The following is a 206,470-nucleotide window of genomic DNA, read 5'->3' on the forward strand; positions in this document are numbered from 1 at the left end:
ATAGGTCAACAAAGTATTTTTTCTATTTATAAGATTTATGTTGACTGCACTATTGGCTATTAAAAACATTAAATGAAATGCAGCAGAGAGAAAATATTGTCATCCCAGAAGTGTTTTGTTTTTTTGTTTTTTTTCCAAAATGAGTACGGAGAAGGCAATGTCAGCTCCAGTAACAAGACTACAAATCCAGGGTGGGACACATACAGATGAACCTGGGATTTTGAAATTACCCAGGTAGCCCTGAACACTTCCCCTTGCAGCTCCACTTTACTCTCAGATATTGCCCCATTAACCTTTTTTGGCCCTCTACTCACTGAGCTTCACTCTTCTACTACCTAGCCCAGCCACAACAGTAATTTACTTAACATGGAAAGGGACTGTTGTAATGTACATATTTTATTTTATTGGTGTCATTTTATTGGTGTAATATACCTTGTATATGGCAGCTTAGTGAATGTTATAAATCGAGTCCACATACAGTGACGTCATGACTCTGTGATGGCAACATGAAGAGCCAGGTATCTGTCATTACATGTTTGTTACCTAAAGTTCCTCCTGGGAAAAATAAAGTTATTCTATTCTATTCTTTGAAATTCCATTTTAATTTACAGTAGAAGTTTTTGTAAGGCATGGTTTTTCAAACAATACAAGTGTGATTTGACATGTAAATACATTTATTACTCTTTTTAGCAGAGCTGGTATATATTTGAGGCAAGTGCCCCCAGTTTAATATATCCGCAGCAATTGCACCCTGAAATATGAATATTGTTGAATACTGAACAGTAACATTTGCTCTGAGTGGTACAGTAGTAGAAAACATATTGTAAAATATCAATTTCAAACAAAAATATTAATTTATACTCTACAACACAAACATGTAGTTGTTTTTCTTCCAGAAGTGATAGAGATATTTTGTTGGAAGATAGGTCTACTCCCTTCATCTTCTTCCTTTCCTTCATAGCCTTGGTGCTTATCCAGTTCCTCAGTATTCTCACAGGCATCAGTTTAGCTTTGTGCACACAGACATATAACTGACTTCAAAAACGTGGATGATCAAACAGTTGTGTGTGCATTTTATAATCTTGTTACTTCTCCCTCTTCATAGTGCCAACTTTGCTGTCCTATACACCACAGCAGTACACCATAAAAAGACAACCTCAATGTTTCCTGGCTGTCTTTTATCAAACATCTGATTCAATCTGGCCTCTTTGGTTCTGTGATGCTTAAGTATCCACAGTTTCCGTGGCAACAGCTGCACATAATATGGGAATCACCTGGTACTCCAGCGCCTTCCTGTGGAAGCTACAGAGCAAAAATGAAGATTAATTTCTTTGAACCTATGTGAAATATGAATGAGAAATGCCTAATTACATATTTGAACCAATGTGTTTCCCATCATTTAACATGGGTAATTTACAAAGTCATAACCGTATTCATAAAGGGCCGTGGTCAACAGTGCTGGTACATTTCTTTAACAGTCATCTCAACGCCACAGCAAAAACGACACTCTAGAGAATTGTGCACTTCCAACTTTGTGGCAACAGCTTGAGGAAGGTCCTTTCCTGTTTCAGCATGACAATGCCCCGTGCACAAAGCGAGGTCCATAAATAAATGGCTTGCTGGGTTTAGTGTGGAAATACGTGACTGGCCTGCTCAGAGCTCTGACCTCATCCCCACTGAACACCATTGAGATGAATTGAAACGCTGACTGTGATTCAGGGCTTATCGCCCAATATCATTGGCTGATCTCACTAATGCTCTTGTGGCTGACTGGAAGTGAATCCCCACAGCCATGTTCCAAAATATAGTAGAAAGCCTTCCCAGAAGAGTGGAGGCTGTTATAGCAACAAAGGGGGGGACCAACTCCATGTTAATGCCCATGGTTTTTGAATGAGATGTTCAACAAGCACATATGGGTGTGATGTTCGGGTGTCCACATACTTTTGGCCATGTAGTGTTTAAGTTTAAATTAACTTTAAGTGCATATCCCTCAGCCCTTATTCAAGCAATTCAGTGATACTACTTGTATAGTCCCCAAGCTCCACGAGTAGTAAAGGCTGAGCGAGTACATGTACTCTTTATATGAAAGCCAATCTAAATATTCATATTTATTTTTAGAATTGAAGTTATTACGCTCTTATGGAAAATGTCTGTGAAATATGCACAAATGGGGTCAAGTAACTATAATCCACACAGTACTTCTGTGGTGGTGGCCAGTACTGTCCAGAGCCTTAGGGCTCGGGTAACAGGTACTGTCAAACTGAATCTAGGGGCATCTCACTTTTTTACATGACTGGCTACATAGCTTCCGTTTTAGCTCCAATGAACGCATGTCTCATAGACCGTCTTAAATCACCTGTAATAACCCAGGTGTTAACACAGATGTGTTGTAACAATAAAATTGAACGTTAAGTGCAACAGTACAAGAGTGAGTCATCTCTACTAAGCTATCAGGTACTCAATCTCTGCTGTATTATTATTAATATTATTATTATTATTATTAATAATAATATGTATTGTATTTTAAAATTATTTTTAAACAGGCACTTCATTAGACTGCCTACGTTTTAGGCTCTTGGATTTTGATTACAGATAGTCTATATACGTGACAGATGTTCAACTGTATATTTAACATTAAAACGTAATCTGCAGCCAAAGGTACTCTGATTTAAATCTCACTATGAATATGAATGAAGCAGCTTTAGCGAGGAAAAACTCTATAGCCAGTACGGTATTACTACCCAAATGAGTTATATAAAATATACCGTTAGTACAAAATACGGACAGAACGTCCTAGCTAGAACATCTTTTCAGTAAACAGAGTGTCTCTGACTTGACAGTCTGCCGGGTAACTAGATCTTGATCCAAGATGGCGGCGCAGATGGCGGTAAATTCAGGTATCCACAAAAAGAAAATCTTTGAAATAACGAAATAGCAATTCAGCAAACATGTAATTTGCTATCCTCTATGTGAAATTGCATTTGTTGGTATCGAGCTATGCGTTTATTATTTCTCTATAATAACAGCTTTACGTTCCGTTTGGGGCTAGCCAAGTTCAGATTTCAGTGCAACTACTGCTACCATGCCGCGACTAAGTGCTTGTTACATAGCACTACAGTCTGAAGTTGTCTGACGTGTTGCTAGCTAGCTAAAACAACAAGCGAAGCTTGTTGGTTGTGGTTAGCTGGTTTTGGTGTCATGTTTACTTCTTAAGCAATACGCAGAATTACATTAGGCACATTGGATCACGTGTTGGGAACCGAATGTGATGCTACAGTCTGCTTGGTTGTTCGCTAGATCGGTAGCAACGATGTAGCTATTCAGGTGGGAAGCTGTTTATGTATTTGTATTACTGAAAGGTGTTGTATTTTCTTAAGTAGCTGACATATGTTTTTTTAAATTGACAAACTTCGGTGATGTTAGCTAGTCATTGAAAGCCAGTCAGACATGCTTAGTTTCGTTTTCACTGAAGTGACGTAAACGTAAATAGTTCACATGCAACTGCTTTTACAAAATCGTTAAACTAAGCAATGTGCCTGGCTAAGTTGACTAAAAGTTAAAGTTGGTACCAGTACGATTAACCAGAGTATACTTGTCTCAGGTAAAACAGGTTGTTTTGAATAGCAAATAATTGTTATTTCTTATTGAAAAACATTCTGAAGTTCATGCAGTGTTTACTTTACAGCCCCAGTGTAGATTACAACGAAATCTTGCATCGTTGCTCGATCATTTTGTATATATTAGAAACATGTTGACAAAAGTGAACCTGTCTACATTATGACAATGTTATTGTTTTCGTCCTTGAAGGATTATGTCAATGATTTGATTAAAGTCTTAAAACCAGTAGAATGGATTGGCAATGCATTCTGAAATCTGTCAGAATCTGGCAGCTGTGATGTCAACATAGTTTTTAATCTCTTTTGCATTTGGTCTCAGTTCCTAAATTAGACTACGCTCTGCTTTTCAACCTCATTTGATCAGTAGCTTAAAGTGAGTGAAAAGTTGGTAAAGAAAACAACTGGCATGCTGCAGTGATTATGCTTTTGTATACCGTGCATCGACCTGCCGTGCTTAGGTTTCAGATAATGAAGTCAGGGGGGTATAAGTGTATTTGCATTGAACATTTAGCAGAGGGTCTTCTCCAGAGTATCCTACACAACTTATTTTTTTAAATACAGTGAATCCACCATCTGTATAGCTGGATCATTCCTGAACCAAGTCAGGTTAAGCACCTCACTCAAGGGTACCCCAGGAATCAATTATAAATATTCTTCCATGTTCACATGGCAACATTGAGTGTTGATTCACTCACACCAGTGATTGGCAGCACATGGCAGCTCATTCCATTAAGACGCTTCATGAAGCCTCCCTTCTTCCAAGTAGCATGTTTGTTAACTCTACTGTCCCCCCCCCCCCACTCTGCTCCAGGAGCCAGTTTGTGGGGGCCGCTGAAAGAGCTGTGGGAGACGGTGGAGGGTGCGGTATGGCGGAGGCAGGCAGAGAGCGTCCACCTGCTGGGCCTCCAACTGAAGAAACACAAGCCCCACTTCCTGTCCCTCTTCAGGAACCCTGTGAGTCTGAGGACAGCCGCATCTGAGCACCAGCTCTCATATTATGAATATCTCTCATGTGCTGCCTAAGTTTTGCTGGGCTGCTCGGGTTTGATCAAGGAAAGATCTAATGTTTATACATAATGCAGTGACATGTCTGTTTGTCTGTCTGTTCCTGTCTTACCCCAGCCAAAGAGTGCAGAGCAGAGGGAAAAGGTGCGAAAGGCCAGCTTGGAAGGCATTTCCATTCAGGGCCAGCAAGGGGCACGGCTGTTACCTGAGGCCCTGCTTACAGAAGCCTTCATACTGAGCGACCTCTTTGATATGGGAGAGATGGCAGCCGTGGAGCTGTTGCTAGCAGGTAACTCCGTCCTGTCACCAGAGACTGACATGTAGCATCCACACACGAGAAAAGAGGATCCTCACATTCGTTACATTTACACTTGGCGCAAATGCTCTTGTCTGGGGTGGCTTTCATAGATTACATTTTTTTAAACCTGCAATATATCTATGCAGCTGGATATTTACTGAAGCAATTCAAGCTAAGCTCCTTGCTCAAGGGTGTACTTGTAGTCAGTATGGATCATAGGGCACATGACTGTACTAAACACAAGTGCCTCAGCCGTATATTTTGAGGTTCAGTTGCACCAGTACTGTTAGAAGAGCCGTTAGGTTTGCAGATAACCGGCCCATGTGGGTGACTGTGCGTCTGTTGTGATGAAAGCACTCGCAGCACTTCTCCACCAGCATGATGTTGTAAAAAGGTGTCCCTCAGGCATCTCTCATTACATTACATTACATTATAGGCATTTAGCAGACGCTCTTATCCAGAGCGACGTACAACAAGTGCATAGGTTTCATGATGTCCCCATTGGTTCCCTGCGTGTTTGTTTAGGAGAACACCAGCAGCCATATTTTCCTGGGCTGACGAGAGGGCTGGTGGCCGTGCTCCTGTACTGGGATGGCAGGCGATGTTTGGCCAATTCTCTACACACACTTATCCAGTCCCGACAAGGAAAAACCTTCACCCTTGAACTTAGGTGAGATACAGCTCTGTGCTCACTGTATAGCAGATTTGTTCTCTATTATCCTTATACCCTCTCTCTCTTTTGAGTATGACTCCTATACCCTCTCTTTTGAATATGACTTTTTTACCATATCTTTCGAGTACGTTTATTACTCCCTCTCTTTTGACTTTACTCTGCTTAAGCTGACTCATGATGGTGTCCCTGTCTGTGGCTCATGGTTGTCTCCTCTCTGTCTGTGGCTCATGATGGTCTCCTCTCTGTCTGTGACTCATGGTTGTCCCCGCTCTGTCTGTGGCTCATGATTGTCTCCTCCCTGTATGTATAAGGCTTGTATTTCCCCTTTCTGCCTTTGGGTAATGTTCGCTCACTCACGCTGTCTCCTGTCTGTGCCCCTCAGCGGCGAGCTGGTGGCACTGACCACGCGCTTCACTGACGAGCTGATGAGCCAGGGCCTGACGCCGCGCATCCTGACGCTGGTGTCTGAGATCAGCGTCACGCGGGAGTTTGAGCGCCTGCAGAAGCAGTGCGGCCTGGGCAATGAGAAACACAGGAAGGAGGTGAGAGAGAAAGCCCACTTTCATCACCGATGCCTTGGACCAATCCAATCCCGCGACTCCCCTGTAACCGCCCCCTACTTTCCCCCTCCGCCCTCCGATAGGTGTCCGACCTCATCAAGGAGTGCCGTCTCTCTCTTGCCGAGTGTCTGTTCTCCTGGACCTGCCAGTCGCCGCTGGGCAAGGACGACACCCTGGCCCTGATTGGCTACCTAGAGACGGTGACAGCTGAGGGTGACGGCTCATTGGACAGTGTCAACGTGGCTCTGGTCATGGCGCTCTTGTACTGCCTTGATGTCAGCTTTGTGGAGCAGGGAACAGAGGACAGAGAAGGTAGCTTGGATAATAAACATTAGTCTTTTATTTCCTTTCCTGTTTCAGCTTTGACTTTTAAGGAAATGTGACCATAGCGTTGTTAAGCTATTATGCCTGCAAGGGGTGTTAATCAGTTAGCGACTATACTTTCTCTGGCGGGCGTTAGTGTTTGGGTGGCAGCTGTAGCAGAGCATTTAGTGACAATACATTGTGTGCTTGTGTGTATGTGTGTGTGTGTTTGTTTTGGTGTGTGGTGTGTGTGTGTGTGTTTGGTGTGTATGTGTGCTTGTGTGTGTGTCTGTGTGTTTGGTGTGTATGTGTGCTTGTGTGTATGTTTGTGTGTGTGGTGTGTGTGTGTGTGTGTTTGTTTTGGTGTGTGGTGTGTGTGTGTGTGTGTATGTTTGGTGTGTATGTGTGTTTGTGTGTGTGTCTGTGTGTTTGGTGTGTATGTGTGCTTGTGTGTATGTTTGTGTGTGTGGTGTGTGTGTGTGTGTTTGTTTTGGTGTGTGGTGTGTGTGTGTGTGTGTGTGTATGTTTGGTGTGTATGTGTGGCGTGTGTGTGTGTATGTTTGGTGTGTATGTGTGCTTGTGTGTGTGTGTGTTTGGTGTGTATGTGTGCTTGTGTGTGTGTTTGTGTGTTTGGGGTGTGTGTGCAGATCTGCTGCAGGCCTTGCCCCTGCTGACGGAGAGGGACTACGTGTCTGCGGTCCACAGCCGGCTGATGGAGATGAAGCCCTGGAAGCTTCCGGGCCTGCAGGCGGTGGCGCGTCTGGCCTGGGCCCTGTCCCTGCGCGCCCTGTCCCAGCTGCCACAGGGAGCAGGTACCGCCCCCACGCCATTGGCTGACCTCTGGAGCCCCGCCCCTTTCAGACTGATGCAGTCACATGCACTCCACTAATCTGCATACTCAATCACTAACTGGTAGTCTGCACACTTCAACTGACCAACCTATATGTGGTTTGCTCCCACAGAAATATTCCTCACTTCCTGCTGAAAAAATTTAATTTCAGAATGGTTTGACAAAAATTGACTGTAGCTTAGCATTTAATTTGAATAATTTAAGAGCTGAATGTGTGCTAATATCAGCCTGTATAGAGTGCCCTCAGTACAGGAGCTTTGGAAACGCTGTGGTAGCGCAGTGTTTCTGTGGTGGGACAGCGATCCGTTCGTGCCCTTCGGTGTGGTGAAACCCTTCGTCTCCTCTGCAGCGCTGGTGGAGTTCACCGAGGGGGACGAGACTCTGGCGGACCAGGCCCTGTTGGACAGCGTGTTCCTGTTTCTGACCGAGGGCGTGCTGAGCTGCGAGGCTTTCGTGCAGGAGGAGTTCTACGTCCGCCGCCTGCACTCCCTCATCACAGACTTCCTCGCGCTCATGCCCATGAAGGTAGGGGTCGCCAGAGAGCAGCTGTGGGAAGTGCTGAGACGCAGGAGGGTTTGTCTGAGACACGGAGTGGATTGTCTGAGACACTGAGGGGATTCTCTGGGACACTGAGGGGATTGTTTGAGACACTGAGGGGTTTGTATGAAACACTGAGGTGATTGTCTGAGACACTGAGGGGTTTGTATGAGACACTGAGGGGTTTGTCTGACACACTGAGAGGATTGTCTGAGACACTGAGGGGATTGTCTGAGACACTGAGGGGTTTGTCTGAGACACAGGGGGTTTGGTCCGAGATACAGAGGGGTTTGTCTGAGGCACTGGGGAGTTTGTCTGAAACTGTTGCTCACATCAGCAGGAGTGAATAGGCAGTCTGCCGTGACTAAACATGACTATGTGAGCGCAGGCTGGTGTATGTGAGTGCGCTGGTGTGTAGCTGCTGGTGTGTGTGTGAACTTGCACACGCGTGTTGCAGGTGAAGCAGCTACGGAACCGCGCAGACGAGGACGCCAGGCTCGTGCACATGGCCCTGCAGATGGGCTCTGAGCCCCCCACCTCCCTGCGCAGAGACCTGGACCACCTCATGATCCTGGTGAGCCCCCAGCCCCCCCCTTTCTGCTCCCTGTCACCAAAACACGCTGCGCTCCTCTGCTTTCACCCTCCTCCGTTAGAGGTGGGATCCGAGATGTGTCCTCATTGGCTCTTTCTCTCCTGCCCGTCTCCAGATCGGAGAGTTCTACAGCAAAGACCCCTTCAGCCTGGAGCTGGCCTTGGATTTCTGGTGCCCCTCTGAGTCTCTCCAGCACACCTCCCTCACAGGCTCCTACCTGGGCGTGGCCCTGCAGCGGCCCCCACACAAGCAGGTCAGACCTCCCCCCCCCCCCGCCCCAACGCTTCCTCACCCCCATTTCGTCCCATCATCCTCCTGTTCACCATCGCAAAGATCATGGAAAGGTCCAAAAGTTGTCTGTTTTAGATTGGGTGTAATAAATTAATACAGTGATCATGTGTTGTACGTGCTGGACTCTTCTCTCTGTGTTGAGCTGCTCCAAGAGCACTGCACTTTGCCTGTTTTGGGGCATACTGTCTATGGCTGGAGGATGTCTGTTTAAAAAAAAAAAGAATTACGATGCTGTTGTGTGATACTATACTCTCTGCTGTGTGCTGATGCTATGTTGTCCTCCGTGCTGCAGGTGGTGCTGTCCAAGTTTGTGCGACAGATGGGTGACCCGCTGCCCCCCACCCTGTACATCCCCTACCTGCGCATGCTGAAGGGCCTGGCCACCGGTCCTCAGTGCGCCCAGTACTGCCTGTGTCTGCTGAGGGCCAACGGAGCCCCGCACAGTAAGCACAGGCTAGCGCCCTCAGGGCTACGCTTAGGGCTCTGTATTTACACGCACACACGCAGTTAAAACAGTCCATCGCTGCCAACGTCAAGCATTCGATTATCTGAGCTCTGCTTTCAGAAGCACTGCTTGATACTCCAGTTCTGTTTGCGAACAGAGAGACTACGAAGTCCAAATAATTACTAGAGACCTGTTTGAAGAGTTCTACAAGGAAACTAATATCAGTGAATTTCATTAATTGTTTATTAACTATGAGCGTTTTCAGTACTGATTCATGAAATGGTTGAATATTTTGTCTCTTCCCTAGATTAAGTCATATGATCCTATGACTTGATGATATAAAAAAACCCCATAATATTCTTTTGTGGAAATGCGTTACTTCACCTGCTCATTTTCAGTTGTGTAAGATCTGTTGCGGATGCTGTGTCGGTGTGTGTACCTCCAGGAGAGAACCTGCAGGGAGCAGCAGCGAGTCCTGTGTCCTGGGAGCACTTTTTCCAGTCTCTCATGCTTTACCACGAGAACCTGCGGAGAGATCTACCGAACGCTGACACCGCGCAGTACCGCCACCCGCCACTGCGGGGCATCACCCAGAGGGAGCTGGACGGCCTGACCGCCTTCCTGCAGCTGCTCACCACCATCGTCACCTGGGTACGAGCCTGGCCCCGCCCCACAATGAGATCATGTGTGCACAGGGGCCAATCAGTCAAAAGAATATCGTGTTTCACCTGCCAAAACATCACGGCCTTTCCAATTACTTAAGAGCCTAGTGTACTTTAAGCCTGTGCATGCTTACCCTAGTTAAATGCAAGGGTTTCTTCATGTGTATGTAAGTCTTGTGAAAGGAGGCAGCTCATCACAGGGTTCCCTGTCCTACTTTGCTCTGAATATTAGCAGTGGGCCCATATTTTTGGGGTCAGGTATTGTAGCATGGGGTAGTGAAGTAACCCAAACCTGCGTGGTGCACACCTAAATTTTATCCCCTCCTCCCCTCTAATGATCCAGAGCGAGAGCGCGCGCCTGACCCTGTGCAAGCACCCCCAGTGGACGCCCGTGGTGGTGATGCTGGGGCTGACTCAGTGCAGTATCCCACCCGTCCTGAAGGGGGAGCTCCTCAACTGCCTGGCCGCCTTCGGCAAGTCGCCCGAAGTTGCTGCCTCTCTGTGGCAGTCGCTGGAGTACGCGCAGGTAAGCCAGGGTGAACTCTGGGACCAGACTCAGAAACAATTCTCCTGCAAGGTTAGAGAAATATGAGTTCACACACGCTCACAGACCGCTGGTTTTCTGTCGCCTCCAGGTCCTCCAGACAGTACGAGCCCCAGGACAGAGAGCGGGTGCTGGGATTGAGGTGAGCTACGTGTTGCGGTTTTCTGTGAGTGCGTGTGCCTGTGCGCGCGTGTCCGCACGTGTGTGTGCTGTAGACCTGCGTGTACACGTGTATGTGTGTTCATAACCCTCTCTCTGTCTCTCAGGTGGAGCTGAATGAGATCGAGTCCAGCTGTGAGGAGTACCCTCTGACCCGCGCCTTCTGTCACCTGATCAGCACGCTGGTGGAGAGGGCGCTGCCCGTGAACCTGGGGGTGGGGCTGCGTGCGCCCGGACTGCAGCCCTACCTGGACTTCCTGCGCGACAGCGTCTTCCTGCCCTTCCCCACGCGGGCGTACCGCCATGCGGCGGAAAAGGTACTGCACTTACACACACACTTATACTCTCAGAGGCTGATGTTCTTCCTGGCAGCAGACTTAAGCCAGTCAGGGCTCTGATAAAGTTTGTCTACATTCTCCTGCACTGGCTGTCGAGATTACAGGACAAGCGTGTCTGCATACGATTACAAATTTTTAATTGGGGAGAAAATTGGGAGAGGGGGCATTAAAAAAGTAACATCTGAAGCACCTGTAAATGCAAGCACAACAAAGTAAATATTTGGTGATTTTTGATTCCGAGATGTTTCCTGACTGCAGAAATCCTCAGAGGTGTAGCTGTGGCTCAGTGCTGTGTGTCTGTTGATTTCCTCTCCCCTGCAGTGGGAGGTGGCGGAGGCGGTGCTGGATGTCTTCCACAAGCTGCTTCAGGACTACAAGCCCCAGCCTGCAGACTTCCTGTCCGAGACCGTGGTGCTGCAGGGAGAGCAGATCCCCGCCCACAAGCCCCCTGGATACAGCCTCATGTTCCACCTGCTCAACGACTCGCCCATGCTGGGCCTGTGTCTCCGCCTGCTGGAGGAGGGGCTGTCCCTCCTGGACGCCTACGCCCCCTTCCCTGGTGTGTGTGTGTGTGTGTGTGTGTGTGTGTGTGTGTGAAAAAGGCCTTTCCTAATTTTTATGCTTACTTTCGCAAGGAGTAGTCAATGTGTGGGATAGTCATCATGTAGTAGAGGCAGGAACTCAAGACCAGGCCTGATACGGTGTTGGGTACTATCTAGCCAGCAGGCACTAGGTGCAGTATAGTTAGGAAAATGGTGAGCATTGTTGGGCTTAATGGCCTGTTCTCGTTATCTGCTCCAGTTCTTCTGTAAGTAGCTCTGGATGGCATCTGCTAAGTGGCTGTAATGTAACGCTGTTTGTTGTATAAATTTTGCAGCAGTTGTCCTGTCATTCCTTTTCTGTATCCCTGTGCCTGCCCCTAATCTGCGTGTAACCCCCCGTGCCCCAGGTCAGAAGCAGCTGGAGCAGGCCGTGCTGCACTGCCTCGGCCTGCTGGACCTGGCCCTGCAGAAGCAGGTGGTGTACATGGACCTGCTGAGGGAGAGCCAGGCCACTCTGCTGGCGTCCCCCCTGGAGCAGCTCCTGCAGGGCATCAGTGCGCGCAGTCGCCGGGCAGATCACATCGTCAACATCGCCAGGTACAGGGCCCGCTGCCTCTGATTGGCCAGCTCCACTTCCACTAAGTCTGTCTGCTGCCGTTTACTGGAAGCACAGGACACTTTCAGGTGTTGCCAAGTAACACTGTTGTATTCAGTTGTTAACTTCAAAATGAAAAAAAATAAATTGAATATAACATTTTGTAAGAAAGTATTGGTAGAAAGTGTATGCAAAAATTTGAAGGAACAGCTCTGTTTGTCCTGCAGATTACTTTTACCCCAGCGTGCGGTGCCGTGTATGCTGGGTATTCTGAATGGCACTTTTGTGCATTCCAGGTACCTCTACCACAGTAGTTCCATCCCAGAGGCTGGACTCCTGAGTGCCAAAATCCTGTGCCACATTGCCCGCTACCCCAACATCCAGTCCCGGCTGGTGGGGGACTTCACACATGACCAGGTGAGCTCACTTCCTGCTTCCTGAATGGAACCCTTTCACAGAAGCCTCACTGTTGGCTGTGAAACTTGTGGTACTCACCCACCTCTACATTCCTGTCTGCAGGTGTGTTCTTTGTGATGGTGCAGTAATGAATATTCACAAGCTGTCTGATTTGAATGAATGAATATTCATGACGCAGCCTTGATTTTAATGATGGGCTTTGCCGTGGTTCTTCTCGTATCCATGGCGATGAGAATCAAACCTGAAAGGGCAGCAAGTTAATTACTGCTTGAACATTAAATTGCTCTATCGTGATTTGCGGTGTCTGAAAGGTGGTGTGTTTTTTTGCTGAGGCTCTTTTGTAAGATTGCATGTTGTTGTCAACTTTAGGTCGTGAGTGACAAACTGATGGCGGGATTTGTGGAGTGTCTGGACAACGAGGAGGCAGAGGAAGATGCTGAGAAGGACGAAGGTGAGTGTGGAGTGTTACTTTGGATGTGAACCAGAATCGCAGAATAGTTAACTTCCAGAATTGCAGTAAATCAAGATGGTAAACAATGCTCAGATATAAAGAACATGCTGTTAAATCAAAGAGTGACCCCTAAGATGTGAAATGCTAACTTAGTGGATTTGTATATAGTTAAACACAGACTTTGTTTACAAAAAATGCAAATTGTGTTTGACATGTTGAGGAGTTCTCTTGACTGTGATCAATAGAACATGTGTGAAGTGGTTAGTCTGTGACATTGATTTGAATGTTTGCAGATTCCGACTCGGAGAAGGGAGTGGCACAGATCCGCCATGAGACCAAAATCCACATTCTGAACCTGCTCATCACATCCCTGGAGCTGAAGAGCCCCAACCTGGCCCTCTACCTGCTGGGCTATGAGCTCAAGAAACCCGTCTCCACCACCAACCTGCAGGACGCAGGTATTCACCGTCCGCACTCATCTATGCTGCTCAGGGATACACTCACTCACTGACACACTGAGGCTGCAGGACCATGGTGCACACTGATCCTCAGTGACACACTGAGACTGCATAACCCTGTTACACACTGAGACTGCAGGACCCTGGTAAAACACTGAGACTGCAGGACCCTGGTACACACTGATGCTCACTGGCACACTGAGACTGCAGGACCGTAGTGCACACGGATCCTCACTGACAAACTGATACACCATGACGCAACAAGTTTTCTGGAACAGGACTGAACAGCACCATGACACCACTGCGCTGTGTTTGTGTGCGTGTCCGTGTGTGTCTCAGGAGTGCTGGGGTGTCCGCGGAGCTGCCTGCACGCCATCCTGAGCCTGCTGCAGAGGGGCAGTGAGAAGCGCTCAGGGCCTGTCCTCACCATGCAGGCCCCGCACCTGGCCGAGCTCTGCTACCAGGTACAGCCGCCTGTGACACACGACCCGCTTTTATCCTTTAATCATGCCTTTACAGCGTAAACTACAGAAAACCTGGGGTAAACAAACCTGTGTGTGTGTGTGTGCGCTCCTTGCCCAGGTGATCTACCAGCTGTGCGCGTGTCCAGACACTTCGGGCCCCACCATGCGCTACCTGAGGACCAGCCAGGACTTCCTGTACTCTCACCTGCAGCACCTTCCCTTCATCCTGCCAGGTGAGCTCTCCTGCCCTCACTGAGCGTGTTCCATTACCGCTTTAGGGTCTGCTGCCCCTAGCGTGTGGGTTCTCCCGTCCCTGAGCCCCGCCCACGTCTGCTCCCCAGACGCCAAAATCGCAGCGCTGTCTCAGATGTCCTGGCTGATGAAGACGGCCGCCATCGAGCTGCGGCTGACATCGCTGAACCGCCAGCGCTCCCACACCCAGCGACTGCTGAGCCTGCTGCTGGACGACCAGCCGCACACGCAGCGCGCCGGTAAGGCTAAGCGTTCGCCTAACGTGTAGTGTTCAGCTAACACACACACGCAGCGCGCAGGTAAGGCTAGCAGCGTTCGGCTAACGCGCACAGCATTCAGATAACATGCACACACACGCAGCGCGCAGGTAAGGCTAGCAGCGTTCAGCTAACGCACACAGCATTCAGATAACATATGTAGCATTCGGATAACACACACAGCACGCAGGTAAGGCACGCAGCGTTCTTTAGGATTATCTGGATTCATTATCCGGACACCCAGTGTCCACTTCTGACAGTACTCCTGCATAGCCGGGTTCTATGATGATCCCTCCATTTTGAGGTGACAGGAAGGGCAGGAATAGAACAAGAAGTTGTTCACAGGCAAGAGATTAGCAGTGGAGCTGTATTCGGTGAGCTATCACCTCTTATCTTTCTCGCTCACCCCACAGCAGATGGAGAAATGGGGATGGAGGAGGAGACTCGATCGGTCAGCGGATTCCTTCATTTTGACACTGCTTCTAAAGGTTGGTTTGGGATGCACTTTCCAATCACATAAAGCCACCAGGTCAGAAGGCCTATGCAGTCATTGTCACTGATATGTGATGTAATAATCATGCCATCTTTCCCATGTGATTACTGCATTCTCAACATCTCTCCATCTCCTCAGTGCGAAGGAAACTCCTCAGTATCCTGGACGCCATTGACTTCAGTCAGAAAGTTCCAGAACTGCTGCAGCTTGACTTCTTCGAGCGCACTCAAATAGAGCAAGTCATCTCCAACTGCGAGCACGTGGACAAGCACGGACACACCGTTTGCAATGTGAAGGTTAGTGAGTCACCACACACCTCTCCATCTTTTCACCGCCAGTGCTCGATCTGCTTATCCTGTTAGAATACCTGTGACTTCAGTATTGATGTCTGAGGTTGAGACACTGTCTGTTCTGATTGGCAGCTACTGCACCGAGTCCTAGTTGCAGAAGTCAACGCTCTCCAGGGAAGAGCAGCCATTGGTCAGCGGCCCTTGCTGATGGAGGTGAGTGCGACGCCAGTGCGTCGGAGCTGCGCTGAAGTTCGCGGGCCGGCGTGACTAACCCCGAACCCTTCTCCGCCCCCCAGGAGGTGAACTCCATTCTGCAGCAGGTGGTGGAGAGGAACCACGTGCGCCACAGCCTGAGCGCCAAGCGCCACGCCCTGCAGGCCTGGCGGGAGCTGGTGGAGACGCTGTTCACCGCCTGCCCCTTCGACCTCGTCCCCACAGACGAGCGCCAGCTCATCATCCGAGACCTGCTCCTGGACCTCCACGACAAGGTGGGAGAGGGCTCCCCGCGCGGCTGTGACACAGCGGGAAAGGGGTCCCCCGTATTTACTGAATAAGCTGAGAGGGCTCCCTCAGACCTTTCGTTAGTGTAAGAGGGGTACCCCTGACCCTCTTGATAAGGCGAGAAAGAAGTCCTGCAGCCAGCTGTGACCCTGTTTAGGAGGGTTCCCCCAGACCCTGTCATATGGTGACATATGGCTCCTCACACAAGGCTATGTTTGTATGATTAGCATGGAATTGGTCTCCTCTGCTTATAAGCTCATGTTATTTCTGTGTATATTTGCCTTTTTCCCCTTACTTGCTCTGGCAGTTTTGTGTCTGTTAGTGTGTCAACATGCTCAGGTGCTATCTCTCTCTCGCTTTCTCTCTTTCTCTCTCTGTATCTCTCTGCCCTTCCCTCCCTCCCTCTCTCTCCCCAGGTGCTGTCGGAGGACGCTGCAGTGGAGCTCATGCCGGTGGCGGCTGGAGCCGTCTTCACCCTCACGGCGAACCTCAGCCACTCTGTGATGTCAGAGCAGCAGCAGGGCCTGGGGATGGAGGGCGGGGCCTCGTCCGGGTTCGCCTCCATAGCCAATTCCGCCCTGCACCTGATACTGCGCAAGCTTCTGGACTTCATCCTCTGCACAGGTCAGCCGGCTCCTCCCTCTCTTAATGAATGGTGTTAGTTAGTGTCTCCTTACCTGAGTCTCTTGTGCTTGTGTGTGTGTGTGTGTGTGTGTGTGTGTGTGTGTGTGTGTGTATCTATGTGTGTATGTAATGTAGAGTTTACTGAAGGTTCATTGGCCGTTCTCGTCTGTTGCAGGTGGAGGGTTTCAGCGTCTGCGTGCTCACCTGTATGGCTCCCTGCTCTACTATCTGCAGATTGCTCAGAAGCCAGAGGAGCCAGACACACTGCAGACAGGTACACCAGGCAGAGATGGCCAGGGTGGCAGTGGGCCCAGTTAGTGTGTGTTTCTTCCCCTGGATCAGTAATACCAATAATGCCAAATTAGGGATTTCTGGATGTCACACCCTCTCATTCCCCCTCTGTTTGTCCTTTATTCTCTCTCTCCCTCCCTCCTTATCTCCATGCAGATGGGAAGTCTATGTGGGAGAGGCTGACCGCTCCTGAGGACGGCTTCTCCAAACTGCAGAGGGAGAACCTGTCCATCATCGAGAGCTACGGCACTGCGCTCATGGAGGTGGTGTGCAGGGACGCGTGCGACGGACACGAGATCGGCAGGGTAGGAGAACCCGAAACCGGCCCCCTCAGCGCGTTCGCTGCGTCACATGACCTTTACATCACCTTCAGCGACTTCTCTGCGTCACATGGCCTTTACATTTTTGTGCAATCTTAAACCGCTGTGTCAGAGCCCAGGTCCCTGACTTGTGTGTAGTGTGCTCCCTCCCTTTCTCTTTGCTGATTGGCTGGGCTGTGTTGTAGATGCTGGCCCTGGCGGTGCTGAACCGGATCCTGGCCATTGACAGGCAGCGGCAGTGGCTGCTGTTTGTGTGTAACAGCGGGTACCTGCGTGTGCTGGTGGAGAGCCTCCGTCAGGATGACCTCGCCCTCCAGGTTCTGCTCACCCCCCAGCCCCCTTTGCTCAAGCCCCTCTACGTCTACGAGTCCAAGATGGTGAGAGAGCGCACACTTGGCTGTTTCATTGAGTTTTTTCTTCTAACTCTAAAGACAACGAATACCCTACAAATACGACTTTACAGTGCCCTCAAAATGTTCCTGGTTACAGTTCTCCCTCTCACTCCCTTTTTCTGTGCCCCTGTTCGTTGCTCCCTCTCTGTCTGTCTGTCCTTCCTTCCGTCTGTCCGTCCCTGTATCCATGCCCCCAGGCGCTGCTGATGCGGGTGGCGATGACGGGGCAGGGGGCGGTGGAGCTGCTCCGCTGTGGGCTGGTGGGCCAGCTGGTGGAGTGCCAGGTGTTCGACATGCTGCCCGAGAGCGACTCGCACAGGTGGGGGGCGCTGATCAAAGGGCATAGGTGCACAGAGCACGACGAAGCTGCACTGTGGAAGGATGGGGGGAAATCATGTGGCATGATGCAATGTGTGCTCTCCTCTCACCCTCTAACCGTGCAGAGTGTTTGGTCAGCGAGACCCTTCCGGGTTCATCCCCAGCCCCCTCGATCTCTACAGGCAGATTCTTCTGCCAGCTCTGAGGCTTCTCCAGGTCATACTCACTTCCACTCAGCACCAGCAGGGGGCAGCACAGGTATTGTTTATGTTTTTTTCATGTATGGGTTTGCAAAGTTGGTAAATTACCTTTCACAGTTGTGCAGCATTAGACATTGAGCTGCATTGTTGTTGTTCATGGTTGTTGGTGTGTATTTGAGACTGAAGTTTTTTATGTCTAATCCAGACTGAGGTGTATCTAATTAATATTGCAATGTTTTATGTGTAATCCAGATTGACGTTTGTATGTTTAATTCAGATTGTGATGATCTGTGTGTCATCCAGATTTTGTTGTGTATGTGTAATCCAGATTGAGGTGGATAGGTGTATTCCAGATTCCGGTGTGGTTGTGTAATCCAGATTGTGTGTGCACGGGTTCCAGGTATTGCAGTGGTTGATTGCGCATTCAGACACAATCCAGTCCATCCTGCGCTGCCAGGAGCTGAGCATGGGGGCGCTGCAGGAGCTCTCCATGCTGACGGGCATCATCAGCAAGACCGCCCTGCCAGGTACAGTACAGGGCACCTGAGTCTGCGTTTAGCTCTACTGCTAGCACTGTCGCTCCCGGGACTGTGGTTCGATCTCTGCTTCGGTGTTCAGTGTTGCATTCGGGTCATGAAGCCTTGCTGAAGTCCTTATAATGGGTCTCTGTGTCTGTGTGAGTGCTGATAACTGCATGTGCCTGAGTATTGATCACATCATGTACCTAAACCACCTGACACACCTGTGAGTGAGTGAGAGAGCACACTCGTCATCGTTTCAGTGGTGTAATTTATGTGTATGTTTGTCAGGGGTCCTGAAGATGGATCAGGATATAAACAGCTCTGCTTTAATGGAGTTCCAGGGTCACATTGGGAGATTCCAGGTAGGGGTTACATACAGTATAAAAATACTCTTGCCAACTGCAGCTAAATATCAGATAACACCTCCTCCCCCGAAGTGCCACTGCCCATTAAATTTACCTGTCACCTGCATCTGTCTATAACATACTTCACCTTACCAAGCAGTCTATAAAATACAAATCCCTCCCACATGATATCATGCGACAGTGCTGGGACCTGCATGGGCTCATTACAGATGGTGTTGTGCTGGTGAAATGCATTTGACAGGATTTGGGATATTTGTAGGACAGTGTAGAATGTTCTCGGTGTGAAGCTTGTTCTCTCTCTCTGTCTCTCAGCGACAGTGCCTGTCTCTGCTCGGCCGGCTGGCGGGCAGTGAGCGCGTGCGGATCCTGAAGATGGTGGAGGAGGGCGTGGCCCCGGGGGAGCCGGCCGACCGGCGGGAGGAGATGGAGCTGGCCGCTCAGCAGGTGAGCACGATGCTCCTCAACGCAGACCCCCTTCCCCAAAAAAACAGACCCTCCAGTTCCACAGCCAACCTCTCCCCTCTGCCCGTCTTCCCAGATCTGTGCCAATGTGATGGAGTACTGCCAGACGCTGCTGCTGCAGAGCTCGGCCAAGGCCCAGTTCAGCGTCTGCCTCTTCAGCCCCTCTGCCAGTGAGCCGGCCGTCAGAGACGCCTCCCGCGCAGGTCACTCCCCTTTCACCGTTACCTTTTAAAATGGCGTGCCCAGGAGGTTGCAGGTTCAATTCCTGGATGCCGCGCTGCTGTTTGACTTGTATCCTGTAGCTTCTTGTCCTGAACTACTACAATAAGCATCCAGCAGATATTGTATTATAAAGTGTAAAGGTGTATTATGTGTTTGCGGTGTGGCTTTGGTAAATATCTGTAGAAATACTAGAAATGTAGGTTTATTATCTTCCCAGGATAAAAATCTAATCAGAAATGTTTTTTTTTTTTTTTTTGTATCTTTCAAAAATATTTTCCACAGCAAGCACGTATGTGTTGTGCGTAACCCCTCCCCCCCTTAGGGTGGCAGAAAGGCTAGAGCCTGGTAACACATCAAGACAAGCTTTTATCTTAACAGAGATCACTGTCACCCTCATTTCTATACTGTCTATGTTGTCACCATGCTAGCGCTTGTCGGAGAAACTGCGCAACGGCGCCTTTCTGCCCTGGTGTGAAAGTAATGGTATTGCGGTTCTGTCACCCCCCCCCCCCCCCAGACCTGCCCGTGCCGCTGGCCTCCCGCGTGCCCACGCTGGGCCTGGTGCTCTTCCTGCTGAAGAACGCCACCGCCGACTTCTTCCGCTTCCACCAGAGCCACCAGCAGAGCCTGGGCAAGCTGCAGGGCCTGGAGAACCTGCCCCCGGAGGAGCTCAAAGAGGTGTCGCCACACCGCCACCCCCGCGCCTGTGCTGTACCGCAGCTTGCCTGCCTGCCGGAGTGCTATACCACAGCCCCCACGAACTGCTGCCATACCACACTGTCTCTGTGCCTCTTATATACAGCCTACCTGCTCTACTAGACCATAGTTGCATTACTTCACTGTTTTTACCACTACCACAGCTACTATTATAATACAGCCTCTCTATACCCCTACTATATCACCGCTTCACTGCTCTCCTACTATTCAAAAGCTTAACTGTTCATCTACTATACCACAGCTTCACTGCTCTACTACTATACCACAGCTTCACTGCTCTACTACTATACCACAGCTTCACTGCTCTCCTACTATACAAAAGCTTCACTGCTCTCCTACTAAAACCACAGCTTCACTGCTGTCTCACTATACCAAAACTTCACTTCATCTGCTATACCACAGTTTCACTGCTATTGTACTGTAACAGTTTTGCTCCTTCTGTTCTGCCACCTCTTTGCTCTGTGTTTGTATCAGTGTTTAGGTGCTTGTTAAGAAAGATGAGAAAAATGTAGTTGTGTTACTACACAGAATACTTTCTTCAGTGTTCATGAAGGGTTCATGATTTCTGATGAATTTTCAGTTTTCCTGCTAAACAGAGAGTGACTTAGTGAGCGAGAGTCCTTTCTGACACAGACAGTGTTTGTGAAAGTGCTAACAGAAGGCTTCTCCCTCCCTCTCTCAGCTGTGCCAGGCACTGGCGTACGGGTCAGGAGGGGTGGACAAAATCCCCCCTGTCCAGCGGAGTGTTCTGGCCAAGCGTCGCCTGGTCCAGCTCATCAACAACCGGGCCAAGCTTCTGGCTCTCAGCTCCTGTATCCTTGCGCCATTGTGCAGAAAGTAGACCCTCCGCCAAGGACCCCCCCATTGAGCCAACAGGGAGTGTGGGGAGGGGGGCACAGCTCTTCTTGTGAAGGAACGAGGGGAACGCTGTAGCACTCACAAGGAGGGGGGGGGGGGGGGCGGGGGGGGGATGTGGGGGTTTAACACGAAAAGTTCATTCTGTGGAACGCTTTTTCTGGAGAGGAGATGAAAAACTTTTCAGTTATTTGGGATTATGAGGCAGAAGAGAACTGTATTGAAGGAGAGGCAGTGTGTTGGGAGAATATGGAGGGGGCATATGAGATGACGAAAGGCAATAGCTGCACATGGTGGAATTCCTTGACAGCCTGTCCTTATACAGACGTCATTGAGACCTGTCTGTTCGTGCTGTGGCGCCACCTGGAGTACTACCTGCTGTACTGCACCCCCAGCGACCCCAAGGACTCCCTACTACCAAGCTCTAGTACGTACAGACACCAGAGCCACTGATGCTGGCCAGGTCCCTGCCAGGCATTGCTGTTGCTTTCTCTCACTTCTAAGATCTGTAAGACTGACCTTATTCTGATAATTTTCCCAGACTCCTTTGGGATGCTGCAGAGTGGCGGGGGGCGCAGTTTGGGTCTGTCTCATGTCAGCAGGCAGGACCTGGAGCAGGTGAGAACAGGGTCTCCTGGGAGTTTTTAAAAAAAGATTTATAAATATATGAAGGGGGGCATATTCCCATTTGTCATACAGTGCATAACTTTGGAGGGCACTATGTATATAAATCCTGTGTGTGTGTTTGTTTGTGTGTGTGCCTGTGTGTGTCTATGTGTGCGCGCGTGTGCGTGTCCATGTTGGTGTGTGTGTGCGTGTGTGTGTTTATATGTGTGTATGTGTGTCCATGTTGGTGTGTTTGTGTGTGTGTGTGTTTATATGTGTGTGCGTGTGCGTGCGTGCGTGCGTGTGTGTGTGTGTGTGTGTGTGTGCGCGTATGTGTGTGTGTGTGCGTGTGCGTGTGTGCGTATGTGTGTGTGTGTGTGTGCGTGCGTGCGTGCGTGCGTGTGTGCGTGCGTGTGTGCGTGTGTGTGTTCAGCTCCAGAGCGACGTGGCCTGCAGCTTCGGGGACTCCCTGCAGAGGAAGCTGCTGGAGGTGGAGGTGGTGTACAGTCAGGCGCGCTCGCGCTACACCTTCATACAGGTGCTGGTCCGCAGGATCCGCGGCCTGCTCTGCCGGCCCAAGAGTTAACCCCCCCCCCCCCGGCCCGCCCTAAAGCCCTGCGCACCTCCGCACAGGAAGAGGACGCACCTGAGGGGAAGGGGTGGGGGGGGCGGGGAACAACTGCCCTGCTCCCCACATGTAAGACCCAGGCCCACCCCTGTCCTGTAGGATAAAACCAGCCTCTGAATGAACTGTCCTCTTTGCCTCAGGAACGCTGGTCACTCTTCTCTGTACTCCTTTTACACGTAATCGGCTCATGCGCTGCTGTTTTCCTAGCACACTCGATGAAATTTACTATTGTATAAGGCGTTCTGGATTATATTTTTTGTTATTTCTGAGTTTTTTTTTTTTCTTTTCTTTTTTGTCTTTTTTATTGTGAAAATTAAAATTTTGTAAATCCCTATTCTCTGACTTATGTGCGAGAAGTTTCCAGTTTGATTTGCGTGTTGGTGTTTCGAATTTGTGAATGGACGTTTTTGTCTTATGTTACTGGATAAATTAGGTCATGAGTAAAGTCAGGCATCGTTGAGATGCTAGCATCAGATGTAGCTGCAGATCTGATGTACTTAAATCTTGACATCTTGTCTGCTTGGCAGAAACAATCCTTTTCATTCTTATCCACACTGATTCTTTGGACACAAAGGTCTAATTTAAAGACAGAAGTGTGCACTGATACACAAGAACAGTCTCCACCCAAAACACACAAGTCACAGTTGCTCAGGTTCAGCACAGTCCACATGCCAAAAATCTGCCAAATCCTCTTGTGAGCACTAAAAAACAAGGGAGTATTCCTGACCTTTCTGAAGGATAACTGAACACAAGAAAAATCATCCTGCTCATGAAAACATACTCACAATTCTGTGTAACAGCCTACTGGGAAATAAGAAAACATTGTTAAGCAGGATACAGACCAACTTCAATATTGTAAGGTGATGTTTATACAAAATGAAGAAAAACCAAGGACCACTTGGTTTTGAGCAAACTCAATAAAAACAATTGAATGTCAAAGACTGCAGTTGGCTTGACCAGTGATTTTTGTAACTTTCTAAATTTCTATTCTCTTTTTTAAAAATATGGAGCTTTCTAGCACCATCATGTGCTTTGATTGTACTTCAGGCCTTTAGTCTTGTAGTGAGTGGTAATACATCTACTAAATTCACTTAAACCATTTATGTGCACGTTTTGTGATATGTCACACCCACATGCAAGTTCATTGGCTTGTCCTGCCACCATCCTTTGACATGACCACGAGAAAAATAATTTTTTTTAAAAAGTCAAACTACTGGGGCCGGAATTTATGACTATTCAAAGTGCCACCACAAGGCCAGTCTGTGCTGTATTTCAAATGAGGCAAGAGTTCAGCCATCCAAACGAGCCTACTAAGTTGGGTAAGTCTCTGCTGTACCGGCTGGAAGTTCCAAGCACATTGCAGTGGATTTTAAGTGGTGCAGGCGTAATTTGACTGGTGTTTCCCACGACTAGTATGACAACCCTTGATATTCTATTAGCCAGGCCCAGTACCCACAGCAGCTATGCAAAATTTGTATTTACCGTACGATCCACAGAGTGCCCAGGCTGTTGTACTGGTGCAACTGTAATGCAGACGATGGGAGATAAACTAAACACCATCGCTGGAACATTTTAAACTTTATTACTCTTGACCATTGCGGTCTATTGTATCCACACTTTATCAGAATCATATGGTTCTTTATAAGGAGAAGGGACTGGATGAACAGGATTGTTTCATTTGGATGTGTGCGCACTTTGTTTTTGCCATATAACTCGACTATGTGGACATAATGCAATAATTAGCTTTATTTACTTACAAAGAACGCTGTGATGAAACGGTGAAGTGCATAGATATTCAGACCTTCAGGGAAAAAATCAGGACAGTGAACATACCAATCTGGTTTTACATTTAGATCTGGATGACGAGATAGTGCTCTATTAAAAAAGATGAGTGGTCCACCTAAGTATCAGGGACACCTGGATTAAGCATGACAGGATTTGGGAATGGTCAGATTTTTATGTTGAAACGGGGGTCTTTGGAATGTAACAGGCACATTATCCCAGTCCGTTGTATGTGTATGTATGGGTATAAGCACACTGGTCTGGTTATTGGTGTTTAGAGCAATAATTTCATACACATCAACATACAATTTTGGAGAAAATTTTTTATATATATATATTAAAAAGAGCATGTTAGTTCATATATGGCAGCGGCTATGGCTTCACCGAGAACTCCAAACACGCAAATGGAAAGGTAAGGGATTTAAAAAAGTAGTTGTGCCAATTTTCTTTTTTTACCATGCACTTATCCTATAAATTACTTTAAATAATAAAATTAATTACAGTATTTAAAAACATTTACATGGTACATGTACACTGGTTTTTCACCCCCAGCTGGCCGAGGGTGACAGTCCTTGATTGTGCCTTTCTTTCTGTGAGAGGGGCCCGTGTCTGACACACACAGTCCAGTCCTCAGTAGTCTTATCAAAACTATCTTACATCTTCACTGTGCGATGGCAAACATGGAAAACACTAATAAATGTACTGTGTGCTTGTCTACGAAGCTGGAGTTGAGCAGAGGGGTTACAGCTATACTAGACAACCATTTTGTCCCATCTACAATACTGCCATGAGGCTGTGCTTTGTGCCTGTGCTCATGTGCAGTCACAGCTCGTAAACCTTTCAGACAAAATATTTTAATGACAGCGATAAAATGTTTGACTCTAAATAATGACATAGCCATAAAATGACAACACACATTCATCTCTGATTCCTGCCTTACAGTCAAGGGATATGTCTGAAGAACAAAATAAAAAAAAACACTTTCTCAGCTATATGGCAGCAGTGCCACAGATTTACCCATGATGCCAACAGTATGTGACAACCTCAGGTCAGACCCCATGGGAAATACTCCATCTGCTGTGACATTTCTCCACAGGAAGAGGGAAAGGCTCAGTTGATCTGAGCTTTGACTGCCCATTCTTTCATAGTACAATTTAGCTTAGGAGGAAATTGCAGTTCTAATGTGGAAACCCTGGAACCTTATTTGTGAATTGCTTTGCAGACTATCTATCAGGGACTCAGATTCTACAGCTGTGGCTGAGCACAAGTGGTGCCAGTCCGGTGGGAGAGGAACTTGGTGTTGTCACTGTGGTGAATCTGCTTCTGCTGAATCTTGGGGTAGTCCGAAACAAAAAGGCGGGAAAACAGACTGCATCCCAGGGAGGACGTGAGGTCTGGCACCAAAATGAACGGATACCCCATGAGTGAGGGTGTGTGCGGTTGTGTTTCTTAGTCCTGCAGGGCTTCTGTTGCACTCCAGTGAGAAACCGACTGTCCATGTCTTGTCATACACACAAAGTTTTTGTCTCTATACATAAAAATGCATTTGTTCCTTTTTAGGAAAAATATAGCGCACTATATTCATAGGCTCGCTAGCGTTATGTACAGTAACAAGCTGCGGTGTATGAAAAAAAGCAACCTGTTGATGACGTTCAGACCTGCAGCACCGGGTCTATAAAAAAACAAATTCAGGTTGAAGCAGGCACTACAGTAGTCAAGACAGGCGGTGTGTCGAGGTCCTGGGTGCGAGGACAGGCCTCTCTCACGGACACCCCTGAAGAGGGGAGGCGGCTGCAGGCTCGTCCTTGTGCGTAGTGTTGATTTGATTGCTCCGCGGTTTCCGGTTCCTTGAAGTCCATTTCCTTGCAGGGTTACCGTGAGCCTTTGGAGGGGACTGCACATGTCATGTGGACACAGAGGGGCAGTCTCTACAGCAGGGAGACAGAGCCTGTGAGTGTTCGTGTGTGAGAGTCTGTGGCCAGCGTGTCTGACGGACAAACAGCACGTTCAGAGCGTCCGTGGGAGTGTCTGGGAGTTTCTTTTTTTGGGAGGGGGGGGGGGCGCGACTCTCAGAGGCTCTCAGTGCTTCCTGCCTGGACGACGTCCCCCAATCCACCGTTGGATGGCGACGGCGGCTCGGGCACCTCCCCTGTTACCGCCACCCGGATCACCCGCAGCCAGCGCTGCTTGAGCTCCTCGGTCTCAGCCGCAAAGCTGTGGACGGACTTGGACTGGGACAGGCGGAAGCTGGAGGGTGGGTCAGCCGGGCGAGAAGTGTCCTCCACGCTGTAGCCCAGCAGGGGAATGGTGGACTGGGCCTTCACATCCTGGGAGAGTGGGGAAGGGGAGAGGGTTGAGTCAAAACAATCTGGGCATTCGCGTTTCTCACAGATGGGTTGGCTAAAGAACACTGATAGTGCTAGAGATTTGTGAGCCACATAGCGGGAGGACAGTCTGACTTTTGAACCATCAAAGCAATTAACTCTTCAGAGGAAGACACAAACCTCCTATTGGTTCAAACTGCTAACTGCTTTTGAAATGGTTTCAGATGGTACTGCCCATTTTACGGTTTAGCTTCAGCTTCAGCTTCAGATCAATAGAGAACAGTTATGTGCTCTCACCTGTGGCGCACCATACAGGTAGAGTACCAGCGCCTCCTTCTCCGGGATGACGCACCACACCTTCTGCCAGGGCTTGGTCTTCTCACTGTACTGCAGGAAGCCACACATGATGCTGCTCCCTGAGAACTGCGCCGCCTCAATCTGGGGTGGGGGGAGAACACTGGGTCTCATGCAGAGTTGGGACAGGCAAGGGGTCTACCCAGTGTTAAGCTGGGATAATTAAAGCGGTGTCCTCTGAAAGTTCTGACAGGTAAGGGGTGTGCCCTGTGTAAAGTGGGGACAGGTATCCTCACCTCCAGGATACCCTTCTTCTTGCCCTCGGCCCGGTTCTCGCCCTCCGAGCCGCCCATCAGGATGCCATAGCAGTCCTTGCACACCTTATTCATCTTGTTACCATCGTACTCCAGGGCAGCCTTGTTATCTGAGCACTTCCAGCATACCACCTAAAACACAGAGCATCAGCAGGCCGTCATTAAGCCTGTAACTGACCTAGATTCGGTTACCATGGAAAAGGTATGTTCTCTCTCGTCTGCACCATGATTTACATACTCCAGACTGTAGCTGTGTTATCTGGGTGGGTAATAAACCATATCTCCATATCTGAGGACTAGATTATAAAGTCTATGTTTGTCGCAGGTAATAAAATGCCAGTGTGGAAGTTTCCTGGTGAGAAATGACGGAGGACGTGGATTAATTTGACTCACATAGCCGCAGGCTCGACAGTGGTGTCGACGGCGCGTAATTGCATTGAAGGGCTCCCTGCACTTCATGCACATCGTCACCTCGTTGTCTCGAATCCAGCGGGGAGCTCGCTTCCCCAGCTCCGCCGTCTACAAAACAGACACAGGAAATACACCCACACAAACGAGTCAAACTGACAAATTCCTGAACGAGTTCTAATCGGTTCTAATCCTGATGGACCCTTCCACAGCTTTTGACACAGTAGACCACTGCTCCTGCTCTGCACCCTGACCTCACCCAGAATCTCAAGCACAGCTTTAAAGTGGACGGAATCTCTGGGCCATGCTGTAGCTCGGACTGACTCAAGACCTTCCTTCAGGTGACCCCCAAGGCTACGTACCTGGCCTCTGTTTCCTTTAAATGCAGTCTCTTGGGTCTATCCTCTCCCATGGTTTCTCATTCCACTTCTATGAGGAGCTTTTCCTCTCCTTCCCACCATCAGACACCCAGGTCTCACGTCAACTCTCATGGAATCTCACATAATAATGGTGGACTGTTATCGTAAGATCAACCTGGGTAAGGCTGAGGTGTGACAAAGGCTGCAGGCTTCATCTAACTTCACTGGCTACATGTTACTCCTTGCTTCAAGTGTAAAACCTTGCTATTAGCCTAAAGAGAAGTGAGTGGAACAGCTCCACCATACTTCCAAAATATCTTTACCCTATACCCTGGCCTGGTCTCTCCATTCTGCAGACTTGAGGTGACTGGCTCTCTCCTCCTAGCGTAGTCACTTCTCCCAGACAGGACTGTCTGTCAGGTTTGTCTGTTCTGGCCTTACAATAGTGGAATGAACTTCCCAAAGTGGTTAGGACAACAGAATTATCTACTGTATGACAATGCAGACTGAAGACCCACCTCTTCCCAGTTTCCCTGCCTTCCCCACCCAATATTACTGGTACCTTTGGTACTAATTCAGTTCATGATATTTTTATGGTTTTATGTTTATTGCCTTAGGACCTGTATGTATTTAGGATGTGTACTTTGGTTCTGGGTTAGCATAGTAAACTTGCATTAGTGTTTGCGCTTTTACTCTTTGGTCTGGGAATGCGGTGAGTCAAGTCTTACACTATTGCTCATATTAATCAATCATCATCAATCAATCATGTGAATGCACTTCCTCCTACACTGTAAGTCGCCGTGGTTAAGAGTATCCGCCAAATGAATGTGATGCAAATGTAACTGGTCGAGTTGCAACACTTACAGACACTTCACCCTGGGCTTCCTCAACCTCTTTGAAGGCAGTTTTGAATGTTTCATTCTTCTGGTGGAAGATCTCTATCGTCTCCTGGAAAGCCTGTAAAATATAGGGGAATGCTCAAAACATCGTTTTTGGCAATACGCAGTTGATTTTTGTTTCAGCATTCATGTCTAGGTGTCTCCTTCAACTTACAAAGCATTCTCTAGGGACACACTTGTATATGTAGGTTTTCCTACAAAGCCTGCCAGTGAATGGCAAAATATTGTTATGAAGTGTGAACACGAAAGGTACCTTTATCCAGCCCACTTTGTCCTGTTCCGAGCTGAAGGGAAGATTAAATTCATTGAATTGAATATAATTACATAAATAAGTAATAAGTAATACTCAGTCATTTTTTGGTGTATGGCGCTCCAACCTTACCTGGCCTGCAGCTCCAGGGTCCTCTCCTTGCCGGACACCTGGAAGGTGTGGGGGTAGTCCTCATTGGAGGTCTCCAGGACCTTCAAGCCGTCGATGCCAATCCGTGTGCGCACTGTGAACTTCTGACCCACCAGGCTGAACTTAGGCACGCAGTACAGCAGCATGTTGTTGAACTGGGAGGAGGGAAGTCAAAGGTCACGCCGCAGCCATGGATCACATGGGATTCCTCCATTTGCTTCGCCCAAACTCAAACCCAACCCCTCCCCTCAGCTAAGCAGTGGTTCCTGCAGTCCTTACCAGGAAGAGGTATCTATCCATGGCTGAAGTGTTCCTGGCTGCCAGCTTTAGGATGTGGCCCTCCTTGATGAACTCGTTGGTAGCGTTGACGATGTCTTCCTCTTCCCCCAGCATCTCATAGATCTCCAGCAGCTTCTTCAGGTTCTCCTGGAAGACAAAATGGCACAAATGTTCAGTCCGGCGTAGAGGATGGACAAGAACAAGGACTATAACTCAACTGACGTAGATTTGAAGCAGCTGGGGAGACCAGCTGAACCTGTCTGTACCCAGTGATTTGTTGTTCTCTCCACAAATATTTCTCAACCAGAGGAACCACATTACACTGCCTTCCTGAACAAGGATTATATATGACATAAAGGACTTCTGAGGTGCAAACACATACCCAACAATAAAATTTAGTGCCACTGGGTGGCACTATGGACAAAGACTGCAGGCTTGCAAAGCAGGAAGAAACAGTCCATTTACAGAGCAGGACTGAATTTTTCATGAAAAGAATGCATCTCCTATTCAATGTGGAACTCTGCGTAACACTTCCCATGATTGTAGGGACAGAAAGAGGAAGAGGATGCGCTGATTGACCTGAACACAATGGAGTGATACTGTACCAGCTATAGAAAGTAAATAAGCTTCAGAAACAACAGAAACCTATTTGGCCAAAAAGTAAATGCATGCATAAGACACACTGCAATATGTTATATGTGGAGCGCATAGATGGAACAGTTTTACTACATGCCAGGTGTCAGAATGGTCATACCGATTTTCGAATAGCACTGTTGGAGTGCGTGGCTGCCATGGCGATGATCTCCAGAGACTCTGAAGGAGAGACAAAGAAGCTCAATGACTTACATCCTCAGTCAAATCCAGGAACTGAAGACTGAAACTCACAAATAAATCTGTGAAACAAGCAGTGAAACACAGAAAGGAAACAAACAGCGTTTCTGTTCATCAAAGTTTTGGTTGTCCTGGTTACTGAGCTCAGACACTGACAAGTCAAGTTTATTAGGGCACCATGGTGTGCAGATATACTGATATCAGTGGACTAGCTGACGTAGTTTACATAATTAAGGCCTGGAGAACATTTCAACCACATGGCCAAACTGAATTTCAGATGTTATTTTAGAGGTGTCCCTGTAGGCAATCTGAGTTCAGCACTTATTTACCAATCAGAAAAGACACTGGACTAATTATACAATTAGAGACTAATTATGAGGTGTTCGTCGGTGCGAAACAAAAGCGTGCATGAAATTATACACGTATGCACAAACAACGTTACAACTGGTGACAGAGTAAACCAATACACTTCTGGTACTCATGCGTATACTCATAATTAATTTTGCATATTGCATCTTCAGATCTCAAGACAAAGATTACCATAGACTGGAACTCCAAGACACAAAAGCACAAAAAAACTGCTGTCAAACATTCTCGTGGCTTGTGCAGGCCAGCTCTCCCTCACTCACTTTCTGCATCGCGCCGGTCCGAGTCGTCCGGGGGCAGTTTTTTCAGATAGTCCTTCAGCAGCATTTCGTAGCGAGGCACTCTCTGCACTGGCTCCAGCATGTGGTGCTGCAACGTCAGACTCGCACACGCCTCCTGGCTCTGCACAACACAGCACAGCATTACACACCACGAACAAAGATAACACTGAACCATTGCACGACAGCACGCAATGAGCTGGGCTCTTTACAACACGGCATGTCACTACACACAACCACAGACAACAGCAGTACACTGTGTGCTGGCTCTGAACAGCACAATACAGAATTATGACCACAAACAACTGCAGTAACAGTAACACTGCTACTGCCCGGCCACGATGGTGGAATGACCTTCCCGGGGAAGTCAGAACAGCTGAGACCCTGACCACCTTCAAACCACGACTGAAGGCTGCACCTCTCCCCATCCCTCCCTACCTCCCTGTAGTCTCTAATTGACTATATAATCTTAGGGTTGTAGCTAGGTAAGCTGTTTATCTTAGTTGACTTAGTTATTGCACTTGTGCCTACTCAAATATTGCTTGTTTTATTTGCATCGACTGATTTGTTGATGTTTTTGTTGTGTTAATCAGATTAACCTACAGGGTCCAAGTTAAACTACGCGGTCGTTCCCTGCACTTGGAACTGTACTTCCCTCGAGGGTTTTCAACACACCTGTTCCTGGTTTTGGTTATACACTTTGTTGTACGTCGCTCTGGATAAGAGCGTCTGCCAAATGCCTGCAATGTAATGTAATGTAATGCTCTAAGACCATCTCAGCTGAGCCCCTCAGTCCCTGCTACTGCCCTAAGACCATCCCCAGAGCCCCTCAGTCCCTGCTGCTCCTGTCTAGAAGTTGTTGGCTCCAGAGCTGCCAGATCCTTTTACTTCCACCTTACATTACAATACTAAAAATTTAAAAAGTGCCATTTTTGTAGATGAACCACAGTGGTGACTAATAGTGTTTCACAAGAAGTGATGTAAATATAACCACAATGCTGTTTCCTGCTCTGTAAAGTCATACTACAAAATGTTCAACTGTAACTGGCCATAAAGCCTATTTAGATTGCAAGAGTATTCTCATTATGATGAATGTAGCTTGGCATCACCATGGATTTTATCATCCTATTGAGTTAAAGTGATTGGACCAGTGCAATTAGCCTCCCAGATACAAATATAAACAAATAATTTAATTTCAGATTGGAGTTTTTCACGTTTTTACTGCTTAACATCCTGTACCATGTCTGACTGAGATGCATTCCTGTTTCAAGCTGTTTTTTTAAACCTTTTCTTTACCAGGAAAACTTCACTGAGATTAAAAATCTCTTTTTCAAGAGTGTCCTGGCCAAGACACAGAGCAGCAAATATAACATGGTTGCAAAGTTATATGTTAAGGTTAAAGTTTACGAAAGACAAGGTTATTTTTAATGTTTAATGAATATTGAGATCATTCAAAGAAATGATTTTCTTCTGGCCCTTAGAAATAATACAACACGGTGGAAATGAGTGACAGGCGCTGTATGAGTCTCTGAGCACATTTCACCAGTAACGCTTCCTCATGCAGCCATGGTTACATTAGGATTGTGCGTAAATTAGGACAGCGTGCTGCACGCACCTGAAGGTCGACAATGATGGCCTTAAACTGAGGAGAGCGCTCGGTCCACTGCTTCAGAAGCTCCATGGCCTTGTCAAAGTTCTTCACGTACTCTGCGTACATTTTGAGGAAAGGAGTGAGCTTCTGCAGGATGTCCCCAATGCGAGGCATCGAAGCCCTGTGAGGGACAGAGAGGAGGAGTAAGTGTGTGTGTGCATGTGTGTGTGGGAGTGTGTGAGTTTGTGAGTTTGTGTGAGTGTGTGAGTGTGTGAATGTGTGTGTGAAAAAGGCTATTTAGCCCGAGCTTACTTCAATTTGTTCTCCTACAATGTTTACTTTGATAAAATGCATTAATTCAACATGGTCAAATTCTATGAATTGCATTAGCTGTTCCAAGAGGACGTCCATTTGCTGGTCATTAAACAGATCTTATCTGTGGCTCAGTGGTTCCTTTTTTTAGTCATTAATATTCATGTACCATTATTTGTGCACCAAATGGACATGAATCCCTTTTAAAAGTAATGCTTGCTCAACTTCAAAAACAAATGTGAACAAAACCAGCATTTTACATCTTTATGCACTTAGAGGTAACTTGGCACCACCATCCAATTTTAAGTAAAATGAAAAACAAATTGTGCTCAGACAAATGAGATGAGGCACAGCCTCAACTGCAAACTAATGGAGAAGATGAAAAATGCTCTTGTACATCTGCACCATCACTACTTGAGCACGGTTGCTCAGTTACTTGATTTGTATTAATACTTAAGTGGCTCCGTCATTAATATGGTATGGGTAGTGCATGCAGCTCTTAACACATTTAGCAGCACAAACTGCGCTCAGTATTTCTTCCTTCCCTTGGTGTCACAACAAGTGTGTGGCAACGCAGAGCTTACAAAGAGCCTATACACGGCCATGACTAAACATACAGAAATGTGTTAATGGCATGCACAGGATATGTGAAACACTGATGGTGTTTCTGCCTCTGAACGACCAGGGCTGTGAGGAGACTGTGCTCTCCCCGAGGGTGTACGAGAAACGGGGGTACACGCTCACCACTGCCCCATGCGCTTCTCCAGATCCGGCAGCAGGAACTGGCTGTGGAAGGCGTGGATGGAGGAGATGTTGGAGAAGATGTTCTTCACCACCTCTACTGGGAACGTTCCTTTGGCTGCCTCCTCCATCAGCTTGGCACAGAACACCTGCATCGGGGGAACACGTCGGCACACACACACATGCACACATACACACATACGTAGACGCACACGCAGACGCACACATGCACATACACACACAGGCCTCATAATCAATACCATGCGATATTAATTTTAAATTATAATGATGAAGAGAACAGCAGGAGTATGGTACATGGTACATTACAATAAATTTTTCAGCTGGAGACAACTGCAGCCATTCTCACAACATTACGGTCAGTGAACTGACAGTAAATTCATGCACCCCCTCCAGGCACTGAGAACCCCCAGAACCCCTGCAACACACTGACCTTGTCCAGCAGGTGGAGTCGATTGACGTAGGCCTTCTCCGTCTGCAGGAGCTCACTGGCAATCTTATACAGCTTCTGCTCATTGGTCTCCTTCGAAAGACAAAAGAAGCTGGTGAGTTGGTCCATAGGCTGATATATCATCAAACAGGTGCTAAGAACCTCACACACCATTGGCTGGATAAGGGAGTGAGAGAGCAGGCACGGGTTAGAGAAGCAGTAGGAGGTGGGGTTGTTGAATTTAGAGAAGACAACTGGTGGGCAATAGTAACTGTAAAAGCCATAAATACACAGTAGTCAGTGCTACCACAAGCACAATGCAGGCACAAAACAGTATTCATCTGGGGAAGAATAACAAACTGAAGATATATCTGCCTCAAATTAGCTTCTGTGTGGCAAGAAACAAGACCACAGCTGATCTGAAGTAGCTGAAACAATACCGCAGGTGAGGTTAAATTCTCAATACTGAACTACTAAATAGTGAACACACCCGAGCACACCCCCCCTCCCCCCACACACACACACACACACAAAAACAAGACCTCATTGTTGTAATAGCACTGAAATACAGTGGGGTTTCCTGCATTAAATGAACAATGTACACTATTTTGCTGTTCTTCATTAAATCCACCTCCACTGAAGTCACGCACCCATACATCCCATTTCCCATTACCAACTGCAGCAAGACCTAACCGACAAAACCCAATTCCCTTCCAAAAGTGGAAGCGAGACCACTGTTCTCACTGAAGCCCTTTACTGTATATGGGGTATGCAGTCAGACTGGGCCTCCGTACGAACACTGAGCTACAGGCAGCAAAGATCTCAGGGAGACTGCCACAAGGAGACAGCGAAGACTCAGAGATCAAACAAGCTCGAAGACGTACTCCTAAAACATAACCCCTCCCGTGGTTTTCCCCACAAACATTCAACACAGAATTATTGTCTACACGAGTAATACAAAAATCTCTTGAACATTCCAAAATGTATGTGTAAAATTTAGATAAAATGTTTATTCTTTAAAATTTCTTCCCCAATAATTCCTAGGATAGAGTACTAGATACTAGCCTGAACAAGTGTTCTTAGTGTGGAGATTGTGGTTAATTGAAAGATTGGGTCATGTGACTGATGCAGGAGTACAATATAATGAAATGCTAGGGTGTAGGAGGAATGAGGGGAGGGCAGACATATGTTACAGATTCTTTACTGTCTGAAAAAAATCAGTTATTTTTAAAAGGCTTTTCCTACGAGGATTCTCCTCAGAATTCTAAATTGGACTAAGACTTTTTTTTCTGGCAGCCGATAAACATCTAACAATTGCAATGGAAAAGAACTTGGTATTTTGAGCACTTGAGATTCCAAAGTTAATCTTTTGAGAAGCTTTAAAGAAGCACAAAATGGTATAGTACATGCAAATCTAAACAGCAAACAGCAGTGTGTGTACTCAGATAGAACCAGAAATACATGCCAGAAAAACAGAACAAGAAACATAATTTATTTCCTCATTGGTTAAAGTCCTGTTCTGTGAAATACTCATTGCAGTAGTGTAGGGCTTCCTAATTAAACAAGCCACTTAAGATGAAAGGGGGAGTAACATGACTACCCTCATACTTTGGAAGCTCTGATCCATGTCTCTCTGACCCCAGCTAGTGAAGATACTTTCCAATATACAGTACATCCTCAAACTCGTTCACATGAGACTGACTGCAAACTGTTTGCGTGAGGCAGATAGCAGGCCACTGAAACACAACTATAAATAAACAGCATCAGAGCATTGATATTTATAATCATGTAGCTGCAGACAGCACAATTTTTTTTTCTATGGTGGGATGTTGAACCGACTCTGCGTACGATCTCTCTTTTCAGCCCACGCCGAAACTTACACTAGACTAGGTGAGGGCGGCGGCTGAATTACCGGCAGGGGAATGTGAGAGACAGGGCGAGAGACTCGGTAAACACAAACCCTGAGCTGAACCCCCCCCCCCCCCACAGCGCTCAGCCCCCACAGTGCTGGGGGATGACTTGCATTTCTGGGTGCCACTTATAGCGCTCCGACGCTGCTGTTCAGCAGATGTAGCGCCACGCGGCTAGCGGCTCCCAGCCCCTTGCCGTCTCGCTGGAATACACTCGGAGCGACTGAGCTATGGACGCCCGGCAAAACGCGAAGGCTAGCAGTGGACTGCAGGTACTTCTGGGTTTCCCTTCTTCCTCTTTCTCTCTCCCTCCCTCGCTTTTTTCCATCACCTTCTCTCTCCCACTCTCTTTACCCAGTCTGCAGCCGGTTCCTCTCGTCACCCCCTCCCCCCCCTTTCCTCCTCCCCCTCCCCGCTTACCTTTTGCTCCGTACCGCCATCCTCCTTCCTCTGTTCATTCTGAGACTCTTCCTGTGTGACGCTCTCCTCCTCTTCCTCCCCTCCAGATGCCCCAGCGTCTGTCCTGTCCGTTTGGGGCTGCGCGTCGTTTGCGCTCGGTTCTGCGTTAGCGTCCGTTTCGTCTTCCCCGTTGACCAGGGCCGCGTCCGTCCCGCGGTCCGCGCACTCCGGCCCGCTCGGAGAGGGCTCTCTCTCGCCCCTGTCCATCTGGGCTAGCACCCCATTGGCAGAGAGTATTTGGGCATGCTGAGGGGCGCCGGGGAGGGACCCCGCGTCCGGCTGCTCCTGTTTGAGGTCCTGCGGCTGGTGGGGCCCCCGCTGAGCCGCGGTGTGGTTAGGGGACCTGGCGGGCTGCTTCAGCAGGGCACTGTCCCTCTTTCCCTCTCCGTGGCTGTGGATGAAGAGAGAGGGGGATGAGGATGAACGCAGACAGTCAGGAGGAGGGGGGGGGGGAGCGTTCAGTCTGCAGCGCTAAGCAATCCTGCGCCGCCAGAATGAGAGGAGGGGGTGGAGAGAAAGAGAGAGAGAGTCAGAGAAATAGAGGGATGCTCAGTGCAGTTCAGGTTTTATGTGCTACAGCTCTAAATAAAGCCCCTGTGACAACTTCCTCCTCTCCTGTGGGGGCATGCGTGTCTGTGGAGGAAATGTAAGCGTGTGGGCCAGAGGAGGAAAGGGGGAAGAGAGGGGAGGGGGAAGAAGGGAGGAGCCGAGAAAAGGACAGAATGGACAGGCAGAGCCAACGCTGCAGTGAGTCCCTGGAGATCCCCTACTGCCCTAGTTCTGCTCACGCACACACACCCACACACACACACACACGTACGCATATACACACACACACACACGCGTTCACACACAAGCATGCACGCACACACAAGCATGCGCACACACACAAGCACGCGCACACACACGCACATGCACACACACAAGCACGCGCACACACACGCACATGCACACACACACGCACACACAACCACACACGCACAAATGCGCACACACAAATGCACACACACGCACACACACATACAGCCGGTCTCCAGCTGTTTCCCCTCTCCTGCTGACACCCCCTTCCTCACCACCACAGATCTAATCCCCCCTCACCTGCTTCCACCTCAAACTCCCGCTGACTGAACGGCACCTACAGGAAGCCGCCAAGTGGCGCAGAGCTCCAGGAACTGGGCTCCTATCAGCAAGACTGCACATTCAATTCCCAGGTGTGGGCTCAGCCACTGTAGCCTCGAATAAATGACCCTCCACAAACTACATTACAGTGAATGTTTCTCCCCACAAACGGACAAATTGTACAAACATAAGGCACGTGAGTCTCAGGAGGTTAAGGAAGGCTGCTGGCTTGTAAATACAGACATAAAGGGAGGACAGTAGCCGTTTGGCATGTGCAGACCATCTCAGTCTGCACAAACAGGAAGAGGCTATTTAAAGATGAAGGGGATGGTGGATCAACGCTACGTCTGACTAATGTTTACAGGCATTAACCACAGGATGCTTTCATCCAGGGTAACTTATTTACCATACATATGCTGGGTGTCCACCAGATGTGAATGTGACTATCTGAAATCACTGGGGTGATTTCCAGTTTAGAAAAAAACAACAACAACAACAACAAAAAATGGTACTCTGTGTCCCATCACGACACCTGCGCATCCAGGACACGAGCCCAGTTTCCCAAAGCCCTAAAGCACGCACCTACAGAACAGCAATCGGTCTCCTGACTCACTGAAACTCCAGCCTCAGCACAGGTACCAGCCCCCTGTGACCCTCCGGAACATGGAATCCCACAGTGCCACACTGCTGCCACTATGAGTGCTCTCTCTCTTACACTTATCTGAGTATCTCTCTCGCTCTCTCTCTCTCTCTGCCCCCGCACACATATAAACGCACACAAGACACACGCACAAACACAACCGCTGTACAATAAGTCATTGAACCAACAAAGCTACTCTTCCCTTTTTCCTGTCACAGTTCAAACACACTGCTACATCAAAGTCTTACTGACGTAAATAAAATGAATGAAACCATGGCCATCTCAAACTGTACACTAGCGGCGTGTGGCAGATATCCAGGCAGCTACAAGCGCAGCCTCTGCACCTTCTGTAGCAGCTCTGTGTTACTAATGACAGATTCTCAATTGAAAGAACACACTCAATTTAACAGTTTCACGCTTCGACTGGCTCTCGGTTGACAGTATGTTAAACGGGGCTCTGAATGCCAGAGTCCCACTCTGGGACTGTGTCATGAGGTAATGCTCTGCAGAGCAGTGAGCTAGGCCAGAGGGCGTTAGGGGGTACCAGGGTTCCACTGTTTTTGGTTTTCCGCAGACAAATCTGATTGGCTTATTGTTGTTGTGATTTCCTCACAAAATGGGGTGATGACCTGAAATGTTGAGAGCTGGGGGCGCCAGAAACAGGCCCTGAATGGGAACAGCTTCTGTTTTTACAAAATACCCAAGTGTGACATTACAATTGATGAATGAACAACTGCTCACTAAATTCCTGTTACCCCATAAGGGAAGCTTATAGCTTTTATGAATTACAAAGAGCTCACAACATTGGTCTTGCCCTCAGTACTGTTTGCATACTTAAGCCAGTTAGTAGACACAAAAAATGAGCCAACATACTGTTAATTAGTATGATGCTCTTTAACTGATAATACAAATAAAACCTCTAACTATGCCGTGTATCGCTGCCATGGACACACTTCCTGCTTCATATGAATCTTATTTCCTTCCTCTCAAACATGCTGCTTGGGAAACAGGTTCGCTGGAGAAACCGTCACAGGATGAGAGATGAGACGCTCTGATCTTTTAACTCGATAGCACTAGCCGCAAAATACCCGCTTTCCTGCTTGCCACGTTTTACAGAAGCAAAGTTACAGATTGCCCAAGAGCCCGGCATTAAAAACACGAGCCTTTCGCGGCAGATTAGCAAAGGCTTGCACAGAATATGGCGGAAGGTGCCTAGCAGTAGCTCTACGGTCTAGTTTTTACACACCACTTTAAGCAGTCCCAGCAGCTGGTGTTCTACTTGTGGGACCGTGCAGGTGTTGGTTTGCATTGTTTCCACTTTATTTTTAGCTCTTATCATACTCATTATCTCAATGACTCAAAGTCTGAGTGACCTGCAGCTCTGTGGATATCTGCTCTCTAGGCCGTTGCCTCTATCATCTAGAATCAGGTTGCATCATCGGAGCGTGGTTTTAGCTGGGTTTCATTTACAAACACGTATGCATTCTGCTAATACCAAAACTGAGAATATACAAACAAAATGATCCATACTTGAACCAATGACTGCGCAGAAGAACGTTCCAGCACTTTTTAAATAACAGATGGGGATGAGTTCTTCCTGTACCACGCAAACAATCAGAGATTACTGTGTGGCTATTACCAGTAAGAGAAGATGTATTTAACTGACTAACTAGTAGCAAGCCACCGGCAAAGTGATCTTCAAATTCAATATGCTTTGACACCCAAATGTGATAAAATGAAGCATTTATATGCCGCTGTTTCTTGTGAGCATTTCCATACATGGGGCGTTTCTCCAGGTTAGGGAATTCCCACATGGGGCTTGCCCCAAGGAGAGATATGCAGCTACCTGTTCTCGAAGCGGCTGATGAGGTCAGAAACTTTGGAGGGCTTCTCCCGGCCCCTCCCGGCCACCCCCCCTCCTCTCCTCTCCTCCATCCTGGCTTTGAGGGGTCCTTGCTGGCCTGGGGTTGGTGTCCCGGGCTCACTCACGCAGTTCTGTAGGTGTGGGGGTTTTGGAGGCACTACGGATAAGGGGGGGGGGGGTTGGGGGGAGAGAAACGCTGTGAGTCGACATCATCCAATAATATGAATGTCGCAACAGATAAACTGAATAAAGAAAAAGTTCCACCTTAAGATATGACACAAAGCCTGCTGTGCTGTAACAAGACACAAGGTGGCAGCAGAGGCTTTCGTCAGTATCTTGTCAATCGGAAGCATGAGCATGATATCGCTGGTAAGTGCACTTTTGGCCCAGTGTTCTGAAGCATTAACGAACTGTCAAATGGTCTAACCTAGTTTGCTGTATCCACTCCCCGGTTGTAGGGGTCTCACCTTGTGAAACCTGACACAGCTGCTCTAGACAGCTATGCAAAAGGGCATGTTGCAGCCTCTGGGCAAGATGAGTCAAGCCCAGAGCCTATCCAATCCTCTTCCCGCTAAGTCCAGCCCCAGCTTATTCTCATCGTTAGGTTAAAGCAGACACCACAACAGCTGACTCATAACTCAGGGTGAGATTCCCAGCCAGCAGGATCTAACATGGATTACCAGATATTTCCGTGTGGGGTGTGCTCCTTTTGCCATACATGTTCATGACTCACGGGAGAATCCAGGAAGTGTTAGTGATGTACTCGCTGTGAAGCAGGCCAGCATGCATGAGCTGGTTATGAGCAACTGGAGTCACTCTCTCGCACCCTGTGCACCACCAGGGCGAGTCATAATCCAGAATCATCCAGGGATTAGACACGCAACCCTCTCATTGCTTCACTGCGAGGTGTGCACACTATAAGATCCAGTTCACTGAACCATCGAGAAGCCAGACTGAACATCTTAACATCTAACTCCTCAAGAAAATGAACGGTGGAGCTCCTTAGCCGGAACACAGCATTACAATCATCAAAATTACTTAGACAATGCTGAATGTGCATCGATATCATGTCAGATGAGAGAAAACCTTTGAGTTTCCACTGTCTAAATCTTATCCGATATTCTATATGTGTTCTTTACAGAGGTGAATATCACAAATTTACAAGTATCTCCCACATTTCACAAGGCTGTTTTCCCAGTGAAAGTCACCATCTGGTTCATTCCACCATTGTACATAATATATATTCACGCAATAATGTAATGTAACGTAACCTAACATAACAACATAATGATGAGAACAGGCCATTCAGCCCGATAATGCACGCCATTACATAAATGACCTTTTTGATTCTAAAGATGTTTTGAATGTAAAGATTTGGAGATATGTTGGATCAGTAGCATGCAGGTGGACGATTGCTCCTCTGTACCTGGTGGTTTGCGCTGCAGTGAGGGCCTATAGGCCCTACCTCTTCCATTTACACCCCCCCGACTGCTCTCACTGGGGGAAGCGGGACTGCAAGGGTCACTGGGGCTGCTGCCGAGAGCTATAGCAGTGGGAGAGAGGGAGAGAGAGAAAGCACAAGCCCAATGAGAATTTAAGAAGAAAGGACAGCAGAAGTGGGAGAGGGCGATTACCCCATTGTGTCATATTTCACACTGGTAAACCTGCTTTGACAGCATTCTACATGTGCACTGTAAAGTCATTTTCAATTTGTGCCTTAATTTGAAAGATTCACTTCCTCATCATATGACTATTTGGAGAAGAAACTCTAACCCTTACAGTTCTGTATTAATCTGTATTAAACCTGCACTGGATTTATAATCACCTTGGAGCAGATGGGCTATTGCCAGAATGTTTATCACTAAGGGAGAGAGAGCTTAAGAGTGTTTATTGGAAGCCTAACTATACAAAGTAAAAGCACACCAGCGCCTTAAAAGGTAAAAAATATAGGCCTCTGAAAACGTCAAAACACATTCTAACAGGTAGTTCATTTTCAGCACTGCTCAAAGGCCTCTGCATTTCAAAGCACTCCATAAAATACACCTATACTCTTATGATCTCAGCAGGGATCCTACAATAAAACCAGGTTCTCATCAGTCTGCTGCATGTTGTATGAAGCATGGTTCTGCTGACCTTTGACCCCTGTGCATACAGTGTTGCTGCTAGAAAGCAACTCTTCTGCTATAGTCCACAGCCAGATTCATTACATTACATTACATTTATTTGGCAGACGCTTTATCCAAAGCGACGTACAAAAAGTGCATCTCATGGTCATAGACAACTGCTAAACATAGGTTCAGTAAGGTACCATACTTATTTTGTGCAGCTATTTCTAGCCAAGAACACAGTTTAGTTCACACAGTGAACACTATTCAGACCTCAAGATTCAAATCTGGCCAAAATTTGAAACTGTAAATAAATAACTAAATAATGTATGGACACACCCAATATACTGAAGTACACAAATGAATTGAAACATGATACATACCTCCCACGATGCAAGAAAACGGAATTGAAACGCTGAGTTCAAGATCCGCACAAACAAGCTTGTTCAGACAAACGACATACTATAGTGTCTACACTCTCAAGTGGATTTAAAAAAAAAAACTTTAATCTTGAACCATCTTGAAACAGCAACGGAACATTGCCAGAGAATCATAAGGCTATTAATACTGTGGTTCAGCTATGGAATGCAGACACTATGACGGAAGATAATCATGATGTTTACAGCAAAAACGAACACACAGCTCCATCACTCCAAAAGCCTGCAAAGAAACCTTTCAACTGGAGACAATGCAGATGATCTACTGATACAGCTGAACCAAGTTTAAATCTTTGTCACTTTGAAAAAAAGCACACATTTTTCACTTTCACTTTCCAGGCTAAAAAACATGTTAATATCCTCAGCTAACCCCATGTTTCTATTGATGGCCTGCAAGAAGAACAGCAGCAGTTTAGGATGATGAATCTGCATTTAAATGGAAGCTTAGTTCCCAAGGAAGACATTGCTGCAGCACAGTAGCTGTGAGGTGCAAGCAAAGATACTTAACCTGAATTACCTCAGCATATATACAGCTGTACAAGTGGAAAATATGTGAAATTGAAAAGTTGCCAAGCATTTTGAACGCTCAGAAATAAATTCATATCAAGAGTACCCAAATAAACATGACCCAGAACTATAATTTAAAGAGAAAAAAACTTCCACCCTGCAAGACCAGGAGTCTAAATTCAGGCTGACACGAGCAGTGGATTATAAATCACTTTAATGTGCTTTAACATTTTTAAGCAGCGTAAAGGTTAATCCCACATCTGCGCGTGCAGTGCGAGTATGTGGTGCGATTGAAACGATAATGTCCGCACATTCCTGTCTCATCTTGCCCCCTTCTTCAGCATGTCTCAAAAGCCGCGACCGGATAGGTCAGCTGCTCCTCGTTAGCGAACAGCCAACTGCGCTCGTAAATCTACCCTGCCACAGACCCTCATGCAAATTAAGGGCCAGCGTCCTGTTAAACCGAAGCATGTGGACATTAACTTGTTAGGGAACAAAGGCTCTCTTTCTTGGCAAATTTTTTTTCCGGCCCTATTTTGTCCCCTTTCAGTTGCCATGTGAGGGGGCTCTGGGGGCGGGGGTGGCAGGGGGAGTAGAAGATGTCAGCGTGTTGTTGATCTGACCAGGGGCAGGCTATGAACGTTGGCTTAGCATGCTACATACATACACACAGCGAGAATGACAAAAGCTATGATCTTTAATAAAATGGTAGACCTTACTGCGTGTCTTCCCACCCTCAAATCTTCCTCCACATTTCTGCTGTTCAATAGCTCAGGTATGACAGGACAGATTCTCATTCTGTCTCCATTTTTCAGTCCAGGGGACAAATTCAGCCCATTACACTCCTATATCCCAGCATGCTCTGAGGCTCATTCCGGCTGAATGAATCGCTCATATGATTGGGGTTACAGAAATTTAGACTCTAGCAGCAAGTCCTTTACAGGATCGGGGGCAGATAATACAGACCAGCAGGACTCCCACTTGAGAAGCTGCTCTTGATTTGCATATTAGACTCAGAATTTATTTATTAATTTATTCACTTACCCACTCTCACTTCCCCGTCAGATGATTTTTATTTCCGTTTCCCCTTGAATATGAATCATATACTGTGACACACTCAAAGCACATTCACTGTGTCTTCCCTTTCATTCATTAACCATTGCAATGCCATATAGTACAACTGGAGCAATGGCAACTGACAGCTAGTTGTGTTCCCCTAAATCACTCCAACCACACACCACTCCACACTTCCCTCTGGGCTACCTGTAACCATCCACCCATTTTCTAGGGTCACGGGGGGCCTGGAGCCTATCCCAGCAGACATTGGATCAAAGGCAGGAATACACCCTGGACAGCTCAGCAATCCACTGCAGGACCCAAACACTCACTCACACATTCATGGACAATTCTATGAAGAGTCTCCGATTAGCCTAATGTGTTTGGACTGTAGGAGGAAACCGGAGTACTACGGGTGGAACATGCAAACTCCACATCTGTTCTGGCTCTTCTGTGTTGGAACAAGCGTCCCAGCCACAAGAGCAGAGATGTTTACTATTTTCCCAGTGCACACTAAAGACTCACCCCTATAGACTGTGCCTCAACTCTTTTACCAGCTTTTGCCAGCCCTAACACTTGATTATGTGTAACTTGTTTTGGTTTTGGAGCCTATGGTCCTTCGCTGTTGTTAATTTAACATGGTTTCAACATAGTTTAATGATAATACTGTTGTCCTGTTAATACAGTTCAATGTTAAATAGGGTAGCTGACAAGTCGTCAATGGAGTCCACACTTCTTGCACTTGCTGTCTCTTGGGACTATACTTTCCCCCTCCAGGGAATTACTGCACTGTAATCCCTGACCTTTGCACTGGTGTCACACTACCAGTTACTCTGGACAACAGTGCCTGCTAAATGCTAGTAAATTACAGCAAAGATGTCCTGACACTTTAAACTTCTGGTCAGCTAATGACACAACCAAGGGTTGAACCTGTGGCTTTAGTGCCTATTGTAATTTTATGCTGAGCACTTTTAGCAACAAGCCACCCAGGAACCCTGAATATTTGTGCTGTGTAATAAAATGATCTATTTTTATTATATTAGGATGCCTGTAAAATCATAATTCAAATGCAGGTGGCTTTTCACTGCACTAAAGAAAGCCATTATTATAAAAATATTAATTACGAACTTATAACATTTTCCATTTAAAAAATTATTTTGCGGAAGAGTGCAGCATGTGATCACATATAAATCCTGAAAATGGTGGGCCTTATTTATACAACTTTGGCTGCCATGGCAACTCCCCATTACCTCGCTAAGCCTGAGGCGCCTCAGCCTGTTGGGATAGTTGAGAGTGAATCAGCTGGAAGCACAATTAGTTTAGAATTACAAATAACAGCTAGCCTGTGCCTTGCGTAAAAAGAATGGTGGGGCTGTCAACTGTGTTGTCATACTGGGTTATTCTTCCCTAGTAACTAGTATCTATTCTCGCTCATATTTATTATTTTCCCCCAATTTTGGAATGACCAAATTCTGGAATAGGGCCTCTCGAGTTGTTACTTTACCACACTAAGATTTTAATAGCATGGTAAATGGGTTTACATGGCTATTAGCTCTAAGAATCTATGGTTTGCATTATGATTCTAGGTTAGCATAAGTCTACTCAATGTCATTACATTACATTTAGCAGAGACTTATCCAGAATGACTTACAGTGAAAGATAACATAAATTCATCCGCCACAGTTGTGTCAGCAACATTGACAGACGGGAATAATTACATTCTCAAAGCAGGCTGGGAAGAGCAGCATCAGTAAAGAACTAAATGTGAGTAGACTTATGCCAACCTAGAATCATAATGCTATGCAATGAAGATAAACAGAACTCATTTAGACTACAGGGAAATTACTCAGTAAGCTTTTGTAATGCATGGCACATACTGGTAAAACGAGACGTGGTTAAAATGGAGTGCCGGGGGAGGGGGGTGGCACGCGAGTCTGACTGGAACACAGTTTTACCAGCAATTAACAGACGGTCTTATCCATAGCAACTTACACTTGCAATCAGGGCACGTCTTAGCTGGTTATAGGAGTTAGTGGAAAACTCACAGGACCGTGGGTTTCTAGGACCACAGCAGTCCTGCACGCTTCAACACAACAGAACCAGCCCAAGCCGAAAATTTTAATCCATGACACAGTGCACAGAACAGGCGCACGCTTACATTCTCAATGTGAATTCTTAAAGGGCACTCTCCACCACACAGAGGTGGAAAAAGAGCCCCAGTCTTTCATCTCCCCAGCTCTGGAGACAGAACAAAAAAACCCCTTTCAGTTTGCCACTGGGGCCGCAAATAAGAGCAAAACCTCCAGGCATAAAAAAACCACAAGTTTACCTCAGGTCAGTGTGTTTTTAAAGTATATATTATCTTGCTGCCAAGCTTCAATCCCCTCACTGAGACTAGCAGAAAGTATGACCAAACTTCCCATCACACAGACAGACCTATCAGGTACTGGGAGCGAAGGGGGGCTTCTCTGTGTAAATGTGTGTGTATTTATTTTATTTCTAAACTAAGTTTGGATAGACTGCAAACTATCTGATGTCCTCATATTTTCCCTTGGTGGCAACTGTTACCATGAATGGATTTCGTGTTTATTATAGCCAAGACCTATGACTGATACATACAGCATGTTACAGCAACGGATGAATATTGACTGAAATACAAGGCAAAACGTCGGTTTTTTCAATATTTCGACAGGGCTTTTTTAATGGAGAGAACTAACACATACAGCTAAAAACTACAGGTTCTAAGCTTGATTTTGATGTATAGGTTGCGGGGGTTTGAAAGAAATCCAGCTGCCACACCAGGCTTGTGTCTCGCTAGCTCCCGCACCTCTTCCTAGATGCGAGGGTTTCCCTGAGTGATAGCCGGGAACGGTCAGCTCTCAGCCCGCTGCCTGCTGTGCGCTGGCTCGGTGGGGGCGACTACAGAATATAGCGATCACTTTTCAATAATGTGTAGTAAATGAAACCACTAGTTAGTGAAAGTCCTATGTTGCAAACAGAAGGGGCATTTTTATCTAGTGGCCATCCACAATGATATGAATCGATTTAAAGAAACACAATGACTGACGCATAGAACTTAGCCTATTTATTAAACATTTTGCAGCGCAGTGGCTCAAAGTTTGTTTGTATTGTATTGATCTGGAGTCCTCCTGTTTCCCACAAAACAACATTGCAGATTCTGCAACTATCTCGCTTTTTTGATCCATATGTACTGTGTATCAACTCCAAATATGCACCTCTCAAAAAAGGAATGATCCTCTATCAGAGCGTTCCAATAACCAAACAAGCAGTCTCCACGCAACTGGTGACACACTGTCAACCCAACACAAGCTGACCACAGACTGAAACTGCGATGGGCGATTTCTTACTGCGGTCTGGAAGTGTTTTTAATGAAACTTAGTCTTTGAGGAGAGTAGCAAATAGCAACGCATCTTTCCGCTGTTAGCACAGTGACGAGAAAGCAGCTGAAGATTAAACTGCCGTTCTGGAGAACAGAAATTTACTGGACAGCATATGCAGGACTTCCTGGTACGACTGTACTCACAGCTGTAGGCGTGTCGTGCAAAGAAGAGCTTTTTGCGAGAACACTGGACAGCGCAAGACAGATTGCTGCTGTTCAACGCTGATCTTCGGACTTCTGCTGGGCTGCGGAAACGGGGGTCTCTATTATCAGTACTTTTGGCACAGATTAGAGTAAACACAGATCAGTGCCAGATCACTGGAGTCTCTGCAGTGTTCACACTGCTCTACCTGCATTTTGGCCGGCAGAAAGACAGAATGCAGTGTACTCCAAAGATGAGCACAACGAAAACAATTAAAGCCGCAAGCGGCGTTGGGAGGGGTCCAAGCATTGGCACTATTGCGCCCCCTATGGAGTGATTTTAAAATGGTTTTGTCCTCATGATCATATACCTTCACCCAACGTATCGACTGAATATCATGATGATTGTATAAAATATTGATGACTTATCTGCCAATTTTGTGCTGAATACAGGGGCACACGCCCAAGTCTGGAGAGCAAAAAAAGGGTGTGCCCCAATCCTGTTTTTCTCACTGTGTATGTGCGTGTGTGGGTGTGTGTGTGCGTGTGTGTGTGTGTGTGTGTGTGTACGTGAATGTGAGTGTTTGTGTATGAGTGGGTGTGCACATGTGCGTGTGCACGCGCAGATGTGTATGCCCCTGTGTGCATGTCTAAAGGAAATTCCTCATACAGCCAAAGCTGGTCAAGAGTCATACACGTTAGTTCCCTCTGATAATCTGTTGCTGTCGCTTTCACAAAGCCATCTGACATCTACAGTCCTGCAGCGTAGTGATTAGCCAAACATAGCCTACATTCAGAAATGATAAGATCAGCTCTACACTGTGTTTATCACAGTGATGAAGGTGAGAATGACGCAAGAACAAATTGACTATAAGTGTAATCGAGTGTAATGCAGCCAGATTAATGAGCTGGATTCACTCTGGTGTGTAAATGAAGCAGCCGAAAAAAGACAGTGATGTGAAGCAAAACAATTGCAACAGAAGATCAAGCGAATTCCCTTCAAGCTTTTCAAATCAACAATGTTACAACAAATAGTTCTCACTGTTTACTTTAGACAGGAATAAGGACTAAATCCAATTGTAATGATGCAGAACATTCCCCATGATCCCAAAGGAATGCTGTATGCAGAGACACACATGCTCATACACTCACACACAGACACAGACACACACAAACATACACATGCGCAGACGAAACAAAAACAAACAAATCGCAAACACACACATACGCAGACAAAACAAAAACAAACAAATCACAAATACACACACACACAAATACACACAAAAACTCAGGGACAAAGACAAGCACACACAGATACACACATAAACACCTCTGAAGGGAATTAAAGTGTTTACTAAATTCCACATGCTACTCGGACCGATCTGATTGGCTTAAATCTCGTTTAAATGAGCAAGAGTGATGGCAGAAAGTCTAGAGGTCTTCCCCCCCCCCCCATTTTGGCTCCACTTTTCCTCCCACACAGTTTAAAACGGATGCAGTGGAAAATGACTGGGAGACAGGGAGCATCACGCTCCCCCATTACTCTCACCCCCATTACTCTCATTATATGCCAGCGTTCTCTTTCACAGCCATGAGAAGGGAATGCTCAGCCCTCCATTCCACATTAGATTCACATGGACTCCACGTGGAAATGGACTCCAAGGACTCACTGTACTGTACAACCAGCACAGTCAGAATGGATACTGCACAAACAGCTCATTCGTCAGTCAAAGACTTCAGCAAATTCAAATGATTACCTACATGCATGCAGTATATATTTGATTCTCGTTCACACCACGGCTGCCATATGTGTAATAATGCATCGGTTGATCCCATCTACTAGTGAAGGTCTGGGGACTGCTACAGACCATTTCCAGCTCACTCCCTGTCACATATATTTCAGATGGTCTATGAATAAGAATCTATGGTATTTCCCCGTAAGCCTAGCTCCTCAGCAGTGCTGAGCTGCGCTAGACCAGTCAGACCTGCAGGATTCCATTGCGCGCCCTCGTCGCCATGGGGACACACTTCTCCCTGCTGCGGAGCTACGCGCAGCCAGAGGGGGATGACATGTGAGACTATTTGAAATATAAACACTACAAAATCTGTTATTTCGGTCAGAGATAGCTTTTTAATCATGGACAGATTTGTTCAGTGTGAGAGCTGCAGTGTTCGGGTAAATTTGTGAGCGTTTGCTGCGGGAGACGCAGGCTTGCGCTGCGAGAGCCACCACCAATCAGCCGCCAATCAGACAGGAGAACTGTCCACCCTGGAGGCCACAGACACGCGGCGTCGCCGCCATGACGATGGCACTTCTGGGTAGATTACGGCAGGGGATTAAAACAGCCACATTCAATTACCCCCGACTTTATTCTTCTTAACTCTACACCATCCATAATCCTCAGAGCAAACTGAGATAATGCTCCAGAAGTCTGCCTACTTTGCACACTGTCAGCATGAGAAAAGATGTCTGCTGCTCCGGCGTTTGCTAATGCTGCAACTGAGGACATGACGCTCTAGCCAGACAGATGCTCAACTCCATTAGCACGCTACAATAATGAAATGCAATAATGAAATCTTTACCGGTATTATAGATGTAAATTCAACAATAACTCTTGTTTTCTGGTCTTTTAGATTCCTTTTCTTACCTAGCAAAGTTATTTTGCTTAAATTAATATTATATTCCTTTCCAGTTTTAGATCTTATAAAGCAGACTTTTCTTACCCCATAGACAGATATTTGAAATTGTTTCTCAAATGATGAAATTTTGTTTGTTGTTTGTTTTTAAGCTGAAGTAACTGTGACACTTCCTCACTGCTGATAAGCAGATGTTATTCTCCACCACCTAGTCCACCAGCTGCAGGAGTTCTGATGTCACTACCTCACTGCTTTGGGCCAGACACAGTACTCCACCGGCAGGAGACAAGACAGGAGCAATGACATCACTTCCTCACAGCCAGTAAACAGATGTTCTACACTGCACAGGGTAATGAGAAGACTCGTCACAGAGTACAGAGAATTAATAAATTTTTTACTGAAGGTTATTAAATTATACTTAGATGAATACAACTGTATACTTGCGTGTCACATGCGTGCTTGCATCTGCATGACAGTCATCAATATGTGATGCACTGTAGCCCAATCTAATTCACATAATGGGTTGCATAAAGTTGTATAATTTTGTACTAATTCTGTAGACCACCAGAGCAACCTGAAGGAGCTATGATGTCACTACCTCATCCCCGGTGGACAGGAACTGCATACAGCCACCGTGCTCTACCAGAGTGATCTGCAGAGCAGGCAGGAGAAGGAGCAGGAAGATGAGGACAGAAAGATGGAGACACACAGAGAGAGCAGGAGACAGGCCACGGAAGGCATGAATGCGTTCAGCTCTGTAGAAAGATGGTTCCACTTGGCGAACCGTCTCATTAATACTCTGGTTTTTGATCTCTGTGGCAGCGTGGCCTTTGCAATATTCATCAAGTTCCCCCCCTTAACACATTGCAGGGGGTTTGAAAATAGAACGGGCTGTCAAAACCACAGTTTCTTGCTCACCGCAGAAAACTGCGACCAAGAAAAGTGCTACTGTCCTCACACCATCTTTTAAACTGCTCCAAACACAGCAGGGCCTTACCCCTTTCAGACAGACCCCAAACAATATAGTACAAATTCTGAATGGGCAGTGCTAGCTACTTTACTTTCCATTTAAAATGTGCACTAAATCCTACACCAGCCACCGAACACACACAGACGCACACACAAATATGCAGACATGCACACACACACACACACACACACACACACACACTAAATGGAACACAGGAAGGACATGCTGCAGTCTCTTCCCACCCACTCACATAAAGTCGCCTTGGTACCAGGGCCACGGATGTCCTGCAGCACAGGGCTTACACTGGTAAGAGCAGACAGATCAAGATCTCAAGCCTTTACTTTCCGTCTACATGGAAAAAAAAGCTTTAGTTCCTTTGACACATGCGCACCAACTCTGATCTATGAAAGCACCTCAGGGTACTGTACAAAGACCTACAGCTTGAGTTTAACCACGGCGAAAGTTACTCCATTGTGGCAGATTTACTCACCAGATACTGAAATGCACACCTCCTCTGATCAGTGCTTCTAGACCTAGTGCAGACTACTGTAGATTTGAAGGGTTTCATGAAATTTGAGTTGGAAGGAAAGTTTAGATAAGGTGTCTCTGGGACCAAACTACTGTACAACCAGAATGCTGAAACTATCCAAACCTCCACATGAATGCCTCCAGAATGCACAACAACTTGCCGAGGATTCATAAAGTAAACTTTAAATCGGGGGCCAGCCAACAATATAAATGATAATTTGTTTTATGTATGACATGGTTATACACTTTGTTGTACATCGCTCTGGATAAGAGCATTTGCCAAATGCCTGTAATAATGTAACATGATACATGCTATCATCTTCCATAACCAAGCAGTCATATTTTAGGTGACTTAAATATTCAGACTGATACTAATAAACAGTAACAAGCCCAGAACACCACAGTGCTGTGTTACACTGCTCTAGTAAGCTGCTAACAGGCTCTCCAAGGTAATCAAAGGAAGAAGTGAGTATTTTGATGATGGTTGGTGATAGCGGGTTCAAAGGACCGACCCCAGGTCAGCCTACCGTTTCCTTGAGCAACCTTCACTCCCACACAAGCCTCCTCATCGACGTTCTTTGATGAGAAACAGTTCTGCTTGGCTTTCTTCTCTGAAACACACATACATGCAAGATAATATAAATCAAACCGTTGCCACACTTTTGTAACCTTGCACACATGCATGCAAAAACATACGCAAGAGAAGATAAAACTACTGTGTGCATGAGAGGGACAGAGTTTTATTCTATAGCTTCTCTGAGTGTGTTAGCATATGTGTGTGAGTGTGCCTGTGTGTAAGAACAGAGGCTCATACTATGAACTGAGGTAACTGATGAAGTACCCGTAAACTAAAAAAACAATAAAAAAATACAGCAATCAACACATACAACAAACAAAACACTTGAAAAAGCAGAATACAGGAGAGGCACTGCTTGCTTAATGAGCTTCATAATTATTGAATGGTGCGGCAACTCTGTGGGAGTCAAAGAGAGAGGGCACAAAGAAGATACAGTGTGGCACTGTGGGATACTGGAGGACTCCATGAGGGTCAAGATGGACTGGGTTGCAGCAGGAGCTTCAGTGACTGGGGCTGTCAGCAATAATTAGGAATGCTTGATCTGGACAATATTTTGTTTAGCTTTTAAAAAAACTTCTCAGGACTTAAATGTGTTTTCTTCTAAATCCATGTGCTTTTGCCAACACACTGTAATTTGGTATTTGTATATCTAATATTCTTGATGAAAAATAGAACTGTTAACCCTAAGAGGTTTCAATTCTAATTAGTTGGATTACATTAACTAGGGCAACCTCGCTAGGGGGAGCTAACTTGCATTTCTCAAAACAATTTCATATTCACAGAAAAGATAAAAGGGGAACTGGGACGCTTCCATAATGACTAAATGCAATTTCTGAGCAATAAGATATTCAATCCTCCACTTCTAGGGAACACACACGCACACACACACACACATACACATGCGCACGTGCACACATGCACACACGCACATACACTGAGCACTTTGTGTTCTTCCCAGTTCCTCATTCAATTTGGGATCACCAGGTCACCCTGGGTCATGTGACATGGGGTGCTGCTCCCAGACTGAGAGGCCTGAGTCTTTCCATAAAATAAACACAATTCCAGAACACGGTGCTGCATCGAGACATAAATCTCTCACATCACTTACAGTCTTTGGCGTCACATTGGCGTATGCACCTCAGCTTTTTACACAATGCAATGGTGGAACACAAGTATTCCAGGGTATTTCAAGTATTCCAGCATAGTTACAGCAACTAGCCCCCCTCTGCCTGAATTCTGCCTACAGAAAGAAAGGCAGGGGGCAGAATTCCTCTCAGAGGAGTGGCATTTATGGGGCAAAGGGGGAATCTGGATTTAGGGATTAAAGTGAAGCTTTCTCCATCTGCCATCTGGACTCCTACTGCTACAATATCCCTCAGACACAGAGCTTAATTCAAGGTTGTAAGGCAAGGCAGAAAACATACATAGACAGTCACAGACACAGACACCGACACACACACAGACACACACGCACGAACACACATACGCACACACACACACACACACAAATATGGATGCTGTGTTCTGCTGTTGTCACATTACTTTGCTCCTTCTCCTTTCTGTGTGTATCCAGGTCAGTGAGTGACACACAAAATCAGCTTAAGAGTGGAACAATAACAATGCTGGATAAACAAGCAGACAAACACCATCCCACTCTGCATGACCCCTAAATGAGCAATCCCCAATCCCGATGAAGAACGTGACCTGCAGGACACATGTGACCCCCCCCCTCAGCATGTGACGAAACTTTGAGGATCGCCTTATTCTGACTGGACTTCTCATTCCAGTTCTACTGTGTCCACTTCCTGTGTTTCACTTCCTGTCACTCCCAGCACTCCCAGCACAGAAGAAATGGTCCGGGGGCAAGTGACACTGTGGTTTAGCACAACCATTTGAGTTAGGCCTCAACAAGAGGTCTTCAATCCCAGCATTGTGCCTCACTTACTCCACTGAATAATAAGTATTAGCACGAGAGACAACACGTTCTGTAGAGCAGAGAACACTTCACCACAATCTGTATGCGAGGGTTGCAAAACGGTAAAACAGGCAGACAGACAGTCAGACACACAGAATTTTTATCGCTGTCACGTTCTGCAGTTCCCCTCAATATGCTTCGCTTAGAAAAGTGACACCCTGACAGAGAGCTATTTACCCCCGTGTGACAGAACAAAAGCGTGGGGCTTCAGAAAGGGCTCTGCCCCGACAATGCCAAATCGCCCACAGCCTTGCTCTATTCCCCAACTCCCCTGACTAGCAAACACAACCAGTTAGTAAGAGCGAAGCAAAAAGACAAAATAATCATTCAGCACTGCCATGAAAGACAGACACCATACCGAGCAGCTGTCACAGGCGAGGGAGTGTTCGAATGTTTGAGCCTAAGCATTGCACAGCTCTATGGCGTCCTTTCTGCGTAAACGCCACAAGAAAGACCTTAAATGCATGTTATCTCCATTTACTAGTGATACAGAAATTAATCTTTTGATGCACCAGCAACCCACATGATTTTCCCATATTTTCAACAAAAGGCTTTCCTGAACATTACGTTAGTACTGAATCACACTCTGAAAATAGATAACCATGGCATTGAAAACTGGCAGCCTAACAAAGACCAAACAGATAAGATTAAAATGAACTGCTGGACTATAAAGGACGCGCAAATATGTAAAAACATACACGCAACCACCTTGAAGCAAAAGTCCTTTGGCTGCCCTACCTGGCAGAAATGTCCAGTATGCGTAAACACCTGTGTCAGTGCATGCGCGTATGCATGTGACCAGGTGATACCAGGGAGAACAAAAAAATATAACTACCCGAACAAGCAGCTTTCTTCGCCAGACCACCTTCCCCAGTTCTGACCCCATACCAGCGGCGGTCCATCACAGAAAATAATTTGCTTTTCCGTAGAAAATTGGAGGGAAATGTTCAAGCTATCAGCTCGCGGCACAGTTCCTGTTCCTCCGCAAATCTCTCCGTTGGTGTTTACACACTGCAAAGCTCCGCCTGTCGCAAAAGACCGGTTTCCCAAACGACGCAGTGGTGACACTGTCAAAGTCACCTGCTTTGGGACGTGACGGGGTGGGGGGGGAGGAGAGCTAGGTTCCCCGCTGAAGTACAGCCTCTTCATGGGGATGAAGACCTTTAACACTGCCTAATTTCTCAGGATAATCCGTCAATAGAAAAATGGTAAAATCGAAATCCAATCAATAAGGCGCACGAATGCCTCAAAGCAATTCCACAAACATTTCAATGATGAAATTCTTCACAGTCAGCCAACAGGAGATGCAAGAAAAGCAATGCCTGCATTCCTGTCAGTCTTCTGCATTACTGCCTAGGGGCCAATCAGACAGACAGGTTTGTCTTACAGTCGCAAACAGTGAAATCGATTATTATTCTCATTGAGTAACAGTTGTTTAATCACACCCCTAGACAGCTGGGGAATTTCTACTGTTCTGGCACTCTACACAGCCGGTGAACAGCCTCAAACAGAATTAAAGTGGAAGTCCCAACCATCATCATATCGCTCTGATAAGGTTAATATTTCACCAATGCTTACACAGTTCCCCTCAGTATCAACTCCTGTAATCATCTTAAGTATAAATGAACAATGTTACTTTGTGCGCTCACAGCAAAATTCTCGAAAGACTGTTTTCATCAGGGGTCAACAAAAACATAACACAATCAATCAAACTGCTGATAAAATATTACAAAGACTGTTGGCAGGCACACAAAGGAAGAAAGCTCACTGTACTGTTCTGGTGATATTAATGACAACAACTGTTCCATGGTAGAGGTCTGATTTATTCAGAACTACAATGACTGGCCCATGGGATACAAGAACAAAAACACTGAAGAGTGTACAGAGAAGAAAAAGAAAATTAACGTAGAGTTAGCGAAAGATGACATGTCGCTACACAATGCTAATCTCCAGGCTATTATCTATGAAGTGAGGAATGAAAGTTAATAATAACGAAACGTATCCCCACTACGAGCAGACAACACGGATCAGCTGATCAATGTGGAAGGTGCCGTTGGGTGGGAGATAATTGAGAGATATCCCCTACATACGCAAGCAATGACAGAGACAGGCCTAACGTAACTGTACGTGAGAGAGACGCAATGAACAAACATCTCCTTTTTGTTCATATGCGACACTACTGACAAGTCTCCGCTGTGTGCCTAATACAACTAACAGATACCTCCTTGTGTGCGTTTGACTATAAATCCCTCCCAACACAAACATTCCAATAATAATTTCCACGCGTTTTAACTAATGAGCAAACAGCAGGAGAAACACAATGGCAGAGATGACAGGTTGTGTAGTAACTCAATACAACACAATCAGGTTTTAAATGGGGCTGGCTCTCTCCCGACTGACTCTCTTTTCTGTGTGTATGACAAAGGTCATAGTGAACATACTTCATAAAGTGCCCCCCGTGGACTTACACCTTTCACTTTCAAGGTAACTCTGGGCTTGATGCTAGTTCCTTGTCTGGACACCCCACAAGCCAACCATTGGCCAATTGTAATGGGGCCATAGAGGAGAATTTCAGCTGCCAGGGCAACCGTTACCACATTACTGACTTGAACAAACGCTTGAACTGAGCATGCGCAGCTAACTGCGGGACTTCAGAGAGGAAAGAAGTGGTGGCTGCATGCGTTTCATAGGCTGCACCGGCTAGGCTAGGAGTTTGCCGCAGCAATGAGCGGACCTCAAATATAATGCAGCCCTCCATACAGGAACTAAAATAATTTGCATAAGAAATTATTTATTTATTTTTTATTTTTTTAAGTGTTAAATTTCTCTTGAAGCTGCCGTTTTGCTGAATTTGCTGAAGTGGAAGTTGGCCTTCCGTATTTCTGCATGCACGTCTGGGTGAAAATAGCAGATGAGTCAGGACTACATTCATTTCAGCCACACGCACACACATTCAAATTCCCACGTATTTCACTAACATGGCCATTTTTAGCTGCACTGTAGAAGAACTTGAGCAGTGTTCTTATACAGTCCGCTTTGCTATTGGCCCCGATTAATGCCATACACACTTACGGTACCAACACACTTGTTTCCGAGGTAGGACTTAACATAACACCAACTCGCGATCAGCATTCTGTGACTCATGATACAACAGCAAGCAAAGCCTAGAAAAACATAAATGTCTCAAATACAATGAGCATGAAAGAAATTAATAAAGGCCATCGTGAATGGGCCCTTGTATGCGGAAGCAACAGGCCCGACAACAATCCAACAATCTGAAGTGGAATGTGGGCACCCAAAGGTTCCAGAACCACGGCAGCAGCCTGAAAGAAGGCCCCTGGGTTGGGGCTGAGGAAGAGGTGCGTGCTGGGTATTGATTAGAAGCTAAAGTTGTCAGGGTTAAAGGGGAGAGATGCAAGAGTGAGTGAAAAGAACTACAAATATCACCTCTTACAAAGTTAAAGAGAGAATGAAGACACAGGGTGCATGCACACAGAAATAACCTGAGAAATGATCTGAGTTTCTTAGATTGGGTGAGAGAAGTCATGTATCCTTCACTTGCATTTTATCATTTTTTTTTGCATATTTTTTGCAGTTTTTTGTAAGTTCCCCTTTATGACTTCCCATTTTTTCTTTTCTGCCATATTGACCCTGTTTGCTTCCTTCGTCTCCCCTCCTGGTTCTGCACAGTAAAGGATTCTCACTTGGGAGCACAGTACACACACACACACACACACACAGTGGAACAAGGGACAGCTCTCCAGTTTTTGAAAATGAGCAATCACAGCCTGGGTTCACATCATGACAAAGAGCTTATTTCATCCAGACAGATTGTGTTGAAGAAACCTTACAGCAGAACAGTTTTTACATTGCTAGCTACCCCACTGAGAAACATAAGAACCAAGGCTAACAGTGCAGCAATACATCTACGCAATGACAACACAGTTTCAACACAGGAAACTCTGGAGCGGACAACATTAAAGAGGGAAAGAGTGTGTGAGAGAGACAGAGCCCCAGTCAACATCCTCCCACTGCTAACACAGCATTGTGCAATGTGTGTAATGAGCAAGGCCTTTACAAGGGATTTACGCAGACACACACACACACACAGATACACACACACACACACCACACATATACCCCTTTGAGGTGTCACAGGTTAGGGGCACTAACGGGAGTTCAGAGTCGCAGTTCTGGTTCAGTGACATAGAGGTCAGAGGTCATTGGCTGACAGTTTCTGCAGAGCAGTGAGGAATTAGTAGAGAAGGTGGCAGAGGATGGCTGTGCTCCTAGTGTGGCTGGTTCGTTCCCAGTATGAAACCTGATGAAAGACTTGTGGCCTCCATATCCCTACCCCCTAAACCAGCTGTTCTTTGCAAGCAGTTTCTCAATTTAATCCCCTACAATGGGAGCCTGAAACCCCCCTCCCGCCAGACCCAACAGCACAGCGTCTCCAGAGACAACAGCGCTGGTCAGCGGAAACGCCCACTCACGACCCCCACCCCCCCACCCCAGGACACAGAGGAGCTGGGGAGAGACGGCTAAGGGGCCAGAGACGGACTATCAGCCAGGCACACTGAAGGTGAACAGATGCAGCCGGGGCAGTGACAGCTTGCCTGGACCCACCGTGCACAGCTGACAGAACTACCGGCAGCCATGGCTGCTGAGGACCCTACGCGCGCGTGTGTGTGTGTGTGTGTGTGTGTATGTGTGACACTCCGTGGTGTGTGTGATACTCAGGCTTTGTTTGTGAGCTGTGGTGAGATCCACAGAGTATCACACACACACACACACACACACACACACGTTCATATATACACACACCCACTCTCAAACGAAAGTGCACAGACGCACACAAACATACACATAATCTCACACAGAAGCATTTACGAACACACCCGAATAAGCACACAGCACTGTTATGCTGTATTTCTCTGGTCTTATTCCCCATTAGTACGATTGCCTTATTGAATGTGTTTCTTCCTTTGTTAATAAGAGGTTTGGGGGCATCACCAGCCCATTTTGGGTGGAAGGCTGCTGCTTGTCTTACAGCATAAACACACCTCTCTGCTATTTCCTTCTCTCTGTCTATAACATGTCTTTCCTGCTCTCTGATCAGCCTGTCCAATCACTTCTTTAAGAGGACACCACGGTGTAGAAATACTTGCTTGCATCTGTACCTGTGTGCACCGAGCACAATGTCAGATCAATGCCTAAGCGAGCGGGCTGAGGCTCTCGACAGAAAGGACACTGACCTGAGGCAAACCTCCTGCTAATCCAAACAGGGGCGGTTCATCAGAAAGTCCCGTGCGTGCTGACCCAGGATCAGGGCTCCGTATTCCCCGTTCGTGCTATTCCACACAGAGCAGGCATTCCTCTCTTTCTCTCACGCGATCTGACGGCTCTGAGTCTGCGGTTCACATTCCTACTGAACGGTCTCCTGGCTGGTCTCTCGACGCCCTCCCTCTCTCTCTCTCTCTCTCAGCTTTCTCCTCCCTCTCTCAGTCTTACCCTCGCTCTCTTTCACTCCTCCCTCTCTCTCGCTCTCTCAACCCCTCTCTTCCTCTCTCTCGCTCTCTCTCTTCCTCTCTCTCTCTTCCCCTTTCCTCTCTCCCCCCTCCCTCTACCCTTTTCTTCCTTCTCTCTCTCCCCTCCCTCCCTCTCTCTCTCTCTCTCTCTCTCTCTCTCTCTCTCAGCGGCTCGCAGCTCGCGAGGATAATCGCATTCCAGCGCAGACGGAGCATATGGCAACAGCGCAGCTCGCCCGGGTCTGTGGCGAATCCCCTCTTTCTGTGTGCGTGTGCGAGCGCGTCTGAGCCTCGCCGGGCCGCGCTCACAATCGGCCCTATTGTGCTGGCGGGGGTGGGGGGGGGGTCAGCGCGCAGAGGAGACGCAGCACACGCTCATCTGCTGCCGCCGCTAATGCTACCGGCTAAGGGCTGGCAGGTGCTGACCCTGATACACAATGATGAGGGTGGGGGAGGGCATGCGAGAGAGAGAGACAGAGTGAGAGTGAGAGAGCGAGAGAGAGAATGAGAATGAGAACGAGAGAGAGAGCAAGAGAAAGAGGCAGAGAGAGAGAGTGAGAGAGAGAGAGGGAAATAGAAAGACAGAGAGAGTGACAAAAAAGAGAACTGAACTGTACTGTTCCCGTCACCCCGTGTGATGGCCGTGTGTGTTTGAGTGTGTGTCACTCATAATGGAGAGTCAGCAGGGGGTGGAGGTGGGGGGGTATGTGACGATTCTCTCCCTCTGCACTCAAGTGCATTCAGAGGTCATGTGACAAACCGAGAGAATGAAAAATAGAAGGGAGGTGAAGAAAGAGCCCAAAGCAGAGCACCCCAGTGAATGCAGATGAGTCAGGGCTCGGAGGGCAGGGGGGGGGGGGGGCGGCCTGGGAGCCAGGCCACTGACTGTGACACTGGAACAGTGGCACTACATGTCCTAAAGCAAAGGGACCGGCCCTACAGTAACCCCCCACTTACAGCACACCTCCTCTGCTGTTCAAAAACAACAGCATGCAGGTGAACCAGAACGGCATGTTACTGACACACCCCGTCTTCTCTGACTTCCCCTCCCTCCTCCTCTCTCTCACGCTCTCTCTCTCGCGCTCTCGTTCTCTCTCTCTCTCTTCAAGAGGAGGAAGAAGGGCTAGACACGCATACATGCTGGAGACCCTCGTCTTTAGCCCAGCCCAGCCCAGCAGCCCGTGGAGGCCTGTGGTTTACAACCCAGCAACACCTCCCTCCCACACACACACACACACACACACACACACACGCACACGCGCACACACACACACACACACACACACACACACACACAAGGCCAGCGTGACACGAAGCACCAAGAAAGAGAAGTATGCTTCAAGAAATTAAGAAAGTCTCACCTAAAAATTTAAACAATGACGACGCTACAGTGCATTTATTAAAATAGACAGCGCTGAGTGTGAGTGAGAAGGTGTTCTCACATCGTGAATTTTCACACAGTTCATAGAAACAGTGACACAGTCAGCAACACCAACAACCACCCCCTCCCCCTCTTTCCAGACAGTCCATTGAGGGTGGTACACACGCACACACACACACACCATGATTTTAGCAGCGATTTAGCTCTTCTAATTACTCTTCATTTTTGCAAAAGCTTACCACAGGTTAAAGTCCTGTAGTGTCCTGTGCCCTGAAAGTTATAATACTTGCTTCCAACTTGTCTGCCGATATTAAGCACATATGAATTCCTCCTGAGTCTTTACCAAGTAGCACCATTTGTGAGGTAGGATGAATTTCTCATGCAAATGAAACCTCCCATGAATACAACCCAACGGTGACTTGCCGGACACCCATTACATCCAGTGCTTGCTCGGAGCTGTGAAAAGCTTTGTGGAAACAATCAGTATCATTAAGCGTCCTGGCGCTTTGACCGGGCTTGGCTAGGTTTTGTTTGGAAGAGGTTCCTTCAGGGGCTACTGGGTGGCTCATCCTGTTGCGACAGTGTCCTGGTTCATGGACAGGCCCATGCTTTAGCACAGGATCTGGGCCTGCAGGTGCTGACTCTGTCACCGGCAGCCCATTACAGCTGTGTTTTTTCAGGCTGAACAACATTTTTATGTTGTTCACTTCCTTAATGCCTTGTGTAACACCCTCAGCGCTCACGTGTGTGTGTTTGAGTGCGCACACGTGTGTGTGTGTGCTTATGTGCTATTCAAACTAAGAATGTGCAGAATGTTACATGCCTATTGATGCCTATTTATTACCTTATGGCAGGTTAGTACAGCCGAAGGCACTGCAAGACCTGGGGGTGGTTTTTCACCATGAAATTTTCAGTGTAAACTATGTGCCTACAGAGCATGTGCAGAGTCTGCAGTGACAGGCCCAGATCACTGTGTAGTCCTGTAACACAAGCTTTCTCACACACTGAACTGAACACTGAGCCTCAAATAAAATAGACTTATGACTCTGTGAACGCCACCCCCACTCCATTTTGACCGGTCAGACTTTTCCTCTCCTTACGCTCATTCCACTCCTCATCCTCATCTATCTCGGAAGTGCAGACTGAAGTTGCGTAGCAGTGGTGGTGGTGGTGGGGGGGGCTCCTCAATATTCCCTGTCCGCGTCACGAACCCGTGATCCCGTATCCTTCCGCCTTCCGGAGCGACAGTCTCCACGGACACCAGAGCGACCCGCTCCGAGCCAGAGCTCATTAAGGACGCCGCAATTAGCGGAGGGCCTCCTCCGCCAGCCGTAACCACTCCCAGGCACTTTCCTCCAGAGCGGCCTGACCCCCATCCTTTTAGAGCCGTCCCCAGCGGCGCGCTAGCTCGCCAGAGCGCTCTCCTCACAGCGGGGACGTCGGGCAGCCCTCCCACCGCTAACACGTAGCGCACATACCGTACGCACGGACAGGCAACACCGTTCATAATTCATGGGCATAATGGCCGCTGAAACTGTCGCTGCCGTTCATCAAGCTTTGACGCCGCGCGGCTCGGTCCGTACCGCAGTCCCAAAGCAGGCTGCATTGCTGAGAACGCCGCGCCCATTACCTGAGGAGTGAACACTGTCACCGAATGACTGCGGGCCATGTGTGCGTGACACGCCTCAGGAATCCTGTCTGATTGGTTAGTTTGGCAGGTTCACAGTCCCTGAAACTGCCATCTCTGCCATTACAGGAGAAGAGTACTAATAGTTGGTTTCAGTATCACACATATATACAACATTTACAGAAAACAGAATGACAAGTGATAAATCCATTTGGTTGTGTTTTCTCAAGTTTTCTAACACGGATGCTGTACATTTAAATCAGGGGTCTGGTCCTCTGTACTTAATTGATTCATTAAAGCATGTTGATTTCACCTGGTTACTTGGAACTGAATTGGGTGCTGATTTTAAGTTTAAAACAAAAACCAGCAGAGTTTGGGGTTCTCTCAGACCCCTGATTTAAACAACAAATGTAATATTTCACTCACAATCTCAAGTAGACAGCAGTTACACTTCCCACCAGCAGGGACACTTCTTACTTATTTTACATTACAGTGAGTAAGCAGAGTCAAACCAATCACATGAACAGAAGACCAGACCACAGAAAGAACCTGTTCCAGTTTACCAGCAGAGCTTGCTGTTGAAACAATGCTTTCATCATTGCTCAGGAAACCCATGTAATCTACAACAGACAAAAGGAACGATCACACTGGTATGCGTACAGAACCATCACCAAGGCCATCAAACACCACAAAGTTCACTACCACACCAGAGTCCAACCTACTGCGATTGTAATGCAGGACACACGCATGCTGATGCACTCTGTTACACAGCTGACAGGCTGTGGAGCCAGAATGGCGACTGCATTTCAGCAGCTCAGCTTTATTTCCCCTGCTGCAATGCAGATGAACATGTATCTACAGCACAGAAGATTACCTACAGTCATTATGAGATGACAATGACAGTGTGAAGGCCAAAATCACATGTCTTCACTGGTAAGGGGTGAATGTATTTATTTACTGTCTAAAGGGCAAGCCACGTGTCCACTGGTATTTAAGTGTCCTTATATTCTGACAGTCAATAATGGAACGCTTTGGTGTTGTACAAATGTGGGGTCTACTGGGCTAGGTAGCTCAAATGCAATGGGACTGCAATGATATCACAGTGAAATTTGGTGGGACTGCAGTAGGACGTCTTGGGTGTATAATGTTGATATAGTTGACTGATTTATTGATACTGATACCTGCTTTGTTATTTCAAAGAAAAAAATAGGTCCCGATATTTAATCAAACACAAATACACACACAAACACACACACAAACAAACACAAATGCACAAACTCATGCACATACACACACGCACACACACACACACACACAGGAAGCATTGAAAGATTCCAGGGCACCGCACACACACACACAAACACACACACACACACACACACACACGCACACACAGGAAGCTCTGAAAGATTCCAGGGCACCGCACACACACACACACACACACACAAACACACACACACACACACACACACACACAGGAAGCTCTGAAAGATTCCAGGGCACTCTGAAAGGGGGGGTTAGCTGCCGACGACACACTGGGCTCATTAAACCATGTGACTCCAATTAGACACAAAACCCCTGCACTCCACTTCTCAGCCCTCCAGAACAGCCCTCCTTTAACAGCCACTCCATTTCGATCTGTCACAGGAACGAAACACAGGGAAAGTGCTCGGCTGGACTTTCAAAGCATCACTGAATTCACTTTTACGTTAATTAATTAACATTTAGTGAATCTCCTTTCTAAGGGTAAATTTCATGCTGTATGATTGACATGTCTAAATGAATACTTTTCTGCCATTAATTTTCAAAAGCTTAATTAAAAACCAAACTAAGCTTAAAATATAATTTTATGCTGCAGTCAGATATTGGCTAATTGTATGTACTTGATATGATGGATCTAATTTAACTGTAATGTCAACAGCTGTATGCCCCATTTAAAAGCAAGCTCTCCTGGTTCTGACCTTTGTTGAAGATGGATGCCTGCTGGCTTCTCAGCATGTTTCAGGTCTTATGCTTTCCTGAAGCATGCACACATGCACACACACACAAACATATACACATACACACACGCACACACACATAAACATATACACATACACACACATACATGCACACAAACACGCGCACACACACACACACACGCACACACACAAACATATACACATACACACATACATACATACTATACACACACGCACACAGGCACAGGCACAGACATACACACAGACACAGACACACACAAACGGGAACTTTCATAGAAGAGGAACATAACCCTTAAGGCTACTTACTGGTCAGAAAGAACATCCACACGTCTCTGGGGCTTTCATCACAACCGAAAGAGCCCTTAGCCCCAATGTTAAAACAGATACACTGACACTCGTGCCTTGTGATAACAGACATCTGACCACAAACTGACCTTTCTAAACACTTCTCACACTTCACACACTTCTCAAGGTCATTATGAATTTACAGCAGCACTGTAGCACAGACACACTCAGAGCACACAGATGGGACACCCTGGACCTTGCTGTGACCTCTATCATGCTCAGCAGCCCAGGTTCCCGCTAGCTCAGACCAGGGGCTCTGGTGCAGGACTGGAGACACATGAGCACACATCTGCTGCTGAATCTGTCGGTATGCTTGAGTGACAGGCCACACTGAACCGCCTCTACAGTACAGTCCTGTTAACCAGGCTGTCGCACTCAACACCGAAAATGCATTCAGAGAGCACAGCCGCCAGAGCTAGCGAGGCCCCATCGGAGTCAATAAAACTCGATGGAGAAGAACGCCCCTAAAAATAACTACAATTTCAATAACTCCAGTTGGCTGTTCCACCGTCTGCCCGATTGATTAAACAATGAAATGACAAACGGGGCTCCGTATGAGATCTGACAGTTTTGCTGCGGCCCGTCTCTCCACTCCCACGCCTTTCAGCGCCTCAGGTGAGATTGCTCATTAGCCTGGAACGCCACCCGAGCTTCCGCCCAATCGGCACCGCCACGTCTGCGACGGCGTCCCCGTGGGAGCGTGCGTCGCTGCGCATGTGTGTGCGCATTTCCACTTCCACTGTTTTCACGTAAGCTGCATCGTTTATCTCCCACTCAGATCGGCGAAGTAGCCGTCACCGTGGGGATAGCAGAACTGAAAGGGCTCTGGCAGCAGGACTCATAATTACATCAGCTAAACCACAGGTCCAGCGGCTACGAAATGCAGCCAGTTCTCACACAACAAGAAGTGCGAGTAATCAGTAGGATTCGCAGTCCTATCGCACGAAGACAGTGCCGCCCTCTGCTGACGGTGTTGGGTACTGCCATAAACATGAACACCACTATCCTGATGTGACAGGCATTTTCCATAGCCATAACAACATACTTCTTCACACCCAGCACCTCCCAAAGAATACTGGGGTACTGTTTCCTCTACATAACTCAAGCAGGGATGACTTTACAGTCACCACATGCCCCGAGGAGACATTGCTAACAGCATGCAGGGACTATAATGCCAGAGACTGCAGCTGAGCGAGAAGTGTCTGTTTATCCAAAGCACATATTTGCTCAAAACTAGAGCTGAATAAGTAGAAGCACTCCAGGGGGATAGCAGTTAGAGTACCCCAAACAAACATAATGTTGAATATAACTTTAAAAGTGAGCGTGCTGTTCTGGAACACTGCTATATCAAGCAGTTCTGATCTATTCTACTGACCTTCTGAGTAAACAAGCCTGTAAAAATCACTTCCACATGCGACGTAGCTCCAGATGAGAAGTGCAGACTCCAGATTTAGACGACAAATTTGTGCAGAATAAGACGTGGGTGCAGTCCAAAGCGGAGAGCTGCGCTGCCAAAAATATATCCTCCCACAGTCAAGATGCCAAAAACAGAAATCAGATGCTTCAGTGCACTGCCTCCAATACCAGCCAACAGCCACTGGACTGGAGAAAAGCTCTGCTACACAGTCCAGTTAATCCTTTCACTGACCCCAGAGTCAAGGGAGAAGGACAGGAAGGTTTCCGTAGCCCCCCAGGCACAACCTCGGGCTCCCAGGATCACAGCGCGTTTGAAGCTGCCGCCTCATCGCTGAGACTGGTACAGCGGTTCTAATGTGGTACATACCGTGACAGAAACACTGCTTGAACTTGAACACGATTGTAATTGAGCTCTGTTTTCGACCGCTCTGGGGGGGGGGGGGGGGGGCGGGGGTTGCGGTTGATGCGCACGTCCGCTCACACACTAGTACGGGGGGGGGGGGGGGCAGCTGGCCTGGCTAAAAAGAGAGGGGTAACATGTGACAGGGCCCGAAGGCGAATTCACACAACTCCCCCCCTTCCCCCGACGCTGCAACAATCAGGCCAAAGAAAGCACTCTGCCTAGTCCAGGAGCAGCAAGCTACTGAGCCCAGCCTGTTCCTTCCTGTCCCAGCACAGAGTGGGAGACCCTGCTCTATGGCTTTCCTCTCCTGGACTGGGGGAAAGAACCACCCCCACCCCCAGTTCTATCCTTGGCAGCAGAAAGAGAGCAGCTAGGAGGGGGGACCGGAGGGATCAGGCCATTCCCAGGGTATAGAGAACAGCGCTGCACTTAAAATAATAAGCTACCAGCCTCGGAAAATAAGAACAGCACAACAGCTTTCAAAAAGGGTCTTCCAAAGCACTGCCACTAGTTTAATGTTAACTGACTACTGAGTGCTATACAGTATTAGACATACCCTGAAAAAAAACAGAAATGAATGTTTTTTTGAAATATAGAAACACATAGACTAACTGTATTGACTGTACCGTAGCTTAACAAAAATAGAGGCCACTGAGCCAGCTGTTAATGTTAATGTAATTTTCTGTGCTTTGCAAGCGATCATCATGCAGACAGTTCTGACACAGGTGACACTTGAATGCACACCATTAGATCCCTAGCAAGTAGCCTATTCTGGAAATGCATTTTTTAAACAATTAATTCAAATGTTCAACAGCTTTCTACCTACAACAGTGTGTTAAGGGTGTGGTCCCATGCACTAAGCTTGCTGTAGAGGACTAAGATAGATTGCAGAAGTGTACAGGTTTATGGAAGGTTTCGCCTTAAAGCCCACACCCAGAGAGTTCAACAACTGACCGTCAAAAAAATGTTGCAAACTGTGTGAAGTATAAATGTGGGCACAAACCTAGTTTGTACATTTACAAAAGAAAACACAGTGTTCCAACCCTTAAGTTTCCACAAAACAGTAATGAGCAAATGGCTTTAATCTTTCCTGTCTACCATTCTCTCTGGACGTTTGGGACAAGAAAGCTACCAAACAGCAGTGTGAATCTCAGTGCACCATCAACTCACCTAACACTCAACTGAACAGAACACTGTTAATACTGATAACAGATTACCAACCTCTAGGGATTATAAGACATTAAGCCCGATTTGTGCAAATACACACATAAGGGACATGATGCTGTGGTGCATGGCCCTTCAGAACGTGCCGTTTAAAATACGACTGGAAAAACAAACCGCTCTCTGGGACCGCTGCCAAAGATAATATCGAGGGGGAAAGGACGCTTGCTCTTTGAATCGGGTTTAACAAAACATTTCCTTAAGGGGAACGCTACTCAAAATGCACAGGCCAATCTTATTTGATTTGACTCATATATCATATAGAATGACACGCAAAACCATCGCTTGCGGTGCCAAAACAAGCCACACGCTGCGGACAGAGCACTCGAGGTCTGGGCGGCTTGTTTTTACTCTCGCGCAAAAACCACCGAACGCTACGGCGACACTACGACAGCACCCCGACCGAGCTCCAGAAACACGCGCGCGGTCTGATAACAATCCAGTGACAGTACACAGGCAGCGGGTTGACATTCTTACACATCGAAAATTATATTCAAAAATAGACTTTTCAGGCTCCCGAGAGAGATTCGTCCGGCACTGCGAACCACCCTCCGCACTGACAAAGGAGTTTTGTGGGGAGACGTTGGGGGCAGGGTTGCGGAACAGTATGGCTTTTATTTCCCAATAAAAATGCCGCTGTTTCCGATGCTGGGCCAAGGTCCTTACAGTGGGCCAAACCCTTCTACTGTATATCTGCTGGTAGCTGTACGCAAAATGCCTCCTGCAGTTATGTCACAATAAAACCACATTAAGGTACTATGTGTAGAGGTGGGCTGTACATTTATTCAAAATGCATTTTAATAAATAATACAGGTTGCTTTTTTTGCATAGTTAATACCTTGCCTGCAAACTAACCTATGCCTACACCATTTTGAACATACAAAATACCTTTCTAAGAATTATTTGGCATTTTGCAACAAAGTACATTTTAGTGCATTAATACATTTATTGTATTTAATGCCGCCCATGACGGTGCTATAAATATCACCAATTAAGCTGTCTGAACCTTTACATCATAAGAAATTTTAAGTTCACATAAGGTTTCACATAAATTACACAGCACCTTAAATAATTCTGAAAGTGTCTTTTCAAGGCCTTAAGGTTGAATCTTTCTGCCTCCCTATAACAGTAATATAGCCTCCCCCTGGAAGCACACAACTGTACTGCACTCATTTTCTCTCTGTCTCACTCAATATCAAATCAATTAAGTTCAAATTATGATTTATTGGCATGACAAGCGCTTGACACTGCACTGCCAAATTCAATAACAGGAAAAAATTGTCTCTCTCTCCCTCTCTTTCCCTCTCTCTCTCACATGCATCCACTTATCTCAGACAGACATCTCCATAGAGACACATGCAGGATCCAGGCTACAGGAGTGCATCTACACAGAGTACCTCGGGAACAGGAATGCTGCCCACTGATTGGTCAGAATCATAGCTGCACAAGTACACAGCTCCAGTGCCAGGAGAACAGTGCAGAATGGCACGAGACACTGCGTGTCATTACCTGCCGGCCTCCAGAACCAATACTTCCAACGTCGGTTCATTTCATTATAATCCCGGGTATTTAATTTGGAGTTAAAATCCTTCAAGAAAAAAAGGAAACCTTTTCCTCCTGCCCTAAAGTTATTGTGTGCTGATCGTCCTCATGCATACGTCCAGCACTGGACATGTTGACCACAGGCCTCCTCATCACTGTCACCTACCAGAAGACACGTGCTGCGTACGTGACCTCCTGCGGACGGTCGCCAGGCAGTCCATTTCGGTCCCGTCGATGCGTAGTGAGCGAGTGACGAAAATAAGAAAAAGGAAGGGAGAAAAATAAGGCGAACGGAGAAAGCCTCAGCGACTCGGGTCATGAGCTCACTTCCTGTGTGTGAATGGACTACACAAATAAAGGACCCCCCTCCCCCCCCTTCCCCTTCCCCTTCCTAACCGAGCACAGTAGCCCGACTGCCCTTCTGAACACAACACCGGCAGCGGTAGCGGCAGCTGTGCCAGACTTCGACCGTATGCTAACAGTGGCGCGCTTCCCAAGACCTGACGGGTCCCCGGCAGCCTGCTCGCCCCCAGCGTGCGCCACCCCCCCCCCCCCCAAGCGTGCGCCACCTCCCGCTCTCCAGCCATTCAGGGGGTCAGGCTTCCACGCGTCTGACTGAGCCATGGGCAGCACAGCAGGGTGACAGCAGAGGGGGAAATGCAACACAAAATCAGGAAAGAGCGGCACTTAATGGAGCCTGGAGGGGGTAGGTGAGGGGAGAGGGGCGTTGGGGGGGGTGAGTTTACTGCTGAGTTTTCTGGGGGATTAAGAAATAGCCAATGCTTCATACAGCGTATATTTGCTGCTTCATCTCGAAGTGTGGTCAAAGAGGTTTAACGCAAAAGAGCACTGTTATAGTCACTGTTGTAGTCAGTCGTGAAAGACAGGTCTGAACTGGAAAAACAAACAGGCCTGGAAGGTGATTGTGCAAGCAAAAAATTGAGAGTAAAAAAAGAAAGAGTTCTGCAGAAAGTCCCTGCAGGTGGGCGGAGTGATGAAAACATATTACATCACCGATAGGCCACCTCCCACTCTCCGCCAGCTGCAACCCTATCCGAGGCGTACCTTTTTCCTGTAATCGGGACAATGTGAGGAATACCGTGTTCCCCAGACAGGAAGTCAACACATGCTTGTCCCTCCCACCCCCCCAATGTGGTAGGCTGCAGGCCAGCATAAAAACCCAGATTCGATGAAAACAACGCTCAGTCTCCCTCCCTCATGAAAATATCACAGAAAGGGCCTGTTGCATTTGTTGGATTGATTTTTTTGCTGTAACAATGAGATAAAAGCCTTTGTAAAGACTGATGAGGCCTAACAAAAATAGCAGGACAAAAAAGTAATCTTGAAATCCTCTATTTGTGAATCTAGAACCTTTGCTCATTTTGCGGTTGGTTTGCACTGGGATGGGAGCCCCAGGGTTCAGCTGGCAAATGTGATGGTAGGCCAGCATGCCAGCAGGGGGCACCGGACCAAACACCAGGAGCGACAGAGGAAAGGAAAGTGATGGAATGATGTTTTGGGTGCGACGGAAGGTGAGAATGAGCATAGCAGTTGGTAGCATTTTATGCCACTCCAGCAGGCATTTCACCATTACCATAATGGCATTTCCTGTCCATATGCAGTCCATTATGGCAGTGATGGGTCCATGAAGCTTCATGAACCAAAAAATGAATGGAGAGCTCATGTGCGATCAACTGAGAACTGTACAGTGACCGGGTTTTGTAATCCGAGACCCAGCTGCTATATAGTAGCCCCAGGCCAACACATTAAATGGAAATTAGCTGTGATTTAGGTAGTGATTAATTAGATAAAGTCCGACCAATCATGATGAGTGCACCAGACACATATGATCATTCTGTAAATTATTCTACATAACAGAATTTTTTCACAACACATTGTCAGTCCAAAAGGCTGAATTAATCAGCTGATAATACACAAACTATAAAGCAATTTTCATAATACGTGACAGAATACTTTCGATTCTTGCAGCATTCAATCAATGTTTTATAATGAATTTTTTTAGTTTTTATTTAATTGCATTTTGTGACAAAAAATTATAAGTCATACTGTTAAAATGTTAAACAATTTTAATGAAGAAATATTAACAAGCACTATAAAAGAAAATGAAGAAATATTAACAAACACCAACATAATTCATCAACCACACTGCCGCAATATTAATGCTGAAAACTGCAGGCAAATTACACTTTTCAAACTTAATCCACTGCTTTATGATCATATAATTCCACTACCCAAGGCAAGCGCTTCAGGACCAGCACAAATAAATGAACGTGCCACCCTCTGGTGGCCCTACTGTGATAGTACAACTTCACGTGTCAAATAACCTTCAGGCAAATCCCAAGTAAATTTCGAACTGTTATCTACAGTACAGTGACGAATGTGTAACTTCTGTGTAACTGTATCATCATACGACCACAATTGTGAAGTTTATAACACTCTAATTTCCATAAACCTCACCCTTCATGATAATGAGTCATTGAAAAAACAACAGTACAAATAACCCAATAAAAAAACAGTTGTGAAAAACAGTTAAAACCTATGGACACAGCATTTGTACTATAAGTAGTACTGCAAGTAGCCACGCCTGATAACCACCTACGACTGCACACACACTCTTCTGAAACATGAACCAGGTAGATCAAAGCCCTGGAATAGGGTGGAGCTTGGAGTCTCAGAAGCTGGGAAGGAAATTACCAGTTTCCTGCCACCTATTCCAAATTCCCATTGTTTCAATGTATTTTCTGAGGCACTACAGGTTGTGTCAGACAGCTCAACATCCTCACCCAGCTAAACGTTAACCCCTCTCCAACGGTACTGTCACCATGCACAGGCTGACGGCAAATACAGAGAAAATACAATACATATCAATTCTGCCTTTGGTGAATAATAAACTCAGATGGGCCAACAATGTCACCAAATAAACAGCAATAAACAAACTGGAGGGAAAGGTTGAAAACTTGGATTGAGTTTCATTGGTACAGTACATCACTGAGCGGGGCTCAGAGAGAGGCTGGTCCATGCGGTGCTGATCGCTGCCCCACCCGGCTGGGGGTCCTTGTGGGTCCACCGCCACAGCGAGCAGCCTTTGCGATCTTTGTGTTGTTAATGGAAACAGGTCAGGCGTGGCCAGGTGCGGGGTCCAAGAGCAGGTCCCATTGGTACAATCCCCTAAGGGCATGTCCCATCCCCTCCAGACACACTCACAGTGTGTGTACCGTCACCAATGGTGATGCTCCTACTGCCTCACGCCTTCCAGCGCTAAACAAAAGAACAGTGCCCGACTGTCGCTTTCTCTGTTTGTGGTAAATACAGTGCGGAATTATGCGTTATGTGAGAGCTAGCTGTGGGTTAAATGCATGAGTCCTGGCTCTCGGTCCAGCACAACAACAAGGGTAACAACAGGGGCCACAGAGCCAGTAATTCACGGGGCCGGACGATCCCAGACTGCCCAGCTCCGCCCCGCGGCCGCACAAACGGGCCCTTTGTTAGCGCCGGGGCCGGGGCCGGGGCCCGGAGCGCTCCAGCTCAGCGCTGACGGGGTAAGAGGAGATTTCAGGCGGATCGTAATGAACGCAAGAATGCCGGTAATCCACGACGCTGGTGACAAACGGAAACAGAACGAGGGTCTGGGAGCCGAGCTGGAAGGTGAGCACTGTGGTGAAAACACGGCCATTGCTGAAGGGCTTACAGCTGCACATTTGTTACACGCTAAACATTTTGTACCCAGGCTATGCCGATGGAACACTTTAATGCGTGAAATAAAAAAGATAAATGAATAACCAGTGTTTTTGCCATTTCCTACTTAGAGCACGTTGGTTAACACCAAGTGTGTGCAGACTGAAATGTCTCAGAGTACGCACATGTAAATGAAAGAAGTCATGGGTGCTGGCCAAAAACACGTTCTTTTTCCTGTTGTAGCGATGCACGCCCCTGGGCCATCAGACAGATTCTCTTAATTACCATGACAGTGCAAAGCCATGGTTTCTGCTGGCTAAAGGGTTCAGCAAGAAGCAGATTTCGGTTCAACAAGAAGCAGATGATAATTAAAGGAATCATGTCAATGATCAAAAATGCATGGGCAAATATGTGTGTAAATGCATGACGTTGTGGCCATGAGAAGAAACGGAAAAACAAACCACAGTATTTAAAACGAATCGCTGTTATGCTCCACTGAGCTCTCAAACTGAGATGCAACACCACTGGAAAGAAAACTGAAACTGGCAGCAGCCATACTGCTGAAAATAAGACTGCTTGATATTCTGTGAATGCTTGACTGCTCCTTCACTAGAATATGTTCACTGCAGGAGGCACCAGACATCTGCTTCACCGTGATAAAACCATAGATCCATGGCACCTGCTGCAAGAACAGCCAATCACATGTCACAAATAAGCATACACAACAGGAAGGTAGTTGACAACAACTTCTGTAGCTAGTGAGGAGTAAGCACGCTTGTTGAGTCGATAATACAATAATAAGTGAGGACAAAAGCTCAAGTGACTGTAACTGAGACATCACCACTGCAAGCCCCAAGCATGAAGACCTTGTTGTCAAGAAGAAATTCTGCCGTATGGAAGTGGTTTAGCTTCTTAAAGCTATATAAATATATATGGACATTCAGTCCGGAAAAAAGATTGATTGATTGATTAAAGTCTAACAAGGTGCAGGGCAGCCTTCATTGCAAAACAATGCCATAGACCAGTAATGCTCAAGATGGGCAACACAACAAATCTTTTCCACCATCTGAAACAGAGCCATCTGAAGGAGCACACACAAAGTTTGAGTTCATTGTCATCGATTGATATGAAAAAGCATACCACGGTAAGATTTTTGGCCATATTGCCCAGCCCTACATGGGACACCAGAGGCCTGCTAGCAGGCAGGGACATGAATGCCATTTCACACTGTTCGCATTTATTCACGCATAATTTCTGTCATAACAGGAACCCTGTGCTGAGTGGCAGTTTTGAACCACCTGTACTATATCCAGTCTGCTAAGGCAGTGTTGGGGTGAACAGGATCATAGACACAGTAATCAACTACAGTAGACACGTTATTCAATAAATAATTGTCTTTTATGTTCACAATTGCTCCATGGAAAGTATTTCTGGGAATATTACTAAAGAAATGTTATGCCTTTAGGGCAAGTATTTCTGTAAACCAGCAGTGATAAGCTCAGACCGACTCGTTGGGACCTGCCCGTCGTTTCCTGGTTACTCACAAGAAGGTACATTCTCCTCTTGCCTCATACAAGGTGTGACTTACCTTCGCAACGCGTTTGGTAAACACTACGACGGAGTCCCCTTGCTTTCACAATTGCCCCGCATAGGAAATCTGATTACAGTAAGTCAAAGCTCACCCCAAAGGTTTACATTTACACACACCCACATAGTTATGTAAATTCTGGCGAGGACGACCAACTGCCTTTTGCAAGCAGAAAGCTGACAATACAACGTTGATTTATAACCTGGCTTATAACTACCATTACATAGATCATTTGGGACAGCAGGCCTACAGTATGCCAAAATTATGGTAATCATACACGTATTTTCCATCTAAATGCGCAATACATACATCACCACGTTTGAAAATGTTTGTTTATCTGGCCTTGTGTCAAAAGTTAAATAATGCAATTAACAAAATAAGATGAATTGGGCGCACATCATTTTAACCTATAGCTGTCGTATACGCGTGATCACTGAATCTTCCTATAGTCAGGGCACTCGCAGCATGCCAATTTTGTTAGCATTCTCTTTTAATTAAGAAGTACAGTAAGCGTTCCCCAATGAGCCGAACCCACCTGCACATTCTTGTGATTCCACACGCTTCTTTTCCAAACTCCTCGGTTTCCTCCGAAATGCGGCTCGTCTGAAGTCGTCCATATCGTGCGCAGTCTTCCCACAGTTCTCCTCTCTCCGGTCGTACATTGAAAAACTTCAATGTAGTACTTGTTTTAGATAGAAAATAAGGTGTTCACTTAAGATGAACTTTCTATGAACCGACATTATATTAGAACAAAGAACATTCTTGCATAACATGCATTCAGCCGTAAATCTGAAACTTAACTCGTAAGCGAGTAAAATCTTGACAACCTGTCGTTCCTGTGCGCGCTCCAGAAGCAATAACTGTACCTACAAATCCAGCCAATCGTAGAGCGTAGCACCACCGTAAAGAGTGTATCTGTAGGTATTTCAATGCGCTCCTGCTTTCACTGGCCAACTCCACACGTCTGTACAGCTGCAAATCAATCCAAAACTCTATCAGTACTGTGCGCCGTCGTCATCATCCGCTTATCTCAGCTGCAGTCACCTTGAATAGTCCACGCCCTCAGCACAGGCTGAGCAGTCTCTCGAACACGCTGATTGGTTGAGGTATTTCCTACTAACTGCTAAGTAGCCACAAGGATTACATAAACACGAGTTAACCTGTTGAACTGTTTACTTCCCAGTGAAGCAAGAAGATGGACACACTCACATATATACACATACGTCAAATATTTACACATATAAGGATTAATGTGCACGCAACTTAAAGCGTTTAAAGTGAGATAGTATCCTATGTGAACTGAAGCTGAAGTAATCATTGAAGACTAGCGTGGTGGGTGCTGACAATAGCGATTTTGGAGTAAACCGCTGGCGTATGCGCGCAGTAATAAGTGCTATAGCCTGCGAATTATGCAGACAATAATTTTACTGCAGTTAGTCTCTCTCCCTCCAAGCACGCACGCACGCACGCACGCACACACACGCGCCTCATATGGATGTGGTGCACAATGTGTCGTTGGATCTTCTAGACAATAACAGACACAGACAACAGTCAAAGCAGCCCCATTTACAGTCCAGGGACAGTTTGTTTATTTTCTATTGAAACAGGTAGCTAGATATTACACTGTTTTTCATTAGAATAAGAAAGAATAATAATAAAACCCAGTACAGTATATTGCTGTATTTTTAAATTTATTATTATTATTTTTAAATATTTCTTTTGTGTTGATTCATGTCTCTGTTCTATCTTGGCAGCAGAGAGCCCAAATGAGAGACAGAGATAAAATTGTGCGGACAACCAGGAGAATTTCTCTTCTTCGTGGACAGCCTCAGTACCACACACAGACTAGTTTTGGACCACTTCACGTCCTCCACGCAACAGCGTTACGGGTACAACCCAACATCAGAAGACTGTCTCTCGCCACCACATTCATTCCATCAGGTAGTACATAAAATATAAAACAATAACAAGTTCAATAAATAAAACAATAATCAGCTCAATAAATATAGTAAACCCACCCTTTAGGATACACATAAATACATACAAGAGAAGAAAAAGACATTTCCCCCTGGTGTTAAAAACATGCTTGCACCATCATTCACTGAGTGGATGCTATGAGGGAAAAAAGCTTTCCTGAATGAGAGTTGGACACTAGTGCGCACGCACCACTCCCATCCGAAGTACTGCTATGTGTTTAATGGAAAGGCCCACTTTAGTGAATGCAAGTTATGTCAAAATGTATCCTCAAAAAGGCATGGAGCTTATATGTGCCCACCTATCTCCTGTCTACATGTAATCCTCTACGTTCAGTCTCAACACACATAATGGGCAAAATCATGTCAAATCAAATCAAATAAAATAAAAACAAAAAGGAAAAAAAACATGTATAATACAGGTCTCATATAGTTAGCAAGTCAGGCACAAAAAGGTCATGCAAATAAAAAAATCAAATCAAGATTTATAAAAGTGCATGGAAACAATAATACTTTTGATGTCCCATTTGGATGAATTGTTTCAAAATAACAAACAAAGCAGATTTATCTCTAAAAAAATTCAGATGCTTTGCAACCCAGACCAAAAATTATAATACAAAATCCGTTAAAATTAGTCCAGACCTCCATCTCTGACTAAAAATATCTAAATCAAGTCTAAAATCCAGGGGGGTAGACATTTATTTCCACATTTTATTTCACAGCGTTTGATTATCTGATAGTCTTAATGGCATCTGTGGCAATGTGTCATATGGCTTCCAACAGTGAGGGATAAAAACAGTGACGCAGCACAAAGAAGGATAACCTATTTGGCAAATTAATATTAAACTATGATTGTAATAATAATGATAATAGTAATAATACTTATGATAATGCTGACTTCATTTTTGTGAAATAACTGAGAGGATGGACTCTAAACCCAATTTAATGGAGAGGCACGGCAGTATGGTAAACACATAACAGATTAGTAAAACCTGAAACAATAGTCAGGTTTCGGGAAAGTGGGTTCATGTCTCACTGCCACCGGCACAAGGGCACCATTGTGAATTGTTTTCTGAATGGATCCTGAATTAAACTTGTCAGCTGATGGAATGGACTGAGCCTCTGTTTATGTGCTAATGCTCCCTCACAGACTCCTGCATGCCTGCATACCTCCCTGCAACAGAAAGAGCCCCTTCTATGTTGCTGGAGGTATCACTCAGTACGTTTCAGAGTACTGATGCTTTCTGTGGTGTGTTTATTTTATACATTTTCTTTTAACCAACGAACATTTATTCAGTTCTTCCCACCCCAGCGACCTCACATACTTCTCACTTTATATTGTTATTCCCAGGCTTGAAATGAGATCATTTTAATCTATGTTAATATAACAAGATCTTTCACAGGTTTCAGAATTCCCTTCTACACAGAGAGGCAATTCTCTTTCTGTTTAATTAAAATCTGTGAAAACAAAGCAAAATCATTGCTAAGAAATACATGTCTGACTCGGTTTGCGTTTAACAACGTGCTGGTCTTTTGGGAGTGTCATGTATATCATAGCATTAAAAACGGAAGACACAGTGATATTTTACCAGATTATATTGAAAAATCATCATTACGACCATTACTGTGATGCATAGTTAAATGTTTGTGCTTGCTCGGTGGAGTGACTTAGAAGAGAGGCGCACGCACTGAACTGTTTACTCTGTTCATCTACAGCACATTAACTATATGCAGCAAGGAGTCTGAGAGAGAGCGAAAGAGAGAGAGAGAGAGGTGAAAGACAGTACTGAGTCAATTTCCTTTACCAAGCTTTTTTGCCCATGAACCAGAGCATGATAGGAGTAAAACACATCTGATGAGAATATGTTATCACTGTATCACTGAATTACTTGTCAACCACTTGAAGCCATTGTTCTTGTAACATAAAAAAGGCCACATAAAAAAATCTTTAGAAAGTATTAACCAAATGATAAGTAAAATTCAAGACAGCTAGATATGCGGGCAATAATTGACTAAATGGAAGTTGTTTTAAAGTGAATAAAAAATGCTTTGTTCACCACAGTTTCATCTTACCCAGTACTTACAGAGCCAATCTTGGGCCTACTGACCTTATTTCCACAAATCACAGTCTTTCATCTAAAAACAGGCATTCAATGCTGTTCTGACCTACACCACAAACTGAACCTCCTCATAAATAGAAAATAATGATACTAATTAATTGATATATATTGCAAAAGGTATGTGGAAAAATGTGCTCAGTGAGTGATATTAGATATGATTTTGTAGAACTCAGCATCTGAAAGACTATCACTGTATTGCAATCAGCATCTTCATTAGTTTCATTCAAAAACAGATTATATTATGATATTGCAGTGCTTTCAAACATAAAATTTACAAAAGAGCTTTGCACATTTGTGCAGGTGAAAATTACTTGTACAAACATGGCTGTAACAGTCTTTCTGTGGATTCAGCTCGATGTTTCAGCCTTCCACTCAGAAGGTGTAATACTGCGAAAGTTCACATTGTTCCCCAGGTTTATACAAAGTGACAGAAACATTCAGAAGAAAGGCAAAACAAAAAAAAGTAAGTTTTAGCTTTGGAAGGGACTAATAGCAATTATTTTGGTTGTTTCAACAGAAGTAGGTATGGAGGAAAATGTGCCCGTCTGTGGGACGTTCAATGGAAATTCATTACTCTAGATACTCGGTAATTATTCTTTGCACTGTTAAACTTAAGAGTGATTTCACAGTGCTTGGACCTTGACACGACTTCACAGCACTTTATTAGCCTCTGCGACTCTAACCATCTGCTGTGTTCTTCCTTTAATGCCACTCCGACGCAGATAAAGCTCAAAGGTTCAAAAGCAGCAAAGGAAACAAATAATGATACAACATATCAGTGTTTCATGTGTTCAAGTTTCACTACAAAGCAGGGACACATTTCTGTAATTCAAAACAAAAAAATAATAAATAAACAACCGAGCAAGAATATACATACTTAAATCAATAAATCATAAATAAATCAACCAATAAATAAACAGTACTAAATATATAAATAAAATAATATGTCCATTATAATGTTGTTACTTTCAAACAGAGACACAGCCTTCTAATTTCTGTCCTCGTTTGGGCCATTCCTCTCCTGAGTGCATCATTATTGTCTCTGTCTGACTGTCTGGAGGAGCAGGGCATACTGGCCCGCACAGTAACCGTGGTGATTGGGCAGAGGGTCGAGAGGGTCGGAGCCTTTTGGGGGGGGGGGGGGGGGGGGTGGCTTATTTATTGACATAGAGGTATGGCAGAGATAAGGAGGGTTGTGGAGGCCCATGTCTTGCTGTACACTGGGAAGGCTAAGGGCCAGGGGGCGGAGCCTCTGGTGATATACAGTTGAAAGGAACACAGGGAGAGCGGCTGCTGCTGCTGTTGCTGCCGCTGGAATGATGTTTCACGTCTTCCTGGAGAGCTATCGCAACGTTACGACTGCAGCGGGAGTCCGACGGGGGAGGGAAGGCAGGAAACCAATGAAGAAGAAGAATGGGCAGAGAGAGAGAGAGCGAGAGAGAGATAGAGAGAGAAAGGAAGAGAGTGGAGAAGGAGAAAATGACATGAAGAGAAGATTCCTTTCAGTGCCATATTCAGGTAACACAGAGAGGCAGAGAGACAACAGCGATTCCGGCAGAGACACACAGGTGTTGCCAGGCAGAGATTTCTCAGAAGACAAGCATGAGATCCGCACGCACAAACAGAGCACGTTCCCACACATTCATGCACATTAACGGGTTAGTGTTAAGACTCCAGGTCTCCCACAGCTAGCAGGTGATGACTGTAATGCTGTCTGAATGGGACAGCTGCCTGAACTCAGGAGGGGAATGTAGAAATGGGCCCTAGGTCTCTGAGGGTGCGAGGAAGAGCTGTGTGAGAGGAGAAAGCTTGAGTACGGAGGAGACAGACAGTGTGGAGGGGTGACCTCATGGTGCGCATGTTCACAGGCGTCAACTGAGAGCACGCTGTGCATGCTTTTAATTGATGCCTGTGTACAAGTGCACCATGCATTGGGCAATCCAAGCACAGTCCACTATCTGCCTGGAAAACACAGATCAGTGATCAGTGGATCTGCAGTGTCTGCTCTAAAATGGAGGTGAACAAGCTGCTAGCTGATTATCTAAAATGTGGGGCAGGGCTATTGAGAGCCACTATTGTACAGTAGCAGATCATTCTCACTGCATGCCATTCTTTTGTAACATTTTCACAAAACGTTATACCTTATGCCACCACATATAAAACATTTATGCAAACTTATGGAGGGGAAAGCACTGAACTGTCCTTTGCTTTAGGTGTCCTGTGTCGTGTGGGAGTATGAGAACAGGTCTGAGTACAGCACCCTATACAGAGCTATAATTACCAGCGTAGATTCACCTCACCAGAGGCTGAGGTTACTGCAAAGGTCACACTCCACAGACATTAATGTGGGTCTTAGGTCATAGCCACAGCCCATGCATTCTCTTTACTGTCTCAAGACAGAAGAATGTGCGTGTGCGTATGTTTTTATGTGTGCATGTGTACTTCCAGGTCTGCACGTACACGCATGTGTGTGCATATGTATGTTTGTATGTGTGAGCACTGTGCGTTTTTGTGTGCATATGTGAATGTGTTTGTGTGCATATGTGTGCCCGTGTGTTTTTAGTAGAGGTGAAAAGCCTAGGGGTCAGAAAGTTATAGTCCTTACAAGTGTTTCTTCCACCCTTATTTCTCAAATTAGTTCTACCTCCTGGTGGAGGAATTATGCTAATTAGCGAATTCATGTGATTGAAACAAAATATTGGGGAGGACTTTTTAGTTTTTTTAAGTTTCTGAACCTGGATTTTCCACCTCTAGCTTGTGCATGGGGCCACAGTGAGGGCGGAGTCTGTTTGTCCTCGGTGAGGGACATGAGGTAGAGGAAGCGGCGGGGGGGTGGGGGGGGGGGGGGGTACTGTGCTGTGACGTTACCTGCGGCCTACAGAGGCTCTGTCTCGCCTTAGTTGTGGGGGGACTGGCGGTACGGAAGCAGCAGGCTGCTCACAATCTAGGAGAGACTGATAAATTAGACAGATATACAGAGGAGTGACAGTGAGGGTTAGTAGGACGCAGACACTGAGGACAGCACTGGCAGGAGGATCGCATGAGGAATGGCTTATCAGGGAGAACCGCCTGTAGGGGCCCAGGGCACCACCCTCTCCTTCTCTGCACTGCTAACGAACACACATTCAGGCGTCAGGGGTTAATCAATCGCTCTTCCATAAACTACTATGCTGTCATCCATAGCATATACTGTAGTCCCCCTGCCCAGAAATATTACTCAATTACAGGAAATGCAAACTAAAAATGAATTTGCCCATTGTGACGACACTCTTTTAGAAGGTCAATCATGCTGGGCCCCAGATCAAGGTCACGGGTAAGTGTTACCTAGGATACAAGGATCTGCAAAGCTGGCTTGGTTTCTTGTGTCTAAATTGGCTGCTGATTTTAAGATGAATACAAAAACCAGGAGGAGTCAGAAGGATCACTTACTTAGGTGTTAAACACACTAGGGCTCCAGATGCCCAAAATCACGAAGTGAGGATACACACTGTCTCCCTCTAGTGGTCACACCTTCTGCTCTCTCTATCACTGCAATGCAGGTGTTAAGATCATTGGGCCTCATTCACATTCACATGAATCACGTGAGATTCATGTGCAGACCTTTGTTTTTGTGCATATCTCAGGCATATGAGATGTTGAATGCTAGCTGTATGCAAATTTTGTGCGCAATCCTGTTCATGTGATTTGCACAAAGAAAGAGCTGTGAAAAAATACAGATAAGAAAAAAATGACGAATGAGGAAATTTTCTTGGAAACGTTCTTACCCGCAGTTTATGGCCAAATGTGATCATAAACGTGTTTCATGAATGAGGCCCACTGTCTCCTTCAGAGAGGGTAGACCCCACTGAGCTCAATAATCTGGGCAGTGGGGCATTCAAAACACTGCCATAAGTTTTAAAAGTGATCACGAGTCAGCAGAGAATCCGAGTGGTGATGGACAGTTATCATCTGAATGCATAAAAAGAGTGTGTGGACAAAACACAATGAGGCTGTCTGTCTTTTTGCATTTTTTGCTCCAAGATCTAACAGGAATTTAACAGGAGAAGGGGGTGGAATTTTCAGTTGAAATGCTGTAATTATCCCTCCACACCTGCCAGTGTGATTCCCCTAAGGCTGAATACTCAAAATGCAGGCAAAGCATACTGCTATGCAGTTCCACAAAAATGTGGAATTAGTACTAAAAAGGCCTAGAGTAGACTGATAAAACACTAAATCATTATTAGTAAATTATAATTTATTAATATCATTCTTATTGCAACATGATCTAAACTTTGCATTTGAAATGACTGAAGACAATAATCATATATGATACAATAATGACATAATTAAATAGAAATACGGTCTATATACCTACTGTGGCCTTTTCATGCACATAAGACCGACAGAGAGAGAGAGATAAAAAATATGGACAAAAAGAGAAATACAATCCACACATAGCACCCATACTTCTGATATCCCTTCTATATTCATATTAACAATAATACATTCTTTTCAGTTTGTGTGCATGATAAACCTTTGTGTTAACGTAACATGAATGATGTCAAATGAAAGTTAAAAGGCTCTTTGGTTTAGATCCGTTTAGATACCAATAATGGCAATATATAAACTCGAAAGGTTGAAAATAAAAACAAAGGCAAGTAAATTATCAGTTAATATGTCAATCTAACCCAACTGACAAGACATTCCTCACTCCATCCAATGAAGGCCGACATCAATGTTAGCATACGCTTGTCACATACAGGAAACATAAAGACATCACCACAAGGATTTACAAATATCACTAATATATTCAGTACAGTCATAGTTCTACATGAGAGGACAAATACATTTCCCCACACACAGTATGAACACATACATGCAGACACATACACAAACATTCACTTCTTACCCATAATACTGGAAATTCTCCTGAATTTGGCCAAATACATGTAATTTTTCAACATTGTGACAATACTGAGCTGGGGTATAGTTTTAACAGCTTCTGTAATCTGGAGCCTCCAATTTGGCCTGTTGAAGCCACATCCAGTAGCAAATGAATTACACTGTTTAAACTCAGATGAAATTTGAAAATGATAGTAAAATCAGGTTAGGCATATTGCACTTCACAGCTGAGACCCATCAAGCTTAATGTTGAGTGACTACTGCCATCTAGTGGTGATATGTAGTCACTGTCAAATGCAGGAGGGGCATTTGTGAAATTTTTAGATGGTGGACTGATTTGAATATAGATGTGCATGCGTGAGAGCAATACAGTGTGCATATGTAGAATTGAGTAATGCATGTATGGCATGGGTGTGTAGATTCCGTGTGTGCACACGAGTGTGTACATGTATGTGAGTGGGCTCAACGTCTACTGTATAAACATGTCACTGACATCACAGAGAGCAGAAGAGGAGCTCACAGGTAGGAGTTCTCAAACAAGAGCTCACAGAGAGGAGATCACAGAGAGGAGGTCACACTGGTTTCCTTCCTGTGCTAACCTGCAGCAGCCCAGTCTTGACATTAACCCGAAAACCCACATGAAGCACCGAGAAGCCAGAAAAACCACAGCCTTGTCACCTCTGGTAACTGCCACAGAACGCAGACAGTACCACCAACAGGGGCCCTTCCTTTAGTCTCCTCAGTGCACAAAATACTCGATATTATTTAGCAAAAGTTTTGGAATGTGACACAGTGAGAACCACACTACACTTGCATTGTGCAGTGTGTTCCTTGTAAAATGTGAGTGGAACTACACAATTCTCGAAAGTTTCATCGATTCCTAGTCAGTGTATGATTTAATGAGCCAGCTTGGACTGCTAATAGCCAATAACAGCCTAACAGCCAATAAAAATAAGACATCTGTGCCTCCCTCTCTCACTCTCTCTCTGTCTCTCTTGCACTCTCTGTTGCTCTCTCTCTTTCACTCTGTCTCTCTAAGACCAACTTACAGCTCACAAAGAGTTCTCTCATTATTTTTCATTTTTCTAAATGGAGAAATTTGTTAAAATATATTACTTGTCAAATATCTTTGTATCTTATCAGTAGAAAAGAAACATGTAAACTATTCTTTGCAGTTCAACATTACAGTACAGCAAAGCTGCATTTTGAAGGAACACAAGTGCCATCATACAACGCTTATTGACTTAGTGATTATCATAATTAATACAGTACATGTTTCATACTGATGCATGAATATGAGGTTTCCAGCAACATATGGGAGAGGGGAACTGTGAGTTGTGATTGGGTGCAGCAATAGGTTTTATTGCAAAGTATAAACAAGGCTGAAAATTAAATAGGCTATAGGAGACAGCGTGAAATAGCAGTTCACCTTTCTAAGGTTATGTCATTTCAACAGCCACTGAAGTCCTTTTGAAAGACAGTGTGGAATATGCCACATTTGATTGCGACAGTTTCTGTATATTGTGCTCAGTGTCTTTATACCCTTCTCAGTAAAGCACGTAATGAGCTGCAGACATCCCTTAAAAGTCATGGGAAAACCATGGAGGGTAGGGATATGGATGGAATTACAGTAAGAGTACTACAATTTAACATTAACAAATGATTTTCACTTCACAAATCTGAAATATTACTGACATAGCCAAAGATGTCCGAATAACAATCTCATCAAATGCATGAGCAATAATTAATAAACAGTAGTAAACAGTGCCTGTGAATAAGAAGTGTTTCACTTTTTATGGCATGATTACATGCCATAGAATTCACAGTGGCCTATGAACCTATGCTTCGGATAGCAGGCACATCCTCTGTGTTTATGGTCTGCGTCAGCTCTACTTCTGCGGACATCTTGAGAAAACAGATTTCAGGCAGCTGCGGTCTCCTGGATCGAACTCAGCAGGACACAACAGAAGCATATCTCAAATGTAATAGCTTTTCCTTGACACTAATTTGATCAAATCGGTACCTCGCTTGCATTTCTGTTCCTCTCAGCACTTTATGGTTAAACACTGAGCCAAAACCTGGAAATGAGTCTTCATCTGTAATGTGTGAAACCCAAAAGTCATGTAGCTCATAATGATTATCATTTGGTGAGCAAGTACAAAGTTATTTACAAATAAACTGCAAAAAAAAAGCCAATTCTCAAGCTAGTTTGAAATGAATTAGTAATCGAGTTTTAGAACTCTGAATGCTATGAGTATACACTGAAGAATACTGGTTTACTAATCCAATGAGCTGAATTAACTACTGTATAATAATGTTATACATTATTCCAAGGATTTTCTAGGTTTGTCCCCCAGGTCCCCCTTGGCCTATTGTGGTACATGTCAGATACAGGGATTTTAAATCCAAAAGCAATAGCAATAGTCCTTTTTTGACATGTACAGAAAATAATCAATAACAGATCGTTTTAAGACTCTTAGACACCATCATGAATTTCGCAACAACAACAAACAAAGAAAGTGAGAAAACTCACAGAATTTTATGCTTAACTTGGAAAGTGCCACAGAGACTACATTATATGACTCCCTGTACCCCCCCCCCCCCAACCTGAGTTTGTGAAGTGAAAGTCTGACATGATGTAAGCGTTTTGTTACCAAAGAAGACAAAATGTTATTCCCATGACTAAGAGAGTCAGAGTCCTAAACATTTGAACATTCCAGCATAAACACTCTTTATGAGCCAGTGAATGCCTGTAGGAGTCAGCCACTAGGTAGCGCTAAAACTCCACATGTAAAAAACTACCAAACATCTGTTTATCCTATTGAAAGACAATGCTGAATTAGACTTTGATTACATAGGGTTAATTATTAACGTTAAAAATAACAACAAGAAAGAGAAACAATGAAATACTAATTATAAAGCTAGCAATAACAATAAACAGATTTTTGTCCTCCATTGAAAATGGCCTCTTCCTATACCTCAGACATACATGTTTGACAATAAGTATTTTTTTTTTTTTAAATCAGCAAATCAAATTTAGGGAATAGCTAAAGCTGTTAGTTAAGACTGACTGTTTCCTAAACCTAAGCTTTCTATTAAAATCACAGATAAAAAAGACTTTAAAAGGTATAGAGAAAAGGACTAGAGGTTGGTTTATCTTCTGGTAGTAAATAAACAGTGGACAGTCCTATGTCTCCAGGTTTTAAAAACTGCTACTTATTACATATACCCTTTAACTGGAAGCTCAAAAGCCAGAAAATAAATAAACAAAGAAGAAATTTATATGCAGAAATGAATACAAAAACTACATTTGGATGTAAAAAGAAGCTCAACCACTTTGTTCAGCTCCCAAAAGGGTTTTAACCATTATAAACCCTAACCTCCACGTGGTGGAGCACTAGTGTCCTTTTATTTCCTGAAACAATACATATCTTCAAAATTTTACTATCCAAAAGTTGCAATCATTTCTGAGCTAAATTAAACAACATAATTAGACTTCCGGTCTACATGTATTCAGGCAGTTACAGTGGAATCCTTAGCAAAGTAATAGTCCGAACACAAATTCTGTTTCTGTCACCGATCACTTGAGGCAGAAACGAAGTGAAAAACTCAAAGACACTCATGCTACACGAGAGGGAAATCTACCCCTCAGACTGATCAGCAGTGCTACACGATGGCTGGGCTGCTTTGTGCTCTGTCTCATCATAAATACCTGAGGAAAGTCACTGCACATTCAAACTCACAGGCAGGGCTTTGGGCACAGGAAACAGGAAACCAGTCTGCCCTCCTCTCTGTGTCACCCCACCCAAGCTCCCCTGCTGAGTGTCAGTGCCAGGCATGATGGGATCTGTAGGCGCGGGGGAAGTGCTGGCCGGTCGGAGTGCCGGGAGGGGTAACTATCATGGCGGAGCGCGACGCGGCCGCCCGGAGGCCAGTTCTGGACGTGATGGGCATCGAGCGCCGCACCCCCGAGACGGGCGAGCGGTAGGGCAAGGCGGGGGCGGAGCCGGGAGAGCAGGCGAGAGGAGAGCGCGAGTCCAAGGAGGAGGGGTGGCCGAGGTCGCCGGCGCGGGCCAGGGAGCAGAAGTCGGAGCTGAAGGTGTGGGGGTCTACGATAAAGGTCTGCACGCCCAGGGACCACTGCGGGTGGCCGAGCAGCAGGGGCTGGGAGGGGGGTGTCCAGGCAGACGTGGAGAGGGGGGTCTCCAGTGGGGATGGACTGCCCAGCGCCGGGGGGGTGAAGGAGGGGTAGGAGGGGGTCAGGGGGGAGGTGAGGAGGCCTGCAGCGGGGCACGCGCCGGGCGGCGGCGCTGGACTTACTTTGGGAGGGCCAGTCTTGATCTTGGGCACCTTGCTGGCGCGGCCGCGGTGCGACTGCTCGTGGTCGAACTCCAGGTCCTCCAGCCGCTGCGTCAGCGCCAGCTTCTGCTGGATGGCCATGCGCAGCAGCGAGTTGAGCGTCTTCTTCTCGTCCTCCGCCGCCGCCAGCTGCCTCTGCATCTCATCCAGCTGCGTCACGTACTCGTCACACCTGGGGGGGGGAGGCGGAGAGCGGCATGTGAGGGGACGCTATGACATCACAGCTCAGGGTCACTGACGTAGCGTAATTTCAGCTCAGAGAAATTCAGACGACAGGAACTCTTGAGTAGTTATTAACTTTGTTCTCAAATAATTTGTAATCTTCGAAAGTCCTAACCCAGCTGCTGCTTCTTTTCACTCCATAATCCAACAGCTGAGCTGTGCCATCACTTCAATGCAGCTAACTAACGTTATGAACTAGCGCTTTTTTATTATTGTGAAATTTATACTCATATTATAATCTTAAGACTGATATTTTATATATTTTTATTTTGTGTTGGTTGTTGGCGAGATGGGTAGGAGTAAGAATTACAATGTACAATGTACAAAACACTTGTGCTTGCTGCTCACGGCAAATAAAAACTCTAATCTAATCATGTGATCAGTGCAGGGAGGATGGCAGGCAGCTGGCGAAACAGAAGAGTCACTATGGTACAATAAGGAAGGGAACAGGCTGCTGACAGCATTCCTCTCTGGGTGACTAATACATTCCTCTGTGTGCATTGCTACAGTGGGCATAGTCAGGATTCGATTCAGGCCTGTGGGGTGCATCCCTGCTAGTGCTTTTCGGCTGGTTACACCATCCAGTAGCCAAGCCCCCCAACATAAATCTCTAAGGCCCGTATAAGTATCGCGGTTGACGAAATCCTTCCTTCCGGCTTTCTCAGAAGACTTTTCCCGGACGGGCCACGCCCCTCTAACCTGGTGGCGAACATGGCTCTGAGGGAGGAGAAGGTCGCGGCGTCCTCCTTCAGCGCCTTCAGCTCGTTCCTCAGCTTCATCATCGTCTCGGTTACCATCGACTTCTCGTTCTCATATTTGCTCTTCAGGTTGGCCAGGGCGATTTCGGCCGTCTGCAGGGAGAAACCGGCAGATGTGCAAGATCATTGCAGATTCAATTACAGGCGTATCAGGTCAGTATGAATCTAATTAGGGGGGTACCAGATTAGTATAGTTCATATCACAGGTGTAAGAGATCCAAACTGATCTACTTACAGCTATACCACATCTAAAACAATACAATTACAGGTGTCTTAGATCACAATGGATCTAATTACCAGTGCCTCATCAGAATGGATCTGAGTACAGGTGTCCCAGATTAGAATGGTCTAATTACAACTGTCCCAAATCAGAATAGATGTAATTACAGGTGTCCTAGATCAGAATTAAAGGTATATTAGATCATAAAACATTGAATTACTAGGCTAGTGGTTGACTAGAAATTGACACATGAAAGTTAACTTATCTTTCTTTAACAACGTGACATGTGACACATGGAAATATTTAAGAATGAATAAAGAATCACAGCAAAATGACCGCCACAACTGATGGATAATTTCAAAATTGCCTGAAATTTACAGAAATAATGAGTGAAATCAGCTGGCTGGTGGAAGAAACACACAGCAGGACTTTCTGACCCCTGGTCTTTCCACCTCCGGCGCTGTGTGAGCGGTGACCCAGCACTCACCTGCTTGTTGGCCTTGAGGACGAGCCGCAGCGTGGCGATCTGCTCCCTCTTGGTGCTGAGCAGGGACTTGAGCTTGAGGATCTCCTCCAGGCAGGCCTCCTTGTCCTTGTCCAGCATGGGGGCGAGCTCGCGGGCGGCCGCCCTCTGGCGGGAGAGCTGCAGGGAGCGGTCCACGGCCCGCTGCAGGTGCTTGACCTGGTCCCGGATGATGGCGTTCAGGTTGTAGATGTTCATGGGCTCCTTGCGCAGGTCCGCGGCCGGCTCCGAGATGGGCGGGGAGGATGAGGAGGACGAGGGGGAGGGCGAGCCGCCGGCGAAGGGCGACCCCGAGGGTGTGCGGGCGGGGCTCTCCTTGCCCGGATCCGGGGGCGGCTCCTTGGTCGGGGAGTCGCTGGGACTCCGGGGCTCGGAGGGCGCGGCGGCGTTGAGCCTGCGGGCCAGGCGGGGCGAGAGCAGGGCGCGCGGGTCCTCCGAGCCCTTCAGGCTGCCGCTGCGGGCCGCGCGGCCCTGCCGGTAGTAGTCCAGCATCACGCGGTTGGGCGTCTCGTTGTTGCAGAGGCAGACGTGGTGGTAGAGCTGGGCCAGCTCCTCGCTGAAGGTCACCAGCTCGTCCTGCGCCGCGTTCAGCATGCTGTGGCTCTCGCTGGCCACGCCCGACACGGCGCGCAGCTCCGCCTCCAGCCCGCTGATCCGCTCCCGCCCCTCCCTGCAGCTCCTCTCCAGCTGGCCCAGCTGATCGGCCAGGGCCTGCAGCCGGCTCTCGCTGTGGCTCTTCTCCTCCACGCGGCTGTCCACGCTCTGGTTGTACGTCTCCTTCAGGGCCTTGAGCTCCGCCTTCAGGTCGATCACCTCCATCACCGCCACCTTGTACTTGCACTGCAGGATCTCCAGCCCGTGGATGTCCACCTCGTAGTCGTGGCTGTTGGGGGAGGAGTCCCCCTTCTCGGGCTCCGCCTCCAGCTCCAGCTCCATGTGGGCGTCCTTGTCGCACTGCGAGCGCTTCATGGCGTTCATGCGCTCGGTCAGGCGGTGCACGCGCTCGTGCTGCTCCGTCAGGGCTCCCTGCGTGTGCTCCAGCTGCGTCTGGGACTCCTGGAGGGTCGTCAGCAGCGCGGCCTTCTCCCGCTCCACCTGTGCGGGCGGAGCAGCACCACCAAGGGGTCAATCACTGAGTCAGCATCTCACATCACTTCCTGCAATCCCAGACACCCACTCTCCATTTGCATCCCTCACAACAATTTCAGGCACTGTCACACTTAGGGGTAATGCATCTAGTCTGATTCCTAACAATTCCAGCACCACATCCAGGAAGACATTCTCATTACTTTACTCAAATGCGGTTGAATTGGTTTTTGATCAGATATTGTGTTTAAGGTGTCTGACATCTAGAAAGCCATGTTCTCAGATTGTGAAACCCCATGAATTCCCCCTCTGGAACACACCCAGGAATAACAAAAGGATAAATCAATAAATACACAAAGTTCCCAAAAAGAGGCAGAGTAGCAGTACAAATGACTAAACATAGTTCAGTAATAAAGGTGTCCTGTCCCTTTAATTTCACAGTGCGTCGATAAGGGTATAAATATGCATCGTCCACAGAAGAAGGAATCAGAGACCTCCAGAGGAGTATGAGAGGGCTCAGATTTCTCACATGAGCACTGCAGCAGTGGTCTATAAACAAATCACTAATAGAGACAGACATCTGAGTGTTTCCTGTCTCTAGTGCATTGTGGGAAATTAGACTCCACAGGACCCTCTGTAAGCCATGCCCTTAAATGGATGTACACCATAGCCAAACTGTTTACAATACAAATACAGTATGTGTGTGTGTGTGTGTGTGTGTGTGTGTGTGTGTGTGTGTGAGAGAGAGAGAGAGAGAGAGAGATTAATTTAGAGTTTCAGAAATGCTTAGGGCTTTCAGGCTCTAGGTCTTGGTGCAGCTGTAGCCATGAGCTGCAATTCCTGTTTACATCACTATCGTGTCACATCACCTCCTCTGAGTGAGAGCAAGGAAAAGCTGCCACTTAAAGAGCAAGACCTCGCTTCACTTAGCCTGCCTAATAAATAATGCAGAAATCTACAATAGACTTCAGGAGCCAGCAAAGAGTGGGTATACAGTTGGCAAGGGAGGGAGAGAGAATATTAGAAAGAGAAAAGAAGGATGCAAAGAATTGGTTGTGGAATCTAAGACAAAGGGAGTATTTTAGAAAGAAAGAAGAGGGACTAAGAGGGAATGAGAGAGGAATAGAGTATAAGCGAGGGAAGGAGAGAGGAAGAAGGTAAGGGACAGTGCGCAGAAGTCATAGAGGAGGACTATATGTGCTTCAGCAAGCAAGATATCCCACACCCTGAATAATTCAGCACTCTCACACCAAACAGTAGCCATAACTTAGAGGGAACGAGGTAGAGGAGACTTGAAACTGCAGTATAGCCTTATGGTCAGGGACCTGGACCTGTGTATAGAAGGCTTTGACTCTCAGGGGGGTCACAGCTTTTGTACAGTTGGGCAAGATTCTGTCAACTTTAAGCTGAATTTCCTCAGTACAATACTTCACTGTGCAGTGAATAATCGGATGGCTGTTGAAAATGAAAGATGCCCTGGACAAGGACACCTACTGCAAATCAACTCTGTTTTATGAGTCTGGCTTTTCTGCATCAGGTAAGCTTTAAAAGCAAAGGTGTCCTAAGACTGGAATGCATAGCAAGGGATTCATAAAGGAGATGTAGTCACAGTGGACCAAACACTGTGGCCTTAGGAAATCTGATTTTGGACAGCTGAAATCAGTTACATTTTACCATAGCAATTTCAATGACAACACAAAAAAAATCACTCATCAAACATTACTGATTTCAATATGCAGCTGCATAGACACACTGCAGAGTTGAGTAGATTATCTGGTTTGTGCAGCCTGGCCTTTTAAAGGGCATGGACGTCCAGATGAAAAATCCCCTGTGCTGACAGCGACACCATGTCTATTTACTGTATGTTCACTGCCCCCCGTCGTGTGGCCTCCTTAACCCCTCCCCCTCTGCCCACCCAATATCCCCCAGACTCCTTGGCCTCCATGCTCACTGACACCAACCTGCCAGTCAGGCTACCTGTGGACAGCACAGTACACACGCTCATGTTCTCTCAGCAAATGAGAGGAATACTCTATGTGTACAGGTGGCAAATAAATTAGATGGTAACGAGAAATATGGCGTGCAAAGGTGACAGCTGAGACTGTTTATAGGGCAGGCATATGTTAGAACAGCACTCCTTTCCTTCAGACAGGGCAGTAGAAGGGCCTACCGGACCCTGGGCCACACTGGGTCCTGCTTTCCCACAGAGGCGTGAAATAGAGAACGGTAAATTAAATCCACAATGCCAGCCTTTGGCACTGCACTTCTGCCCGGTGGCCTTACAGTAAATCCCATCAAACCAGCTTCTGGGGTATTTGCTAGGAAGCTAAGCTATTATTAATTTCCATTCAAAAATAAAATAAAAATAAAGGACAAAGGGGGGATTCTTTATCAATCTGTAGAAGACGGACTGATGGAGAATCTTCTTCACTAATAGTCAGTTGACTAACATTAGCCAAGTTTAATGCTATAGAGTGAATGTAACTTTTTTTTTTAACTTGCAGCAAATCAGCTAGCTAGCTCCACTGTAGCATTTCAGTGCTTCTTGTCAGGTGAAGCTGACAAGAAGTCCAATGGTTAACAGCCTGTAATATTACAATGATGACAGTTGAAGGTGACTTGATAGCAAGTTGTCGGGCAATCTTTCAACAGCTGTACTAAAACTGTTGTGATTTATCTGTCTCTGTGGTAGTAGCAGGTAGCAGTAGCTCACTTCCATATTTTTCTGTTGTTCAGCTGCAAAGAGCATGTCTCATTTTTATTATAGGGGTGTTACCATTCCAAGCCAAACCCAAGTCATAACTCACCCCTAACTGCTACAATAACTCATAGTATGCCACCATGTCCCAGAAGTGTGGGAACATTAGTTTGTTTTGTACTTAAGTCCAAATTTATCATAATGTTGTGTAAAGGTCTTTTTTAGGATTACTCTTATTGTGCAGTACTATTAACACCCTGAACATACATTATCAAATATCATATATTTCATGCAGGTAACAAAGGTCAAGCCAGCAATATGTAGATCAATTGGTGATTTCTGCAGGGTTAAAAAAAAACAAAAACCTGTGAATTGCATTATAGTAAGTCGTGCATTTTGCACAACCCCTGCTGTTGCCATGCAACTTTGTCTGTACATCCCAATTACTCAGCTTGGTGAGCCAGGAAATTAATCCACCAGTAGTCTATTGGACTGTCCACTGAACCCGCCCTCAAATTGTATGTGGTCACAATGCAAAGATCACAACTCAATTGAAAATGAATTTTCATATTCAATCTTAATGGTGGGAGATGTGTAATCCCATTATCCTCTCCACTTGATGTAGCACAGTGTGTATTTTTCTGCTCCTAACTGATTAATGAGGATTGCTAACCTGCTAGCGTCAGGGATGCACTGTACACTATAACGGAGTGGACGCGTGGATGACTCTATCCTATCTAATTAAATGAGCTGCAGACATCAGGGTCGATTGTGGGCTGTTAATGCATTGGTGCAGTTAGTTTTGTCTTCCTAAGTCAGCCACATTGATTTGCAGGTAGTAAATTGGTACTGGGAATGATGGGGGGATGGGACTTGGAAGTAGGGGGGGCAGGGATGGCAAATCATTACTGGCTGCCTATGCTATCCTGCCATTAGAATGGCAAACGCACTGCAGTGCATTATTACAACCACTGACCTCTGGAGCACTGACAGCCCTAACCTTTGACCCCCACTCGCCGCGACTCACCTGTAGGAGCTGCTGCTTGAGCTTCTGCATCTCGGAGAGGTTGAGCTCGCTGAAGAGGTCGGAGACGGGGTGCAGCGCCTCCCCCTTCCTGCCGGCGGGGCGGTAGTCCCCGTTCATCTTGGCCAGCGGGACGTGGCCGTTGCACTTGTTGCCGTCCTCGTTGCTGGGCGAGTTGGCGGCCGTGGTGCCGTTGCTGCCGGCCTCCTCGGCGAACTTGAGGCCGTCCAGGGCGAGGTGGGCCCCGGCCCCGTACACGCTGTCGCTCAGGCTGAGGTAGTGCGCCAGCTCCTTGCGCAGGTTGTTCTTCTGCTCCCGCTCGTTCTTCAGCGTGTCCAGCGCCTCCTCCAGCTGCGTCTCCGAGATCTCCTTCAGCCTCAGCGCGTCCTCCAGCTGGCTGTTCAGCAGCACCGTCTCCTCCTCCAGCACCTTGATCTCGTGCTTCAGGCCCTCATACTCCACCTGGGGTGGGGCAGGGGAAGGGCGGAGGGAGGGAGGGAGGGAGGGAGGGAAAGATGGGGGCACGGAGAGAGAAAGAGTGGGGACAGAGGGAGGGAAACAGACCAGGAATTGGAAAGGTGGGAGGATGATTAAAGGGAGGGAGCAGAGAAAGGGAGGGAGGAGGGAAGAGAGGATGCTAATTATTGCAAATGATAAAATACAGGTTTTCACATCATCCTCAGGTTTAGATCTTATTTATAGGCTTACTTATATAAAGTCTACTCTGATATGGTACTTTTAACTTTTAATGTAACTGAAAGAGTACATATTGTCCCTATCGAACTCTGTTAGAGCTGATTTAACACTGCTAGAGTTGGTTTGGCAGTAGTAATCTTACTGTGTGTATGAGCTGAGTGTGAGTATAAGTAGAGGCAGGCGTGAGCTGGGACACACCTGGTTCTGCTTGAGTGTAGACACCAGCTTCTGCAGAGTGATGTTCTCCTCCTCCAGCTCAGTGTAGTCCTGCAGCAGCCGAGTTTCCCGAAACTTATACTCCCTGATTTCCTCCTTCATCCTGCTCCTCTGCAACTCCAGAACTTCATTAGTCTGAGAGAGAGAGAAAGAGCGAGCGAGAGAGAGAGATAGAGAGAGAGATTAATTCACCACACTGTATATGCCAGGGCATAATCTGCAGCAACCTTTATCTGAAGAGACCTTTAAACCTTTGTATCTATTTTAGCAAACCTGCTCAGTTTTACTGACTCAAGGAAACTGGTCTCTGGTTGACATGCATTCATAATCATATCATATTTGTGATGATTGCCACTCCTGGTATGTGAGGATGATGATGGCCTAAGCACAATACTTCTGCAAAGAGCACTGATACAGTTAAGCCACCAAAGAAAGCGTGATTTATACAGCCCATGCAGTGCAGAGAGTACACAAGTCCCGCTTGTCATCTGCATTCTGTCAGGTTTTAAATTCATGAATGCAACACCACCTGAACAATCCAATGTCAATGGAGAGTCAGGAAACTCCATGGTGAAAAAAAAGTCACACAAATCAGAAATTAACCAACTTTAATTAAAAATTTAAATTTAATTTATTAAATTTAAATTGTATTAAAATTAAAATGTTTGGATTATTAAAATTTAATGTAGTCACCCCAGTACAACTGCAGCCCTATACGTGCTAATGTTGATGAATATAGTATCTGTTTTGCATCGTTATCTTTTCTGTAGGTGCTGAAACTCAAGAAATAAATACAGCAGCTAGGTGTATTAATTTCTGTAATATGTATCTACAGATACTCCTTCCTTTAACAACCCTCTAAAAACCATCACTTCTGTAGGGTGTGCTCTGTACACGCACATTCGACAGAGATCCAGTCCTGCTGAGGTAAACTTGCTGTGTCCTGCCTGAGAGTCTCCACCCAACAAGCAGCATGCTTTTGGTCGCCATTGGTTTGTAGGACTGAGGGACTGTGAGATTGAGTTGACATGGTGTTATAGTTTAATAAACGTACAGTGGGTGTGAATGCTAACACTATTGGTGAGAGCCCTTAGTTTCTTTTGGCATCTTCCTGGTAATGAACCAGCTAAAATGCAGTCTGAGTGCCAAATTACCTTTTATATCAAACCCAGAAAAACAGAGTGAGAGACCCTGGCAACCTGCCAGGCCTTGAGCAAGGTCTCCCTGACATTGCATTGTTGTATTTGTCTGCAGTAGCGTAGTCATCATTATCAAAATAAATATTAAAAAATATATTTGCAACCTCACCTTCAAAAACACAGTAACAACATAACATAACATAAATTCTTTGCTCCTTACTCCTTACCAGCATCCTTACTAGCAGCGATTTACATGACATAATGTTTTACAGACTACATGTTTATGTAGCTGGACATTTACCTAAGCAGTCAAGCAGAAGATTTAAGTGAACCTGCAGCCTTCAGCTTACCAGCCCGGCTGGTTAACCGCTGCTCTACAGTGCTGTGCCTCTCACCCACAGCCTGCCCAGCGCTCTGTGAAGGTGCTGAGTGAGTCTCCTCAGGCTCCAGCCAATCAGCACGCGTGGCTGAAGTGCTGATGCTGCTTGCTCTGGGTGAGCTCCATGCATGACCCTGACAAGAAACTTCTGAAGCAGAGAGGCTGACTGTGCTGGGACAGACACCAGTGTGCATGAGCTCTGTGTGTGTGTGTGTGTGTGTGTGTGTGTGCGTGCGTGTGTGCATGTGTGCACACTTGCGTGTGTGTGTGTGTGTGTGTGTGTGTGTGTGTGCGTGTGTGTGTGTGTGTGCGTGTGTGTGTGTGTGCGTGCGTGTGTGTGTGTGTGTGCGTGCGTGTGTATTCTCAGAGAACAGGCCTGAGAGACAAACTCACAAAGCCCCCAAACCCCACACCTCATCCTTCTTCATTCCTTTTTTTCAAATTCACCCTGTCTCATTTTCCATTTCCCCCCTCTCTCTTATTTCCCTCCTTTCTTCTGTTCTACCCTTTCTCTCCCTGCAGCCACTTTTCTCCTCGATTCTGCACATATGTTCACCCGCCAGGCAAACGAGCAAAATAGCTCTCTGTTCATCATGTGATCATAACTGTGATACAGTATGTTGATTATGGCCGCTATTTCTAATTTTGCCATAATCAAGAAACATTATGCAACATTTCTGCAACTGCAAAACATGTTTTTTTGTGAACAAAACTGATGGTTAGCAGCCATCTTGTGACACGGGCGTTCACACTATTTATCAAACAACATTTAATTTAATAAAATTAGACTTAATTTAGCTTTTTATTAGGAAATCAATAGACTAAAAGATAATGCGCAATTAGATGTCAACAGATTGGCCCACTTCAGGAGCAAGAGATTCAGTTGCCTGCTGACACAGACCAAGTACATTTTTTAATGAACTTCTAATACACATTAATGACCATGGTGGTCACTGCCACAGCGTGCTGTCTCCTGCATAGTCTTGGTAACGCCTGTCATTAAAGATGAGCAGTGCATTAAGGCCAGGGGATCACGAACCAATCACCTCAATCAGTGCAGTTACATCAGAGAGTGGCAATCAGGAGATTTATTCATGTTTGTGGAGGTCTTCCATTTGGATGAAATTTCCATTTTGCCCAGGGCTCGACTTTCTAATTCAGTAAAATTTGCTTCCATTTTTAGGGGGCTGGGACAGGTGGAAGGGGTAATATTTATTTTGATTGTCAAGTTGAATATGTCACTTTTACATTCTATGAAGTGTCCAATATAGGAATATCAAAACACTTTGGTAGGTACAACATAACCCATATAAAGTATAAGCACTGAATAAACATGTATAAACAACTATGTCAACTGTCATAGGGTGCACTGTAACTCCAAGCCATTACTGACATTACCATGACATCCTCTTTCTACATGACATGGTAAATATAGATTTGATGGAAGGCGACATAGCACACACTATTACAGTGAGTATGTCAGTTGGCAGCATACATTATGCTTGTGCAGTGCTAGGGAAGGTGTATGTGGGTATTACACGTGTGCTATCTATGACCTTTCATGAAAAGTGTTACCTCCCTTTCTTCATCACACGCGTAATATTTGGGAAATGCACAGGACTGCTTGCGCTGCAACACAGCACCTGATGAGTCAGCACTGACTCTATTTCAGTCTGCGGGACATGACTCCTCTGAGACCAGAAAACACATCTGAAATTTCCATGTCTGATACGCAGTAAAAAAACTAAGTAGCTACAAATCCAGCGTGTTTACATTCTCCTTCATTTCTGTATGTTTTATAGCAATGTATTATCCTCTTTCGGTGTGTGTATCAGTGGACATTAATTACTGATCTGCACTCGATGTGTTTATATAAAGATGAGGTTAAAGAACACCATATAACTAAAGATGGCAGTAGGTTGAAAATGTTAATCAATTAGCCTCATCTTCACTGATGCAAAGCAAAGAGTGCAGATCTATTATTAATGGGCTGAGTTCATTACTGTGAGCTCGGGCACATGTGTCCGCTAACCAGCATTTACACAGAAGAATATAGTACGTGTACATGAGGATCGATAACAGTATGTCACAGTGCACATGAGCTCGATAAAAATAGGGACAAAGTGTTCTATTCCAGAATGATTGCACAAACTGCACAATTGAAACTGCATAGTAGGCTTGCTGTATGTTTGACCACAGTACACAGTGTCAATGTAACTTGTTTGGCTGATCTTTTGTGCTATAAATGAAAGTATTTTCCATCGGCAACGCAAGAATTACACACACCCTCAAGCCACTCAAATCTCTAGCATAAAAAGACCAGATTGGGAGAAATACTGCTGCAGACCATGCTGAGTGAAAGCAGTCATAACCATTGACTGTTATCTGTTAGAAGTGCTCTTGAGCATTCAGTGGCATCCCATGTGGCGGATAACATGTTTCTCACCTCCTTCCCAATAGGAATGAATATACACTGAAAGCATTGTGTTCTAGGGCTGTCTGGATCATTAAGCACAACAGGATGACGATAACAAGCAGAAAACTCTTATCTGGACACGGACCAGTAGCTACTTTGTGATGAGTTTTGGCTGATGAGAGCTTCCCGTTGGAAGCGCGGATCAGATACAGCGCCGCTACACGACAAACAAAGCCCCATGTGGCGGCAGCATCTGCCTTCCCACAGTAATTTAAAAATGGCCGTCCGTGCTCATTAGCAGAAATGTCAAGAGGGCACGAGGCATGAGGAAGATGGGGAGGTGACTGACAGGTTATGTGCCACAATGAGACAAACAGGTGACAGGAAACAAGGGGTGCTGTGAGCCCTCAAGGTACAAAATCCAGACCATTACCTACCGACTGAAGAAGGAGGTTCTCTGATACACTTCCCTGCTGGAACCAGGCTGGCTCACTATGCCCCTTACACCGTAATGCTGTAACCAGGCTGGCTCACTCTACCCCCTTCACACTGTAACATTGTAACCAGGCTAGCTCCCTATACCCCTTTTACACCATAAGGCTAGAACCAGGCTGGCTCACTATATCCCTTTTACACTATAATGCTGGATCCAGGCAGGCTCATTATATCCTTGTACTGTAACTCTGGAAACAGACTCCCATTACATTCCTTCCCCACTGTAGAAGTGGAACCACATTGGACCTGTATACCCTTTTTTCCACTGCAGAACTGGAACCAGGCAGGTTCAATATACCCTATGAGACGGTAATACTGGAAACAGACTTCATATTATCTCTTTTCCGCTACTGGAATCAGCTTATATTAAAGCCATTTTTCACTAGGCCCTTTTCCAGTGTTACCACCGCGGTGGCACACAGTTGTTCACATTAAGCCCACTGTTTGTTCTTTAACTGCAGTCCAAGGCTAAGGGTTTAGCACAATGAAAATACACCGTACTGCACATTATTTGAAACGGAACTGGTTGTTTCTTGTTATGCGATGTGATATGATGTAAGCAGGCCACTTCCTCCCTACTGTATATAGTTGGAGCAGAAGAGTTGAAGCATACGTTGCGGTTATGCAGCTGATTCTGCCGACAGCTCTCTAGTGAGCAGGCCCACCAGCAGTAGCACTAGCAGGCTCAGCTGACGTGCGTCAGCATGTCATCCACACGGGCAGAGGGGCATAATGATCCTCTGTGTTTCCTCTCATTACAGCTCTCCCACAGCATTCCTAACAACCTGGCACAGGCTAAGTGCTGAGTATGCTGTATGACTGAAGGCCTTTTTCAGTCCACAATATAACTAAATCATTTTCCCATAGATTCAATGCTGAACAAGTAGGTCTTTCTACAGAGGTGGTTTTATGCCTTATGATAAATGTACTGATGAATTTTTAAAAAACTAAAACCGGTGGTTTGGCAAACAAGAAAGAACGACAGATATTCTACACTAACATATTTTCTAAGGATCACATGTGCTCTTAAGTTGAAAAATTTAGGAGCACACTAATGCATCCCAATTGTTAGACGTGCTCCTAAATTATTTTTGCAGGTAGCACACATCTGGGGCAGATGATCCTAAAATGGGAGCACTGCAGAGCCCCGCACATACAGTACAGAGCTGGTTCTGCCCCAGTTTGCTCTGACGCCCATAAAAAGCGAGTGAGATTCCACTCTGAGCAGTGAGCCCAGGCGGTGCGGGGCTGGGCCGGCGATGTGGGGCGGGTCCGGGGCACGCGTACCCTCCCTCATGTGCCGAGCTCAGGGCATTTCTCTCATCCTGCGGCTTAGCGCCGGATTTGCCCTCCACAATAGGGCTGAGCTGGCAGCGTCTGACCCCAGCCTGACCTCCCGCCCCGGGTGGCTGCTGACTCTCTCACTCAGGCACTCTGGATGAACCCTGTGTGAGCGTGGCATGACCTGCTCTGCCCCCTTACTCATATCCGGGGCAGTACACCCGAAAGGAGGGGGGGGGGCACACGGGGCCTGCACGGAGAATAAAAAGACAAAGGAGGACCATCCCATCCCTACACTACCTGACTGGTACTAAATTGCAGTGGGACAATACATAGGAGCCCCAATGTATGTATTCTGTATTCTGCCCATATTATCTGAGATGACAGTTATGCTCTATGAACTATGCTCACATACATGTACACATGCTCATTGCAACTCCTCCTCATCTATGGTTATTATTCTTCAGACATACCCCTCATATAGCCCCTCAGAGTCCATGCCCTCTCTGTGTGGTTGTGTGTTCACTTACCAACCCTGCACTTTGAATCCCTATGGAAAAAGGATTTTTGTGTGCTTAAGAAAGGTGCTTCGGTACCATGTCCAAACACGTTGGATATCATTAATAATAACAGTCGATGTTTACCTCTCTGAGCTCCTGCAGGACCCCGTTCAGCCGCTCGTTCTCGGCCTGCGTGTTGGACGCCACGGAGCGGCTGAGTTTGAGCTCGCCCTGCAGCTCCAGCAGACGGCCCATGTAGTACGCCTCCTTGGAGGCGGACTCCTGCAGCAGCGTCTCCTCGTTGGTCTCGCCATCCTCGGCCACCTTGCGCTGGTTTGAGTACGCCTGGCCGAAAGCCTGAGGGAGGGAGAGAGAGAGGGAGAGAGGGAGGGAGGGAGGGAGAGAGAGAGAGAGAGAGAGAGAGAGGGAGGGAGGGAGGGAGGGAGAGAGAGAGAGAGAGAGAGAGAGAGAGGTTAAGTAGGTGTATTTATATCAAAAAGCGAGTTACTCAACTGTAATGGCTTGAGTAAATATCCAGGTGTATATGGATACAGAGTAAAACAATTATGTGAGTAATCCAGGGGTCTATTGCTAAAATAAACAATGTCATCTAATGCAAGCAAATGTCTTCCAGAAAAATTCTGGGGAAAATAGTATACTGTATATATATATATTTGAAACCACTGGGAGCAGCGGGGAAAACTTGTAACTTGCCCAAACCAGCAGTGTCTGTCTGAGGGGACAAGTCAGATAACATTTCAACCTATTGCTTCAATCAATAGGAACTGTGTTCCAGTCTTCCTGACAAGGGATTTCACACTACTCTGAGCTGACCTGTCATGACAAATGAATTCCCTCCTGGTGATGACCACAACAATGCCAAACTGATAAAAGCACAGAGCTTCAGTAATGACAGCTAAATAAATCTGCAGTCACAGACACTATACACTGTACTGTACACTGTATAAAATACACTGACTACACTCTACAATGTATAAAAATACACTAACTACGCTCTAAACTGCAGAAAAGTTGCCACATAAAAGAGCCTTTCATGGAATTTGAAAATTCAGCTTCATGTACTTGAAAGGTACACTGCAGGTACATTGAGGTACACTGCAACCACCTTAAATAATCAAACAAACCTCACTTGATTAGCAGCACTGTCTGGAAATGGCTGAGAAATGCCTGAGTTACTAGTTCCACACACACACACACCCACACACGCGCACACGCACGCACACACACACACACACACAAACAAGTCAATTTCTCTCATCAGGATCACTTCTGCCTGAGCGAGCACGGTGACATCACTGGCCGCACCCCCACCCGTCACCTCCCATCTGTCTCATCCACCATCATCACCATGACTGGAGCAGATGTTAGGCGCCAAGACAAGACTAGCCGATTACTTATCACTTATTGGAGAAATAATAATAATAAAGTCAGAGGCATTATTATTGTGAATCATTAGGATCATTATGCCGAGAGAGGTGCAGATGCTGTGAGCAATAATAATGTTATGAAACAATATGCCTGCATATTGCCTAATAATGGCCACTGTTGACTCCACTACTGGCTTTAGCACCACTATGGCTAGACGTCAGCCTGTCAATGTGAAGGCCATGATTCCAGATGACTTAAAAAAAAATTATGTAATTGATTATGTTCACATAATGGGAGGGCTTCAATCTCCCAAAATGCCCTCCATAAAAGCACTCCGTTTGGGGTAAACCGGAACTGGAAGCTTTGGACACAAAACTGGTGCTTTCAAATTTTATTGTTAGTCTTAAACCTGATCTTACTGCCATTCCTCTTGATAGGGTAATCTGATCTGCATGACATCACGCTCAAGCTGATGTACAAGTAGTGGAAAAAATAATACAGGCGATACAAAAAGTTTATGTAAAGCAGATGCAAGGACAACACACAGGTGTAGCACATTTACTAATTAAGCAAATAGCACCCTGAGAGGCGTATTTGTTTGGTCATGTGTGCAAATGCTGGAAAAGCCAGGTTGCCCGTAACTATGGCTAGCGTGACTGGAAGAGGAGACTTGAGTGACTTTGAAAGAAGGGTGATTGATGGGGTGCATTTGCTGGGAGCTTTAGTGATCGGGGCAGCTCAGCTTGGTCTTATTTCATGATCAGAGCTGCCTGAGGTGATGTCAGCATGGAAGCCCAATGGAATGACATCATCACAAAGGCCAGGCGAAGACAGAAGTGCATGCTTCAGGATCATTGGCCTCTGCATTACTATGAAGCGCGAGGCAAAACGGAAGAATAACCAAAGGTCAGCGTTGTTTTTTTCAAAACAAACTGACTACGTTTAGCTTAGGTTGACTACCTGTGCAAAAGTAAAAAATGTAATGTAATGTAATGACACACAGAGATTGGGAGAGCATCAGAATGCGCTAACGCTCTGGTTTAGGCAGACAGTATTTTGGTCAGGCCAGCTGGGAAATTCTCCTCCCGTGCGCAAAACAAGATAAATAAATAAAAGGATGCACACGCAAATACTATGAAGAGCAGTGGAAATCATTCAGGGGCCCAATAATTCAGGGGCCATTGGCTATTAACCGTGATATGTAGCTGGAATAAGCATCAGGTAAGACCCCGTATCACATGAGAAAATCGATGCCCAGCTTACCTGGAGAGAAGGAAGAGATATTACGGAGTGCAAAAATCAATTTGAGGTGCAGGGCAACTTTGAGCTGCAGCAGTAAGGTCAGAACAGCCAATGGCACTGAGAGAATTTGTGTGGCACAGGACCGTTTATCCTTTTCCTGACAACACTGCACAGGTGCCCGGTTCCAGTGCCCTAGAAGTGCATCCTTAGTTGAAGACCTGCTATATTCATCCAGAGCAGGATGTGTGCTGTGAGGATCAGAAACTAGTGGACAGAAGCAAAGGCCTCCACTCCAACAGGAAAGAAGATAATAACGCACTTCCTGATTTTGACCCTTCAGAGTATAAAACTGGCCAGATTAAACCGGCAAGTGATGCAATGAATCAAACCCAATGGCAGGGAGAGACACACACCACTGATTACAATGGAGCCGTGAAGGGCATATTCACCTAATGCCAGACAACTGGTGAGTAGGAATCAGGTGAATAGCAAGGAGTGCTTCAATAAAAGTCCTGATTAAAAGGCCTCTATATGTCAAGGCCTCTATTATATCAATATGATAATTTCTATTTGGGGTTGATTCTTGTTAATGTAGTGCTCTGCCCAGGCCTTCATGATATCCTCAGAACACAGAGACTGCAGAACTGCAGCATTTGGTGTTCCTCTGATGCCCACTGCACAATGATGCAGTGTCAGGTGTCTCTGACCTGTGAGTTTATCACACTGTATCACAGGATAACAGCAGAGCAATGCAGGCTGCAGAAGATGAAGTACCATTAATGCTTAAGGGTGATGTGAGATTCACTGAACCGGTTCCTTTCTGCACAACTAATTTTATCACTCTTTATTATGAATTAAATTTATTAAGTCAACAAAATGACTAACAAGGGTGCCAGGAGAGAGCTATAACCGAGACTCGGAGATACATTTTGTAGCAGAGGTAATTTATCACGGTTAAATTTGTTCTGCTCCACTTGGGAATATCAGTGGCACACACGTTTCTGTGGGGAAAGAGTAATGACTCTCCCAAGCAGAGAGAGCTATTGTGTGACTCTGGCTGCTTGGTTCTTAACCCTGTCACGCCCACCGCGCATGTGTTTTAGCACAATAAAGTTACTGATGCCATTAGTTGCTTCTTGATCTCCTGGAGGTAACTTATTAACTATCTTTATTCTTTGCGTAAGCCTACAGATGTTTTTCTGTAGCCGTTTGCCAATTGTTGGGAATTGGCAAACCAAAACCAACACAATACTGTTGAAAAGATATTCATACAATTTAACAGGGTTTTTATCCTCTATCTTGAAAGCCAGGCAAAAGACACCAGCTGCTTTATCTCATGGTAATCGTGTGTGTGTGTGTGTGTGTGATTTAGATAAGAACTTCAAGCGGATAGATGAACAGCTGGTCCTGTATGGTTCTAGATATCGTTCCTCTATTCTCCAGCATTGCTAAAACAGTCACGGAAAAAGTTGACCCCAGAGTGCCGTCTCCATGGCGACGTGAACTCACAGCATGGCATCAGCAAGGGGTAGGCACACAATGGGCAGAGTCTGGGATGAGGGCACTCTTTCACTCAGTGCCTTGTGCTTACGTGGGACAAATGACCAAACTACATCAAAAGTGGGTTAACAGTCCAAAAAAGCACAATTTGCATGCTGTTAATTAAATCAGTCTCAGGGATCATTTACATCTCTTAATTGCACCGGGACATTCATTCTACAGCGTACAGACTCCCACAAGTCTTATTAGAAATGCGTCAGTGGTGGGTGTGTGGGTGTGTGGATACTGTATCCAAGAGGAGACAGACTACAGTGCTATTCAGCTAGCTATCTTCTCTGGCCAAAGGGTGTTTGAAGCAGGCCCAAATTAGAATCTCGAAGATGGGTATGTGGTTCATTTTGTGTCATCAAATACAATCCCATTACAATTTTAAAAGATTCAATTAGCTATTAGGCTGAGCCTTTGGAAGGAATTTTGAAGATATACTCCACAAGCGATTTTAAGCAAATCTTTCACATTATTCAGTTAATGATTTCGAAGCTTAATAAAAAATGTGCTTCCTCTTGCGGTCTTTAGCAATTTAGCAATATCCGACCAGCAAGGTGTTCAAAACATGGATAAACACTGCCAGTAAAGTACAATAGTTGTAGAAAAAAAATCACAGTCAAAACCTCAATTTTACTGAGCTAGCTAGCTATTATTTGTACAATGCACTTCATCCGATTAATATATACTAATATAACTAGTTCATGAATGTATTCGAGGAATATTCCAAGCTCAGTTAAGACCAGTTTTCAAATGCTTTTGAAATGATCAATGCCATATTTTTTAAAAATTTATACTGCCTACGGCCCAGTCAAAACACATCCAGGGATAGTGTACTATTATTTGCTCATATCCCAGAGTCTGCCATTGCAAAAGCCCTTGTACCACCTTCCATCTTAACGGATATCAATTCACTGACATTAACAACAGTTTTTTTTACACGGAATCCAGTGTCCCACTAACATATGAATAGCAACCAATGAATATGCAGCACTTTGCAAATAATTACATTACATAAAAGACGAGGTTGGGGATTCAATCAAATCTGTGATGTTTCCTTACCAGCACTGGCACAGGCAATCACATGTGACCCTGCTTTGTTTACATTTGTCACAGGGCCCAGGTTCCTCTCCCTCAGGGGAAATGGAGCGCTTTTGCAATTAGCTACTGAAGGGAGGCGACCCAGCATAAAAGCCTGAATTAATTCTGGGCCAGTGCGAGTCACTTTAAAGCCACAATTTTAATGGAAGCTGCTGGCACTGTTTGGGTACAGGGGGGCCGCTCTGGGGTGCAGCTGGGGCCCCCGCGAACGTGACGGGGACGCCACGATGTACAACCGCCACCGCGCGCGGGCCGCGGCGCTCTGAACAGATGGAGAACGGGGCCCCGTCGCTGCCAGGAGGGGGCAGCCCGCATTGCCCGGCGTCTCCATCTGTGCCCTGCTATTCAAAGGAGAGCTGACACAGTGGCACAGTGACTGTAAGGAGAGCTCTTGAGCTCGAGTCGTCCTCAAAGATGCACTGTGCAGACCATCGGCGGTAAAAAGGCCCATTAGCAGGAACCTTTCTCTGGGACCTTGGCCGTACATATTGCTTTCAAGCCGGATTGCAATCAGCTCGTCTGTCTTCCGTCCGCGAAATGAAGAATTTGATTCAATCTGATTGCAGTCTGAAATGTATGTGCAGAAGATGAAGAATATTGTAAATGCATGTTTAAGCAGCAAACGGTGAATCTACCAATCCAATTTACCATCTTACCGGATGGCTTTGCCTCGCTTCAGCCGAGGCAGATGAGACCTCACAAAAGGGGGACCCCGATATAATACAATCTGCAGAAAATGTAGTTCTGATTTGTGTCCTGAGGCTGCCACTTGCCCATTCTAGTCAATAACACATGCATTAGGGCCAGGTCAGAAAGAGATAAAGCCCACAAGCTAGAGTGCTCCAATTAAATTGAGTGTGATGAGCAAAGTTGAAGGCATTCCTCTTAAGAGGGACCAGACTGTGCACTTCTGCGATAGTTAGCAAGGGCTTCAGAAAGATGCACATTACTAATAACAAAGAGAAAAATATAGAGCCATAGTTATCATTTAATACGCATTGTTTATATACAGTATGGATTATGGAAACATCAAATGTAAACCACCATTTTGCAGTTAGAGAGTGAGGACTTTGAAGATAGAAAGGAAGGTACAGAGTATGAATACCTGCGTCTAAAGAGCACAGTGCTGTTGGAGTTTATCTTACTGCAAATTTAATCTGTCTCCAAAAATAAGGAACTGTGGTCAAGCAAACTTAATACATTTTTCAATTCATGTGCAGTTAGTTCTCAAGTGAGAGGCAAAGTCAAAGGCAAACATTTCATTATCTAAGTATGAATGAAAAAACAACTATTTTAATGCCCAGCACTACATGACTATGTTACGCCACTTTATTGTCATTATAATCAGACTTTAATTAAGGGAACAGGGAAAATGCCACAATGATGATTTCACATTTCTGCTATGAGATCTTTAATAAAGACTGACTCAGGCTCTGGATTTAAATGGACGGCTAATGTGGAGCGGATGGCAGTGTTATTGATATGGTAACCTGTGCAGCATGCGCTGAGTGAATGCATAGCCAGCAAAATTATCCCAGATGGTGTACTGCAGTACTGCTATCAGAATTTCAGCACCATGGAGAGAGACACATATGGGCAAAATCTCTCTTCCTGGGTATGTTTTTAATGGTCAGCTTATTTGTATTCATGTCCGTTTTAGTCTATCTCTGAAATAATTAATGTAATCAATATAGTCTAGCTATCTCAAGGGAAGAAGCATCACGTCAGGAATTTATCACTCTGAAGTCAGGAGCTCAAAGCCCTCAGACTTTTAATATGGAGTCTATCAAACCGATCTCTGTATCCCTTCAGCCAACAGGAGAGCAGTTGGACTCCCAAGCCAAAGTCATTCCTAAAATCAGACAGAAAGGGGGAGGGGTGAATGACAATTTGGGGCGGGGTGCGTAGGAAGCATGAGTTGCAGTAAAAAGTCACCAGACCAGACACCAGACAATTTGGATTTGATCTGAAGGTCGAAAACATCAAGAAAATGCTAAATGATAATTTAGTTATAATAGGGAAAATGTATACAAAAAGCAGATACAGCAGAACTAGTCTTCTTTCCAAGCTTTTAATCGAAATGCCTGACAACAGCTCAATGGATGATGTAATGTCTGATGATGAAACCCTATTAGTTTCAGTTTACAAATATACACTTACCGTTGTTTCAGAAAAAACCACAGCATGTACAAGTACAGTACGTCACCATATTCCACGACATTCAAAAGATATGTTTATCTACTTATCTAGAACACAGCAGAGTGCTAAATAAAAATGCTAACATCTAAAACATAATTTTCTTCCCTGAAATAAAATATTTGACTTGTATCTGCACATAAGACTAAGGGATTATTCAGGTTCATTTATTTTTGTGCAGCAGAATCAGCAGAGTGTGGTTGGGGCAGTGCACAGAAAGAAAGGAGATGGGGAGCAGCTATCTGCACCCTGGCATGTGTTGGATGTGGCAGGCTCTATCATGCTGCTCTCTCATGCTGTGTGTGTTTGTGTGATTTGTTAGGAGAGTGGAGTGGATGGGGGTGGGTGGTGGGGTGGAAGCTCACGATGTGATTAATGTAATTGAGGGAAGGGAGGGCAGGAACTGGAGGATCAGGGGGGATGTTCTGACACACTATCTTGGAACAATGTTTAATGTAATGAAGACCCTGTGGAAAGTGGGAGAAAAGGGTTTGAGTGAGGGAGGTCGATGGAGAGCAGGGGGAGTTGATGGACAGCCACGGGGTGGATGGATGTAGCAGACGAGGGAATTTCTTCACACAATACTGGTAAATTTCAGAAACCCATTAATATAACTGAAGCAGTGGAGAGGATGGTGGTGAGAGGATTTAAAAACACTTTCCTGGTAAAAGCAGGAGAGTGCTGGATTTTGACAGCTGTGACAGCCATGCCGGGTGAGGAACGTAACAGAATGCGCCTGGCTCATCGGCTTGATCACTGATCCAAAAACTCTGTCCACATCCCCTGGCGTCAGGCAGACCCAGCTCCAGGACGCCGCTCCACAGCGGGGGCGATTTGTTTCACACGAAGTTGTCTCGGCAACCACAACAGCCTTGCAGCAACAGGGTCCAACAAGACCGGTGCCAAGCTGCCTGGGTAAAGTCCCAAAGAATCCCACAATAACCCTGAGGGAGACTGTGAGGGAGGGAGCAGTGGAGTGTACATTAACATCCTTCACTCTTTCAAACTCAATCTGCAGGGGCGTGCACACGCAGAGAGTACTGCACTGTCACATACGCACACAACTAATACAATGGACTCCATAGCTCACACACTCAGATTAGCCAGCCAGTATACAAGTCGAACAAGGGTTGCAGAAGTCCAAGCTGTTGTGAACACAACTAATGTGTACTGGCAAATTACAAAAGAGCAGTGTCTCCATCTAGGAATTTATAGGTTTGGTGTACTCTTAGGTATAGTGCAATGCCTGAATTTAAAGTAGCCATGTTTACTGAACTCAGATAACTGTGGGATTTGGACTTTGGACTCTCATCTTGCCTGTACTATTAGCAATCTTGCAGGGAATGCAAATAAAATGACTTCCCTGCCCCAGAGGGATCAGTGCAGCTGTATTTGCTGCTAAAATGAGTGACATGTGGTTGGCTTTTAAATTTATGCTGAGCAAGTTCTCAACTGTTGTAATTTCACAAGAAAGAGATTTTCACAAAGTTCCATTTAGTAAAATTGTAATTAATATGAGTGACATATTACAGATATCAACCACTTAAGGTAAGAATATAAGTACTGATTATAGTATCCTGTGCTTAATCATAATTTCTCTATTCTGTCTCCATATTAGTTTCACCTAATCATCCATTTCCACTCCCCACTGTTTTAAAATCTCATAAAGAGACAAAAGGAAACACTGCGTATGATCAAACTGAATTACTAAGGGTGTGATTGTGAGGTAAACAGTTCTTAACATAAAATTCTGTTTAGTGCACTTACGCACTAAACCTTCCAACTTGAACCAAGTTGAACCTGGCTTTTCTGTGCAGGCTGTGGCATTGTACTGGTTCAATTTCAACAGCAAGTCCGTAGCGTGATGAGAATTCAAATATCCTCTCATCTCTACGTGCGTGACCTTAACTGTACTCAACGAGGACACAAGCTGCTAAAACATCCTGTCGTCAGTGGGAAGGACCAATCAAATTTCAGCAGACTGGCTCGGATTAACACCAGGACGTGCCCAATCACATTCGTGTCTGAACACAGCTCCCTCCTGCAGCCGATATGCATGCATTTAGCGTTAAAGCAGATAAAAATCAATCCATATACAAATAAAGTGCAAAAGCAATCTAGCCTCAGAGCTCAGTGAAAATTCCGAGCAATGTTTCCATTGGATTTCAGCAGTAAAGGAGTCAAATATTAAGACAGCAATATGGATTCAAGTGTACTGGTGATAAGAAGGCCTATACGTAGGGAGAAATGGAAAATGTGCGTTGTTATGCCCTCAGATGAAATATAAATGAAGTGCAAAATCTCATTAAATATTTTACTATACGTAAATTTATGACTGCAGCTACGGTACACAAAGCAAATTTCACTTCAATTCTATCTTGGGTTGTTTTTTCCAGTGTAGGTTACTGAAATGTGCTGCCTTGACAGGAACACTCCTAACAGCCCACCACTTTATGTCCCATATCAGAACAGAAAAAAAACAACTGGAGCACATTCATTATTCTATAAAAGATTCACCAGAATTTGTTACTCTTCTTTGTACTACAAAAAGATTGCTAACCACCTTCCTCAACAGACTACAGAATAGACAGTGTGTCCGCCCACCTTGGGGGTACAATCTGCACCAACCCCAAAGGTCAGACAGAATAAAGCCTCTATTCAATGCATCTTGATTAAGCAATTCAATTTGGAAAAAAAGTACGCTCATCCTGCCACAGATAAGAGGGACACCTGGACCATTTCCCAGACTGACAGTCACCGTTTCTGGCCAGTGCCCACCTGCCCCGCACGGAGCCCGCGCCCATCTGCGTGACGTTGGCCGCTGTGCCACGCTGCTGCTGTCCAGCCTGGCGTATTTATCACTGCCCGAGTGCCCGGCGTGCTGGGATCCGCAGCTCAGAACATATGCTGCACAGGCCTCCTCCTGACAAACACCTACGCCGTGTGAGAAACAGAGTGAAACATCATAAACTCCTGCCCCTGTCAGGCCCTTGGCTAGCCAGTCAGGAGAAAGGACAGATGACATACAGTAATTGAGTGGCTATCCCCTTTTAGCACGCTACCCGAAAGGGAATATAATTTACTATACGAGAGCTGAGGGCGAATGAGGGGGAAGTGGAACTTGGACACTGACAGATTTCAGGGGTCTCCTGAAAGGGCAAAGGGGTTCACTCCAGCACGAGTACGGCTTCTCCAGCACTGAGCGAGGATATGTTCGCCCTGGGCCTTCAGCCGGAGAATCCATTAACTGTGAGGAGCCCTTTGTACTTAACTGCTGACTGAATTCTGAGAGACCAATTTCCCACATGAGGTGACTGAGGGATGATGGGACTGGCCTAGGGAGAGTGAGGCCTCATGAACCGCATAATGAGCGGAGCTAACATATGCTGTAATCACTGACTCACATAAATTGATTAAAAGAACTGTACCACTCTAACCGTCACTGAAAATATATGCAACCTTGGGGTTCACCCAACACTGTCATACAGTCTGAACTCTCGCCAGAGTGCTCCTGCAGTACAGCGCTAGTGAGCTGCCCCTTTGAGAGAGCGGCTCTGTTTGAACGCGTCATGCGTGTGGCTGAGCCCAAATGTTTCAGCCCCGCCGTAGCGCCTGCGGGGGGAGGGGGGGTGGTTGGTGGGGGGGGGACGCGGACGGTCGCCCCGACACACAGACGCCTGAAAGGCCAGGCCGGTCAGCGGTCGCCGCGGACACAAAGCCAGCTCTCCGCCGTGGCTTTCCTGTGAATGCGGTGCGGGAGGGGCGCGCCGCCAGAGGCCAAACGCGGCCGTGAGCAGATGACCGTGTTAATGCTGCTCCCCCCCCACCCCCCAAGCTCCGCCCCGCTAAGTCTGTGATTCGTCAGTGCGATTAAATGGCAGACTGCACATGAACCTTGAATCACAGCCACATCTAGGCTATACTTTCAGACTGAGAAAATGGAGAAATAAACCTGGGCACTGCTTTTCTGTCAAGAGTGAGGTGATTTAATCCTGGATATAAACTCTTAATGCCTCTACAGGGGCTAAAGCCCAAGCCATATATATGTACTCGTCACCATTTCTGGAAGGAATACATTAAATGATCATTAGACATATATATTCAGGACCACCCCGTCTTACAGAATTTTAACACAGATACTTTTTGAATGCAGAGCTTAAGTCTTTTCGTCCTTTACATCAGTCTTCCAGCTGATTCAGTCATTTTACTACACTGGTCCAGTTTTGAATTTATTTTGCCCATAAAATATTCATTTGATTCAAAATGTGCCAATACATAAGAAATTACCCTGGTGGGCACTTACATTTTCACCGCATATATTTAAAATGACTTGGGATTATACTGCATTTTAATTGACAAACAGAGACATGAAACAGCATGGATGGATTGACCACAGTCAACCTCAGCTCTGCTGGCACTGCAGCCTCGTATAATGGACAATTAAATTTACATTGGACCGGGGTCTCTGTCAAGTCAAATCTTCATCCTACCCGTTGGCCTTGGTTACCATAATGGTACTGGGTGTTTTTTTTTTTTTTGCACATGTGTGATTGCTGAAAAAGGTCAGCAGCCATGTTGCCAAGTCTGCATTTTACAAGCGAATTCAGGCTTCTTTTCTTCTTTTTTTTTGGGCGTCTTATTTATTTGTGGAGTTGGCGGCAGGGCTCGGCCGTTTGGTTGTGTGTGTGTGTGTGTGTGTGTGTGTGTCCGTCAGATCAGCAGCTCTGTTCTCACGCCAGGGCCACGAAGGCCCTTCTCTGGGCTTCACCCTAAAGGTGCACTGTACGCGAGTCAAACCACTAATGGCGATCATAAATACACTCATAAATACACTCTTTACATGGTAATAACTCTCTTTCACCGGGCCTTGTGTAGCTGGAGCCCTCAAAGTGCAGGCAGCAATATGGAATCATTAATCAAAAGTGCATGGGACTGTGGTGGCGAGCTGGGTGTGGCTCAGTGTTATTATGCTTGCAGAGATTGCCTGTGCTATTACGTCAGATGGACGTGCAGTAAATCAGACTGTGATTACAGATGATGGAGGGCTCTGCTCCCAGCATGCACTTCCAGTCTTCCATAAGCGCTGCGATTCGCGGGTGTCCTCAGCTGGCTCCCCCAGGCTCACGCCCCACAGACAGACCCCCCTGCCAGCTGCCAGGGCTCCTTCCCAGGGCGTGCCTCTGCAGCATCCGCAGCCCCCCCACCCCCCCCCCCCCCACCGCATCACACAGCCACCCAGGACAGCGAGACTTCACAAAAACAGGTGGAGCTTCCAGCTGCTTTCGGAGAGTTGCTGATTTGAACCAATCACCGCGTTTTCCTGAGCGGTGATTGACGGCGCATGGGTGCCTGTAGCTCCATTGATGATGGAGGGTACTGAAGCCGAGCTCTCCCATCGCTACGGCTGCCTGACTGTGAAAGCACAGCCGCGCCACCCTGCTGCGCACAGAAAAGAAAAATGCCTCTGCTGCAGTCCACCAAAGAGGAAAGGGAACGACCCAGTGCTTCAGGATTAGCTGCTTTCTCTATCATTTTCTGCAGATACATCGTCTTTTTTAATGTACCTAGGATGGAGATTACTTGTTTTTTGTACCGATGCACAGTGCACAATGATTGTCACCTAATGCTCCTGCTTTCCCTTAATGATATGACAAGAATTGTATCTCTTGTTTTGTTTTTGTTTGCTCTTGACTGAAATGAAATGACTGGCATGATAATGTACTTGTAAGATTGTGTCAGGGATGAATAGCCCCCAGTGATCAATGAGGAGCAACAGCCCTGATAAGAGTCAGTCAGGCAGCGAATCATTCTTTCTTTTAAAGACAACATGGGGCATGGGACAACACTGAAGGGAGTAGAAGGAGACAGAGGGAGACAGAAAAAGAGAGAGATAGAAAGTGTGTATGAGAGAGGGAGAGAGAAAGAGAGCGGGAGAGGTGAGACATGCAGAGAGAAACAAAGAAGGGGAGAAAGAGTGAGAGTAGAAAAATTGGGAGGTAGAGAAAAGGGACACTGAGGCTGAGGGAAGAATGAGAATGAGCGAGAAATAGAGAGAGAGAGCAAGGGAGGTGACGGGAAGGAGCGAGCGAGTGAGAAAGGGGAGAGAGACACACTGCAGTGCCAGCATACGAGCCACACCCTCCCAGCCGGAAAACTGCTCCCCAGGCCCAGAGGGAGGGTTGGGTGTCCCGCTCTACACCACTGATAATGCCAGCACACCCCCCCATTAGCTCCAAACAGGCCGGCTCGATACACACTACAACACAACCATTATCCTGCTTCGCTTCTGTTGTAAACTTACTTTCAGCTATCAAAACACTGCAGAATCAGACTCACATTCACTGATGGCTGCTATTTGGGGAGACAGAGTGGGTGAAAGATATACACAGGCAACAAGGTGGTTACAGGCTTACTTCCAGGAGGAAATGCTGCTATTCCACAGAGCAGCTGTTTACTTAACCTGAACCATTTCAGTGAGCCTTGCTGTAACCTAGATTCAGAATTTTAAGAGGATGGCATTTAAAAAAATGTACAGTACATTTTCTGAATACAGTCATTCTGAATGCAGTCATCTGGTTAACACCAGTAACGTAACATTACCGGTTGTCATGGGATACACAGAAGCTGTGAAACAACCAGCCAGAAAAAATGATTTAAAAAAATACAATTAATAAAAAGTAATGAGCAGCTGCCCATTCATGTTTAATCTGTATAATGAAGGGGGAGGAGTTTTAATGTCACTTCCTGTGGGTTATTTTTCCTGAATGGGGGGTTGGGGGTGTGGGTGTGTGTGTCACACTGTCTGCGAGAATGACCTTGACCTGAGCTGAATATTAAACTCCAGTGAGTGACAGCAGGGGGCGGAGGGGAGTGGATTGTGATTCCATTCAAGGTCAAAAATGGTTTTTGGATCATCAATCCATCCACCCCCTCCCTCCAGGACCATTTTTCAAGACCCTTCCCCCCAGACGCATCATTTTTATAGAAACACACATGTGCATCTATCTTCCATTCTCTGTCTCTCACAAATTATACGCAAACTACTGGAAAAAATCACTGCCAGTTAACAAGCACAAATGTGATTTCCAACAGCCAAAATATAGAACTACCAAATGATTACAAGAACTGAATTCCACACACTATTAGTTTGTATGTACACTATATATGGTTGACATAACAACGGTCAAAAACCAACAGAAAGTGCTTGAATGTACTGCACATCGCAGGCGAGAGACTGCAGTGCATACGGAGCGAGGAGAAGAGGCTGGCGCAGACGGGTGCGACTGCGACGACGTAAACACTTTCGATATGAAAGCATACCCGCTCCCCGCGGCGTCTCCTGAGATTGCGGGAGGCACGGCTAAAGTAAGGCACTGATCGATACCGGCCCCTCCGCGCCTGCCGGCTTACCGCTCTTTCAGGAATCATTTTTCCCCGCAGCAGAGCGGCTCCTTCAAAAATAACAAAAAATCCCCCCACCTCACCCCTCCCTCCAGAAGAAAAACGCCCCGAGGCGCTTTTCCGCAGACCGGGATTGGCGAGAGAAAAAGTCTGGAGTTAGCGGTCCAGTAGTAACAAGGTAGTGCTGGTTCAGGGCGGCAAAATGGCAGTGGGGTAAAAATACATGCCCCTCTACAGCCAGCGCACCACTCCCCATTCTCTAGGGCTCAATCAACCCAGCTGAAGTGGAAAAAAGAGACCATATCCACAATGTTGTACAGTGACTCACTTTCTATTTTCTTTCAGTCTAGCTCTTCTCTCCCCACCCCTCTCTCTCCCTCTCTCTCCTCCCCCACCCTTTCCCCTCTGTTTAATTAATATGCAGTGACCCTCTCTTATTAGCACCTCCACACATTTGATGGCTTTTCTTCCGTGGGTCACGCGGTTCTGATGTCTCTTTCCCCCTCTCCGTCTTCCTCCATCCCTTCCGATCCTTCCTCCATCCTAGAAGTGTAGCTCTTAACTACTGTTCATGCGCTGTCCTTCTTAATGGATTCTTTTGTCCGCTCAGATGAGTTGTTTTTCAGCCACAGTTAGTCCTCTGGTCTTCGTGATGGCGTATGCCGTCTGACTCCAAATGCAATCTCCACAGAGGAAAACAAAGGCCAATACCAAGAAGAGACACCCACTGCTCTTTTATGTGTGAGCAATCCATGCAAAAGGAGACACCTCAGCAACAGTTAACACCTGTCACACATCTGTTACCTTCATTTCTCACAGCTGAAAATGGGGTGACTCAACACAAAAAGAGCTGTTCCTTTAAAATGGTAAAACATACAGTATATGCATGCAAATACCCTGAATCAAAATCTGATTGTCTATACTTTGGTCTCATATTCATCTTTTGATCTCAAATCCAAATGCCTTAGTTACATAGCAAAAATAACAAATTTCATCCTACTGTCCCCCACCCACACACATACACAAATATTTGAATATGTGTGAGTGGGAAAGAAGCAACATTATCACCCACAAAAGGACTTGAACAGGGTCACCTTGGCTGCTACATCTCTCTGCACCACAAAGGGTGAGCGCATATCACACATAAACACATTTTGGAGCACGTCCATGCCTCTAGGTGAGTGCACGTGTGTGTGTGTGGACTCTCACAGCCAATCTCAAACTCAATATATTCTGCAAAAGGAGGGAAAATCAATGTGCTTTTCCCTTTCATTCTAAGCCCCTCCTCTGGGACACAAAAACCGTATTCGTGGAGAAGAAAAGGGAGAGGGGAGGGTGCAGGGGTGGGGTCCCATCAGGCGTCCACCGCTATCGGTACTACCCCGCGATGATGGGGTGGGGGCGGGGGAGAAATAATAGGTACCCCTGTTGCTTTCCTTCTTTCCAGCCAGAAAAGGGGGATTTACAGCCACAGATGTCTCTTGATTAGGCTAGAACCCTTGGGCTCCCTTTGTTCCCGTAAAACAGAGGAAAAGGTAGGAAGGGAAAAAATGTAATCGCTCACTGATCTCTCTCCCTCTCTCTTTTGCGCTTGCTCTCCCCTTTTCCCTCTGTCACACACTCTTCATACATCTTTCTGTAATTTGAATAAAAAATCAGCTCTTTCCTCACTTTCTTTGTGAAAGGGAGATACTTCTGGGGACTACTTGATATGCTAGAAATATGAAGTGCGGGATGTTCTGTGAAAATGTGGTGTGATATTAAAAGGAAAGACCAAACTACAAATGGAAGCAAATGTAATGAAACAGGGGCGGGGTAACTTTTACAGTACTTAATTTTTTTTTTGAAGTGTTTACATGTTAATTCTTAGAAAAGAGCATTCTTTTTAGTGTTCTGAGAACCCACTGGCCTTCCATGTTTGATTATATAGCCTATTGCAAGAAAAACAGTACTATGCTAGTAATACTGATACTGCTAGCACTATTAGCACTATGCCATCTGCACCCATGGGAGGAAGAGGGGCACTTCAGCTAACCTAGTACTACCTACTACAGGAGAGCTACCACCAAATGAAAGAGACCTGAACCTCTCACTGACAACAGCCTACGAGAGTCCAGCGAGTAGCTAATGCTTATAGCTGCAATAACCCTAGCAATATCTAAAGCTGAAAAAGCCCACATTACCAAAGTGGGATGAAGACAACCGTGTTTGGCTGCTGTGGACTTCTAGCCAAAGTCTGCCAATGCAGCCCAGACTTCAAATGGAGATGAGGCAATAGGGCTCTACCTAAGAGCTAGCATCTTTACCATGTGCTAAAGTAATTTCATTTGTTCAGATATAAAATAACATAATATATAACATCAGGAAAGGGACCAACTAAAGACTAAGCCTGGGGTCACTGATTACTATACATTATTAATGAAAATGCATCTCCTTTGACTTTCACCAGACAGAGGCTTTCCAGCATAGATGCTAAAGTGGTTGAAGTCAGTTTTTCCATGGAATTCATAATTCATAGTACAGGGAGGTATGGACTGAAGGTCCAGGTCGAACTTTCCATCTTGTTTATGAAAATGCAGGCTGTAAAAATGCAGAGAAACTCAGGTTAATGCAGCTGATGTAACTGAAAATAAAGTGAGACAAAACGAGCAAGAGATATGACATGCAAAATATCAAGAATATCAAGAGATTAAAAATTGTTCCTGTTTTCAGCTGGACATTTATGTTACATTGTTGAAGTCACAATAAGAAAAAATGGATTTCACTTAATGCTTCATTCAGTATTCATTTGCTCTCTTTTATTTTACAATAAAACAAGGCAGAATCCAGCTCATTCTCCGGGGTAAAATAAAAACCTCAGAGGAAATTGCAGCTGGCTTTCACTAAGTGCTTCTTGTCATTCAGTATTTATTTGCTCCCCTGGATTTTACAGGCAAAAGTCACCTCAACCTTCTGGGTGAAATAAAAAAAGAACATTCCGGATGTATTCCATGATTCACTGCCTGGAAGAAGAGGGTACAGTAACCCTTGTGTCTTCAGCCACACATACGTGCTGCAGTTTCAACAATGGGCGACGGTTCTACAAGCTGTCGACCCGTCGTCCATAATCTGTCTGTGAATGGCTGGTTCCACATGCTACAGCTTTGCGTCCATGTCTCCTCCTATGTCCCCTTGACCAACAATCTCCAAATCCTTTCACCCACTCACAATGTCTCAAAAGATTATGGATAACAAGAGTGTTTACACTGTTGTGCTATCAAAATCACCAGGAGCAAAATGAGGCTGCAGTCTTAGGCAAGAGGTCTATTAATGTAACTTGGATGGCGAACAGAAAAGCACCGAGTAAGAGATTACACAATGGCACCAGTGGGCTATAAGTACAGACACTCAGAGCAACAGTCCAGCTGCCACAGATGCGCATTCAACACACAAATCTGGATTCCTGCTACCCGAGATAAGCAACAAGCACTGACAACACAGGGCTATACTCATGCTATCAGAGGGAGGTAATAAGTACCAACATAGTCGCTTTAACACTGCCAGTCACAGACATTATGTGCAGACTAACACAGAGCCAAATGAGGAGGCCCATAGGTATTCACATGCATAATATAACAAAGGTTGGGAGTGAGTCTGATTTGTCATCCATTTTAAATAACTGAAACAGCAGCTCTCTGCATGACCAATGGACTACATTCTAAACCCCTGACACAGCAGTGCATTATGATTATTTCTGCCATTGTTTTCCAATTTTATGCATTCCATCTCACATGCCTACAGGAAGGACCTGTGGGGACTGTTGTGAGGAATGTTGTGAAGCAATTTTTCTGTGGCATACAACACTGTTGTATTCCCTGTCCTCTGCTACAGCATCCAGTCAGAAATACAGTATTTTAATCCAGCCTGTTGTGCCGTGACTTTACCGTCTAGGCTCACCACAGGCCAGTTTTGGCTGGGACCACAGTGTTGATGTCATAGACCCAGGAGAACGGTTGCCGATAACTGTGACCTCATCTTTCAAGCAGGTCTCCTTCACGGCAACAACAGCCTCTTTGCCGGGAAACTAGAATGGAACTCAAAGGGTGGGCAGGCATCTAAAAATTCACTTTACCATGCTCCACTGAAATTCATGCACAAATGTCTATCTGTTGATAGGCGGGCACAGCAAACAAAGAAGCAAACAATTCAATTCATGCTCAAATCAAATGGGACCTCCACCTTGCCTGAATGTAATGTAATATAATGGATGCAAGAATGACACACCCAAATGTAATTCATAGGCCGAACTAACATACCGGACTACACCAAGGCAGCCTATCCTGCCTGCTGTTGAGAGAGAATCCATCTGAAAATGAAATGACATCATACAAGCCGTGGGGTAGCTGTGAATCCATGCCACTTGAGGCTGCGCCAGTTGATAGTTTTACAAGGCCAGGGAACTCAGCCCATTGCAGCTGACTTGGCATTTTGTCATTACCACTCCTGTGGTGCATAACCAGAGACTCATTTCACCGTCACCCTCACCCTCAACAGCCCCCCCCCCCCCCACCCCACCGCCTCTAGCAGCCCACTAAGAGGAGATTCAGTGTCTTTGGCAAACGTGAAGCTACACCCAGTTAATTCACTGCAAATGATATAAAACTGTCAAATAAACACCAAAGGAGAATACAAATTTAACTTTCAAGTTCAGGGCTTAATTGAGCATTCATGAGTGCGTGCTGCAGGAATCTCAAACTGAACTACCTGCTGCAGCTACAGTAAAATAAAAAGCAGGTAGACGTAGAACAGATTGTTCAGCAAACTAAATCCAGCGAGCACAATTTGAGTTCCGTCTCTGGCAATGTGAGCTTTACAAAAGAGAGAGATGGGGTGTAAACTACCGATATTGCCACAGAGGTCTCAGAACACATTTTGAGTTCTCCGCAGATCTAGTTGATATTCATTGAAAAGGATACAACAAAAATGCAATTGAAGACCAGTTCCTTTTTCTACCTGAGGGAGATACTGCATCAGTTCTAGCGTAAGGGTTTCAGCTGCCATATCGCACATGGGCAGGCAAGAGCTCAAAGACCGTCTGCGGCTTTCAAGTCCAGCAAAGTGAAGTCGAACAGAGGTCACGTGCACAGTAGCCGTGCTCTCACAATAAATGTTGATGCTGCGGAAAATGAAAAATGACCCTCCCTTACGCCTCAACTTCCATGAGCTGCTTGAAGAATGACGTGTCAATCATTTTGAAAAAGTTAAGCCCCACGTGTATTTCTTCACAACAAGTTTTAATGTTGGGTCCAGTGACATGGAATATGCACAATTCTCCGGTACTAAACTAGTTCTTCATTATTTTCCACTGATATCAACCATCTCTATTTGGACATCCTGAATTACAGTGAATAATAAACAGATATCACACACTTGTGATAGTGATAGTGTATGATATCTGACAAATGTTAGATATCACACACTTCCAAATATGTGCTTGTCTATCAGAGAGATTTCAGAGAATTAACTAATTTCCCTCAACAGATGTTCAATGTGTAGGTGTGCACACCTGTCCTGGTCACAGCTGAGGATGATTGAGAATTTAAAGCGCTGTTTGATAGCCCCAGTTGAATAAAAACGGCGCACTGGGAGATGTAGGGCTGCAGGTGCTCGCTACGCTACTGCGCCACGGCGCTGAGGAGGCTGAAGATGACTCCCGCATTGCTGCGTGGCAGATGGATAAAAGAATGAGGTGAGCAGAACTGAAAATCGATCGCCGGTGTGGTTGGTAAATCAGGTTGCGTTGACAGGTGACTCAGATCGAGGCATAGATACGCGCTACGTCCTTCATTACTCACCACCCTGTACAGGAAGACAACCTTCCCCTTCTCAGTCCCTGCACATCCCTCTATCATGATTGGTTGAGTTTTACACTCAAAGACACACAAATATACATACACGTAATTAAGAGCAACAGAGGCTCAAATGAGGAAATCAATGCAAAAAAAGTGCAAACTAATTCATCTGAAGTTCACCTTTAAGCCACATTAAATAACAAGCACAGTAAAAATACTTATGTATATGGATCTATGAGGGTAGCAGAGAGACAGAAGCTGCAGCCTGGGATAGGTAGTGTGGTGGAAATTACCTTAATTTCCCCCGGTCGGTGAGAAGAGTCCAACAGACTTACACACGAATAGGAGAATCCACACAGTGGCACAACAGAAAAAAAATAAAGTCCTTTATTTTATACAGTTGAAAGTGGGTGAAAAGCGTGTTCTGGAATTTTCCCAAAATCTGTCTGTCTCAAACTGCACGTAGTGCAGTTTTGCAGCTCATCTCTGATTGGTTATTTCTGAGATATGGACTTGTTTAGAAGTTCTGACTTCTTCAAGGCTAACATGTCACAGTGACTAAAAACAATGATACAGTACAGACAGGTTTATGTGGAAAAACAGAAAAACGCGTGAGAGGGGCTATGCACTCCCAATACTTCTCAGTTAGACAGAAAAGCAATTTAAATGATTTCGTATGGTTATATAAAAGTAAGTAAATATATGTAAAAATGAATTTCTCTTTTTTCCCTTACAGTAGAGAAGAACCAAGACATCAAAGCAAAAAAAAAAAAAAAGAATAAGCTTCATCTTCATCTTGTTTTTAACCTTTAACCACCAAGACACCAGAAAGATGTGGGAGGAGCATAGACTCTACCACATACAGTTGGTCTCCAGGAAGAATTTCATCTGACCCAATAAAGTCACAAGGACTCCAGAAGGAAGGCAGGCTAGGAAGTCCCACAGGGACCAGGGCTGTCCAGCACTGATGAAAGACCTCAGGGGCAACACGTAGCCTTGGAATGACTGTTCCCCTGGTGTACAGTGTAAATATCTAGCAGCCATGATTTATTAAACCTTAAGTGCATTTGTGTGCCATGCTAAGCTCATGACAAGTCGTGATAATGATTTAGCCAATATTGCTGATAACGTTGCTGATTTTTAGGGCAGAGTTGTACAGTAGACAGATGTGAAATAAGTTAAGTTGTAAGTTAACCAACCAAATAAATTAAAATGAGAGTAGAGAGAGATGGAAAAGCCGAAGAAAAGGGCTAAATCTGCCTGCTCAGCATCTCGCCCAGACAGAACCCCATATCAGCCCCATCCATCTCCCATCTGCTCCTGCTCAGAGCAGGAACCACTAGGCACCACAGAGAAAAAAACTGATCTGAGCATCTTAGCCCTTCTGGCTTCTCCCCACTGTATAAGGGAAAGGGCTTCCAAGATCACTTCTGACGCCACCGGCGTCTAATTTCAGTTAAAAACAAAATAAAAAAAACAAGCCTTATATAAAAAGGCTTTCTAAGACTGTCTCACACACATCCCATTTCAAGGCTTAAAAAAAAAATGAATAAGATCGAATAAAAAAAACTCAGGATCTTTTGGATAAAAATGAGACACTCTCTGTGTGAACAACGGGACGTGCACTGCACTGCAGACTTCAAACTGTGAGACGAAACGGCAAAGGAGCATAAATAATACTAATTGTCACATAACAGGCATGGATGGCAAGTGGCACCTTTGAAAACACACCTCCGCGAATGGCAAATAAACACCCTGCAAGGCCATGCATTGTGACGGCACAGCGACAGAGCGATGAAGGTCAGAGAGAAGAAAGGCATACATCTATAACTGTGCATATATATAATTTAGAGTGGGTATGTGCGTGATCCCCCACAGACCCCGCCCGTGTGCTTGAGTGTGCTGTCATGGCTTTTTAATGCGCTGCATATACTGAGGGGGACAGTTAAAACAGAGTGAGAGGCGAATGGGAAGGGAACAAATGGTTTCCTTAAGAACCGAAGACCAAATTAATGTCTTTCATCTTATTGTCTTTGTTGTTGTTTCCACACAAAATCCTATTGAAAAATCCCAGCATTAATGAGCCAGACAGGGGTTTGATGCCGGGCCCACCTCCCACTGTCTCTCCTTATATAGCCCCGCTCTTTTGCATTTGAATTTATCTTAGCTGCTGGATGCGACCTACACTTCTTTAAAGAACTGTCAAGCCCACAGATCCTCCTTTGTGCTAGTAAGCATGAAAATGAATTTATGTATGTACCTTTTCATCACTTCGCTGGTTGCTAACATATTGTTAGATATTCACTCTTTGCACAGATAAAACCTAAATTCAGGCCAGAGGAGAGTATTAAAATGCAGGTGAATTCAGAATGGATAATTCATGGATTTTTAATTTCTTTACCAAAGTGAGGTAACAAAAAGCAAACTTAAACGAATCAATTAGGGGAGCATCTATCTCAAAAGCTTGTAGCACATTGTCTGGTGGTATATCTGAATTTTTTCATCGATTAAGTACTTTCCATGTAAATGAAGTTTAAAGCTAGCTTTGTGGGAATGCAAATAAGAAACAGCCTAAGTATTCTGTCTTTGGCTAAGAGATCATTGCCAAGGACAGAGGAAAAAACTGTCAGAAGTGAGTTTACCCACAATACAGCACAATAATTACACAGAGAAGAACACAGACAACTGACACAGAATATTTACCAGCCTCATATTGGACTCCAGTAAACAATTATTCCAGTAACAAAGGAAATCTGTGATGGAGAGCAAGATTCAAGACTGCATAATATTTAATTTTACATACACAAATACACCAAATAAAGCACTACTCAGTCTAGAATTTTAAAAATGTTATGTCATGCATTTCAAATATCTTAATACAAATAATGTACTGTACGTCCAGACATGGATATACAGTAATTAACTGAATAAATTGTGCAGCATGTTATTTTTTATGATCCTATAGCCTACATTATGCACTTTTTTCATTCATGCATACGTACATGCGTTTTTCCCCTAAATTGTATTCATACAAAATACATACTAAAGACAAAGTGTTCTGGAGCGAACCAAGGCTACAGCTTGATTTCAAACCTAAAAACAAGGACACAAATAATTAAATGATTTGCACAGGCTTGATGTGGTTCCCCTTGGCCATGGATTAAGATTATGGGTGGGAAAGAAGAATTAATCCCATACACTGAGAAAATAAACACCTCCAATCATGGAGTCTGATCCCCAAGCTTCTTAACTCTGATTCTGATTAGATTACCAACCAGTCTGATCTGCATCTGAGGTTTCTATTCAGCTTCTGTCACATGAAAGCATGTCAAAAACAATGTGCAAAAGTGCACTTTAACAAAAAAAAACAAGGTTAAGCTTCACAAAGCCGGACAGGCTATAAAAAGAATGGGCTGTAGGCCAAATGTTTCCTTTTTTTTAAATAACAGAAATAATACTAGCGGTCAAACCTCCAGACTGTTTAAGTGCTCTTGTGTTCACCCCCTTACCCCTTCATTCCGATATTCCAGAGACTGTCCCACCTACGCCTGATGGAAAGTTAAATTATTTTCTTCCGTAGGCGACGGTGAACATCGTTTCTGTGTCTGAGCAAGACCCCTGAGGGTCAGAACGGTGTCCTGTCACTGCACCATTAAAGTTCCCCACTCTGTTCCAGCCAGTCATATTACCCAGAAGGCTGTCTGCCTTTCAGCTGCTGCATCCTGCATCCTGCATCCTGACCTTGATGAGCATGCACTCTCAGTGGCTGCCCGCTGCCTGTCTACCTGCATGCTGGCAATAATACACAGATGGATGAATGCAGGAACATGGGAATGCATTTGCATAATTGACAAATGCATGTGCAGCAAATTGTCAGCCAGTACAAAAAGAGCCAGCAATCAATAACAGAGCGCACAGTTCAATGAATCGTGAATTAGTTCATTATTCAATTAATTTGTTGTAAATTCATAAAGTAAAGTTTGGAGTGAAAACAAAGTTTTTTTTTTTTTTGGGGGGGGGGGGGGAGCAGCGAGGGTGGCAACAGTAATGAAGGCTAGATGGAAAATGTTTGGGTCTGTACTGAATGATATTCTTCAGTATAGCTCTAAATTAATGCAGCAACACAGGAAATAAAAATGGAAATAGCCATGCTCTAAAATAAGATAAAATTGGGTACATTCTAACTGAATGTAAAAAAAAAAAGTCTCCACCAGAGAAAAACAGAAGAACATCCAATGCATGAAAAGTGTCTGCCTTTTAGGAATGCAGTAGCACCACATCAAATTAATGTACCACTCCAGGAGATTAGACTTCACTTAATTATGACCTTTTCCCAGGAAACTGCCTGTTGTGCTGTACTATTATTAGAAAAAACAGACACAGCCCTTCATGTCAGTATTTGGGTTGATTCTATAATCCAACAGCACGCTCTGTAAAACTAATGTAAGTTGCGCAAATGAATTGTTCATCAGCTGTGGATATTTCCATGCAAAAACTGAACATAACCTTTTAAAGTTACAATTAAATATGGTAACTTCTACTTATTGGCAGCAAATACTTAACCATGCATTGTGCATAAAGCTCAAAGCTGGGCTGTTATACTCCAGGGCTGTTACAGTGCAGTACATTCAACAAACTGCTGAATTCCATCCAGAATCTTCCCTGCAGCCATTAAAAAATCTCCTTCTCTCTCTCTCTCGTTCTGGCTCTCCCCTTCTTGCTCTTTCGCTTTTGTTTTTCTCCCTGCCTCATCTTCCCGCCCTCCCTCTTCTTTGCTTGCTCCTTTATTAGCCACTCACCCCCGTACTGCTTAGGTATGACATTTTGGGAGGTGTAGCTAACTGTCAAACAGAGAGTCAGACATCTCTTATAATCAGAGTAAGGGCTAACTGTGAAATACAAGCTGGCTCTGTCCCCCTCTTTTGTCTGCAAAATCACTAGGAAAAACTCAAAGCACACTAGCCAAAAGGTTTGGCAGGACCACTATGCATTTGTGAAATTACAGGCCAACAAATACATTTCACACCAAAAACATACACATGCAAGCACAGACCCCTGTTTAACCCCCACCTCCCACTCCACTGCACACTCACATTACCTCACAAACTCCCTTGATGAGTCAGAATGTCCTGCTACACCCTGTCTAATAGCCCTTATCTTAACAATATGATGAGGTCTGTAGTTAAAATATCTATAGTGCTATCGATAACATGGTATAAAATAGGTGGCAACATATAAAGAAGAATGTATTATACAGTATGGCCACCAGTTGGTTAGACAGGTGGATGTGTCAGAAAGGAGGACAAAGGTAATGAGCTGACTCAACAGAGCTAAAGAGGACGATCCTGTCCTGGGATCCACAGATTCTTTATGAAAAGGCTTAATGAAAAGGCTGGATCAAGGCATCACTGATCTTCCCAGATTGGGCTCCATAAGCCCACTTTCATCACTGGCAATATTTGTGTGACATCACACCGGTGTAACTACACAACATAAAGGTTCACTGCCTGCTCTCTATAGTGTACAGGAAACATTATGAAGCTTGTATGATGATTCACAGATCTGCAGACCTTAAAAACATTTATATGGCCTATACCCTCTCTGCCAATGGAAACCATGCTGTCAAGGGAAACCTGAAGTTTGATGGTGCCACACAGACCTTGGGTGGTCTACACTACATGATGCACAGTTAAAAATGAAGGCAACTGTAATGACACCATATAACAGCCTGGAATGTGAGGGACAGATGTGTGTCAAGTGAAGTTATGCAGATTTCAATCACACACAAAAATTGATCACCTAAACAGAGAACCCAACAGAAAATACCCCCTTCAGCATTAGCCAGATTTACATAGCCTATTTGTCTGAGTCTGACCCATGCCGACTTCAAGAAAAACATGACAAAGCTGTCCACAAGTAACCGTCCCGGCAGAAACGGTTCATTGGCATAAGTACGCGACCTTAAAAATAAACCAGACAACGCAAAATTAAATGTAAAAAAAAAATCCACGATAGATTCGTATTCCTGCAGACAAACGGCATTGTGTAGTTTGCCGGGGCTTCCACTGCACCAGGGATGCGCATACCTGCGTGCTTAGGCTACATCTACCCATGAGATTTCAAAGGCTGGATAACCCTTCATGCACAAACCCAAAATAAAAAGAAAAAAAAAGAGAAGAAAAAGAAAACAGGCAAAAAGCACGATGAATCCTACTGATAATAGCAGAGCATCTTTTCGTTTGACACACCAACTTAAGCTTTCGCTATAAGCTTCAATTTCGGAAATATCTGGCCCTGCCCTGTCCCCGACCTGGCCGGGACTCAGTACAGATTTGCTCACAATCACAGCACCAATAAAAAATAAATCGTACGTGTATTCCAGTAGTGCTAACGCACTCTGAGCGAGCAACACTTAGTGAAGTTCAAACTGCCGCCTCGTTATGTATCAGACGATGACAGCACTCACTGATTGATAATGAACGGTTCAATTGTCTACCTCTTGCAGCTGCTCCAACTCTCGCTTCAGTGCCTCCTGCTCGATTTCCAGATCAGTATACTGCTGCTTCAGGGTCTGGTTTTCTTCCAGCACCACAAGACCGCATTCCGCCGCCCGTATCTTCTCACGGTTAGCTTCCGCAAGCTCTCGGGTCAGCCGATCTACCTCCGCCCGGTACTGATCCACGGTTTCCCCGCATCCTCCTCCAGCAGCCATCGCCCCTCACTCACTCGGTCCTGTCTCGCCGTCTCAACGTTGGCTCGACGAGAGGCGGAGGTAGAAACAGCTGTAGCAAAAGGCGAACCCTCCCCTCCCGGTGACCGGACGAGGATGAAAACAGAGCAATGACAAGTAAATATTGCAAACACCCACGCCTATGTAAGATCCTTATGAAGCAATCAGATGCAGTTTAGTCCTGAAGATATTTTGGGTGAAAAGATAGCGATGTTAAATTCCTTATCGGCGCCCTGTCCTTTGGCTATCTGCCTTGCATCCTTTTTTCTTTTCTTTTTTTTGCTTATTCATGGGGACCTGGACGCCATCTCTCCCTTCTGCTCTGAAGCGAAGTCCACATAACTTGCTTCCATCCTCCTGCTGATGACGTCACTATATCTCGGCGCATCGTTCGCTGTCAATGTAGCTTGCCTGTTTATAGTGGAGAGAAAACGTGGTTTCATCCAATTTCATTTGAATGCCATTGTCTGCTACTTTCATTATAGTAATAAAACAATTTGAGAAAATTACAAATTTTATTGTAGCCTACTGTAGCTAAATTCTTTATTCACAAGAAAAGATTCCAAAAGATTATCCCTAAAGTCAATATTTTGTAAAAATTATTTAAAATATCTGATGTACTCCTTTAGATTATTGACAATTATAACACTGTAAGTTTTTCATGAAATTTTGATAAGATTATACAGTTTCCTTGATAATGTATGTATTTCTACTTATTTATTTTTTTATTTAGTTATTTACTTACTTTAAAAAAAATATTTACTACTTATTTATTATGTATTTGCATTTATTAGCAAATGATTTAATTATTTACTCATACTGTTAATTTCATGGATGCAGTGTGTTGTAGGTTGTTGTAATTTTTATCTTGTTCCTCGCAATAAAAATAGAAAGAAATCGTGATTGGTTGCTTGTTGGAAACCGTTCAAAAGACACAAAGACAGTTTGAATTCATACTTCATAATAAACACCCAATCCTACTGTGAAATGACAATACATTCAATTGAGCCAAGCTAGGTAAACTATCACAACTTCCATTAGGTAACTGCTTGTCAAAACTTTGTGCAATATTACTGAACAAGTGTATTGTACACACACAAAAGACAATCAGAAACACCAATTATATATTGTTAGCAATAATTTGCTTGGGTACTATTTTAGAGTAAAAGTGATTCATTTATAGGGAAGTTATTTATTTACCAATATATTTTTTTCTTAAGGATACAATAGCCAAACTGAAGACGTTGGCTATTAACCTTAGAAGCGCAGCACATCTGTTTCTTGTTTTTAACTTGTAACAATGATAAATTGCATTGTCCCCAAAAATTAAAGAAATAAACGAAAATAAAATAAATAAATCAATAAATAAATCACTTACAATAAGTATTCTTTAGAGGGTTATTGGCAGTGCCCCATCTGAAAAATGGACTTGCGACTTTCCAATTGCAAGAATGATCTTTACCCAATGTGCAACACTGCCATCTAGAGGTGAACCACAATGTTTTCGTTTCAAGCAATGGGGTTGTCATGCATTCTGTTTAAACTAACTGGCAGATTTAAACTATTTAGAATGACACCACAAAAGAGAATAAGAGAGGTGCATAATCGAGTTAAAAGTTTCTGACTCACGTTCAGCCGCACAGCAGAAAACAGCTCCTCTCGTCAGTACGACAAAAAACTCATCCTGCAACAAGGCAGACTGACGGCCAGTGTTCACTTCTCATGTTGCACGTTTAGATACCAAGTCGTCGATTAGGGGACACTATATGCTATATATTTATTTTCCAATTTAATGTCCACATTATGCTTCAGCTCCAAGTCAGGAGAATTACATTAATAGCTTAAAAGCTTTTTCTTTCCTGGCTGTGGAGGCAGATCTAACTGTCTCACTATTGCCATCTGCTGGAGAACTTGTATAAAGCTATGTTTTGCGCTCCTTTACACAGATGTGCCACTATTTTCGTTAATGATGAGAAAAACTTCTCAGATTGGAATGGAAATTGTTCTGTATTTAACATTTGATTGCAGGTGCTACAAATGCTGACAAGGTGATTATGTGGCGTGCCAACAATACAAAAATAAGTCTATGAAAGGAAATAAGGTTCAAAAGAATCCATTAAACTGTGAAATTAATATATAATATATTCAATTTTTAATTAATATATTGACTTTTTAAATTTAACTTGAAGCATTGGAAAAATGGAACCTGTATTTTTTTGGGATGCAGTTTTTTAAGATTTTAATTTTGGGAAGCTAAATTTGTGAGATTAAAAACTATACTAAATTCTAAGTGAATAAAATAACTCAATGGCCCTTCAACAACACACTTTAAATAACAATGTCAAAAACTGTGTTGTAATAAATGTAAGAAGGATCAGCCAGAAACATTTCTGGGCAAAACATTTTGCTCAAAGCTTTATTACAACAACAAGCTGTAAAACTCACACATACTGACAAGACACATTTTCCCATAATGCAATACACAAAAGGAATGTACAAAGAATAAAATTACAAAGAATAGCGGAAAAGACATGACATGGACAGTGTACCCACTGTATCGACTACTACCAAATTATATTTTGATAATATCCTAAACTAATTGCTCACTTGTGATAGTGTCGTAAAAATATCCCTCTGAATCTTAATCAAATCAGAATCCTACTTCCTCAGGATAATTCTGTAGCTCTTGTTCTCTTTCTCTCTGATTATGTTTTAGGAGACTGGTGCCCAGTTTTCTTGAATTGGGTTGACACACTTCCCCCACCTGTGAAGTTTGGTGGAATTATTTAATGTCAGTGTAATTTGTATGTATACAACTGAGCAGGCTTTTCGTAACATGACTTTATGAAATTGCACTAACTGCAGTTAATGATTGCATAGCAGTTGTACATGTAATATGTAGTATTTATGTATGTGTGTGGATTCCTGCATGTACAGTATGTATGTATGTATGTATGTATGTATAGACTACTATTATATTTCATATTCTAAACTCTAAATTTTAGACTCATTTACATTCTATGGTAAATGTACACCGGTTTGAAAGTTGAGATATAACATTTGACAGATGTGAGCCGTGTGTGTATGTGTGTGTGTGTGTGTGTGTGTGTGTGTCTGTGTGTGCGTGTGAAAAAGAACCCTACGTGTTCAAATGCAGTCTAATCCACACAGAAATTAAGCATTGTCAGAATAATTATCATAGCAGCACAAGACCGAAAACACAAATTGTTATAGTGTGTGCTTGTATACATGTGAATGTAAACGTGACTGTTTGCTATATTCCCCTCCAGATCGTATGATTTATCTCTCATTCTTGATCAGTATAATGGCGATGGTTCCATTGTGCCGAAGCTAGAAAATGTAGGTGCAGGAGCATGTCCGATAAGCATTGATTACACAGGGAGCAGTGTGAGGCTGTAAAGGGAGATAAGGACGGGGTGAAAAGTTTAAGAGTTTAGAGTCAAGGCAAGACCACTGTTGTAAAAAAATACAAACGCGAGAAGTTGAAGCATAAGTCACTGGGACAGGGCCCAAAGCGGCACTGCGTGACGATGACGCACCTGTTAATGGGAACAACAGAACGCATCACCGCAAAGTCTTTCTTACTTTCGGGAACGTGAATCATGCCTTTATGCTACATTGGGTTGCTTTCTTAACTGTGGTACAATACAACCCTCGGGCATAACTTTTTGCTGTGTAAGTGCTTGCAATGAAGTGACCGCATTTCCTGATGCTCATTTTCAAAGCTAAAAACCTGTCAGTGCTCAGACTAAAAATGCTACATTATACTTTCATCAGAGTCAGCAGATTATTTGGAGTCACAAAACTGTTTTTATAGGTAGGCAAGGTGTTTATTTAGTCTCTTACAACATGACTGCGACAAGAAGAAAAAATACATTTTATGGGCTTAATTGTGTTTCTCATTAGGAGCTAGCCATGTCAGTGAGCCAATTGTCCAAATGAGCTGTGCTTGTCTTCTGATTTACCTGCAGAAAGTCTAAATACTTGTGAACCCCGGATGTAGGATCTTTGCAGAAATCCCATTTCTCAAGAATAAAAGTTTCCACTTATTTTGATAACTGCTTTCATTTGGGAAAGTATGTATGTACAGTGTAGGCATTTATGTATGTATATTCTGTAAGTATGTATGTACAGTATGTATGAATGTATGTATGCATATCAGCAATCGGCAGATGTTAGGCATGCTTAACACACACTGTGCAGTAAATACTAATAATAATTATAATTTTACACAGTGCTTTTATGCAGTGTGTACAAATGCTTTCCAAAAAGGGCACAAATCAATAGATTAAATTAAAAGGCATTGAAATTAACAAATATATATCATTATTATCATGTTTTTTAATGTTTACTATTGTGTTACAGGCTGTTCTGGGCAAACCTACAGGATGTTCTTGTTGTTCCAGTGATATGCATTTAACTATGCGTATATGGTGCTGTGATAAGATAACGTCATGTTCCCAGAAAATAACAAAGGAAACACAACACAATCACGTTTTTAATTATACAGTATACAGTCACCAATTCATTATACAGTATACAGTCCTGCACAACTGTCATTTTTTCCAGAGAATTTCTATGGCCTTCACCTCTTCTTGGAGCTCTCCAGTCATTATATAATATACCCTTGTCTGGACGTTTTGTTCTTCAATTAAAAGTGAAGAACCAGCTGATAAGAGAAATCAGTGGCTAATCAGTTCCTAAAATGATCACCTGCTCTATCCTCACTGTTATCTCTGGCCAGCAATTACCTCAAGGAGATATACGTGAGTGAGAAAACATGCATGTCTAGTTGAGGGAGAAAGCTGGGAATCTTCCTGTTGTGTAGAATCTTTGCTGTACTCTATTTAACCCTGAACTTCAAAGGAGTCGTTTTATTCTCCCATTGATAGCTAACAGTGGCTTTCAGTAATTTTCCCATCAACAAACCTCATGCTGAGGGGAATTTATAGAATATATTTATTTATAAAATATCTTTTCACTTTTTTTGACATTGTTTTCAGTGTTAAAACCAGGAATGTTGAACCTACGATGAGTAAAGTTAGTTCTCTTGAAACTTTTTGGTCTTGGACACCACACTCAAAACTATGTTGGCCATTACAGTTAACAGAGCAGTTTTTTCCCCCAAATAAATAAATTTCATGGTACTCAGTCCATGACTGCCAACCTGTGCTGACCTGCAGTCGACCTCAGCCGAATTAAGACAAGGTGGAACCATATCTCTACAGGGCCATAAACCCATTGAGCAATAATTAGAAAGCTCAACATAATATCCCATTTATTGCCACTCTAACCACTAAGCCACCCCTGCTTATCTCCGACAAGGAAAGATACTGTCAATTAAAGACATAAATCTTCACAGAGTTTTTTTGCAGGTAATTACATTTTAATAAAACTCTGAACTCAGGAATGTGTAGGATGTGTGCTCTCATTCTCTCCCTCTCTCTTTCTGTCCATCACACACACATGCACACACACATGCATACAGTCACATACACTCTATACCGGTCACTGTTGGCGTTCTTCATACAAGCTGGAGAGTGACGCATGGCACAAGTGCTTTGTTCTGAGAAAAATTTTTTTAATGGTTCTAGGAAAGCCTGCTACTTAAAATTCCTAGGCGTTGCTTTTTAAAAACAACATTTCTCAAGGCAAAGTTTGCTACATATAATAAGAAGGAAATTAGAGGCCATAAAGTGTTGGTGAGAGCACAAAATGGTAGACAATGCAATTTCTTAAGCATCTTGGACAACCCCTGACATAATCATTTGAAAGACCAAGTAGTTCATCAATAGGTGAGTTCTTAAAGGGTTTCTGTGGAGGCCTGTCAGCTGAAACTGTCACTTAGTGTGGCTCCCTGTGGGGGTTGCCAGGAGAGGGTGCGTGGCTGTGAGGGTGGGTATGATACCAAGTGGGGGTGGACCTTTGGTACGTAGCAGGAGAAGTAGCCATTTGGCAGAGGTGACAACCCACAGAGGCGGAGTTTGTGTTGCAGAGGGTAGGACTGGAGTTGTCTTGGGCCAATCAGGGGAGGCGGAAGTACCATCCTTTCACACTGATAAAAAAGAGAAGAGATAGCACCCTCCATTTTGTTCTGTTCCTGATATCTTGTCTAACCCATTATTGCATTCAATAAAAATGACCTGGGCAGATTTAAATTTTGCAACAAGGACAAAATCTGCATAGTGAGGCTACAAAAATCTCAGAATGGGTAGCAGTATTGTGTGCTATACATCAGTTGTTTGAATTCTCCAATGCAAATTCTAATGAATGAATCTAATTAGAAAGTCTCTTATTGAAAACTTAACCAATATGATCTTCAAGTTGCTCACTTCCAATCACTAATGCATATACACACACTCACCTTAAGAGGAAACCCATGCTGGAGTACAGACACCTGGTCTGTCACTGTTAGGTCTTGCAGCCCCCCAAAATCTCCCAAAGACTCAATTTTACGCCATTTTGCTCGGCGATTCTGGAACCATATCTGAGCATGACAAAATGGGGGAAAGATTGAAAGAGAAGCAAGGGAATCTCATTCAGCCAGTCACAGAATTTCTCTGCCATCCTTTACTGTTTAGATCCTGATGAGCCATTTCATAAAGACACAGAGCTACTCCCATGAATATAAATACATCCAGCCATCTGATGTGTGTTCCCTAAGAAGCTCCTTCGGGCTTTCTCTGCATTTTTAGGACTGATTTAAAGTATCCTAGTATCTAAATGTATGGCCCTTCGATCCAGTGCCACATGCCATACAGGGAGCTCCTGAATTGCAGTTAAAAACCTCCAAGCTCAATGTGTTTCAATACTTTCACATTATTACCCCCAGTGTTAGTGTCCAGTAATAGTAGACTACGTGTAGTCTTTCCTCAGGTTTTTAAGTGAGGGCGGTGTAAACCGGTGTAATAACTGCAGTCTGTACTAAGGAAGTGCTGTGAGAGGGGTTTGTTATCTGCACACTCCCCTGAAGTATCTATGAGAGAAAGCATAGTTCTGGCATACTACTGTACATGTACTCTTTTCTCAGGTAGCTGTGTGAGGCAGGTACTCTTTCAGTTTTCTACCTGCACTTTTCCCTCAGGTAGTTGTGTTAGAGAGGCCAGCTGGTCCCTGGTCTGGACATCGGGATAGTGAGTGACCTGGAACACCTTCTCCAGCTCCTCTAGCTGTGCCGTAGTGAAGGTGGTCCTAACCCTTCGACGACCCCTCCTCTCTGCTGCATGTGCGCATACACATCACACACTGCTTTTAGCAACCACTACCATCATCATCAGCATCAGCTCCACCAACACTATCATCATCAGCACCACCACCACCACCACCACCATCATCATCATCATCATAGTCATCATCATCAGCACCACCACTGCCAGCACCATCACCATCACCACCACCACCACCACCACCACTACCATCATCATTATCATCATCATCATCATCATCACCACCAACACCATCATCATCACTACCATAATCATCACCACAAACACCATTGTCATCATCATCATCATCATCATCATCATCATCATCATCATCATCATCATAATTGTCATTATCATCATCAGCATCAGCATCAGCATCATGATCATCATCACCATCATCACAGGCAATGAGAAAAATGAATTCTGTATCTCTCACCATTTGCCACCTGGAAGCTGACGCCCTCCTCCTGAACTCCTTTCAGACGGGTTTCATCCTTATGCTCTGCTTCCTGCTCTGAAAGGACAGGGTATCCCTGTCTGTGGTCAGAAGGGTGGCCAGCAATCCAGCCAGTCACTCTCAGCTCATACAGAGCGTCCTCTCTGTCCTGTGCTGCTGGCTTCGCTATGGACAGAGAGGAGACTTTGTGTGAAGATACAGTCAAAGCTATCCCATTATAAGTACCAGGATTTGCCTCCTTCTTGATTTCCTCTATTATTGCATATCAGTCAAACTGAATGGTTCCAGATATTTAGACAACATGTAATGTTAGACAAAGGAAACCTAAGTAAACAAAAAACAGATAGTTTAAATGATTGTTTCATTTATTCAGGGAAAAGAATTATCACACATCCATGTGAAAAAGCGATTGCCCCCCTAAACTTCTAAACCTTTAGAAGAGGTAACTGTAATCAAACACTTCCTATGATGTGGTATCAATCTTATTGCTGTGGAGGAATCTTTGCCTCCTGGGAAAGATTCACCACTCCTGGGAAGATTCATCACTGTTCCAAGTGTTCTCCATTTGGTGAAAATGGCTATCACTGTGGTTTGGTGGAGTTCCAGACTTTTACAAATGGCATTATAACCTTTTCCAGACAGATATATTTCAACAACTTTTCTTCTCATTTCTTCTGGAACTTTCTTTGATCGTGATATAGTGAACTTGTAGAAACTTTGTGGTGACTATTACACTCTGATGAGAAGGTTCAATATGAGTGAGGTTTATATTCAACAGAGCCCTGGCTACAATCAAACCTGACAGTGTTCAATCAGCTGAATCTAATTATCAATTAAATTTGGTGTATTGGTTGATTGACAATTATATTTTCACATGGGTGATATGGATGACTGATAAGGTTTTTCATTAAATAAATGAAATAATAATTTAAAAACTGTTTTTGTTCTAATTCTACATTTTGTCAAAATATTTGACAAACCATTCAGCGTGACAAATATGCAATAATAGTGGAAATCAAGAAGGGAGGCAAATACTTTTCACAGCACTGTATTATTACAGATATCAACCCATTTTATTTATTATTTATTTAGAAACTGCTTATCAAAGATGAATGGATACACTTAGAAGGAACTAATGAAAAACCAAAATAATGATTAGCAAGAATTCTGCCAACATAGCTGGTAAGTAATTAAAAGATTTTTAAAAAGATTAAAAGATAAATGAATGATATGTAAAAATATTACACACAATTTATATTCAACTTCTTAAAAAGCAAGGAAGATTAAAAAGTAATTCAGAACTTTAAAAAACATAGTTCTATTCATTTATCCAGATTTTCTGTGCTTTCACACACCTTTCCTTGGGAAAAATCATTTTGCAAAAATGATACATCTCTTTGTAATCAGAAATGTTATGTAAGCTCATCTGCAAAGCCTAAAAATTAAATCTAGCAGTGGAAAATCAGATTCCAGTCATGACAAAATGGCATTAACTAAATTAGATCATTGATCAGCTTCCTTTTCCTTTCATGCTCCTAGACTGTTGCAAAAGCCTGCATTGGCAAATCAGAGAGGCACCAGCAGTTTTTAAAAGACTACTGTTAAAAGTCAGTTGAAAATGCTGCTTTTGACATTAGCGTTTAGTTTATTATGAATCGTCTGTTGAATGTTAAATCTTGGTTGTATTTTTATTCCCGTTTATTTATTACGAAACTTTTCAGTAAATGGATCTTTCTTAAAGACGATGATCCTTATCAACTGTGGTAAATTGACCACAAAACTGTGGTTTTACAATTGCGATCTCAGTCTCCAGAAAATTTGAAAATTTTGGTATTAATTGAAGAGGACAGTCCGCAGACAAAGGGATCTTGAAAGATTTTGTATAGGAGCGGTACACCAAACCAAAAAAACTCAACAGATTATGATTCAGTTGTGTTCTCCTTCAAAGGAAGGCATACAAAGAACTGAAAACTGAGGTGCCAATACGTTTTCCACATATATTTTTGGAACAACAAATATGAAAAATTTTATTATTCTTTAATATTCTATAATTTATTTTATGATTTTTATTTAATAACTTTTATTTTATTTAACTTTTTTGCTTACTTTTTTTTAATCAATTGTGTTAATAATTTTGGAGGGCATTGTATGTAATGTATGACACATTTTCATCTTAAAAAAATTATTGATATGGTACCTGGACATTTTCTGGCTTTGCATCCACCTGCCCCTTCAGAAACAGGGGCTGCTTCTGTCTTTCTTCTCACGTCTGCTCCCAGACAGGATGGCTTCCTCAGGATCTGCTCGATGGAGTGGGATAGGGTTTTAGGGGAGGCTGAGGTCCCTGTCCCGGCAGGGTTCTGGTTCTGGTTCTGGTTCTGAGAACCCCCGTTGAGCAGGTGAAGAGGCTGCAGCCTGCTGGATCCCTGCAGCAGTGGCATTATCCTTTCCTCTGCCTCTTGCACTCAGACTTGTCTCTTTTGCTGTTAGCTTGTAGTCCACAGGCTTTTAGGTAAATGACGGCACTAAGGTGTGAATGGTAAAGCCTGTAACGATTCACAACTCTTATTTCTCTTCTTTTACTTCTCTTTTTCTGCTATTTCTTTGGGGAATATTTCTCTTTTGTGTTTGTGATTCAAACTGGATCCATTTGTTTTCTCTTTTCTTTCTGTCTGTTTTGTTCTTTTCTTTCTTTCTATTTCTTTATTTTTTATTTCTCCCTCACTGTCTCTTTCTATCTCCCCCTCTCGTTCTCTCCCTGTTTCTCCTTCAGAATGTAAAATGCAGACCTCAGACTGAGGGTACCTATCTGCAGCTCTCTTCATTGACCGCCAGATAGCACCGGCCCAGTATCTTATGATCATTTAGAGGAGGAGTAAGTTTACTGTGTAACCAAAGTGCCAATAAATAAGGTTCACATCTAGCACTGAACCTGCTTTCTATGCCTTTCTCTGCTAATGATCACACTCCTCTATGTGCTGCTGTCATACTCTGACACGTATGCTTTGTTACAGTATCTGCCTCTCTTCAATTCATATTTTATCTTAGCTCATATTGTTTACATATACGTAACACGATACGTTTTTTTGCTATGTTATGTTTTTACCAGGATGGGGATAAACAGAGGAAAGGGCATCTTACATGCAAGCAACACATGGAGAGACAGCTACATATATTTTCCATATATTACCATGTAAGAAACTGTATAAAATGCCTTCTCATTCATAATCAAACAATGTCTTCTATGATAAGTAAATTATCAGGATAAAGTAAAAAAACTGAAGAATATTTATATATAAAATGTACTGAGAAAAAAGTAATCTTAGAAAGAAATTACTATATTTTTAATTAATTGAATTCTAGAACAAATGATGAAATCAGCAGGGTCCCAACTGTTGAAAATATGGACATCAAATCACTGAAATTAAACATGCAGAAACGGAAGTAATGCAGAAATAAAGGCAAAGTGAATGCAACGAGCCAAACCAGTATTGTGTTAATATATTCCAGGGAAACATTTTTTCCCAACATCCTGAATTGAATGAGCGACTGGCCACAATGAAAACCAGCACACACAGGGGCCCTCAGAACCAACTTCTATAACGAACGCTCCCTGTAATACAGGTAGAGCCTTTTTGCATGTGACTGGTTCAAAGATGTGGTGTACAGTGTCCCCTTGTGGTAAATGAAAGGAAAACTACAGAATCTGGACGCTAAAATGGACTTTTATATAAACTCTGTTTCCATCTAGTGGCAAAGATGTGGCAATACAGCAGCAGAAAGGTGTGCTGATGGCATGAAGAGGTATCTTTAGAAGATAAATGCTGAATGGAAAATTGAACAACACAATACATGCTTCATAAGCCTGCCTGGAAGTCTGAAATAATTGAGGAGAGATATTGTTGCGGGGGACCTTTATTTGTACAGCATATCTGATGACAAAAAACTAAATAAAATACAGAAGACATCATCAAGTTTGTTCACAAAAAGTATGACTATTTATACAAGTATACTAATGGTTTCTGGAACTTTACCAGTTTACAACTGGAGTGCTGTCTTTCATGTCCAGGAGCCTGCACTCACAACCTATGTACAAGAAAAGGAGGTTTATAATAATAATAATAATAATAATAATAATAATAATTTAAACAAACTGAACATTTTAAACATTGAAACAATATTTGAACAGGCACTGACCTTTTGGCACAAAGGCTTACGGATTATTATCATAAGCTTTTGTGCCATCTAGTGGACAAATATCAAAATATCATTACTAGGATCTGTAGCTGACTCCGCGTGTGAGTAATGTCCCTCTAAGGAACGAGGGACATCATTGCAATAGGCCACTTCCACCACGGAAAGGTAAAAACATATGTTAAATTTTAGACTTTGGAAGTAAACACATTAGCCTTGAATACGAATGCTGACATTTGTTCAGGTATTTTTGAAGCTGAGTTTAGCTTCCCTGTTTATCCCCTCTGCATGCCGCACATTAGTTTTATGTGCATGCGAGCAATGACATTCTAAAACAGAGAGTCTTTTGTGTTCTGACACAAAGAATAAATGCAGCCCAAAAATAGAACTCAAATACTGAGAAGATTATAACTTCCCCGAGTGCACAGCCCAGCTGATGTTGCTCATTAAGGACACAGAGGTGCATTCCTGTGTGCACAACTGTGGGCCAAGTTTTGGCTTCCTGGGAGGTACATTATATCAGTAATCCTTGATGTATTGCAATGCCCCAGGGTCAGGAATGGAATCCCGCCAGAGGCTACCGTGGCTAAAAATCCTGTGAGGTTATATACAAGTGGACAAAGCGTGAGAGGGAATATTGCTTCTATGCGAGATGCTAGTCACTCATTAAAACTGAAATTCGTGTGCTAAAGTGGACACCTCAGATCTGCACATCGTACATAGCACATGGACTTAGAGCATGCTGGTGTGCACTCTCCAGAACTGACTAACCACAGTGCAGAGATGGGACAGGCCTACAGATACGACTGAAAAAATGAGCAAAATTGAAAATGAAAATGTGAACTTAAAAGTTATATATTTTGCCAAATAATATAATTGACTGATATCTATAAACATATTCAGACCTTTCAAACAGCTTATATATCAGAGTATGAAAAACTGTGGTCTGCAATTAGTTATAATCAGAGGATATTTCTGTACTGTGGCCTCTTTTATTAAAGAACTGCACATTTGATTCTCTACATCAGCAGGGTAATCCTTAACCACCCCTCTCCTTAACAGTGACTCTTGTCACCTGTGGCAAAGAGTCATTAAATATGTTCAGAAATACCTCCGCTGAACAGCAGAAAGAGACAGAGGGGGTATGAGGGTGGGGGCAGGTGGACTGCTGACGCATCTCCCTTCTCATCAGTGTACCTGTGTACTTGGATAAATGACCAAAGAAACTGTTCAGGAAATAAGTGACATACTATCCAAAAGTGATCCAGGTTTCCTGGCTTTGGTGCCTCTGTGTTCCAGAACGAGCTACCAAAGACAGCACTTTGTCACAAGATGAGGTCTCTGCTATTGCCGAGAAGTCACATGAGTCATAGTGAACACCAATATTCTGCCCATGAACGTGACAGAAAAGAAAGTATTGATCAAAGTGATGGTGAGTCATGATGGTAGAGCGAGGCATCATTAACTCAACCATGGGAGGAGCTATCTGAAGCCACGGATCATGGTTTGTACTGTGTTAAGAATAAGTCTTTTGATTCGATTTTGGTAAAAAGTAAGTGGTTGACTGCCTCTCATTCCCTTCCCTAATGGAGTCCTTGAAGCCCCACATTCCTTGCAGCAACACAGCCACATGCCCAGACTGTGTGCCTTTGACATTGAAAGCCCTTCAAATGAATCTCATCTGGACTGATACCAACAGAATTGAGGACACAATGAAATATACTAAAAAACTTATCTGCAGAACTTCTAGGAAGGTTTTTTGAGATGTCAGTAGTTGTTTTGGCTTCCACTGTAAATGGTAACTTAAGCAGAAATTTTATTGGAAAATACAAGCGATCTCCATGGAAATGATAAAATAAAAACAATTTCAAAAGGTTATCTTCTTTCCTACAATCTTCTAAACTACTGCAAAATACTTGACAGCCTAATTTTCTATTGCCTTCAAGAATGCAACCGTATACAGTATAGGAGAAGAAGTTTTATTTGAAAGAAGTTAGTCTACCAGTGCACTTTCTTAAATATATTTTACCTGTGTATCCAAGTATCCTGCAATTGGCTCTTTTGATCCGACTACTTTGATCTGATGTTATCATTGGCAGAAGATAAATGCTAAATGTCCAATTGGGAAAATTATCAATTGTGGGACTCGAGCATTTGTGATATCGAAATTGGCGGAAAAAATAAGGAGAAAAGTGCAAAATAACTCATGTTTGGGGCCTTATTGTGTGGATGTGAGAAGCTGTATCTTAATTTTGTGTGATTACATGAGTCAGAAGGTACAGAAGTTAATGTTCTTAACGGCTGAGAGTCTGTGGTCATTGTGGTTATTTCTGTACGAAACTCAGTGGTGTATAGGTATGGGGCATGGAGGATGCCCTGCCAAGCTGTAACAATGACATACCTGCCATCCCAGTATTACACTAGAACTTCATTATCTTTTGGAAGATTCTCTTATGTAGATTTTTTATGTCATCTGCCCATGATAGCCTGCATCATTTCTGGCTTCTGAATTACATTTCCCGCATTTAATGACAATAGCATGGGCATGTTTGTACGCTTGTAGAGTGTTGCATGGAGGCTCGAGAAAAAAGCTGTACCACACTATTCTGAAATGTGCTGTACCACACTACTCTGAAATGTGCTGTACCACACTATTCTGAAATGTGCTGTACCACACTATTCTGAAATGTGCTGTACCACACTATTCTGAAATGTGCTGTACTGCACTATTCTGTGTGCAACAGGAAAAGCGAAGCAGACGTCTGGGGAGACAGAGTGACATAAGAACTCATGCACATGGCCTACATCCAGGAGAAACCTCATGACAGAGATTCAGGTCTGCACGTGACATTAATGTCCTGCTGTCCTTCATGCCAGATCCCTTCTGCCGGCTAATGTACTGAAGCAACCAGCCCGGACCATAGTGCTGACCTTCTGACCATACTGTGTTCAGCTAATAGTAACTTGCTAGTTACAGTAAGCTACACCTTATATTAATATGGCTAATTTGGAAACGATGTGAAGTCAATATGGACATAACCTGTGTGGTGCAGGGTAGTAAAAAAGATCTTACTTTGAGTCCAAGAAAAATCATTGTGTCGAATGATGAGCTTTAATTTGACTGATCAGCTCATAACTTCATCTCCAGCATAGAGAGGGCTCGTATCAGTGTACCAAAAAGAACACTCATTATTTCTGTCATTATTGAGTTATTCATCCTCTTTTTCTCTTACGTCAGTGTTAAAAAATAAATGCATATGACTTTGAAGGAGATTTAACTTGCCAGTGAGGGTGGGCCCAGTGCATTCGCTGCGTCCATCAATAGGGAACATGTGATCGAAATCTCTCCGGGTCCTCCAGGGTGAACCGGAGCTTGTCTGGACTGATTTGACATGGCCTTCATGCAGTTTGAGCACCTCCAAGATTGGGAAAGAGAATGATGAATTCAGTTATTGTTAAATGTTAAAACAAGGATAAATTTCTATTAACAAATTGATGTCGATAAATGTAATTGTAAATATCACAAACAATCTGCCAACTAAACCACTGCAGTTACTGCACCTGAGGACTTTGTAGCTAGTAGCCAGAAATTTACTGTATATTTACAGCTTTAGTTTTAGTCTAAGGTAAGGAATATGTATATTAAAAATAAAGGAACTCTGAGGAACAGGCCCGAAGCCTAGTCCATTTCTTGGCTATTTAGAAAGTAATCTGGGATCTATAAATTGAACCAACAGCCTCTAGTTCTGCTAGTTATGCTTGCTATATACAGCTGTCTGATCTATAGTATACTAATTCAAAACCACATTACATTAGTGCACCTAACGTTCTGATTACTTGATCATTTGATACTTTATCAAATGAATTTAATGTTGTACATTATATTATCCACAGAATAGAAGTAATTATCTTACAGGAAGAAAATGCATTTTCTCGTGAACCAGACTGACATTAAATTTGAATGAGCACATTACACAGTAGCGTCTTTGTGCATTTCCACCTATGTTCCCATGACCAAAATCAAGATAAGTATTGTGTAGTATATTGCCAGAATATTTCTTAATCACTTGATGAGAGGAAATTGCTATTTATTTGATGCTACCTGGTAAAATACAATAGGTCAGGAACAATGCTTTAAAACATGGACACATACACTTGAAAATGGCTAATTTGCTTGACACATTAATCATCCATATGGAACACATCCGTTCCCATATTTCTATTCCGCACAGAAAGGAATTACACTACCAAGACAATTCCATTGCCAAAGGTGCATTTCTGGTGTCTGCTCTATGTAAATGACCCCTCGTCTTGCCTCCTGAGATAAGCCTTCTCCCTTTGACTTTGTGGAGCTGCAGAGAGCGTCTGTGGTCCCACCAGCGCCAGCCAGTGGTCAGCTGCCCACAGCTCCACAGTAATTTGGCTCACATGAGCAGCTGATAAGACTCATTCGTTCACAATAACCGCTGCAGTCTCGTGTCCCTCTGTGCTCTTCCCCTCTCCCTCTCTCCCTCTTTCTTTCCCGCTCTTGATCTCCCCTCCTCTCTCCCTGCGAGTATCGCTTCAAACGCCAGCTGAAGTCTCCTGGCGGCACCTCTGTGCGCACACTTGATCCATGGCTCCAGAGAAGAAAAGCAATGGCCTGGACAACTACGCATTTTCAGTGAGTACTGACCCATGTGGGGGAGTCACCGCTGTTATTGGTATGATAAGCTTCGTCCTCTCTTCCTGTGGGGTTGTTAATGAAGAGTACAGCTTTTAAATGATCTTGTTAGGGATGAGTACGGTTTAGTTGTTGGGTGATTTCAGATGCCTACACTTGCTTGCGCTAAAACACAGCTGAATAGTTTTCTTCGGGTTTCTTCGAATGCTAGCACACACAATTGATGTTAAGTTGTACTTTTCAGTGATAAGTAGTATGGACATGGACATTTTATACTTGTTTTGTTGGGTTTCATTAATGTTTCAAATATTTAATTCCAATATTAAGTACTGAAATATATTATTTATAGGCTGAGATGAGTGTCCCTCTGCCTAGTGCTTTGACACCGTCAGATGAGAGGTTACATAAATACAATTTTTTCCATTATTGCTATTGTTTATAGCTGTTCTTGAAACTGGATAAGACACACCAAGATTAACTGAGTGTCCTGGCAATGCCTAGCGTGTACACAGAACCATAAATATACATTTTATTAACCCATGTCTTTACTATGAAACTGATACGGAATTTCCTGACCGTACAGACATTTTTATGAAGTTGCAATCATTGACCGACAATGAAACTAACTTGTCCACAAGTTCACTGAGCGTATATCAAAGCATTTCCTCAGAGATGTAAACTCAGAAGGACACTTAATGGCTCCAATTTAAATATACATTTTTTCCTGTCCTCATGTTTTATAGAGTTTGACCAATTACCCTGAAATTGGCTTCAAGTGAGCCAAACTAAATGTGGTTACATATGCATTCTTTACATAATCCGCATCTAAACTACGGGGTGAACAATTCCTGTACATGTGAGCTGGTTATCTCCTAAACAGCTGCTATATGCCTCTAGTTAAAATCCAGCCACATGCTCTACTGATGAAAGAGTACTTTCTAAAGGTCAACAGAGGGGACACAAATAGGTACTGTGATGTCACCACTGGGTGAAAGTGAGTGATTTAGGGAACACTTTTGTGTTTATCACAGTTACTGTACATAACCTCCTGAATTGGCTAGACCCCTTTCTTGAATATTATTGTTTGAAGGAAAACAATATGCTGGTGGTTTGATGAAAACTCTTGACCGCCAAGGAAAACAGATGGTATCCATGTCTTGTAGTAAGAGTGGTGTCTCTGGACTGGTGTCCATTGTCATTGGCTTGTAAAGTATTTTCTAGAACCGGCAACAAATGCAACTAATGCTGCACAATGTCACCAAATGTATTTGCACACTGGATTCTGAGCACCTGGCCTGCCCAGGATCAGAATTACACCATACACGATGCTAACAAGTCTTATATATATTTTATATATACTTTGATTACAGTACCAAATATAATTTACAGTAGATCATGCTGCAATGTTATAACCTTTTTCCAAGTGATAAAGAAAGATCAATATTGTGGGTGAATATACTGTCCACCCCACAGATTGAGGGGGTCGAACATTTCTGTGATGGGAAAGGTGGACAAGGGCTGGTGCAATCAGAGACAGACCGCAGGAGAAAACTGGTCTATTGTGTTACAGATGTGCCGCCCTGGTACCTGTGCATTATCCTAGGCATTCAGGTAGGTTCCCTCCCCCTACCCCACCACACCCGTCTCAACATGCATAATGTACATAAAAGTACAGGAGAGGACTGACTGCTGATTTTATTTATTTAAACTGTGCACATTTTAATGGAAACGTTTCAGGCCGGCTTATTCATGATAATACATTTCTCAATCTATGTGAACTAAGGGACCCTAGCGGACACTGATTATACAGCACAGGTGTACTGTATCGTAATACCTCCTCGCCTGTCCTTCTCCTTCTTCGACTCCTCCTCTTCCTCTTTCTCCTCTTCCTCAGCACTGTCTCACAGCGTTTGGTGGGATACTGGCTATCCCCCTCATCCTGTCCCAGGGCTTGTGTCTACAGCACGATGGCCTGACCCAGAGCCATCTGATCAGCACCATCTTCTTCGTCTCGGGGATCTGCACCCTGCTACAAGTCACCTTCGGGGTCAGGTGGGTCGTCGAAAGGTTTAACCCTCGGACTTTGGCATACGTTTGCATCGCACATTGCGTGAATTATCTGACTTGTTGGACCTCGGATACACTTACGCATCCATTACGCAGTTCATTTTAACGGACAAGGGAATGCTCAGCGTGAGGAGGAAAGCAGCAGTTTGTTTGAAGTGCTGTCCAGCCCTAGAAAATGCCCAGATGAGTCCCCAGTTCTGTAGCTAGTCTGTTCAAAAGGAGTAATCAATATGCTAACATTCTCCGTGCTAAGAGTGTAGCTAATTTAAAGCAATGCTATCACGGACTCCCTAAACTAGACAGTCAGACCTAATGCTTACAACAGCACAGTAATCATCTGTCTGGGTTAATCATCGGTTCTGGGTTAATACTGCACAAGCTTTGTCATAGCTTTTGCCGTTTCAAAGTTTATATATTACAAGTTAATACCCCAGGCAATATATTAAAAGGAGCATGCAACGTTTGCTAGCATACTTCATTGTGAGCGTGCGGTAGTAAGTGCAGACTAGGCCTGTTACTAAGAGAAAGCTGAAACAGCCAGGAGGCTGGCTAATACCATTACCTAGAAATTTCATGGCCTTGCATGTAAGGGATCGATTGACTCCCAGGTGCCAGTTATTAGTGCCACTAGTACGGCAGTCATTATATCCACCAAATTATTTGTAGTATAAAATTATTTTATTGCCGCACAGCAGGGATTACCAACACTTTATTGTAGATTACCTTGACAACAGACAGGCTAAGGAACAGCATTTGGCCAAAGGAAATGATTAGCCTATTTCACAAGATTGACCAGGTCTGTTACAGGTCGTTATCTTCACACCTAGTATAGAAGCCACTTTTTATTGGGAAATAACACAAGTCATTCTTGAACATTGTTAATGAGTGACCCTTAGTTTGCAAGCCAGGAGTGTAAAGGTTGATCTGATAAAAAGCACATTTTCACTTTTCAATAATGCCAAGTTATTCACACATACAAAGTATCTGTAGGTCATTAATTCAAACTGGCAAACTATAGGCCTGCAATTAAAGTATTGCTATCAAAATTAAGTCAAGTTACAAGAAACAATACTGGCTATCTTACCTCACACAAATTAAACAAGCTGTATTCCAAAATTGTTTCCTAAATTGTTTCAAGTAATTTGCCCCTGAGAGTCTGTGGTCATTGTGGTTATTTTTGTGGGGAACCCTGAAAAGCGCCAAATTCTTGGTGCTATGTAGGTATGTGTCATGCCGCCCGAGTAAGCCATAACTTGGTGGGATGGCATACCTGCCATCCCAAATTTCATACCATTTTATGTTCCTATCCAGTGTGACTTACAGTAGTGTAGCATAGTACATTATAACAGTGAGAGGAAGAATAACATGGAAGCCCAGGACTTTTTGCAGTCCATTGCAGAGCACTATTTCTTTTTGTTTGCACATAAACCAAATACAGATTTAACAGCCTAGTATATGGCTGGACCTAACACACGTGATCCGGCCGACCAATGGTGTGACTTCATAACTCGGCCGACCAATGGTGTAACCATCACTCACCCAGTCAGTCACAGACATACGCATTTGTAGGGCTGGCCTCGCTTGTGGTCCAGCCAAAAAACACAGCCTGCTGGTATATGGGTGCAAAAAACTGAGATAGAGACTGCACTTATGTAGGTTACAGGGTTTCATTATTCACATAGCCATAGTTTGTGGTGTAACTGTTTACTGGTTTGAACCGATACACCAATCCTAGCGTATGCATTTATTCCAAACCGGCCCAAATTTAGAGGGAAACAGGGTGTTATTCTTGAGGTAAATACCGTTATTCCTCATACTGAATAACACCATTAGAATTCCCCAAACAATTAAGAGGGATCCAGAGCATGTAAACACCACTTTTTATTTAATGCCAACTATTTCTAACAGCTCCTACAACAACAAGATTCTGTTTGACTTGGGAAATGTTAGGATTTAATGGAAAAATAAATTATGTGTATATAAACTAGCTGGCTACATTGTGCGACTAGCTCTGGTAAAATAACATGATGAGTTTACTGCCACTACGAAGTAAAATGGCCGGAAAAAACAAGTTGCCACAAGCTCAGCTAACCAATTTGAACGTGACACTGTTCGACAATGTGGCAACGTTGCTAATTCTAACCACTTTGAAGCTTGCTAGCTGACTAGCAATACAATGAATAACAGTATACCACTTCAGCTTTATACGCATCCATTTTAGCAAATTTCGTTGACTGCATGTGAGTTGAATGTAATTTCCTTGTGTGAGTTTTTAAAATATATTTTTTTACACTTTTGTTTTGTTTCAACATTTTACTACTAGTAGTACAGTCTATGGCAGTAGTTAACTAGGAAAACAGAGGAAAACAAAAAAGCTGGATCATGTCCGCGAAACAAAAAAGAAGAAAAAAGTTTTTGTACCTGCTACATGAAGACGTCGGAAAGGTAGCATATTCAAGGCACCAAACTACTTTTAATCCACGGTTTGCAAAAACCGTATTTTTACAATGCTTTTTAACACTAATTTAACCGAAATATTTAAATTCACATATGAACTGCACTAAATGGAAGCTAAATTTGTCAAGCTGCATCGAATTGCAGTGAATCAGCGCTCATTCGTTTGGATTTGTTGGTTTGAGTGCCTGCTGTATATATCGTAGCCACACATCGATATGCCTGTCATCTGAAAGGGAAAGGTTCAGACCCTTAAAGATAGTAGGCTACACATGACACCCTGTATTATCTTTTCAGCTTGTTTAAAGTAGGCCTAGACAGTGTGAATTGAGTTGTTGCATAAAGTTTATGATGTTGACTTCCTTTGTAGAGTGCATGTCAAGTGTCAGAGCTCAGAGTGCTTCACAATATCGCAATAAGACAGTAAAATAATAAAAGTAATTAAACAATGCGCAAACAATGTGCACCATTGCGTAATTAAACATTTAAAAGTATGTCTGTTAGCAAAAGCAAAGATACAACGTAAATAACTATGGACTCGTAAAAATGAGGAAATATACAATAAAATTGTTTCAGTTTGGGGAAACAGCACAAACTGAATTAACTCAGGCAGAGTATTCCATAGTTTGGGGAGGGGGGGGGGAAGTCGCTGTGTTTTAAGATGAGTTTTTTTGGGACACAGTAGGAATTAGGAAGAGGATCTGAGCTGGAGATATAAGTCCTGTGCTTTCTGTCTTTGTGTCCATATCTGCATAACATCTCTATTTATCTGGCTCTAGCCTGCACAAATACATCACTGCAAATTAACCTGCTACATAAACCAAATATACTTTTTAGCCAAACACCAAGCCACAGTGGGCTAGATGTGCATTGCTGTGCGAATCCATGGGTACTCTTTACTCATGTTTTTTCTGCAAAGCTCTCAGACGCTCTAAACGAAACTCCCTGTGCAGTCACTTGGACATTCTGCTGTTTCAGATTAAAGCTGCAATGCAGAACATGAGGAACTAAAATAACTGCCACTGGAATGCACTGGGGCGATACATACTGCCCCACCACATAGGTGTGAGTGAATTGTTTATGCGCCCCGCAATGGACTGGCAAACTATCCAGGGTGTGTTCTTACCTCTCTCACGCAATGCAAACTGGGATAGGCTCCAGCACCTCTTGACCCTGACCAGGAAAAGGCAGGTATAGATGATGGATGGATAATTAGAAGGCCCCTCACTTATTTGATTGGGGGGGGGGGGGGGGGGGATAACCAGTTTAAAGGCTAAATACACAAAAATGTTATTGTGTGGCTACCTGAAACTTTGATACAAGTAACTTATGCCAACAATATCATCATCAACCCTGTCTTTATCATCATAATCATGAAAGTAATCATAACTAAGCTAAAAACAGGATCAATAACTCAAATGAGAAAATTATGGCATCTCGTGGAATTTCTGCTCGGCGCTGTAAATATAGCCATGTCTGTTATAACTTACTGTTGCAGATACAGTAATGCAGGCTATGCAATAACACAGAGACTCCAGCGTGACGGTACAGTGTGCTGTGCAGTGCGGTACAGTGGCGTGCTCCAGTGTCCTGATTTGGTTGGTATCTATAATAGGATTAGGTTGGAATTTCAATCTGATTAGAGCAGGATCCAGCTCACTTTAATTCAACATTCCTTCAACTCAGTGACTTTGGTTGGTTTCAATACTGACCTGCTTTTGGTCCCCGTCTAAAAAAACCAAGAGGTCACAGATTCAAGGGTTTAGCTGAATAATGAAAATACCTGCAGATTACAGTCTAAATACTGCTGGTCCTTAAAAAAAGCCATTTTAGTTCATAAACCAGAAAAGAACTGGGATGGCAGGTGTGTTATGGTTTAGCAGCACATGCCCTATACAGCACTGAGAGTTTGGCACTTATCAGGTTTTCCTGCAGAATTTACCAAACTCTCTGCCCTTAAGAACATTAACTTCTCATGTAAACATAAAGAATTGAGATACACCTCTACACAGTAAAGCCATACAAACTCGGGTTATTTAGCATTTTCCTTCTTTTTCCTGCCGATTTCGTCATCACAAATGCTCCAGTCACACAATCAATAATTCTCCCCATTGGAAATTTAGCCACAATATTCTGCCAATAACACCATCGAAGTAGTCTGATCGAAGATGCCTGTTTAATTTCTGTGCACCAAGATAACTAAGTGCAGTGAAATTTTTCAAGGGTTTTTCCAGAACGTCCCAAAATCTCTCCTAATTGCACATTTTGGGTAATTTTTTGAACATGTTATGTACACCACAAAACAGGTTTTCTTCAAAATGTTAATCCCAATGTAAGTTATGATGTTCCCTCAGTCCCTCAAACCCCCTTCCCCCCAGTGGTAGATGACTTGCGAATGGCCCATTGACACCAATAAGGACTCATTTGAGAGGTTACTGTCTTGTTTAATTTTTTCCATAATTTGATTGACTTGAAAGTAAACCTGTCATTGTTCAGATGAGCAAACACCTGCTATACAAAATACTACTGTACTAAAGAGAGCACGAGATTGTTGCTCATTTTTTAATAAATTGAGGATCTTTGTATCCCCATTCTGTGGGCTCCGGTGCCCACACCACTAGGGGGCAGGGGGGAAAGGCCTACAAGAGCAGTTGATCAGCTTAAATTTTGATTATGGCAATGATATCATATGAGCTTTAGTGTATGAATCAGGCCTTTTTTTTATCATACAGTGTATATCTTATCTTTTGTGTCATAGGATGAGCTGGTTAATGTTGTATTGTGCATTACTTCTGCCCTTTCATCTTCACTGAGTGTTTGCAAAGATTGCACCCCCCCTCCCCCTTCTTAAAATGCAGAAATACATTGCTCTTTTTGAAACAGCATTTCTGAATTTCAAACCCTGGCATTCTAGAGTGAGACAGATTCAGTTAGTGTACTGTGCATTTGAGGAAAGTTCACGGCTAGTGTTTCTGTCCCCCACAGATTGCCCATCCTTCAGGGGGGGACATTCACTTTCCTGGCCCCCTCCATGGCTATGCTGTCCATGCCTGAGTGGAAGTGCCCAGCCTGGACTCAGAATGCCTCACTGGTTAACACCTCTTCTCCCGTCTTCATAGAGGTGTGGCAGAGCCGCATGAGAGAGGTCAGAGCCAACAGCGTCTTATAGGTCCACACTGTCCACTATGGAAACCACTGAATAATAACAACAACAACAACAATAACAACAACAATAATAATAATAATAATGATAATAATAATAATAAGTAATAATAATAAAGTATTTTTTCTTTGCAGCTCCAGGGATCCATCATGGTAGCGTCTTGCTTACAGATTCTGGTGGGATTCTCTGGCCTCATTGGTCTGTTCATGAGGTTCATTGGCCCCCTGACCATCGCCCCCACCATCTCTCTGATTGGCCTTTCCCTTTTTGACTCGGCTGGCATTAATGCAGGGAACCACTGGGGCATCTCGGCCATGTAAGACCTTTAAGACACGGGCATGGAGGGGAAGGGAATATATCCAAAGGCAGAACTGGGTCCACAGGAGACAATTCATTCCATAACTCTGGTTTTGTGTTGAACAAACCACACTCGGCAGAGCCGAGAGTGGATGTCAGCCCAAAACCACAGCTGAGAGGGAAAAAACGAAGCAAAACTTAAAATAGTAAAACAGTACAGTATCTCATGTGCCTAATCAGCTGATACACATCTCAGTATTAACCAAAAAATGAACAGAAAAGAGTGAATTGTTGTTTATGAAAACAAAAACTAAGTACTGTAATAATAATTTATATAACTCACATAGGTGCAGTTTCTGAAACCATGATAACCCAAGTCCATAATCAATGCATAAATTGTGAGGAAATGTGAGGCTGTGAGCAGTTTCATCTACATCTACGTCTGTTTCCCCGTTACCAGGACGACAGCGCTGATCGTGGCGTTCTCCCAGTACCTCCGTCACATCGCCGTGCCCTTCCCCTCCTACAGCAAGGCCAAGAAGTTCCACACCTCCAGGATGTACATATTTCAAATTCTTCCCGTAAGTGAAGTGGAAAACATGTGGCTTTGTTAACAGCGCACCTCTATATAAACTGAAGATGAACATCTGGAAAGAAATGCCACAGACCATTAAATGGAACTCAACGAAAAACTGCATGCATGCATTAATCTTACCTGCCCAAGAAAAGCTATATTTTACAGGAATGATTTCAAAAGAAATATGCTGTGTTTTATTCTCATATTGATGGACTTTCTGGTATTGATAGACTGGGTGCATTTGTAAACTTACACACAGACTTTGTACGTGTGTGTGTGTGTGTGTGTGTGTGTGCATGTGCATGTGTGCGAGAGTGTGTGTGCGTACATGTGCGTGTGTATTTTATGTGATTATTTATGTGTATGTGCTTGTGTATGTGAAAATGACTGTGTATACATTATGTGTGTGCATGTGTGTGTCTTTCATGCAGGTGCTTCTTGGCATCACACTCTCCTGGCTCATCTGCTACCTTCTGACCATCTATGATGTCCTGCCATCTGACCCTGAACAGTATGGCCACATGGCCCGAACAGACCTGAAGGGGGATGTCTTGGGCCAGGCCCCCTGGTTCCGCTTCCCTTACCCAGGTACACATGTTGACTGCCCAGGATATCCACTGAGTCAGTCACTGATTGTATAAATATCCCTTAATGATGTTCTTCCTATACTACAACCTTAAGGGTTCTCACAACGCCACTCAAATAGAAGTTTTAGTAGCTGTCAATGATTGATACCATTATCATTACAGATATATAAATATGCCAAATATATGGAAGACACACCCAACTATATTAATTACACAAATGAATTTAAGTCATTTACTTACTTTCCATTTCAAGGTCAGTGGGGCCTTCCAACTGTGAGCTTGGCCGGGGTGTTTGGGATCATGGCAGGGGTGGTGTCCTCCATGGTGGAGTCCGTGGGCGACTACCACGCCTGCGCCCGGCTGTCGGGGGCCCCGCCTCCGCCCAAGCATGCCATCAACCGCGGGGTGGGGATGGAGGGGATCGGCTGCCTGCTGGCCGGCGCGTGGGGCACGGGGAACGGCACCACGTCCTACAGCGAGAACGTGGGAGCGCTGGGCATCACGCGGGTGAGGCAGGAGGGGAAGAGCTGGCTGCTACAGTATGGGTGCTGACATCATTACTTCTGTGAAGTTTGTTTTCATCTGAGGTCTGTCATATGTTGAAGACTGTGGCTGCTAGTACCCAAGGAGATTTGGGTATTTACGTACCATACATGAGACTCTAAATATTGGCGCGATAATTTGTCTTAGTTTTTTCCTGCATGCTGTTTCCTTATTAGTGGGGCTTGTACTTTGGCCAGAGCCCATTAAAATGTTTACTCATTACTGACACTACTATCGCTGTTGTTTGCATTAATGTTGTTTAATGTTCCATGGACAGCATTAATCCTATTCTAAGATGCGAGCAGCATTCGACTGAGCAGTGCGGTCGAGAAAGTACCAATATTTTACAAGATGCTGTTTTTACGATAAGATCTTTTACTCTGTGTGTACGTGTAAGGTCAGGGCAAGCGTAAAATCGCAGTGCCATTATTAATTTCACCGTGAAAGCCGGTGACCTTTGAGTGATCTTGGTATCTCGGCGCAGGTGGGGAGTCGTATGGTGATTGTGGCCAGTGGCTTTCTGATGGTTATCATGGGAATCTTCGGGAAAGTAGGAGCCATTTTTACCACCATACCCACGCCTGTCATCGGAGGAATGCTGCTTGTCATGTTTGGAGTCATTTCTGCCGCAGGAGTGTCAAACCTGCAGGTATGCTCATACATTACATTGGTCATTGCTACAGTTTTCATTACTTTTTAACTTTGTTCAACGTGCAGCAAATTAAGGTTTTATTGTTTTAAATGTAGGCAAATGGTTTTTTAAGGTGGTTTGAACTGCCATTCAGCTTGTCTCGTTCTCATCTGTCAATGTTATAAGGCCCTTTTCCTTCATTTGTGAAACACTAGCACAAACAAACAAACACACACACACACACAGTTGCGCACACACACTTGACTGCTTCTTTGTATTATTGACATATAATTTAATCTCATCTGTATAACTATACCATAGATAAGCCCTTTTGTAATTGAATATTCAAGCCAAAGTCATCTCTCTGACTCCCTTCACTGTGTCTCATGGCATAACTAATTATATTCAGTGTGAGGATGTCAACCTCACTTGTGCTATATGTGCCTAAAGAAGCTCCCTTAACGTTATGTTTTTCTACTTTCCATTAATGCGGATATATGCAAATCCCATATTTGCATGGGGCTGCCCCTCTCTCATGATATCCTTCCTCCAGTATTCAGACATGAATTCTTCGCGGAACATCTTCATTTTTGGGTTTTCCATGTTCTCCGGGCTGGTCATACCTAACTGGATCATCAAGCACCCAGGAGCCATAGCAACAGGTAGCACCAGGATGAGTACTGCATAGAATTTAGCAGTTACACAGAACTTTATTTTTACCGAGAGTTTATGGACACTGGGTCATGTAGAAAACATTGATAACCTAGGTGCAGTTGATTTGATGATATAAGACAGCAACTGCTATAGACTGCAGGTGATAATGTGATACAGATGTACAGTATCTGTGTGTATCTCTGAGTGTGTTTCTCTGTGGCAGGTGTGATTGAGTTGGACCAGGTTCTTCTGGTGCTTCTGACCACCAGTATGTTTGTGGGGGGATTCTTTGGGTTCATCCTTGACAACACCATCCCAGGTGAGCTTTAACAGTTACAGGTGATGAAATAAAATAAAACATATTAAATAAAAACAGGTGGACATTTTAAAGAATCATGGACATACTTTCATACCAAGATCCCTGGCAGTGCCACAGTCTATCCCTATCATCTACTGAAGGGCAATATGCCTCTACTAATATGATAGATTAGCTATAAATCCATGGGTGATGTGTGATGGGAATGACTGGCCTGTTTCTGTGATGTGTCTCATTGATTGTGGCATGTGTCAGGGGATTCTGTCATATTTTCCCGGATTAATATGGCTCAAGAAGCAAATGACAAAGGTAATGAAATATATCCTCATGAAAATTGTGTCGCTTTCTTTAAGACATGTGCGAGAGGCAGTTACTTTCCTCTGGGGCGTTATTCTCAGTGTGTGTGAACAGTTGAGGGGATGCCAGAGTATATAGTACTTTAACTTGTAATCTCTCCAAATATGAGGTACTGCCTTTTAAATCCCTTCTTTCTCCATCCTTCCTTTGCTCTCGCACTCACTATCTTTCCTCCTCTTTTTCTATCGCTCATACTTTTTCTGTCTCTCTGCCTCTCTTGGGGGATCGCCCAGGCTCTAAAAGCGAGCGAGGCATTGTGGCGTGGAAGGAGGCGCACAACGAGGACGCGGGCGAGACCGTGGAGAGCGGCGAGGTGTACGACCTGCCCTTCGGCCTCAGCGCTCGCTTCTCCTCTTCCTCCTGGGTCAGATACCTGCCCTTCTGCCCCTCAGCCGGGCCCACACCTCAGCAGCGCCCCCCGGAGGACGCAGGCTCCCCAGAGACCAAAGAAGAAGTAGGAAAATCAGACCCCACAGCCAGCTCAGTTGGAGTGGCGCTGTGAACACAACCCCCCGGTTCCAATTCACCCTCTAAACATTCCCCCTCTGTTTCGCGTTACACTTAATTATAAGTGTCACTTACGTAAGGGCCACTCATTACATTACATTACATTACAGGCATTTAGCAGACGCTCTTATCCAGAGCGACGTACAACAAGTGCATCAGTTCGAGGTGCAGAGGTTCAGAAAAACACACTAGAGTGAAGTAAAGATGGTAGTGCCAGAAGTGACCACAGATCAGGACTCCAACCCTCTAGGGTAACCTGTTCAGCAAGTAAACAGCAATCCCATTTGCCTAATCAGAATCAACAAAACAATCCTGCCAAATACAAAACACTCACAAACATGGGCAGGCATTGAGGTGATAGGGAGCATAAAAAGCAGCGGGTGTTTAGGATGCACTTTGGTTTGAGTCCGACAAATCACAATTTACAGATCGGAATTTGAACCACCACAGTTGCATTACAAATTACGATTACTGCAGTTTGTTATCAGTACACTTTAATCGATGAAATCATTTGAGTGTACGCTTGTTTGCAAGCAAGACAATACTGCGAAGACAATGATAACTATATTTTGAAAAGACATAGCAGTCAAATTTTAAATGTGGTTAGCTCTGCCATGCCTTAACAACTCTGGCAACGGCATTAAGCAACGCAATGCCTGTTGGGTCAGCGCTCACTTTTAAGCCAGCACTTTAATTTCCTTATTATTGAGCGAGCGTCAGAGGGCGGAACAGCCATCATCCCTCGCTGAAATTTGGCTCACTCAGTTCTGGGACAGCCCCTGTACAAGATGCCTACTCTGCGTAAATTGAGTGTTAGTGTGTGGGTGGAGTGATTAGGGGGTGAATTGGGACTGGGCCAATGAGTCATTCCGCACATGATGCAGCCTTATCAAATCACAAGGAACCTCTATTCGACACCCCTGACCTCATTTACTGGTTTCAGAAAATGAATGCTTCAGTGATAGCTTCTTCATTCGATATCTATTTCTAAGTAAAGATTTTTTTTTTATTGATGTACTATTTCTCTTTGCCAAAACTAGACCTCACTCCCCTGGTTTCTTCATTCATTATCTGTTTTTACATTGATTTTTTTCATTTTTCATTGTGATGCATAATGTATAGCTATAATGATTTTGTACAGAATGTCTAATGACAAATGATTTTGTAGAGTAAAATAAACCATATGCATATTTTAAAATCCTTTCTCCTCACTCCACTTCAAATGGAGAGGGATTCCTGGACATTCCTGCTTTAACTAAGAGATCATTTTCAACAAGCTGCCGGCATCTATACTTTCGTAAATTTGGTTCATGTCACCTTTAGTTCTACATTATTTGTGAAGGTAATGCACCCTAGAGCACCCTGCAAATGGATTGTTTTCAACCTTGTTGTAAAACAGTAGTAAGCAACCATTTGGAGATACACATTACTTAAAACAGCAGTGCATGGAGCTTTCAGTAAGCTTGCTGTCGTTTAGGCTCCATTGATTTCAGGGGGAGATTGCTTGCTTTATCAAGGGTGGACTTAGGAATATTTAAAAAGCATCCTGTCATTTATGTGTGAACACACAGTAGAATAATTCACTTCCGACCAGCTCAAGTGGAAAGGGTGTTACATACTACATTTTCACTGGTATTAAAATTGTAGTATGTTATTGGTTTATTTTCAAGGATTCAGCAATATTAAAATATTTATTTGCAAAGCATAAAAAAGTATGATCTGACCATGTAAAAAATGTATTACTAGAAGGATGTTGTTGAAGGAAGGGTTTTCTACAATCCATAAGGGTTTTCTACAATCCATCCAAGTGTAAATGTATACCTTTTCATCAAATTTTCAATATGACCGTGTGCGCAGGATTCCATCTCAGTCATCACACTTTCTGCATTTTGAAGTTTTCATTCCATACAGTAAATAGATAAAGCTCAGAGCCATTCTTGTGTGGGCAAAATCACGTGCATCATCCTTTCATGTGTTTATATCACATCAAAGTGGACCTCAAAGAAGTAGATTTGACAAGTCCCAAGGAGTCAAATCAGCTACACAGCTTTGTTAATTGGAATTAGTAGTATTAATATTGGATATTGATTGAAAGCGCGCATTGAGGTCGAATCCTGAAAACCAAGTGTTAATCAGTACAGTCAGTAGCACCAAGCCGATCTGAACATCCCACCCCCCCGTTACACGCTCTAGTGTAAAACCTCAATATAGTACTTTCAAGGGGAAGATAACAAAAAAAGAATTGGATTTCAAGGAGAAAAAAGAAAACATCTCAAAATTTCTGTGACATCATCCGCAGCTCCCTCGCAGTGATCGGAGCCTACAGTGTACAGTATTTCATTCCTGAATCGATTATTCTGACTTGAGAGCCGTGTGAAGGGGGGGGGATTCCCTAGAAACCAGGATGATCGCTCCAGCACCAGTTCTCACTGACAAAAGAATTAATAAAATATAAACTTATAAAAAAGTTTCGCAGATCACAGGTGGTCTTGCTAACGGCTCATTGACCTCTGAGGTCTTGCTTTAAGGCCCTGTACAGGTTGACGAATGATTCTGCCCAGGTGTCCTTCTGGTGCCCGCTGGTGTTGGCCATTTTGTTGGCGGTGTACACCATGGTCAGCACGGTTCGCTCGAAGTCCCCCTTTTGGAGGGGCCCCCGGTGCTGGGACAGTTGGGAGGTCAGCCGGCGGATGTCTGTCAGGCGTTTGGGCAGGACGTCTTCGCATATGGCCTCCAGGGTGCGGGTCCGGCGGAGAGAGGCCAGCTCCTCGTCCCGTACAGAGAAGGGCGCGTGCTCGTCCCCGATCTGCAGGCCTGCCAGCATGATCTGCAGCAGGAGAGACGGGAGAGAGGGAGAAAACAAGAGTCAACCGGCAACTGAATCAGCTGGTGCCCTCTGTCCAGCGAGCAATCTGATTGACTTGCTTTGATTCAGGTCAGAGTGCAGTGCAGTGAAGTACAATTGCAGTCAACGCTCAGACTGTCTAGTGCCACTAGGAAATTGAATATAGAGACTGGATCTCCTTGAATCTCTGGTCATGTTTAAAAACACCAAAGAAAAATAAATCTAACAGCAGTGGCTAATGTGGGGATGGATGGATGGGGGCTGCCTTTAATCTTTCATCATATTCAAACAGTCATATTTGGAAGGGGCCGATTCATAAAACCCCCAGCAGAGAATGAAATAATACTTGCAAATTTCTGACATATTCATTAAGAACAGCAGTCACTCAAAGGGCTCAACTGGGAATTTGAATTTGGATAGAAAAGTTCTGGAAGAAAATCTTGGAGAATTAAAAAAAAAAAAAAAAAAAACTATAAGTTTGTGACTGTGTTAGATGCATCTTTTAAAGACCTTAACACTGCATTAAAATACCATGAACTGACATGAACTACATCGGAAGTTGCTCTCAAAGTATGCATTGTACAGTGGCCTTCAGACGGGTCACGGCTGTCGGATTTTCTACAGGACCGGAATATTTACATTGTAGATAAGCTGCTGTTTGATTTAGTCATACTGACTGCAGCACCATACGCTCAGCAGCAAACCTGGCATGCTTTACCCAAGATGGCTTGTTAAGACAAACCGGTCACCGGAGGAGAATGTTTGGTGTCCTGAGGGAACATGCTATTCTAGGTCAGGTCACATAGGCCTCCCAAGATCCAGACGTCACACCGGCTCTGGCGACTGGCTCTGCCTCTTAAAATGAGATACGAGTGGGGTGAAGGTTTAACACCAGTTTTAAAACACCCTATGGATATTTGTGGAGTCATATAGTGTGGCATCATAGGGGTTCCTGAGAACATTAGGATTCTTTGAAACACTTCTCTTCCAATCAGTTTGTATTAAATCTGATTACATTATTAATTCCTTGGTTGCTGGTGTCTACATATTTCCTGGGTGTTCTACACAGCCGAAAGTCCCCCTGTTTACAGCAGTAATTCTGGATCCATTCTGGAATGATCTATCGTATTTTCTCATTGCCCTTTGGCCTATCTTGTACAACATTTAAAATCTAGGAAAAGTTACAGTTGTATCATACTTGCCCCATTAATTTATCCCTCTCTTTATTTTAGCAAATAGACTGTTTAAGCACATTTTAACTGTTCCTCAGTGAACACGATGCCCAGAATGGCTTTAAGTGTCAAGAGGTGAAAGCATACATCAATTACATTACCAATGTGAGCCCTCACAGTTCTCATAATTTTCTGCCTGAGATACACCCAAGAGGGCGAACAGAGTCCTCTAGTGGCCGCTTAGGATTAATTCACCTGGGTTTTCCGACCGTGCTGAGTGTGCTAATGTCACTCTAACGGCCTGTAAAACAGCCAAGGGATTCTGGTTTCTGGAATGTGCTTGTACAGGCCTCCTCCGAGAGAATTAGGGATTACAATTCCCACTGAACAGCTATGCTTGAAACAGCCCTACGTGATCCTGCTTTTGAAATTCACCTTAGCTTGAGAGTGAAGGTTTGTTTTCAAAAGTCCAACTGAACAGCTACTGCAACTGTTTCTGTTCAGGTCTCAGTGATAGCACACAAGACTTCTAGAGCTAGAATATTAATGGCTCTGCCAAGTTACACTTGAACTGCACCATACCATACCAAAATAAATCTATAAACCTAAATAAACAGAATATTTCATGTGGACATGGCCTCCCTCTGTGCTACGCAGACTCCATGGTGGAGTGAACTATGGCATTTATGAGGGATGGGTTCACTTGGGGAGACATTGAGCATGTTGCTTGCGTATGTGTGTTATATGCAAAAGAAACTTTTAACTGCTTGCCGTTCATTTTAAATGTTTTCAATTTCAGTTGAGTTTGGCTGGATTTATCTGTCCGGTACATGTAATTTCAATCAGTCAGTCTCAAACCGTGTTCATGCATCACAAAAATTGCTTTATTAAACATTGACATGATTAGTTAACAAAAGGTTTTTTTCATTTTAGATATTTAGTAGATTGTCTTATCATTAGTTTACATATTTAAAATAAACAATCCACCTTCATACTGATCTTGTAACACTTAAGTTCAACAAAGGAATGGAAGTTCATTATGAGGCTGCCATTACTGCACTAGTTGATTTTAGCTGGCACATTTCCATTTACAACTGTATGTGACAATGAATGGTTGCCATTTCCTGTCTATAATAGCAATCATGGATGCAGTCCTTTTTTGGAAGTCGGTCTTCAGTTCATTTTCATCTTGTGCTTTCTTTTGCAATATTGACATACCTCATATAGCAAGGTGATGTCTTCTATGGAGTTCTGAAAGGTGGGGTTGACCATCGTTTTTGCTCCTCTCTTTGCTCTGCCAGCTGCTGGGAACAGGGCTATGGAAGCAAGAGAGGGAGAAAGAGGCGGGATGGAGTGAAAGACAGAAGGGAGGACAGAGGAAGAAAGAGAGAGAATGTGGATGAGAGAGAGAGAGAACGTGAGACATTCATTTTTCCTGTGACACCTTCCTTGGCACGATGATTCACTGCACGCCGAAAAACAGGCCACAGTAAAAGAGGCATGCTCTCTGCGCGCTTTCACAGGTGCGAGTGATGAATCGGTTCAGTGCGCACTGTGGTCCACATTTACTGCTTCATGTGCAAACACTTTGGTGCGACTCGGGAGGATGGCAGGACAGGGCTCTCCTTGGAAAGCCTGAGTTTTGTGACCCCGGGGGCGTGGGGCTCAGTTCAGCAGGTGGTGGTGTTGGGGTGGGGCGGGGGGGGGGGTAACCTCTGGCTTCAAAGGCACAGGAGAAGCTGGGGGCTGCTGAGCACCGCGCCACGTGCACTGCAGGTGAGAGAGCCGGGGAGAGAGACGGCTGTTACTCATAAAATTGAAACCAAGAGCCCGTTCAGCGGAACGCAAAATCTCAGCCAGGCTGAAACAAGGTCAGACGTTGACTCTGACTACTGGGTTGAGGAAAGGACCGTGATCCTCCAGACTGTGCTCCTGGGCTACAGGCAACATCTGGCACATAGCAGCGCAAACAGACAGCTAGTAAATGACCTGAAGCGTGACGCAGGCACACAGCACAGAGGAACCTGGGACCGCAGGCAACACCCCAGATGGGAGGAGGAGGGCTACTGTTCATCACTCGCCGTCCAGCAGCTCGTGGCCTGCCCCCCCCTCCCTCCCCCCCCCCCTTTCCCCAGCTGTCCCGGCCTCCTGTGGCTGGTCCGCTAATGCGCGCTACATCTGAGATCAATAAAACAGCTGAGGCCACAGGAGGAACAGACCCACGGTATGCAGATAGAGAGAGAGAGAGAGAGAGAGAGAGAGAGGGAGGGAGGGAGGGAGAGAGGGGGAGGGAGGGAGGGGGAGAGAGAGAGAGAGAGAGAGAGAGAGGAATAAAGAGAGAGAGAGGGAGAGAGAGAGAGAGAGGGGGAGGGAGGGAGGGAGAGAGAGAGAGAGAGGGGGAGGGAGGGAGGGAGAGAGAGAGAGAGAGGGGGAGGGAGGGAGGGGGAGAGAGAGAGAGAGAGAGAGATAGGGAGAGAGGAATAAAGAGAGAGAGAGAGGGGGAGGGAGGGAGAGAGAGAGAGATAGGGAGAGGGGAAGAGCGATGGGGAGGGAGGGAGAGAGAGAGAGAGAGAAAGAGGGAGAGAGCGAGCAGCTGGAAAGGGCCACGCGCTTCATCAGGCTGGAGCTCTCATTAATGCCTCTCATTTTTTTGGACAAAGTCGTACTGCTTTCTCTGGTTCTGGCCTGTGCTGAGATCCCCTAATTACTGTTATACCCAATGAAGTTTGGGCCAAAGAAATATCCAGCGCTACATCTTAATCAGCGGGGTAATGTCTGCACAGCAGGCCTATTTCATCTGTCTAATGCCTGAGTTTACAGTGCTTCTGTTTCTGATTGTGTGCCAGACAGGGTTGAGGGAGGGAGGAAGGGGGTTCTGCTCTCTCTGGCTCAGCTCCAGGCCTGGCCTCCACTCAAACCCGCCCTATAAAGCGCTGAAATCGCCATTAAGTCACACGAAGCCCAGGAGCTCCACCATTTTCATGACAGAGTTTACACATAACACACTGTTCGGGGCCTGCGGTAAAATTAAGAACTGCATGTGGCCAATTACAGGGCGTGGTGCTGCCGGTGAGAGAAATACGATTACATTCTGATGTGCAAATTTAGATGAAAGGTTGACAATATTGGGGTGAAGGGCATGCCGCGTCCCGCGGTTGTGTGTTACTTACGGAAATGGAGCTGAAGGCCCAGGGAGCGTATCGTGATTATCAACAGGCTGTCTGATTCGGATCCATTATATTACAAGCACTTGAATGGATAATTCTAAGCTTTGAAAGCCGAGCCTGCTAACCGCTTCTCCATATTTCACTACTACTACTATCCGCACCATCCACACACACGCCGAAGGGACCGTGGGCTCTCTTCTGACAGTGCCTGAGGCCTGATTAGCAGGCGAGGCTCCGACACGCGGCCCTGCCTTCAAGTGAAATCAGGAGTTCAAGAGAGAAAAACAGCAGGAAGCGGAGAGACGAGAGCCAGGGAAGTGCAAAAGGGATCTCCTCCCAGCTGGAAGGAGCCCGGAGGCCTGGAGCCGCAGAGCCAGGGAGCCAGGGCCCGGTTTCCTGGCCCAGACCTTGGCGAGGGCCAAGCCAAACAGGCACAGGCACTCGGTCTCCTCCGGCGCAGTTCAAAAAGCTCGCATTACCATGAGAGCCCCCGGCTTTGGCCCAAAATACTCCAAACAACAGAGAGATGTGGGCTTCTGACCAATGCTCTTTATCGCATTAGGAGTCTCCCCTCTGTATTTGGATTTTTTAAAAACATTAATGGCCTGCCTCTATTTCTGAATTCTTTTAATCTGCTCCGCATTTTATTGGACTGACTTCAAAGGCACAAAAAAGTGTGAATCTTTTGCGTCAGTCCCTGCAGGCTCTAGCACTATATGATCATTTAAAAAAAAAAAAAAGTATTTTAAAATGGTTTTGCTTTCATTTAGCATATAGACACCTTTCACTGAAACCATGTTATTATTAGTCAAGTGGATCAGTTTGGTGCGTGATCTTGCATTCAAAAAGCTTGCATTCTTATCCTAGAGCATGTGTTTTGGTAAAGTTTCAGGAAATATCAGTACATTTGAAACTTATCATGATTGTGCCAAAATTAATTTTAAAATCTTTTTACATATTATAGATAGAAACGTAATAGATTTTATTCTGGAATATCAGGAAAATAATTTTCATAAAACTATATGTGAATTGGTTCTACAGCAAATGTTAAGCTTACACAAATCAGAACCACGCATCAAAAGACACAGACAGGTTTTTACTGTCTACATATATATGAAAGGAATGTGCAATCAATAACTGTCTCATGTTGCTATCAGCAACAGCTGTTCCATAGTTTTTTGAGAGATGGCCAAAAGTATGCATCTGGTTATTGAGCTCAAGTCATTGGTGAAACTGAATCAATGAAAACAAGATATAGTATACAGTATCTAATATAAAAGAGAAAATGTTTTCTGCTTTTAAAAAAACATCAAACATTTCTAAGTTTGTAGCAATGAAATTGTGCTATTTCATTTGGCCACTGAATAATGTGTAGTTCTGGTTGTCATACTATTAAAAGGCCATCTCTTCAAAAAGTATAGAGAACAGCCACAAAATATAAACCTCGGGGAATTGATTGCCTTAAAGTTTTTTTGGCACATTATTGAATGGTTGTTTTTCATTGACTGTCTGTAGCCTCACACTACTTGTGAACCCTCAAGCTGAACAGGATTCAGAGGAATTCTAAAAAAATGATATCCACCTGCTGATGGTACAGTAAGGCACTCGCAAGCACAATTAATGTTGCTCATGTGACATGCACTGTCCACCTCAAGTTTTAAACTGAGGAAAACATTTCAGAATGGACACATGCAAAGTTACATTATGAATGTTTTCATTGGATCAGGGTTGAAATTGTAACAGCTACACCCGGTTCCACTTTGAAAGCCTCTCCGCCTCATGACAGACATTTGCTGATGTATGTGGGAGGGGCATATGAGGCCGACCGGTCTTATGACAACCTTCAGCGATGTTTTTCATTTGCTTTCCATTCCAGCCCAGCGCTGTTTCCTGATGAATGTGTAATTGATTGCGCTCACATTGAAAGCAGGTGGTTGACACATGAAGCACGCCGAGTATCCGGCCAGTTGGTTAAACTGGAACCTTGTGCATGGAGGTTCACACAAACAGGGTTTATTTTGGGTGAGGCACGAGGCCCCAGAGTGATATTATTGTGTATTATTTTCTACCAGTGATGGGAACTTCAAGAAAAAAAACTCCCATGACAGGCAATTACTGCATGATGTCACAGCAAGAGCTCATCTTGACCTCAGTCATCACGAAGAAAACAACAAGGGAAGAGGCTGAAGGTTATGGAACAGGGATGGGGTCCAAAAAAGAAAGAGAAAATGGCAAAAACACACAGGTCAACATTCAAAAATCAAAAATCTTTTGGATGTATTCAGTCCAAAAGATGTGCTCACAGGAATGCACTGAACTGGCGGTTGAAGCAGGGAGAACTCCAGGCTTAATCTCTCTCACCCATGCCATGTGAGTTAGAGAGAAGGAACTTACAGCTTGACTGCTAGGTGTCATAGCACTGCTGAGCCTTTGAACTAGGCACTTAGTGGTTTTCATATACATCCTGAAAAACAAATCTTTAATGTAACATACTGTACCTCACTGGTAAACTGCCTTCGCAGGTATTTCACAAAGCAGGAATTAAGGAGTGTGTCAGCACACTTATATTTTAAAATAACTTGGGTTTCCATCCAGGCAGATCTCGTCCAGTTAAAAATATTTCCAAAAGTTAGCTGGTTTGCTCATCAACCCTACTTGATGAGTTACTCGTCTGGATAAGGGCAAGCCATCATGCATTAGATAATATGGACCTCAAAGCACACAGGTATGGTTTGTTTAACATTATGTTATTTCCCTTATCTCTTCGGCAATTGCTTAATTAATAACAAACAAATTCACAGAATAAAATGTACAGTTTCAGAGCCATGCTTATTTGACATTTTTGGTTTTTAGCCTCTTTACGTTTTACAGGTGCAAGAATTAGACACAAGATTAGAACTATACTATATAAAGTGAGCAAAACAAGCACATGACACACAGTCAGTGCAGTCTTACTATTGCATTATTCCACAAAGGGCTTCAATTCAGCTATTTATTCAAGCCTTTTTTTGGCACTTGCTGCTTGTCAATTTCTTGTATTTGTTTCTTTTTCGTCCAACCCTGCCCCTCCTTTCCCTTCTTCCTTCCCTCTCTCCTCCCAGTCTCCCTTTGGCGGGACTCCATGTTCCTCTTGTCCTCAAAGTCCTTTCACACAAGCAGAATGTCCACATTCCACCAAAGGGCTTTGACTGAGCGTTAAGAGGAAGTCCAGTAACAACGAAAAGCAACAAGTGAAAAAAAAAAAAAAAAAAATCCCCCAAACCCATACCAATTTAAGGCATTACTCAAATGAATCCACAGCTGATTTGCCAAAACTCCATCCAAGAGACGCCCCGCATGTCCTATAAACCGGTCAGAAAAATTCAGGCCACACAGTACAGCACAACTGTGGAAAAACTTTCATCGTGACTTCAAAACAAGTTTCTCTTCAGAAGCTTATTGACCAGCCCCTGTTTTTCAGAGCTTCAAATGAAGTTTAGTACCGTCACATGAAATTCAGTGCAAATGGCACAAACAGTTATTTTCATCATAAGTGTGAGCAAATGATCAAACATTATGTTGATTGGCAACATAATTAAGATTAGCTGGGCAAATTAGCGTCCGCACGGAGGTTTGTTTCTTTATTTTCAGCTGCTGAGCATATGCTGCTTTAAAGAGGTCTAAACAACCTAAAAATATTGTTTAATCTTAGCAGCTGTTTTCATGCCTTAAACAAGCGCATGTTCTATGAAATGTGACTCACTAAATGTCTACAGACACTCACCATGTGTTCCGAAGACCTCGCTGTTGTTTTTCACAGAACTGTTAGCGCTGACGGATCAGTAGTCGTGTTTAGGCAAGCTGCCGTGCTTAAGCAGACCCACCTTTCAGCACACACTTTAGCCATTTCGCCAGTAGCCCATCGCTATCTTGAGTTGACCAAATCTCAAATACAGTGGTGACTGTGGCCATTAAATCCACAAATGAGAAGATCCTTATAAATTTCCTAAGAATTATGCAGTGCCATTGTGAAATAGTTCAATTGATGTCATAGTCTAAAAAAATCATCCATGAATTCAGCCAGCCTTGCGGAAACTAAAAACAGATTAAAAAAAAAAAAAAAAACGCTTCTAGTATAGTTTGCCTGCGCACATGCACGCACAAACCCCTACACACAAACAGGACCACACTAGCACGCATACATGCGCATGTGCATGCATTCACTAGCAGTCAGCCTCTACCAGCATTTCCACCTTCAGTCTGCTCCAGCTAAATGCCTCTCGCTGCTACAGTACATAGACCATGGAGGGTTTTAGACATCCAAGAAAAAACTTTTTCCAGGGAGAGTTTAACTTTGATTGATTGGCTGAGAAATGAGATATGAAAAGATGATATTGCCTAATGAAGCCAAGGGAATGCTGGGAGAGTACTCGTAGATGTGTGTGGCAGTGACACCTCTCTCTGTAGCTCTAAATTCAGACACACCTGCTATTGCATCAACATCGCCTCCTGATCTGTCACGACAGGAGTGGGAGGGTTGGTGGGAAAAACAAACTACCATAGAGAGAGTTGGTTGTGAGTGCACATCCAGACAACTCAATAATGAATTGTAACTCCTAATTAAAACAATTTAATTTTAAATTTTGAAACATCCGTTAAGTACTGGATATACATTGTCAAGCCATGACCTTGAAATATACCAAAATACAAAGTAAAACCATTTCTGTTTTTTAGTCAGCCTCCATTTATTGCATTAGCAGCATAATTCCTGAGAGGATGATTTAAAATGACACATGCTGAAGCGCAGTCACATGCACTATGTCCTGAGACTGCACAGACAATGCCTGCTGCAGCTCCTGAAGATAGAAACAGAGCCTGACCTATGACACAAAACCATAACTGTAATACATACAAAAGGTCCATAATTTCTTACATTCTAAAGCCTTCAGAGTATATTTTCCCTCAGATGGATATACTTTGACGACAGTTTCCAGTTAGCCAACGTAGTGTGTTCGTTTTGGATTTCCCAAAAGAAAACAGGGGACATTTTATTACGTTTAGATTAGAGAATTGATTATCCTGAATGAGCAAATTCTTTCCACGGCTTATGAAGAAACAAGCTGTGCACGACAGAGGTAACATTATGAAAGTGTCTGTGCCCAGACACTTACCCTGACATACGCATGCTAGTATAGATGTACATTGTTAATGACAGCTTAGGCTTTGTTTGCATAAGAGAAAAAGCCTTCTCCACATTGATGCCCATTCCACTTCACTGTGATATCAGTTCAATGTCAGTTTTTAGATGAGCAACAGGTGCTTCAGACAAAACAGACAAATTTTGAAGAGGAAAAAAAGGCTGCAATCTCAATTAAATACTTTATATTTACAATGTATTCAGGTGCAATCAATCACAGCTAGAAGGAATAACTTGAGTATTATGGAAACTGTTACATTTTCTCTTGCGAAACTGGGTGGAGCGAGATTTGTTATGACAACAATACTAAGAATTTCTTAAACAAATATAAGAAGTTGTCATAGCCACATCAAGATAGCTGGTATTTTTCTTCGAACGCAGTCCATGTGATCAGTCTTCCTGCCCAGACCTCACCACCCTCAAATATGTGAGAGGATTCTTACTGACTTATCTAACTATGCATTATGCTATTCAGAACTATTCAATGTACAATCAATGCACATGCTTGACAGGTTTCAAATGAGTTTAAAAAAATGCTTCATCAGCATCATAAATCTTAGAAAGCAGCTAATATATATAAATATATATATTATATATATATATATATAAAAATAACTCACACACTTGTAAACAATCTTTCTCAGTTATATTTTAAATAAAGTAAATGTCTCTTCTGTCCTGCACAGGACACTAGAGGTGTTTATTGTGAATAAATTGTCAGCTCTGTGAAATCACCCCACTCCAATACACTTGTCCATTTATATGTCACTCTGAGCAGTATGGGATAAAACTCTAAGGCTGTGATGCCTGCTGCATATGCTCCAGTAGGGTTGACTGCTCGTATCTCCTGGTGTGCAAGCGCCTGGGTCTTACCTTTGCTTCGTTGCTGACTGGCACACGTGTAGATACTGCAGTAGAAGACAGCAATGATCAGCACCTTCCAGTGCAGCATGGTGACCAGGTGACCTAGCGCGATTCAGTCACCTGCAGAGCCAAGAACGCGCAGCAGAGAACGGGTCCAACAGCTCGGAAGGGTCAAGGACACACACCCCTGCTGGAAGACTGCACTGTGAGTCCCTCTCCTCCTCTGCCCTCTTCTCTCTCACTCTCTCTCCCACTCCCTCCTCTCTCTCTCTCTCTCTCTCTCTCTGTCTCTCTGTCTCTCCCTCCCTTCCTCATTCCCCGTGATTTGGAGCATTCCCTGTCCAGCTTGTGCAGTTTGTCAGGGCTGGAATCTGGAATTGATCAGGACCTGGAGAGGCTGGCTGCTTTTGAAAGCGCCTCTGTGCTGCTGGACTCCCTCGGACCCTGCAGGGCAGCTGCTGCATGGACACCACCCTCAGCTCGACCTGCTATCATTAATAAACCATCTACTGTGCATAGTGCACACCCACAACCAGGCAACATTACACAGCATAGTTGTTCACTCATCATCCATGTCCACAGCTGAATATTTGCTGAAGTAATTCAGGTAGAGCCTGTTGCTCAGCATGACAGCAGAGTTCCACTATGGAATACATTTTATAACGTTGTCAAATCGCAATTGCCAATCACTGAGCCAGACAACTTTTCTGACACCTTTTCAAATGAAAAACTGATACTGTTCTATCTGACAAATGAGGAAGAAAGCCTTATTGCTGTACGAGAAATGCACAATTGAATGATAGTACAGTACTGAGGCTGTAACGGGTAAGGAACTTTTCTCTAAAGTTTTAATGGTTGACAACTGGGCTTTGACAATATGAAATGGTTTCTTCTCTGGAATTAATTTTTCAGCCTTTGAGTTGCAGACTAGCCTGTGTTTTTATTTTCATTGCTACCATTCTTGCATCTGCCTGCCTGACCCTATTGGGGGGGGAGGGGGGGGGGGGGGGGGTGGAGTTAGAGGCAGAAATAGCCTGTTTTTAATGTGGCACATCTAAGAGTCCAAAAACAGAAAAAAACATTATTTTATTTATGTCAGAAAAAGGAATATATCCAGGGGGCTTAATAAATGCAGTCTTTTTTTAATGGTGGAGGGAGAACAGTTTCTCAAAATTCTGGGAGAATAATTATTTTCATTTCATTAAATCATTTTAACTGTGTTTGTTCTGGTCGTGCTATTCTTACAGAATTTGACTGAACTAAACTGTTTGTGTATCTTTGCCATCACTGCAGGAGCCCAGTGGAGAATTTGTTCAAATAACAAACATACATTCCTCACATATCTCTGTTCTACTCTGCGGGTGTGGTGAAATCTCACATACGAAATGGTTTCTGTGGCAAGAAGTAGCTTGTGAAGATTCTGCCTTCCCCTGCACCAAAATGATTTTTCATTTTAATGACTATTTTGGATGAAACTATATCTCGTTTAAATGTGTGAAATGGAACCAAACTGTCTTTGACTTTCAGCCAGTTCTGGTTCAGATAACCCATCAAACTAAGATGGCTAATTGTCTCTTTGCTGCCATTATACTGTAGGTTTGAATGTGGTATGAATTTTCCATGGGTGTCAAAAACAGATACACAGAAGAGGTTACAGACTCCATCATGAAGGAAACAGAGAAAAGGCATGGAAGGAATCTCTCCATTGTGTTCTGTAAACCCTGGTTGTTTGTTGTATAATTTGAACTGGAAATTAATTATAATGGGTAACTAATCCTTAAAACCTTGCTTGAAGTAACACCAGTATCACCTTGTCCAGCAACAATGCCAGCAGCCATACCACCACGCACTCTGCTCCTGCCGACTGGCTGAAGCTAAGCAAGTGTGGGCTTGGCTAGTACTTGGATGGGAGACCACCAGGGAATACTGAGTTGCTGCTGGAAGTGGTGTTGGTGGGCCAGCAGGGGGCAATCTTCCCTCCGGTCAAATAAACCATAATGCCCCAGTGCTGTGACAGGGACAATGTGCTGTAGGAGATGCCGTCTTTCAGATGAGACGTCAAACTGAGGTCCTGACTCACTGTGGTCATTAAAGATCCCATGACACTATTCGCAAAAGAGTAGGGAGTTCCCCGGTGTCCTGGCTATAATCCCAGATCTGACTCTCGCAAAAAACTTGCCACCTAATCATCCCCTGATTTAATTGGCTAAAAAATGTTCTCTCCCTCCAGTGGAGCTGCTCAGTGGCCAACAATAGAGGATTATGGTTGTACTGGGCAGCTCCCAGGTGTTAATGTGTATGAGTGTGAAGCAGGGCGTTCCTGCAAAAGAGCATCCGTGCTCAGCGAACCTACCATGGGTAAATGAAGGTTAAATAAATAAACAATGAACTTACCTTCGACCAGAGTGCTGATGAGCTGCCTACTTCTTTACTGCTCCGACACTGTCCCTGCTGTCATAAACCACGGCCCTAGGCATGCAGACTGATTCTACCATGCCTCTTATGTGCTGTCTGTTGACCTCAAAGTAGTTGCCTTTCACTCTGTCTCTGTGTCTGTTTGAATATTCTGTCTTTCTTTTCATTTTGATGTTTATGAATGTATCTGTCTGTCCTCGTCTATCTCTGCCTTTATCTATCTCTTCATCTGTCTGTCTATCTTCTCATCTCTATCTGTTGCTTATCTGTTTATCCATCGTCATGCCTCTCCACACCTGAGGGTGCTGAAAGAGTTGCTTCCCAAACAAAGAGATAATGACATTTCAGTGCTTTTAACTCCCAGATGGGACATAAACAGAATCTGGAGAGAGGCCTGCCCCTTGTGCACTGAAGCTGCTAACTTTTATTCCTCTGCACAGGAATGCACTCACATTGCTTTGGTCGGAATGGCGGCAGTTGCTGCAGGAAGACGACGTGGACAAACCAAAAAAAAAGGCAGTGTCATCTCACCAAATTGCGGTTTCACATGGTATAGAGTGAATAATGAAATGAGAGTGATTTTTCACATTAAGAAAAAGTCTTTAGGGTTCTTAATGGATGCTAATACTACTACTACTAATAATTATAATAATGATAAACAATGAAACAACAATAAAGTTAAACTAACAGATGCTTAAAAGCAAGCTACTGTGATGCAAATACAGGACTAATATTGGTAATAGTATAGGATTATACTATTAATTATATCTCAATAGCCATTGTTACTAATATTGGGAATTAGTTCATGCAACCTTATGAAATCAGTCATCTGGTAAGTGGACTGCATTTATATAGCTATATGAAAAGATGATATTGCCTAATGAAGCCAAGGGAATGCTGGGAGATGTGTGTGGCAGTGACACCTCTCTCTGTTGCTCTAAATCCAGACACCTGCTATTCCATCAACATTGCCTCCTGATCTATCAGGACAAGAGTGGGAGACAACTCAATAATTAATTATAACTCCTAATTAAAACAATTTAATTTTAAAGCAGAGCAGTTAGGGGTCTTGCTCAGGGACACTTTGACACGCCCAGGGTGGGGATTGAACCAGCAACCCTCTGACTGCCAGACAACCGCTCTTACCTCCTGAGCTATGTCGCCCCCTCATCTCCGATATAACCATAGACATAACTTGAAAGCGATTCCTCAAACCTTGTCCTCTCACTTATATAAAATAGCTTCAAAATAAGGCTGTCATTTATATGCCCTGCAGAAGATCACGTACAGCAACTTTACATGAATATATCAAAATGTTTGAGAGTTATTATTCTCTGGAATATTTTTGCCATTTTGCAAGATTATTAAAACAAAATTATTTTTGCTGACCAGTTATTTTTTGGGGTTTATAAAATATTTTTAAAACAACACTCAAAGCAGTTTGCCACACACATACACACACGCGCGCGCACGCACACACACGCACACACACGCACCCACCCACCCACACACCCACACACACACACACACACACGCACACACTTACACACAGATGTTTTTCAGATGTTTCCTTCTTAGACATATGGTCATATGAATAACTTGTATCTTGCATGTCCAAACTACAGAACACAATGGCTTTTTATTAACACATAATGAAAAAGTGAAGAAAATTACTCCAGGCCTTAGTGCTTATTGTCAAATGGGTTATGCTACAAACACAAGGACAGAGCAGATGGTATCAAATTTCTGGAAAACTAATGTCCATCAGGCTTTCAAAACCAGTTAATTATGATGCATTTCTTATGCACTTGGCTGGAAGGTGATTAATGAGTTTAACAAAATCAAAAATAATGTCCCAGGATCAGCTCAGAAGATGCTGCTCAGCTGGTAGTGGCTCTGCAGCACTGCTTGGCATTCTGGGAAACATGACTTCTGCACTTGAAGAGGGAAACTAAAATGCCTTAGAAGGAGCTATCATTCAGGAACAAACAATCCTGTTGGGACAATGACAGGGGGTGCATTTTTGTAATGCATTAGCTCACATGGATGAAAATAAATTGACCAACAAAAAACCATTAAAATCCTATAAAGTGATAACTAAATGCAAAGGCTTTCAATGTGAATAGGCAAGGGTAGAATACATTAATCTGATCCGTATTTCCAAGGATAGCGCTGGCGCTGTGTTTGAGTAAACAAGCTTATGCATCTTTGGCAGACAGGTTTGGATGGCTTTACCTTCTTTGGCCAGCAGGGGGCAAACTTGGAGTGGGAATGATGCAAGGTTTCCCGTAGCCTGTTGGACTCACTGCCGCAAGCTAGCGCTCCCACGTTTTTCTGAAATAATGTTTATAAAGAGCAGCACCATTAACGCAATGTTTAAAATATGTATAAACATGAAGGACCTCCAGATTCTAAAAACTGTGGACTGAATACAGAAGAAACATTAACTTTCATTAAGGTGCCAAATTATAAATGCTATTGTTACATCTCAGCTGACTCACCAGACAGCTTCCACTTCATTTTATTATGAAAGTAGGCTTGATGTAAAGGTGGTGTCAAGAGCAGCATGTTCCATTGTTACTGGGATACACAGAAACACACATGGGTACTCACAAATGCACATGTGTTACAAGTCACACTCACGTATACATACACACAGTAATTGTTTTATCTTTCATTTGTTTTAGAATTCACTTAACTTACAAAAGAATATGTGTTCTTAAAAGGGGAGGTTTGACATAATAGTTAAGCAATGTGTTATGAAAGCACTGCTATGCATTTTAGTCTGGGGAAACAGGTTTTAATGCGGGTAGATTTTTGTTTATGTAAATCGATGATCAAGCTTATGCACATTGAACCTTGAATACAAGAGGATCATTGGACAATGATTTAGCTCATTCAGCAGAATAAATAATAGAGTCCATGTGATGTGAATTTCGATTGCATCAGAAAACCGGGCTGCCTTCAGCCTTTTGCTTTCTGTGAAGAGCTTCATAATAAACAGGCATGGCACGCTAGCTCTTTTTACACAGCTAAAGGCCTTAAAAGTACTCCTCGTCACACACACGCACGCACGCACACACACACACACATGAGCACACACGCACACACAGACACACATACATACACACAAGCACACACACACACAAACGTACACACACGCGCACGCACAAACACACACTCTTAAATCCAATGAGTCCTTCTGCCTTTTGTCTCAAGTGTGAATGCAAAATGTTGTCAGTAAATAGTGCAAGTGTGTGAAAGGCACAGGTGTTGAAACCACATAAAAGTCACTGCAGGGCCTTTCTTCTGCCCTGTGGGTGAACTAGTCCATGGTCTTATTGATAAATAGCGCTGCTCAGTCACACACTTTGAATTACACAGCTTTCATTTTCCAAAGCTGTGTAATTCAAAAAACACTCAGCAGGAGGGTTTTCATTCAATCACCATTTTCTCCTCTCCTTTTGTCCTGGCACAGAGGTGGAAGCGCTGCTGTCTATTTTCAGACAACTGGTAGACAACTATGAAGCCTACTCCGTCACCTGGACTGTGGAACCTGCTCAGTACTCCATTACCTGGACCGTGGAGTCTGCACAGTACTCCATTACCTGGACTGTAGAGTCTGCTCAGTACTCCATTACCTGGACTGTGGAGTCTGCTCAGTGCTCTATTACCTGGACCCACTATGAAGCCACCCTAATGATTGTTTCCAACAAAAACAAAACCTCATGACATGCTACTTTATGAGTTAATCTCAGTATTAGAAAAACTGTACTATGACCTCCAATAGAGTCATTTTTCATCGGGATGTAAAAATGAGGGGCATGTAAAATCCCTCACCGTGGGAAAGGCAGAGCAAACAACATAAAGTTTGGTACTGTAAGGTCAATAAATAATAAGTATGAAACTGCTGGAACAGTGCTAAGCCTGCCTGGTAGAGGATAGAAGAGCCCCCCACACGTAGTCAGGCAGATGGTTTGGGAGACAAAGAAATCCCCAAAGGGACACGATTGGAAATCTAAAAAACTTGCCTACATCTTGGGGATTTGGGCTCCAAAACTACTATCAGATGCCATGCCAGTAGGCTTTTTGGAAGCATTGCCAGTTAAAGAAAGTCTCTGTTGAGTGCAATAAACAAAATTAAATGTCTAGAGTTTGTTTAATGCTTTTGGAACTTTGATTGGAACAGGGTGTTTTTGGTCTGTTGAGATGTCTGGCCACACACACAAGCGGTGGGTGTGGTGTCAGAAGAAGTATACTTACTGAATGTTGAAAAGGACATCATACCAACAGTGAAATATTGTGATGGATCTTTGGTGTTATGTGGTTGTTTTGCTTCAGGGTCACTTGAAAGTACCAAAATCATTTTGGCCAAAAACCAGGACACACAAACTGCCACAAATGGATTTCAGCAAGGCAATGATCTCAAGCATTCCTCAAAATAAACCAAGAAATAATAAACTAACCAAAACATTCTGCAATGGCAATCTGTCTCTAGAATTGAAACAGATCTATAATGACTGCTCTGAATTGAACTGGCCAGTCCACAAGCACAGAGTGAAGGATCTTATGGATTGTCAAAAATTCTGTATGGATGTATGATCAAAATTCTCCCATAAATATTGTCACACTACAGAACACCATTCAGTAGTGCTGTGAAGGGAGGGCTCACAGGGTACAGCAATTGGGGTGTGAATATTTATGACACATATTTGTTTGGGAAATAAATAATGAGGAAAGTTTTATTTTAGTTGATTCCATTGAATAATTATTCAAGTAGAATATTTTCTACATTTGAGAATGAACACACAGCCCAGTATTTGTGTTAATTAATGTGGTTTCCTTTGGCAATTACACTACTATTATCTCACATATTATTCTTTTTTATTCCACCCATTTTTTGGAATGCTACTCCTCCCAGAGTTTTCGCACCACATACACATGCAATATGTAAAATCGTGCAGCTTCACCGGGAATGGTGTGCTATTACTTTGTGGAAAGTTTCGGTGCATGGTCTCTGAAAAATTCGACTTCTTGTGGGCAATTTTGCCCCATAGACAATGAATGGAAGAATGTTGACCTTCGTGACATCACAATGCCCTCTAGTAGCTGAAGACAGAGCACTGTGACATCACGAGGGTAAACATTCAGCCATTAATTTTAATTGAAAATGTTTATTATTTCAGAGCTTTCGAACTGCTTGTTAAAGAGAGTTGTAGACTTGGTAGAGTCAATTGTTCATTGGTGAACCCTAACCCTAGCTGTAACCCTAACCCTAACTCTAATCCTAGTTGTAAACCTAAACCTAACCCTAGCTGTAACCCTAACTTGAGCTGTAACCTTAACCCTAACCTGAGCTGTAACCTTAACCCTAGCAATAAATGCTAACGTAACCTAAAACCTAGCTGTAACCATAAACCTAACCATAGCTGTAACTAAAACCCTAAACCTAACCCTAACTGTAACCCTAACCCTAGCCCTAACCATAGCAGTAACCCTAACATTAGCCATAATCCTAACCATAGCTGTAACCCAAACCCTAACCCTAGGTGTAACTGAAACCAAACCCTATCTGTAACCCCAACAGGGACTGTAACCCTAAACATAACCCTAACCCTAACCTTAACCCTAGCTGTAACCCTAACCCTAACCCGAGCAGAAACCCTAACCCTAACCATAGCTAACGCAAACCCTAACCCTAACCCTAACCCTAGCTGTAACCATAACCCTAACCCCAGGGATAACCCTAACCCTAAACCGAGCTGTAACCCTAACCCTAACCCTAGCAGTAACTCTAACCCTAACCCTAGCTGTAACCCTAACCCTAACCCTAGCTATAACCTTAACCCTAGCTGTATCCCTAACCCTAACCATAGCTGAAACCCTAACCCTAACCCTAGCTGTAACCCTAACCCTAACCCTAGCTCTAACCCTGACCATAGCTGAAACCCAAACCCTAACCCTCGCTGTAACTCTAACCCTAACCTTAGCTGTAACCCTAACCCTAACCCTAACAGTAACCCTAACCCTAACCCCAGCTGTAACCCCAAACCTAACCCTATCCCTAACCCTAGATGTAACCCTAACCCTGACCCTAGCCCTAGCTGTAACCTTAACCCTAACCCTAACCATAGCTGAAACCCTAACCCTAGCTGTAACTCTAACCCTAACCCTAGCTGTAAACCTAACCCTAACCCTAGCTGTACCCTAACCCTTAGCCTAACTGTAACCCTAACCCTAACCCTAGCAGTAACCCTAACCCTAACCCTAGCTCTAACCCTAACCCTAACCCAAGCTGTAACCCTAACACAATCCCTTATACTACTTGTAACCCTAACCCTAACTCTAGTTCTAACCCTAATCCTAGCTGTAACCCTAACACTAATCATAGTTGTAACCCCAGCTGTGACAAAAACCCTAACCCTAGCTGTAACCCTAGCCCTCCCCTAGCCTAACCCTAACCTTCTAGAACACCTTAGCAACCGCATACAACACCCTAGCAACCACCTAGAACACCATAGCAGCCACCTAGCGACACCTTACTATCCACCGATAACACCCTAGCAACTGCCTAGAATACCATATCAACCACCTAGCAACACCCTAGCAACAGCCTCACACTACATAGCAACCGCCTAGCAACACCCTATCAACCAGCTAGAACACCTTAGCAACTGCCTAGAACTCCATAGCAACCACCTTGCAACACCCTAGCAACTGCCTAGAACTACATTGCAACCACCTAGCAACACCCTAGCAAATACCTAGAACACCCTAGGAACCGCCTAGAACTCCATTGCAACCACCCAGCGACACCCTAGCAACCACCTAAAACACCCTAGCAACTGCCTTGAACCCCATAGCAACCACATAGCAACACCCTAGCAACCGCCTAGAACTCCATAGCAACCACATAGCAACACCCTAGCAACCGCATAGAACTCCATAGCAACCACCTAGCAACACCCTAGCAACCTCACACCCTGAATAAAACACTGAGATATCAAGTTTTGATGAAGTTAATTTTGCTCTGTAAATATGTGTCACAAATCAACTTGTTGCCATGATGTTATAGCACATACACAATACTCTGTCTCTGCTCATACTACAGACACTGTTCACTCTGTTTGGCACAAAGTCGACTTTGCATTGCCAGCAACCACACTTCACAATTTCTGCAGGAATTTTCTAGTTATTCTATATTCTTTATCAAGTGTGTTACTGATTTCGGGGAGCAATGAAGTTCTGCCTTCTCTTTCCTGTGCCTTGTTATTTTTATTTATAAGCATAATGGCATGGTAGAAAAACATATAACTGAAGTGATGATGCTGCGTATAATCATATTCACTTTCAGCACCTTGGCAGGAAAAGTACAGAATTAGTCCAAAGGGAGGAGACTGCAGAAAACAAGAGGAGGAAGACTGGAGCATTGTTATTTAGCAGTGTGCAATCTAACAACCCGATGACAGGCTTTAAAATATGGCTCCAGCATTTCCAGAGTTATATGTGCATAAAAAGATAATTACCAATAATGTGTTAGGAATGCATTCAAATTCGCATTATTTAAATAGCAAAACTGGGTTGTGTCAGTATTTTTAGCACACCATTATTGGTAGACAGATTTGCAGACGTGCAAATTTGGTTATGGCTGTGAAAATGATGGCAATTTTTCATTAGAGTACAGTAATTATGGTTGAAAAATGTCATGGGAAATGGTTGTTAGGATGCTGAGGCAAGAGATGTCAATGTCCAGGGTCTACAAGCACTTCAGTATGCACGCTGGCAATATTGGCACACAATAGTAAGGGATATAAAAGCGTGTGGAATGTTGGATTTGATTTAATTTCACCCAGAGGGGATGAAAAAATATATATATATATGCCGCAGTCCAAAAGTCTGTGGGGCATCTCTGGCCATTCATAGGTATCCTAACTCAGATGCAGCTTTAGAACAACTTATATATCTTTTTAAGAATAGAACTGGGCCTGAAACTTTGCAGGAGTTCTGAGTGAAATTAGCTTGGCTGCTGTAGCAAGCTGGACCCCCAAAAACTAGCTTGACAGCCAGCTAGCTGTCTTGCTTCACTTGATCACATATCTAGTTGAGGCTTATAGGAAAAACTGGACTGGGATTACGGGATTCTACAATTCTACAATTCAACAAAGAAATGGGAGCTTTAGCTCCTGATCTTGGTCTTTCTTTCTTTCATAGGTATAAGGCAGAAATGTTCAGAATGGTGGCTCACCTTGCTGACGTGCATGGTTTCAGTGTTCCGTGGTCGTGGTCCTTGTGATCTTGAATGAAATCACGGCTGTGCCGGGGGCAGGGGTGGACATTCGACCATGACATCACCCAGAGAGGGAGGGCTCTAGTAGGCATTACGAGTGAAACTTCTCTGGCCGTGCGCCTGCAGTTCTGGCCGGGCTAATGGCTCATGAAGGCCACTAGCCTACTGCAGAGTGTGTTGACTGTGCAGCTCAACTGACGACTGGCATGAGTGAAAAGGAAAAAAAACAGCACTGGCTGCTGGAGGAGGAGAATGCATGCTTGTTCAGCTCACTCAGCTTGATTGAGGAAGTTGCAGTGATGAGACAGGTCTAAAGATGTGGCATCTCAAATTGGGAGCAAAGAAATAATCAGGGATGAAAACTGCTTCAAAATTAAACTGCACTCTCAAAAAAAAAAAAAAAGAGAAGAAAAAAAGAAAAAGAAATTCCAGACGAGGCCCTGTACCAAATTTCATGCTCTCAGGCAAATTTATTCAAGGTTCTGGCTGTGTGTTCAGCCCATTGACTGTTATTTTGCCTGCCTTTAACACATAGCATTGATTATGATCATTTAGGGCTGCGGTGTACGACCTCTATACTCACACGGAAGATTGTTGTTTCTACATCTGAACACAGTGCAATCATGCTAATCACAGAAAAAGAAACCCATTTGCCAATTGGTTATATCTCACACATGTATTATATGTAGATACATTTAAGTGTTCCCAGATGTATGCGCCTAAATAAGGAAGAGAATTTAAGACATCCTTGTTCGAAAAAAAAAAAAAAATACAGTTTCCACAAAAAATATCCAAGTGTAGACATTCCAGTGTCTGGCAACACCTGAGGCAGAGTTGTGTTGTCACAACAGCAAAATGTACTCTGCAGCAGAATGTGTGAAAACAAACCAAATGTCTCTTGCCGTTTTCTACAGATTATCCCGTCTGAAACTGACTGAAACTCGCTCAGAAAAGAATTAAGATCTAATTATTCTGCAGGCCCTGCAAAGCTTTTGGCTTCACCACACCAATGAGAAAATCAAAACGTGCAAATTTAGTTCTGTTACCCCAGACAAAAAAGAACATAATTACAATAAAACAATCAGCCATAATTAAGAGTTCACGGTCGGGTTTGGAAGGTCTGCTGACAGTTGCACTGGAGTGTGCTTTGATGGCTCTGAATGTCCACTGCGACCTTGAGAACAGCTGCAAAGATGGCATGAAGAATTGAGCTCTGTTCTTTGGCATACAGTACTCTAATCCCTCAAATTATGTATACATAAACTGGAAGAATGTACAAAATAATAATGATAATATAATTTTTTTGATTATTATTAGACACGATGCATAGAATGAATAATGTGATGAAAGAAATGATTGGCTGTGCAGGAATGATGACATGCATCTGCCCCTGCAGTGCTGTGGTGACCCTTCTTTTCCACTCAGATACCTTCAAGAGGCATCTCATGCCAATTGTTGCTATGCATTCTGATAAACCTTTCCCCTATCATGGGTCATACTATTGTTTGTTCGTATTAAATTGCAATAGAATATGTATCAATAATGAATCTTTTAGCATGCCATTTTTTCTGTGACTTCTGCTGGTCTTCTGACAGTATGTACAAAACCAACATGCTACAGGAGAGCTCAATTGGTGCCACCTTTCATCATGTACACTACACGGCCCCTAGTTCAGTGCTCAATCAGATGAATGCCCTTCTCTTTACCCTAAATGGCGAGTCACTCTGGATAAAAGCTTCTGCTGAATTAATGTAATGTAAAGCAGTGCATTGCAGAACAATGTATGGTTTTAGCTGCGTATGGTGTGTGGAAGCACCTTTGTGGACTGCGTGTGGGCACACAGAGTATCTTACTGACAATGGCATTAAGAGGGTTAAGAAATCCTTCTCTTCCCTTGAGGAAAGATTTAATTAAGTGCTTAAGTTAAATGAGAAAATGTTCATCCAGTTGCCTTGATTGTGGAAATCTGCTTTTCTTATTCTGATAAGGTTGAGTAAAGTACAGTTTTTACTGGGGGTGGATTCTATCATAGAGAAAACTAGGTACAAAATGGCTATTAACTTTTCTTAGCATGTTGCAGCGATGCTTTGCATTACATATGCAGTATAAGTCTTGTGTTAAATCACCCTAATAACCTTGAGTTTGCATTAGTCCAGTAAGTACCAAGTGTACTGTTAGAGCTGTTTTTATATTAAACATTTTGCTCTGTCAATGTTCATTCATTTGCCCTTGTAAAATAGGTACTGGAAAAATGATATTACAAATTCAACACATTTTATTCTTTATTGAGAGATTATTGAATGGAGAAAATGTGGTTTCTTTTGTTAGTAAAAATCCTCTTTTATGTGCATAGCTAGCTTCATTTTCACTCCTGAAATCTCTCTGCTAACGTCTTCTAAGCTCATTTTCCCAGGTTTTTTAAACTTTAGAAACGTACAAAAATGCTTCTGGGGTGTCAATTAACATTTCTGTACGGTGCACATTGCTTTTTAGACGACATTTGCCCCTGGGCAATCAGCGGAAGAAAGGATATCAGAACAGGCTTCATTTGAAGTGGGCAGAGATAAATAGACACGGAGGTGGTCAGGGTCCCCGCTGTCTTGCCGGAGAGGTGGGCGGACAATTGCGACGCGCGGCGGGGACGATGTGATGGTAGAAAATGCACTCAGCCGAGAATTCTGCCGGGTTCAGGTATGAAGAGCGGACATCAAGGCGAGCGCGGCACGACCCCGGGTGGCTAATGACAGATCGGTCTCGTGGGTCAAGCTTCGTGTGAAAGACGAGATACGGTAGGCTATGCACGGACATAAAAACCCTTCCCACTCGTTGCATCTTGAGATTGCCTTAGAGGACGAGAAAAGGGATTGAACTGTAAGTCAATAATAACGTGAAAAAAATGAAAGGACAAAAAGAAAATCCTTTCAATTTCAATCTTTTTTCTTTCTCAATTTCGTTACAGCTTTGTGTAAAGCATAAACGCTTGTGATATTAAACTAACCGTGCAGAAACGTTTTGAGAGTATTAGGCAAATGAAGAAGCAAAAACAAAGCTGAACAGATAATGGTGCATTTCCACCTGGAAAACATATTACGCTTTATTGCATGAGTTAGTTCCACAACCTACTGATTGGAAATAATTTTATTTGGCAGTGTGTTGATTCACATTCTGGTCTCTATTTAGGTTATGATTTGTGTGAAACTTTGGTTTCCATTTCCTTTGACACAGCTTCCAAAGAAAAGAAGGTGCAGATAAACTTTGGAATGAGCTGACCACTGCTTTGCAGTTCAGGAAATAGTTCATATGGGTAAAGCATCTTGGGGTTTTATTACATTTCGTTAAGGTGTTACAGATGTTACAGAACCAGACAGATAAGGCTTGTACAGGGTGCAAAACTTAAATTCTTGTTGGACAAAACTAAATCCACAACAAATGCTAAATGTTGAAAGTTCAATTTTCAGTTGTACCACAGCAGCTCAAGTCTGATTCTTTATTTTTTCAAAATGTATTCATTCAACAGAGAGAATTCCAATAATAAACCAACTGTTCTGTTCTTTCACAAGAAATAGCTGCGACGCCCAATCTTTTCCCCTTTATTCAAATCTCGCTCACCTCTTCTTGATCCCTTCAAAGCTGTCTAGAGCAATGCAAAGAAAAGGAAGCGCGTTAGATGTCTGTCTTCGTCTGAGGTGAGACATTCTCCAATACAAAAAAGGGGCTTTAGCTCTCATGCACACTCTCACACAAAAAAAATTGCATTGCTGCTCTTCTCAAATAATGTCAATCAAGATAAGCCTGCTAATACTACATCCAATGAATGCAAATGAGGACCAGCTGTATGGAGGCATACTGGAGAGATGGCATTATGGGATAGAGCCAGCACAGGTAACGGGCCACCTCTCAGTCCTGCCTGGTTGTGTTGTCTACAAGCCCTCCTTCGCACAGTACCTGAGTAACTTCCTCTTCCTCTTCCCATTACATTACATTACATTACGGGATGGATCTTCCCTATCCGTCCTGTTCACTAAACACCCTAGTCCAGCAAGATCTGCTCCGATGAGGGGCCTTATTGGTCGTGCTTATTTTCCTTGCTGTTCCCTTCCTTTCATTACTGGTCTAATGTGAGCTGTAAAAGGAGTGCACAAACAGAAACCTGTGCGTCACCGCCGTCGTGACTATTTATTAACCAAGGTATTAATCTAACTACAAAACAGGGTGGGTGTTCCCAAAACTGAGCTCACTGGGGGGGTGGAAGTCCCATTGCATTTGCACAAAAATAGAACAAAGGCTTGTTTCTCTCTCCAGTCTCTACCCATTACCCTCGCGCTTACTCAAAAAAAGTGAACAAAGCAGAGCACAAAAGAGAGCATCCCCTGAAAAGCTTTCAAATAGAGTGTCAGATCTGGTGGTATAAACTGGGCGCATCATTGAATGCTTTAATGGAACTCACAAGATTACTCTGTGAACCGTGCAGAAATTATTACTTCAGAAGAGTGAATGAATTAGTGGCTAAATGATGCGCTATTAAAGGGGATATCGCCTCCATGCTGGCCTCGCAATTTTCATCTGTTGATTCTTTCATCTAGACTTACAATAGAAAAAAAACAAGATACAGAGGTGTTTTTGTGTGTATGTGTGCGTGTGCATTGTGCATGTGTGTGTATGTGTGTGTGTGTGTGCATTCTGCATGTGTGTGTATGTGTGTGTGGGCATTGTGCATGTATGTGTATGTGTGTGTGCGAACATTCTGCGTGTGTGTGTGTGTGTGTGTGTGTGCATTGTGCATGTATGTGTATGTGTGTGTGTGAGCATTCTGCATGTGTGTGTGCATTCTGCATGTATGTGTATGTGTGTGTGTGTGTGTGTGCGTGTGTGCATTGTGCATGTATGTGTATGTGTGTGTGTGTGAGCATTCTGCATGTGTGTGTATGTGTGTGTTTGTGGATGTGCATATGCGCATGCGTTCATGTTGCATGAAGCCATATTTGTCTCTGCACAGTCTCTGGGTGATCAGTAATGCCTGTGGCCAGGAGACCACTCAGACCATCAGTGAGGTCATCTCCCAGGCTGAGGTCATCTCCCTGGCCATAATGATACCAATACCTCCACAATGACCTTTTCAGCAATTACTCGGATTCAACAAAACATCAGATATGACCCCCACAATCAAGGTGGACAAACCTTATTTAATATATTACGGAAGCCTTTTAATTGCTCTGACCAAACTGGGTCTTATTTGATTATTTCTTCAAATGTTACACACATACCACCAGCATCCAAGTTGTCACATACATATAAAGGGTATTTCTGTATTACTAAAACTGGGATGTTGGTTATGGGTTGTGTCTTTGGGGGTTCAGGCCTGGTTTCTGTTTCTCTGATACATCGCTATACAAAATAAAAGAGAACAGGCTGGTCAAGCCATCTTAAATGAGAGAGTCCTGATATTTTCACCTTTGACTGCTAAACTAATGTTTATTATATTCCTATATGTTTAAAGGGTGGAATGTTGGAGTTAAAATGTTACATTTTTATATATGTGTGTGTTTTTATTAACATAATTATTAAATATTGTCCATAGTTCATAATTACCACATAATTATGACATTACTACATTCTAGTTTAGATGTGAGGGGGCCCAAGCTCGCTCTTTCTCTAAAACAGTAAATCAACCCTTATTTGGGGGAGCAGTGAAGGTAACAAATGATGATTTGCTAAGCTGAAGGTAAACGCCGAGTAATATGAATGTTATAAATGCTCAGAGTGATATGAGAGCTGTAAATGCCTCTCGGTGGGACTTGGAACATGCATCTTGTTGAGCGAACTGACTTGAATAAAGAACTGCAGAATAAAGAACACTGATCGTTTGCAGTTCCTGCCTCATACTTTTTCCAGGGGATCTAACGAGGGCGATGGGGAGAGAAGGAGAGAAGGAGAGAGGGAGAGAGGGAGAGAGAGCTCGGAGCTATAATGGTAGTTCTGCGGAAACCAGAATGTTTACCAAAGGGACTGCTGGTGAGCAGAAGCTCTGGGTTTTTGGTCCCTGTGGGATTCCACTCTCGCGGTGCGCATGTTTGTTTTTGAATTCATCAACAGCTGCACCAGATATATCGGATCCCTCAGTGGATAAGGCTGCCACTGACTGAGGCCTGCAAACTCCAGAGTGCACACAGATCAATGGGCACCAGCAGCTGCTCACCTGAAAAACTGCTTATTTTTAGTTTAAAATCTTAAAACCTGAAAAACAGCTTAACCTGAAAATACGTATTATCATCAATATTATGATCAGGTAGAATGCTGTAATGTATTTGCCATTTATATAATTAATTGGCTACCCTCTGACCTCAACTCAAATTTGATCCTCCATGCCTCCGACACAGTCTTCCCAAAACCAGACAGCATGCATTTGGCTGTCATTCCATCTCACACCTGCATTGTGCAGAATGTGACTCATCCCTCTATCGATCGAAATAAAGTTTTCTGATTCATTTTCCCCCCCCGCTCTCTCTCTGTTTGATGTCCTTTGCTGTCGGATCCAATGTGGGCCTGCAGTCCTCAGCTCGGAGAAGACGGCGAGGCCTCCAGTCATCTCTGGCAGTCGCTTGGAAGCGGCTGCCAGGGTCGGCCTCTCATCCCTTACACCCGCCGACTCTGTGGGCCGGGTGGCGCTTTGTAAACACATGTACGAATAATCCTAGAGGTGTATGGATTTTTCTCCCCTCCTCTCCCGCGCTCTGAAGTTCTCACTGCCTGGGGTGCGCCGGCGCAGGATCGATTTCTTTCCCTCGGTGCGAAGCTCGAGCCGGGCTCCCCGCTTCCAGATTCCGATATCCCGGGCTTGCTCCAGCGACACGAGTGGCGGTGTGCCCCGCTCGCCCGAGGTCAACTGTCAGCCACGCGGGGCTATCTGGTGAAAAGGTCACACCCGTCCACCCATACAGTGTGTACAGCTTTGGCGTTCTTACCAAATTTGTCTGTGAAGTCTGCTGGTACAAAAAATGAAAATGAAAAACTAAGCTGATCAGAAATCTCTGCTGCATGTTCCCCCAGTATAACAGACAAAACCATATTCGCGAAACGCAGTACAGAACATAACTAGACCTTTACAAATATACTCCAACATTGCGTAACAGCAGGTGTAGTTCCAACATTTCTTCGGAGATATGATCCTGGTTTAAAACAGGCTTACAGTGAACAAACTGGTCTTTGTGAATTGCCAACAGTGGTAGAATAACATGACAATACATTGTTATTTTGCTGGTCTGATCACCCATTCCTGCTATGCACATCTGCCTTTTGAGTAACATCACACACTGTCGGCAAAGGAAATAACACTTCAGATGTGTGAAAACACAAAAGCCCATCACAACCATGTGTTCTACAGCTTTACACTCTTTGCACTTATTTTTTTTAAATGATATGACAACCTCCCTATTGGAATCCTCATACACAGATTCTACAGATGTCGGCTCAATGATTTACAGTATGAAAGGGAGGTCTATTCAGCTTCCACAGATGGAGAACTTCTGGTCCACCCCCCCCACCTCCCCGCCAAAAAACACAAAAAAAACTCCATCCATTTCAAGAAGACTGGATGAGCTCAGTGGTGGCAGGTAAATGGTAAATACGGGGGAGAACACATCTTTAACTGGTTCTGCTAAGGGTACTGAACCTGCTTCTCAGGATTAACAACCTTTCAAATATTAGTAAGGATCCCCTTCAATGACTCATACCTGCTTAATTAATGTGGGGGCATAACCTATGTGTCATTTTCATAGAATTATCATAATTACTTGTTAACAGGGTTCAGACTCAACTTATTTTACTTAAAACCACAGCAATTGCTTAAAATTGGGATGCTTTTCCACCATGAAAACCAACTAAAAGCAGTACCAGGTGTAAGTAGAGCTCCCAGTCTCTTTGGTTTGTTGCTCACCAGGCGACCGCCTCCTTTCCAGATCATTACGAACGAGTGACGGAAATGAATATGGAACAGCCAGGGCGGGCCCCGTGGAGGCGAGGAGACGCTGGGTCCATGCAGCAGGACAGCACAGGAAAGTGCACGACCACTGCAGCTCACAGTCTGCTGGAGTCTCGCATCGGGTGGAGAGGCGGGGGGGGGGGGGGGGTCTAGCCAATTAATGGCTGATTAGAAGGACAAGACCAGCAGAGATGCCTGGGTCTTAGGACTGCTCTGCTTGTGTTCTGGATTGTTCACCCCGGGCAGGTGGCCTGTGTTAGCCTATGCACCCCCCCCCTCCCCACCCATCCTCCGCCCTGGACCTCATCCTGTTTTTAAGAGGCTGAATAATTGATACTTGGCATGTCCAACCTGAGGCTTTACTGCCTGCCGAAGAGAAACTTCTGCTCAGTGCAGATTCGCTGTAGAAAAGGTCTCAATGCGCTGTTGGGTTTTTATTAACACTGCCTCAGTTCTTTAATTCTGTTACCAGGGAGGGTCCAAACTACTAAAACAAAGTGGAAAGTTTCAGTGCAGGAAAACTTTGAAAAGAAAACTTTGCCTAACCCAACAAACAGTAATTTATGAAATGGCCCTAATAGAATTTAATGGGAAAACATGCCGGGGGACAGCCCAGCGCAGGGGAGAGAGCCCAGGCTGAGGGATGGAGTGCTGTGTGCTCGCGTTTTGGCCCCGGCACTGACTGGAGTCTCATCTGCAGTGTAATCTCCTGGTGGCACATGAAAGAGGGCTCCCGCTCCAAGGCAGGCACTCAAAGGACAGCCCCGAAATGAAGTCCCGCGCCTTTTCTGATGTCTTATTATTTTTTTAGACATTCCGACGGTGACAGGGGGCCGGCTTTGTGTTTACTTTTCCATTCTCTCCTAATGTCAAAAGATAATGATGTTTGCGTATGCTCAATTGGGTTTTTGTGTTTCTTTACATTGGGCTATTTTTCGATTGTCTGGCAGCATCGACGTCTCCGAAGCAATATTAATCCACATCTGAAAGGACAAGTTATGGGGAGGCTTGCAACATTCAGTTCGTCTCGGAGTGAGAAACCCATGCAATTAAAAAAAGAATGTTGCTGCTGACACCAGGCTAAGCAACAATGTAAGACCTTGCAATCACAGCGACTGTTATTCTCTCAGCCTGCTCGGCAGTGACAAGGCTGTCAAGAGAACAGCGGAGACGGGTACCGAATCTGGCAGTTCTTTTCCGTCTTGGTGGGCCACTGTACAGCACCCTGCACCGACGGAGTCTGGCGCAGCGGTCAAAGATTACCTCTGTGCACAATGCAGTTACTGAAACCTCAATCCCCTCCTCCTTAATTAGGTGCCACACACCTCTGTTCTGCATTCTATCACTGGGGCCTCAGACCTGATTTGCTATTCAGCACGAGTGTGCTCAGACCCACAGTGCCAAGGGTTAGAAGATAGCTTTTGCAGAACAGCAGTTAACACTTTTATCTTTAGCCAATTGTGCTTGTGCGTGTCTGCATGTGTGTGTGTGTGTGTGTGTGTGTATGCGTGCGCGTGTGCGTGTATAGGTGTGAGTGTGTGTGTGTATGTGTGCATGTGTGTGTGTGCGGGTGTGTGGGTGTGTAAGAGTGTGCGTGTGTGAAAGGAGTGTATAGGAGTGCTCTCTTGTCAAGCAAGACATTGTGTTTTGTGTTTTTGTCTGCAGACAGTAAAATGACAGTCATGAAATGCCCGTACAAAGGACCTGCCTGTTCTACATTTGCATGTCTTTCTTTTTGTATAACATTCATATTATTCTGCACCTTGTACAGCCGTATTCCATCAGATAAAACCCCCTTTATTCCAGATCCTCCTCCACCATCACTTTAATGGCACAGTTAGTCAAAACTATTGAAAAACTTTGAGTTATTTCTCGGTGGCACGTTGCCAGGGAGTCCCACTGCTGCAGATTAATGGTGTGCAATGCTCTGACAGAGCGAAGGAATTTGGAACTCCTCCTGTGTCCTAATTGCTCCTGACTAATCGCTCATGCCCACGTGTCATCTCCCGGCCGCAAGCCCTGCTGCGACCCGTCCCACCAGCCACACCCCCACCTCCGTGGCTGTCCGTCACCGATTAAGTGGATGCGAAACACGACCTCGCGCGATTCGCCCCTACGGCACAATAACCCGCTGGGTCCGCTCTCCTGTCTCTTCAATATTTGTTGCGCATTTCTTTGCACTCGGTTCTCGCTCTTTCACTGTTAGCTCCAGTCGATGTCTGCGTGCACGTCTGTACCCCAGTCCTAGGTAAAACGGTAGGGACGCGTTCTCCCGCAGCGACCGGGAAGACTTCCGTTCCAGACAGATGGTTTCACTCGGGGGTTTTCTGGAGCTCTTAAGCGCTACCCGAATAAACAAATGGGGCGTGCGGCTCCTGCCACGACCGCGCTCCTCGTGTCTTTAAGGCTCAGGACATCTTATTGTATTCCGACTGTCTGGTGGTGGTTTTTGCCAAGCTGCGACACCGAGATTTTCAAAAGCAGTGGACCAAATCCCCCAGCCTCAAAAAAAAAAAAAAGCACAGCTGTCAATATTCATCACCCCAAGGGCTCCTTAATGGATTTGTTGAAATTTAGTCCTGTCTTTGTGACTGTTCATTTCATTTTGCCTGTTTACTTGTTTATTGGCAATTTCTGGCTTGGTAGGTATTTAATTATGTGCAGAATGGGATTTAATTTGCCTCAAAATGCATTATGTAAAATAAATAAGGGGACAGCCATCAGAGCATGAAAAGGGAAATAGTCTCCATGACTCCAGCACAACACTTGTTCAAAGAGGAGAACATGTAGGCTATAAAGATTGTACGCCTGTTCTGGTACAAATATTTACCCCACATGAATATAAAATGACATTCTCTGTTAAACAATGGAACAGTGGAGTCATTGTTGCAATATGAATTATTACATATTAATTATCACACATTGCTAATGTAATTAAATGCATAATCACACACGCACGCACACATGCACACACACACACACACACACACACACACATACTCACACACACAATCATCTTATTTTTGCTCTGGTAAAAGGTCCTAGCTTAAGTTAACAGCCGTGATATTAACTATAAAATCTCGACCACCTCGGAATGGTCTTTCTGAAGCCTATAAAAAGGTCAGCATTAACGACCACTGCTGGGGGCTCAGACTTCTGAGAACTTGTGGCCTGGGAGTTCCTGCTGTACATCATTAGCTGCAGTACACTATCAAAGTGCTTTGCAGTCTAGCTGAATGATTGGACTTGTCCAACACTTTGGTCCGAGGAAAATGAAAAAGCTTGCAATCCGAGCTCCTGGTGTAGCAACACGTAGACTGTTGAAGTAAAAGTGATTATGACTAATGGCCCGTGGACATAAAGAGAAACTTTTTGTCCATGAAAACAGGGGGGAGGCTGTGCGGAAATCATGTGAAAGCTCACATGTGGCTGCAAATGTGGGTAAATGCACGGCAAAGCCATTTAAGATTGCAAAAAAAGAAAAAAAAAGATTTTATTAGCACATTGTGTAAAAAAAAGAAGACAGGAACACTGAAACAAGGCAAATGTTTCTGTCAGGCACTTTCAACGGTGCTTGCATAGTCAAAATCTTTCTGAAGTATATAAAGGACACTTTTAATTATCATGCATTATGTCCACTTGTTCAACAGTGCAGGTCAATCATAAAGGAACACTCAACTGTGCATAATGTCACAATGAATGAATACAGATGAGTTGGCCATTAGGTGGAGAGATCCAAGGTTGTATATACTGTATAATAGATGAGGACAAAACAACAGCCACAAAAATATTTAAAAAATTGAAAATCAGTATTATAAGTGTAATATGCATCTCCAAGTAAGTACTGTATAACATATATAATGTGCAGTCTATGTATTTTGTGCATATGTTTATGGATGCACATGCTGAGTAAAAACATCCCTAAAGGAAAAGGAAAAATGAATAAAACAAAAAAGCAAAGTTTGGTTGAGTGGAGATTTATAGCCCCATGAGAACACTAATGGGAAAAAGTAAGATACTTAATCAAGAGTGGATGTTAGCTAAGGGTAGTGTACCATATCAAATTATTCATTAAGATCGTATGGATGAACAGTCCTTATATAAAAAATCCATATGCTTTCACAATGTAAAAGTCCTTGTTCTATATTAGTGAGGGTAACGCCATGGAAATATCCCGAAAAGACTGCAAGAGTGTGCTTCCTGAAAATACGTATATGGCCACGGGAGATTTCATATCTGTTCTATGAATTGTACTTCTGTGCTGTTCACAGCAAAAGTTTGCTCCTGCTCTTCTCCTTATATTGTAAGTCACAAGTGCAAGAAAGGCGATAAATGGCGTTAGTGGAGCCATTTTCATAAAATAAAACATTTTAAAGGGTGTTGTCTTTTTTCATGTCGGCAAGGAACCTGGATGGCCATCTTGGACACATTCTCACACCCAGTGAGGAGCTTGCTGCATGGAACGGGGAAAGTATAGGGAGGCTGGCCTTATGAGTAAAAGTTTCTGGTGGTTGGTAGACAAGTTGAAGCAATGGTGTAATAGAGGACTCTGGGGATATGGATGTGCATCGGTCACACTGGCTTTAAGTAATGAGTTGTTAACAAACCCCACCTGATGACAAAATCCCCCCCCCTCCCTCCATTAAAAAAAAAAATCCCACACCATAGCTTTGCAAATGACTGTGATAGAACTATAGTTAAGAACAAGTTCTCATTTAAAATCATGGCCTATACACCGGAGGGGGAGGGGTGGAAACAGGATGGCACACAACTCAGCAGAATGGCATCCCCCGCACTGCCAACAATGCCCACGCAGTTTATCAGATTCAGAGCCGAGCTCCAGGGTGCCCCCCTCTAGCCAACATCTAAATGCGCCACCTCGTTTCCCGCTGACGCCAGCTCGGTTTCGCCTGTGCCGGGTCGCTCGGCGGCTGCCCTGGTTCCCCCCTGCGCCGCACAGTTAATAAGAGCGCAGCGGCCAAAAGTTCCGTCTCCCTCTCTCCGCCTTGCCCTCTAAAACCCTGCTTAATATTCCCGCCATGGTATTCCCCGGGACAAATTCACTCTGCAGCATTTCTTTAATAACTAACGATTAGCTTCCCAATGACTTTATAATCCCCCCCCCCCCCGGCTGGACCCGCGCCTCCCGAACCGCCGCCATCAGACCCACGCTAACGCGGCGCGGGTCTCCACCTCCGCCCTCCGACGCAAATTATGCCATCAAAGGCATTTCAAGGCTGGCCGCGTTTCCTGCTTCTTCCCCCCCCGCCCCAGTTCGTACGCATTTGTGTGGCATCACATGCAATCAACCAACCAAGGTGACGAGTGCTGAGATGCAGATGATGATTATAATAACCAAACCGCAATATGGAGGCTTTGGTGTAATAGTATTAGCACCCGTACAGGTGAAAACCAACAACCGTCGAAGTATGATAATGGCTAAACAAAAATAACGGCAATGAAGAATGAAAACAACACGCAAGGGTGCTAAAGAATTACCAGTGCGAACACGTAAGGGGGAATAGTTCCAAGGCTGCTTTGCAGACAGCTAAAAATATGCACATACAACTGCACTGGCCTGTTAGAAATGAAATGGGAAGTTGAAAATGCTTGCATTTTCTATAATATACCCCTTTGTGAGAGTTAGAAAGGCAGAAGCAGAGCGGTCCCAATGAATAATTAAATTCAGGGTTACAATCTGCTTAAGAGAACCTCGAGATGACAAAAAAAATAACAAATGACCAAAGTTTACCCTACGTAATGACGTATTGATTGAGAAATTTTAAATGAATAGCCCTCGTCTTAAGATAAAGATGCAGGGGGCGAATGAAAAATGGATGTGATTTTCATAAATCAGATATCTCTAATAATTTCCAAAGCCCTGAGCTTTCCCTGGACATTTCTGCAGCTCCTGGGATGCATATCTGCTTTTAATCTTTGCCTATTTCTGTCCCCACCTCTCATTTTCTCCATCTGTGAAAGAGGGAGATGCTTCACACAACAACCATCAGGCTTATGAGGCAGGGAGGGGAAATTTATCTTTCCTCCTACCACTCGCATTAAAAGTCAACTTAGTCATCATCTACTTATCTCGAGGTTCAGCCATCTCAGCTGCCGCAAGCGCTGCTCAAATGCCACTGTAATTTGTTTGTGTATTTTTTTAATGCAGATAGGACAGATGCCTGAAGTGCTCAGATTTTATTGAGGGAAATTTGTGAGGGGGGAGGAGGAGGTGGTCGGGGGGGGGGGGGGGGGGTGGTCCAGGTTGCCTTGCATTTACAGGGTTACCAAGCGCTGAAGTACCTTCTCTGTGGAGAGCAGCATCCAGACAGAACAAAAACCTGTCTCCATACTGGAGTACAAAATTACATTTACTGTTCAGAGGTTATGGTATGGGCAAACACCAGCATAGTCACCAAGTTCAAGTTTGAACACCCCTGAATTCTGAGTGACAAAGTTTAATGACAGATGTCAGTCTGCATGTACAAGAATTTCATGACACATATTAACACTTAAAAGTATGCATACTGCATAGTAACACTGTGTTCTGATCTGCCCACGTTGGCTAATGGGATTATTATTAATATGCATTACAGAGGTGTGCCTGATAATATGTGTGGTATCATCCACTGAAAAGTTCAAAATCCCAGTCAGCATATGCATCCTTCTAAATAGCACTCCTTGTTAAAATGTCAGATTCTCTGTAATGGGCATGCATAAATTCTTTGTGACGTTTCAGCTTTATGTTATGTTTATGTCTATGGTTATGTTTTTGCTTTGAAGAGTGCTAGGTGGATAGTATGCATATAAATGGGGGGGCTATGTATGAAGAGGGCTGTAACTCTGACACGGATCACCCAATATGGATGTAAATACTCTCAAATTAAAGCTGACAGTCTGCACTTTAACCTCATATTCATTGCTTTATTTCAAATCCAATGTCCTAGAGTACAGAGCCAATACAACAGAAATTGTGTCACTGTCACTACAGTCAACTACAGGTTGAGGAAATGTTTATAGGATGTGCACATGTTAGTTGGGTAATCAGTAAATTGTGAGCCAGCTCCACAAGTGTTAGTTATCATGGGACAAATTATTGAGGGGGAGGTGTACTACCACACAGATAGTGAGTAAATCTTATCAATGCCAAACTAAATCAGACATCATTGGAGGTCACCTATAGTAAGTGCAGTCTGAGAGGGTTTGAGTAAAGCCTAAAAGAACACAGAGTGTGAAAAGAGAGGTGAAAGAAATACTTCATACACCATTTTTAGAACTACTTTGATCAAAGAGAGACTGCCAATTGCCCTGCTGCTCCAGCTGTTACAGGAAGAGTAGAACAATGCAGAAAGCCAGGCCTTTCACTTAACATAGCACACTGAAATCAGCCCCTGTTCTGTGAAGACAGCCCAATTAAATAAGAACCACTTATGTCATCATGTTTGAATGGCTCAAGTCTCAAGCAGTTTTTAATTAAAAGCGGTCAGGCTTTGGTTAATATCTCATTTTATCTTCTAGACAATAATTTTCTCAGTTGATGTGGCAGTACAGCAGTGCTCCAGTGGGAATTAAATTAATTGGCGAGTCTCCAGAAGATGCAGCCTGACAAGAAATTGCAATCATACAAATCCTGCTATCTGACAAGAGTTTAGAAGTTTTGGCTTTTTAAAACTACTGGAGTTGCATTGAAAGGTCAAGGGAATTTAATCCGGAGAAGCTTCATTCAGATGTTAGAAATTATTCTGGGACCACAACTGCTTGTTGAATTTCCCCTATAAAGAATAATCAATCATTCAAAAGTAATTAAATTTTTAGTGTAAATTATGTGAGTGGTAAATATTTGCTAAAAATAAGCATTGTTATAGGACTCCCCGTTCTGTCTTTTGAGAAAACGGCAACAAATCATCTGTGTCTGTATATAGGTCTACAGTTAGTTTTTTTTATCATCAATATCAAATTGTGAACAACTACTGTCTGAGAGAAAGAAAACCCTTAAAATAGAAGGTTTCAATCTGAAAACAGAGAAAGTTTTCTAATCCTGGACACTGGAACTCAAAACCAACCAACCAATTTGGTTTTTAAAAAAAATCTATTTTTTCCATTTTTAACAGACGATAAAACACCATGTCCTCCAAATGTTTTCTGTGAAATTCCAGAGACTGCAAGCTGAAAATATGATTTACTTCAGTCAGGTCCTTGCTTTCTGTAGTCCTGATTAATGACACCAGGGGCCCAAATTACCAGCTATATTCTATTACCAAAAAAAAAAAAAAGAAAAAGAAAGATGCTAAGAAGCCCAGATACAGCAAAGATAAGAGACAAGCTGACAGGGCTTGTTCTGTAACTACAGTCAACTTTGGAATTGCTTTATCTCGGTGGTGTCAGCTGAAGTTCACCAAGCGTAAGAAAAGTGACGCGGAGTTGGCCTGTTTTCCGTTAGACCTGTAACCAATATTTATTTCAATCGGGAACTGGACTGAATGCTATCTAGCTGTGTGTGGCCATCTTCACTAACAAAGCTAACAAAGTTGCAAACAAAGACTCCTCATCCTCATCAGGATTTACTGATGATAAAACGCGGCATAACTGCCTATGCATTGGTAGTTTACCTGCATTATTCCAATCAGGGGAACTGAATTTGATACAGCATGCATGCTATCTAGCTATCTGTAGCTAACTTCACTAACAAGATAAAGAAGTTGTAAACAAAGACTCTCGTCCTCATCAGCGTTCACAGATAAAACACAGCATAACATAATTTATTTCTAAAAAATAAGATTAGATCTCAAAAACTTGTCTGCGACTGGGAAATCGAGGGAAAAAACCATGAAGTGTGAGCCTGGCATTAAGTTACATTTTATCAACAACACTGGTTAATTAAATGATCAATGCAAGGAGATCCAGGTCCCCTCCATCACTCAAAATTCGGCTAATAAGCAACTTTGCCTTCTATAGTGATAAACAGCCCTGCACACCTCTGCATTGTAATATTGTAATCAATGAGTTGGGGTGGGGGGTACAGGAATGAACAGCAGGTTCGGCTCTTTGACTTGACATCCCTTTGAAGAATTGCCACGATTTCCATAACTCTTTTTGCTCTTGTTCATCAAATGTGTCACTGCACCTCTTTAGTGGTGCAAAACTGAAGGCTCAAGGACACTGAAACAGCTGAGCTCACCTCATTTGATTTAGCGTACCTCCAAACAGTGTGGAAGTCCCTAACTTGCCTTACAGATCATTTTAAGACAAAGTTTTAACTGCAAAAAAACTTTTTGTGTTTAGCGTCGCAGTGTGCTGTTTTTATTTTGGCAAATCGTTGTACCTGCTATTTTCAAGGAGTTCAAATCAATTGTCTGTTAAGGGGTTAGAGGGTAATATTCCATCCCAACACAAAATCCATTACACAGTGCCATTCCCCATTCCTTCTGGAAAGTGTAGTGCTGAGTGGCATCCTGGCTGTAAATGGTGTTATTTAAACTATACTGATGGTGGTGGTGCAATTCAGTAGAACTTTAAAGCTGTGATACCACTTTGTGACTCTACTCTTTGTTAATGGTCCACACATTTGAGGGGTGAACTGCGAGCCAATATTGCAGTGTTACCACATTGTCTACAAATGTATGTCCAGAAATAGAAAAACTACACACAATCACACACAAACACAGGCAGATTATATGGTTTCTATAAATTAAATTTATAGAAGCCATATTGGTTTTGGGACAGCACTGTCACCTCACAGCAAGAAGGTCCTGGGTATGACTCCCAGCCTGGGCCTTACTTTGTGGAGTTTGCAAGTTTTCCCAGTACCCTGTGAATTTCCTCCGGGTACTCCGGTTTCCTCTCACAGTCCAAAGACATGCCCTGTGCCCTGTGATATATTGGCGACCTGTCCATGGTGCATTCCTGCCTCTTGTCTAACGCACGCTGGGATAGGCTCCAGCACCCCCGAGACCCTGACCAGGATAAGCGGGTATAGATAATGGATGGATGGATGGTTTCTTTCCCTGAAATTTGAGCTCTGTCAAATCCCGTGACAGGTTCTATATGAAATGCATTCCATCCATAAAACATATCCTGTAATCTTGTAAGCTATTATGTGTAGGGGAGGATATGTAAGCATTATTTCCAGTTTCGATTCTGGAACAGGAGTACAGTATAACATTACACAGTAGGGAGATCTCAAAGTGACATACTATTACCACCATCCAAGACACCGACAGAAAACAACAGTACGGCCATAATGGAGGACTTTAGTTCTCAATGCAACTTTCTATGGTTCACTGCTCAAAAGCATCTTCTAAGTGTACAAGTCGCAGAAAAAGAATACTACATTAAGAAAGAATAGTCCGTACAATCCACCAATAACTCAAATATACCTGCAAGGGTTCAGATTACAGCATCTAGTTAGCTAGTTAGCTGCTGCCCCTCAACACAATCACACGCCACAGTTAACTTGCTGTTATGCTACATTCATGTGCTGGTCAGAAGTTCTCATTTCGAAGGCTCTTCGAGGGGTCAGCCACTGAACAGAATTGCATTCACAAGCCATTTGTAGAATCAAGGCCTAAAGACAACCGTGAACGAACATTGATGTCTTGAGAGAAATGCGGTGGATATGGCTGCTTTTCGCTTATAATCAGGAAATCCAAAATCGGGAAAAGTAAAACTGAGAAAACAAATAAAAAAGAAAATGGAATATATGGAGTCCTACAAAGATTAAAGCTGAATCCGCTTTAGCTGAAAATGTGCAGTTGTTTTTGAATTTTCTTCCAAGAGTTAGGAACATATTAATAGCTTTACTGAAAATAGAGGCACTGACTGGCAGATCTTATGTAATTAACTTGTGCACCTGTGGTGAAGATTTAGATTTAGGTGTTTAAAGGTTACATCAAGAATAACCCCATTTCAATGATGGAGTGAATTGAACTGTAACGGGAGTGCTGGAAACGCAAAACTTTTCTAGCCTCCACTTCTGAGTGCAGATCTTTTATAAATGTAAATGCGGTTAGTGATGTGAGATGTGCCATGAAATCAAAGCACTCCTTGTCATTGGCTGAGTCTTTAAAGAGACCACTTTACCCTGCTGTATGCAAATGAAGGCCACTACATGCACCTGTCAAGGCATTGTTGAACATGAGTAAAGACTGTCCCAACATCAAAACAATTGCGTTGAATAAAATGTTAATCAGACACATTACTGGCCAACTAAACAAAGGAGACTAGGGATTTAGACTCCTAGCCGTCATGTTCATAAGCTCATAGCTCACGCCATGCCTTGGCATACCATTCTAGTGGCTTAACTATTACCAGGAATGTGGCCTTGCCCAGTGTATCTCCACTCCAGGGGAATGCATTCGCCTTGCATTTTTCAGTATGTCCTGTCTTATCATTCAGAATTCACCAGGCTGTAGAAGAGGGCTTAGTTGCTGCATTAAAGGGGACACAAAAAGCTAGAGCAACAGAGACAAAACAACCTAGTCACAACCTAGCTTGTTCCAAGATGCCTGTGCACTAGTTCTGGTAGCAACAAATGAAAGCAAACTTTAGTTGATTTTTCAAGCAAATAGGAGTCAATTTCATGCAATTTAAGTCTGCATGCACATTATATTCAGCATTGAAATGTTATCCTTTACTTGCTTCACCACAGTTACGGTCTTCCCCATACCAGAGTCACCACAAGTATCTGGGGCCAATGAGATCAACAAGAGGCTCTGCTTTCGAAGTAAAGTTTTTTTCAGGGTAGAGTTTATGAAAGTGAAAAAAGATAGACGGCCTTGGTAAACAGCATCCAAGCCCCTGACACATTACCCAACATGCTCTGCTGCTCACATGTTCAGCTCCACAGCTCCTGGCTATGCATTACTTGAGGGTTGGTGGGGGGTGCTCAGCCATCACGACAACAATAATAACCCCAGCTTTATTTTCAATTAAAATATTCCTAATAGCATCCTGGCAGCACTGACATCTGCACAAATTATTATCCAGTGAAGAACAGAACATTAGTGCCAAGGGCGCCTGCTGGGTTTGGGTTAGGCATTTCAAGCCACTGAGAGTGAGAACAAACTGTGTTAATATATAAATATTCGGCATGATAAGACATTACTGTGAGCCAACACCCTGTCCCCAGCCTCCCACCCCCCTTAACAAGGAGAAGCACTCCTGGTGCTTACCTGCAGGAGGGACCCCAGTACGTCTCACAGTGTTCCCCTGGGCCTGAGGAGAGCCAGAGACCACTGACAGGCAGAGAGTCCGACAGCCTGTACTCCTGCTGCTCTTTCCTCCAAGGAGCACTGCAGTCTGCAATCACTGGACTGGGGCTTAATTAAGGTCTGGCATCAGCATATCTCACCGATTATGTTATCAACCTTATATGGAGTTAACGGCCACTTCATTTATTTAATCAAGCTTGCCTTTCAGTTCTGGAGTCCAGGCAAACAGGAGGCCTTGAAAATGATCACGCGCGCCCTCAGAAAGGTTCTCTCACAGCATGACAAGCGCCAACTTTGAGGAAAGAAAAATGAACGGTTACGTAGCTCAACAGGCCCCAGACCAAACAATGCTGGTTTCCTGAGTGACAGCTAACCTGTCTGGGTAATTTGATTTATTTGTTTACAGCCTAATGAAAAAAGGGGGGCATTTCTCTCTGCAATAATTTATTGTGTGGGGGTTTTATGTGCAGTCTGTGATTTTCCATGGGGAAAGTGTATTTAATACATGTTTTTGACAACTAAGACCCAGGAGAAATAAAAGCTTGTGAGTTGACTACATAATTCAAAGGAATATTCCTTAATATATATGAGTTAAAGGAAATCAGTCAGTGATTCGACATTAAGAAAAAAGTTCTAAAGACTCTAAAGCCAATCACAGGCACAAAGACAAACAATAATTATAGTAATTACTTGGATTTGATACCTCATTAAGTAGTTTCCACCTGGTTGAACACTGTGTGGAGTCACTGTTGCAACTGTTAAGAACAGCAGGATGAAAGACTGAAGGGGTGTGCATGTGCACGTGTGTTTGTAAGAGAGAGAGAGACAGACACAGAGAGAGAGAGAGCGAGAGACAGAGAGAGACGTTAATTATCGCGGCCAGCAATTAAGTCTGTAATATGAGACACTTAGCAATCAATCTGCTGTTGTTTTGTTTCCGCTTTCCGTGTGCACTGATGACAGGGTCAGCAAATAAAGTGTATTCATGTATCCTTATTACAATAGCTGTATTATCAATGATGCTTTGTAAATTAAGTTTGCTTTTTGTACAGCCAGCGCTACTGTACATTGCTAACATGCAATCAACTACAGGTGTCAGACTTGTTTCGTGCCACTAGGTGCCAGTAGAGTTCAAGGCAATGTTCTACAAAAGCGAGGGCTCCAAATCTGAGAAATTGGAGACCTTAACTGATGTGATGTTCTTTACATCAGTCTTAAGCTCATTTTTCTTATTGCCATCGACAACAATCTCCGTAAAATGTCAGGCAAAAATGCAGCAGGATGGCTCTGGGCTCGAGAATGATACAAATTATAACTCCTATTACAATACCAATGCTAATGGCAGTGCAAGGCTCACTGTTCAAGCCATAGCATGCACAAGGGCTTTCACCTGACTCCTCTGCAATTCAATCCCAAACAAATATCGTTGGAATAATATTGCACCAGAGCGCAAATGCAATTTATGGGGTTAATGGGAAAGTGGAAGCAATGATTAATTTAAAATTTATCTCACCCTCTGAATCACATGCATTTTATTTGCATGCAAAGAACAAGGTATGCATTAGCCTTATTCCATGAAGACAAAAAAAGAAATGAATTGATTTATATTCCAAAGTGATGGCCCTGTCAGTCAAAAGCAGAGTTCTATTTCCAGCCTCTATGTTCTAATCGTGGGCGTGTCAATCAGAAGAGCAAGCCTCCAGTAATCAGGACAGTAGAGAAAAAAGGAAATAAAAAATAATGGCATTCCAGTTTATCTCAGTGCTCCTGAATAATTGATTTGCTTTTTATTTTCAAGGAACAGCACATGACATGGAGGAGATGGAAGAAGGTAGAAATACGTTTGATTTTTAAAACATGGGTGGTAGAATTTCAGGAACTGGTATCCAAGCATAGCTGCAGATTTTTATTCAATACCAGCTCTTCACCGAGACCCTCAAGCTTCAGCTGATCTAGCTTTATTACATCAAGTCGGTTTACACCGTACCTCTCTCTTCAGTCCAGTCCGGTCACGGTATCATCCTGTGCTACTGAGAATGAGGCTGGGTAGAGTTAGTCTTTCAAGGAGCCCATTCTGTAAAATGCAGCAGTGAGTGACAGCGGCACCAGCTGCCTCCAGCCCAGTTCTTGAATGTATACAGTCCAGAACTGTTAATGCGTGAAACTGCTTGCTAGGTCATATCACAGCAGCAGAGACACTCGGGGTGTTCAAAGACCAAGCTTGGCATTGTGCTAGATACTCTCGAGACAATTTCTAGAGAGTATTTAGCATGCATCTAGTACAGGAAGCCTAGTTACGCAGTTACCATCATCAACCATTATGTTCCTATGCCTTTTCTCGGTACTCCATTGTTGACGCTGATTGAAATATATTTTTTTTTTTTTACGCAGAAATTTGAAACTATTCATGCCACCATAGTCCTCTAACAAGCGGCCATTTTGAGCAGTTGTTTTTTTTTTTTACTCATTTGACAGTGGCTAACAGGCTCCTGCCAGTCCTCCGGAATCCAAAGTGAAAGTAAACTGTGTGGCAGACCTCCATGACTGGGAGTGCACTAGAGCGTTACTTTCAGAAAGGTAAACGGTGTGCATCTCGAGACCCGAAATGGCGAAGGGAGGGGCACGAGACTTTGACCCTCAGACACAGACCTGTGGAGGAAAACTGTGACATCCTTACACAGAGACATCAGAATGGACAACTTGTGACAGAGCCAAAACACATTCCCATCTGTGGGCCTTTGTTTGAAATAGGCTGTTAAATTACCCTAATTTCCATCTTACTTCATTTTATTTTTGACTGTGTATAGGAGAAGCCGGTGATTTCTCTGCTTTAACCCAAAGCACGCATGCAGAAAAGAGTGTTCGCTCTCAGGCCTCTGTCATTTATAAACCTTGTTTAGGACCTCACGCACAGAGACTTGCACAATGCAAAGAACTCAGGCTACCTGAATCTACTGCACAGTTTAAATCCAGGTGCCCATTTAGAGGACAAAGCAGGGCTGATGAGCTCTACTTCACCAATCAGGAGCAAAAAACAAGGAAGTACACCTGCACTCCCTTTTCACATGTAGAAAACAACCTCTATCTTTTAAAACTTTTGTTCTACTTATTTCAATTCCATATATATATATATATGCACATTTGAGAGTTCAGTGGTGCGAAAACCATAGGCACTGGTCTACAGAGATGAGTCATCCTTCACCATATTCTCGACAAGTGGGCGTGTGCATGTGTGGTGTACACCAAGAGAACGGAATAGGCCTGAATGCTTGACCCCCACAGTAAGGGGGTCCGGTGGCGGTGAGAATTTCCCTGGCATGGTTTGGGTCCACTTGTCCCCTTAAAGGGAAGCGTCACCGCAAATCAATGCAGTTATTCTGAGTGATCACTTTTATCCTATGATGGAACATTTCCATCCTAATGGGAGTGGTCTCTCCCAGGATGACAATGCCGTCATACACAGTGCATGAGGGACCATATGGCTTCACCATGTTGAAATTACAGCATTTTTCATACATAGCCTCCCCATTTTAGGGCACCACAATGTTTGGGACATATTAATGTTATGTAAATGAAAGTAGTCATGTTTAGTACTTTGTCGCATATCCTTTGCATGCAATGAATGCTTGAAATCTGTGACCCATAGGCTCACCAGTGCTCTCTTCTTAATGACGTTCCAAACAGTTGATTTTGATTAGCCTAAGTTTTGACTTACGTCTCTATTTTTTTTTTTTTCTCAGCCTAATGGCTTCTGTGACTTCCTCGCTACAACTTTTGTCCTCATGTTGACTAATGCCAATTACAATCTAAAGGCAATCAAAACACCAAGAATCAAGACTAGATACTGAAAGCTCTTATACCTGCACTAAGGAAGCAATTGAACACACTTAACCAATCAGAAACATCTGTAAAGCCACTTGTGTCAAACATTATGGTGCCCTGAATTGGGGGGGACTATGTATAAAAAGTGCTGTAATTTCTACATGGTGAAACCAAAATGTATTATAATACCCTTAAATAAAAGCTGAGAAGCCACACTTCAATCACATGTGAATTGCTTGGATTACAAGTCTGTAACTGTTGAGCAGAGCCAAATCAAGAAAAATGTCTTTGTCCCAAAAATTATGGAGCTCACTGTATATAACCTCCTCAATGTTTCATGGGAAAATGAATGTGAGGAAAATGAGGTGCTGCCTCAAATATCACATAATATAAATTGTAAGGCACAATATTTTTTCCTGGAAAGAGTTTATGCCAGATAAAAGGCCTCAATATTTCTAAAAGATTTCCATCTGAAATAAAACATTTTTCTCTAGATTACTGTACCGTATACAAGCAGAACAAGGCCAGAGAGAGAAATACTGAAGATTAACAGGTGCTTCAGTGACTCTCTCAGTGGTAACACTAAGAGCCAAAATGGAGTCTGTCACTTAAGGATGTCACTTGCA

At 44.1% G+C, this 206,470-nt stretch overlaps 6 protein-coding genes and 2 long non-coding RNA genes across 23 annotated transcripts; 3 read left to right on the plus strand and 5 right to left on the minus strand.

Annotated features, from left to right (window-relative positions):
* Positions 1 to 2,833: 2,833 nt before the first annotated feature.
* Positions 2,834 to 23,054, plus strand: nup205 (nucleoporin 205). 2 transcript variants are annotated; one of them, XM_035427209.1, is made up of 42 exons: positions 2,834 to 2,897; positions 4,429 to 4,571; positions 4,740 to 4,911; positions 5,446 to 5,590; positions 5,976 to 6,135; positions 6,237 to 6,465; positions 7,104 to 7,268; positions 7,656 to 7,831; positions 8,301 to 8,417; positions 8,551 to 8,688; positions 9,019 to 9,169; positions 9,617 to 9,822; positions 10,177 to 10,359; positions 10,469 to 10,519; positions 10,644 to 10,853; positions 11,196 to 11,433; positions 11,824 to 12,013; positions 12,308 to 12,428; positions 12,798 to 12,879; positions 13,173 to 13,337; positions 13,677 to 13,801; positions 13,920 to 14,034; positions 14,143 to 14,292; positions 14,727 to 14,798; positions 14,942 to 15,099; positions 15,226 to 15,306; positions 15,390 to 15,581; positions 16,011 to 16,218; positions 16,394 to 16,492; positions 16,666 to 16,814; positions 17,015 to 17,206; positions 17,419 to 17,540; positions 17,665 to 17,797; positions 18,140 to 18,266; positions 18,549 to 18,622; positions 18,938 to 19,069; positions 19,164 to 19,290; positions 19,827 to 19,987; positions 20,709 to 20,838; positions 21,207 to 21,308; positions 21,423 to 21,499; positions 21,921 to 23,054. In XM_035427209.1, the coding sequence occupies exons 1-42, from the start codon at positions 2,870 to 2,872 to the stop codon at positions 22,071 to 22,073; spliced, it is 5,949 nt and encodes a 1,982-aa protein (XP_035283100.1). In that variant the 5' UTR covers positions 2,834 to 2,869; the 3' UTR covers positions 22,074 to 23,054. The 2 variants fall into 2 exon arrangements, with proteins under 2 accessions (XP_035283100.1, XP_035283099.1); XM_035427208.1 differs by having other exon boundaries at positions 2,870 to 2,897; positions 14,724 to 14,798.
* Positions 23,055 to 23,986: 932 nt separating this feature from the next.
* fgd4a (FYVE, RhoGEF and PH domain containing 4a) lies at positions 23,987 to 75,821 on the minus strand. Of its 9 annotated transcripts, none has more exons than XM_035425697.1 (19): positions 75,662 to 75,821; positions 75,331 to 75,477; positions 52,042 to 52,125; positions 41,160 to 41,276; positions 39,716 to 39,890; positions 36,072 to 36,501; positions 33,745 to 33,834; positions 33,297 to 33,442; positions 32,265 to 32,421; positions 30,635 to 30,773; positions 29,929 to 29,987; positions 29,175 to 29,321; positions 28,878 to 29,050; positions 28,749 to 28,779; positions 28,461 to 28,553; positions 27,223 to 27,348; positions 26,812 to 26,961; positions 26,519 to 26,659; positions 23,987 to 26,224 (listed from the first exon to the last, which is right to left on the minus strand). In XM_035425697.1, exons 2-19 carry the CDS (start codon positions 75,455 to 75,457, stop codon positions 25,967 to 25,969), a joined length of 2,643 nt encoding a protein of 880 aa, XP_035281588.1. In that variant the 5' UTR covers positions 75,458 to 75,477; positions 75,662 to 75,821; the 3' UTR covers positions 23,987 to 25,966. The 9 variants fall into 9 exon arrangements, with proteins under 9 accessions (XP_035281588.1, XP_035281587.1, XP_035281586.1 ...); XM_035425696.1 differs by having other exon boundaries at positions 75,623 to 75,821; XM_035425695.1 differs by having other exon boundaries at positions 75,331 to 75,821.
* LOC118231661 lies at positions 35,843 to 50,640 on the plus strand. Its single transcript, XR_004766119.1, has 3 exons — positions 35,843 to 35,923; positions 50,229 to 50,365; positions 50,577 to 50,640. It is a non-coding gene; the product is annotated as an uncharacterized LOC118231661 (long non-coding RNA).
* A 520-nt stretch (positions 75,822 to 76,341) lies between the features above and the next one.
* On the minus strand, positions 76,342 to 129,620 carry bicd1a (bicaudal D homolog 1a). 3 transcript variants are annotated; one of them, XM_035426498.1, is made up of 9 exons: positions 128,983 to 129,620; positions 101,926 to 102,138; positions 95,554 to 95,706; positions 94,663 to 95,121; positions 89,816 to 90,946; positions 89,050 to 89,201; positions 88,090 to 88,300; positions 81,757 to 81,842; positions 76,342 to 80,247 (listed from the first exon to the last, which is right to left on the minus strand). In XM_035426498.1, the coding sequence occupies exons 1-9, from the start codon at positions 129,196 to 129,198 to the stop codon at positions 80,118 to 80,120; spliced, it is 2,751 nt and encodes a 916-aa protein (XP_035282389.1). In that variant the 5' UTR covers positions 129,199 to 129,620; the 3' UTR covers positions 76,342 to 80,117. The 3 variants fall into 3 exon arrangements, with proteins under 3 accessions (XP_035282389.1, XP_035282392.1, XP_035282391.1); XM_035426500.1 differs by having other exon boundaries at positions 80,113 to 80,247; positions 81,757 to 81,832; positions 128,983 to 129,198; XM_035426501.1 differs by lacking the exon at positions 81,757 to 81,842 and having other exon boundaries at positions 80,112 to 80,247; positions 128,983 to 129,198.
* A 4,097-nt stretch (positions 129,621 to 133,717) lies between these two features.
* Positions 133,718 to 150,559, minus strand: LOC118232004 (intestine-specific homeobox-like). 4 transcript variants are annotated; one of them, XM_035426506.1, is made up of 7 exons: positions 150,245 to 150,559; positions 144,377 to 144,509; positions 139,097 to 139,199; positions 136,879 to 137,064; positions 136,305 to 136,456; positions 135,602 to 135,724; positions 133,718 to 135,292 (listed from the first exon to the last, which is right to left on the minus strand). In XM_035426506.1, exons 2-7 carry the CDS (start codon positions 144,494 to 144,496, stop codon positions 135,065 to 135,067), a joined length of 912 nt encoding a protein of 303 aa, XP_035282397.1. In that variant the 5' UTR covers positions 144,497 to 144,509; positions 150,245 to 150,559; the 3' UTR covers positions 133,718 to 135,064. The 4 variants fall into 4 exon arrangements, with proteins under 4 accessions (XP_035282397.1, XP_035282398.1, XP_035282396.1 ...); XM_035426507.1 differs by lacking the exons at positions 144,377 to 144,509; positions 150,245 to 150,559 and having other exon boundaries at positions 136,879 to 136,956; positions 139,097 to 139,532; XM_035426505.1 differs by lacking the exons at positions 144,377 to 144,509; positions 150,245 to 150,559 and having other exon boundaries at positions 136,305 to 136,453; positions 139,097 to 139,532.
* On the plus strand, positions 145,524 to 158,094 carry zgc:110789 (Xan_ur_permease domain-containing protein). 2 transcript variants are annotated; one of them, XM_035426502.1, is made up of 12 exons: positions 145,524 to 145,756; positions 147,230 to 147,367; positions 147,651 to 147,808; positions 153,263 to 153,422; positions 153,575 to 153,756; positions 154,198 to 154,318; positions 154,746 to 154,902; positions 155,155 to 155,408; positions 155,929 to 156,093; positions 156,629 to 156,737; positions 156,953 to 157,048; positions 157,636 to 158,094. In XM_035426502.1, exons 1-12 carry the CDS (start codon positions 145,709 to 145,711, stop codon positions 157,902 to 157,904), a joined length of 1,857 nt encoding a protein of 618 aa, XP_035282393.1. In that variant the 5' UTR covers positions 145,524 to 145,708; the 3' UTR covers positions 157,905 to 158,094. The 2 variants fall into 2 exon arrangements, with proteins under 2 accessions (XP_035282393.1, XP_035282394.1); XM_035426503.1 differs by having other exon boundaries at positions 145,674 to 145,756; positions 147,327 to 147,367.
* A 292-nt stretch (positions 158,095 to 158,386) lies between these two features.
* Positions 158,387 to 171,551, minus strand: LOC118232428 (protein FAM180A). The gene is made up of 3 exons (XM_035427419.1): positions 171,143 to 171,551; positions 163,145 to 163,242; positions 158,387 to 160,736 (listed from the first exon to the last, which is right to left on the minus strand). The coding sequence occupies exons 1-3, from the start codon at positions 171,219 to 171,221 to the stop codon at positions 160,410 to 160,412; spliced, it is 504 nt and encodes a 167-aa protein (XP_035283310.1). The 5' UTR covers positions 171,222 to 171,551; the 3' UTR covers positions 158,387 to 160,409.
* On the minus strand, positions 167,820 to 170,801 carry LOC118232429. The gene is made up of 2 exons (XR_004766291.1): positions 168,857 to 170,801; positions 167,820 to 168,434 (listed from the first exon to the last, which is right to left on the minus strand). It is a non-coding gene; the product is annotated as an uncharacterized LOC118232429 (long non-coding RNA).
* Positions 171,552 to 206,470: the final 34,919 nt, after the last annotated feature.

The sequence above is a fragment of the Anguilla anguilla genome, chromosome 7, assembly GCF_013347855.1.
Source record: "Anguilla anguilla isolate fAngAng1 chromosome 7, fAngAng1.pri, whole genome shotgun sequence".
Taxonomy (NCBI): Eukaryota; Metazoa; Chordata; class Actinopteri; order Anguilliformes; family Anguillidae; genus Anguilla; species Anguilla anguilla.

Bases quoted from the DNA above. Each gene is read 5' to 3' on its own strand.
- nup205 (XM_035427208.1), top strand. From the start codon at position 2,870: ATGGCGGCGCAGATGGCGGTAAATTCAG. The intron at 7,269-7,655 runs GTACCGCCCCCA...TCTCCTCTGCAG, and splicing joins CCAGCTGCCACAGGGAGCAG to CGCTGGTGGAGTTCACCGAG. The intron at 18,623-18,937 runs GTAGGGGTTACA...TCTGTCTCTCAG, and splicing joins GTCACATTGGGAGATTCCAG to CGACAGTGCCTGTCTCTGCT.
- fgd4a (XM_035425697.1), bottom strand. From the start codon at position 75,457: ATGTACGACCGGAGAGAGGAGAACTGTGGGAAGACTGCGCACGATATG. The intron at 52,126-75,330 runs GTGGGTTCGGCT...TGTGTGTTTCAG, and splicing joins GGAATCACAAGAATGTGCAG to AGAAGAAAGCCAAGCAGAAC. The intron at 30,774-32,264 runs GTGCGTGCAGCA...TGTGTTGTGCAG, and splicing joins CCATCATTGTCGACCTTCAG to AGCCAGGAGGCGTGTGCGAG.
- bicd1a (XM_035426498.1), bottom strand. From the start codon at position 129,198: ATGGCTGCTGGAGGAGGATGCGGGGAAACCGTGGATCAGTACCGGGCG. The intron at 95,122-95,553 runs GTGTGTCCCAGC...GCCCCACCCCAG, and splicing joins CTACACTCAAGCAGAACCAG to GTGGAGTATGAGGGCCTGAA. The intron at 89,202-89,815 runs GTGAGTGCTGGG...TTCTCCCTGCAG, and splicing joins TCCTCAAGGCCAACAAGCAG to ACGGCCGAAATCGCCCTGGC.
- LOC118232004 (XM_035426504.1), bottom strand. From the start codon at position 139,340: ATGCCACTGCTGCAGGGATCCAGCAGGCTGCAGCCTCTTCACCTGCTC. The intron at 137,065-139,096 runs GTACCATATCAA...CTCTGTCCATAG, and splicing joins CAAAGCCAGAAAATGTCCAG to CGAAGCCAGCAGCACAGGAC. The intron at 135,725-136,304 runs GTAGAAAACTGA...TGTCATGCTCAG, and splicing joins TACCTGAGGGAAAAGTGCAG to ATATGGTTCCAGAATCGCCG.
- zgc:110789 (XM_035426502.1), top strand. From the start codon at position 145,709: ATGGCTCCAGAGAAGAAAAGCAATGGCCTGGACAACTACGCATTTTCA. The intron at 156,738-156,952 runs GTAGCACCAGGA...TCTCTGTGGCAG, and splicing joins CCCAGGAGCCATAGCAACAG to GTGTGATTGAGTTGGACCAG. The intron at 157,049-157,635 runs GTGAGCTTTAAC...GGGATCGCCCAG, and splicing joins CCTTGACAACACCATCCCAG to GCTCTAAAAGCGAGCGAGGC.
- LOC118232428 (XM_035427419.1), bottom strand. From the start codon at position 171,221: ATGCTGCACTGGAAGGTGCTGATCATTGCTGTCTTCTACTGCAGTATC. The intron at 163,243-171,142 runs GTAAGACCCAGG...TTGCTTCCATAG, and splicing joins CAGTCAGCAACGAAGCAAAG to CCCTGTTCCCAGCAGCTGGC. The intron at 160,737-163,144 runs GTATGTCAATAT...CTCCTGCTGCAG, and splicing joins ACATCACCTTGCTATATGAG to ATCATGCTGGCAGGCCTGCA.